This window comes from Lissotriton helveticus, chromosome 7 (assembly GCF_964261635.1).
Source record: "Lissotriton helveticus chromosome 7, aLisHel1.1, whole genome shotgun sequence".
Classification (NCBI taxonomy): Eukaryota; Metazoa; Chordata; class Amphibia; order Caudata; family Salamandridae; genus Lissotriton; species Lissotriton helveticus.
In genome coordinates this window covers 140172992-140461349 of record NC_136068.1, presented here as the reverse complement: position 1 = coordinate 140461349, position 288358 = coordinate 140172992, and the positions used below count along the sequence as shown (strand labels likewise).

At 44.3% G+C, this 288358-nt stretch overlaps 1 protein-coding gene across 6 annotated transcripts; it reads right to left on the bottom strand.

Moving 5' to 3' along the window:
* Window positions 1–88651: 88651 nt before the first annotated feature.
* HCK (HCK proto-oncogene, Src family tyrosine kinase) lies at window positions 88652–271894 on the bottom strand. 6 transcript variants are annotated; one of them, XM_078651772.1, is made up of 15 exons: window positions 262254–263548; window positions 261393–262043; window positions 207659–207739; window positions 192147–192448; window positions 188149–188185; window positions 153538–153637; window positions 151929–152027; window positions 143500–143603; window positions 137018–137167; window positions 136675–136827; window positions 115689–115871; window positions 111439–111515; window positions 107988–108141; window positions 98036–98167; window positions 88652–90702 (listed from the first exon to the last, which is right to left on the bottom strand). In XM_078651772.1, the coding sequence occupies exons 4-15, from the start codon at window positions 192258–192260 to the stop codon at window positions 90500–90502; spliced, it is 1506 nt and encodes a 501-aa protein (XP_078507898.1). In that variant the 5' UTR covers window positions 192261–192448; window positions 207659–207739; window positions 261393–262043; window positions 262254–263548; the 3' UTR covers window positions 88652–90499. The 6 variants fall into 6 exon arrangements, with proteins under 6 accessions (XP_078507898.1, XP_078507896.1, XP_078507900.1 ...); XM_078651770.1 differs by lacking the exons at window positions 261393–262043; window positions 262254–263548 and adding an exon at window positions 271649–271894; XM_078651774.1 differs by lacking the exons at window positions 261393–262043; window positions 262254–263548 and adding an exon at window positions 271649–271823 and having other exon boundaries at window positions 192147–192360; window positions 207663–207739.
* Window positions 271895–288358: the final 16464 nt, after the last annotated feature.

Sequence of the window (288358 nt, the reverse complement as noted above, 5' to 3'; positions counted from 1 at the left end):
CTGCACAGCCAGGGGCAGCCGTGTGTATACAAATCGAGCAAGGAGCGCACCTGCGCTTTCAGCAGTCATACTTAACGCGCCGTGCCTTCCAGCTTTGTTTACCTCGTGTCCGGGAATCCCTGTATCTCCTCACAATTTTACATCCTTCATGCACCCAACGAGTTTCGAGGCCAACGCCTCTTCTTCATGGGGCTGACGCAAACAAACAGGCTGTGCTCGTACTTTTGATTTTTCAACTTTATTTCGTTTGGAAGAGTCCGCCCTAAGTGGGCGTGGCTAAAGAATGTTAGACCACCAGGAATGATGGTTACTGTAGTCCGAGGTGCGAGTGTCAACAGACCCTTAGGTGGGTTCCCTGATTTGAAGCAAATTTCACAAGTCTTGTTATCCCTTGAGTAGGGGGAGAGTGTAGGGATTCAGGAACAGTCATTTTCATCGGAGCGTTAAACCTTTTGTAGCGAAGCTAAGTGCAGCGCTCAGGCCTCTCTGTGCTGTATGTCCCATTCGTTCCAGCCAGGGATGGTGCTCTGCTGCACGGCCAGGGGCAGCCGTGTGTATACAAATCGAGCAAGGAGCGCACGTGCGCTTTCAGCAGTCACACTTAACACGCTGTGCCTTCCAGCTTTGTTTACCTCGTGCCCTGGAATCCCTGTTTCTCCTCACAATTTTACATCCTTCATGTGCCCAACGCGTTTTTCCAACAAGACTTGTGAAATTTGCTTCAAATGAGGGAACCCACCTAAGGGTCTGTTGACACTCGCACCTCGGACTACAGTAACCATCATTCCTTGTGTCTAACATTCTTTAGCCACGCCCACTTAGGGCGGACTCTTCCAAACGAAATAAAGTCGGAAAATCAAAAGTGCGACCACAGCCTGTTTGTTTGCGTCAGCCCCATGAAGAAGAGGCGTTGGCCTCGAAACGCGTTGGGCGCATGAAGGATGTAAAATTGTGAGGAGAAACAGGGATTCCAGGGCACGAGGTAAACAAAGCTGGAAGGCACGGCGCGTTAAGTGTGACTGCTGAAAGCGCAGGTGCGCTCCTTGCTCGATTTGTATACACACGGCTGCCCCTGGCCGTGCAACAGAGCACCATCCCTGGCTGGAACGAATGGGACATACAGCACAGAGAGGCCTGAGCGCTGCACTTAGCTTCGCTACAAAAGGTTTAACGCTCCGATGAAAATGACTGTTCCTGAATCCCTACACTCTCCCCTTACTCAAGGGATAACAAGACTTGTGAAATTTGCTTCAAATCAGGGAACCCACCTAAGGGTCTGTTGACACTCGCACCTCGGACTACAGTAACCATCATTCCTGGTGGTCTAACATTCTTTAGCCACTCCCACTTAGGGTGGACTCTTCCAAACGAAATAAAGTTGGAAAATCAAAAGTGCGAGCACAGCCTGTTTGTTTGCGTCAGCCCCATGAAGAAGAGGCGTTGGCCTCGAAACGCGTTGGGCGCATGAAGGATGTAAAATTGTGAGGAGAAACAGGGATTCCAGGACACGAGGTAAACAAAGCTGGAAGGCACGGCGCGTTAAGTGTGACTGCTGAAAGCGCAGGTGCGCTCCTTGCTCGATTTGTATACACACGGCTGCCCCTGGCCGTGCAGCAGAGCACCATACCTGGCTGGAACGAATGGGACATACAGCACAGAGAGGCCTGAGCGCTGCACTTAGCTTCGCTACAAAAGGTTTAACGCTCCGATGAAAATGACTGTTCCTGAATCCCTACACTCTCCCCCTACTCAAGGGATAACAAGACTTGTGAAATTTGCTTCAAATCAGGGAACCCACCTAAGGGTCTGTTGACACTCGCACCTCGGACTACAGTAACCATCATTCCTGGTGGTCTAACATTCTTTAGCCACGCCCACTTAGGGCGGACTCTTCCAAACGAAATAAAGTTGGAAAATCAAAAGTGCGAGCACAGCCTGTTTGTTTGCGTCAGCCCCATGAAGAAGAGGCGTTGGCCTCGAAACGCGTTGGGCGCATGAAGGATGTAAAATTGTGAGGAGAAACAGGGATTCCAGGGCACGAGGTAAACAAAGCTGGAAGGCACGGCGTGTTAAGTGTGACTGCTGAAAGCGCAGGTGCGCTCCTTGCTCGATATATATATATATATATATATATATATATATATATATATATATATATATATATATATATATACATATATACATATATATATATATATATATATATATATATATATACATATATATATATATATATATATATATATATATATACAATTACAGTTCTTTAATCAACCTTCTTGGTGCTTCAATTATTTGACCTGATCTGGTTAACAGAAGCTGGGAGCTGTCCTCTCCACTGTCAGAGATCTTCGAAGCTGGTGAAGAAGTAACAGCAGTCACTGAGATTTTAGGTTCAGTCTTTCACCATCTTGATCAGAAGACAACTAAATAAATGCAGAAAGTGAGAGGAGTCTCTAGTAACAGACTTACCAGTACGCTGGGCAGTCACCATATGTCCCCTGGTGGACACAACTAGGAAAGGTGCAGCATCATAGGGAGCATATGATTTTCTTAGTTGGCGAGGGATCACTAGATCTCCTGTCTTAAATTCAATGTTCTTTGCATGTCGCCTCTTGTCATTACAGGCTTTCATCTTTTCCTTACTAACCCAGTGTTTCATTTGAGTTGTATTCTCATCTCCTTCTCTTTTGTTGGGCCATTGAGGAAACTTTGTTGTCATTGCATTCCCAAACATCAAAGTTGAAAGGCTTTAGCTTGTGGTCAAGTGAGGTGTTGAACGATAAGCTTGTAGGGTGGAATTCAAAACAGTTTGCAAACTGAACCTCTCCAGAGTTGCACACTGTACTGCTTTCTTAAGTGTACTCATAAAACACTCAACAAGTCTGTTGGCCTGCGGGAACAAAGGTGTACTCATCTGATGTTTTACGTTCAGATGCTACAGAATATTCTTGAATTCTCTCCTGTTTAACTGTGGGCCATTATAAGACTTCAAAATGGCTAGAACGCCCCAGGTTGCAAAAATGCCGTCAATTCTTTCAATGACTCGCTCATGAGCTGTGGATGGAGAGATCCTCAATTAAAGGAAATCGAGAGTACTCATCTACAATTACCATCAAATCATGTCCATTGTTGAGTGGACCAAAGAAATTGATGGCTATTCTCTCCCATGCATGCATGCTTAGGGAGTACTGACATGGTAAGAGTATGTTACATAGTGTTTGTAGAGAGGCAGTTACATAGATGACAGGCCTTGAGTTCCTTTTCAACCCTCTCATCTAAATATGGAAACCAAATTCTATCTTGGAGAGCTCTCTTGGTGGCAACAATATCACAATGACCTTCGTGAGCCACTTCAATTATTTTCTGTCTCACTCTCTTTGGAATTAGTCTTCTCAACCTTTACAGTATAACTCTTTCCTGAGTTATAGACAGTTCATCTTTAATGTTTTTGTACTTTTGGTATTCACCATCTCTGGTGAGAGGTTGAGCATGTTGATTCCATGACTGACGTGGAATTATATCTTTCAACTTCAGCATGGCACTATAATGGCTTTTGGCAGTGACGACCTGGGCTAATGATATGACAGCTGACGTATTTGACTTTACAATGAAAATAACATAGGCTTCAGCTGTCTTGGATGGAGTATCTTGACCTTGTTTGTATAGGCACTCTGGAAAAGTAGTCAGCAGGGGTTTGATCCTTCCCTGGATGATGTTCAATGGTGTAATCATACTCTTGTGATTGGAGTCCTCCACGCTCAATGCGAGGAGGCATTTTGGCTTTTGGATTTCCAAAGATAGTTAATAAAGCTTGATGACAAGTTACCAGTATAAAATGAGTTTCATACAGGAATAGATGGAAATGTTCACAAGCCCACAGCCAAACTGACTTTCTCTGGTTTAGAGTAAGCACATGCTGCCAGGTGATGGCCCAGAGCAACTCCAGAGGTCTCCAGCAAGTGAAGGGCTCTGATGGAGACCGGGGAGAAGGTCATCATTTCCCCACTGGTCTATGACGACTCTGAGACCGGTCCATCACAAGGTCTCAGCAACGGAACGAATGACGCAGGCTCAAATGGACAGCTGATAGGAGCAGAAAAAGCTCCAGCCTCATGGACAGCCACTCACATAACTAGTTACCATGCTGCTTCCTTTTTGAAACCACCGTCACTTTTTGATACCGCCAAAAAGCAAAATATTGCAGCTATATGGTCAGCGTGGAGAGAGACATTTGATGATTTCATTGATGCAATTGAAGAGATTGACAACAAAAAGATTATCAAGTATCTTAAAAATCTTGCTGGTGATAGTGTGAAAAAGGTCAAATTCTGCGAACTGACAAAGAAATTACATATTGTCAGATTAAAGAAACACTGAATCTCAGGATCAATCCAGTACCAAACGTTGATTACAAAAGATACCTTTTCAGTCAAGAACACCAAAACATTGGTGAAACCATTGAATAATTTGTGGAGAGACTTGATACGCTCATCAAACACTGTAAATGTAATTACAGTAATGATGAGGAAGCTGTGCGACTTAGAGTTATTGATGGATGCTCATCATATTCTTTCAGATGATGAACGCTAGAGAATTTCTATGTTTGGAATGAGTATTGATGGCTGGCAGAGCTGAGGAGTGTGCTGAAAGACAAGCTGCTGACATGGATTTTGCAGTATTGCTCCGTATAATGTACAATGTCATTTTGTGTGGCATCACAGTGCTTATATGTATGGCTTGACCAACAGGTTCTTGACCATCAATGTGCAAGTTCTTTGCAATGCTTCCATGGTCTTCACTTAAGTTACAGCGGCTGGAGTTGCGCTTTGACTCCACATGCATGAAGCATCGATTCTGTTTTTCGACAGCAACACACATGGAACGCATGAGCAGGTTGCTTGGACCACAGTAAACTCTCCGGGAGAGCACAGTCGTTCTTCGGGTTACTTATCCCCCATCATATCTCCATTTGTAGCGTCTTACCAGCTGGGGTACCCGCCAATGACTATGCCGCACAAGGAGCTTAGTATTACACGTCTTTATTCTGCTGAGTGTAACTGCAAACTCAACATTCTAAAGCAAGCTTTGCACTCTGATACCTACGTCATGGCTCTATGGAGTCTGTTAGGAGCCAAAAGGTTTACATCATAAAATAGTGCAAGACAATACAGGGGTTTGTATAGCCCTTTGCTGCCCAAATTGTGCACTTTTGCTGTACTGTTCTGCCCCCGTTCCCTCTCCTGCCAGCCCTCGCCTGCACTTGCACACTACCTCCCTGCACCATTGTGAGCCCACCCCCTCCGGCACTGCTGCTTTCAATGCCCTCTTCCACTGTCCTTCCATACTTTCTCTTTGGGAACTCCCTCTTGCATGTCCGTCCCCCTTTGATGGTGTAAGGGATGGAGGAGTGAAGGGACCAGATTAATGACCTGTGTTAGACGGCGGTCTGCAGAGAAGAATAGAGATGTAAGTGCTCAGGTGTTTTATTCTTTAGTTAGTAAGGTGTTCTATGTAACTAACAATTTCCATATAAAGCGCTTCAATGCCTCAACAGTTGTAGTAAGCGCCATAAATAATACAATACCATGTTAAAATAGATTGTCTTTTTCGTTATCGAAACAGTAATCTTACTCAAGACACTGTGGAGTGCTCTCAGTCATCGCGTTAACTGCCACCAATATGATTGGAGTATCTATTTTGCAGGTTTATGATCATTTTGTTAAACAAGGGCATGAAATGCAGTGAATCCCAGTTAGCTTTAAATGTTGTGTGTAACTCGTAAAGAGCATGCGTTTTTTCTCAGCGCTTAGTAATTGTTTGTAGCATAAATGTTAGTGGTACTCCTTAACATCAGCATTGGAGTGAAAGACTGGAGACATTTGCAGAACACAAAGTTCTGACCTGCAAGCCTTATGCCATAGGAACTCAACCCCCTGAGCTGTATCAGTGGGGAATACAAATTTTCTTTATAAATCGAAGGACAGAGGGGGCTAGTGGTTATGAATATTTTAAAATCTTAGAGATTCATGTATGCCATATTTGGTAAATTGCCTTTTCAGTTTTTCATGATATGATATATTTGGTATTTTGTAAACCTTTTTCTGTATGTTTATCTGTACAGTGAAAGGCGGAATGCTTCTGTTTTGTTCTCTGCATGTAGTGGTGCAAAGGAACATTTAAGACCTTGAAATAAAAGCCCCGAGAAGAGTTTTCACATCTTGGTATAGAGGAAGGAAGCTCGCAACAGTCCACCTCTTAATCTTTTGTGCTCTCCTCCTAGTTTTGAGGTGTTTATTAAGTGTTTAAAAAAAAATCTCTCAAAGCTAGACACCACTTTCTGCCTTGTTTACGGGCAGGGGCGGCTCTTCCATTAGGGCGGAGGAGTGCCTCCCCACTGCTTTCTCGCAGTGCGAGAAGCAGAAAATAAAATGGTATTTTAAATACCATTTTATTTTCTGCTTCTCGCGCTGCGAGAAACAGAAGGCAGGGGTATGCCTGGTTGGGGGCAGGTGGAACATATGCCTGGTTGGGGCGGGCGGGTCAGGGAGGAGTGGCTTGCACCACTCTGAGTACCCTGAATGCTTTGGTCGGCCCTGGGGCCGACCAAAGCAGTCATGCGCAGTGCACTCTACATTTTCTCTACGTAGGCTGCAACCCTACAGGTTGCCGGCTGAGCGCTGTCAGGGACTCCACACCAATCACAACGCTGCCATTGCAGCATTTTGATTGGCTTACAGGAGGGGAGGGAACATGCCTTTTCCTGTTCAGGAGCAGGAAAACGTGGACCCGGCACAGGAGTAGAGTCAGCACGTGACCGGGCAGGTAAGTTTTAGTTTACCCCCTCCACCCGAGCCTCGCCGTAACACCGCGCTACCCCCCACCCCTCCCCCACCCACAAGAATTGCGAGCCATAGCTGTTTACCTGGGCTGACTGAGGGCCAAAGGCAATTGAACGGAAGGGGAGGAGGGAGTAGGGGGAATCCTCAGCCAGCATGTGAGAGTGGTGAGTTGATGCTAGGCCAGACAATGGAGGGTGGAGGGGTCCACAGATGTGGTAGCTGTATTGAGGGCACAGGATCTGGGGAGTGAGGGGCGGGGGAGGGGATTGGAAGCCAGTGCAGTGGGCGGGGGTGGGGTGGGATGTGTGTAGCCCGGAATTATTTGGGTCTGGGGAGTTTGATAAGGACATCAGAGATTGGTCTCCAGGGCTGGTGTCACAGACTGGGGTGGGGATGAGCCTAGCGTAGAGGCAATTTTTCAGGGGACACAGGAGTGGATAGCAGAAGGTGCATCTCAGGTGGCGCAACAGCGCAAAGCGTCCGCAATAGTGGTTGCCATGCTGGAGTAGAGTGAGACAAAGGACGACGACATTGAGTTGGGGTCAGTGCATTGCAAATCCTGCTAAGCGAGAGTGCGCAGGCACCAGGGGAGGGCAGATTATTGGGTCAAGTCAGTTTGACAGGAATGGGGGAGCAGGGGCAGCTGGCAAGTTTTTTTTCCAGGGCGCTGCACTCCAACCTACTTTCTTCTTTTCAGGGACATGGCGCGTGATGGTTAACAGACCCGGAAGAGCACAGTACGGCTCGTACACCCCTTGGGGAAGGGAAGGAGTTGTCCAGAATGGTCACTCAGATGGCTTTGTGGAACCCAGCGACGAGTAGCACATGAAGGTCCTGGGAGGCCTTGCCATGGAGAACCCAGGCGCTTCAAGGGATGTTGTGGGAGAAGACACAATTTGGGACCCACCAACCTGCATCAAGGGAATACCTGAGTGGATTTGGTAGGGCCTCTCAGGGTCGACTAGAAGATGCCCCTCATGCGGGGCACAAGGTCCATAAGGTGTGGTTATTTGAAGGGCTTTCATGGCAAGAGGAGGTGTTATATTATGGAGACGATAGTCTCAAGGAGGGCAAAATTGAGAAGGATGAAGAGCAGGGCGCTGAGTTGCAGCAGAGGGAGAGGGAAGTGGGAGCAGGTTCCCACTAATACCACGTCTAGTGCTATTTTGCAGGTCCATAGTTGGGACGGAGGTAGGACGGGGAACATGCTACAGATGAGAAAGACAGCTATTCTGGCAAGGCGGCAGGCTACGGAGTGGGCAATGATCTTAACAGCTAGGTAAGAGTGCTAATGCAGCATCATGCCCAGTGATGGAGTGTGCAGTGGTGGATGCGGAGTGTGAATGGGAGAGGGAGGGTAGGCTGACAAGGGTAAATACCTCAAGGATGTGGGTGTAGGGACAGAAGATGCAAAGGCAGAGACAGAAGGTAAAAGTGGCCAGACGGTTAAGGAGCCTATACCAAATTCATTGAAAGGTAGTGATGCAGGGGCAGGTGTAGGGAGGGAGGATAAGTGAGGGGACAAGAGGAAAGCTAAGGAGATGGACGCTAAGAAGACTAAAGAGCTGCAAGTATGTAAATTAGCTTATTTGGCGGGGGTCAGTAAATGCACTGGGGGCCAGTAAATGCACTGGGGGCACACTTGATGTTGTCCACCAAAGAGCAAATGTGGAAAGGGGAGTATGTGGAGATGTTTAAACTCCTACATAGGGAACTCAGGGCAAAAGAAGGCTCCAGAGAGGAGGAATATAAACATGCCAAACAGCCCCATGTGGCCATGACAAATGAGAATTGGATGGCGGCGTTTCTATTATTCGCCAGTGTGTACTGTGAGAAACATGCTGAAATGCACGTGGCTCTCTTCAGATACATGGATGTTATATCGCAAAGCACAAATCTCATTTGGGGGTAGTGTGTGGGCCCCGTATGATGAGGAGTTTAGGGCACAAATGGCATGGGACCCAGACGCAAAGTGGTGGGAGCTGGATACAGATTTGTGGCAGTAGACCTTGGGCACAGCCACATTTGCGAAGATAATATACACCGCCAGTGGTCTACCGATCATCTATTGCTCCTTTCAGGCCCATCCTGGGGTGGGTACTTCCAACAAGGTTTAAGGGGAGTCTCAAGGGACATGCTGCAACTTTAATAGGGGCTGCTGCACAGAGGAGTACTGCAGGTTTAAGCACGAATGATCCAAATGCTTGGGGAAACGTCCCCTTGTCAACTGTTATGGGAATGGTCCAGCAGGACATGAACTGGGTCACAATGCCAACTGGCAGCAGCCTTCAGGGGGAGCAGGCATACCCATTACAGGGAGCTACAAGGGGGGGGAGAGGGGCCCAGGGATCTCAAGGGAAAGGATCAAACCCTGGTTAAGTTAGACAGGCTCATCTCTGAGCTAGCATCTTATCTAAATAAGGATGATCTCCCTCCCTGCAGGAGGGATACACATGGGTTTTAGATTAGGGTACACAGGACCATGAGTTAGGAGGTGGGCAGAGAATCTTAAATTGGTGAAAGCACACCCCCAGGTGGAGCAGGTCAAGTTTATGAAGAAAATAAAAGAAGGATGGATGGCCGGACCGTTTGATACATGGCCACTACAGGATTTGATGGTTCCCCAATAGGGGTAGAGGCCAAGAAGAAGGCAGGGCAGTTTCGGCTTATCCAGCATCTGGCATGGCCCGAGGGCCAGGCAGTGAATGACTTCATTAGGGAAGAATTGGCGTCCGTCTTATACTCGTCAGCTGAGGTTGCAGTAGCCATGGTTGAACAAGCAAGGCCGGGAGCTTTTATTGCAAAATTTGACATAAAATCAGCATTTCGGTTACTTCCAGTTCATCCAGATGATTTCTTGCTGCTTGGCATTCAGTTTCAGTGGGCTTGGTACGTGGACAAAGCTTTGCCAATGGTTTGCACAGTTTCTTTTGCATTATTTAGGTGCTTCAGCACATTCCTACAATGGATCTTTGTACAGGCAACAGGTCACGAGAAGGTGACACACTAGCTCGATTACTTTTTCATGGTCACAGACTCCGGTTCTGCAGACTGCCAGCATTTACTGGTTAGTTTTCAGGAGCTCATGGAGGAGCGTGGGGGTACCTTTGACCCCAAAGTAAACAGTGGGTCCAGTCCCACCATTTCATTCCTTGGCATTGAATTAGATTCATGGGCCATGATGGCACGCCTTCCTCAAACAAGAAGGTGGGCATGCAGGTACTATTGGATACAATGTTGGCAACGGAGAAGGTCACGGCCAGGGAGGTGCAAGTACTCCTCGGCCATTTGAATTTTGCATGCCGAGTGGTGTGGGTGGGTTGGACGCCCTGTAGAAGACTAGGCCTAGCACTTTCTGGGCTGTCCCTTTTACACCACCATGTTAGATTGTCGGCGGGGGTTAAAGATGATCTGCGAATGTGTAAATGCTTTTTGGACAACTTCAATAGCATCCCAATGAAGACCCTTCAGGAAATAGATTGGGTGGTGCAGATTTTTCAGATGCATTGGGTGGTGCAGGCTTTGGTTTATATTAGCAAGAGCGTTGGTGTGCGGAAGAGTGGCCAGTGGGTTGAAAATGGAGGACAAAGCGTTACCTTCCTTGAGTTCTTTCCATTAGTGATAGCTGTTACACTGTGGGGCGCGTGGTTGCAGCATCTTCAGGATAGACAATTTGGCTGTAGTTCAGGTGACCAGCAGGCAATCAGCACGGGACGTACAGGTACTAAAGTTGCTGAGCATGTTTGTGCTTGAATGCATGCATCGTGATGTTGTGTTTAAAGCCAAGATATACCAGGAGTAGACAGTGACATTGTGGATGTTTTGTCTCGTTCATAGTGGGAGAAGTTCCATGGACTGACCCCGGAAAAGGACAGGGGCAGGATATGCATACTGCTGGAGTTGTGGATGGTATGAGACAGAGGATATTTCAACTGGTGTAGGAGTCCTTGGTGGCTTCCATGCGAAAGGCTTATGCTCAGGCCTGGGGCAAATTCTTCAGCTCAGGAGCTCGTTGTTGCTCCGGGGAATGGGGAGAGTGGAGGACTTGGTCCACTTTATATTGAAAATGACTGAAAAAGGTCTATCTAGAGTGACGATCCCAGGAAAGTTGGCCGTAATTGCCTTCCTGAGTAAACTCCTCTGGGGCAGCCGCGGTCCGAGCAGGTAACATCGGTGGGTCCGGCTGGGATTTTGAGGGACGATACTGAGGGAAAATGAAATAAATAATTAATTTTTCCCTCGTTATCGTCTGTCAGAATCCCCCCTACCCGGCCCCACTGCCCGACCGCTATTACCTGCACGGACCGCGACTGTTTTAGGGTTAGGCCCACCAGTGGGAGAGTTGCGGAGGAGGATGTTGGAGGGTTGGGCTAGAAAACAGGTTAGGTTGGAAAGGACAAGGAAACCTCTTTCATGGCAGATTTTATGTAGAGTGATACATAGTTTGCCAGATATTTTTTATTCATGAGGAGAGGCAATTTAATTTCCCAAATTGTTGTTGTGGATGTTTTTGGGGCCTTTCTGGTATCGGAGCTGCTGGGAGGTAGAGGAAAGTAGGGGCTAAATTGGAATGAGGTTAGTTTTAGGGATGAGGGGTTGGAAATCCCCTTACGAAAGTCCAACACAGATGAGAAATTGAGAGGGGCTACATTTCGCCTATCAGTACAGAGGGGTGAGGTATGCCCAGTGGCGTGGGGAAGGAGACTCTGGACACATGCTGGCAGTACAGGTGACTTCGTATTTTTGCATCAGCAAGGTGACTGGGTGACTTCCTTCAGCTACTGGTTGTTTTGAGAAAAGCAGTTATGAAGCCTCGGTTTGGTGGCCGCAGACTTTGGTACCCATGCCTTTCAAATAGGGGCAGTCACAGAGGGGGGTAGGAGAGGTTGGTCTCAGGAGCAAATAAAGAGTCTAGGTAGGTAGTCATCAGATTGTTATCAGAGGTACAGCAGGGCAGGGTAGGGGATGGGTGCTGAAGAGTTATGAATTCGAGATGCTTACACTTTTTTCTCTTGCAGGTGCGGTGCCTGGTCCTATATTTGCTGGCTTGTCGGTGTGGACTATTGGACATTCATTTGTGAAGTGGGCGAACATACAGCAGGGAAGAATTCCTAGGGTAGGAATCTGGGTTTTAACACCAACCCAGTGGAAATTGAATGGTTTGGTAAAGGGGGCATGAAGTGGAGGGAACTGCTTCCCTGGCTCAACCAGGTGATGGTTAGGAACTCTATCCTGACATTTTATTGACTCATTTAGGGGAAAATTACATGGTAGTTGAGAAAGGACTGACTCTTTTACGTTGCATGAAACAGGACTTGAGGGTGATAAACGTGCAATCGTCAGACTGTTTGGTAGCATGGACAGAGTTTATTCCCAGGAGGTCTTGGCGTGGCACAGTCAAGACATCATCTATAGATAGATCCAGGAGAAAGGTCATTCGAGAAATTAGACGTTTTTGTAGGGTTGACGGCTTAGGTAGGGTGCAGCATGTGGATTTATGATTACTCTTTAGGAGTGATGGAGTGCATCTTTCAAAGTATAGAATGCACTTTTATTTGTTGGAGCTGAGGGACTTTTTGGTAAGATCTTTGGGGATTCAGGAATGAGCAGTTGTGGGGGGGAGTCAGGGAAGCCTTTTTCTGGTGGTGGAAGGCTCACAATGTTGCAAGCCTTCATTTAAGGTTAATTTGATTTAGATAGGATAAGCAGGTGAAACAGAGGGCCCAAACAAACCCACACCAGAAGTTCTGGAGTTAAACTATTACGTCATAAAAATTGAGCATAGGTTAATTAGTCACTTTAGATAGGCGGGGAGTTTAAAAGGAAATGAGCAGGCAGGTAAATAGGTCATGATGTCAAAGTTTGAAGGTTATGTATATTGGGGAGAGAGAGTTAGAGGAGGGGGTAGAGAGGGTAGGTGAATGGATGTTAAGTGAGAGTGTAGTTTTGTAAGGATTTGATCCAAGGAATTTTTATGTGATGCACACTTGTTTCAATAAAGCGGCCTTTTTCACACACAACAAGACTCAGTGGTATGTAAGTGCACCCTTTTTACCCAGTAGAGCTTTGGGGACAGCATACAAAAGAGAGGTCTGTCCCCCGGGGGCATCAGTATAAGGTAGGCACAGGGTAGTTCACTGAGCTTGCTTGGGCTACATTCAATACCGAATGTAGCCCAAGGGTATATAGTCAGGCATTTAAGGGCTGTCATCCACCATTTTGTTTGTAGGTGGACACAGAGGCAGCCCCCATTTAGGTAAGAATTATTGCCCACCCTCCCTTCCTGATTTGTTTAGATTAGGGGCGATAAGTAGTGGTTTCGCCAGGCAAGCTGGTTGCAAAAGGTGCATAAGGGTTCTTTTCTTGAATTAGTTGTTGCTTAAGACAGGTGCGGAATTCGGCGAAAGGCCCACAAGGTTTAAGGCGTTTACTTAAGGTTCATTTGATTAAGATCGGATAACCAGGCAGAAATGGAGAGTCTAAACAAAGCCACACTGGTAGTCCTGGAGTTAAACTGTTATCCCATAGGAATAACAAGTTGAGCATGGGTTAATTAGTCATTTTATATAGGGGGAAAATTAAAAGGAAATGAACAGACAGGTAAATAGATCATGATGTCAAAGTTTGATGGTTATGTATATTGGGGATGGAGAGGCTAGGTGAGGGGCAGGGAAGGTAGGTAACTGGATGTATGGAGGCTGATTACTATGTAGGGCCCTACATTTCCCTCCGCCCGCCACCTATTTCCCCCGCCATATTAGTATGGCGGGGGAGACCCCGGCGGACGGAAAGACTGTCCGCCGGCTTTACGCCGGTCGACCAGGCGACTGGGCGGAAAAGGGGCTAGATATGGTGGCGGTGTCTGCAAGACACCGCCATCCATTTCAGCATGGGTGCGGGAAGCAGCCTTTCCGTGGCGGTGATGCCGCCACAGGAAGGCAGGAGGATTTTGCTGTTAGGGGCCCGTTGCGGGTCCCCAGGGTATTGGGGGTGCACATGGGGGCTACCCTACATTGCCATGGACAAGGTGGCAGGCACCGCGCGGTGCCTGTCACCTTGTGCATGACAGTGCACACAGTGCCTTCCCAGCATTGTAGCGGGCGGTGCTGTAAGCACCGCTCGCCACAATGCTGGGAATAGCACAACGGTGGCTGTGGCATCCTAATTGCAAATGCTGGATCTCCGGACTACTGGCGGCTGGTCCCAGCACCGCTCGTCCGCCCGCCATCCTAATTGGCCCCATGGTGAGGATTTAGTTTTGTAAGGCTTTGGGCCAAGGAATTATAATTTTACGCGAACCTGTTTCAATAAAGCAGCCTTTTTCACACATAACAAGACCCAGTGGTATGTAAGTGCCCCCTTTTTACCCAAGATGTCTTATCAACAATAGACGCTGTTTTGCGTTGATTTGGTTGTTTGGTTTGAATCACAAGAGTGCAAGAAGATGCCAATGTATCGGGCTTCGGGAAGGCTCAATGGATACATGCATAAAGTTAAGATGCTATGCAGGGCAATGAGATGCACCTTTAAAGTTGCAATGCAGTGTGCTCTCTCAGTTATTTTTACAGGTCTGAGATTAATGTGACAATATTTCAGGAGTATCCCTATTATATGGAGGGGAGGGGGAAGAGGAGGGAAGACTTTCATCGTGCATGATTAACTGTTTTTATCACTGGTATTGGTTGATGCGTCATGACTGCAGCATAAACAATTTTGGGCAATACAGCGCTGCATGCCCAGTGATGGAATTTTCTTCGCAAAGCATTACTGTTCACACAGAATGATTGAGTCCATTGGGTTGCTGGATGTTGTTGCCATGTACTGAGGACAGAGTGGAAATGTGGGGGTCAGGGGTGTGATGAATGACCGCCTAAAATAGATTCTGGGTAATATTGCTGAGTCTCTGGGCATGTTTTATAGCATATTGTTGCCGCGGAAACCATGGGTGCGATATGCGACGATTTGATGAGTCACTTTGGTGTTTCTTGGAAGTATGCCGCGTCCGTCCGTGTATGTTTGATGACTTTACATACTTCTGACCTCTGTATGGGTATAAACAATATGAGCTATTAAATACTGATGATATTGATTAATGTAAAAATACTTGTATTTGACCTTACGGGGATACATAACACTTATGGCACAGGCGTACAAGTTTGCAAAACAGTAGGTGACATTGCTCATTGATTTTGGCTAGGGACTTTATCAAGTTATTATATCTTGCTGCTAATTTGCGATAACTTGATAATGATCGGTAAAGGATCATGGACATAAAAGATAGGGCAACCCTTTCTTTAATCCCATTAGGTGTCGCGTCTGGGGGAGATTGTGACCCCTTTGCACCTTGGATGACCACTGTATTGCAAGATGAATATGAGGCAATCATCCTAATGGGACTTCTCAAGAAACTATTTATCAAAGAAGGTATCTGCCTTATTCATATAGAAAAGGTATGTTGGCTTTGTACTAGAACTATGGGTGAACATGAAGCAATATGGAATCACTGACAAAATATCGACTACCACAATATCGAGGTACAGAAATATTGTGACAAAAATATCGAAGTCAAGAACATCGACATCCTATCTACATCATGGTAAGTCCAAAAATATTGAGAAAAAAAATATCGATGTCTAAAATGTCGTTGTTAAAAAATATTATTTTTTTAAATGCTAAAAAAATAAAAAGTTAATATAAAGTAAATATTACATATAATTAAAAGAAGCCTAGTTAAAAATATCTAAAAAAAATTAAATCATAACGAATACATGTAGTGTTAAAATAAATTAAACATATACAAATAAAATATAATATACACATACTTGCTTAATAATATTTGTAAATAGTAATTTTAATAACTACGCAAACCTTTCACAAATCTGGCCCCCAGTGTTTAGTACAGTCGGGTTGACCCATCAATATCTTGATTTGTTTCGACTATTTAATTGGCTCGTACCATTCTAACCTCTAATCCACAAGATTATTTTGAACTTTGACCTAAGTTGCACACTGAACATTCTCAACAGCCACGCCCTGCCTCTTTTCTCCTCGTTTTTCTTGTTTAGCTGTACTGCTCACATTACACATCATTCACTTTTGTCAAGCTGCGGCTGAGATGTTGATTTGCTAGGAATGCCAGCATTTCCTACTGCTCTTCAGAGGGGCAGAGCATGTCCTCTCCCAGTGGCGGCTCGCCGAGGGAGTGCTGCGGGCGGTGAGGCGGGGCGTGAGAGGGGCAGGGTGGGGGGGTAGTGGACTCGGACATACGACGGACATGAGTAAGGTAAGTAATTAAATAAATAAAACAATTTACCTTGCGCGTGCTGCATCGCCAACTCGGCGTTGCAGCGCGGGCAAGGTAAATTATTTTATTTATTTAATTACTAACCTTACTCCTATCCGTCGTATGTCAGACTCCACTACCCCCCCACCCTGACCCTCCCCGCCTCACCACCCTGCAGCACTCCCTCGGCGAGCCGCCACTGTCCTCTACTCACCAGGGAAAGATGAGGACATTGGGGGAAGTGGGAGAGAAAACACAGGCAGACTTGCATTGTACAATGGTGTTAGTCAGACCGAGAGGATACTTGTGGCTGGTTTCGGACCTGTATGCAGGGCCGGACTGAGAATGCAAACCAGCCCTGGAAATTAAGTCTGACTGGCATGGGAGAGGGGGGTATGAGGGTAACGGTTGCTGGATGGAGACACTGCTGCTACTTTTATTATAGGGGCCGATATTGTAGCACTGCTGCAAAACTAGACCCGGTAACAAAAAAAGAGGCCCTCACTGGTCCTAAACCGCCCCGCCCTTCCGGCTCACCGGGAAAATGCCGGGTGCCTGCTATGGCCAGTCCGGGTTCGCTTCTATGCTATCTAACTGAATCATACTTTAGATGGATTCTGAGTAGGAATGATAAGTACCAGATAGTTATTATATGTGCAAACATTACTTAGTTATACAGCGTAACACAGTTCATATCGGGGTTAACCTCTTACCCTGCTCCCTGGTGATCGAAACCGTGACGAGACCAGATGTTGTTCAAGGTACCAGCACTGAGCCCTGGGATGCCAAAGAGCTGGGATGTCATCAGACAGTAGCAGCAAGATGAAGAACAAACAACAGACAGACAAACAAACAATAGAGACAAAGCCCTAAGGAGGCAGGCAGAATCTGACCAAAAGGAAAACTGTTAAGGGAATAAACAAGAAAAGTGAAGGAATGTAATGCTTAGTGGACAAACTAGGCAGGAGCAGAGACCCAATACAACTTTGAGATGGTGCCAGGCACAGGCCATGATTACAGTGCAGCTAATTGTACTATGCTCCTGTTGTCCGGGAAGTGGAAACCATGCTAGGAAGTTCCCACCACCATGGTGGCTAGGGTCAGGTTGATCTCAGCTGCCACTGCCTGATCTTCCAAGGTTTCCAGCTCTTTCCCTGTTTACACTGGGTAATTCTAAGGTTCCAGTGGTGAGTGATGGTATGAAGGCAGGTTTTAGGAGATCTCCCTTCTAACAAGTACCTCCGGAGCACGATTCACAGAACTAACTTAAGTCCAAATCCTACACTTACTACTATTTACTCAGTTTGGTATTCACAGAAGGCCCTTCCTCATTTTGGTATTCACAGAAGGCACTTACTCATTGATGAGTAAGTGCCTTCTGTGAATACCAAAATGAGTAAGTGCATTTCCTCATTTTGGTATTCACAGAAGGCACTTACTCATCAATGAGTAAGTGCCTTCTGTGAATACCAAAATGAGTAAGTGCCTTCTGTGAATACCAAAATGAGTAAGTGCCTTCTGTGAATACCAAAATGGTAGTGAGTTTAGGATTTTGTCTTAAGTTAGTTCTGTGAATCGGGCCCTCCTTAACTCCTTTCTCGCTCGCTTCAGTGCTAAAATCCTAACATTTGTTGCACCTAAAAGCTTTTGCTCCACTTGCAACATATATACGTAGCAACATAATATATAAAAAGCTTGTAGAGAAATAACTGACTATTATAATTTGATCTCAGTCCCCTTTAAATTTGGTATGAACTATGAATTATTTTGGAATCATTTTATGATCCCTGGCCGATAGTGTAATGCTGGGTAGTTTCAGGAAACAGAGTAGCAAAATATTCACATTTGAGTTTCAGAATTGAGTGACCCAGCATACACCGGGGTTCCAGAGCTCAGCCGCTTAGAGGTTCTATTTTAACTAGACAACACCTAGATGCAAGCTCCTCCACTCTTCTAGAATCCTCCTGAGAGACCTGATAACATACAGAAACTTACTGAGGCAGGCCAACATGTTATTTATTGTCCAAAAATTGGAAGCATTGTCTTCCTGGTGAGATTCAAAAGGTTTAAAAGGTTAATAGAGACTCCCTCTGGCTCTGTTGGCTTATATAGCTATTAAATAACACGTCTAAAATGTTGTCAAACTGCTCCTTCAATAACTTGAGTAAAAAGTTGAAAAACGAAGGCTAATCCCCATATCTTAAGCAATTGGATGGGAGACGGTTGAACAAAACCTTTTCACTTGCCTTGTTTTTTCAGCATTGAAGGTGTTTGTGTGTGTGTGCATTTGTGTGTATATAATATATATATATATATCTATCACGTAGCTCCAAAACCCCATCACCGACTAACTTTGCTGAACTCCAGGTGGGTGCCTTTCGAGAGTGAGGATGGGACTCACTTAAAAATGCCAGCTCCAGCGCATGCAAGTGTAGCACACAAAGGCACTCTGGGGCTTTAAAACCTATATTCTCGAGAGAGGAGCTTCGCGGGCATCCAAGATGGTCGCATGAGCACAGAGCTCCCCGGACCCGCGCCGCCCTTCACGGATATCCTGACTACATCCTGATTTCGAGGACGGGCTTTTGTTCGTACATCCTTGCTGATCTTCGTACCTTTTGAAAAATCGAATTTGGACGCTGGGGTCCACTTTTGCATCGTCTCTTCTTTTTGTGGCCTACCCCGAGGTGGACCGGGGGCTCGGTTGCTTGGCAGGCCGTGGAGTAGTGGATCAACAACGGCCCCTCTGGTCGACCCCTCCTGACTTTCGGTTTCGTTTTCTGCTCCCGGCTCTGATCGGCAGAGGTGTAGCCCTGATCCACCTTCTGCTGGCCTGTTGTCACTTTGCTGTTTGGTGCTGGCCCGACTGGCTGCCCACAACCCGGCCTTTTTTGTGCCTACAACCATCCGATCTGGTCTCGTTGACTGTCTGGACACTCCTCGACCGGCCATTTTCACCAGGTCGCGAGGACCCCTTCGTGGTCCCTTTTCCAATATGGCCACCGGACCGACACTTGAGAAGCGCAAGACCAAACCCAGACGAACATTATGGATCACTACTCGCAGGTCAAGGGGTCGCCTGGCGCTGCGGGCCGCGCTTCGGATAATCCTAAGGCCGTCTTTTCAACGTCTTCGGAACCATCCTTACAGGACGTCATGGGTGCCATTGCCAACATGCAGGCCTCTATGGGACATCAGTACGAGGCCCTAGCCTCTAAGATCGACACAGTGGCCGTTGACATTACGCTGATTAGAGCGGATCTTGCGAAGACCAATGAGAGGGTCGAGTCATTGGGCTTGAAGACTTCTAGTCTTACTGCGGATGTCACAGACGCTCAGACTGAGATCGGCAATCTGCGTTCCTCGCATGACCTGATGGCTCGTCGTCTCGAGGACTACGAAAACAGGGCCAGTCGCAACAACGTGCGCCTTATTGGTGTCCCGGAGAATCCCGAGATCCTGGGGGTTGACCTCTTGGTGGAGGACTTGATTACCAATTATCTTTCTCCCGCTGGACTCAGCAAGTTCTTTGCTGTTGAGCGCGCTCATCGTGTTCCTGGCGGGAAGGCTAAGCCGGGTGCTCCCCCGAGGCCCATTATTGCCAGGTTGTTCCACTTTAGAGACCGGGATGCTGTTCTGCACGCCTCACGGGACAAGGGCCCAGTGCATTTTGAAAATGCCTCCGTTTCTTTTTATCCTGACTTTTCACCGCTTGTCCAGAAACAAAGACTTGGATTTCAGGGAGTGAAGAAACGGTTGCGGGACTTGGGTCTCAAGTACGCCATGTTGTTCCCTACCAGGCTTCGGATTGAGTATCGGGAACGTGTATTCTTTTTTGATCGCCCCGAAAATGTCAGTGACTGGCTCGACTCTCTGCCTATAAGAGATGAACATACTGGGCACCCCGAAGGCGCCGACGGGGGTGTGGCGGAATGAGGATTTTACCTGTGGATCCTGGCGTCCGAACTTTTCTGCTGTTTCAGCTGAGTCTGGACTTGGGTCTTCTGTTAGGCCTAGATCAGCCTGGGGGTGGCGGGGGGTGAATGGGGACTCTTCCTCCTCCTGGGTTCTTTGCGTAGCTTAGTTTAGTAATGGGGCGACAGGCACACTGCAAGTTGGGGTGGCTTATTAGTCGTAAGCAGGGGTGCAGGGTGGGGGGAGTAACACGTTCAAGTTGGGGGGTGGTGGGGGGTGTGTGTGTGTTTCTGTTTACTCACGAGGCATCAAATTGTTTTTCTCATCTGCACTGATCATGGGGTTCTATGTGGGTCCTGCTCTGTCTACTTTTCGGGGATGGGGGTGGCGAGTTGAGACTGTTATCCTGGAATGTCAATGGGTTAGGGGACAGAATTAAGCAGAGTATTGTTTTGCGATTCCTTAGGCGTCATTCTCCTGATATTGTCCTCCTACAGGAGACGCATTTAATAGGCAATGCATGTCAGGCAATGAATAGGCGCGGTTATCGGTTGGTGGCCCATGCGGGGTTTACTTCTGGGTCCAGGGGGGCTGGTATTCTCGTTCGGTCCTCTCTCCCTTTTGCAGTTGACGAGGTGAAACTTGACGACAGGGGGCGCTATGCGGTGCTCACTGGTAGGTGGGAGGGGAAGACATTATCCATACTTTCAGTTTATGTCCCCCCGGGTCTGCAGGCTTTAACCTATGCTGATCTGTGTAAAGTCCTTTTGGACCTTCCTGAGAGCCTTCTTATTTTGGGTGGGGACTTGAATTCGGTTGTTTCTGGCTCCTCTGATCGTCACCCTCCCAGAGATCTACCCAGGGCACAAATGTGGTTGAGTGATTTGCTAGAGACCTTTGGGCTTGTGGACACCTGGAGACTACTACACCCTACACAGTTGCAGTACACCTTCCACTCTGGGGCACACGGCAGCCTTTCTAGATTGGACTATTTCTTAATGCCAGCGGTCCAATCCTCCTCCATCAGAGAAATCCGTCAGCTCCCTAGGGGTATTTCCGATCATTCCCCCTTATGGCTCCGGTATGAGGTCGGGGCAGGCGATGAGGGAAGAGTTGCTCCTATTAATCCATGGTACTTTCGCAACCCCAAGACCCGTTCGGAACTTGTAAAGGCTATTGAGCATTATTTTGACGAAAATGTGGGGTCTGTTTCTTCTGCTGTTTCGCTATGGGAAGCATTTAAAACTGTTATACGTGGTCAGTCCCTGTCCTTGATTGTCGCTGCTAAGAAGGCCGCCAATGTGGAGGTTGTGCGATTGAAATCTGAGATAGCCGCTCTGGAGGACGATCTTCGGTTGGGCGTCTCCAGTATGACGTTGCACTCCCTTGCTTTGAAACAAGCTGACTACAAGGCTCTGGTAACTGATGCTGCGAGGGTGATGTATAGGGAGCAGCAGGGACGACTGTATGATGTGGGAGACAAAGCGGGTAAATTGCTTGCGTGGTTGGACAAGAAAGAGAGGGTTAATCGTGTGGTCCCTGTGATTGAGCGGCCTGATGGAGAGTGTGTCACTGATCCGGCTGGGATCGTTCAGTGTTTTGCGGACCACTTTGAGACTGTATACACCTCTGTTTGTGATAGGGATGAAGAGGGCTCCCGATTGTTGTTGCGGGACATTGCTTTGCCTCGCCTTTCTGACGCTGACAGAGACCTCATGGATGCTCCCCTTACAGTGGATGAAGTTGCGGTGGCTATTCGTTCCCTCCGTTCGGGTAAGGCGATGGGCTCCAATGGTTTGCCCATTGAATTGTACAAGCTGCGACCTGATAAAATGGCGCCCTACTTAAGGGATATGTTCCTCGAGGCTCTGGAGTCTGGCTCCCTCCCCTTGGACCAATGACTCGCTACTATCGTAGTCATTCCTAAGGAGGGTAAGCCACGGATCGTTGTACTTCGTACAGACCTATTTCTTTACTCAATGCCGAACCCAAAATTTTGGCTAAACTATTAGCGAATCGCTTAGTAACTGTGATCGGAGACTTGATCCATCCAGATCAATCCGGTTTTATCCCACACCGCAACACTGCTTTGAATCTGCGCAGACTCCACGGAGTTCTCGCGAGAGCCGGGAAGCTTACTGAACCGGCCATTTTGGCTTCTCTTGACGCTACCATGCTCTTCGACACTATCGAATGGCCCTACCTTTGGGCGGCCCTCTCGAAATTTGGGTTTGGGCCGGGCTTCATAGCCTGGGTGAAACTTCTTTATGAGAGTCCCCTGGCCCAGGTAGTTGTTAATCGCAGAGTGTCTTGCGTTTTTACGCTTGGACGGGGTACCCGGCAGGGCTGTCCGCTGTCCCCTTTGCTTTTTGCTCTCGCTCTTGAACCTTTGGCGGAGTGGCTCCGTTGGGAACCTTCTATGGGGGGCATCCGATGGTCTCCTGATTTCGAGGATCGAGTCTCGCTATACGCGGACGACATCCTCCTATATCTCACTACCCCTAAAAAGTCCCTGAATGTACTTTTTGATGTTCTGACCTCTTTCGGAAAGAACTCAGGTCTTGTTATTAATTGGGCTAAATCCTGCGTCTACGTTTTGGCGGGAGATCTCCCTCCACTGCTGCGTAGATTTCTGATTCACGTGATGGAGACCGGTTTCAAGTACTTGGGGATTTATGTTTCCTTGGACCCCTCTTGGCGCTACGAGCTTAATTTATTACCCCCCCTTCAGCGGCTCACGCTCGATGTGGCTCGCTGGCGTAGGTTGCTGCTGTCACCCCTCGGTAGAGCGGCGCTTTTCAAAATGATGTCTCTGCCTCGATTTTTGTACGGGCTTCAGAATTTCTTTGACCCGATTGCCTCGGGCTATTTTCGTGAAGTGGAGAGCCTACAGAGACAACTGGTCTGGGACGGGCGTGCCCGTATTGCTCTTTCTAAACTCACGCTTCCGTGGTATGATGGCGGCATAGCCCTCCCGGACATCAGACGTTATTACTGGGCATCCCAGTTAAGTGCAATTAATCATGCGACCTACGCACCAGGCCCTGCCACGGCGTTCTCCATGGATAGATTTATCCTGCCAGGGGGGACCTTCAGCAGAGCGTTGTACTCTGGAGGACTCCGTGGAACATTGACCGGTCCCACTAAGATTGCAGTGAGAGTGTGGCGTGATGCGAATGCGGCCTTGGGTTGGTGTGGCAGGTTCACTCGGGCCACCCCTTTGTATGATTCGGAATGTTTGGGCCATTTGTGGAAAACGAAAGGCTTTGATAAATGGGATGTGATTGGTATCAGCAGAGTGGGCGATCTGTGGTCGAAGGGTACTGTCAAGTCCTTTGACGTGTTGCAAGTGGAGTATGAGCTTGGTGACAATGAATTCTTTAGGTACGCCCAGATACGTCATGCTCTGTTGTCTGTGTTTGCTGCGGGTGATGATATTCCTGAGTCTTCCCCTCTGGAGGACCGCATTCTGGATGGTCATGTGCCCGACAGCACGATCTCATTGATTTATAAAAAAACTCATCAATAACAGAGCTGACTTGCTGGTTCGCCTCAGGGCCGTGTGGTGTGCGGACGGACTGGAATTGGATGATGAGGACTGGCAGTCTGCTTTGTCCTCGCCCAGGGAGGTCGCCATTCCTGCTCGTTTGAGGTTCGTCCAGCTTAAGATACTTGTCACAGGGCCTTGTCTGGTTCGAATGGGTTTTTCCTCGGATGGGTTATGTAAGCGTGGCTGTGGGATGTCTGGTACCTTTCTCCACATATTGTGGGAATGCCCGGAGATGGTCAAGTTCTGGTCCCGAGTACATGATGTCATGGAGAGTGTTACGGGTGTGTCCTTGCTGCCCGAGGCCAGGCGTTGTTTGTTGAATGTTTGGGAGCCTAATGACTACGGCTCAGCACAGATTGTATGGGCGACCCATGGAAACATGGTCGCGAAAAGGGACATGACCCAGCTCTGGGGTTCACATAGACCGCCCACCTTATCCAAGTGGAAAGAAAATATGGACTGGTGCATGTTCCGAGAGAAGGATGTGTACCTTTCCCGGGGACGACCCAAGAAATGGGATAGAATCTGGTCCCAATGGAACGCCTATTGTGGTAATATATGTACTCCCCCGCAGGATGTAACTATTGATGTGTCTTCGTCCCCCTAATTGACATTCACTCTTCATCTATTGTCAATGATTCCGCTTGTTTCCTTGTCCGCCCCTATCCCCGTACTAGTCGATTGAAATGTATCCATCTATCCTTTGAGCTCTGCCCGCACGGACCCATGATAATGTACTATTATGTTTTTGCCTTGTGTGGTTTGGTTTGTTTTCATGTATGTTTGTTTAATTTCAATAAAAATTTTTTTTTTAAAAACCAAAAAAAAACCTATATTCTCAGACGCGTTTCAGCATAAAGCTTTCTTCAGTGCTAAAGGTATTGACATAATGTTCACAGCGTTCCATTTTTCAAATATAGTCAATATTAGTCATATACCGCTACCTGCGGTTGCATCCTGACGGAAAAGAGGCGCGAATAACGCACAGAGTCTGTATGGTTACAGACATCGCAACGGACCAAATTCTGATATGAAACGCCATAAAGGAAGCATCACTAAAGACCCATTAAATCGAGAGGGTAATGTAGAACATCGTGAAATTTAAACATTACCTTTCAAGTATGGCGGCAATATGGAGTAGACATCGCGAGTCCTGTTTTGATTGCCACACCTTAAAAGTACCAATTAAGAGAGACACTTCCCCATTTGAAAAATGGAACGCTGTGAACATTATGTCAATACCTTTAGCACTTAAGAAAACTGTATGCTGAAACGCGTCTGCGAATAAAGGTTTTAAAGTCCCAGAGTGCCTTTGTGTGCTACACTTGCATGCGCCGGAGCTGGTATATATATATATATATATATATATATATATATATATATATATATATATATATATGCAGTTCCACTTCCTTCCGAAATGCCGGGACCCTTCAAACAACGGTGCAATTCAGGGGCGAAAGATCCCCTGTGTAAATACAGATTCACAGCGTGTAGCCGCGACAGCTACGCAATGCACTCTCCTTGACAACAGCAGCAGCAAAAGTTACTCACTCCCAATCTCGTGCGTGCATCACAAAAAAGTATTTTATTCTTTTAGTTGCAGCATCATGAAAAATCAACATGGAAAAACCCATGTTGATTTTTCATGATGCTGCAACTAAAAGAATAAAATACTTTTTTGTGATGCACGCACGAGATTGGGAGTGAGTAACTTTTGCTGCTGCTGTTGTCAAGGAGAGTGCATTGCGTAGCTGTCGCGGCTACACGCTGTGAATCTGTATATATATATATATATATATATATATATATGTATGTATATATATATATATCAAGGCTCCAAGGTTGCATCGGTAATCCAGAGGCACTTGCAAGCATATATATATATATATATATATATATATATATATATATATATATATATATATATATATCAAGGCTCCAAGGTTGCATCTGTAATCCCGAGGCACTTGCAAGCGGGTGCAGATTCCCGCGCCGATACACGCGGTAACAATCCAGGCTCCAATCGCTTCCGTTAAGAAAACGTTACACGCACTCCGGGGGTAAGCGGCAAAGATTTATTTTAGCCCACAAACAAGTGTAACAGACGCGTTTCGGACACACAGTCCTTCGTCAATGTTTACATTCTTGACCACCTGGCAGCATAATATATACGTCATCCAAATGCAACTGACAACGGGCAAATACGGGAACGCATTTGAATATAGCGGCCATTTTAAAGGAGGTTTAGTAGTGTATATTTTACAATACCTCCGATGTCATCTCATTTAAATCATAAGAGCCGCTATTGCCGGTGCATGTTTATAAATATTGCCGTGTATCGGCAGGTCACCGACATTTTACCCAGACGTCCTCGATCTGCCCGTTGTGTGGTACAGTCAACAAAAGAGCACCTACAAATAATTTAGCATATATATGCAACAGCCACATCGGTGGCTATAGATCTTACGATTCATGGTCAGAGTACATTCTACTGTGCATCATGCACTGTGAACTAATGACATAAAAAAGAAGAATATTGCAGTGTATCGGCTATTTAAGAGAAATATCAAAGTGCCATTATCGTAATTCTCATTATAACATTAAAGTTTATACAAAATTCCTATCACCACTCCCTACAGGGATAGAGCGGGGAGATTGATATCAACGATTTCATAAGTTCTTACATCCCACAGTTCGTTACAGATTCATAACCTCCCACATCACATTAAGTCCAATCAAATTAGCAAAGACCATCTTCAGGGAATGAAATAAATTACTTAAATTACCATCACTACAGTTTTATACATTCCCCATTGTGTAAATTCATTTTTTATCTCCCTAAATGAACAGTAAGTTCTTCCCCACTATTAAGACCTAGCGGGTGTTTTGTCTGCATGTCAATGATATAGCGAGACTCAAGTCTACGGAGACTGAGTAGTCTGTCTCCCCCTGTAGGGTTTTGGGGTATGTGATCCAAACCAAAGTATTGTAACAGCTCCCTGTTACTTTGATGTACTTTGGCAAAATGTCGAGCTACAGGGTATGCAATATCTTTATTCATAATTGCTCTCTGATGTTCTAAGATACGCATTTTCACATTTTTGATCGTGCTCCCGATGTATTTGAGTCCGCAGGGGCAGATAAGACAATAAACAACATAGGGGGTTGTACATGTGATGAACTCCTTAATAGGCCTCGCTTGGGACTATTCCTTCGATTCCTTTCGATTCCTTCTCCAGCAGAAAAGTCACGGCACAGCAGCAGGCAAGTTATATAAATTATTTATTCAAACACCATGTGCAAAATAAGTGCAAATACAGGACGGCCTACGCGTTTCGGCTACAGCTAGCCTTCGACTGGACCATCCATATATATATATCTATATATAATATATATATATATATATATATATATATATATATATATATGAAGCACGTAATTGTGGTCTGTATCCGTGTATATTTATATATATATATATATATATATATATAAATATACATACATACTTACACACACATACCTTCTCCCAACTCCCTTTAAGCTGAGAGCATGCACTGAAAGACTCGAGAAACAATATCTATTTAATATATTGGGCTTCCCTGACCCGGTGACTCAGACGAGTTTCGGCTCTTCAACAGCCTTTTTCATTCTAAAAAGCGCCATTTTAATGACATCTTTATACTGGAAAACATCATGAACATAAACAAAATGCTTCAAAATACTCATTAGCAGTTCTTCACATCTGTAGTCACAAAAAGTATGTACTTTCAGCGTCATCATGCAGTGTTCACATGAATTATGATGCTATAAATTCAGAACGTTTGAAAAAACGTAAATAAACATTTAAACATTTCCAATGTGACGGAATCACTACAAGCGAAGTCACAAAATATTTTTATCAGGACCATATTAATGGCCCTCTCTAAACAACCGTACATGTAAACAGCCTGCATTGATTATATGGCAATCTTTGCAGTTAAACCATATGAACAAACAAACTGCATATTTTTGAGCTGATATTTTCTCAATACCATGACTTGCAAATCAGTTATACTCTACATACCGTGCTATCTTCTAATCACGGGACAAAGAAACACCGGCAACAATTCAATCTGCTATAACTTGAGCCATCAATGCTTTGCTTATAAGCAGGGCTTTAAGTGGGCCGGGTCCTGCCGGTGCTCAGCACTGCAGTTCTAAAAGCAGGTGCCCAGAGGCGTCCCTATCGGGCTCTCCATGTTTACCCTTAGGGTGGGAAAAACAACCTTAACTCTGCAATAGTAACACCCATCACTGCTTTTGATGTAACTTCAAAGTGACTAGTTTTTCAGTTTTATTGAGCGCAAACTTGGAGCGCTTTACATGAGCAGCAGTTACATTACACAAGGGCATATTCATGTTTTGAATCACATTGTTGAGCGGATGTTAGGCCCGAACCTGCGTTCTCAGGCTCTGATGTAGGCAGCTCTAGCCTTAACCATGGCCACAAGAACAGAACCATTTTCAACATGATGTACAGCGAATTCATAGCTGTCACTAATTTGTACCTGTAATGTTACTTGTTGTGGTAAATAGATGGACGAATGGACAGAAGCAGCAAAATACTAGTGCGGCAGCACACTACGCTAAGCACAGACTTTTAGCGCAAGTGCTTAATTAAGTAGGCCACCCCACTATGAGAGAGCCCCCAGTTTTTTCATCCCACTCAAAGCCCTGCATATACGTATTGCTCAACTGCCAAGAGCCTTGAAATTTCACGATTTTAATCTTACGACCTGGGTGGCGCTAAAAAAATAACAATATTCATAACTTCTAACAGATAATGGCATTTAAAAAAGCTAGAGCATGTCTCCCGCAACCACAGGCCGCGAGGCTACCTTCACTAGCAACTATAATTAAGTAGATTCGCCCTGAACATTACATTTAGTCGCTATATTGATAGAGATACATCTGAGTATCGCACAACTGCCAGGAGTCCCATCATCCATATGTACTATGATACCGTTCTTGCTGCAGGAAGGGCGGCACAACAGTTGCAAGTTGCAAGATCAGGATATGACCTTCCCAACAAACAATCAAAGGGGCATATTTTCAAGCCCCTGTCGCCCCAGGAACGTCACTTTTCTAGATGTTGTGGTGGCGTTAGGCGCTGCGCCTTATTTATAAGGCGGCGTTAAGCCACTTAATGTGGCTTAACGCAGCCTTGTAAATAAGGGCCCCTTTCACGGTATACTTAGCATGAAAGGGGGGGGCAATGGGTATTGCTGTGGGCGTTCCACCATAACACCCATTTGATTTTGACGCTGCCCCCTATTTACAAGGTTGGCATAAATTGGAGGCAATGTCAAAATTAAGACCAGGGATAAACCTGGTCCTAACATTGCGAAACAAGGAGAAATGCTTTATTTCTCCTTGTTTCTGCTTTTTCTATGTGTGTTGCATGGTGCAGCACACATAGAAACAGCAAATCACTATGAATGATTGTGTATGTGCAGGAAGGTGTCCCTTCCTGCACATAAAAAATCATTAAACAAATGGCGATTTGCAACTTCTATGTGTGCTGCACAATGCAGCACACATAGGAGTTTCAAATCGGCATTCTGGATTGTTTATGTGCAGGAAGGGACAACTCCCTACATATAAACAATAATTCCCTCAATGCAGGCACCTTTGCTATTGTGCAAGGCAGTCGTGGCGGGCATGACTCAGGGGTTTTTCCTAAGGAATGTGAGATGGCGAGAGTTTGAAGACGCAAGACGGGAAATGGGCATAACATATGAAACACTAAGGAAATACCGTCTTCGAAATCCCGAGGGTGATTTTTCACAAACTTTTTAATTAAGAGTGTTCCATGATAAACGATGCATATCTAACATGATGAGAAACGCATCAGGAACTGTGCTATAAGAAATACAGCATCAAGCAGAATTCATGTTGGGAAGAACTATCTAACCGAACGACGGTTGAATGTCTACATAGAGATCACCACCCCGAAATTTTGCCAGGATAACCATACAGAGTGCACAAACAGTTGTGATGAACTTTGTTCTGTCAGAGGTCCTGAGGAAGGTGGTCTGAACCCACCGAAACGCATTGACCTAGCGTAAAAGTTCACAGAAAGAACTGTGACTCCTTAGACACAGAAGAAAGAATACGTTTGGAGTGTATGAGAGTGTATGTATGTGGATTTGGTGAGAGTGAGTGAGGAGTGTTCTCTGTATGGTAGTTTTTAATTGTATATATATTTTTCTATTTGCGTATATATTGTTTACCTATTGTCCATTTGTCTATTGTTGAAAAGATATATGTACTAACTTTTTTTTTGATATGATGATAATGAATCCCCAAAAATATATAAAAAATAATTTTGCAAAATAAGTATAAGAAAAATAAATAAAGAAGGTATAAATATGAAACAAATTTATGTGTCCGCCATGTTTTGAAGGATCTTTGTGAAAGTAGTAATGACACAACATTGAAAAAGAAATATAGGCCACGTGGGAATTATTTTCTGTTTCATGACTCGGGGGTTAAGTCACGCAGGGTGGGGGGGAGGGAATCTAAAAATAAAAATAAAAACTTACCTTACCGGGACCTGGCAGACTCCACTCTATGCCGGGTCTTGCGTTTTCCAGCAGCTTTCCTGCTCTCCTGCCTCCAGCAGAAACTGGAAGAAGGCAGCCTCCCTCCCTTCCCCTAAGCCAATCACAATGTTGCAATGGCAGCATTGTTATTGGTGAGGACAGCCCCAGGGGAAAATCCAGAGTGCGCATGACTGTCGGTCAGGGCCCACAGCATTGGGCGAGCCACTCCTACCAAACCCGCCCGCCCCCAACCAAAGATATCCTTCAGCTTTCTCGCAGTGTGAGAAGCAGAAACATAAAATGGTATTTAAAATACAATTTTATGTTTCTGCTTCTCGCACTGCAAGAAAGCAGTGGGCAGCGCTCCTCCGCCCTAATGGAAGAGCCAACCCTGGTGCAAGGGTGCCTGCGTGGGTGCTAGGCAGCTTCATTTAGTGCCAGAGCAGGGGGAAACGCAGGGGTGCACCATATTTTTGTAAATACGGGGCATCCCTGTGTTTCATAAGTGATGGGGTGCAGCGTTAGCTATTTTGGAGCTAACCCACGCTCTGCCACTTTATTGTAAATATGCCCCAAAGTCTCTAGTCCTTATCTCTAAGCACTGCTTGCTCTGTGACAAGCTCCAGATCTCCAATAGCATCCTGAATGAGGCTGGGGGCGTAACATGGAGGACAACATCCCCGCCCAAAGGGTCACCAACTCACCAAGCCGAGTACTCACATCCACCTCCGCCAGTGCCTTGTCTACCTCTTCACAATCAAAGTTTGAGGGTTCGCTTGTCCTGCCTATGGAACGCTCCACTGTACAACACCACCGACACTCCAAAACTGCTCATCTCAACTGACTGTTTTTCTAGCACAGTTTTTAAGCATAGGATTAGCACACTGCCACCCTCACAGAGCTAAAGAAAAGTGACACAATCCTTTGCCAATTAAACAGCTTTGGATTAGTAAAATACCATCGAAGGCAACTTGGAATGAATAAAAGCAACCCCTGACATGTGTTTCACTCTTATTAGAGTTCGTCAGAGAAGTATAGCTTTGTCCAGACACAAGGAAGCACTTGTAAGACTGTGCGATGCAGTCTAGTGTTTGGGGGGCGGAGTTAAGACAGGAACAGGAACAGGAGGGGTCAGGGACAGAGGGGAAGTTAGTTAGAGTAGGGACAGGGAACAGCATGGAAGCAGAATAAAGAGCACGTGAAATGCAATATAGTGCAGTGTCGTTATTGTGGAGCACGACGCTACAGCACTGAGTGTAAGTCAAAGCAATATACTTTCAAGCTTCGATTGCTGCATAAATTATGCATAAAAAGGGCCCAGGAAATTTGTACAATCACCAAACAACATGTCACACAAGCTACACATGCAGCACAGTTTCCAATAGATGGACATAACTGTGAGAGCTCGTGCTTGTAAAATGCATGATTTTGCTGCTCTTTCTAAATAGAACTGATAGATAGTTACGCTCGCTTTATTATAAAAATAATATATTAAAAGGTGAGCACCTATCTACAGTTTACGCAAGACAAGGGATAAAAACAGATTTCAGTATAGCCTTAACCTAGATAAGAAACCAAGGTCACTTAAACAGAAGATGGGTCTTGCATAGATTTCCTTGTTCTTATCACCCCTTTCAAATATTTTACAATAAGGTTATTACAAATTTCATCATCTAGGAATTGCAGTTTAAGCAAAGTGGGTCGACATTGTCTCAGACCTTGCAGTTTCAAACAAGGAAGGATCCATCTTTTCCTAAGTAAAGTAAAAAACTTACAGAAAAATAGTGTGTGAATTGTGCAGACCTGTAGTGCCGAAGCAAGCGGAGTCAAAACTCTGGTTCTAAGGCTTGCTTGTCTCTGTATTAATCTTTGGTCTCCTGCCTACACTATGGCTCACTTGTTAAACAGCAAAGTAATAAATAACTGGGTGAAAAAAATGCTTAAACATTCCAGGGCGGATTTATTATGGGATTGACTTATTTAAATTCGGTAACAAAGTGCAGCTGTATAACGCTCAAGCCACCATGTTGTCTCCATGCTTTGCCACTATATGAAGTTACCACTAGATGGCAGCAGATCAACACACATTTCACGGTGGTCCACACGCTACACGATTCTGTTTCATTCAATCTATACAATTTCTTGTGGCATGATTTACAGATCCGGTGTGCTAAAAACGCAATAAATAATACAAGAAAATAAGAAGAATGATCATATCTTTTTTTCATATGGAAACCAGGTCATGGTTTCTGTAACCTCTTACTGCGGCCACGGTGTTTGTTACCTTGCAATTTTGATGTCGAGATTCAAGTTGGTTTTCTAGGAAAGACTTGCCTGCCTTGTAAACAGTACACACTACCCCAGGTGGAGTGCGCCCAGACTGATGACCGACCCTTTCGTGACCCTGGTTACAAGAAGCCTGTCCCCTCTTCATCTCACCTGAGGTGCTGGAACAATTTTCAGAGTGGGGGTGCTGTTCGGTTGCACCACTGAAGTTACAGCGATTGTGAAAAATCCACGTGTCGGGGTGCGGAGAGGAGGGATCTTTCATACACACGATATGGGAATGTTCAGCGGTAGCGGACTACTGGCGGCAAGTACTAAAAACAATATCACAGGTGATGGAGGTGTTGTTGCTGCCAGAGCCGCGCAGATGTTTACTTAACATATGGGAGCCCAATGATCTCACTCGACATGGTCAAACGTGGGTCACTCTGGGGCTCATGGTGGCAAAAAGGAATATTGCACAGAAATGGGGTGCAGTGGACTTACCATCGCTAGAGGCTTGGTGCAGAGATATGGATCTCACTATGATATAGAAAGAACAGTGTATACAACACGTGCAAGCCCTAAAAAATTGACTAAAATCTGGACGGCTTGGAACACCTAGAGGGGGATATCTGTGATCCGATACCAGAATTAGATTCGGATAGCTCGGATGAGGATTAGGGGGGAGAAGGGCTCATGGGGGACTGAACTGCCGAATAACGACCCTCAGGAAAGTACCGATTATTCTTGATTGTCAATAGTAATATTTTCAGAAATGTGTCACCTTACTATATTGCTCGTATTTTTAAATCCACGTGTCACAGTAAGAGCAAGTATAGCAAAAGAGCCGGAGTGTGGTAAAGGTGTGTAGCCAGAGATACAATTTGGAGTACACTGTCGCAAATATATCACTAAAGCATGGTATGGTGGCACACTGTCACAAACAGCACATCTTCTATTGAAATGGCCACAAAATCCACACTGACACACAGGTTTACTGATAAAACTATATAGCGCACAAACGATAACGTGTGGAATTCAGATTTTTGCAAATATTTATCAATTGTGCATTTGGGGTCAGATGTACATAGGTTTGGCTTTGCGATTACCAAAGAGCAATTTTTTGCGATTCGCTATTCAGTAATCGCAAGCACTCTTGTACTAATGTGTCTTTGACTTATTTTGCCATTCCCAATGGGCCGCAAATAGACCTACCTCATTGATATTGATGAGGTAGGTCTCAGTTTGCGACCCATTGGAAATTGCTAAAATCACAGGAATAGTGGCCTGCTGAGGTCAGCAGACCAATGTTGTGTTTCCTGGGGATTTGGAATGTTCCATTCATGCCTTCCGAGTGAGTGATTTTAAGGGAACACACCTGTTACATATGATCATGGTGGAAATGGCCTTGACATAACGGGGTGAGAGAATAAATGGCCCGGGGGCCCGAGGCTTGGGTATAAAACTATACATACTGTGTGGGCTCCACCATTGATTTTTACTCCAACACTTTCCTGTGTTAAGCTAACCACCATATCTGTGATTGCTTTTCAATAAATCTTTTTTTTAAAATGCAGCCCATTTCCCTTACAGGAAAACGGGATGCAGTTAAAAAAGAACAAGCGTTTGCAATGCAGTAGGTCTCACATTAGGAAAGTGTGAGCTATTGGTATTGTAAATGACAAATATTTTTAATATGTGTTGGCTTTGAAAATATATAAATTAATAGCATTGTTATTCACAAAGCCAAAAGCTTACACTTTCCTAATGCGAGTCCTATTGGCTATGGCAATGCTTGTTGGTAGCAAGCAAGGACAGTGCTGTTGTGGTGATGAGTGATGATGTGGTTGGGCAGAGTGATGTGGTGGTGTTCCTGAGTGATGTGGTGGTGCCCCTGAGTGATGTGAAGGTGCCCCAGAGTGATGTGGTGGTGTCCCCGAGTGATGTGGTGGTGTCCTCGAGTGATGTGGTGGTGCCCCTGAGTGGTGCCCCTGAGTGATGCGGTGGTGCCCCTGAGTGGTGCCCCTGAGTGATGTGGTGGTGTACCTGAGTGATGAGGTGGTGTCCCCGAGTGATGTGGTGGTGTCCCCGAGTGATGTGGTGGTGTCCCCGAGTGATGTGGTGGTGTCCCCGAGTGATGTGGTGGTGTCCCTGAGTGATGTGGTGGTGCCCCAGAGTGATGTGGTCGTGTCCCCAAGTGATATGGTGGTGTTGCTGAGTGATGTGGTAGTGTCCCTGAGTGATGTGGTGGTGTCCCCGAGTGATGTGGTGGTGTCCCTGAGTGATGTGGTGGTGTCCCTGAGTGGTGCCCCTGAGTGATGTGGTGGTGCCCCTGAGTGGTGTGGTGGTGTCCCTGAGTGATGTGGTGGTGTCCCTGAGTGATGTGGTGGTGCCCCTGAGTGGTGCCCCTGAGTGATGTGGTGGTGCCCCTGAGTGGTGTGGTGGTGTCCCTGAGTGATGTGGTGGTGTCCCTGAGTGATGTGGTGGTGTTCCTGAGTGATGTGGTGGTGTTCCTGAGTGATGCAGTGGTGTCCCCGAGTGATGTGGTGGTGTCCCTGAGTGATGTGGTGGTGTCCCGAGTGATGTGATGGTGTCCCCGAGTGATGTGATGGTGTCCCCGAGTGATGTGGTGGTGCCCCTGAGTGATGTGGTGGTGCCCCAGAGTGATGTGGTGGTGTCCCCGAGTGATGTGGTGCTGTCCCCGAGTGATGTGGTGGTGTCCCTGAGTGATGTGGTGATGCCCCTGAGTGGTGCCCCTGAGTGATGTGATGGTGCCCCTGAGTGGTGTGGTGGTGTCCCTGAGTGATGTGGTGGTGTCCCTGAGTGATGTGATGGTGTTCCTGAGTGATGTGGTGGTGTTCCTGCGTGATGTGGTGGTGTTCCAGAGTGATGTGGTGGTGTCCCTGAGTGGTGTGATGGTGTCCCTGAGTGATGTGGTGGTGCCCCTGAGTGGTGTTCCTGAGTGATGTGGTGGTGTCCTTGAGTGATGTGGTGGTGTCCCTGAGTGATGTGGTGGGGCCCCTGAGTGGTGCCCCTGAGTGATGTGGTGGTGCCCCTGAGTGGTGCCCCCTAGTGATGTGGTGGTGCCCCTGAGTGGTGCCACTGAGTGATGTGGTGGTGCCCCTGAGTGATGTGGTGGTGTTCCTGAGTGATGTGGTGGTGTCCCAGAGTGATGTGGTGATACTGTGGAAAACAACGTAAACAAACAAGACACTAATAACCTGGAAAAAGTCGTAAATGTAACCAACTGATTTTGGCCTCAGAAGTTCACGTGCCCTCAATTCCAGATTTCACTCACTGGATCAGGCTGAAATCCTGAGCCAACTGAAACGCCCACACAGTAAGCTGTAACACAAAGACAAAAGACACACGAGCATTTGAAGTTCCACTACATGTTTTCAGGAGTCAGCAGCCAATTGAAAACACATTTATGCAAATACGCCAAGAAAACTTCCAATCCCGCATCTGAACTTCAGTAGCACGAACAGGAAGGAGAAGCCAGACAGGACCTGTAGTGTTTAAAAAAGAAAAGTCTGAAAGGAACAGGGGGAGCGGGTGGGGGCCTGGAGGAAGTGAAAGGCATCGTCACCCTTCGGAAGAAACAAATAATTTGACAAGCAAGCAAACAGCCCTTCAGTGGAAGCCAAACTCCGCAAATAAAACCACAATTAATCTGGAGAATTTCAGAAGGAAATGTTAATAAGAGAAGCACAGGATTTACAGTAGACCAGTTATTAAATTGTTGATCAAGCTAGAATATACTGTACGCACGTGAGACTCCCAACCTTGAAGAATCGAGACTTACCTGAAGAGAGCTCAGAGCTGACTGACGGAGTTTCATACTTTACGGGATTTTACATCCTGTGACAGGCGCAACGTAGTAAAAGTATGCGTAGTAAAGGCTGTCGTTGTAACCACGCATGCGTTGTAATGCATGCGTGGTTATGGTTTTCGTTGAAACGGCCTCGTTGTAGTGGCCGTTTCCCCCTAACTACAGGCTTTGTCAATGCTCGCTTCACAAGTCTGCAGGTTTCTAGCGTAGGGAAGCTATGCTCCGGAACTGTTTTGCCTCCACACAAATGAAATGCTTTTATTGCACCGCCACCAAGTAAGGCAGCTAATTCTGCTTTCCTGAAGCCTGCTGATAGCATCTTGATAGGAGGCAATGGGCTGCAATGTTACTAACGTGTATAGGCCATGAAAGGTGAAAACGGCTGTGCTAAAGTTATTATTCCTTAGATATTAATATTTTATATAAAAAAGAAGTGCAATTGTGAAAAACTTAGTGCCGTTAGTGCCTGTCATAACTACCTGTTGCAAATCAGTACCACACATTTTTACATCCTAATACACAAATCTTTTCTTCTTATTCCCATAAACCATAAAGCCAACTCGATTTAATAAATATCATCTGGAAGTGGTTAGATGGAATTTCCACACTCCTGGCTAGTCAGTTCCGTATGTGTGATGCAACAAGCCTTGCCTCTGTCATAAAAAGGAAAAAATGAAAACTGGACAGAAAACAATGGCTATTTAGCGTCCACGAAACCTTTTCTGGTTCCATACAAAAATGTGTTTTATTTGCAATTCGTGACCACAGAAAAAAGCATTGGCATAGCCAATAGGTCTCTCATTTGGGACCTCATAAGTGTTTAGCCATGCAACAGTTGATGTTGTTGCACCAAGGATATTGTGCTGCATAGCTAAATACTTATATGGTCCCAAAGGCGAGACCTATTGGCTATGCCAATGCTTGTTGAATATGTGGCCTGTCTGTGCTGTGTTGGATGTGTGCAGTGTTGTGCCTAATGCGTGCTCCTGAGGTTATGCATGTGATGTGCAGTAGGTAATGCGTATATGCTACTGTGCTGGGCATGTGTGTGATTATCATGGCCATTTACGCAGTGCTCGCCACAAACTACATTTTCTGTTGCCGAATTTGTAATAACTGTATTTATCACCCACGCAATGCATTTTAAAACTATGAGAAGAATGAAAGGCTGCGCTGGCCTCGTGTTATCGGAACTTTTGTGCTGGATGTCACACACACACAGTGCCTCGCAGCAAATGCTCAACCCACTGAGCTGCATCACCAGCTTGTAAGCACTGTGCAGAAGAGGGAGGCTCTTCTTGAGCCAACTTTTATGTAGGATCACAAAATCAATGGTCGAATATATAGCTACACATCTTTTTAAAAGTATGCTGAGCCTCAAACTGATAGACGCGTTCCAAACTGCCCCAATGTTTACAGCTAAAAGAGCGCACTCACTAAATAAAAGGAAAGGTCGGAGATGGATGGGAGGTGAAAGAAAGAAGAACAAGCATTGGAAATGCAATAGGTCTCGCATTAGAAAAGTTGGAGCTATTGGTATTGTAAATATAATTTTTTTTAAAGTTATGTTTAGGTTTTTAAAATATTAAAATTATTAATATTGTTCTTTGAAATGCCAATAGTTATAAAATTAGCAAATGTGACACCTATAGCATTAGTAAAGCTACATGTTTAGTTTTTCCCTGACTTACATGTATTGATATTACAAATCCCAATGGCTTTGGTCTTTGCTTTGAGTGTTGCTGTGGTGGCAGCACGGGAGAAGAGAAGAGAACAGGGAGTTAGAGAAGGAGGTGGGTGGAAGAGAGGGAGGGCGATAGATAGAGGGAGGGCGATAGATAAAGGGAGGGCGATAGATAAAGGGAGGGAGGGCGATAGAGTGAGTGAGGGCGATAGAGTGGTAGAGTGAGGGCGGTAGAGTGGTAGAGTGAGGGCGGTAGAGTGAAGGCGTGATGGCGGTAGAGTGAGGGTGGTAGAGTGAGGGCAGTATTGTGGTAGAGTGAGGGTGTGAGAGTGGTTGAGTGAGGGCGGTAGAGTGAAGGCGTGAGGACAGTAGAGTGGTAGAGTGAGGGCTGTAGAGTGAGGGCGGTAGAGTGGTAGAGTGAGGGCGCTAGAGTGGTAGAGTGAGGGCGGTAGAGTGGTCGAGTGAGGGCGTAAGAGTGAGGGTGGTAGAGTGAGGGCGGTAGAGTGAGGGCGGTAGAGTGGTCGAGTGAGGGCGGTAGAGTGAGAGCGGTAGAGTGAGAGCCGTAGAGTGAGAGCAGTAGAGTGAGGGCGGTAGAGTGAGGGCGGTAGAGTGAGGGCGGTAGAGTGGTAGAGTGAGGGCGGTAGAGTGAGGGCGGTTGTGTGTGGCCAGTAGAGTGAGGGCAGTAGAGTGAGGACGGTAGAGTGAGGGCATGAGTGCGGTACAGTGGTAGAGTGAGGGCGTGAGGGCAGTAGAGTGGTAGAGTGAGGGCGGTAGAGTGGTAGAGTGAGGGCGGTAGAGTGAGGGCACTAGAGTGGTAGAGTGAGGGCGGTAGAGATTAATGATATAAGCATAAAATATTATTCTTGACTGCAGGAAATAGGTCTTTAACATAAATGTTTAGATGCCATTTTGATTACGAGGTTTTTGCCTTCCTAGAGCTGAGCATGCACTCAGTAACACACACAGAAAAAAGCCAACAACAGAGCATTGAGTAAAATGCAACACAAGGAACAACTGCACTGTGTGTGGTGCACATACAACATGTAAAACTGGAAACTGTGGGCTCTGTTCTTCAATATGTATGTGAATTATTTTACAAGCACTCTGGACATCAATTTTTACCTTCTCATTCTATGTAACTTTTTGGCGACCCAACCCGTGCCCCCAATAAAGCTCCAAAATCGTCATCAATTACTTTTTTTTTCAGTTGATCATAATTTTAAAGTGTCAAGAAAAAAACGCACTTTCTCCGTCTCAATGTTGAAATAAGAAATTGTAAGTGTGCATTAAACAAGCTGATTTTAATAAAGATTTTCTCAGTTCCTGCATCCATCAATGAGTTTGTCCGAGGCTGACAATATTCTACCAGAAAAGTCTAGAGGCCAAAATGATTCAAACATTAACAAGGTGTGAGCAGGGGGGGGGAGCGGATCCCTTTGCCCTTTGAAGTGAAGCTCTCGGCAGAGCACGGCCTCGAGGCCGTGAAAGACAGCAGGGATGTAATTAGGGGGGAGGAGAAGTAAGTGAGGCCGAGTAATTGGCCCCCTTGTTTTTTTTCGATAGTACAATGTCCAGAAATGCTCTAAATGTATCCAACAGAAACCACGTACAACTGGTCAAATTACATTTCTAGCAGAAAATGTGGGTTATTTCACTTCCCTCCTCTATGATTTCAGTGCTGAAAAAAATGCTAATCGCTATGCACAAGTCACTGTTTGAAATCAGTATACACAGAGCGCAGTACACTGTCCAGCTTTCCATTCTGGTAAGGCACAGGGGAGCCTGGAGAGCAAGTCATGTTGCGCAACATACTACACGCTTCCGGAGAACTCCAGTCAACATTCAGAATAATGTCTTAGACAGATAGGACGACAAACCAACATTTCAACTTCCCCCCTGCCGTGCTCCGATAATAATATTGGCGACCTAGTTAGCGGCAAGCAGAGAAAGCTAAGAAGAAGCACGGTCAACTCCAGGCTGGCTTCAAACTCAGCAATACTTACAAAAACGGCCGGGTTATGAGAGTTAGAAAGAAAACAAGCCACAGAAAAAAACATGGACAACACGAGGTGAGCAAGTAATTTACAAATTGAACGGCATGAGGCGGGGAGGGAGGGGCTAAAGGCAACACGACCAGGTGATGGGAAAAGTGAAATGTGGGGCATGCTTGGAGTAGAGAGAAACATGGGAAACAGGAGGGGAGTGGAAAATGTACAACTTGAACGGCATGGGGAGGGGCTAAAGGTAACCCAACACCGACACCGAACACCCGGTGAAAGAAAACAGGCTGCGTTGTATGAAAAGAGGGCAGGCTTGGAGCAGGCAATTAACATTTGAGGCCGAGGCAAAGGAAACGAGTTATGGCGACTGCTGAAAATACCAACCACAGCCAGCATGACCTCGCATAAACCAGACATTCGGTTAAGACAGTTGCGCGCTCGGTGGGCAGATGGGTAAAATTGACCCTAATTAAATGAAGAGCAGGGCAGTGGGAGCGCGCTGGTTTTACTTTCATAGTGAGTGTATGCGGATAACGGAGTTGGAACAAAAGGAGCAGCGAACACGTCTGCCACGCCGGGCATTGCTGTGGGGAGGGGGCGTGGGGGCCAGAATCTCAAACACATAACGTCCAGACGTAGAGGCAAATCCACATGAAACAAGACGGAGGGAAGGCAGAGAAGGGGAGGGGGCGGAGCGGGTAAAAAAAAAACAAGACGGAGGGAAGGCAGAGAAGGGGAGTGGGGAGGAGAAATGCGACACGATGGGCAGGGGAGGGGGCCGAGCGGGGAGAGCGGCGATGAGGGTGTGAAGCAGCAGGGGCCTCACTTCAAAGGTGTGGGAGGAGTGCTGCTGGGGAACAGATGGCGATTTGATGATGTGCACGCGCATTTTAGGTCAATGCGCTTGCTCATTGACCTAAAAGCGCACAGGCACAGCATCAAATCGCCAGTCAATCGCCAGTCTAGGTAAAGCTTATTTAAGCCCCTATAGTCTCGCTCTGCTCAATGCGCATGCGCATTGAGAGGCGAGACCTAAAAAGGCCAGAGGAATACTGATGCGTGGTGAAAAAGAGATAGAGAAAGGTGATTAGTGAGAAACAGAAACAAGCATTGGCATAGCCAATAGGTCTCGCCTTTGGGACCTTATAAGTATTTAGTTGTGCAGCACAATATCCTTGGTGCAACAACATCAACTGTTGCATGGATAAACACTTATAAGGTCCCAAAGGCGAGACCTATTGGCTATGCCAATGCTTGTTATCTTAGAAACATGCTGAATGAGGAGTGTTTTCGTAAAAACCCACTTGTTTAGTTTGTTACGATCTTGTCCCTTGATTTGCTTCTGCCTGCAGCACCAGGACACTCTCTGAGTAGCCATGCGCTCTAGAAGTGTGCACATTTATTAATTATTTGATGCATTCATATTTTGATTAATCAATACCACCTTGATTTTTGTTTACTTTAAGCGATTAACCTTTAATAAATCTTCATAGTTTGAAACTTAAATATTCTCTGCCTTTCTTGTGGAACCTAATGTGCTTCACATTTAATGACTGTATTAATTGGTTGACCAGAGTCAGTTGTGAAATTGAATCCACCTGATAGGGCTTTATGGTCTTGGATCTTGCACAAAGAAAACACGCTAACACACTCTACCATGCACATGCCATATACTTTCTTTATCGTCCTGTAGCTTCTGCGATGGGGAAGCAATGAGAGGAATGTGAGAAGCTGCTAACGTTCAAGATTTCAGCATCAGATTTGGGTTGAATTCCAGTGTCTCCCTTTGAATTAATTGTGAATTCCTGGGTATGGTTGTTTTCCCATGGTATTGGTGTGTAGGGAATACAGAAGGGAGCAAACATATAGAGAGAGAGGAACGTGGTAGGAACTAACAAACGGGAGAGATTGCAACACGTAAATGGGGGAGAAACAAACGGGTGAAAAAGGAACACAAAAGAGGGATTAGCACACAAGGACATGGATGAAGACCAGAGGCAGAGAGCGCAGCATAGGGGGAAACGCACAAAAGGGAGAGGATGGAGGCTGAAGGCACGCTGAAGGGCGAGGGAGGCGAGGGAGGGAGGAGATTGAGAAATGCGAGAAACGTGTGAAGCAGGGGGCGGGGGTAGCGGATACCTTTTAAGTGAAGCTAAGCTTCACTTCACAGGCTTGTAGGCTCAGCGCACACTGGGGGATGACTATGGGAGGGGGGCTGGTGTCTGTGCATGCACTTTTTATGGCAATGCACATGCGCATTGAGCGAGCTTTCACGGGCACTGCATGGAATCGCCAGATCTCGGTAAGCTCTGTTTAAGCCCCTTTATATCTCGCTCCGCTCAATGCGCATGCGCATTGATAGGTCGCGAGACCTAAAAAATTAGACGGAGTTAGGAGAGTAACAGATAGGTAGAATGCAATTAGAAGAGATAACGGAGGAAAGAGGAAGAGTGAAATAGAAAGGATAGAAGTAGTGGAGAGAGGTGAAGATTTGGATAGGAATGGAGAACAAGCCCGTAATGCGGCGTTGGGTGAGGTGGGTGTGGCCGGAGGGCTGCATGCATCCTGTTTTCCATCAGGTATAAAAAGAACGTCCTCTATAATGAAAAACAGAAGTGCATTTGTGTGAAAGCAACAGTAGCCCTTTATTAGACTAACCAAAGAAAGATGAAAAGACGGCCCACTTCCTGTCACTGCCCTCGCTTTATAGTTTGTAAGTTGCTCACCCAGGAAGTGATTACCTCCCCTTCCCTCACACCCTTCAGTTCCTGCCTTTGCCGCTGCTTCTGCGAGATTCCAGATTTTAAACTCACGGATGCAGCTTGCTTGACCTGTGTGCGGATGGGGACAGTGACCAGCATAAGCACATGACCCTTCTTCTAAAAGCGTCTCTTACACTGCAAGAGGGCCTGGCAATGCTTTCCATCTAATGTACATACTCGAGTGATGTGCTCAAAATAGGATCACTGCACAAGTTTACACCAATGTTCACTACAACATGGTGCACAGTATTAACTTACCATAGCGGTGCACAACCTGAAGCTTCAGACACCCGGACAGACTGACCTTATACATAGAGATGTAAAAGAAGACACATGAGAGACAGCAACATGGAGCAGGAGGGGGAAAGAAGGACAGGAGGGACACAGCTGGGAAACATGCACACACTCCTGGATTGCTTGAGCATTCGTGAGAGTTACAGCTATAGCAATGTTAAACATAAAAGCGGGTGCCTCGATGAAACATAAAGCGCAGCGCCCGTCTAGATAAAAGTTATGGGCATGGCAGTTTATAAAGCGGGCGCCATGGTGATAAAAAAAAAATAAACATGAAAGAGGGCGCCGTGCTATAACATGAAGCATGGTGTTCATGTATAAAAAAGGCTATGCGCGCGGTGCCTGCATTAGTAGGAAATAAAACAAGCAAAAACAAGTAGGCACGATGAGCGAAGAACATAAGGGTAAGTGGCAAAGCAAAGTGTGGAGCAAAGGGACTGGGCACAAGAAAGAATAACATGAGGATAATTGGCAGAGAGAGTGCAAGGCTGTGGTGCAGAGAGTTAGGTATAGCGAGGAAAAGTGGCAGGAGAGTGCGTTACCGAGAGTAGAAAGCAAGATGCAGCAATAATATAAGTAGGAGTACAGTGTGTGAGGTAAAGTAAACAAGCTCTCGGCATTGCTGTGGCGGGAGGGTGGGTGGGGGAGCGGCAGCCTTTGAAGTCTGATGCGAGGCACAGACAAATAGTGGCGCGCGATGTGCACGCCGGGGGCGGGGGAGCGGCAGCCTTTGAAGTCTGATGCGAGGCACAGACAAATGGTGGTGTGACGTGGCTGGCGATGGCGTGCATGCGCATAGCTCACATGAACTGTACGCGATCTGCAAGTTTGGTAGAGTTTTTGAACTGCCTACTATAATCTCGCCTATCTATCCCTGCGGGATTTTTCAAGAGTAAGCAGTGTTCCATGGGACTACTGCCTGATCTTAAAAACTGTTTTCACCAACATTCACAAAGGGGAAGGGGCCCTTGGTGATCCCTTACCATTTGGAGGTAAAAGGCGAATGTTTTGCAACCATATTTAGGTCACAAAATATTCACACATACCACTGCGAGTCGGTATTACGAAGGAACACCCTAACATGCCCCTTTCTAATACCAAATCGCAAACAGGACTTTGTGCATGGAAAATTCATTTTTTCGTTTGCAAATGATTTTCGACTGAAAAATAGCTTCATGCTTGTAGTCCTAAATGAAGTGTCTTGATTTGTTTAGATCCTACAATATTTTTTACTAAGCAAACTTAAGGATTTAAAAACAATGTTCATTTATGCTTTTCAAACAGCTGGTGTACTTTAAAATATTTGTACAGTTTATTTGAAGGTGTTTAAAATGTTGCTCTGTGTTAGAAAAAACCGACAACCTTCAGCTTTTCCTTTAACTCGCAGTATCCCAGCAAGATTGTCAGATAGCTCACTTTGCAAAATCCTTTCACTTTGCAGACAGAGAAAGGAAAGTAAATACTAATGTCTGGGTTAAAAGAATAAGCAATAGTTTGTTAGTATACCTTGCATGGCACTTGACCTTGGTCTTTGAATGCACAGCAAACGTATTCATTCGCCTCCTGAACTTCATCATAGTAATGGTGATGGAGTATTCCCCTCCGCCAAGATTTAAATCAGAATCTTAGCATTTGAGATGACTTGGTAGTTTCCCTCATTGCATACCTGCTTCTCTGTCTTCGCAGAACACGTGTCATCTGGGACTCAATCATTTAGAAGTCCCAGTCATCCATTGCACATCACTGTTTCCTTTCGGACTGTCTTCTGCTCTCCCACTATGATAACCTCCTTGAGGTTCCAGACAACTTAGTAACTCCCCACCTCTCTGCAGTTTGGCTGTTCTGCGGATGATATCTTATTAAACATCGCAACATTTTGAGTGACTTTGTCCTTTTCTTGCGGCTGAGACCATGGCTCCTTTTGTTCCTACCATTGCCCATGGTTCATATTCCGAGGGCATCCTGAATTTGCTCCATGGCTGTCATGCACTTGGTCTCCTGTTTGGAAATCTGGGTCTTGGACCCACCTTTCGCTTTCTCATAGTATTTTCCTTCTTGCTCTGTTGTGGGCAAGCACTGGGGTTTTAACCCTGGGGCATTTGGTGCTGTGTCTCTTAGGGCTTGGCTTGTGAAGGCCATAGAGTTCCACTCCTCTCTTCAGTGTTGCTGAAAAAGGACAAAGACCGTCCCTAGCCCTACGGGTCCACCCTAGGCCATCTACTCTGTTTTTGATTTGGTGTCGATGTACTGCATTGTGGTGTACTTCAGGATCGTGGCTTTGATTTCCTCAAATGCTCTGTCATGCTGCACATGCCACTCCCATCAAATAGTTGTCTTGGTGAGAAGGCAGAGAGGTTGGGTCATTGTCGTCAAATTTGGAGTAAATAAGCCACAATACTTTACCATGCACAATAGACTTATTTATTTATTTTTAAAGTTTTATATAGCGCTAGCTTGACCCGTAGGTATCAGAGCGCTTTACATACACACTGTGAAAAACAAAAAGACATTACATTACATAGAAGGCTGGCAGTGAGTAAGCAAACCAAGGATAAAGAATACAGCATGAAAAATAAATAACAGTGCAACAGAAGGAGAGAGAATAATAAAAAGAAAAAGGTGATTAGCACAGTTCGTTCACCAACTATCCTTTTTTTTTTTTTTTTACAAATTCTTTTTATTGTTGCATCAGGCGAATCATAAGTACTAGGAACAAGACATCGCGGGGGAGCGTCAACATTCCGCTCTACCCGCCCTTACGCAACTTTTGAAATAGTCAGTTACATTGCATTCATCTTGACGAACTTATTTTACATTTTCACCCCGAACTCCCCCCCCCCCCCATCAACTATAAGTAAAGGCAGTAACTGAGAGACCTCTCCTCGAAGCCCCCCTTTCCGTCCTCCCCCCCCCCCCAGCAGCATGAACCCTTCTCAACCACTCCCCCCCCCCGACCCTCATGGCTCTCTCGATCCTCTAAGTTGTGTGGCATTGAGTACAAGCCATCCCCATGGCCCGTAACCTCCAAGGGTACAAATACTGGAATCAGCAACATACGCACCATCTCTGTGATTCATCCTACCACCCGCCCACTCCCCCCACCGGTCCCACCCTCCTACTCCAATCCATGGTAGTGCCTCCACTTGGCCCATATTTTTCTAAATTTTCGGGGGCACCCTCTAGCTTTATATGTAACTCGTTCAGCTGCCATATACATATCCAGACCTCTTCTCCATTCCTCGAGATTTGGTTTCCCAGGCGCCCCCCACATTCTTGCAATGTCTCTTTTTGCGACCACCAGGGCCAGCAGCAGAAAAATGAGTAAGTATCGCGTGATATCCACCTCCGTGGACATTCCCAAGAGCGCCAGTTTGGGGTCCTTAGGTATCTCTACCTCCAGTACCACACTCAGTTCATTGAAAACCTCGTCCCAATATTCCTGTATCACTGCGCAACCCCAGATGATGTGGAAGAAGTCGCCTGTTTGGTGCTGGCATCGTAGACAGGTGGTGTTGTGAACCCTCCCCATCCGAAAAAGCCTCTCTCTGTCAAAGTATGCCCGATGAAGGACCTTAAACTGAATGAGGCGAAGCCTCGATTTTATGGCCACTTCTCGGGGGTGCATGAGTATGAGTTCCCAGTCCAGGTCCTCCAGCGTGCCCACATCTGCCTCCCATCTCTCCCTGAGGGCCTGTAGATCACCCAACATGTTATTTGTCAGTGTTTTGTAGGTCATGGATACCGCCCCCCTCTGTACCTGTTCTTGCAGTAGGCGGCCCTCAAGTGGTGCAAACTGGGGAATGTCGGTGAGAGATATGTTTTGAGCCCCCCATGCATGCCGCAGCTGTATGTATTTGTAGTATTGGGTTTTCTGGAGTCCAAATTCCTGCTGCAGTGCCTGGAAGGTTTTAAGTTCCCCCTGTGCTATGACATCCCCAACTGTGGAGATGCCAATGTCGTCCCACCTTTGAAACCCACGCAGCTTGTTCAGTTCAGTCAGCCACCTACATGACCATAGGGGTGTTTGGCGGGTGAGCCTTTCATGCCAGCCCATTCTAACCGACGCTCTGCGCCACGCCGTCAGGGTAATCTTAGTCGCAGGGAGAAGCTGGCGGCCCCCCCTCCCCCCATACAAGAAGTGGAGCACCGTCTTATTGCCCCATTTAGATCTCTCCAGTGCATAGGTGGGGTGGTCAGCCGGGGCGTGTATCCAATCGTTGATCGGGGTGAGGTGTTCCGCCCAGTAATAGGCCTCCAAATTAGGCAAGGAGAGACCCCCACTATATTGGTGGCGCTGCAAAGTCGTGAGAGCCACCCGGGACTGCTTCCCCAGCCACAGGAAAGAGCGGAGATCGGCATGGATTTTCTGCAATGTCAGAGCCGGAAGGGGATAATACTCATTTTGCAGGGCGTATAAAAACTTAGGGAGTAGGATCATTTTGTACAGAGCAGCCCTGCCCAAAATGGTGAGCGGGAGCGGCCTCCACCTATCCATCTCCGCCTTTGCTGCCACCAAAACTCTGTCGACATTGTCCGTGTAGGAGCGCTGCTTATCTCGGGTGATAAAGACCCCCAAGTACCGGAAGCCTGCCGTGGTGTGGATGAGCTGCGCAGGCAGTTCCCCCCCTCGCGGGGCACCTTGTGGGTCGTAGAGGACCGACTTATGCCAGTTTATAGCATGGCCGGCTACCGCCCCAAAGTCGCCTAGTTCCCTGAATAAGGCCGGTATCGTCTTAGCCGGGTCGGTCACGTACAGCAGCACATCATCGGCGTATAGGGAGATCTTCTCCTGGTCAGTGGCCGATTCCCCCCATTGGAAGCCAGTCACATCTCGGTTTAGCCGGATACGGATCGCAAGGATCTCAATCGTGAGGGTAAAAAGGAGTGGGGACAGCGGACACCCCTGTCGCGTCCCCCGCTCTATCGCGAACTCTCTCGACATTCGCCCATTTATTCGCACTCTAGCCCTAGGTTTCGAGTACAGAAGTTTCACCCAGCGCCGGAACTTGGGCCCAAACCCAAACCTTTCAAGGGTTCCCATTAGGAAAGGCCAGTGGACCGCATCGAACGCTTTCTCTGCGTCCAAGGCGAGGAACCAATGTGGTTCACTCCTGTCGCAGACTTCTTGGAGCCAGTTGTGGGTGCGTCGCAGGTTGAGTTTGGTGGCCCTGTCCGGCAGGAACCCGGACTGGTCTGGGTGGACCAGGCCCGATATTACCTGTCGTAAGCGCCGTGCAAGAATCGTGGCCAGGATTTTAGTCTCAGTATTTAGCAGCGAGATTGGGCGATAGGAGGAACAGTCTCCACGGGGCTTGCCTTCCTTGTGAATCAGGATTATGGTAGCTAGGGCCAGGTCCGGCGGGAGGCCTCCGGAGGCGAACGCACCCGCATATAGCGATTTCATGTGACGCGAAAGGAGGTCCCCCGTTCGTTTGAAGAACTCCGCCGGGAAACCATTTGGTCCCGGAGCCTTCCCCGGTTTCAGGGCAGCCATCACCTCAGCAATTTCATCTAGGGACAGGTCGGCTTCCAAAGCCTCACTATCCTCGGGGGTCAACTGCGGAACTTCCACGCCGTCCAGGAACGACTGCACCACCTCGCAGTCCCCCAGGTCCCTCGCCCTGTAGAAGTCTTCGAAATAGGTCGCAAAGGCCTCTGCTATAGTGCCGTCAGTGGATGCCCGCGCCTTACTAGGGAGCTCAACCCAATCCACCCACCTGGCAGCTCGCTCGCGCCTGCTCAGCCATGCCATGAGTTTACCAGATTTGTCGCCGACATCGTACAAGCGATGTAGGGTAGCCAGCGCCTGTGTACGTGCCTCGTCCGTGCTTAGCTCTCTATAGAGCCTTTGAGTGTCTAGCAGTATCCTGAGGTCTGCCTCCTCCTTCGTTCTGTGATATTCAGCCTCTCGGGTCAAGATGTTTGCCTCCTCCCTCGCTATGGCTTCCGTGCGTTTCCTTCTGGCCTCCCCCACCCTGGATTGGAAGCGGTCCCTCAACACCGTTTTCATGGCTTCCCATAATGTCACCCCGGACTGTACCGATCCCTCGTTTTCCGCCATAAAAACTCTGATATCCGCTCTTATGCCCCCAAGAATTTCAGGTGTCTGTAAATCCCACGGCGACATATGCCAGTGTGCCTGACCTCTTCCCCTTCCCTGACCTATATGTACGAACAGCGGGGAATGATCCGAAATACCCCTCGCCCTATAGTCTGCCTCGTCTCCCGCCGAAAGTTCCTGTCTCGATGTGAAGATGTAATCCAGCCTAGAGAAGACCTTATGGGCCCCAGAGTAAAAAGAATAAGCTACGTGGGTAGGATGTAGCCACCGCCAAACGTCGGTGAGACCGATCGTGTCCATTCTGCGCGCCAAAGCCGTCTCCGCAGCCACTGTGTGAGGGTTCCCAGATCTATCGCGCGTCGTGCACATCACGTCATTGAAATCCCCCCCCACAATCTGTATCGTGTCCGCCGTGTCTAGTAGAATGGTCGTGATCTCCTGCATTGTTCGTGTTTGTAATTTGGGTGGAGCATACACCGACAGCAGAGTGTACCTGCGCCTCCTCCATGTCCCCTGCACCCTGGCAAACGAGCCCTGTGGGTCCAACCATGTACGTGTGACTGTGAAAGGTGCTGTTTTTCTAACTAGGATTGCCGTGCCCCGTGAGTCCATGGTGTATCCCGCGTGTGCCAGAACTATGTACTGCCCGCGCGCTAAAAAAGCACATCGGTTCCCCCTCAAATGTGTTTCCTGAAGGAAAATGATGTCAGGTGCCACTCGCTTAATATATGCAGTAACCAGGCTCCTCTTAATTTTGGAACCCAGTCCGTTCACGTTCCAGGTTAGCGCCTTAACCCCAGCGCCTTCACAGTGTGGTGTAGCTAGTGTATTCGCCATTGTTTCACCTGAGGACTATCTAGTACCGGGCCCCGGGGCCGGGATGGTAGCAAGGGTACACTTTCCTGAACTTGCTGCTGCATGCATATCTGTCTCCCTCCCTTCCCAACGTCCCAACACCCCAACATGAGGTAAACTGTAACCAAACCCCTTCCCGCACCCCCCACCCCACCTCCCTCCCCTTCCAGTTGCATCCCCATCCGGGTCTCAACTATCCGTGGGAGAAGGCCTGTCGCCCTCCCACACATCCCACCCTCAATCAACAGTAACCAGTGTTAAGAACACAGAGAACAGTAGTAGTGGGGGTGTGCCAACTTGCTTGCTCCGCATCGCCGAGCCGCCATCTTTTCCCATTCCCAGTACACCACAGTTCACGAATGTGAGTCTTGTGTGTCCACTTGACCCTCACGGCCTGTAGAGTCTTGTTCCAGTTGCTGGATTTCCTTAGCCAGAGGGTGTAGTGAGTCACTCCTTGTGTCTTCCTCCTCCTCCCCGGATGCTCGGCCTTCCGATTCCTCCGCATCTTCTTCTTCTGAGCGGATTCCATTTCTCAGGCCACCCATTCTCGAGCCCGCCACTGAATCGGTACCTGGTGACGCCGATCTGCCTCGTCTCCCGTTCTGGAAGTTCCTCGTCCTGTATGGGGTCCCCTGCGTCTTGTTCTGGGTCCTCCTCAGTCTCCGACGCTGTGGCTTCGGCCTCTCCCACACCGGTCGTTCCCGTAGTTCCCGGTCGAGCGCCGCCCGGCTCGCCGCCTCTCTACTGGTCAGGATAGGGCGCTCTTCAAGCCACTGCCACGCGTCGTCCGGGTGTGAGAAGAAGATGGCTTTGCCCTGATAGATGACCTTGAGCTTGGCCGGGAAGAGGAGCATATACTGAATGCTGAGGGATCTCAGTTTTGCTTTTACGGCGTCGAAGGAGCGGCGCTGTTTCGAGACCTCCTGACTGTAGTCCGGGAAAATCATGATGGTGGTATTTTCGAAGCGGATCTCGCCCATAGCCCTGGCTTCTCGTAAGATCAGATCCCGATCTGCGAAGTTTAGGAATCGCGCTATGACCGGTCGTGGTCTCGCGCCCTCCGGTGGCTTGGCCAGTAGCGCCCTGTGTGCCCTCTCTATGATAAAGCACGAGGAGAATCTTGCTGTCGGGAAGGTTTTTTTGAGCCAGTCCAGGAGGAAGGTGGTCATGCTCCTTTCCTCAATCCCTTCTCTAAAGCCCACAAAGCGTAGGTTGTTCCGCCTTGACCTATTTTCAGCGTCGTCCACCTTCCATAGGAGTTGGCGGTGGGGGGCCTGGAGCTCCGCCATGTCCTTCTTAAGTTCAGAGACCGACTTCTCATTGTCCGTCAACCTCGACTCAGCCACCGTGACCCTGTCCGTCAAGTTTCGAAAGTCCTGGCGCAGCAGTGTCACCTCGGACCCTACCTCCCCTATCTTGGTTTCCAGGGCCGCTCGTGAGGCTTGGATGTCCGTTCTCGACGCCTGTATGGCCTCCAATAGCATGTTTGTGTCAGTGCGTGCGCCAGAGTGAGTGGGTTGTGGGTCCACCGTAGGTCGTGGTGCTGCGAAAGTGTCCATTGGGCCCTTGCTCGCCGTTTTGGGTATTGTCTCCCTCTTGCCCATACCTGCGTCTTCTGGGGGCCGGACGCCGCTGGGCCAGGTCCCCGTTCCGCTGTGCCACCCCTGTGGTCGGACGTGTGTCTGAGGCAGAGGCAGAGCCACAGGGCACCCCAACCGGTCAGTTTCCGTGGGCAGCCTCCCTAGAGACCCTGTGACCTGTGGTATATAAATAAATAATACCGGATCTATTTTTAAATGAATGAATGAATAACAGATAGCTCAATAAAATAAGAGTCAAGATTCGAGGTAGTAGGAGTTTCTGCAGGTTTATTACAGCATAAGGACAGGATCAGGACAACCTGCATAGAATGACCCAGCAGCTGCTGGGGCTTGGTCTGGGATGAGCGCGCTAACTTTTAATAACAATACATCAACTTATATACATAGCGCAAACACATAGCATTACATTGCAGTAGGCGTAGCAGTGGGTGGAGCAGAAGGCGTGACGCGTAGCAGTCGCGAAAGATAGCAGTGAAAAGAGGTGTAACTGGGCGTATACATAGACATGTGGTGCATACGTAACAGAATATGTCATGAATGGGGCGGAAACATTGGAGGGGGCTACCTGAGGAGCCGGGACCTCTAACCTAATTGTGCGCGAAAACTGGCAATGACGTATTACTAGGAGAAGCTGGGGGCTACGAACTCTGTGCTAGGAGCAGAGACTAGAGTCTGGAGGGTCGGAGCGACATGTACCTAAACCCTATCTGGTATCTGATGTTTAGGGAACATGCTGATATAAACTAGGAATCATGAGGGGAAAAGCTAACTTGATTCTAAGACTGGACCATGCATTATTCTACATGTAGTGCGTGATGAAGAATACTAAATGACCATTAAATACAGTATTTCTCTAACATGGAGACGAGAAGGCTAGACAATGACGGAAACTATTGATGCAGTTCAGTAGCTCAGGAATGCAGAGAAGAAGGACTGAACTGATAGCTGGAATCATAACATACTCTTGGCAGACTCAGAGGCAGAGCCAAGCTGCACCGGGCACTGCGAGGCAGGAAGTAAGTGAAGGGTCGAGGATACAGGTGGGGGCTGTATCGCTCCTCAGCGAGGCTTTCAGGAGACAGGAGCTGAATCTAATGTCCGGGCCCTTTTGAGGCCTGGAAACGGGGACTTTATAATGGAATAACGTGCACACTGAGAAACGTGGCAATATAACTTTACATAGGCCTGATATTCGTAGTATTCACGAGGACTGGAAAATGACATACCAGAGGTGGACACAACTGTAATTGCGTCTTTAATCAGACATGGGGAATAACATATGCATATTGGTCATGCACACATAACATATGATGGATGAGGCGTAGGGACACAGAACATGGCAAAATTTACTTTTCCACATACCCTCCTTGTCACTACGTTTCCATCAGGAAACATCAATATTCATGATACCGTCTATCATTTCATACAGTACCATTTGCTCGTCTCGAATTATCCTGGAACGGGACTTAGAACGGGGCTTGGGACTAGGAATACAAGAGGTAGCACACATGCTGCAAATCGCAGGGCCACATTGTATACAGAGGCAGCAGCTAAATATGATCGCTACTGCTATACTTAGAAAGGACAGGACTTTCCATCCCCAGGCGGAAATTATATTCCAGAACCAACCAGACCATGTCCAGGTGCCTGGATCTTGGTGTAACAGATGGGCAATTTTATGGAGTCTGGTTATAGCTGAATAAACAGACGGCGCGTTATTTGGAATGAAAATGCAGCAACTAGATCCGATGACTCTACAGGCCCCGCCCCTATCGGCCAGTATGACGTCAAGGACGAGACGATTTTGCAAAACGACAAATCTCATAGCAGATTGTTCTTCGGTTAGGTTACCTAGAGCAGAGGCAGTCTCATTTACTACAGCTTCAAGGATTCTTGTTAACCTACGGATCAGTTTACTATTCTGGACAGGTCCTACAAAGAAGAAGAAACCTTTATTGAAATCTGTATACTGTTCTAGAGTAGTTTCAGTATAATCGACAATTGGGGACTCCCTTCTATGTCTAATGTGTACTAGATGTGTGTTTCTGTGATAATCAGATGGGGCTAGGAAAACAGGTGGCAGTAGGAAAGCAATGTAACAGGTTCCCTCCCAATCGAGGGGCAGACGGACATATGCAGTTTGACCACAAATAAAATAAGAATGACGTGAAGCTTTGAAAACAGATTTCCCACTGTTACTATACTTGATAACAGCAGTACATTCACTATGTCCTACGTGTACAGAACCATAATTACGGACACATAATTCGCCTTTGACAGGTAGTACTGAAATAGCAGGTAAGTCTGGAGTAGTATCAGACTGAACATTCAGGACCATGAAATTCGACGAATAATTACCTAAATTATATACTTCGTTTTCTAGATCTAAACCTGTTCTGTGGGGAAGACCTTGCTTGTCTGGGAAACAAGTACTGTTAAGAAAAGACATATCTGTTGAGGATGACGTTAACGTGGACCATGCTCCACACGAACCATTATGTGAGAATGGATAAGGAAAGAGTGGCAGAACTCCCTTCGGTGTCTGGAAAGGGGGGAGTCGACCACACACCCAACAATTAGTGGCATTGCTGGTCTGGTGTGAATAATGTAACATACGGATGAAAGAATTGTTGCGCATAGCAAGGCGGTAAGAATATTCGTGAGGAGGCAGATCACTAAACGTGTGCTCTACTGTAGCATTAGCAGACATATTTACATGAGGAACTGGAAAATACAGATAGAACGCATAGCTGGTGCAGGAAATCATTATGCTGATGAATAATACGAAACTCAGAAAAACGATACATCGGTTTGCGTTTAGACTGACTCTCTCACTATGGGGGTCTATTTTATACATGTCAGAAACAGTCTAACCGTTTCACCTAGGGGAGGACTTATACAATCAAACTGACTGACTTATTTTACTAGACCTGAGCTTTAACTTATACTCCTGCTGCGGAGTTTTCTCTAACAAGGAAGGGGTTGTAATAATGTCTTTTGCGGGACAGTCCTTTAAAACAATGTCTTGACAGTTTTTAAAATCCTGGGAATCCTGGGAAATGTTCTTGGAGACGGGTTTCAATCCATTGAAAAGTTTTACATGAGAAAGATGGACCCACCCCTTCCTGCCTTCCAACTTGACGGCAGTACGGGTGGTCAAGAGGACCTGACGTGGCTCCTTCCAACGTGGTTCCAGCGGACTTGATCTGTCAAAATTTCTGATCATCACCAAGGAGCCTGGAACGATCTCGTGCGGTGCCACCTCGGTATTGTCTGGAAATGCGGCGGCAACCTGTGAACGACATGAGTTGAGGGCAGACATCAAGGAAGCTAGGTAATCTGTCAGCATATTACATGAAACATCGGTAATACTTCGGGGTCTAGGAGTACCCCACATATTAGGGGGGCGGCCGAATACGACCTCATACGGGGACAGACCTGATCTGGAATGTGCGACCATGCGCATATAAAATAAAGCGACTGGCAGAGCTACTAGCCAGTCCACACCTTTTTCCTTACAGACTATTGCAATGCGGATTTTCAGAGTCTGATTATGTCTCTCGACCAGACCGGCTGCTTCAGGATGGCGTACACAATGAAACTTCCACTGGTACCCTAACAAAAGGGAAACGTGCTTCATGAGTTCAGATGAGAATGGCTGACCGTTATCAGAATATACGACTCTAGGGAGTCCGTATCTAGGGAAAAATTCACGAACCAACTGCTTGGCAGTGGTCGCGGCTGTGTAATCTGGGACTGGATATGCTTCTGTCCATCTGGACAAAGCGCATACAACTACAAGGACATACTTGAAACCTCGACATCGCTCCATCTGAATATAATCCATCTGGAGGACCTCAAAAGGGTGGTCAGGGGGCTGGAAACCACCTTGTTCCACCGGGACACTTTTACCTGGATTAAACTGACAACATATCATACAGGTACGGACTTTCTGCTTGGCTGCAGCTCGTAAATGCTTGTTGAACCAAATGTTCTGGATACTGTCTAACATAGCTTTTTCTCCTAAATGTGCTGGACTATGTGCGGTATTGATAATGACTTGAACCATAGAGTCGGGGAGAAACCATGTGGCTCTACCCTTCGTTAACCATCCTTGATCTGTCTGGACCCCTCCTTGTTCAGACCATTTCTTGATTTCATCGGGAGTAGCATGTAACTGGATATCTATGACATCTTGTGTAGGGTCCTTAACTGTCATGCATGTAATCGGATCTGGAGTATGTGTCATGTTAACTGGAATGTCTGGAGTCTGTGCTGTAAGCTTGGCTGTGCGGTCTGCTAGATCATTACCTTGGGAAATAATGTCTGTAACTTTCGTATGTGCTTTGCATTTCATGATGGCAATGGATGTCGGTAAATGTATGGCATCTAACAGGGCTTGAATAAGGAGACCATGCTGAATCTTGGTTCCATGAGAAGTCATGAAACCTCTCTCCTGCCAGAGCACTCCGAAGTCGTGTACAACTCCGAATGCGTAACGTGAATCTGTGTAAACATTAACTTTCAGGTTCTTGGCGTGTATACAGGCTTGTGTCAGAGCGACTAGCTCTGCTGCTTGAGCAGACAGGGTGTCAATACGGTGTGTTTCAATAACTTCAGTGTCAGTAGTCACTGCATACGCGGCGACTAGTTCTCCTGTACTAGTTCTCATACATGAACCATCCACATAAAGTGTCAGGTCAGGATCTGGTAACGGAATGTCTGTCAGGTCTTGTCTTGGCTTTGTCGTAATATTAACTACTTCCACACAGTCATGTGGGTCAGGATTTGAACTAACTGATGGTAACAGTGTAGCAGGATTCAGGACGTTACAACGTCTAATTTCTATGTGTGGCTGGAACAGTGTCAATTCATAACCCGTTAAACGTGCAATTGTCAAGTGCTGAGTTTGTGTTCGGTTTAAAAGAACTTCTACTGAATGTGGGACTTGTACTGTCAGGGAATGTCCTAAAACTATGGAATCACTTTGTCTGATAGCTAGTGCTGTGGCTGCAACTGACTTGAGGCACGCAGGCAGCGCCTGGGCGACTGGATCTAATGTGCTCGAAAAATAAGCACAGGGCTTGTATTGTCCTGCTTGATCTTGTGTGAGAACAGATAATGCTGTACCTTCGCGTTCAGTAACGAAAAGTGTAAAAGGCTTACTGTAGTTCGGTGTAGCTAGAACTGGAGCTTGACATAGGGCTTTCTTTAACTCGTTGAAACTAAGTGTATGGTCAGATGTCCAAGGGAGGACAGTCGATACGGCTGCCTCCTGTGTCGTTAGCTGTATCAGTGGCTTGGCTAGAAATGCATACTGGGGAATCCATTGTCTACAATAAGAAGTAAGGCCGATAAAGGCACGTACCTCCTTCTGGGTTCTGGGCTGGGGAAGACTCGCTATTAACTGGATACGGTCGGGTGTCAACTGCCTACCCCTCTTGGACAGCAAGTGTCCTAAGTATACCACTTGCTGGACACAGAATTGAAGCTTCGAAGGTGACACCTTGTGCCCCATCTCGGCTAGAAAATACAGAACTGTAAGTGACGCTCGTTCGCAGTCACGTTCAGAACGGGCTGTGATCAGTAGATCATCGACATACTGGAGCAGGGCAGTGTCAGTTGGCATGTGAATGTTGTCTAGTTGTCTCTTAAGTGCTTGACTGTAAATACTAGGGCTTTCTGTGAAACCTTGAGGAGCGCGTGTGAACATATAGCTCCTTCCATTTAAACAAAATCCGAAAAGAAACTGGCTGTCTGGATGAATTGGAACACTAAAAAATGCATTCTTAAGGTCTATGACAGTGAAAAACATGGCTTCGGAATCAATGGCTGTTAACAGGGAAGAAATATCTGGGACAACTGGGTACTGAGGAATAATACATTTGTTAAGCTCTCGTAAATCAATCACTAATCGATATACTGGGGGTGCATTTGGATCAGTACGTTTCATGACTGGAATGATCGGAGAATTACATACGTTGGAGTCAGTTTCTACAACTACTCCTTGAGCCATGAGCTCATCTATAATTTTGGATAAGGCTGCTACAGCCTCAGGTGGCAATCTGTACTGTCTGATTCGGGGTAACACTACACCTGGTTTGAGAGTCACACGATGGGGTGTGATTTGCATGTAACCTACATCAGTTGGACCTTGCGCCCATAAGTGCTGCGGAACATTAGACAATCTTGAATCAAAATCTCGTAATACATAGTGACCCTTAAAGTCACGTAGGAACAGACGTATTCCCTCTGGGGAACAGCAAATAACTGCACCTAATTCTTTCAGTGTCTTAATGCCTAACAGGTTTTCTGGACATGACTTAGTAAGTAACAGATCAGTAGTACGGGACAATGGACCTACTTCTAGAGTGACTGGCTTTGATATCTCGTTAACGATGGGTTTTCCTGAAAATCCAAGGGAAACATTTCTTGAGCCTGAGAGCGGAGCCCCTGGAACTTCGGCATGACTAATTGTGGTCCTACTTGCCCCTGTATCGATCAAAAACTTTCTGTCTTTCCCTAATACTTGACTGTGAACATAGGGACCTTCTTGATCTACAGGTATCTCGATGAGAGGCAAGCCTACCTCCCTCTCTAGGCTGTTTCATGAATATGGCTGGTACTCTGGATACTCAGACTGTGCATACTGGTACATCTGCGATGTAACGTGCTGTGTTGCAGCAATAGGCTGCGGTGCGGAAACTGTCTGTTGTGCATTCTGTGACTGCGGAGTCTGTGAAACTTGTTCTTGTCTAGGCGGACGTGGTCTTTCTTTAGTCTTACCAGTAGCTATGTTGTGTTTCAGGACTGCACACTCATTTATAAAATGACCTGGCTGTTTACAATAATTGCAGTTCCCTTTAACGGGAGCTGCAGGATGACTGGCTTGATTCGGACCCCTCTTCTGACTGTCTTGAGGAACAGATTGTGCAACTAGCACTTTCATTTTCGTGTCTTTCATACGTTTTCTTTCGTGCTCTTGCTCTTCTCTGATTCTATTCTGGTGGTACTGGAGCATCTGGAGCATCTGGGACGGAGTATTTGCTTGCCAGGTGCTTTCGACTTTCAAAACTCGATTTTTAATTTGTGGACTTGAATTCTCGACTAATTTAGTAACGAATAGGTGAGGGTATGACTCACTACTTGTCTTGAGACCACTATTGATACTGAAACATTTCTCAAATCTAGAATAAAAATCACTAATATCTTCATCTTGTTTCTGTTTACAGGCTGAGATTGCATCCCAGTCTTCTTTTCTCGTTGTCAATAATCTGGGTAAAACTTGAATCAGTAATTCTGGTAATTCTTTACATTTTTCTCCAAGACCGGTACCTGGTACTCGTGCCTTGTCTTCAGCTTCTAGAGCTGTCCAATCGATCTTTTTCTCTCCCACCTCCCATTCTTTTTCCTTTAACTTTTCATACACCCCTGCGGGTAACAGGACCTTTAACATTTTAATGATATCTGGGTAAGTGTATTCTCCCATACGGAGCATGTCTTTTAATTCTCTATGGAACCCGGCTGGATCTTTGTCATGACAGGGAATTAATTTCTTCATTTCAAGAAGTTCCATCTTTGAAATCGGAGTGTATACAAACACTCGTTGCATTTCGCCACCCGCCCCTTGGACTGGGTGGACTTCTCGTAACGGATTCTGTCTGTCTATGTAGAATGGCTTATTTTCTGGGGGTGAGACATGAACAAAATGCGGGTTCAGGAACGTTCTATATTTGTGGCGCTGTTCTAGAATGACACTAATTAAATCGGTACCTAGACCTCTCCATCTATACTGGAGTAACTCGTTCAGGACATCGTGTAACGGGCCTGGATCAGAGTGCTGACCCTCATACAGAGTAATGAGGTACTGGATCATATACATACCCACCAGTCGTTGCTCGGCTGGGGGCAGTTTCAGAAACATTTGTGCCACTATTTCGTCTGGAAAAGTGGTAGAATCAGTAATCCATCGGACTGCTGATCGGGCTAGTTCTTGTTCATGCATGGTACTTAACTCACTATAACCGATTCGTGATTTCAGAATGTGATCGGTAGCTTGAAATACTTGTTCTAGAGAACCTTGTTCTGCTGCTGAATGATGAAAAATAGACTTGGGTTCTAGACGTAAATGGCGATCTGGAAATCTAGATTTTCCTACATACGCTATTCTGGCGGAATTCTCGTCTTCCTCTTCAGGATCAGAGATACTTTCTTTCTCGCTTACTTGTGCTGCTTTACGCTGGTCGTGTAACCTTATTATTTCTTTACGAATTTTCTTGTACATACTCTCCATGGCACCGACGGTCTTGTGCTTACCCTCGGCTATATTATCACTCCACCTTGTCAGGATTCTCATTTCGGCGGGATCTTTAGACGGGTAATCTTGTTCTCTTATTAGACAATTGATCAGGAACTTTAATATCATGAGCTGGATCTCGGCTTTCCTTTGAGACATAATCTCGCCAATACTTTCTGGATCATCCCCTGTACGGATGAAACGATATATTCTGTCTAGATCTTCTTTCATATTCGGCAAGGTGACTAGATACTCGGTCACTCTCCTTACACGTAAGGAATATAAAACCATATTATATTCGCCTGGAACTGGATCATAGACACATTCGTTAAGGGTTTGCCTGATTTCTGTGACAGACTTATTACTTTTAGGAGTACGCTGTGATGCTTGAGCATGTAATTCGAGTGCTGATAAACGTTTATGTGGCGGCGGGGTTTGAGGAAGACCCCCTCCTGCGGCCCCTAGACTAGAATCGTCGACTGACATTCTTCGTCCTGGCAGGGTCGGTAATTGTAACGTGGGCTGGACTTGTATGGCGGACTGGACCGGGGGAGCTGTTAAGGGCACCCCGGTGTCTGAAGGAGCAGGAAGTGCCTGATTTACAGGGACTGGCGGAGCGCGAACAGGATTTGCATATTCGGGGACTGTGTCGTCCAGATAGGACGAAATAAAAATATCAGCTGCGGTCGGTTTGTGACGTAGCTTGGTCGGAACTAATGGTGGCGGGAAATTACTAGATGCCTCTGGGGTCGCTTTTGGCAAGCCTTCGGCAAGGAGAGGATACATACCCTTAATAAGGGCATGCCTCTGTCTGTCTGACTGTTCGGCTTTGACTTGTTCACCTATCTCGATTAATTCTCTTTCTTGGGCTCGTTCTTGGGATTCTCTACTTAACTCTGACTTTCTGACTTCCTTTTCGGTTCTTTTATGAGCTTCTTTACGCCATAACTCGATGGCATCTTTCTGTGACTGTCTGGCTTTCTTTTTCCATAATGCTTCTTCTACTCGCATGATACATTCGGCATCCCATGTACCCGATACGGGCCATCTATACTTTTCTTCTAACTGTTTGGTATACTCTACCCATAAATCTAGATACAGTATGGCGCTTATGCCATGTTTCTGATACATAAAATGACCTGGACTGTCCCTAGGTGGGACAGGAACCGCTTCCTCTAACAGACCCTTTCTAGTTTTTAACTGTCGTAATCTTGAAAAGAGCGGCATTGTAAACTTGAATCGGAACACAATACAATACACGAAGAACAATAACAATTGGGAAAACAATTCAGGCATACCACGACATTGGAAATACATTAAACAATATCATAACATAACAGTTCGAACAGAATATTACCTGAAAATACTGAGAACAGAAATACAAGAATTTTCTCGAGAACGGAACAGACTAGAATTACTGGATGCACTGCTGTAACAGTACGGAACATACCGGTCCCATAAAGGGACGCATCAAGACCCGTATCCACCTAGGTGAACACTTCGTTTGTGAGTCTGGGCACCACCAACCCACGGACCAGGAGTCAATTTAGATTGGTCCTGTCTAGATACTACCCCAGCAATGGTACTCACCGGGCAGCACGGAACGGAAAGCCTCGGACGGGACTGGACTGCTACGACGACGGACTTCGGACTTCGGACTTCAGTTACGGGTGGGCCTCCGGATACCTCGGACCTTGGACTCTCGGCTTGGGCTCTGGTCGGGACTCGCCGCGTTCCTCCACCGTCTCGTTTGGATGCTGGACCGCCTCCTCCGTCTTCTCCGTGGGCCTGAGGGATACTTGAAGCAGAAATATCTGCACGTGGCCGGTATGGTTCCGTCACGGCTGCAGAGGGTCAGGGGGTCGGCGTGGCTTCACCGACGCGTGGGGAAAGGGCAAGTCCCTGTTCGGGCGCCATTATGTGGTATATAAATAAATAATACCTGATCTATTTTTAAATGAATGAATGAATAACAGATAGCTCAATAAAATAAGAGTCAAGATTCGAGGTAGTAGGAGTTTCTGCAGGTTTATTACAGCATAAGGACAGGATCAGGACAACCTGCATAGAATGACCCAGCAGCTGCTGGGGCTTGGTCTGGGATGAGCGCGCTAACTTTTAATAACAATACATCAACTTATATACATAGCGCAAACACATAGCATTACATTGCAGTAGGCGTAGCAGTGGGTGGAGCAGAAGGCGTGACGCGTAGCAGTCGCGAAAGATAGCAGTGAAAAGAGGTGTAACTGGGCGTATACATAGACATGTGGTGCATACGTAACAGAATATGTCATGAATGGGGCGGAAACATTGGAGGGGGCTACCTGAGGAGCCGGGACCTCTAACCTAATTGTGCGCGAAAACTGGCAATGACGTATTACTAGGAGAAGCTGGGGGCTACGAACTCTGTGCTAGGAGCAGAGACTAGAGTCTGGAGGGTCGGAGCGACATGTACCTAAACCCTATCTGGTATCTGATGTTTAGGGAACATGCTGATATAAACTAGGAATCATGAGGGGAAAAGCTAACTTGATTCTAAGACTGGACCATGCATTATTCTACATGTAGTGCGTGATGAAGAATACTAAATGACCATTAAATACAGTATTTCTCTAACATGGAGACGAGAAGGCTAGACAATGACGGAAACTATTGATGCAGTTCAGTAGCTCAGGAATGCAGAGAAGAAGGACTGAACTGATAGCTGGAATCATAACATACTCTTGGCAGACTCAGAGGCAGAGCCAAGCTGCACCGGGCACTGCGAGGCAGGAAGTAAGTGAAGGGTCGAGGATACAGGTGGGGGCTGTATCGCTCCTCAGCGAGGCTTTCAGGAGACAGGAGCTGAATCTAATGTCCGGGCCCTTTTGAGGCCTGGAAACGGGGACTTTATAATGGAATAACGTGCACACTGAGAAACGTGGCAATATAACTTTACATAGGCCTGATATTCGTAGTATTCACGAGGACTGGAAAATGACATACCAGAGGTGGACACAACTGTAATTGCGTCTTTAATCAGACATGGGGAATAACATATGCATATTGGTCATGCACACATAACATATGATGGATGAGGCGTAGGGACACAGAACATGGCAAAATTTACTTTTCCACAGACCATGCACACATCCCGTCCCGGGTGCGGTAGCCGGGCAGTGGTCCCCTTATCGTGTCGCTGGAGGAGCCTTCTCTCCCCCTAGCCCGGGTCTCAGGGCCTAGGCACCGGCAGCAGGGCGCTGTGGTTGGGTGGGCCGAGGGGTCGGTCAGCCGCGTCTTTTTCCCCCAGGGGGTGCCGGTTTCAGGACTTCGGTGCCCGATCCACTCACTCCCAGTGGGCCCCCGAGTTCCTGTGTGGCGCTATCGCCTGTCCCTTCGGCGTGGCTTAATGTGCGGCCTCCACGCTGGTGCGGCACCTCCGGTGCACACCCTCTCCCCCGATGCCAGGCCAATCTGGGCTCACCTCCGGGATGCGGGGCCCACTGTCTCTCCTCACTGGGGCTGGGGTAAACACCGAAGGGGGCCTCGCCGCCTCCACTCTCTAGTCCTGGGAAGCCAGGGGGTTACTCCTCAGCTCGGGCCTCGTGTGCAGCCCCCCCCCCCGGGAGTCTCACCGCCTCTGTGTTGTAGGCTCAAGAGGTGCAGTGTTGGCAGCAAGGGGGTCGCGGTGTCATCCAGACATTCCCGAACCGGGATGGGCCACAGGGCCTCCTGGGCAGCACAAGCAGGCCTTCTCCCTCCAGGCCGGCCTCAGTGGTCTTCCGCGGCTTGATAGCCGTCCCGCCTTCGTCTTTCAGCGCGCGGCCGCCATATTGGTAAAGGCGGGCGCCGCTTCTGTGGTCGATCCCCGGGTCTGGTGCCAGGCGAAGGCGGATCTCTCACCTCCGTATCAGGCTCGCCGCCGCTTTGTCTCCGCACCCGGTCTCAGCTGCTGCACGGCGATGTGATCAATGCGGGGTCTCTCCTTAGTCAGCCCATTATCGCCCTGGCGGCCGCCATCTTGGGTAGGTGGACTGCTGTCCCCTCTGTCCCGCTCCCGTTGTCCGGCGGAGACGGCGCGTGACCTTCCGCCCGGCTGGTGTCCACTCTGTCAAGCCTCCAGCAGCCCGCGAGAAGAGTCCGCCGGACCACCGGCTCTCGGCGCACGCCGCTCCCTCCAGGCGCCTAGGCCACCATCTCGGTCTCCGGGGGGCAGAGGAGTCCGCTCTATACACCGGAGCCAGACGAGGCAGACTCCGTTTCAGGACCACCGCAGCTCGTATCAGGTAGGTGGGGTCCAGTTCCGTACTGTTGGATGGCTTTTCTGGGTCTTGGGGGATATTATACGCCGGATAATGTGCAGGCTCGGCCGGAGCTCTATGCAGGCACGTCTAGTCGGCCATGTTGCTGGCCACGCCCCCCGTTCACCAACTATCCTTGAATGGGAGTCAACTTGGGTATTGAAGTCTAGGTTAGTTGCGCTGCTAGGTGCAGGACGAAGAGCTAGGTACATTATGGTATTTATTGGGCAGCGGAGCAGTCTAGATTCAGATGTAGGAAGTGGCGTATACTACGGAACTAAGTGGGGACAGATGTGCATGGGAGGGGTTTCTTTTGTGTTCTTAGTTGTGTTCGGGCCTAATTGGGATCAGGGATGACGGAGGTAGCAGGGCTAGGTATGGGGATCACGCACACTACTGGATACAATAGGGCTCCCATGGAGCGGTGAGGTGTTAGTCTCCTTCAAATGATTCCCCCTCCCCCCCCTTTTCTTTTTTTTTTTTTTGTTTTGGTTTCACACTGTTGTACTATTTCGCCGCCGGACCTCCGGGTTGTCGGCTGAAAGGCTGTGTTATACGGGATATGACTTGTTATTACTCCTTAACATTTAGAGCGGCCGGCCTCCGGGTTGTAGGCCTAGTGCTGTGTATGACATGTGCAATACTCAATAAAGGTCTTTGAAAATTAAAAAAAAAAAAAGTCTAGGTTAGCTGACGTTGGTCAGGAAAGTATTTGTTAAGGAGATGGAGTTTCAGGTCCCTTTTGAAACAGAAGAAGGAGAGGTTGCATCTGAGGACTCCAGGGTGAGTGTTCCATATCCTGGGAGCGTTGCCAGAAAACGATCGGTATTGGGTGGTTTTCTTTTTCATTTTCGGCGGAATGAGAAGGAGTGAGTTGGAGCTTCTCAGTGTTCTGGATTGACCTGCTCTTACCAGTTTGTTGTTCAGGTAGTTGGGGGCCGGAGAGTGGAGGATTTTGTGTGTGATGCAGGCCAGCTTGTAAATACATCTCCCTTCCATTGGAAGCCATTTGAGGGAGTTGAGAGCTGGAGTGATGTGTTCAAATCTTTTTTATCCAGATACAAGTCGGCGGCCATATTTAGCACTGCCCTTAGAGGGGCTAGGTGAGCTTTTGGAGTCCCTGTAAGGATGGCGTTCCCGTAGTCGATTTTAGAGAGAATTAGGGATTGGACTACTCTCTTGAGGTCATCATGGGGAAGAAAAGGTTTCAATTTCTTGAGGTGTTTTAGAGAGAAAAGAGCACTTTTTGCGGGGTTTTTGATGTGGGCCTCCATTGATAAGTTCTTGTCAAGGGTGATGCCTAGAGGCTTAACTGAGTCGGATAGGACGAGGGGGCAGTTTAGGGCAACCAGATTCTTGAGCCACTCTTGGATAGGACGATGGTTGCTCTTTGGAGAGAATAGGAGTAGTTCCGTTTTATCTGGGTTGAGCTTTAAGTGGTTAACGTTGAACCAAGTTTGGATCTCGGTTAGAGTGGTATTGAGGTGTTGGATGTCATTGGGAGACTTGATTTTGAAATAGATTTGGGTGTCATCCGCCTAAAGGTGGTAATTCACTCCAGCTTTTTTCAAGATGATTGTGAGGGGCTCCATGAAGAAATTGAAGAGGGACGGGGAGAGGATCGAGCCTTGTGGTACCCCAAGTGTGACTTTTGTTGGATTCAAGAGACAGGAGTTTATTTTAATTTGTTGCGAGCGATGTTGGAAGAAGGAGGTGAACCACTTTAGTACTGTACCATTAATGCCGGAGCGCTTCGACAAGGTCTCCAGAAGAGCTGGATGATTTACTGTGTTGAATGCCGCAGATAGGTCAATAAGGATGAGTAGGCAGGCATCACCATCATCTGAGGCCTTGTGAACGTCGTCGGAGACGTTGAGTATAGCTGTTTCCATGCTACACCCTTTCCTGGATCCAGATTGAAAGGCGTCAAGGAGGTTGAACTCATCAATGTGTTTATTGAGTTGGTGGAGAACACATGTCTCCAATGTTTTTGCTAAGATTTCCACTTCTGTTGCAGTTCTGGCTGCTGACGCTCTTCGAACGTCTTCGACATTTTAGGGGTCTATATAAAATCCTTGAGCGGAAACTATTTAACCAAAGAATTTGTTGTTGCTTTTTAGAAATTCTAATTTTCCCTTTTGCAGAGTATGTCCTGCTTCTCTCATTCTTTGGAGGGTTACTCAGAGCCTCTGATTGTGTCCCATTAGGCTCGATGGAAAGGTGAATGTATCAGAACTTTAGGTTAATTACCCCTACAAGTTCAGTCAGGGTGTCCATTATTTTGTTTTGAAAGACTTTAGCAGCCGACACAATCCCAAAGCTCAGTCTTGTGTTGCATCTCAGACCCAAATGTGTAGAGAATGTAGTTATGTATCTGCTACTTTCATCAAGCACTAGCTGATGTTATTGGTATTCAAATATACTTTAGAAAACAATCTAGCTCCATTTAAGTGAACAAGTATATATCCAACACTGGGATAATGTGTCTCACTTTTTATTACAGTGTTCTCCAGTATTATGTTTACACATATTCATATTACTTCTGGCTTGTTGGGTTTTGCCGGTCCACCATGGGTGAGACCCATAGGGTGGGACCTGTGACACTTTCTAAGACTCCTATTCATTTAGCCTCATCAGCTCAGTTTCTACGTTTTTGCGTAAGTGAAATCGAGTTGTTCTCTGTTTGAGAGCTACAGATTTTATGAATCAATATGGAGTTTCAAAGATTCAGACAGGAGGCACCTCATTCCTCAATCAAACAAGTCTTTAAATGTGTTCACAATGTTGTCTATCTCTTGTGTGTTCACATAGCAGACAAATGAGATAAAGCCCAGATTCCTTGTTGTGGCATAACTGGCAAGGGTCCCTGTGTCTTTCTCTGTAAAAGAATTGTGGCCTGTAGCATATTCAAGTATTGCTGACGCTGCCCCTTGAAGTCCAGAGTCACAAGCAAGGGTTCCTACATATGTAAAAATTCACATTTTGGACTTTTGCATCAAGGGATTGGGCATAAGCTTCACAAGAAGTTTTCCATTCATGACAGGAAAACATCCATTACAACCATTATAAGTGCTGCACTATGGTAGTCAACCTATAACGTAAACATTAAACAGAGTAGGGCTGAGTGACGATCCCTGTGGCACTCCACATATAGATGGCAGACTGTCCGAGTAGCAGGCATTATCCGTGACTTGATAAGATCAGTTTTCCAGAAAAGAAGTGAGCCAATCCTGGGCTCTGTCCTGAATTCCTACTTTCCTGAGCCTATCTTTCAGGATGGTATGGCTAACGTTAAAGTATGCCGCGCTAAGGTTGAGAAGTAGGATAGCAGCGGATCCTCCATTATCTAGTTGAACTTTAAGCTCCTCTGTATCCACCAGAAGTGCTGCTTCGGTGCTATGATGAGTATGGAAGCCCATCTGGGTCGGATGGAGAATATCATTGTCCTCTAAAAAACTGGCTAATGTCCGATTGACATGTTTCTCCAGCAGTTTATGATAGTTGCGTACCCGACAGTCGGGGGCGTCCCCACATGCACAACCTGATCCCTTGTGGGATTATAAATGTTCTATCATATAATTTAGTGTACAAGACCGGAGTACACACCCACAGTGCACACTAAATCGTCAAGACTTATTGCAAGACCTAAGGTTGTTCGCGAACAACCACATATTTGGTCTCCAGCAGTTTACCCATAAAAGGGAGTAATGATATCGGTCAGAGGTTGCCAGGTATTATTGGATTTAAATAGGGTTTTTTCAGTAGTGGTCTAATTACTGCATGCTTCCAGCATCTTGGAACAATACCTACGTCTAGTGAGCGAATGAGTAGCTCCATTAGAGAAGGAAGAATGAAATCTATTGCTTTGAATAGAAGATAGAGAGGTGCAGGGACTAGTGGGGATCCTGATTTAGTTGCCCTTGTCAGATTATGGATATTTTCTTCGTTCAGCCTAGGGACATGTGATAAAATTGGAGTTGTGGATAATTCCCTGACGTCAATTTTCTCCCCAGGAACTAATTCTGCCTTACCCTGCAATTGATTATAAATATCTATCACTTGTTTGAGAAAGAAGGATGCTATTTCATAACATCTTTCTTTTGTGGCTAGTAGGAATATGTTACTATCCTGATTGGTGGATAGTGCTTTAACCCCCTTAAATAATTTCTTGGGGAGTTTTAGGCCTGCAAAATATTTTCCTCATAAACTTTAGCCTGAGCTTTCTTTATTTCGTTGATTAAGGCTTAATATTTTGTTTTAAGAGACAGCTCATATTCTTTCCTCCAACTCATTTCCAGTTTCTTGCATTCTTTTCTTAACAAGAGAAGATGCTCATTGAACCAGGGGGCTTTCGTTGTATGTGTTTTAGGGTTGGTGCCTATTTTTGGGATGCATACGTCTAGTGACTGAACAATCCAATTAGCCCATTGCTGGTAAGCCTTGCCTAGACTGCCTGTTAAATTAGGAGTTGTATCATTGGGAGCTTTTGTACAGTCATTTCCAGTTTGCTATTGATGATGATTTCGAGATTCCCAGCGCGGATGCTGGACATGGGTCTGAGTTCAGCAGTCCACCAGTTAGAGTCCCACTTACGTCTAGTCAGTATTGAGCTTGAGACAGCTGGCTTTCACCCTGTTAGTGACTTTGATCATGTAGGTGGTGAACTTGTTTCTTGTTTTGGGGGTCTTGTTTGAAAGGGAAAGTATGATTTGCGAAGGGGACGATGTTGATGTTGTGATGTAAACCAGAGAGGAGCTGAGTGATGAACCTTGAAGCACTCCGCAGATAAGTTTGTGTGCTTCTGATGAGTAAGATGACAGGATGACAGCTTGTGTTCTACAGTTTAAGAAGGAGCAGATCTAACTCTGTTACAAATATGCAGATGGCACACAAATCAATCTAAAAATGTATAACCTGACAGACCTTTGCAACTCGAAACTTTTTACACAATTGTAACTGTTTTTATATAGTGACAGGGTGTTAAAGTGAAGTTACATCTTCCCGTACCTTTGATACAAAGAAAAGCTACAAGCTGTCCCCATGCTTGTAATCTCCAATCTTGACTATGCCAATAGACTATACTTTGGAGTACTCTGCTTCATCAAACGCAAAATACCGCCAATCCAAAACACTGCTGCAAGACTCCTTCTCAACCTCCACCCAAGTAAAAGCATAACTCCAGTCCTGCAAGCACTCAACTGGCTACCTATAGTCAGAAGAGCAATGTTCAAGGCACTTTGTATTATCCACAAACCCTCCCAAAGAAAAGGATCACTACGCCTACAAGTTAAATTCAAGCAATACAAGTAAAACAGGACAATGTGCTCTGGGCTTGCACCACGGATCCCCACCTTATCATAAGAAATGTAGAGGAGGCACTGGTATCTCACTACAAGCCGCCATGCTATGGCCATCGCTCCAGCCAAGATTCGAAGCATTCAGGTGCATATACACTTCAGAAGACAGTTGAAAACAGGGTTATTTCCAAGATAACAACATCTCTCCACAATGCTGGAAAAGGACCCCAAATGATAATCGCACCTTCAAGTGCAATCTACAATTTAAAACACACAGATATAGAACAGCCACACCAGCACACTACTTTCTATAGCAAAATATGTTATGGACTGCTAAACTATGGCTATTATATATTAATGTCAATTCATATATAACCTTTATGGCATACAATAACACTAATAGAGCAAAACTCAGAAGCCAATGTTCGTTCTTATGTGCTACATAATCACTCTCTTATAGTGATTAATCCTCTTACACTTACATAAAATCTTCTAAGATTGTTGCTGATCACCCTGTACTGTACCAGTCAATAAACCAGCTATTACCAACCAAATGGGCACGGAATAATAACTGAACAGATCTGCTACATTCTGCTGGCCAAACGGAGGACCCTCATCTAGTCCTCCACTGTAGATTCCAAGTAGCTTCATACTATGGCCTCTTCTTTACACCTCACAGTGACAATCAGATTTTGAATGACAGTAACAGCAGATCTCCCCACCATTTCTCTTTCAAACCATGGCTGCTCGGGCCATAAGCTTTTACCCCCTTCCATGCTCATGACAAGCTCAGCTCGTCATGCAGTACAGTGCTCCTGTGCTCATGCTCGTCATGACCACACCCGTTTTTATTGCTGTCCAGCACAGCAGGGGAATCACTATAGCAGTGATGCAGTTAAACAAAATATCTCAAATTGGACAACCTGGTGCAATAACCAGCTAAGTGGACTACGATAATAAGAAACACCATAAAGGACCAGCAGGGCTGATCAAAGCTGCTAGTGTACCAGCAAACCATAAACTGCATGTGTAGCTCTCATACCTCTTCATGCACCACATAGGTAAGTGCTGTGCAATATAAGGCAATAACCACACCACCTTGGTCTTCATAACACAACATGGAAACACTACCAACAGCGGATCAGAACCAAAGACAACACCCTTCCAACCACATACCCTTCAGAGTAATCCATGTAGGAAGGTACTTCAATGCCCCACATAGAGGTACTAAATGCTATAAAAATGCTGAAATACAAAACCATAACTTTCTTCTGAGTTTTACGGCTCAGAACAGGGGGAAATGTTATCACCCATTATGGCTGCAGATCTCAAATGATGTTGTTAATACCACACCTGCGGAAAAACATAACCCAGCAGTATAAATCATTTCCAATGTTTTAATACCGTATAATTTTACCAACTTTAAGTGATGGACTTTGGGTCTAATAGAAGGTGTTATCAAAGTGCAACTCAATGGTACTCATTTTTACTCGGCAGAGAGATTCTGCCCTGCTGGGAAACAGAATTCTAACCATGATTTGGGCGTTACACATAAACAGTGTAGCACTGTCATGTTTTCAACTGTCAGGCCTCCAGACACTGTTCGGTCGTGGGAAATGATGCAGCCTCCTGGCGTGTGTGGAGGATTCGTGAACTGGGAGGTGGCGTCTTTGGAGACCTGGCAGATGTTCCCTCGCTCTGCAGCACTGGCATCTCATACACAATTAAAATCCCTGAAAAATAAGAATAAAAAAGGGCCTGCACAGCCAAAAGCACACAGCATTACTCTTAGTTTGAGGAAAAAGTAATGAGAAGACCTAGGAAGTCAAGAATCTGAACTCAAGTGCGATAGTCAAGAAAACCTTGCTAAAGTATTTATACAGAATCCAGTCTCCCTTGCTGCTTTCATCTTTTTTGTTCCCAAACAAAAATAAAGAATGAATACCTTTAAATTACATCACAATAAAAAGACTGTTGTCCATTACCCCTTGTTTCTGTCTTATTGAATTTGTTAATTTCACATCAAGTCTTCACCAAATTTGACCTCACTGGAGCCTGAAATCTTTGAGAATCAGGGATGCGTGAGATACAGCATTTAAGTTTGGGCATTATGAATATCTACTGATGCTTTTTTGGCTTCAGTAATGTCAGTAATGTCCCTGCTGCCTTTCTGCACCTCATTTTTCAGGTATTCCCAGGAATTCTAGACCCTATGTTGTTGTTTAGCTCAATGGTACATTGATTTTTTTTCAGTACATTAGTGGACCACTGGTAACATGTTACTGAAGCTTTAAGGAGACTGTCAAAACCGCTTGTATCCCAAATTGGATAAATGCATTTTTGAAGTATCAACTATTACCTTCTAAGGTTAACCATCTCCGCAGAAGGCATAATGATGGATAGAGACAAAGTTAAAGGTGGGATTCATACCCAAAACTATAAGAAGACCAACATTTCCTCTGTTTTGCCAATTTGCCAATTCCTAAAGTCAGTTGAGTTGCCAGTATCTAAGTGATACAGAGTAACACTCTCCCATTTATTATAAAGAGTTACTGGAGATAAAAGAATCCCTTGTTTGGAGAGATCTGAATGTAAAGTTCTTGTGTGGACACATCTTACGAACCTTGGATTGTTCATAATTTATGAGATACTAATAAACAACATGCATGGGTGGAGGCTATTTTTTCTCTTGTTTTAACTTTGAAGTAACTTACAGACCTGGCAGTAGGGATGGAAATGCAGATGCATTTGATCACCTTGAAGAGCCACCAAACTCTGACATTCCAGCTCCTTACATCCTGGATATTAAGAAATATTCTTTGAAATTTATTGATGAAGCATAAGTCTCCCAAAAGGCACAAGACTCACAGAAATTGCTAGCCATCGAGTCAGGATATCAACCTTGTCAACGTGATAAGAAGGAACATGTATTTTCATGATTTACCTACATACAAGGCAAGGACACTTGTACTAAACCAATGGTTTTCCCATGCAATTGTGCGTGCCATCGCATCCTTGGTCACAAACCTCCCTGGATTTCATTGTTGAGTTACCCCTTTCTGATAGTTGTAAGTCTTGCTAGTAGTTACCTTCACTACCTACTGCCTCAATACTAGCCAAAGAGGTTTTGAAACACGTAGTGAGGCTACATTACTTTCTTGATGTTATAGTTAAAGACAGAGATTCTCAGTTTATTTCTCAATTTTGGTTGTCTTTATTTCATTCTTTAGAACTAAAAGGAAATAATTCCAGTAATAATCCTCCTCAGTCTGATGGGCACAATGAAAGTCAACAAACAAATTCTGTGCTGTTTTCTCACATAATATCAGAAACACTGGATCACGTGGATTCTGGAGGTTGACTCTGCCACTAAGAATTCTCTTCATAGTGAACTTTACTATTTACTGTTTTTTATGCCTTTTATCCTTGCATGCTTTCTAGTTTGTAAGCCTTGTGCAATTCTTTATTGTCATCTCTCATCTCCATCATCCAAGGCTTGCTTCACAATTTTATAGTACATCTGAATGCATCCAAATAGTCCTATAAAAGGTATGCAGATGTACATCGACAATCCGCACCCAACAATAAAGCAGCACATTCTGGGCCTGATATAGAGTTAGGCAGACTGAGTTAACTCCGTCCCATATGTGACGGATATCCTGTCTGCTGTTAGAAGTCCATTATATCCTATGGCAGTTGTGAAATGCGGTGGACGGGATATCTGTCCCATTTGTGACAGAGTAACCTGTCTGCTAAACTCTAAATCAGGCCCTCTGTGTGGATCTTTACTCATTTCTTACGTTTGCTTGATTTCACCCTAATTTCACCTCAAGTTTAGATAGGTCTTTTCCTATCACTAGGTTATTGAATCCAGTTGCTGTACAACTGTTATTACCTTCACATTGGCATATTCATTCTGTTTTTCATGTGTCCTTCTTGAAATGTTCCATGTGTCCCTCCTCTGATTGTTGGAAGTGATGATGAGTAAGAAGCTGATGTGACTATAGAGTACAAAATCTGAATTTGACAACTGCAGTATGTGTGGCATGGGAGGGCTATGGTCTAGCTGAGTGATTATGGGAACCAGCATCTTTTGAGGATGCTCCTTGTTTGGTAAGGTTTTTGCATTCTCATTTTACTTTAAAATGGAGGGATTACTCTGAGAAGGGTGTACTGTCAGGATTTAGGATACCTACTGGCTATGGAGAGCCATGAGACTGTCTGGACGTGTACAGAGAATCTGTGTACTGGGCATCTTTGGAGCCTGTGGGGAAGTTGGCAGTGAGAGATGGTCCCCTCGAGCTGTGGGCCTAGCATCTCATATGGAATTCTTCTGCATATATAATAAAAAGAAAGGAGGGATTGCATGGGAAATTGTGTTCACCAGCCATTGTGGCTTGAGGAAACATCAATGAGAGAAATAGGAGGTCATAGTGTTACTTTGAAATTACTTTCTGTGGCTGAATATTGTTCTGGGAGAATTTAGACTTGATCGGTATTTAAGGCCACTGATCTTTCATTACTTTGCTTGTTAAGCAACTTTTAAAGCTGTTGGGTGTTTTCTGCTGTTGAAACTTCAAACCCAGCTCTCGTCTTATGAGGACTTTTTTGTTTTCTTGCTTCCTTGGTTCTTTTCGGAGGCCTCCTCCTCTATATTTTCTCTTTTTCTTGATTAGTTAACTCTCTGTTTCTGGGTTTGGCCCTTAGTGTGGCTTTTGGTCTGAGAGTCGTCTGCTATCAGAAAGATTAATGACATGTTGTATTGAGAATTACTTTGCCTCACCGCAAGCAGGGGAGCTGAGCTGAATACAGGTTCACGGAAGGGGTGGGAACTTTGACGAAAGTGTGACTACATGCCCCATGGGAACATACTTCCCATTTCAATTGGGTAATTCCCTAAGCAGCGTCAAGTAAACCCTTTTTAAAAATTTCTACATGCAAATCGCATGCTAAATGTAACCAACACACATTAGTCATGTCTTCGGGGTAGTGACTTCTGTGCTACCCACCTTGACGAAAACCCAGGACCATTTTCAGGCCGATAGAGAAGGGCTGAAACGGCGCTTTTCCTCAACTGTATGATTAAATGATGCTCTGTTTGAGTATGAGTGTATGTATTGAGTGATTGTGAGCTTGTGGTTGATTGATAGAATGACTGAATTCTGCGTCATGTTTTTATTGTCCTATAAGTTCTTGGGCTGATGTTTTTCTCTTGCTGTATAACCCTTTAAACACAATGAAATTTTATGTATAAGAAGCTGATCAAAATGAATTTTTCTGTGTCTATTATTATGAGAGTTCTACTAAAAATGATTATATAAAAATACATTTTGAAAAGTAAAATAGCTGTTCTGTGGGTGTCTTTGGTTGACCTTATATTTGGCATGTGTGCTTTTTATCTTTTGGGGATGCCCCTTTTCATGTTGTTGAAATACTGAAACATGTTGGTGCCTTAGGATCATAGGACCATCGCATCCTCATATCCCTATATACATTTTTTGTAACCTTCACTCCCCCTCTTCTAATAAAAGGATACTTTTAGGGTGGGGGAGGAATTTTATCTTAAAAATTATGCCCCGTACACCGTATCTTCATAAGTGCTCCCTCGAATATGGTTGAGCCCACCCTGACTTTTAGGAGTTAGGGTGAACCCGATGATGACGCATGCCACTACTACAGTTGGTGAGGGTTATATATTCCCTTCCCGCCCACAATATCGGGTGTGCTGTTAATAGGCATACCAGTGATCTCCAACCTCCATCATTTCCAAGGAGCCAGGTTGCCTCTGGATGGGATACATGTTTGTTTTTGTGTATTGAGAATTACCACTTTTAAATTAAATTTTTTATTTAGCCTCTCTAGATCATGAAGCCACAAGCGACACCCAGAGTTTCTACCCTCCTTTTGTTTTTTTACTCCTTTTACTTTTATCTTTCCACAGTGCCATTAGTGCTGAGCATTGAGGTGGGTGGAAGAGGTTGGGTGAGCAGTGTAATTCGTACAACAAAAGAACTGGTTTCCAACCTGACATCAACCTAGTGAGCTACCTTTCTTGTAGTTAGGGCACAAATCATCAGTTTTAAATTGCCTATATTTTATGTGACAACTGTCCTTACATTTCTGGTCGACCGTCTCATAAGTTGCACATTTTCTATTCAATAGTTTGATTTTAAACTTTCTCTTTGCTACATATACTATCCCTCTAGAGTATGTCATATGGGATGGGAAGATCTTCAAGTCCATGGCATTTCATGGATTGTTACATTGTCCCATTGCAGGTTTTCATGATGGTTTTAAATAGTTCTGCTTCCTCACTCCCACAACTTCGCCTCCTTTACTCATTGCTTCTCCTTTTTACTCTTCATCTATGCCCTCCCACTCACTCCTCCTCCGCACATATTGCATTTCTTTCCAGCCCCCTACTTCTGTGCCTGCTGCGTTGCACAAGCTCCCTCGCTCTCACTGTGGAAAAGTAAATTTTGCCATGTTCTGTGTCCCTACGTGTCATCCATCATATGTTATGTGTGCATGATAAATATGCATATGTTATTCCCCATGTTCGATTAATGACGCAATTACAGTTGTGTCCACCTCTAGTATGCCAGTTTCCAGTCCTCGTGAATACTACGAATATCAGGCCTATGTAAAGCTACGTTGCCACGTTTCTCAGTGTGCACGTTATTCTATTATAAAGTCCCCGTTTCTAGGCCTCAAAAGGGCCTGGACACTAGATTCAGCTCCTGTCTCCTGAAGCCTCGCTGAGGAGGGATACAGCCCCCACCTGTATCCTCGACCCTTCACTTACTTCCTGCCTCGCAGTGCCCGGCCCAGCCTGGCTCAGTCTCTGAGTCTGCCAAGAGTATGTTATGAGTCCAGTTATCAGTTCAGTCCTCCTTCTCTGCATTCCTAAGCTACTGAATCGCATCAATAGTTTCCGTCATTGTCTAGCCTTCACGTCTCCACGTTAGAGAAATACTGCATTCAATGGTCATTTAATATTCTTCATCACGCACTACATGTAGAATAATACATGGTCCAGTCTTAGAATCAAGTTAGCCTTTCCTCTCCTGACTTATAGTTTATATCAACATGTTCTCTAAACATCAGATACTAGATACTGTTTAGGTACATGTCGCCCTGACTCTCCAGACTTCAGTCTCTGCTCCTAGCACAGAGTTCATAGCCCCCAGCTTCTCCTAGTGATACGTCATTGCCAGTTTGCGCGCACCATTAGGTTAGAGGTCCCGGCTCCTCAGGTAGCCCCCTCCATGGTTTCCGCCCCATTCATGACATATCCTGTTACGTCTACACCACATGTCTATGTATACGCCCAGTTACACCTACTTTTGTCCTTATCTTTCGCGACTGCTACGCGTCACGCCTTCTGCTCCACCCACTGCTACGCCTACTGCAATGTAATGCTATGTGTTTGCGTTATGTATATATGCTCATGTATTGTTATTAAAAGTCAGCGCGCTCATCCCAGATCCAGCCCCAGCAGCTGCTGGGCCCTGTCATCCTATTCCTATGCAGGTTGTCCTGTTCCTGTCCTTATGCTGTAATAAACCTGCAGAACTCCTACTACCTCGAATCTTGACTCTTATTTATTGAGCTATCTGTTATGATATATGTCTAGTCAAAAAGAGAGGTATTATTTATTTATTTACCACATAATGGCGCCCGAATAGGGACCTGCCCTTTCCCCACGCGTCGGTGAAGCCACGCCGACCCCCTGACCCTCTGCAGTCGTGACGGAACTCTTCTGCGCAGTGGCAGATATTTCTGCTCAAGTATCCCTCAGGCCCACGGAGGAGACGGACGAGACGGTGGAGGAACGCGGCGAGTCCCGACCAGAGCCCAAGCCAAGAGTCCAAGGTCCGAGGTATCCGGAGGTCCACCCGTAACTGAAGTCCGAAGTCCGAAGTTCGTCGTCCGTCGTCGTAGCAGTCCAGTCCAGTCTGAGGCTTTCCGTTCTTGCTGCCCGGTGAGTACCGTTACTAGGGTGGTATCTAGACAGGGTCAATTTAATTGACTCTGGTCTGTGGGTTGGTGGTACACAGTCCCACAAACGAAGTGTCCACTTCGGTGGATGCGGGTCCTGACGTGTCTCTTTATGAGACCGGTAAGTTTCGTACTGTTTCAGCAGTGCATCTAGTTTCTGTTCTAGTCAGTTCTGTTCTCGAGAAAATTTATGTGTTCTGTTCTCAGTATTTCCAGGTAGTATTCTGTTCGAACTGTTATTTTTAAATGTTTTTCATGTATTTCAATGTCGTGGTATGAATGGGGAATAAGTATCGTGTTCATTGTGTATTGTATTGTGTCTAGATTACAGTTCAGTCATGCCCATATTTTCCAAGTTACGTCAGTTAAAAACTAGAAAGGGTCTGCTGGAAGCAGCAGTTCCCGTCCCGCCCAGGGACAGTCCAGGTCACTTTATGTATCAGAAGCATGGCATAAGCGCCATATTGTATCTAGATTTATGGGTAGAGTATACCAAACAGTTAGAAGAAAAGTATAGATGGCCCGTATCGGGTACATGGGATGCCGAATGCATCATGCGAGTAGAAGAAGCATTATGGAAAAAGAAAGCCAGACAGTCACAGAAAGATGCCATCGAGTTATGGCGCAAAGAAGCTCATAAAAGAACCGAAAAAGAAATCAGAAAATCAGAATTAAGTAGCGAATCCTTAGAGAGAGCCCAAGAAAAAGAATTAATCGAGATAGGTGAACAAGTCAAAACTGAACAGAAAGACAGACAGAGGAATGCCCTTATTAAGGGTATGTACCCTCTTCTTGCCGAGGGCTTGCCAAAAGCGACCCCAGAGGCATCCAGTAATTTCCCGACACCACTAGTTCCGACCAAGCCACGTCACAAACCGACCGCAGCTGATATTTTTATTTCGTCCTATCTGGACGACACAGTCCCTGAATATGCAAATCCTGTTCGCGCTCCGCCAGTCCCAGTAAATCAGGCACATCCTGCTTCTCCAGACACCGGGGCACCCCATGCAGTACCTGCTACGGTACCCCCGGTCCAGCCAGCATTTCAATTTCCCGTTCCGCCACGAAGAATATCAGTCGACGATTCTAGTCTAGGGGCCGCAGGAGGAGGTCCTCCTCAAACCCCGCCGCCACGCAAGCGTTTATCAGCACTCGAATTACATGCTCAAGCATCACAGCGTACTCCCAAGAGTAATAAGTCTGTTGCAGAAATCAGGCAAGCCCTTGGCGAATGTGCCTATGACCCAGTCCCAGGCGAGAATAATATGGTTTTATATTCAGTACGCGTAAGGAGGGTGACCGAGTATCTAGTCACCCTACCCAATATGAAAGAAGATCTAGACAGAATATATCGTTTCATCCGTACAGGGGATGATCCAGAAAGTATTAGTGATGCCATGTCTCAAAGGAAAGCTGAGATCCAGCGTATGATATTGAAGTTTTTAATTAACTGTCTAATAAGAGAACAAGATTACCCGTCTAAAGATCCGGCCGAAATGAAAACCCTGACAAAGTGGAGTGATAATATAGCCGAGGGTAAGCACAATACCATTAGTGCCATGGAGAGTATGTACAAGAAAATCCGTAGAGAAATAATAAAGATACACGAACAACGTAAAGCAGCACAAGTAAGCGAGAAAGAAAGTAACTCTGATCCTGAAGAGGTAGAGGACGAGAATACCGCCAGAATAGCGTATGTAGGAAAATCTAGATTTCCAGATCGCCATTTACGCCTAGAACACAAGTCAATTTTCCATCATTCAGCACCAGAACAAGGTTCCCTAGAACAAGTATTCCAAGCTACCGATCACATTCTGAAATCACGAATCGGTTACAGTGAGTTAAGTACCATGCATGAACAAGAATTAGCCCGATCAGCAGTCCGATGGATTACTGATTCTACCACTTTTCCAGACGAAATAGTGGCACAAATGTTTCTGAAAATGCCCCCAGCCGAACAACGACTGGTGGGTATGTATATGATCCAGCACCTCATTACTCTGTATGAGGGTCAGCACTCTGATCCAGGTCCGTTACACGATGTCCTGAACGAGTTACTCCAGTATAGATGGAGAGGTCTAGGTATCGACTTAATTAGTGTCATTCTAGAACAGCGCCACAAATATAGAACGTTTCTGAACCCGCATTTTGTTCATGTCTCACCCCCAGAAAGTAAACCATTTTACATAGAAAGACAGAACCCGTTACGAGAAGTGCATCCAGTTAAGACAGAGGACGGTGAAATGCAACGAGTGTTTGTTTACACTCCGATTACAAAGATGGAACTCCTTGAGATGAAGAAATTAATTCCCTGTCATGACAAAGATCCAGCAGGGTTCCATAGAGAATTAAAAGACATGCTCCGTATGGGAGAATACACTTACCCAGATATCATTAAAATGTTAAAGGTCCTGTTGCCCGCAGGGGTGTATGAAAAGCTAAAGGAAAAAGAATGGGAGGTGGGAGAGAAAAAGATCGATTGGGCAGTTCTAGAAGCTGAAGACAAGGCACGAGTACCAGGTACCGGTCTAGGAGAGAAATGCAAAGAATTACCAGAATTATTAATTCAAGTTCTACCCAGATTATTGACAACTAGAAAAGAAGACTGGGATGCAATCTCAGCCTGTAAACAGAAGCAAGATGAGGATATTAGTGATTTTTATTCTAGATTTGAAAAATGTTTTAGTATCAACAGTGGCCTCAAGACAAGTAGCGAGTCATACCCTCATCTCTTTGTTACTAAATTAGTCGAGAATTCAAGCCCACAAGTTAAAAATCGAGTTTTGAAAGTCGAAAGCACCTGGCAAGCTAATACTCCGTCCCAGATGCTCCAGATGCTCCAGTATCACCAGAATAGAATCAGGGAAGAGCAAGAACACGAGAGAAAACGTATGAAAGACACGAAAATGAAAGTACTAGTTGCACAATCTGTTCCTCAAGACAGTCAGAAGAGGGGTCCGAATCAAGCCAGTCATCCTGCAGCTCCCGTTAAAGGGAACTGCAACTATTGTAAACAGCCAGGTCATTTTATAAATGAGTGTGCAGTTCTGAAACACAACATAGCTACTGGTAAGACTAAGGAAAGACCACGTCCGCCTAGACAAGAGCAAGTTTCACAGACTCCTCAGCCACAGAATGCACAACAGACAGTTACCGCACCGCAGCCTATCGCTGCAACACAGCATGTCACACAGCAGATGTACCAGTATGCACAGTCTGAGTATCCAGAGTACCAGCAGTATTCATGAAACAGCCTAGAGAGGGAGGTAGGCTTGCCTCTCATCGAGATACCTGTAGATCAAGAAGGTCCCTATGTTCACAGTCAAGTATTAGGGAAAGACAGAAAGTTTTTGATTGATACAGGGGCAAGTAGGACCACAATTAGTCACGCCGAAGTTCCAGGGGCTCCGCTCTCAGGCTCAAGAAATGTTTCCCTTGGATTTTCAGGAAAACCTATCGTAAATGAGATTCCAAAGCCAGTTACTCTAGAAGTAGGTCCATTGTCCCGCACTACTGATCTGTTACTTACTAAATCATGTCCAGAAAACCTATTAGGCATTAAGACACTGAAAGAGTTAGGTGCAGTTATATGTTGTTCCCCAGAGGGAATACGATTGTTCCTACGTGACTTTAAGGGTCACTATGTATTACGAGATTTTGATTCAAGACTGTCTAATGTTCCGCAGCACTTATGGGCGCAAGGTCCAACTGATGTAGGTTACATGCAAATCACACCCTATCGTGTGACTCTCAAGCCAGGTGTAGTGTTACCACGAATCAGACAGTACAGATTGCCACCCGAGGCTGTAGCAGCCTTATCCAAAATTATTGACGAGCTCATCGCTCAAGGAGTAGTTGTAGAAACTGACTCCAACGTATGTAATTCTCCGATCATTCCAGTCATGAAACGTACTGATCCAAATGCACCCCCAGTATATCGATTAGTGATTGACCTACGAGAGCTTAATAAATGTATTATTCCGCAGTACCCAGTTGTTCCAGACATCTCTTCCCTATTGACAGCCATTGATTCCGAAGCCATGTTCTTTACAGTAATCGACCTCAAGAACGCATTTTTCAGTGTTCCAATTCATCCAGACAGCCAGTTTCTTTTCGGATTCTGTTTAAATGGAAGGAGCTATATGTTCACACGCGCTCCTCAAGGTTTCACAGAAAGTCCTAGTATTTACAGTCAAGCACTGAAGAGACAACTAGACAACATTCACATGCCAACTGACACTGCCCTGCTCCAGTATGTCGATGATCTACTGATCACAGCCCGTTCTGAACGTGCTTGCGAGCGAGCATCCCTTACAGTCTTGTATTTCCTAGCCGAGATGGGGCACAAGGTGTCCCCTTCTAAGCTTCAATTCTGTGTCCAGCAAGTGGTCTACTTAGGACACTTGCTGTCCAAGAGGGGTAGGCAGTTGACACCAGACCGTATCCAGTTAATAGCGAGTCTTCCTCAGCCCAAGACCCAGAAGGAGGTACGTGCTTTTATCGGCCTCACTTCTTACTGCAGACAATGGATTCCTCAGTATGCATTTCTAGCCAAGCCACTGATACAGTTAACGACACAGGAGGCAGCCGTATCGACTGTCCTCCCTTGGACATCTGAACATACACTTAGTTTCAATGAGTTAAAGAAAGCTTTATGCCAAGCTCCAGTTCTAGCGACACCGAACTACACTTTTTGTTACTGAACGCGAAGGTACAGCATTATCTGTTCTCACACAAGATCAAGCAGGACAATACAAGCCCTGTGCTTATTTTTCTAGCACATTAGATCCAGTCGCCCAGGCTTTGCCTGCGTGCCACAAGTCAGTTGCAGCCACAGCACTAGCTATCAGACAAAGTGATTCCATAGTCTTAGGACATTCCTTGACAGTACAAGTTCCACATTCTGTGGAAGTTCTTTTAAACCGAACACAAACTCAGCACTTGACAATTGCACGTTTAACAGGTTATGAATTGACACTGTTCCAGCCACACATAGAAATCAGACGCTGCAACGTTTTAAATCCTGCTACATTGTTACCATCAGCTAATTCAAATTCTGCCACACATGACTGTGTGGAAGTAGTTAACATTACGACAAAACCAAGGCAAGATCTGACAGATATTCAGTTACCAGACCCCGACCTGACACTTTATGTGGATGGTTCATGTATGAGAACAAGTACAGGAGAACTAGTCGCCGCGTATGCAGTGACTACTGACACCGAAGTTATTGAGACACACCGTATTGACACCCTGTCCGCTCAAGCAGCAGAGCTAGTTGCTCTGACACAAGCCTGTATACACGCCAAGAACTTGAAAGTTAATGTTTACACAGATTCACGTTACGCATTTGGAGTTGTACACGACTTCGGAGTGCTCTGGCAGGAGAGAGGTTTCATGACTTCTCATGGAACCAAGATTCAGCATGGTCTCCTTATTCAAGCTCTGTTAGATGCCATACATTTACCGACATCTATCGCTATCATGAAGTGCAAAGCACATACGAAGGTCACTGACATTATTTCCCAGGGTAATGATCTAGCAGATCGCACAGCCAAGCTTACAGCCCAGACTCCAGACATTCCAGTTAACATGACACACACTCCAGATCCGATTACATGTATGACAGTTAAGGACCCTACTCAAGATGTCATAGATATCCAGTTACATGCTACTCCCGATGAAATCAAGAAATGGTCCGAACAAGGAGGGGTCCAGACAGATCAAGGATGGTTAACAAAGGGTAGAGCCACATGGTTTCTCCCCGACTCTATGGTTCAAGTCATTATTAATACCGCACATAGTCCAGCACATCTAGGGGAAAAAGCCATGTTAGATAGTATCCAGAACATTTGGTTCAACAAGCATTTACGAGCTGCAGCTAAGCAGAAAGTCCGTACCTGTATGATATGTTGTCAGTTTAATCCAGGTAAAAGTGTCCCGGTGGAACAAGGTGGTTTCCAGCCCCCTGACCACCCTTTTGAAGTCCTCCAGATGGATTATATTCAGATGGAGCGATGTCGAGGTTTCAAGTATGTCCTTGTAGTTGTATGCGCTTTGTCCAGGTGGACAGAAGCATATCCAGTCCCAGATTACACAGCCGCGACCACTGCCAAGCAGTTGGTTCGTGAGTTCTTCCCTCGTTATGGACTCCCTAGAGTCGTATATTCTGATAACGGCCAGCCATTCTCATCTGAACTCATGAAGCATGTTTCCCTTTTGCTAGGGTACCAGTGGAAGTTCCATTGTGTACGCCATCCTGAAGCAGCCGGTCTCGTTGAGAGACATAACCAGACTCTGAAAATCCGTATTGCAAAAGTGTGTAAAGAAAAAGGTGTGGACTGGCTAGTAGCTCTGCCAGTCGCTTTATTTTATATGCGCATGGTCGCACATTCCAGATCAGGTCTGTCCCCGTATGAGGTCGTTTTCGGCCGCCCCCCTAATATGTGGGGTACTCCTAGACCCCGAAGTATTACCGATGTTTCAAGTAATATGCTGACAGATTACCTAGCTTCCTTGATGTCTGCCCTCAACTCATGTCGTTCACAGGTTGCCGCCGCATTTCCAGACAATACCGAGGTGGCACCGCATGAAATCGTTCCAGGATCCATGGTGATGGTCCGCAACTTTGACAGATCAAGTCCGCTGGAGCCTCTTTGGAAAGAGCCCCGACAGGTCCTCCTCACCACCCGTACAGCCGTGAAGTTGGAAGGACGCAAGGGCTGGGTGCACCTTTCTCATGTTAAACTTTTTAATGGACTGAAACCCGCCTTAAAGAACATTTCCCAGGATTCAAAGGATTGCCAGAATATTGTTCTCAAGGACTGTCCCGCAAATGACATTGCTACAACCCCTCCCCTGTTAGAGAAAACTCCGCAGCAGGAGTATAAACAGAAACTACGGTCTAGTAAAATAAGTCAGTCAGTTTGATTGTCTAAGTCCTCCCCTAGGTGAAACGGTTAGACTGTTTCTGACATGTATAAAATAGACCCCCATAGTGAGAGAGTTAGTCAAAACTCAATCCGATGTATCGTTTTTCTATGTTTCATATTGTTTTTCAGCCTTATGATTTCCTGCACCAGTTATGCATTTTACCTATGTTTCCCAGTTTCACATGTAAATAAGTCTGCTAATGCTACAGCAGAGCACACGTTTAGTGATCTGCCCCCTCATGAACTGTCCTACCGCCTCGCTATGCGAAATAATTCCTTTGTCCGCATGTTACATTACTCACACCAGACCAGCAATGCCACTAATTGTTGGGTGTGTGGTCGACTCCCCCCTTTCCAGACACCGAAGGGAGTTCTGCCACTCTTTCCTTATCCTTTTTCACATAATGGTTCGTGTGGAGCATGGTCCACGTTAACGTCATCCTCAACAGATATGTCTTTTCTTAACAGTACATGTTTCCCAGACAAGCAAGGTTTCCCTCACCGAACAGGGTTAGATCTAGAAAATGAAGTGTATAATTTAGGTAATTATTCGTCGAATTTCATGGTCCTGAATGTTCAGTCTGATACTACTCCAGACTTACCTGCTATTTCAGTACTACCAGTCAAAGGCGAATTATGTGTCCGAAATAATGGTTCCATACATGTAGGACATAGTGATTGTACTACTATTGTCAAGTATAGTGACAGTGGGAAATCTATTTTCAAAGCTTCACGTCATTCATATTTTATTTGTGGTCAGACCGCATATGTTCGTCTGCCCCTCGATTGGGAGGGGACCTGTTACATTGCCTTCCTACTGCCACCAGTTTTCCTAGCCCCACCTGATTATCATAGAAACACACATCTAGTACACATTAGACATAGAAGGGAGTCCCCAATTGTCGATTATACTGAAACTACTCTAGAACAATATACCGATTTCAATAAAGGTTTCTTCTTCTTTATAGGCCCTATCCAGAAAAGTAAACTAATCCGTAGGTTAACCAGAACCCTTGAAGCTGTAATAAATGAGACTGCCTCTGCTCTAGGTAACTTAACTGAAGAGCAATCTGCTATGAGATTTGTCGTTTTACAGAATCGTCTCGTCCTTGACGTCATACTGGCCGATAGGGGCGGGGCCTGTAGAGTCATCGGATCTAGTTGCTGCATTTTCATTCCAAATAACGCGCCGTCTGTTTATTCAGCTATAACCAGACTCCATAAAATTGCCCATCTGATACACCAAGATCCAGGCACCTGGACATGGTCCGGTTGGTTCTGGAATATAATTTCCGCATGGGGATGGAAAATATTGTCCTTTCTAGGTATTGCAGTAGCGATCATATTCAGCTGCTGCCTCTGTATACAATGTGGCCCTGCGATTTGCGGCATTTGTGCTACCTCTTGTATTCCTAGTCCCAAGCCCAGTTCTAAATCCCGTTCCAGGATAATTCGAGACGAGCAAATGATACTGTATGAAATGATAGATGGTATCATGAATATTGATGTTTCCTGATGGAAACGTAGTGACAAGGAGGGAATGTGGAAAAGTAAATTTTGCCATGTTCTGTGTCCCTACGTGTCATCCATCATATGTTATGTGTGCATGATAAATATGCATATGTTATTCCCCATGTTCGATTAATGACGCAATTACAGTTGTGTCCACCTCTAGTATGCCAGTTTCCAGTCCTCGTGAATACTACGAATATCAGGCCTATGTAAAGCTACGTTGCCACGTTTCTCAGTGTGCACGTTATTCTATTATAAAGTCCCCGTTTCTAGGCCTCAAAAGGGCCTGGACACTAGATTCAGCTCCTGTCTCCTGAAGCCTCGCTGAGGAGGGATACAGCCCCCACCTGTATCCTCGACCCTTCACTTACTTCCTGCCTCGCAGTGCCCGGCCCAGCCTGGCTCAGCCTCTGAGTCTGCCAAGAGTATGTTATGAGTCCAGTTATCAGTTCAGTCCTCCTTCTCTGCATTCCTAAGCTACTGAATCGCATCAATAGTTTCCGTCATTGTCTAGCCTTCACGTCTCCACGTTAGAGAAATACTGCATTCAATGGTCATTTAATATTCTTCATCACGCACTACATGTAGAATAATACATGGTCCAGTCTTAGAATCAAGTTAGCCTTTCCTCTCCTGACTTATAGTTTATATCAACATGTTCTCTAAACATCAGATACTAGATACTGTTTAGGTACATGTCGCCCTGACTCTCCAGACTTCAGTCTCTGCTCCTAGCACAGAGTTCATAGCCCCCAGCTTCTCCTAGTGATACGTCATTGCCAGTTTGCGCGCACCATTAGGTTAGAGGTCCCGGCTCCTCAGGTAGCCCCCTCCATGGTTTCCGCCCCATTCATGACATATCCTGTTACGTCTACACCACATGTCTATGTATACGCCCAGTTACACCTACTTTTGTCCTTATCTTTCGCGACTGCTACGCGTCACGCCTTCTGCTCCACCCACTGCTACGCCTACTGCAATGTAATGCTATGTGTTTGCGTTATGTATATATGCTCATGTATTGTTATTAAAAGTCAGCGCGCTCATCCCAGATCCAGCCCCAGCAGCTGCTGGGCCCTGTCATCCTATTCCTATGCAGGTTGTCCTGTTCCTGTCCTTATGCTGTAATAAACCTGCAGAACTCCTACTACCTCGAATCTTGACTCTTATTTATTAAGCTATCTGTTATGATATATGTCTAGTCAAAAAGAGAGGTATTATTTATTTATTTACCACTCATAATTTCGACCTCTCCCTACAGCTCTGAAACGATGCCCCTAGTCACTGGTAATCCATCTTTGCTCCTCATTCGCTTCCCTTCTTCACCCTTACTAGCCCTTCCATTTCCCTGCTTTCCACTTACTAGTGCTCCCACGGTGGACTTTGATGGTCTAGTGATCCATGTGCCAGCCGCCAAACCACTATATGGGGGCAATCGCTGCACGTCCCGGCTCCAAATGGACACGATTGGTCTAAGGAACCATTTACGTTTTCAAATTGGTCACATAGCAACGCTCTAATCTGAATATTTATAGTTAATTTGCAAGTTATGGTGATGATCAAGAGGGGTTTGATAGTGGGTTAGTATTTTAAGAAAGTTTTTAATGAATAAAGTGAAAGTGTTTGTGTTTTAATAAGCTGCACTTTTGCACTCTGCACTTTATTAACATTTGAAACTAGAGGGGTGTGTAAGAAGCTGTGTTTACAACCTGCTCTTCACCTCTAGTTTTGTACTTACTCTCTTTGTTATCTGCCATTTTGGGGTAGGTGGGCTTTGATGGTCCAGGGCTCCAAGTGCTGGCTGGACGTTGTTGTGTTTTATTAAACTGCACTTTGCACTCCGCACTTTATTAAAATGACCAACTAGTGATAGGTGTAAGTCCACTCTCCACCTCGATTTTTGGGTTCACTCTCCTTTTAATGCGCCTTTTGGGGGAGGAGGGCATTGACAGTCCACTGCTCCATGTGTCTTGGTTAGAGCCTCTATGCTGTCAATACTATCTGGGTCTCTATTAGACTCATTTTTAGCTTCTTGCGTAGACCTGGTGGCGGATGCTATTGCACCTATAATTACAACTTTGTGCAACTTATCAATTAATTCAGCAGTTTCTCTGCAATAATGGAAGAAAGTACAAATTCTTCCAATCTTGAAAAAAATATCAGGAGATCCATATCAATTGTCCAATTAAAGGTCCATTTCTCATTTGCCTTTTCCTTCAAAGGTTCTGGAGAGAGACATTGATGGACAATGTCCTCCACCACCCTGACTGATGGTGGGCTGCCCGCTAATTTATAGATCAGACCCATAGACACTACACTGCATCGCTCCTGAAGAAACCCCCAGAAAACCTTCCAGTCACCCACCCCTATCAAACCAGAGCATATCACATTCAATGTATTAGCTATTAACCTTTTATACATTTGCTAAATAATAGCCAGATAATATGAATCAGGTATTTGTCATTTAAAAGCACTTATTTTAATATTCACATACTGTAAAAACATGGGGACTTTTTCAATTGTTCGGTTGTAGACCTGGTAAGGGTGTATTCTTTGGTTAATGAACAGCGTCTATTTGCAGAAACACAGTGTAGATAATATTTTTAAACCTCAAAACAAATGACAAGAAGGAGGGATCTTTCAATAAATGTTCAAAAATGTCTCCATATTCTAGCGGCAAATATGGATCGACCTTGCGATTTATCCATTGGATACCTTGTAATCGCGCGTTCCTTGAATAGTGAATAATACCTATTAGCTGAAATACAGAAATCACTTAAAGTTTTTAGACATGGGTTTTACTTTACTTGCCTTTATTAAGCAAACACTTTGTTGTTTGGAGGATAGTATCTACATGTACAATTTGTTTTCACCCACATTCTAAGCGAGCAATTTCTTAAAAGTCATAGTAAATTGTCTTTGCAGAAAAATAGAACCCCCCTATTAAAAAAAGCCTAAAAAAGCCCTTCACTAAATTTCAATACAGTTCGAATAGATGTGAAAGAGAAGAACATCAAAATGAGCTATGGACACGCCCTCAGTGACCCCCTTTGAAGGTGACCTGCTTCTTCCATACTTCTATCACAATCTGTGTGCTTTCAGCTGGACCAGAGCTCTTAGCTCTTTTTCTGCCTCCCCGCAGACTCCCGCGACAGCCTGGCTAGCGGGGGATGATCACATCCCTTGCACTCTGCACAAAACTCAGTGGATTTGGCTGCAGAACTGTGCACCAGAGGAAGGCACTTGGTATACAATTTTAGGCAAATGCATGGACGATTCAATCAATCAATCAATCAGGGGTTTATAAATCGCGCTACTCACCCGTGAGGGTCTCAAGGCGCTATGATTGACTTAACGTCCCTATTGGTGGCAACTCTAGTACAAGGAGGTTGACACATGAAGGCTGCAAGCCCTCACCATCTCACTAAAGCAGAACTGTGTACTCATAAAATGAATACCTTATTTTTATTTCTCAAATATTATGAGAGGTATTTGCCTTTGTGGGGTGTCCTACTTATGCGCGTTGCACCAACTACATGAGGACATTAGGACAACAGGGTTGTCATGCTTGGGGCAGCCAGATGAGGGTTGCTAAGACTTCTCCTGATAAGGCTGCTGTTGGCTTCTGAGAGCACCCATTATACAAACACTTACATGTATAAATAATTAAAAAGACCAAAATTGCAAAACTGGCTTCAGAACCTCTAAAGAAGCCTACTAAGGAAATGAGAGTCAAGAGTTTCAAACTGAAGGACTCCTAGAGAACTGCCATGAAGGGGATATTTTATGTAATGTGGGTGACTTCCAACAGAAGACAGTCATACAATAGTTGGTAGACTTGGAGCTTTTCTGAGGCCCATTCTGACGCTAAATGATGGATAAGAAGGTGGGAATACCACCTCCATTAGAATCGGATGGACCGTAATCAGTCTCTTACCTTGAGTGTTAGAGACACGATTCCCGAAGATGCTAATAGCAGCTCGCGATAGCGGGTGGGCCTGAGATTAGAGGCACCAGACTTTAAGGGACGGCCTCATCAAAGTGAGCCTCTGCCAGGGTTTTGTATTTTCAGAAGTGCTATCTTGGCAAAACATGATCTAGATGGAGTCCTTGACTGCAGGAATACATATCACACCTTTTCTTTTTGATGCTCTACAGCCTTTAAAGCTGATCTGTCGCTTGTGACAACTCTTAGTCATGCAAATAGAGGTAAGTGGTATATATGATGCACCCTTGATGATGTGCATTTGTAAGAGTACACCATTATAATAAGAATCATTCCTTTTTATACATCATACCACTGCTGCTCAACTCAATGGTACACATTCTATCGATTATGAATAGACGAAAGGCTGAATTATCCTGGCCAGGATTCAAACAAGTGACCTGCTTGGTGTACAAAAGTTTCTGCACCTTTGTGTCAGCTTGCAGACATTAAACTAGGAGGTAGGAGACTTCAATAGTGAATTTGCGAGTTCGATGGATCTTTGGCTCAATCACAGGTGCTCCAGCGGTGTTTTCTACTTGGGAGCTATGGCCAGACATTTCTGCTGCTCCTTGTCTAGATTTAAGAGTTATTTGCACCTTGTCCTTGATAGCATAGGGTAGACATGTTTGCAACACATGTGCCAACAGACCTATCTGTTAGGGTTGCTGCTGATATTGGCCTTCTGTGGCTGTATAGAAATCCTCTAGCACAGACTGTGCATACTCGAAGGTCGGTCGGTCTTCAGGCCTGTTCTTCCAGCATATCATCATAATGTCGTAGAGTTCCTTAGGGCAGTTTTCTGGACGGGACATTCGGTAGCCGCGTTCCAGGGCACGGATCACCTCAGGATTAGACATACCTGTAGTTAAAAATGCAGAAAGCATTCAGTGTATGAACGGTGGAGAGAGGAAGAGAGATAGGCAAAGAGGTAGGAGGTAAACTGAGATCCTTGCGTATCTCTGGATTTCGATTAAATTGCTGTATCCCACTTAGGGTATGTTACAACATATTCATGAGGAAATGCATACCTCACAAGAACTATAAACATGCTTGTATTTCTTTGCCCAAGTAATTCTGCCTTCATTGAAATAATGCATTTGTACAGGTGTAGAGCAATCTGACTAATGGATACAGCTAACAAGTGTGAGGATACATCACACAGAGATAAATACAAACAAATTCGAGGTACATATTTGTGAATAAAACTCACAGGGCAGTGCTGCAGTTGACCACATTCTGTCTCACCAAATGCCACCAACTAGTCCAGGAGGAAGACTTAAGATCCCAGAAACTTCCCATAAGCTGTCAAGTACTCCAGATCTCTATTCTCTCCCCATCACATTCAACCTCTATTTGGAACTCTGTGACAGCTCAATCACAGACAGTGGTATCAAGATCCATTGGTGTGTTGAGGACACATAATTCTACTTGGAAATATCCACTGCTCACAACATTTAGCAACTCTAAAACCTGCCCCAATCTCACCCTGGACTGGGTGAGCAACCTGAGTGAGGCAGGATTCCCTCTGTTCACAAACAGCATCAAACAATGACAGATTCAAACCTGGCTATCCACCATGAAGTTGGAATGCTCCATCCCCCAGCGGATAGCCATTTCAAAGTCACTTGGATTCACTCAAGACACAGACCACTCTCTCGAAGAGTACAGTGGCAAGAAAATAAAGATCGTATTGTACAAACCTTCCTGTCAAAAAAAGTTCCTATCTGAAACCGACCTCTTAACCTTAGCTCTCTTTTAAGTAACAGGCCTCTCTGACATCATACTGTGCCACTTGAATAGCACTGTGTTATATAAATATAAGCAGATGCCCAGGCCCCTACCCCCTACCTTACCTTAGACTAGCATTCTGACGGTCAATGCCCTCATGCACCCGGCTCCAGCGCCTTGAGGTTCTCGCCTCCTCTGCTGCTCTCTCTTGTGCCTGTGTCGCTTCTTGTTCCTTCTGTCTCTCACCCTTTTAGTGCAATTTGTTGCCATTCGTTGGCCTTTTGTCTTTATTTTGCCTTTCTTTCTCACCTTTCTGTTTCCCTTTTACCTTTTTGTTCTTTCTTGCTCTTTCTCACCCGTATGTTGCCTTTTTGTTCTTTCCCAACCTTCTGTTGTCTTTTTGCCTTTTGCCCTTTCTCACCCATCTGTTGCATTTTTGCTCTTTCTTACCCTTCTGTTGACTTTTTTGTGCCTTTTGTCAAACTTTTGTGCCCTTTTGTTCTTTTTCAGCCTTCAGTTGCCTTTTCTGCCTCTACCCTGCTCCGCTTCCCACCTCCCACGCCTCCTCTCTCCTTACCTGTTCTTTCAGGCACCACTGCTTCTTCTTCTCCCCGACTAGCCCCGTCCACCACCCCTGCTCACCTCCCCTTTCCAGGGCCTACTTAATGGCAGCCACAGTGCGGACCAGCCTTTAAGCAGGTGCTTAGGCCCCTGCCCCCTAACTTACCTTAGACTAGCACTCCGACCGGTCAGGGTCCTCATGGCTCCAGCATCTTGATGCTCCTGCCTCCTCTTCCGCTCCCGCTCCCGCTCCTGCTCTCTCATGCCTGTGCTGCCTCTTGCTCTTTCTGTCTCTCACCTTTTTTTGTGCCATTCATTGACATTCCTTGTCTTTTTGTCTTTTGCCTTTCTTCTCACCCTTCTGTTGCGTTTTTGCTCTATCTCACCGTCTGCTTTTTAAGTCTTCCTTCATCTTTCTCCCAGTTTTTCCTTTTTGCTGTATGCCACCCTTCTGTTGCCTTTTTGTCACACTTTTTATTCCGTTTTTCTCTTTTTTACTCTTGTGTTGCCTTTTCTACCCCATGTGCTCTGCTTCCTGACTCCTGCATCCCTTATCTCCTCCCACTGGTCATTAACTGACCTGTTCTTTCCTGTACCACCTCTCCATCCTTGTTCTCGACTAGCCCTGACAATTGAACTTCTCCCCTCTTCTGGGGTCTACCTAATGGCGGCAGCAGCATGGATGTGCACAGTGTCTGCGCCTAGACCACCCCCTACGCTACTCTCTAGAGCTCCTCCGGTCTCTAAACACAGCATGCCAATCTGTGCATTGCTGCCACGTCACACCACACCACACAGAGGGAGCATTCACTTGCACCAACTGCTGCTTTGCCTGCAATACTTCACCCGCCACACCTTCACACACACAAACCACAAACAGCACACTTCTCGCAGCCACCTACAAACACACACCCCAACTATCAAGCATGCTCCTCAACATCTGCTCATTCAGCAAACACACTACAGAAATATGGGATATCCTCCCCAAAGCAAGCATCGCAACATACACCCTGAGAGGAATCCTCATCTACCAACCAATGAGACCTCTGGGTACCTTTGGTGACAACATCGCTGACTTCACCGCCCCGCTCACCATCAACTCCAACAATTACATCCTACTAGGAGACTTTAACTTCCATTCTGTAGACCATAGCGACACCATTGCCACCGGACTCCTCAAGAGCCTAGGAAACCAGGGACGTCACTAGACCCACATATTCCACCAGACACAACCTAAACCATTTGTTCACTACCTTTAACAGCATTGAAATCACTCCAACCACGCTGCTCACCTGGACTGGCCACACCATCATCCATATCCAAATGAAAATCCCCTGCCTAACAAGACCTGCCTTCACAAGTATGGGCGAAAGCAGCTGGAGCAGCATCCAGAATTCCGGGGAGTATACTACTCTCAGGAGTCAAAAGTTCTGTACAAAGAGTCAGTGGCCTCATACAAATATCTCATTATAGAAGCCAAGAAAATGTACTACTGTCACAAAATTGAATCTGCACAAAATTCCAACAAATGTCTATACGAAACCACCAAACAGCTTGCCGGCTCCTCTGTTGATCTTACTCCTCCCCCGTCTCAAATGATCTGTGATGCTTTGTCTAAGTTTTTCTTTAGCAAGGTTGACGACATTTATCGAATCTTCGCTAATACTACCATTAGCTCTCACGACGCCTTTGTTCAGCTAGATGGACCTGTTTTTCACCAGTTCAGTGACGTTACAGGCCCACAGGTACTAGACAGTATATCTTCCATTAAATCAGGATCGGCTCTGGACCCGTGCCCGTTGAAGGTTATGCGGCCCATCATGGATGTAGTTTTTACATCCATAACAGAGATTTGTAATTCCATGTTCTCTACAGGTATCTTTCCGGATATCCTCAAGAGAACAATTATAAAACCGCTCCTTAAGAAACCCAATCTAGATAAAGAAGAACCTAAAAGTTATCGGCCTATTGCCAGCTTGCCACTCTTGGCGAAAATAGCGGAAAAAACCATGAATACCCAACTCTCCTTCTTTATCGAGGAGAATAAAAAGCTGGATGATTCGCAGTTTGGCTTTCGCCGATGTCATGGTACTGAGACCGCTCTGGTCAAGGCGGCGGATGATATTAGATCCATCCGGGATGCAGGAGGTTCGGCCATCCTGATTCTACTGGACCTATCGGCAGCCTTCGACACGGTCGACCATGTTATCCTGGTCGACCGTGTCGAGAAAATGGGCATCCGAGGCAATGCCAAAAATCTTATTGCCTCTTTCTTGGCTAATAGGACCCAGATTGTCACCGTGGGACCTTTTGAATCCTCTCCCTTGTCATTACCTTGTGGAGTTCCTCAGGGCTCATCCCTCAGTCCGACACTCTTTAATATTTATGTGTCGGACCTTGCCAAAGTCATCAGGGCACACGGGATGAGCCTGACGTCCTACGCTGATGATACCCAATTGGTCCTAGCGGTCAAGAACGACGGGCCACAAAGAGCCAACATGCTTACTCAGGGCATGCAGGCAATTAGCAGTTGGATGGCCCACAACTGCTTGAAATTAAATTCCGAGAAATCTGAAGTGGTAGTTTTCGGCAATCTCTCCCCAGAGTGGTCCTCTTCATGGTGGCCCTCGTCCATGGGCCAGCCTCCAGACCCAGTTGACAAGGTCAGGAATCTGGGTGTCATGTTTGACAACCGTTTGAATTTCCTACCTCATGCCAACCAGATCTCCTCTTCTGCCTTCTACAAACTTCGGCTCATCAAGAAAATTATGCCCTTTCTGCCTGAACATCTTGCTAAAACCCTGGTGAGCGCTCTGGTCCTCTCCACCCTAGATTACTGTAACGCCTTGTTTCTGGGTGCTCAGGAGAGAGTGCTTGCCAAAATGCAGGCTATTCAGAATGCAGCGGCAAGGCTACTAGGGCGTATTCCGAAATTTCAACCGGTCTCACCAACCATAAGACAACTTCATTGGCTTCCGGTGAAAAAGAGGATAAAGTTTAAGGCATTGTGCTTGATATACAAGGCCTTACATAATGCCGGACCAGCGTTCTTCACCCAGAACTTAATCCCCTACTGCCCGTCTAGAACACTGCGATCCTCTAGCTCCCTCGATCTGGTGGTCCCCCGCACTAAAACAGTCAACTGGGGTGCCAGACGATTTCTGGTGGCTGCACCAAGACTGTGGAACACACTCCCTCAATCGATAAGGACCAGCTCCTCCCTCTGGTCTTTCCGAAAAAGCGTTAAAACCTGGCTTTTTAACATCTGATGTCCCCTTGCAGTTTTTTGGCGTCTTTATGGGAAAAACATTTCAGTTATCTAGCGCCGAGATGCCTAAGGGCCTTCGTTCGCGCTTTACAAGTGTTATAATAAATAAATAAATACTCCCTGTGCCTGAATGAACCAATTTCTACCGACTACCTTAACAGCAACATCAAGGATCTGGATAAGTGGATCACAAAATGCACCGACTCCCTGGTACCTCATAAACACACACAGAGAAGAACAAGGAAGCAGGCCAGTTGGTACATTGAAGAACTCCACGAAACGAAACAACACTGCAAAGAATTTGAAAGAAGATGGAGATGAATCACATAGAAAATTACAAAAACATATACAAGACAGCCCTGAGATGGTACCACCAATAAATCAAAGAAACCAAGAGGAACCTTAGCAGAGTACACAGACAATAGCTCCAACAGAGAAAAAGAAATATTTGTCATAATCAAAGACTTAACTTCACAACCTGCCACCACAGCATCACACCCTTGTAAGAACTATGTGACAACCTCTTGGAATTCTTCAGCAACAAAACCAAAACCCTCTGCAACAATTTTGACCCTCAACTGAACCCTTTTACCCTTAACCCCAGCCTTCCCACAAACACCCATGGAACAATCTGGACTGTCTGGGAAACACTTACCAAGAAAGGACAGCCAATATCATGAGGCTCATCCAACCAAGGGCACCAATGGATCCTTACCCCCACCCATCTTCAATATAGGCACCACCCCTATCAGACATGTCCTCACCTGCATCCTGAACAGCTCCATCAACTCTGAGGCATTACTGGATATCTGAAAGCATGCAATGGTCCACGCATTGGTAAAGAAACCCTCAGCAGACCCTAAAGAACTAGAAAACTACTGCCCGATCTCCCTTTAACCTACCCGGCACGGGTCATGGAAAAGGCATAAACAAGCAACTCTCTCACTACCTCAATGTACACCAGCCTTTGGACGCCACACAATTGATTTACAGCCTAACCACAGCACATAGACTGCCCTCATCGCAGCAACTGAGGAGGATCAGTCTGATCTCGACCATAAGACACTGCACCCCTTACACAGCCTGCCCTCTCTGCATCTTTCAACACTGTATCCAGCTCCATCTTGCTCAGACGACAACATGAAACAGGCATACAAGGACCCGCCCTCAACTGGATCTGTTCCTTCCTCACAGGTAAAACACAAAGAGTGCTACCCTACACGTCAGAAGCCAAGAACCTCATTGTGTAGTCCCTCAAGGATCATCTCTCAGTCCAAACGTATTTGAAATATACAGAACTCCACTAGCAGACCTCAACAGATCATATAACATAAATATACTCTCCTATGCAGACAACACTCAACTGATACTCTTCCTGTCAGAAAAGACCCCCACTCCAAAAAAGAACTTTGGCACATGCATGACTGCGGTGACCACATGGATGAAATCTGAGTGCCCTAAACTAAACACTAACAAAACTGAAGTGGTGATATTCCGAAAGATAGCCTCCACTTGGGACTCCATATGGGGGCCAACTAGCCGTGGCCCCTCGCCTATCCCTACTACGCACGCAAGAAGTCATAGAACCATCCTGGATGAAAAGCTCAACATGACAGCCCAAGTAATCACAGTGACCGCCAATTGCTTCCACATCTTTAGGATGCTGCAAATGAACTTCAAATGGCTACCAGTGTACACCATGACAATGATCATCCTGATCATCAGCATACTCTTCAATGGCCACTCACTCTATGTAGGAATCACTAAGAAGCTCCTGAACAGGCTCCTGACCATACAAAATGCTGCAGCAAAACTCATTCTAAGCCTACCCTGTTGCAATCAAATCACCCTGCATCGCAGAGAACTGCATTGATTCCCAATCCACAAAAACACCCAGTTCAAACTAATCATACACACACATACAAGGCACTACAGAAAACTGGCCCTACATACCTTAATACCTTAACATACACTTCTGCACTCATCCCAGGCACCACCGCTGAGCCGAACTCTCACTGGCACCCAAACCCTGCATCCGCAAAGCCACAACCGGAGACAGTAAGAAGCTGAAGAGCTGGCTCTTCGAGTAACCTCATCAAGGAGACAGCTGTCTATCCCACCTGCTATGGATCTGGATATCCTCATGGGAAATTAGTGCACTATACAAATACATAAAGCATACATACCACATTGTACACAATGCAACACTTCTCATTATAGACATAAAGAAATTTGAGACCATCTGAACACTGATAGAATCTTTCACAAAGAGCACATTATCTTCGAGACAAACTGCATCACCAGAAAAGGCGCCTCAACATGCCTGGATGAGAAAATAACCACCTTTGGTAGTCAACACTACACAAGTAAATGCATTATTACACAATATTGCCACACTATGCATGTTTCTATATGTGCTAGTGAGCGCCAAGTGGCCACTGGTGAATACAAGTTGATGGGTCTTTCTGCAGAATGTGGTGAGGGGATCCCTCAGACTTCTGTATCCCATAGATATTCATAGACATTGCCTGATTGAGGGTGACTTCTGTTGGGTGGAGTCCCCCTTGCACAGCAGGGGCCTGGTTATGGCCTTGAGGTGGTGCTATGTTTTGTCAGTGATGCATCCTTTTCTCACCTGGATATGGGGTTCGTCCGTAGGTCACAATCTCCATCAGGAGTATCCCAAACGACCAAACGTCAGATTTAATGGTGAAGGAGCCGAAGTTGATAGCTTCTGGTGCTGTCCACTTAATTGGAAACTTGGCACCTGTGGGAAGATCAGAAATTGATATCATAATCTGAGCGACCACTTATCAAGAAGACCTCTAACTGAATGTTATCTAGGTACTTATGCACTGCTGTTACTACCACTCATCTGTCCCAGCTATGTTTATGTTATTAACTTTAGAAGGACTGATGGCTCATAACACCGAGTATAATACCTAGTTACACATTACCTTTGGGATAGAGACACCATCCTCTGGGAAAATTATGGAAGAGGACTAAACAGAATTATTACACAAATCGAAAAACAGAAAGACTGCGTATATCAATACCAGGCAGAACTGAACTTTTGAAAATAATGATACTGTTCAAACTACTATATCTACACCATTTTCTTGATTGGTGGTGTTGGTACTTTGGTAGTTGAGAATTTACCACAGCACATCATTTGAGCATCGTAGGTGGCTGAGGCGTCTAAACTGTAATGATGCCTACCTAATGGATGGCTCTTCATCTATTAGGGAACCTATCAACCTGGGAGCCTAGATAAGCATCACCTCTGATTTGCATCCCTTCAAAAAGAAATCATTCAGGCTATCCCTCTGACAAAACTCAGATCAAGCTCTCAATAAGTACCTGCTTTATTTTTTGTATTATTATGGATAGCAGGTATCTGCATAAATAAAGTCCAATCATGGAGCTTACGATGTCTATGCCCTGAACAGCCTCTTCCAAAAGTGCAGGGAAGATATAAGGGGGGTTCAGAGTTATTTGACCAGTTCAAATGACTAAGAAAAGTCAGAAAGCTGCTTTCTAGACACAGCTCCCTGCGAAACTGATCCCACCAGAAGGGTTGAACGCGCCTAAAGTCTTTGGTTCAAAATGGTCTCCAATTCAAGGTTGGGGACCGTTATCTGCCTTGGTTCTCACAACTTCAATGGGCTACTTTTGATTTTAACCATCAAAATGGAGGCAGTATCCTATATGACTTCTAAGCCATGCACACAATGTTGAAGGGTGTCCTTTTGGAGCTAGGCAACCAGTGTAAAGCTATCTAAGAGGCGGAAACACGGGCTTCATGAATGGTTTGGCAGTTTGGCTGCTGGGCAGCTAGTGTGGCGGGGCACCACCTTTGCCAACACAACCTTGGCCCATCCAGTGAACTGAGAGTTATTCACCTGGTCGGTGGCATTTTTATCCCGGTTTGCTCCCATGCCCATAACGGGTGCTACGGAGAAGGAAACAAGTTATGTCAGGAGGCCCACAAACCTATGGTGGGGTACGGGACCTTCCCTCGAATATGTTTCTGCTAAAGACTGACCCTTTTCAAATCAAGAATCCGTCCTCAAGAAAATGTGTTTTAAAAGGTACTTTCATACAAGCCCTTCCTGGGTGCAGCCACTATGGTAGCAAAGAGAGACATTGCTGCTGCATGGAAGAACCCCCATCCACCTACAAACCTCCAATGGCAAAGGAGATTGGACTGGTAAGCTGCACAAGAACAGCCAGTATATGAAGCCCAGGGTTGTGCGAATAAGCAGTAGAAGGTTTAGGGCAAATGGTTGGGCCTGTTGGGCTAAGGTTGTGCAGGAAAGGCCTAAGTAAGGAGGATGGTCTGTGACGTACTGTAATGTAAAAGAAACAGTTGAAAATGACTTATGCGGCAAATATGGTACAAATTTCATGTGATGACTGAGTGTATATTTTGTGCAACCCCAATAAAATTGAGTATTAAAAAAAGGTACTTTCATATACCTATCCATTCATGAATCCACCAGTGATCAAAAGGAGCATTTTAAATCTGACTGAGGAATAATGATTTTAGAGAAACAATGTAGAAAGTATGTATTATGGCGATAAAGTATTCTTCCTCACTGTATGTGCAGAACATGTGCAGAACATGCTTACCATGTGTACCTTTATGATATGAGTGCTTGTATGTACACTAAGTAACTTAGGGACTTATGATCATAAAACGTACACAGACAACAATAATGCTAAGTATAAATTCAGGTGAAAGCACCCCCCATTTACACAGAGTATGTTTGCCTGTGGGTTTTTATCCATCAATAGGCGTGTGTGGCTATCAGCGGGTGTTTGTCAGTGCATGTTTGTCGGTTAGTGAGTGTGTTTTCCATAATTGTTTCTTTCTCCATCAGTGAGTGTATGTTTGTTCATCACATTGGGGCCGATTCAGAGAACTAATCTGAGACAAAATCCTAAATTTACTGCTTTTGGGTATTCACAGAAGGCATTTAGTAGCAGTAACGTTAGGATTTTGCCTTAAATTAGGATTTCGTCTTAAGTTAGGATTTTTTTCTTAAGGCCAAAATTTGAGACAAACTTAAGTTTAACTGTCACAGAGTGTATATTGTTCTGCATATGTGTCTTTATCCATCACAGAGTGTATGTTTATCCACCAGAGTATGTTTGTCTGCCTCACAGTGTATTTTTATCTGGATGCTTTCATCCATAATTATTGCATGTTTGTCAACCACAGCATGTTCGTATAGCACAGAGTGTATGTTTTTGTGTATGTCTGTATATATCAATGAATGTATGGTTGATCCTACCAGAGTATTTGTCTGTCACAAAGAGTATGCTTGTCTGTGTGTTTTTATTCATCTCTGGATGCATATTGAACCACCAGAGTATGTTTGTCTGTCTGACTGAATGTTTGCCCACCAGGGTGTGTTTGTCCTTCATAGAGTTTTTATTTCTTTGTTACTTAGTATGTTGTCCATGGCCATTTCTTTGTCTGTCAGAGTGTATGTATGCCCCTCACTGGCTGTATTAGTGAGTGTCTGTTTCTCAGTGCTGACAATGTTTCAGTCTTTGGCTTCTCTGTTACCTATCACTGTTTTCAAGAGTGTTTTGAGAAGTGGGGCACTGTAGTGAACAGGACTACAACAGACAGAATTGGTTAGGTTGTTAACGAAACCCCAGGAGAGGAGTACTGCATACTTGGTGACATCTAGTCATCTTGTAACTTTAGTCTTTGTTTGTCACTAACTCTATGTCTGTCTGTTCAATGAGTGAACATTTGTTTGTGAGAGGATGTATGTTTTCACAATCACTGTAGAAAATCTACTTTTTCAGTACGGTCACCCTGGATTTTTTGCTGTTTGCTGGCCTCCATGCTGGCTTTAGAAATCTGTGCACTTTAACCCTACTAACCAGCAGTAAATTGCCTGTGCCCCCCCCTTTATACAAGTTTGGTGTGGCATACTCTTAATCGGTATATGTAACTTGCTTATAAGTCCCTAGTATATGGTTCAAAATGTACTCAGGGCCTGCAATTTAAATGCCAATAGTGGACTGAAGCACCTATTGTGCCACCCACTACAGTAGAAGTGAAAACATGGCCTAAGGCCAACCACTGTTGCCTGCATGAAGGAGTGAAAAAACTGCAATTTGACTGGTCTAAATAAACCACTTTGACAAGTCAAAACCTCCTTTTGAAATAATTCTAAGTCCCTCCTATGTAGATCTTGTAGCCCACAATTCAGGCTATCTGGTATTGAATTTTTCTCTCTGGCAGGCCTAGCAGTCTTATATAGAAAGTCAGAGTGCAGATTGCAATCCTTACACTGCATCTTGGGAATAGGACTAGCTAGAAAAAAAATTCAACAACTATGTTTAATAGTTGTTAAAATGCAATTCTATGGCAAAGTTGAATTTAATAAATATTATGGAAAAGTAACTTTTAGAAAGTTACTCTTTACCTGGCTGAACTGTCAGAAGGCTAATTAGCATAATCCTCGGCCATGTAATTTGACTAGAATAGGTGTGAATAGGTCTGAATTGGCTCCTAGGAGCAAACAATAGGCTGACCTAAATGGGCAGAAATGGCTCCTCTAAGCGTGGCAGATATGCAGGATAGTGCTGTGAGCTTGCTTTTGATAGCACAATATCAAAACATGTTGACAGATCTGTTAAGCCACATGTAAAACTTGAAAGGGAGAGAACAGGATGCCAAGACCTATCTTGTGTATTCACTGTCCGGTTGCAGTAGGACCCTTCTTTTGTCCTACTAGATGTCTGTCTCTGGGCTTTACATATAACACTTGGGATGCACTTGAAAGGAAGAGAACAGGTTGCCTAGACCATTCTTATGTGCCCATTGTCTGGTTGCTGAAGGACCTTGCTTTGTCCCACCAGAATTCTTTCTCTGGATATTACACACAACACTTGAGTAGCACTTGAAAGGAAGGGAACATAATGCCTAGGGAACAAGATCCCAAAACACATCTTGTATATCTACTGTCCGGTTGCGGAAGAAGCCTACTTTTGTGTTACCAGACTTCTGTCTCTGGGTTTATTGTGGATACAGTCGCTGTCTGACACAGGACTTTAGTATTAGACGTAGGAGGACATTAGGATTGCCATAGTACACTCACCATACATCCCCAAGCCTCAGGGCCAACATTTAGTGTGGCAGAATACTTTTGCATTCTTGATAAGAGTTGGTCCCCATAATTACCCCATTGGCAATGGCATGTCCAAGAGTCATTCTCTCCGACTAGCTCATGCCAGGCATACATGTGGCCTCTCGAGGCACCCATTTTAGAACACTGCTGGACCTGAGGAAGTACAGAAAAGGACTAGACCTGCTCTCTGTGACCTGAAAGGAGCCCTGAAGGATTGGACCTGCTCCCTCTTGTACCCAGAAAAAAGAAGGTGCAACAAGGGTCATGAGACTGATCTACTGTTCATGCTACAGGGATACCACAAACAGGAAGAGACCTTTACTGTAACTGCCTAGCTGACCAGTGGTAACTGACTTGGCCTGGACCCAGCTGCTGGCCTGTGTCTGATGCCCTGTGAGTCTCTAAGTGCCTAATAAGAGACCTTGGGTGGGTAGGGAGGCCTTTAGAAGTGTTTTACTGTGGTGGAATGGGATTTAAAGGAATAAGCCAGAGCAAAATCTTTGATTAGGTCGAATCTGGGTGGTGTATCTGATCTGCGCTCTATTGCAGTTTGCCTCAAATTGCACCTCTTTCTCGGGCTATCGGGACCTTTGACTATCACTGGCACTTTGTGCTTCTTGGCACTATTTCTACTTAAACTTAAAAAATCATTTTCTCTGGTTAGCCTTAATTTATTTTGACATTTTGTTTATAAACTTTTACTCTATTATTATAATTTGTTTATACATTTTTACTGTTTTGCATTTTTTATTTATTACTGTTTTGGAACTGCATAAATACTTTACAAATTACCCTAAATTAAGCCGGTCTGCTATGTGCCAAAGCTAACGGAGTTGAGCTCAGGTGAATTTAGTGACTTTAAGTAAGGGTTCACCCTGACAAGGGTCGTGATAATTTCAGGTGGGTATCACCCCCTCAATGTATAATCCAATGTCTTACACTCACCCACTAAGTAGCATGCTACCCATGGTCAATTACGATTTAGCATCTTGTCAGGGGTATTATGCTCTATGTAAATGCAACTTCAACAAAATACAGTCACTAAGTGTATTTTTGTTTATTGCTGACTGTGTGTTTGTCAGTCAAAAAGTGAATGTTTTTCTATTACTCAATGTCTCTTTGTGAGTGTGTGTTTGGCCATTGCTGAGTGTGTGTTTGGCCATCGATGAGTTTATATTTGTCCGTTAGTGTGTCTTTGTCCATCAAGGATGTGTGTTTTTCCCTGACTGTATGTTTGGCTATAACTGAATTTAAGTGTGATACTGAGTGCCTGTTTGTATATGACTGTATGTTTGGCCATCAACGAATGCCCGTTTGTAGGCTCCTCATTGAATGCATGTTTATCTGTTCATCATTGAATGCATGTTTGTCTGTACATCACTGAGAAAATGACTGTCTATTCCCTGAGGACCTGATTCACAAAAGGCCTCTGTACTCATGGCGGAGGCCCCGCAGACCTGGGGGAGTCTCCACACTTGGAGCGAAATCTCCGCAATGAGAATTCTTATTGCAGGGACTCCTCCCCAAGTGCGGAGACTCCCCCACGACTGTGGGGCCTCCGCTGTAGTACTCTTTCCCTAAAATGAGGTAAATGTCTAATTGTAACCCAATTAGCAAGGACTTTAGTGCCACTGTAAGTCCCTAGTTAATTGTTATCCCTGGTACCCAGGGCCTGGGTACTAAAGAGGGGCCCTATGGGCTGCAGCATATATTATACCACCCAAAGGGACCCACACAAAAACTGCACACAGACTGCCATTGCAAGATGCGTGAAATGGTGCAAACCATTTTGAAAACACGATATGGCACACTCCCTGTGTGCCTTGCCAAGGTACACTGCATTTACTATATGGAAGTCACCCCAACAGCAGGCCTTAGAGCCCTAAGGCAGGGTGCAGTATATTATATGTAAGTGCACATCAGCCAAAGCAGATGTCTAGTTCCATTGCTAGATATGCAAGTGATCAGGCAGCCATCATAAGGACATGCAGTGGGCACTGGTCATTACGAGTTACCCAGCTACATGATGGCTGAACTGAAACTAATGTCGTTTGGTATCAAACTCCTTGTCTTAATAAATCTTTACTGATGCCAGTACTAGATTTATGATGACATGCACCCAGAGGGCACCTTAGAAGTGACCCCCGAAAAACTACAAGTCCCCTAGTGTGCCAGCTGACTGGTATCACTGAGCTTGCGGCCACAGACAAGTGTCTGACCTCCTGTAGGTGAGAGCCTGTGCTCTTAGAGGCCAGCAACAATGCCTGCCCCAGAGGAAGGTGTTTAAACCTCTTCCAGCAGGATGGCTTGTGAATTAGCATGTTAAGGCCAGAGGCTTCAAAGCCTCTGCCACTGTTGATATGCAACAACGGCTTCCACCCAGACCTGGGGAATGCCACCTCCTGCCCTGTGGCCCATTTGGCACCAGAGCAGGTGGGAAATTAGTTAGTCAGAAGGCGTGCCGCAATTTCAGGCTAGACACACCCCTAAGGTGGGCAATATGAAGTGAACACCCAAGAAAGGGTTTCACCATTTTGAATTTAGTGAAACTTAAAACTCTGGGTCAGAATTATGTCCACTCTCCACAGGAAGTGGTCATATGGGGGGTGCAGTCACCCCAGAAATAAGGAGCCTATTGGCTACTGTCCTACACTCCCCTAAATTCAGTATTTAGGGCTCCCCCTGTCGCCAGGAATTCAGATAGATGGAAACCAAGGTAAGAATAAAGAAGAGCTGAAGTCGTGAGAACAGAGGCCCATACCTGCCAACGTGTAGAACAGTCTCACAGTGTGAGGAGGGGGTGGGGCCTAAGGGGTGAGGCCTCATGTCGAGAAGTACCTATGAGGCCCTTTTGAAACCCACCACGCCCCCAATCCCCCCCCCAAAAAAAAAGGTTGCTGAGGCTGGTGCCATGTCCTGGGGTGTTTTCACAACCCTTAATGCACATCGGCAGTTCAAAGCCTCAGAAAACGAGCTGGAAAGCCACTATTTACACTGGTTTTCAGCTCGTTTTTCCAGCCACCATGTGATATTGGCTGCTCACCGGGACACCGAGTGATGGGAGCCGATAGCGTGTGTCCAACGGTGGCTTCATATGAGTTGGCAGGTATGGAGGTCCTGCACCAAGACTGACGACAAACCCTGTATGGCTGCTTGCACCTTCGACTGTCACAAAGACCGACTTGACCAGAAGCTTCCTAAACTTGGAGGACTGTTCTCACCTTCAACAACCAAGCCACATCTTCCTTGGGGTGTAAGAGCCATCCCCCTGCATCTGCAGGCACCAACCGCATTAACCCGGTACTTCATCTTGCTGGCCATCGGGCCCACTGAGAGAGAAACTCACCAGGATGAGCTTGTCTTGAGTCTAGGACATCAGACCCGTCACTCTCACCAGTTCTTGAGACGCTGATCCCTCCCGGAGCCTCTCAGGACCAATAGTCAGGGAGTCGGAGCCCTTGCAACTAAAAAGGCTTGTTGTGTGTCCAGTCCGGACAACACTGACCCCGATCTGCCATCTAGGAAATTCATTATCCACAAGGCCTTTGTCGAGAGTGCTCCTGCTACCCTGCTTTCTCTCTCTCCAGGTCACCAAAGCCAATTTAGAGCCTCTAACTACAGCAACCCGCTGGACAAAACACCTCTGCACCCGAGCCCCCCAGCTCAGGTTCACATAAACTAGCTTTGTTTCTGTGCTCCAGGGACCCTCAAGAGCCGAGCCCCTCTTTGGGGTCTGTTGGACTTGTCCCCAAGTCCCCACTTGCAACCTATCTTTTGCAGATACTTCTTCCATAGACTTTAACGGCTAGCGCTCGAGGCTACCAACAAGACCAGCACCTTGACACCCAGACACACCAGGGCAGGTAAAATCGGACTACTTGTGGTTTCTTGAACCTTGGCCCCTAAGCACCTTATTTCCCAGAAGGCACCCTCCAAAAAGGTTTGCAAGTATATCTATGCAGTGTGTTTCTCTCAAAGGAAACATTAGAGCATTCAAGGCTCATACCTCAAAGCCATTATTCGACTGTATTTTCTATTTCTACAAAAATCCATAACTCCGATAGTACTTACCCGATTCCGACAATCTTGATGTCTAAAATTATATAAAAATATGTGCTATTTTTCTAAAGTGGTCTCGAATGCTTAACACTACCCTCTGATAGGCCAAATTGCTCTTCCACACTATCCCAAATAGAGCACTTGTGATTTTTAATTTAAGCCCTGCGAACCAAAAAGGGTCATCTGTACTATTTACATGCTGTGTCCTTACATTGAACTACCACATAAAAAGCCACCTTCCTACATCCGCCATCAGTACGGCAGCCCTTTGTGAATTAGGCCCTGAGTGTGCTTGTCAGTTCATTATTGAGCGTATGTTTCTTTGTCCATCACTGAATGCATTCTTGTCTGTTCATCACTGAGTGTATGCTTCCTGTTTTCATTCATTATATTTTTTCTGTTTATATAGAAGATGTCTGGTATGTTTGTCTGCGTGTCTCTGAGTGTCTGCATATTTTTTCATTATTGAGTTATGTTTCTAAGTCCATAACTCATTGTGCACTTGTTCCTTTCATCACTGAGTGTATGTTCGCCTATTCACCATTGAGTGTAGGCTTGTCTTTTCATCATTCAATGTATGCTGGTTTGTTCATCACTTAGTGTATTTGTTGGGTAATCACTGACTGTGTGTCTGACAGGACAACAATGAGTGTATTCTTGTCCATTCATCATTCAATGCATGTTTGTCTGTTCATTACTGAGTGCTCATCGCGGAGTGTATGTTTGTCTGTCACAGAGTGTATGTTTGTCACTGAGTGTATCCTTGTCAATTTTTGCTTGCTTGTTCATCATTCCATGTATTCTTGTTTGTTCATCCCTGAATGCATGATTTGACTGTTTATAATTTAAGTGTACGCTTGTTCATCATTGAGTTTACATTTGTCTGTTCATCACTGCATGAATGTGTGTTTGTCCATCACTGAGTGTATATTTGTCTGTCCATCCTTCATATCTCTGTTTGTTCATTGTTGTGTTTGTCGGTTCATCTTTCAGCGCATGTTTATCTTTTCATCATTTAGTATATGTTTGTCTGTCATCATTCAGGGTATGTTTGTTCACCAATGAGCATATGTTTGTCTTCATCCTTAAGTATTTTTGTCTGTTCATCACAATGTGTATGCTTGCCTGTTCAACACTGGGTGCCCATCCAACACTGATTTGATGTCAGTCTGTACATCATTACGTGTATGTTAATCACTGAGTGTATGTTTGTATGTTCATCATTCAATGTATGTTTGTCAATTCATCATTCAATGCATGTTTGTCTTTTCTCTGTTCATCATTAAGCATGTGTTTGTCTATTCATCATTCAGTGTCTGTTTGTCTGTTCATCACTAAGTGTATCCTTGTCAGGCACATAGTGGTCGTTCTCACCTTCTCTGGCAGTGTATTCATTGTCCTCGATGATCCTGGCCAAGCCGAAGTCTGCAATTTTGCACACAAGTGTTCCTGAAACAAGGATGTTGGCAGCTCTCAGATCTCTGTGGATGTAGTTTTTCTGCTCAATGAAAGCCATCCCTTCTGCAATCTGTGAAGAATGCAAAGAGTTTACCTACTGCAATTTCCATTACAAAAACAAGCACACCTATTGTGACACAGAACATGCTGAGGCTCATGAATTCATCAATACTTTGGTGGTGCCAGGGTTCTTATGAGTGCAACAGCAACAGCAGCCTCTGCATGGATGGACACATGCAGACCATGGGGATTTCAGAATACATTACAGATACAGGGATCCATTTGGAATTTAGGATTGATGGGAGGTTACCTTCACAGAATTATTACGGTCTAAAATTGAACTTGAGTCTGTGGCCACTGAATACATTTACACTTCAGACACTTACCATGCTGAGGAATCTTGATAGGCCAAAACTCTTAAATGGCACAGAGACCCAACTCTATGGAGTCAAGAAACTATTAAGGAACACACTGTGTAGGATTTCAAGAAACCATGTGGGTGGACCAGATCACTCAAGGACATAGGGATTTAGTTTAGGGCATAAACCCTGGTTCCACAAGCAACACATTTGAATATGAAAGAATTTGAATGTAGAAAAAATGCTAGATTGTTCAGTACTCCAGGCTAGATTTGCTTGCTGGAGTCCTCCACTTGAAAAAGGAATTTTCCCATATGTTGAAGTAATTTGGCACCGCTACCAGGTGATGCCATATGGCTGTGGTCAGACACACACCTTTGTCTCCTTACTAACAACAAACTGGTTAACCTTCTGCTAAATGGATCAAACTATATATATTCCTTACCCTTGTTTTCAAGGCAATTCACATCACTATACTTCATTACCTCTCTCAAAATCTACCCTAAAATGCCCTCTCCTCATCACTGCACTTTATCTTATGCTGATGACACGCAAATCATCATGTCCATCACTGATAACATGCCTCTCGTGGCTGATAAATTTAAACAATGCATGACCAGCATTAGTATCTGGATGACAGAGAACTTCCTTAAAGTTAAATGTGTGCCAAGCAGAGGTACTTGTGTTTGGGGCCCAGCATTCTAGCTGGTCTGAACTATGGTGGCCGGAGGCTTGTGGCCCGCTACCTATCCCAGTGGAGTCGGCAAGCAATCTTGGGGTCCTGTTTGACAACTCTCTCAATTTTGAGTCACAGGTTAGCTGTACTACTTGCAGTTGTTTTTATATCATCAAGGCTCTGAGGAAAATCTTTCCCTTTACTCCTCTTGAACTGCGCAAATCAGTAGTCATTGTCCTGATCACACCTTGCTTAGGGCCAGATGCATCAAAGGGTTTTGCCCATTCTGTGTCTATGGGAAAATGTGTTCATGCATATGGCCCTTAGACTATTGTAATGCAGTCTACTTGAACATCAATAATTATTCTCTGAATAAACTTCAGGTTATTCAGAATGCTGCTGGACATCTAATTTTGAACAATCCAAAACATTTCTCGGTCAGGGAAGGTACTCGCACTCTCCACGGGTTAATGGTTAGAAAGGAGATAATCTTCAAAATGCTTTACATGGTCTTTCTGGCTATACACCACAAAGCACAAAGACAGTTTAGTTCACTATTTTATTGGTTCCTCACCACGTAGATTACTCAGATCAGCATTCTGTTGCGGCAGTGCAACTCTGGAACACTGCCCGCTCATCTCTCGGAAGTTAAATATTTTTCTTCTTTTTGAAAACATCTTTAAACTTGGCTCTTTTCTTTGTAATCCCTTCCCTTGAGAGCTTCCACCCTTCATTGGTGTAGTTCCCTTTTTGACACAGCGCTTTGACACCTTTGGCTTTAGTGTGCTTTATAAATTTGTTTTTCATTTCATTCTGTCAAACATCACCTCCTAGATGTACCCACAAGAACCTGTAGCTGGATCTTGGAAATTCTCCCACCATCATGATCAAATATGCACTTAAAGCCCACCTCCCATGGTTAGAGGAACAGCATGACTTATGCTACATCCCTGCCCCCTAATGCCTGGTTCTACCTCACTCATAGCAATGCACATATGTAATCTATGTAGTATATTTTTTGTTTCTTAATACTCTTTTGTCTATCTCACTTCCCATAATCCAAATTTTATCTCTACCTCTGTGTACTCACACATGCACTAATGTTTTAAGATAGCACATTAACGCTGTGTGCAGTGTTTCTGATTGCAATGACTGTAAATATATACTAATATAAATATAATCACTGCTTTGACAAATGGGTGACAGTTTGGCTACTCATTCTGATGTTGCTAGAATTTCCCCAGCTGGTGGTGCTGGTTGCTTCAACCAATGGGTTGAAAACATTCGCAGAACAGGCAAAACCTCTCTAGGACACCATATGGTACATTATGAAAGTGCTTCTAGAGCCTGCACACGGTTTATGAGGCATCTGATCACTTCTGTATTACAGAAGGGGCCCACATACCATACTCCCTACAGTAAGACAGATTGTGCATGCGCACATTTTGCACTCGAGGTATCACAATGGGGCACTCTCTCATTTGTATGGGGGTTTTGCTTCATTCAAATGTGGGAATGTCCATGCTCCATTTCTCATCCCATTTTATTGACACAGATGTATGGGACAAAAGGCTGTCAAGGGAATCACAAAAGTAGTTGTGGACATTAGTGCACCATCTCAATAGTGTCACTTGGGAGTGTGAATGGGGGTCTCAAGGACATTTACAGGCACCATACCCACATGCAGCTCCCATCACACACACTAGTTACATGTGTGAAGATCCCTATCCCTGAATCTCTGCCAGGTCTTCTTTTTTAAAAGACATACTGGACCAGCGACCCTACACTGGCACTGGGCGTAGTGCATTTTATTTGTATTATGGCATACTCTCCCACTTTGGGTGCATCTGTACAGACCATGCCAGCATGCCATGTTACTGTTCATGGCCATGTCCATAAGAATGGTCATGAATTTAACCTTGTCTTTGTCTTAGGGAGATCTGTTGGGAGCTTTCATTATTATCACTTCCACAGAGGGATTATGTAGTGCTTCACAAGGAGTCCCCTCAGAGAATATGTGTATTTGGGTTAGTTTTGGCAGATCAAACCTGTCAATATTTAGCAGGGAAAATTTCACAGTAATAACTGGGAAATGCAGGATTCCTGTGAGGAGGAGAATCAGAAAGGAGAAAGTAAGACAAATAGCATTGCATCATCAATGAACGGGAAGGAGGTAGGGGGAAATCTTTTAGGAGGCTAGGTTTAGGGAGAGACAGCGAGAAAGAATGTTACAACAAGAATGGGATGGGTAGAGAAGACATCTATGGAAAGGAAAGTGAGTGAGAGAACAATAAAAGGGAGATTGTATGAAGCACTGTGTGCCGCTTTGTACCTGAGCAGAGAAATCGATCAGTTTGGGGAGCGGCATCTTATTACCATCATCACTTTTCAGGAAATCCAGCAGGCTCCCTGCAAGTAAGAAACAGGAAAAAAATGTTAAAGGCCAAGTGGGAAGCTTCCACCCTGTATGCTTGGGTTTGTTCAGTGGTCATCAACATGAATACTTGGCCATGGTTATATACTGCTTTAGTCAGTATTCTTTATTTCCATACAGTGCCCCTCTCATTATTGCTATTATTTTTTCAGATTTATGTTCTTTTCTGTCCTGATGATGACCCAGTAAATTGTAAAGGTCAACGTTGTAGACGCTTCACTAGCAAATTGGGGAAGAAGCATCGGTTGTGATAGCGTCCTTCTGATTTGGACCATTTAATCGATAAAAAAAACACCCTGCCATTGTTTCTGATTACACGGTAAATTGTTTGTATAGGATTGTATAGCATAATATTTGAGCATGAATTGTCTGTTTGTATATTGTATTGTGATATAATTTTTGGTGAGTAATTATTTAAATTATCTCAATTGCTTTAAACAAAAATCTGTGTGGGCACAATTTCCTTCTCAATTGTATAACTATGGTACATACATACTTTTTCCCCTGGAACCTCTGTGGCTTCTACATGTTTTGACTGCCACTGGTTCTATGTCAGTAGAGCTGCCTGTGTTGTTGCAAAATCTGGGTATCAGGCAAAGCACATTCTACAGAGGTCGCCGGCATCTCCCACCTTCTACATTGTGGATCTCAATTGCAGGAGCTATCAGCTTCAACAACACAACAATGTGAGCAAGTATATCCCTTGTATCTGTAGATTGGTATTTCAAGGATCTAAGTTGTTTGTGATTCTGTAACGGTGGTGGATCCAAAATAATATCTCAAGAAGGATGAGACTGTATTTATGGAATCCTTTCCAAAGGAGTTTGTGGTGCGGCTCTCAAATACGGTGACACCAAATTAACTTGTCTGAAGTTGTATGGAAGATTTTTTCATTACAAACAAATGGAAAATCAATTTGAAAGTGATAAAATAGCCATTAAATTTAAGTCCAAAAGACCTATTTCTATTCCTTTTCGAGGACTGCAATAGGAAAAGTGGCAGAAAACAGCACCAACTATTCCAACAATTCCTAAAAATTGTATTAACCAATGACAAACAAATCAAGGGAGGGACAAGGAGCGGTTTAAATAGACCCAGCATCCATGCTCCTAAATAGACAGTAAAACATTAGGAAGGATGCGATTCCTCATAGAAGGGAAGAGGGAGCACACGCAGGTGGATCAGATGAAATGACCAGAGGGTTCCTGGAGGGGATCCAAGTGATCAGATCTGAATTGCCTACACACACCCAAAGGGTATAATACATCATCATAGGGAGCTCCTCGTTGGGCTGGCGCTGCAATGCCCGACGGGCCCCTCAATGGGGCTCTTTGTGAGAGATCTTTGCCCTATGATGAGTGCAGGTGAGGGAGTGCATGTGTAGGCTGGTAGTGGTACATACGTGATTAATGGATCAGTGGTACCCTTTACACAGTAAAAACAGGGGAGCTATTTTTTGGTAACAATGCACAAAGATAGCTTCAGTGAGTGTTGAATATGGTCAATATGTTTCATGCCTCTGTGCCTGGAGGGTCAGTGGCATTTCATCAGAATCAGGTTAATACCTACCCTACGGAGGATTGTACCCCAGGTAGTAGTGAAGGGTTTCCAATCCGAATTAATTATACTGCACCTCAGGAGGAGCTACGCTAGCAACCAAGATGGCCGCGTAAGCTCCCGGCTCCGCCGACCTCCGCCAGCAGCTCGTATATCCTGCTACCAATCCTGAATTCGCACCAGACTCCCGGGTTCATGAAGTATTTCTGCTTCTAAAGGTGTAATCCCGAGATTTTTATCTTATCGGATGCCGAAGATACGCCGTGTTCCCATTCTCGGCCTAACATCGTGTGGAAGCCGGGGCCTCGATTTCTAGCCTATCCGGGTTGGAGTTGATCAACATCGGCCGCTGGACCTGTACTGAGCCCGGTCCTCCGAAGTGTACCGTAAACTGTTTGTTTTGGATGGTGACATTGTGAACGGTCTACACCGTGGAGACAACAGCGTACCGCACCGGTTGCCGCGTTCGGGGATCCGGCGCCCGGAGACCCTACTACCTTCCCGGGGTTGACGGGCCGGGGCCCTCGCTGCCGGCGAAGGTGTCGATCTTGCACGACGGAGAGCGCCCACTGTTGTCATCGGATTCGCGTGGCCTGTTACCCCGGAGAAGCCGGCCTCCGGGGTTCGAATCCTGCTCTGCCTCTTCGTGAGAGGAGATGGGGCGGACGGAAGGAACGCCATCGCTACTGGCCGTCATGGCCGCCATTGAGGCGCTCCATTCACTATCCTCCGCTGTATTCCGGACACTGATCGTGCAAGTGGACGGTATCTTGGGACCGGTGCACGACTCTCCGTTAAGTTCTCATCTATCTGTGGTACAAGCGGTGCAATGTACGCCTGAGATCGAGGTCCCCGAGCATAACCCGGATTTAATGTGCTTTGTCGGCTCCCAATTCACAGCCAGCAAGCCCGTGATTAGCGCTAGCGTTCCCTGCTCGATCCTGCTGCCGCCTCATGCAGATATGGACAGTCTTCTGTACTGTAACAAGTTCCTCAGTGACTGTTGGAGAGACTCGATATTTCTGGACACTTTCCCTCGCTCTTTTGTGAACATCGTGAACTTCTATCCGGTTGTTGATCCTGCAACACTGACGTGAACTTTAACGAACGTTCTGCTTTTTTCACTGAGATGGTGGCTCGAGTGAAAAAGACTCTCACGAAATACCGTACCGGCCAGGGTTGAACTTGAGGGCCTGGGTTTGATAAAATAGCTTGATTCAATGCCGGGATTGTCACATGTAACGTGATGGGAGTTGGGTGGTGCTTTGCTACACTCCCCCGATTGGTTTGTATATTTCGCTATATTTTGGTTTGACTATATCTCGGGGTGGTCGCTTCTGGCGGGGGGTACGGGAGACCGGGGGTGTATTTGCTTTTTATGACATTTCCTCCTCCATCTTTTCACTTCCTTGGGGTTAGTTTAGTGGGCGACAGGCACGCTGCTAGTGGGGTTAGGTCGTAGCCATCCGCAGGGGTGCAGGGTGGGGGGTTGAGTTGTTTTTTTTTCCTTTATTTTGTTCTATGACCTTTCTTTTTCCCTTTTCCCTTCTTCACAAGATATGTGGCATATTCTCCTGATCCTTTATTCCTCATATTCGGGTGTCGAGTGTTCGATCTTCATATCCTGTATTCTGGGTGGGCGGGATCCGATGATGTTTGCTTAAGGTTATCTGTACCGTATTGTTTTACCTCAGCTCTAAGCTGGTATTGATGTCTTTCAGATGCCTATAATTGTTGTGTATTGTCTTAATTGAATTGCCCGTTCACCATTACGATATGTTCCACCAAATGATGCCCGATGTGTATATTTCTACTCTTGTGTTATAATTAATAAAAATATATAAAAAAAAAATTATACTGCACCTGCTGCGGTGCAAGAAAGGAGATCCAACTCTAAAGTTAAGTTAACGGTAAGCCCTTAGGTAAGGCAGAGGACCGCGCCTAGATGTGGGGAGGCCTACAGGTCAGCAGAAGAGGGTAGGTCCCAGTTAATAACCGCAAGGTCTACTTTAGGGATGTTCTCTCAGATGGCTTCTGCAATATGGATTGTAAATAAAAGTAGTCTGAAAAAGTAATATCAGTGGCGTGGTTCGTAAAGAAAAGCATACTTATTTGAAGAAAAGTGAATTAGGAAATTATGTAAAAAATACCAAACTAAAAAGCAAATATTCCGGAAAATAGTTTTCTGACTATTTGACTATAAAAAGTTGTATTTTGAAGCAAATGATTCAAAAACTATTTAAACTCCTGAAATATAATTCTAAGTTTAGTATTGCTTTTCTATGAGACTGTAGTTATAGAGAGTATTCAAGGAGGGTTATGGTTCATGCGTACAATGTCAAAGGGTTTTAGTTCCACAGTACTATTGGCTGTGAGCAGTGGTTTAACAATTCTATTCCATGGGAGCTATGGTTCAGTATTGCTGTCCCAAAGGGTTGTAGCTCCTAGGTGATTGGAGTTCTACATTAGTTTCCCAAAAGGACATACATTGAGTTTCTAAAATGCAATACCAAGGGGGTATGGTTCTGGAGTACTGTCCCAAGGATGTGGTTCTTATTAAAGTCTCCCGACTACGCCAGGGCTTCTCATACCCTTTTCCATGTATTCGGTGATGATGAAGATTGGTTCCTCCTTTGTAACCACAGCGTTAAGTTTCACCAGCTTGTCGTGCTGCAGAGCCTTCATCAGGTTTGCCTCATCCAGAAAAGCTTCCACTGACATACTCCCTGGCTTCATGGTCTTCACTGCAACTTTGGTGTGCTTGTTGTAAGTAGCTTTAAGACAAAATAAAGACAGTTTCTATTAGGGGAATGCCAACAGGTGTATACAAGGGCCTGTGTTTTTCATACATGCTGTACATCATTTTGGTCAATAAAGGCAAGACATTCTGGATTCCACCATACAGGTTAATATGTCAATCAGATGTAAACTAAACCTAGATCATAATATTCTACTGACTTTAGACATATTTTAATAAATTACTTGGTTGAGAAGATTTTGAAAGGAATATCTGATGTGGAGTAACAAAAAAATTACCTTGTGATTAGCAATTGACTGGTGCATAAAAATGTATTTGGAAATACCAGATTTCCTTTCCTCTTAGATGTAGTTAAGAATTTCTATCAGGTCGGAAATTATATTTTATATGAACAAAAAAACAAACTGGTTTGGTTAGGAATAATGAAGGTACTTCTGCAAGATGACTCTGGTGTAGAATCATGACTTTAACCAGCTGTATCTGGCCCGGTAAACTTCCATGTAGTGTGTGCCATCAAGAAAAATGTCAATTAACATCAATTAGCAATTTACCGTAATTTGTCAAAACAGTGAGATCCCTTCTGGGTGATTTCTGTAAGAAAATACTTGAATTGAGAGACTCAGTTTAGTGTTGTCCATCTTAGTTTCAACCAACTAGTGAACATACCCTTCTATCTTGAAGGCACCACATCAATCAGGAAAACTATTCAGATATCGCAGACCCAGGCTCCAATAAACACAACTCCTAAATTCTGCAAACATCCCTTTAACCTATTTATACCGAACACTGACAATCGCCAAAAGATAATCCAAGACTCTCTAGCCAAATCTCCTTTCATCGCAATCAATTGACCTATTTTCCCCCAAGGAAACTACTGCCTGTAGGGTGTGCTGTTTATTATGATTTACCCTGGTTACCTTCGCATTGATAGCATGACTGGTCAGGAGTGAGAGTGGGTGGGTTAGGGAGGGGGAAGTTGGGATTACACAGGTTCTTGTTGTTCACTAGAAATGTACATGGCTTTTTGTTTGAGGAATCCTATATCGAGACTTTTCTGCTTATACTGCCAACGGTATTACTTGAGATTATGATCCTTGGTGTTATAATTTACACTGAATTATATACGCAGAATCTGCAGACAGCATATGCAATGTAAGTACTTTAAAAGGAAAAAGACTGCCTCTGTACAATCTTATTGCATTGTATAAGATAATAAAGTGATCAATACAGTCTGTTAAAAAAAAATGACCTATTCTCAATGCTTCCTTGAGCTGCCTGGGGAAACAAGAAGTCTACCAAATCACTCCTGTCAGACAGCCCTCATAAAGGAAGGATGGGTACTCTAGCCCCTGAAATCAACAGCCTGTTAAACTGCCAATCAAATATAGTCAAGTCTTAAGATCATTTACCATACTACCATCAAATCTCTACCAAAATAGTGCTGCTGATCTAAAAGACTCGGCTAAGGTCTGCCCATTTCTAACATAGCCATTACTGGAATGGGGTAACCCAATAAGGTTCAAGGACCTGGGTGAAACGTTATATAGAAAAACAATGGTCCCAACCAAATAGTTTCTTTCAAAGAACAAAATCTATACTGAGTAAATTGTTTAAATGAGCTTCTTCAATCAATAACGCTCTATTGAATCAATCAATTTTAGCAAAAAACAATTTTCAACACATTAATTTTTGTCGAAAAACCTGACACAAACCAAAGTATTATTCGAAACAGTTCGGAGTTTAATGTTTCACTCCATTAAAACTCAATAATTGAATATATACACATTTTTCATTTATATACAATTCGGACTAACGGTAAAAAGAAGAGCAGTCAGCTTCTAAAAGAAGTGCAGAAAAAAGGAGAAGAAATAGTGATTGTGATAAGAAGGGTGCAAGCCTCAAAAGAAAATTAGTGACAAGTGAAATAGAAATTCGGATTTGATTTATGCTGTACTCGGAATCCAGCTAGTTATTTTCTAAATAGGCCACAGATAGTTGTTATTATCTCCACTCATTTATACAGTCACAGGTGACATGTATAATGGTTTCCAGCGTGGTCCTATTTGTATAGCTTAAAGAAAGGCGTCGACGTTTCGACCCGTCTTTTGGTGCGTGGGCAAGTTGGAGCCTCGACCTGCGGGTCTTCCTCAGGACGGATGTTGCACATGCGTTTTTACCGTAGACTTCACACAACAGTATCCTAAGTTAAAATTCATAAAAAGATTGGTGGTCAGGATTTTTGATAGTGTATATGGATTTTAACTTTCCATAACCGATATGTTTCTTACCCAATGATTATTTATGGGCTGCCTCCATCATCCTATTTCGAATATGGACGAAAGATGTAATTCAATTGTAGAGACCCACCCTGAACTGGGTGGTACGGCGTCTGAGTTGGTTGTCCAGACCTTGATGGTTAAAATTCAAGCAGAACGTCCCTGGACACTTCTGTGTCAGGCGTTGTGCATATCAAGTGTCAGCCAGTTGGAATTTTGCAATTGTTCCAAAACAGTTCCTGATTGAATAAGTTACCAGGCGCTCTCTGACTCGCGTCTGTTGCCGCAGAAAATGCCGACCTGCCGTGTCAAGTTCAGTCGCGCCTGAACTTGACACGGCAGGTCGGCATTTTCTGCGGCAACAGACGCGAGTCAGAGAGCGCCTGGTAACTTATTCAATCAGGAACTGTTTTGGAACAATTGCAAAATTCCAACTGGCTGACACTTGATATGCACAACGCCTGACACAGAAGTGTCCAGGGACGTTCTGCTTGAATTTTAACCATCAAGGTCTGGACAACCAACTCAGACGCCGTACCACCCAGTTCAGGGTGGGTCTCTACGATTGAATTACATCTTTCGTCCATATTCGAAATAGGATGATGGAGGCAGCCCATAAATAATCATTGGGTAAGAAACATATCGGTTATGGAAAGTTAAAATCCATATACACTATCAAAAATCCTGACCACCAATCTTTTTATGAATTTTAACTTAGGATACTGTTGTGTGAAGTCTACGGTAAAAACGCATGTGCAACATCCGTCCTGAGGAAGACCCGCAGGTCGAGGCTCCAACTTGCCCACGCACCAAAAGACGGGTCGAAACGTCGACGCCTTTCTTTAAGCTATACAAATAGGACCACGCTGGAAACCATTATACATGTCACCTGTGACTGTATAAATGAGTGGAGATAATAACAACTATCTGTGGCCTATTTAGAAAATAACTAGCTGGATTCCGAGTACAGCATAAATCAAATCCGAATTTCTATTTCACTTGTCACTAATTTTCTTTTGAGGCTTGCACCCTTCTTATCACAATCACTATTTCTTCTCCTTTTTTCTGCACTTCTTTTAGAAGCTGACTGCTCTTCTTTTTACCGTTAGTCCGAATTGTATATAAATGAAAAATGTGTATATATTCAATTATTGAGTTTTAATGGAGTGAAACATTAAACTCCGAACTGTTTCGAATAATACTTTGGTTTGTGTCAGGTTTTTCGACAAAAATTAATGTGTTGAAAATTGTTTTTTGCTAAAATTGATTGATTCAATAGAGCGTTATTGATTGAAGAAGCTCATTTAAACAATTTACTCAGTATAGATTTCATTTCTAACATAGGCTGCTATCCAAAATCATGAAAGCGGCAATAACAATTTTGACAGCTCTTTGTGGTACACATAGTTTGTCACGACTGTCAATCTGGCATCATACCAGACAGAGGCATGGAAACCAGATTGGCAAACATCAGGTAGGACCCACTATCTTCAGTGGATGCTAATCAATCTGGAGTACTTCTTATCCTACTAGAGTTGTCTGCATCATACAAGATAGCTAATCAAGACGTACCCCTCCTAAGAAAGGAATCATATCCTTGGCCTAATGGCTCTTCTGTTTATTGGATCCAATCCTCCTTAACGGGGGTGAAGCAACAAAAATGATTTAGTTAATCAAGAAATACTACTCCAAAGACAGGAATTAGGACCTTGGATTTACGGCTCTTCAGTTTACTGGATCCAATCCTCCTTAACGGGGGTTCAAAGTCGGGACCACAAATTATTTAGTTAACCAGGACATACTACTCCAAAGACAGGAATCATGACCTTGGAGTAATGGCTCTTCAGTTCTCTTTATCCAATCCTCCCTTAATGAGGGACCAAAGGTAGCACCAACATTAATTTAAAATGTCTGCTGGTGACATGCAGGTCGACATGCGAATGAACACAAGAAATTCTATTCTAAGATTGCTAATAGCCTCATATAGATATTCTTCCAGATGAAAGACAATTTCTTGTACTTTAATGATTCAAAAACTGAGGACACAAAATCAAACAGCAAAGCTTTGTTTAAACTTAATGAAACACATCAATATTACCCCAGCCCTCTCAGTCGAGCAAAGGATTACATTCAAATTACTACCTACCATATTCAAATACTCTGGCAAGATAATCCATTCTGTCTGTGTAAATCTACCCCTCACTGCACATCAGGACGCAACCTCAGACCCAGCAGCACTGGTTAGACTGAAACTGCTACATACAGAAGAAAGAAAAATGGCGCTAAAAAGTGATAATACAGGGTATCGATTTCTTCATGCTTTGGGCCAACTTCCCTGCTCAGTTTACTAACCCTTGAAAAGTACTGAAAGCAAAGCTTTTCAAAGAAACCCATGATCTGTAAGCAGACACAATTAGAACCATCCCCTCTATTTTTATTGGAACAGCACTTCTCATCTTACATTAGCTCACCCTCTATTAACTTATCCCAGGGTCCCTTGAATACACCCTCATGATAATCTCTGATCCCATGGCCTGTAAAGACCCTAAGTCTTACAGTGTCCTATATTGTTCTTGCTTGTCTTACATGCTCTGCAAAATGGCTCTGTTGATGTGTTGTAGCATTACAAATCATACACCTAAATATTTATATTCAAGTACCTGTTTGAATTATTTTTTCCCGTTTATATCATTCACCATAACTGATGGATACTACAATATTATATTTCAATGTGCATATATAAATATTTGCTTCACAGATATATAAAATGTACATTTTATTTACATTTTAGATCAACCTGTATTCTAAAGCGCTTGACCCTCATATAAGTAAACACAATGTTTCTCATATAAATTAAAAATAGACGGGGAGGATCTTCACAACTTGGTGGTAAACCCAAAACTATCTCCACTTTGGATATCTTTCACAAAGTCCCAGTCAGACTTGTACAGGAGCACTTTTTGAAATAATGTTAACACTAACTCTTATTTGTTCCCCTTTCAGTGCCATCCTCTGGGTCAAACGCACATTATTTATTCTATCTCAGCCACCCCTGCAAATCCTCATTGTGGTCAGCTAGGGACAGGCAATCAATTGCTAGTCCATGAGACAGTCTTACATTTGTCTTACCTTTCCTCAGTTAATGTTTTCTTTATTTTTTGTCGCGGGTTTAATTTTGAATAAACTGCAACATTTCCTCAATTGTTCCCAATGAAGTATCAGTTTAGTCTTCAGCTTTAGGAATAGACCATGTTTCCTTCAGTATATTTGTCAGTAAAGAAAAACACCTGCCAGGGAAGGTTAATAGCATTTGGATTTGTAGAATTATGTTTGAGTGCTTCACTCCATGCCAGGGATAGAGGTATATTTGAGCTATATCTGTATCTATATTAGTTACATAATTGATATTGCCAGTTGCTCAATAAATGAGCAAGTCAACTTCTAGCCTCCTATCATGAAATATATCTTACACAAACTGACCACAAGATTTCTCAGGGGCACTTCCAGAATGGAGTTCCAGATCTGTTGTAAGTTGTATAAACAACTCCTGTTTTTGTATGACTCTAATGTACATTTTGTGAAAATTATAGAGAGAGCTGATAATTAATTATCAACTTATTAATCCTTCTGTTGCCTGCAATATTATGCGTGAATTCACACATAGCTTCCTTAAATCAACAGGGTGCTCTGTTTGAACTACAAGCATGCAGATGTAAAAAAAATCCATAAGATAATTTAGAGGGATTCCCAACACATAAGCTAAAGATGTTAAACATGCAGAGGTAAATAGGAACTCCAACAATGAAAGGACTCCAATATTGTTACAAGCTAAACTGAATACTTTTGTGCATTTTCTTTCTCTTAGGCTTTGAAAACAATCCACATTTCTGGGTTTTCTAATGTATGAGGGAGTCCCTTTGTGTACAGTAGTTAAGAATATTTTAACATAGTACCTAAATGGTTGAGAGGAGTGCACATGGTGGTGTATGTGTTAATTCCTTTTGTCTGTCTCTCATATTGGAATGGGACATTGACAGTTAGACCTAACACGCTTGAGGTAGTGTTTCCCTAAACTTTTTGCTTCTTCCTCATGGGTTTTGCTGATTCTCTTTTAGTGGCCTTAGAGCCCTGGGCACTTTCCCACTGTAAATGCTGTGTTAAAGTGTGCATGCCTTTCCTGCACACGTTAAGAAGCGGTGTTTACCTGATGTTTTTAAAACATCTCTCCAGCCTACCATTCCAGGCCTGTGTGTGCACACTTGCACCTATGGTTCTTTTAAACATGTGTCTAAGCTTGCCATTGCAGGCCTGTGTGTGCGCAGTTGCACGTATGCTCAGGTTGGCCTTTCTAAACCACTGACCAATCCTTAGAGGACCTTTCACTACCACTAGGGCACCAACGGGGTAAGTCTTAAGGGGTGAAGTAAGTGGTAGGTGAAAGGCTGGGCAGGACCACATGTGTGTTCCCTGACCAGGGAGTGAAGAATAACCATGTGTGTTTTCACTACCTATGAGGTTTGCTCTTCCCATAGGTTAACATGGGAGAACGGTTGAAAGTACTTAAAGCTGCAATAGTTGCTTACAGTGGAGCAGGCTCATAATGTTTCCTATCATTGGATTCACAATAACAAACCCTCGCCTGTGGTAAAGAAGGATTTGTCATTATTAACTTAGAAATGCCACTCCCAGAAAGTATGCATTTCTCTGCTCTAAAACTCTTTGTCTGCCGTTTAGTTTGACTCCAGTCCACAGTGGAGGATGTTGGATCACATTTGTGCATTCCCCAGAGACAGCTATACACACTGGGTATGCAACTGGAAAAACAGACCTATTCCATTTGAGGGCCTGGCGGGATAGATTGGAGGAAGAGGTTTTGACACTTGGCCTCTGGGAGCCAGATCATGGCCGAACTAAAGATTCAGATCTACATTCCACGGCTCCAAGGCAGACAGGACTGAAATTCAAGGGAGACATCTATGGTTCAAAGGGAAACACTCTGAACCACCCCCAACTTTAAAGGCAAAATACAGTATAACTACAGGTGCCATACTTAACCAGGGCAGAGATACACTTGTGGGGACGAATGACAGGAGATCCTGGAACTGCGTAGTGCACACTGCTAGAGGAATCTGTTGTGCACAAGGAGGATTAGTGGCATTGGAAGGGGCCGTACAGCCTTCCTGAATAGTGGCTGGCCTGGGCTGAGTATCTGATGCTGTGTGGCACCCTGAAGTGTGCTCTCCAAGGGCTTGTTGGCTTGCCCTCTGTTCTCTTGTGGAAGTCTCAGGGACATCAAAGACTTCCTGCTAGAACCCCACACCATCTACGTGTGTCACTTGGATAGCAGTTTCCCCTTATGTGCCCGCATCTTCTGCTGGATTCCCAATAGTAGCATGGTGTGAGCATGGCACTAAGTATTGTGCTTGGAGACAGGATTGCCTGGTGCGGAACCGAAAAATCCCTGCCCGCATCTCAGGAGAGTGGCCCCTGCATTTGGGGCCTTGATACTCATAGGCGATTTGTTGGTGGGAGCAGATTTACTGGTTGCGGGACTGCATGACCTGCTTCGTCAATCGTGCCGCATCTCTCTTGTGCAACACACCTACTACATGCTTATTGCGTGTCGTGTCTGATACACACATTGGGATCCTCAGAGGTGGGGGTGTACCCATAGCAGTGCCTTATTCTACCTTGTGTGGCACTGCTGAACTTGTGCCTGTGTGTGTGACCAGGATTGTCTGGTGCGACTCAACTCGCATTACACATTGTGCCTCATTTCCAAGGAGGCACAGGATTGGTAACTCTTTGTTGTGTATGGCTGGATTGTCTAGTGCGACTCAGCTCAACGTGCACCAGATGTTGTACCTCATTTCCAGGGAGGTGCGACTCTGCGTATGTGTGATAAAACTGTCTGGTGCGACTCATGCCAACACACACCAGACATTGTGCCTCCTTTCCAGGGAGGCGCGGAGGAGCGGATTCATGTTCCAGAGTGCCCAGACTGCCTGGGCCTTACTTTGATTGATGTCTGTCCTACAGGGTGCCTCCTACTTTTGAGAGGCTCCCCTGCTTCAATCCCCATTCATCGATTGCTCCTTTGTGTGCCCTCAGTGCGGCACACCAACTGCCCTCACCTCACCCAGCCCAATGACTTTGTGTTGCGAGGTAGTATTACCAGGATCGGTCCTGGGTGGTGAGAGTAATTGACTGGGCAAAAGAATGCTTCTGAGAGCAATCAGAAGTGGGTCAAGAGATTGCGTGATCCCCCCTCCCCCCCCCACTGTGCTTCGCAGAACTGGGTTGATGCCTGAAGGCACAGTGTGGAGTCCTTTGATTAAACTTCCCGAATAGTGCCCAAACCTCCATTTGTTGACTGCCACCTGATTAGCCCTGGTACCAACCCCCACCATTTTCCTGGGACTCTGACTAAGTGTGACTCTGTCCGCAATCAGCCTGGTATCAGGGGTAAGCTTTCCTATATCTCCAACCCGTGGTGTAGGATAGTCGGGTTGGCTGAAGGGTGAAGGAGGACTTGGGCCACCGGGTCTGCGAGTGCTTTATCAACTGACCAGCCAGATATCAGTGTACCGCATTAGGTTGCTGTGTGAGTGTGTGTGTCATACGAGCCTGCCTGTTATCCATAGTACTGTGTATTGGTGCTAAGTGGCTGTGTGGGAGTGACGGCGGTGTTGCCTTGCACATTGATTCCTTGCCAGCAGAGTATTATGTTTGACATTGGTTTATACCCATGCTGCCTTGGCCGGCCGGGCTATTTATAAAGTGTTGTAACTATCTGTGTGTAAGTAAAAAAAGAGAGGAGGCCCCTCCAACCCAAGGGATCAGGGCACTACTTAAAAGTAAAAAGAATTACTGTCCCAAGGACAAAAAAGATAACTCAAGTTCACACAGATGCAAATTGTTTTTAAAAGTACATTGGATTTTTACTCCTTCTAGGGATTAAATAATATTGGCAGTTTTTTATTGTGATTTGTAATGTTCTAATCATGACCTTGGATTTGTTAAGCATATGAATAAAGCCCTTTTATACTACACTCTTGGGTCTGGTGGAATCTTAGTAATATTATCAGTGTATGTACATTCCCCATTTGGAGGGACTGAATGGTTTGAGTGAATTTGTATCTGTGTGAACTTGAGTTATCTTCTTTTGTCCTTGGGACGGTATTTCTTTTCACTATTATCTGTGTGTACACATTTCTGATATCGTTGTGAACTGGGGAGCACCCGATAACTGTGAGGCATTGAATTAGAATATTTGCTAGGCGAGTCTCGTTCTGACAACGTTTTGCACTGCATAAGGGTGCTGGGGAGTAAAGTAGGACTTTTTCCAAGTGTACATATTACTGATGTCCTTTTTAACACGGATAGGCCTAGTACTAGTAGTTATATTTCCGAATCTAATTTTTGTCCAGAAAAATATGTTGTTCATGTTGTGTTAGTTAATGTGTGTGTTGAATACAAACTTTATTCAATACACCACAGGTGAAGTCACTTTTTTGGCACTCAGTGTATTTATCATGTGAGTGCTGTACCAATATTTTACACATTGCCTCAGTGATAAGCCTGACTGCTCAGTGCCAAGCTTCCCAAGGGTGAGTACAGGTTATACAGTGTGTGTAACCACCAGCCCCAGAAGGGAGTGGTAGGTTATGTCTGACTAGGGCCTTGCCTTAGCCAGTTCCAACATTGACAAATTGCTACCTTTGAGGTGTATGTTTCAAGGATTTCCCTACCTGCGGTGGAGGGGAGTTCAATCTCAAAGTATAGCAGGGATTATGTGTAAGGTTCAGACTCCATTTGGACAACACTGAGATACTAATCTTTGGCACTGTTACTTCTCAGTGGCCAGATGCCTGGTGGCGTTCTGACCTGGTCCCTGTGCCCGTAGATTAGAGGTTATCTTCAATATTGAGTTCAACTTCGGGTACCCAGTAAATAATCTCACTTCATTCTGTTTTTTGTCTTGCTCAAGGTCTTAAAAAAGATCCTTCCATGGTTGACTTCTCACTTGAGAAAGACTGAAATCCATGCCAGTGTCTTACCTGGGCTAGTCTACTGAAACTCTTTGTTTATGAATGCTGCTTTATATGATTCATATTCAACAAATTATTCAAAACGTGGCATATAAAAGGACTCATATTTGTCTATATTTATCTACCCTGCTTCCTTTTAGGCAGCACATTTTTTTAAGTGTTCTGTTTGATACACCGGGCCTGCTCAGTAAGGGTGCAGCCTTCTTTCAGAGGAACCTTATTGTCTTCACAGGACTCTCTGGTATTCTTCTGAATGCTACTGTATTGTTGCCCATGTTCGGAAATGTAAAACGAGGTGTTGAGCCTTTTTAGGTTGAGCCTGGGCAGCGCAAGCGCTGCTCTGCAAGGCATGATGTAATGTATACTGTTGCTTGAAGCCCCCCTCTTTCTTTTTGTTTGTTCCCTTCCCTACCTTTTAGAGATGCATACTTCTGTTTGGTCAGCATGCTTAGTTACTCCCGCCTTTTTGTTGTTTTAGATCCTCCCTGCTCCTGCTCGTGCTACACATGGTCTTAAATTTATTTTAACGTACATTCCTTCCTGGCACTATTAGTTTGTAAGGGTCTGCCTTGGGCTTATGTTCACACATGTTCATCAGTTTCTTTTACATTTTTACTGCTTTCTGACTTTCTGCTCCTGTTGTTGTTTAAATTGTAATAAATGTGTTTATATAGTTTTGGACACCACAGGGCTTTTATTTTAACAACACAACAACACGGTGCCCGCTTCAGATCATTATCTTGTATCCTCGCAGGCGCTGCGGGGGAGGAACATGGCTGCTTAGTGCCATAAGCTTCACTTCCTCGTGGATGTATGACATTACAACGCATGCTTTTACCACGCATGCCTTTACAACGCGGTTTTTACAACCCATAGCGCTTTGGGGTGCTGGATAGTGAATAGTTTAATTTACTATTCCAAATCCAGTCCCCGTGGATAGTAGGGAAGGTGTTGGATAGTAAATTAAATCTATTCCCTATCCTAAAGCGCCCCCCAGCGCAATGCGTTGTAATGGTTTGCGTTGTAAAAGTTGCGTCGTAAAGGCACTGCGTGGTAAAAGTTGCATTGTAAAGGATGTTTCCCCTTCCTCATAGTTCTCCATGCCGGCATGTCAAGGATCTGTGAGTGGAGTGAAGTAGGATATAGAGGTAAGTGCGCCCAGTAAGACCACAGCCGTGCCAAGGGTCACTCCACACTCATGTATACTTTGTATTATCGCATTCCCTCAAAATATTTTGTCACACAATTCAAAGTGCCAGTACTTGCTTGAATTACTGTGCCGGCAATACGCTTTGCACCAATACTAATGATGTGTGTTGTTCTGCGGCTCTGTGAACATGCCCAGGGCCGAGGAGTGGTCATGAGTTATCAGCTGTTTAGAAGTCACAGACTCTCGTTGCTGGAAGCTTTTGACCCAGCTTTACTTTAATATTTGTGGCAGTCCTGGCAGCTTCTTTTCCCCATCTCCTTTAGCTTTTCCTGTTGGTCCCGGCAACTTCTGTTTTGTTTGTGTGAGTGGTTAGGGGGTGGTGGTCTGGATGGAGGACAGGGTGTCTCTTACGCAGCTCTCGCCACGAAGCCCCCCCCCCCCCAGGGTCCATTCCTCATACAGTGATTTTTATTTACAGGTTTTGGCAGGTCTAAGATCTCTACGAAATATTAACAAAGCAAAGCAGTGCCGCCAGTGCTTTCCTGGAACTCACTAGTATTCAGAGGGGAGGTGGCTAACGAGTTTCGAAAAGCACTTTGCGCTTCAGGAGGTCAATGACAGTCACTAGTCAGCCCACTCCCGAGCAGACTGACCGAGACTCAGCCCAGACCATTGTTATTTCCAAACAATAGAGCTTTAAGTGGGATGAAAAAACTGGGGGGTTTCTTATAGAGGCGTGGCCGATGTAATAAAGGGCGCGGCCTAAAACACCTAAGCTAAACATCTGTACTTAGCTTAGTGTGCTGCCCGTCTGGTATTTTGCTGCTTCTGTTCATTCATCCCAATACCAAAGGGGATGATGGACGGAGTGTTGAACATTGCAAGCACTCACCCCCAGTCAACTGATCTGGGTTTAATCCATCATCATTCTTTAGCTCACCCCGCCACCCCAGTTGAGACATGGCCATATGCAAATCAGTCTGACCCTGTGCCTTATGGGAACAGTCCTGCCCGAACTGCCATGCCATGTCTTCCCTGGACCAGAAACAAGCATCCTGGGACCGGTTTCTCGCTAATCAGCCGTCATCAGCCAGGCTAGCTTGAATCCAGTGACAAAGTGAGCAAGGGACTCACGTCTGTGCATAACCTGCCAACTTAGGGCGAACAAAGCAAAACCAAAGGGGATGATGGACGGAGTGTTGAACATTGCAAGCACTCACCCCCAGTCAACTGATCTGGGTTTAATCCATCATCATTCTTTAGCTCACTCCGCCACCCCTGTTCATTCATCCAGCTATTTATAACTAGGAACATTACACCTGCAACAAGCGCTCACAATACCATCCCATAGCTACCGTAAAAAATTATAAACAGGGCCTAGAAATTAAAACAGTACTTTCACCAGGTTCGTCTTTAACCAGGGTCAGTGCGCTTCTGGTTCACTGGAATGCGCAGGGCCTCCTAGCCCATAGGAATGAATGGGAAGGTATTCTTTATTTGTGAATCTCAATTAGCGATTCGCAAATAAGCAATATGTAGGATTTGCAAATTTTTTAGCAAATCCTACAAACATTGCATTTTGCGATTCTTTAATTGCGATTTGCTAAAAATCGCAATTTGAGTATCGCAAAACTCTTTTTTGATACATATCGCCCGAGTCAGGCATTTAGGAAATGTAGAATGTGTAAATATTTAGGGAGAGTCAAAATCCATATGTCAAACACCATGACAGGTGTCATTACAGGTTTATGTGATATTTGATGCAATTGCATTTAACAACAGAGGTATATAATTACAAATCAATAAATTGTCTAAGTGAGGCACACAAAGTTAAATATTTTAGTGTGTGGGCAGAATATTAAACCCACAAAACATCAGGAACAGGCTTTAAGACAAAGACTCCAATTGAAATATAAACCGTACAAACCTAATCACTTTGCCTTATACTATTACAAACCTCACTGGGAGCTCATGAGTTAATAGGAGGTTAATACAATCTGGAACACGTTGCAGCTTTACCTTGAACCACCTCCTCCCCAGTCCATTTCCAAAGACTCGACAATGATCTGTTCTATTTTATATTCAAAGTTGATACCATGCTTGCCAACAACTGCTGCGGACAGCCTATGAAAATAAAGACCTGATAGTATTGAACATATATGCGATATGGGATCCTGTGAGAAACAGGGGGGCATATTTACTAAAAAAAGTTGGAGAGAGGTGTTACGCCAAATTTGCCAATGCCACGCTCCATTATTTTTAAAACGCAGGGATGCACGGTATTTGCAAACATACGGCGCACCCTTGTTTCCCCTAGAAATGGCGCTTAAAAAGCTGCCTAGCGCCAGCACAGGCACTCTCGTACCATGTTTCATGGGTGCCTGCGCTGCAGGGGCAATTGTTACGCCAAATTTGGCAATGCCACGCTCCATTATTTTTAAAACGCAGGGATGCACGGTATTTGCAAACATACGGCGCACCCGTGTTTCCCCTAGCAATGGCGCTAATAAAGCTGCCTAGCGCCAGCACAGGCACTCTTGCACCATGTTCCATGGGTGCCTGCGCTGCAGGGGCGATTGTTTATGAGCAGGAAGGGACACCTTCCTGCACATAAACAATCACAAATGGTGATTTGCTCTTTCTATGTGTGCTGCAGAATGCAGCACATATAGAAGGAGCAAAAAAAGAAAACAATTCTCCTCGTATCGCCATTCTAAGACCAGGTTTTACCTGGCCTTAGTTTTTGGTGGTGCCCCAGCCTTGTAAATCCAGGGCAGCATCTAAAAGCAATGGGTGTTGCAGTGGAACACCCACATCAACACCCATTGCCCGCTCCTTTGCTGCAGCAGACTGTGGTGGAAAGGGACATATTCACACTGTGGCATTAAGCCACATTGAGTGGCTTAGCGCTACCTTGTACATATTTGAAATGGCACTACGCAATTGGAGTGTCAGAAAAAGTGACACTCCAGTGGCGAAAGGGGCTTGTAAATATGCCCCCATGTGTGCCCAAGATCCAATTAGCATTGAATCATACATCATCGTCGACACTAAATCCAAAGATTAGGCAACTTGGGCGTGCTACCTCTGGTTCTCCCCACACATTTCATCAAGAATGCCTCAGTGGCCACAGGAATAGTTGCTCACAAACCTAAAGATAAACATGTTGTCAACTAATAATTCTGGAATAAATGTTCTGGTTTCTGAGCTCTCCTTATGTGGCTCAGGTCCTTACTGCGATTGCCAACAAGGAATTCTCTAATCTGGACCCACACTGCCGATCAGGTTTCCAACATCGCCAGCGATGGCAACCACAGTTATCAAAATTAGGAAGGACTCACCTCCTCCAGCAACAAAGGTCATCTTGAGTGTAACTAGTACCAGACATTTTTGTAGGCATGGACATGGGCGACTTCATGGCACTCGAGGCCCGCTTTAGTGAACATGCTGTTATTTGACTACCAGCTCTTGACTGCTTACCAACTTTTAAGGTAAAATTGATTCATCCTGTTAAGCTTATGATGTTTCTGCCTGCATTGGCCACATCTTACTGTGGCATTCTGCAAGAATTGACTCTTTCTTTGAGTCTCTACAATGTCTACATGGATCCACTGGTTCACAATATTGAATAGTACTGTATTGGATAGCACTTTTATCCTGTGGGCACCGATATACATCTATAGCTACAGAAGTGATCTGGGGAGTGACAGCCAAGTAGGTCATGCCTTAATGGGAACAAGACTGGATGCTCCAAAACAAATTCTGCCTTAACGGTCTATGCATGTATCTTTCTACTTTTAGGACTGACAGGTTGGAGAGTCTGGACCAATTGCTGATGGCCTGACCAACTCCATGAACTTACAATTCAACTTGATGGTTTTGTCTAAGTCAATGCTTTTGATTTCCAAAGTTAATGAAGGCACCAACAATATCTACTACCACCTACTGGGGAATCTTACCCCTCCCAAAACTTCACAATAGTGCTCTGGCCCTCAAAACTGAAAACATCAAGACAGGGCAATTGCAATGATATCCACACAAGACTCCACACCAAAACCATCTGCAAATAACAAAGGAGCCAGAACTGCACAGCAAGTACCATGTTCTGACCTAGCCACCCAGAGCACATCACTCCAAACCATTATCAGCCTGATTTATCAACGGGACGTTTTGCGTGGCCCTAATAGCGATTAATAGCGACTCGCTATCAAGGACACGCAAAACGGTATTCATGATTAATTTAGAGAAAGTAAAGCGATTCGCACGCGGCCGCTAATACCGGTTGCGATTATCGAAAATCGCATAAAATACGCTATTACCGGCTACATCCGTGTCGGAATTGCAAATTCTCTAATAGCGAGTTCGTCAATAGCGGGACAGCAAATAGCGCGAGATCGGGAAAACGGGAAGTCGCATGTCGAGCACAGCGATGACATCACAACCAGGAAGCAGCCAGGGCCCACCCCCATTCACCACAGTGAGGCAGACCTCGAGTCAGCACTGGGAGAGCTCCTGCAATTCTGTTTGGATACAACTCAGAAAGTACAGTGCAGCAATGTCTGAGGATGCAGTTCCTGGGCCCAGCAACACCACAGGGCGGAAGAGAAAGTTAAAATTCTCCGAGCAGGAGCTGGAGCATTTAATAGAAGGGGTGGTGGCCAACCACTCAAAACTGTTTGGGAAGGACTCTAGGAGGGTGGCGGAACAGGAAAAACGCAGGATCTGGCAGGGTATAGCGTCCACGGTGAACTCCGTGGGTGTGGCTGATAGGTCACTGGACGAACTCAAAAAACGCTGGTACGACCTCCGAGGTCGTGCCAAAGAGAGGGTGGCTGAGCGCCTTGGAGAGTCATCGGGCACTGGAGGGGGAGGACCTACAGTCCCTCCAAACACCCCCATGGAGGACCAAGTAGAGAACACCCTGGAGACAGAGGCGGTCATCGGAGTGACTCATCTGGACTCATCCCGCACCACCCAAGACAACCAAGATAAGTGGCATGCGACTGCGACCCTGTCCCCTATGAATGTCCATGACCAATTAGCCTCCCATATTGTTCCATAGTCATGCCATCGTTCCACATCAGGTAATGCCCTGAAGCATTGCGGGACATGTAGTGTGGCCACAATGTAGATGTACCACAATGCAGCCAGACAGGTTCCAAAGTACGCAAAGCCATAGCCAGTCAGGGAATGTCACCCAGCATGCATGTAGCAACTGCACGTGTGACAGAGACATGCAACTAATGAACGTCCACTTCCCCTCACAGGTGGTGCAGACAGCAGCGACAGCGAGAGGCTGCAAATAGATGAGGAGGCACAGGATGAGGAGGAGGTGCCGCCACATACACAGCCACCAGCCCCTGCCCCAGCAACTACTCCCGCAGCCAGGTCCACCACCAGTGTGCCTCCTGCGTCTGGCGCAGCAACTACTCCCGCAGCCAGATCCACCACCAGTGTGCCTCCTGCGTCTGGCGCAGCAACTACTCCCGCAGCCAGGTCCACTACCAGGGTGCCTCCAGCCCCTGCCGCACCAACAACGTCTGCCGTGACACCACCAGCAGCTGGTGCTTCAACATCAGGGCCTGCGACAGCGGCAACACAGCGGCCACCCACTGTGTCAGACCAGCAGAGCAGGCGTGGCAGGCCTCGCCTGCAGACCAATGCACCTATCAGCAGGAGGGGGAATGGACATGAGCTGGTGAGAGTGAGCGTGGAAAGACGCATGCTCCGTATACATCAGCTGCAAGCACGCCAGCAAGGTGCCATACAGCTACCGCTGTACAACATTGGGCGCAATGTTGCCGGAGTGGGGGACCGGATGGACCGCATGACGGCAGCCATGGAAGGTGTGGGGGAGGGAATGGCCAGCATGACTGCAGCCATGGCAGGTGTGGGGGAGGGTATGGCCCGCATGACTGCAGCCATGGAGGCCAGCACTGCTGTAAATACATCGCAGCGCAACGCAGCACGCCGCCGCCACCGTCAGCTATTGACCCGGCTGACCGCCTACACCAGGTCCAATTATATCATAGGCAATGCCAAATCACAGTTGTCGCGGCGGTCCCTTGCGCAGCAGCAGCAGCTCATCCAGTGCTGCGAGGATGTGGCCAGGGTCCTTGAGCACCTGACCAGTGCCGTGATAGCACTACACCATCCTGCTCTACCTGCCACTGTTGGGGGTGATGATGCCAGTGAGGGGACATCGAGTGTGAGCAGCCACTCTGCCTCACACGTAGGGGCACTCAGGCGCAGCACCAGGCCCACAGCAGCTGCACGTGCCTTGGATGAGGATGAGCCACAGAGGCGCTTGGGTGGTACGCGCAGGAGGCGCACATGACTTCATATGACTCTTACAGGCACAGGCTGAGTATAAGCCTGCCCTGTCCTTTCACACAGCAGTATGCTGAAATACTGTTAGCAATGACAACATTTACAGTGGTACCATTATTGTGAATGAAACAATAATATTTATTTTAGCAGCACACATTGGCGTTGTGTCATTCTTACTTTTTGCATGCATTTGTGATTTGTGGGGTGAGGGAAGAGGGTGCATTAGAAACTGTTCAGTGTGATGTGGTTGCGACGTCTGTGGCCTTCAGCTGGATTCTCCCCGCGTGCATGGCGCGCATGTGCAGATGGCCGGTCGTCCCCTTCAGATTCACTGCCAGAGATGTCGACAGGTATCCGGCGCTTGGTTGCAATGTTATGTAGTATTGCGCAGACAGCCACAATGCGGCAGCACACTGCAGGACTGTAATACATGGCCCCACCTGTCTTGTGCAGTATGCGGAACCTGCTCTTGAGCATCCCAAATGTCCTTTCTATGCAATTCCTTGTCCGAATGTGTGCAACATTGTAGCGCCGTTGCTGGGGTGTAGCAGGGTTGAGGTATGGGGTGAGGAGGTAATCACGGAGGGCGTAGCCACTGTCACCTGAATGAGAGGAGCAGAGGGTGAGTGCCTGTGCTGCGCTGCTACTTCATAGCAATGTGACATTGTCGACAAAGTGTACTTACCAAGTAGGTGTCCTTCCCAAAGTCTCCCCTGGCCAGTCGTGTGTGGAGGCCGCTGTGCCGGAATATGTAGGAGTCATGGGTACTCCCTGGGTACTGGGCCACAATGTCAGTGATGTATGTCTTGGCATTGCAGACCATCTGTATGTTGAGGGAGTGGTAGGACTTGCGATTGCGGAACATATACTCCGTGGCAGCTGGTGGGCAGATGGCGATGTGGGTACAGTCTATGCATCCGAGTACATGTGGAAAATGGGCTACATTGTAGAATTGTAGCTTGGTCAAGTCCAAATCCTGTTGGCTGGTGGGAAATTTGATGTGTCGGTGTAGCTGGGTAAGCATAGCGTCAACAAAAGTCTTGAGGCAGCGTGACATGGTGGGCTGGGATATCCCCCCAGCAGCCGCTACTATCCCCTGGAAGCTCCCGGAGGCCAGGAGGTGCAGGCTACACAATACCTGCACATGTGTAGGCACCGCATTGGTACGCCTTGTTGGGTGCTGCATCAGGGGGTCAAGGTCATGTATCAGCTGGATTATCATTTCCCCATTCAGCCTGTATTTAGCATATATCTGCTCTCTGGTTTGGCCCAGCAATGTGACCCGCTGGCGGAATATCCTGTCCTGGATCCGGCCTCTCCTCCGTGCTGCTCGCTGTAGCCTTCGCCGCCTGACCACCATGTACATTCCTGGCATTGTGGAACTCCTAATGCTGCTGCTGATTGTCCTTATATGTGATTGGTCAGGCCTGAACCTGTTACTGATTGGCCAACACTTTTTTGAAAAATATTTTTGAATGGCTTTTATGGTTACCACCTGCTTTGAGTTGTCCTTAATTTGCGCCGCGCAAACAGCGATTTTTGGGTTTTTCGCTATTTGTGGTTTTTCATGAATACCGATTGCGATTGTATAGCGAATTCGCAATTTATTTCGCAGGATCCGTGGTTTTTCGCTTTTTTCGATTCGCTAATGCTCTCCTACCGGGATTCTGCGATTATTATTGCGAATTTGCTATTATGTGTTTGCGACTTCATGTTGAATGCCGATTACGGACATTGCGCCCGCAATTGCATTTTCGCAGCGATTGCGGGCGCAATTTTGCTTCATCAATCAGGCTGAAAGTCCTTTATTGTTCCAGGTGAGAGAACAAACCCACTATTGTCCCCAGGGCTCTGCATGGAAGGTCACATGATTAACGGTCAAGGTCTCCTAGAAAGATGCTCCACTCAGATGCCTCGCTAAACCTATCAGCCAATTATCTGCTGAAAGAGAAGTGGTATGGAGAAAGTCTATCTTTACACAAGGCTCTACCCTCTGGAACTCCTCTCACAACAGCACGGTTTGAAAACCCACCTCCTTCTGGTGCCAGCAGACCAGAAACATGCTGATTGGTAATGCTGAGACTTATCGGTCCTTCTGTTGTCCTTTAATTTAAAACCCATTTATATATTGCCAATTGCCCATCCATTATTCCACTGCTCCAAAGTGAAGTTCACTGAAGAGTCAAGAGCTAAACAAAAAACCCTGATAGATACATAACCGTAGTAAGCAAATGACTTTTGTTGTATGTCATGTATGCAGCAAATTTATATGTGATGACACACAATCAATCACCCTGTTCACAATGTAAAATGTAAATTGATACTTGTATAGCGCACTACTCACCCGCAAGGGTCTCAAGGCGCTTGTACGAATACCGCTGTGGAACCCATCCTGGCTTTCCCTGTGAGGTGTCCACTCCTGGGCACCCCCAAGGTGGAGGCCAGTCATCCTTAGCGTTGTGGAGGCCATTGTGGAGATTAAGCAAGCTATTGCCCAGAGTTGCAGAGTGGGACTCCATGATTGGAATAGGCACTGAGGCGAGAATTATCAGGTCCGTGGAATTTTTGAGCCCAAGACCCGCCGAGGCGGGTAATTGAACCCTGGTCCCGGGCTAGACCTCTGCATCAGGGTCTGCCGCTCTAACCATTGAGCCACACTTCTCCACAATGGGACACAAACAAACTTATTATAGTTAGAGGATTCTGTTGGAGATTAAAATTAATCTAAACATGCCTGATACCATGATCTGCAATTGACTTTTATGGTGGCCCAAGTTTAAACTGCTCTACAGGAATACCTTCTACTACAAAGCTAAAAGGTACCCACCACACTGCCTGCCACCATACCAATGGGTGTCAGAAACAGTGCCACTTGCTGCTATTTTAATCACTAACTGCCATACCATGGTACAGCCGGTTAAACGATCACCCTGTGTTTCAGAAGGCATTATCAGTTCTATCTTCCTTGCTGTACATTTTCCATTTCATGCATGTATTCAGCCGCACTCTTACCCATCCAAACTTCTCCAAACTGTCCTGCTCCCAGCTTCTTCTCCAGCTTCAGGGACTCACGCGGTATCTCCCAGGCATCCTTCTCCCAAGGCTTCTCAGGTTTTGAGCTGGCACATGGTGTGGTCAACTTCTGGCACAACCCATCACTTTGTTCTGTAACAAGATCAAGAAGAATCAAAGAAGCACCATGAAATATGACCTTTCATAAGTACTGGACGGCTGAGCAACTGTCTTAGGACCTTCTTGGGGTGGGTCCTATTGCTCTCCTTGGTGGGAGGCCATGGTTATATATCTTTTCTCCTGCATGCCCCTAGGTTTCTGTTACAAGAGCTGGATGACTTACTTTTGTAATGGTTAATGAGATCGTACAGAGTGTTGAAGGTGTTCCTGGGTGATATGTAGAAGCCGCCACTGTCCAGCGTCCGTATCTTGTAATGTTTCACGGTGTCTCCCAACTGAGGGTCCTTGTCTTTCACCGACAGAGAGTAGCTACCTGGAAATCACCAAACGATATACACAAAATGTAAGAGGTCCTCTCTCACTGCAAATAACTTTAAGATCCTCTGGAATAGGCCATTCTTCACCCCTTTTCCTCAACCATTTATTGTGGTCCCTTCTAATTTTACACCTCAGTCCTTACCCTGCCACCACTAGGTTAGCAATGATCAGCCTTCTTCTAGTAGAGAGCCTGATGGCAGATCACTGACACACATCTCAAACCAGATTAGTACAGTGGGGGATTAGGAACCATGAAATGGACTGTCTGCCAGCCCACCATATAAGCAGGTACTCTGGCGTCCACGCTCTTGGTGGAGAACCATCTACCATATTTAGAAGGCCATTTTGGCTGGGATCTCTACATATCCATTACATCTGCCAATGTGGTGGATGCAGTGAAGGTACAGATGAATGCTGAACTGATTATTAGCTTTGACCACTCAACGTTGAATATTTTGTTTGTCTGAAATTCCTAAAGGAGAAGTTTGTTTCAGTAACACAATAAAATAATGACCCTAACATGCAAGGATATTTCTCCCTGCATGTCAGGCCATTGTTTTGGGTTCCTGGTCAGGCTCCATCTTCCATCGCATGGTGGATCCACACAAGTAAAATCGCTAATGGTAGTCTCACCCCAAACCAGTGGTTGACTGGCATCCAAATCAAACATTCTCCTCATGCTCACAACATTGCACACTTCAGCTGATCTATCAATATTTACACAGATAATCAATTGCTCCATTATCAATTAATTTCAGGATTAACAAACCTAGAAGCGTATTTTTATGTTTTTTTTTTTTTTTTTTTTTTTTTTTTTTTAAAACCTTTATTGAACAATGAAAGCTCACAAATACGGGCCTACAACCCCACGGGCTGGCCACAACAGAATGGGCAAAAAAAAAAACGCAGCACATGAGAAGAAGATCTGCACAGGGCACAGGTGAAGCAATAAAAGGCATCGAGCGTTCAGCAAGAACAGGATAATAAAGGTTAATTTTCTAATACGGGTTGGGGAACAAAGGAATAACGGGCCGTATATGAGACCACAAGGGAGGGACCGCGGCAAGCCGCCATTTTATAAACACAGCGTAAGAAAATGAAGCCATATAATCAAATCTAGCAAAGGACATAAACAGAATCAGACCATCAAGTAGCGACAGTGGCATCAGTCAACCGCGCCCACTCACCACCGCCCCTACCCGAACAGAGAAGACGAGGTCAAAAAGCCCCATCACAAAAGCAATACAATATGCACCCCAACGGAAGAAAGGGACCTCCATAAAGGAGGAAGGGGAAGAGGGAGAAAGGAACGACAAAAGGGACTCCCGCCAAATCATGCACCCCCAGGGGGAAAAACAGGACAATAAAACCGGCATGCGATGTAACAGAAACATGATACCAAAAGAAGCAGCGAGCCACAATCAGTCACACACCGGAAGAAAAACAGAAAACCCCCGGGGGAGATACGAGGTGACAGAGTCCCGAAAAAGTGAATACACAAGAGCCATAGAACAAAAAGGGAAATTAAGGGGGGAAAAAGACCCCCCGACACAAACAGACCCCCCCCACCCTCCCCTAAGCCCACCCTGCACCCCTGCAGAAGGCTACGGCCTACCCCCCCGCAGCGTGCCTGTCGCCCTAATTAGAACCCGAAATATAGTGGAGCAAGAAAAGTCGGAATTAAAAGACAAAAAAGGGGGAAGGAAGGGAAGAAGGAAGGGATCAGAGACATACATACATACACACGGGGGAGGGCCGGAGACAGGAGTAAACGCACCCATCCACCCGCCTGGGTTAAAGGTCCAAGTCCTCGGGAAGCCAAAGAGTATCAGGCCAAAGCCCAGGAGCACAAACCAATTACACAGAACCATATCAGGACACAAAGATCATCCAACCATTCATGAACTACCGCATATAAAAGTCAGTGTTTATCAGCCCTGTCCCTTTTTATCCAAAGCAGAAAAGGTCCGATCCGACGAGGACCCCGCCACAAAGAACAGAAGGCAGACAGCAGGAAAGTCCAATGGCAGTCCAAAAAATTCACAGGAGGAAAAGCACGGAAGGTCCAGGAAAGTCTCAGAATGTAGCAAACGATGCAGGCACAGTTCCGAGGATATATCCAAAGAAACCAACCCATCCGGGCCGGCACAGGAGACATCACCGGGCAGTGGTGATTGAGAGGGACCAGGAGAATCATGGAGGTCCGGCAAGACAAGATCCAGCTCCCGGGCCAGGGGCAGAGGAGGCAGCACAGAAGGAGAAGGTGCCATCAGGTTGCGCACCTCCGGGGTTGCAGCCGGGGCCGAGTCCGCCAGGAGAATTCCAGCCACACCCCGCGACATCAATGCCTCATCCGGCCGTGGGGGCCCGGGAGGCCCGCAGTGAGGAATCATCTCCAAAGCCATGAGAGGCGTGGCCACCGAGAGCCGCCAGGAGAGCAGGATGTTTAAGATCCCCTTAAGTGCAGGAAAACCTTTACAGTATCCGACACCCGGGCCTTGCGGCGGGCCCCCAGCGCTCGTCCAGGCCCGGCCCAGGCAAATGGGGTTGGCCGCCATCTTGAGAGCCCAAACAGGCCGCGCGGCCAACAGCCTCCGCCGGGGCGGCAGTCAAGCAAATGAAGTCCCGCCGACAGGCAGTAGAACACCCCGGACAGGAAGGGGGGCCACCAGAAGAAGGGGATTCGCCGGCCCCCCAATGTCGCCGGTCCCGTTCTCCGAGTCCGGGCGGTAAAAACAAAATGGCCGGACCGGGGAACAAAGGGGGAGCAAGCCGGACATACGAGGAACCCCTACAATGAAAGGCAGCGCCACCATCCAAGGCCGCCGCCACACAGGAGTCTCTCAGCCAGGAACCTCCGGCTCACACGAACAGCGGTCCTCCGATCACCTCCAGCGCGCCCCGAAGGGCAAGCCCGCGGGCTGCATCCGGCCCAGGAGCCGGGAAGAAGAACCAGGCCAGTCCGTTCTCGAGTCCCCGGAATGAGCGGGGGCACTGCACCGGATCCACAGCAGCCAGGACAACCGGAACAAGTGGTAAGTGCCTGCAGTGCGCCGTAGTAGTACCACACAGCAAGGAGGGCTTCCCGGGGCAGGATAAATGCAGGATAAATGTGAAAAACACAGGCGGGCGAACGGAGCCGAGCTAAAGCGCGGCCATCCCGGTCGCGAGCTAGGCTCCTCCGCGTATTTTTATGTTTGAAGGGCCAGTCAGATTTAAAAATGTCAGCTGTATTAGGGAAAAACAATTCTGCTGAGGCAGAGGATGGGAGATTTCAAGTCGGCATGGTGCTAGATTCTGGGTGGTTTGAGAAAGACCGTATATAGTTAGTTAAAGAGGTGGTTTGTTTTTTGTTTTAAGTGGTGGCCTTCAATATGATACAGTAAACCTTGAGAGGGACGCGCGCCCATTGGGTAGTCAGTGCAGTTCTCAAGGTGGGCCTGATGTGGTCAAATTTCCTCTGATCTTCAACCATGTGGGCTGCACATGAAAGATCACTTTTACAAGCAGTAGGTGAAAAAGGTAAATGAATGGAACATTTGTTCTATCCATGCTGGATTTGACAGGGGCCTGGAGGCCAGCTTGGTAGTTGAATACACAGCAGGCTCCTATACCTGCCATATCAGAATTCCTTGTTTACCATTGCTAAGGACCTTACCTTGCCTCATATTGTCCTTTTTAGAACCATTTACTATAGATTGGTAAACACTTCTACTGTTGGACAAAACCTATTGGTTTCTTGTACCACCTTAAGCACATAATCCACATTTTAGCATGACAAGCCTTTTTTCTTGGCTATGTTATAGCATTTGCATTCCTCGTGTTCCTTGCTTTCATCTTGCCAGAATCTCTTGCATCCTCTTTTATTGTTGGAGGTGGAATAGTCTACTAGTCCTGTGACTGTCACACAACAAAGCTAAGATTTCTTCCTGTTGCTTTATATTAGATACTTTGCCAATGAAAGGCAGTAGTATATATATGATCCAGTATATCTGACAGTTCCAGCTAGGTCCATGCCAGTATTTCTGTTTACAAAAGGATCCCACATTTTATTTATTTATTTGCGGGTTTGTATAGCGCTAGGAATAGACTCCCGAAAGAGTATCTCCGCGCTTAGAACAGCATGAAGCAAATGTCTGGACGTCTTACTAAGTTTCTAAAAACAAATGAATGAAATTATTACATATATACAAAGCTGTGGCTAATTTTGTTTAAACAGAAAAGTTTTCAGTTGTTTCCTGAAAAGGAGATGGTCGGAGCATTGTCTTAATAAGAGTGGGAGAGTGTTCCACAGGATAGGACCCACCACTGACAGAGCCCTTCCACCCAGTCTGGTCCTGCTGATCTTAGGTACCCTCAGCAGCAACTGCTCACTTGACCTTAGTGTGCGTGTGGGGACATATGATACAAATTTATTAGCCAAGTAGGCCGATCCTAAGGTATGTAAACCTTTATGTATGGTACAACAGGTCTTAAACCTCACCCTTTGACGTATAGACAACCAATGTAGTTTGTCCAACAGTGGTTTAGATGGAGATCTGGGGGGGGTATTGAGGACTAGCCTGGCTGCTGTTTTCTGCACCACTTGCAGTCGGTCTAGCACCTCTTCATTTGCACCTGCCAGGAGACCATTACAATAATCAAGTCGGCTGATCACTAAAGCCTGAACCAAAGTTCTTCTGATGGAGTCCGGGAGGAATGGAAATATTCTACGGAGGAGACCTATCATGTGGAAGCAAGATCCCACTGTAGTGTTACCATGGTGTTTCATAGTCAGCTCCGGTTCCAACCGTACCCCAGGTTCTTGATTATTTGTTTAGGTTCGGGAACAGGACCTAAGTCTAGCGGCCACCAGTCAGGAGACCATTGAATCTTAGCCTCACCGAAAAGCATCACCTCAGTCTTACCAACATTACACTGAAGAAAGTTGGAAGACATCCACTGGGATACGGCTTTCATCCCCTCGGAGAAAGATTGTATAACCTCCGGTGTTAGTGATTTAAAGGGAAAAAGCAGCTGAGTATCGTCAGCATAAGACACTGGACAGAAACCAAAGGCTCTTGTTATATCTGCCAAGGGGGCCACGTAGGCGTTAAAAAGGGTTAGGCTCAGACACGAGCCCTGTGGAACGCCCTTGGTGATCTTAACCTCATCCGACCTTAAGTCACCCATGGTGACACATTGGGTCGGTCGGAGAGAAAGCTCTTTATCCAGTCCAGTGCCTTGCCACCGAGTCCATTCACAGTCAGTCGTTCGATCAAGATGTTATGCGAAATGGTATCGAACGCTGCCGATAAATCCAGCAGTACCAGGATAACGGAATAACCACCATCCTGGTACATGCGGAGGTCATCCGTTATCGATAGCAGGGCCGTTTCAGTGCTATATTTTGGCCTGAAACCTGACTGTGAAGGATCAAGGCTTCCAGATTGTTCCAGGAAGTTGGACAAATGCTTATTAGTGTGCTTTTCGATGATTTTACCCAGAAAGGGCAACAGGGAGATCGGCCTAATATTAGACATATTAGTCCAAGGGGAGGAGATGTTCTTCCTAATAGGTCTGACTAGGGCCCTTTTCCATTCTCGTGGGACACATCCTGTAGTTAATGAGAGATTCACCAGGCTCTGAATATGTGAACCAAGTGTTTGCCCCAACGTTCCCATTAGTCTGGCTGGTAATAGATCGGACGGGCTCCCACTTTGATGTTATTGGTCAACATCTCAACCTCTGGCAAAGAGATCTCAGGAAAATTATAGAAGGTATTGGAATTAGTGACAACTGCTTGCACTGATGTATGGACATCCTGACTAATAGGTGGAATGAGTGCCTCTATCTTCTCAAAGATAGCATCAATTTTCTCGGTAAAGAAACACGAGATATTGTCACAAAGATGTTGGGATGCCATATCCGCACTTTCGCATGCCACAGGTTTTAAAAATGTATTTACAATCTGGAAGAATACTTTCGGATCATTGCCTGCTGCCTCCAATTGCGAGGTAACATGGTCCTTACGTGCGGATCGAATGGCCTTATGATAGATGTTTAACGCCATTTGAACACATCAGGACTTTTCCTTTAGACACAAATGCATAAGCTCCTAAATCTAGAGACCCCAGATGAGATACTTCTTTTACAGATCATAATGGTTTATCTGTAGGTTTTATCTGTTTTATAATCAAGCAAATCTAAACTTCCACCCTTGGTGACCACTAATAGCCTATACTGAAAACTTTATTCAAGATAAGCCTAATATCAATATATTGATGCAGGAAGTTCAGAAGAAGGGAGGTGCAATTTGGCCACAAGAGAAGAAATGCCTGATTTTACCTTTTGTTGTCTCACTGTCTCTGATCATGAATGCTCCCACTGGGTTTCCAGACACCAGAAGTTGACGTTCTGCATCCTTGCGGCTTACACCTTTGAAAAACCACCTGAATAAATACACAACCAGAGACATAAGGGGTGTGAGGTAAAAACATTCCTCAAACGAAGTGTAAGACATCGAGCACACATCTGGGGTAGTACAGACAGAGCTTAGGAATGAGCCATTTTTAATCCAACAGTAGCCAGTACATAAAGGTTTAAGTCAACCAGAGTTGTGCAATGAGTGCAGACATCAATACATAAAATGCAAGTAAAATGTCAATAATAGTCTTTAACATTAGAGTCATTGTTAGTCCATAGTAAAGGGGAAGTCTATGGCAGACCATTAAGTTAAATTGAGAGTTTTGCATTGGCAAATGGAATATAAGAAGGATGTCACACTACTGGGTGATCTTTTAGTATGGGAAAATTATGAGTTCTGATTAGTTTCATAGAGAAAGGGGAATAGTTAACAACCAGTTTCTGATGTTCTTCACCTATGTGTAATGATATGTAAAACATGGCCTGGATTCTCCAACAAATCACTAGAACATAGGATGTCTGATTCACAACAGTAGCTATAAATCTGCACCTGAATGTCACTGACCTCTATGGGTGGAGATTTCTGGCTTTTTATAATTCATAGTCAACGGCTTTCTTGTTTTCTATTAAAAACGGTTTATAAATTCCTTTTTCTCATGCAAACATATACAGGGATATTTGTTTTTGCACGTGAAAAGTTAAACATTACTAACCTAAAACAATCATTTTGGAGCTTGTAGGCTGTACATTCACATGCGGTGCACACTCCTGACATCTAGTATTGGGTGTAGAAGTTGCAAGTTTATTTTTCTCGAAAACAGGTTTGTTATACGGTTCCTACAACTTGAGTGGAATTGTGTATCTGGACAACAGAAACTTCAGAGCATGGAGACTCAGTTCACTCATATCATCAGAAAATGTTGCACAGATACACAGTCCTGCTCAATTCGTAGGAACCGTATAAAAGGGCGCCCAACGCGGCGCTCCATGTTATACGATTACTATGAATTAAGTAGGGCTGTGTATCTGGTGAACATAAACTTCAGTGTATGGGGACTCAGTCCACACATATCAGAAAATCCTAGCTAGCTTACAGTGCACCATCTGGTACCCTGGTACAGTTAGGGGTTGAGATGGGGAACTGCAATCTAGCTAGGAATCGGGCCAAGCTTTTCTGATGATATGTGTGGACTAAGTCCCCATACTTTGAAGTTTATGTTGTCCAGATACACAGTCCTACTTAATTTGTAGGAACCGTATAACAGGTTTTGGTTTCAAGGTGACTCGTGATGCCTTCCCCAAAACCCACAATGCACCGGAACACAGACTCCACTTTGGATTGTGTTTTTCCTCTATGTGTAAGTGTAAGTAGGTGTAGAGATGAGAAGCCATAAAGTCTTTAAATACTAAGAGAGAAATATGTATTTAGAAATATAGTAATTGCTAAATGCTGTAGTGTGAGTTTGCATGGGTGGCGTAGACAGGGCTCATGTGAATCTACAGCACCACACGCGCAAGCCAATTGCTACAAGTAAATAAAGTTTTCATTTTAAAGCATTTGCTGCTGTATGTACATACTGGCCATATACTGCAAAACGGTGCCCATCTCCCTAGAGTGGTAGGTTGCAAGCTAATGGAAGACGTTTAAAACAAAGTTTCATGTACCATTTGTCCGACTTGAGTGGCTGCAGCTGTTAGGTGCAACCGCAAAGAAGAGTAGGCTAGTCCAGCATTTTGTAGGTGCAACAAGAAACATATGAGTTTTCTTACTGCAGCCTCCAAAGGCTGTTTGGGAAGATTGTTACAATAATGGACACATCTTTTCATTTTAGCCACATAGCCTGTTTGAAGGGCTTTTGCATGCATTCGTCAGGAAGGTGTAGGTAGCCAAATTCTAGAACTTCAGGTGCAAACCTCAAGATTTCTTGCCGTGAGGTTGGGGTGGAACAGCTGTCTGTATTATGAGATCAGGATGCTGTGGAAGCTTTTCATAGAGACGGGTGGACATTTTCAGTAGTAGCTGATACCACGGCGGCCATACCCTAGTGGGAGCTATGAGGATTAGCCTCCTTGCTGCTTGTCACATCTTCCTCACTGCTTATGGAATTAACGGTAGTTAGGTAAAGCGTAACCAAATATCCCTAAACAATTGATCAATAGATCATTGCCCGTGGATTGTAGATGTGGGTACTTAGGACACAAAGCTTTGGCACTTTGCATTCTCAACTGTAGAAGTATTTTTGGATCACCTGGGAGTTTATTTACCATTAGAGTAAGCGTTGGTGCATCCTTCTAAGCAGTTCTGTAAGGTCATTGTCCACTCCTGAAAAGTGTTCCAGTAGGAAGAGAACCTGGTGGCAATTGGCCCATTGCCAACTTGTCTGTATTAGCATGGACAGCTGCGGTGACTATATACCCCATTTTTGTCAGTAGTGCATGGTGGTTATGTTTATCTCTGTGAATGAGCATTGTCTTGTTGCAAATGAAGTTGTGAATAGGTGTTGTGCTAGCTGAGCTACCATCAGTTCCAGAACATTGTTCGTAAGTGATGTTGCTGCACGAGACCATTGACCCTGGATTGTGAGCTGGCCCAAGTGAGTTCCTGACCCCACTTTTTGCAGCTGCCGGCTGCAATCCGGAACCCCTTGTTGGTGGTGTGTGAGTTAGCAGTCTCTCCTCCCCTTATGGATGCACCAGCTATGGGGTCGCATCTGGCCAGTATTTTGCTGACATGGAGGGTCTTGTTATGTCCAAACTGGTACAACACATTGAAAAATTAACAAACAGCTGTTTATTTTCCCCTTTAAAATATTAAAATATAAACTTAAAAAGCAAAAACAAGAAGAAAGCATCTCAAAATATTTAAGCGCTGCCTAAACAAGATTATTAACTGAGACAGAACTGTAATGATAAAAGAATGCCCTGGGAGTTTACAGAGACTAACTTCTGACCCTTTCAGAATTCAAAAATGTGAACAATAAAACATTTTCTCTGTGGTGGTCCATGAAAAGTAAAAAATATGGTAAAACTTTCTTAAAAAATGTAAAAATCCTTTAGACCTGATAACGCCTGGGATGGGCCGTGTGCTGCAAATATTCGTTTCACAAACAAGAAACTGACATAGTCACATTACTTTGAGGTGTTTGCAAGAAGTTATAGCAGGAATGATTCATGTTCATTCTATGGGCCTGATTCACAAAACTAACTTAAGACAAAATCCTAAACTTACTACCATTTTGGTATTCACAGAAGGCACTTACTCATTTTGGTATTCACAGAAGGCACTTACTCATTTCGGTACAAACAGAAGTTAGGAGTCCTAACTTTAGGACTCCTAAATACCTTCTGTGAATACCGAAAGTCTTAAAGTTAGGATTTTTTTCATTTTAGGAGTAGTAAAGTTAGGACTCCTAACTTTAGGACTCCTAAAGGCCTTCTTTGAATACCGAAAGTCTTAAAGTTAGGATTTTTCTCAGTTTAGGAGTAGAAAAGTTAGGAGTCCTAACTTTAATACTCCTAAATTTAGAGAAATCCTAACTTTAAGACTTTCGGTATTCACAGAAGGCATTTAGGATTTCTAAAGTTAGGAGTCCTAACTTTACTACTCCTAAACTGGGAAAAATCCAAACTTTTAGTATTTTGGTATTCACAGAAGGCATTTAGGAGTCCTAAAGTTAGGAGTCCTCACTTTACTACTCCTAAACTGAGAAAAATCCTTACTTTAAGACTTTCGGTAATCACAGAAGGCATTTAGGAGTCCTAAAGTTAAGACTCCTAACGTCTGTGAATACCGAAATGAGTAAGTTTATACATACAAGGTCCAGAGCACACTATAAAGTGTTTCTTTTTTTTAGGGTAATCACATAAGCACAAGGAAATAAGATCGAATAACAAAAGTTGTTTATAATAGTTCTTTATAATTTGTATAGATGAATGTGGTTCTCCTTTCAGCGGAGATACCAAGAACATGAAACCAGCCGACACGTGTTTAGTCTTAAACGAGTAATTACCCGTAACTCTTCAGGGCTGAATAAGTGTAAAAGTGTGGCAGTATCGGGGGACCGGTGATATTTCCAACCCGGTCCTAGTCGGGTTAAATCAGAGCAGGCTGAAAGCGGCCGAAATCATGTAAAAGGAAACATGTAGAGTTCAAGGAGACGGCAGGGTATGCCGTCTCAATCTCCAAACGGGCGGTAAGCCGAGTGGAGTGCTGCTGCAGGAGATGTTGCCGGATACGAGTCCTAACTTTACTACTCCTAAACTGAGAAAAATCCTAACTTTAAGACTTTTGGTAATCACAGAAGGCATTTAGGAGTCCTAAAGTTAAGACTCCTAACTTCTGTGAATACCGAAATGAGTAAATGCCGTCTGTGAATACCAAAATGGTAGTAAGTTTAGGATTTTGTCTAAAGTTAGTTTTGTGAATCGGGCCCCAGGTTTGTTGCTATGATGAAAAAAAAACATAACAATAAAATAAGTGTTTTTTCAGAAATAAAGTAACAGACAAACACAGGAAGTGCGCATTTTCCGTTAAATTTCCTTCCCACAAAGAATCAGCTAATCGCAGTAGAGGAAACACACACTTGTTCAAAGGAACCCTATCAGATAGGATCGCCGAAGAAGAGGTGTTTATTTTAGAGGCTTCAGAGTGTGAACTACATGCTTGACAAGATGAAGTGGAAACTGACAGTGGGTCCCTTAGAGTGTTCTATTTAAAGAAAAAGATGTGTGTACATCAAATAGTGTGTTTTACAGAAGTAAAAGTGGTTGCAAAGGGTGATGCGAGAATGATATAGTGAATTGTCGCAAATATCTTGTTCTTGGTGGCTCAGGCTGGGTTGGCACACAGAATGGCATGCGGGTAGCTTTGACATCTGAGCCTAAGCAGTCTCTCCGTAAGAATTTCAATCTTCCTACAAAGCTATTTGTTTTGCAGACCCCAGCTCAGGTAATGAAAGGTCCTACCAAATTCACCTCCAAGAACCTACATCTTTTCAAAATGGTGGAGGACTTTATCAAGCTCCTGTCCAAAGGTATGACCCCACTCCAAGATCGTGGACCGCTCCACAAATATTGTGGCTGTGGGTGCAACACCACTGAAAGGTATTGGAGTAGGATTCCAAACTGTAGTCTGCAGGTACAATAACATTTCAAGATATTGTTTACCATACCAAACTGCAGTCCTGCCCCTCTCAACATACTGCACCTCTACAAGTTGGTGGCACGCTGTATCAGTCTACATTCCATATTTCATTTCACCTTTCCAAGATGGGGGAGGACACCACCAACATGATGGAGGTCAAAAGCAAAGTAATAGACAATTTCAATGCGGTGGCTATTCAGCTGCATCTTACTGTGATGCAGAATACATTGACAGGTGTGCGGTTACTAGAGCATAGCCGTCAAGCCCAACTGGATCAGGGCCAGCATGTTGCCAAGGATTACCACCATTATGTCAGGGCCAGCATGTTGCCAAGGATTACCACCATTGTGTCAGGGCCAGCATGTTGCCAAGGATTACCACCATTGTGTCAGGGCCAGCATGTTGCCAAGGATTACCACCATTGTGTCAGGGCCAGCAGGTTGCCATGGATTACCACCATTGTGTCAGGGCCAGCAGGTTGCAAAGGATTACCACCATTGTGTCAGGGCTAGCATGTTGCCAAGGATTACCACCATTGTGTCAGGGCCAGCAGGTTGCCATGGATTACCACCATTGTGTCAGGGCCAGCATGTTGCCAAGGATTACCACCATTGTGTCAGGGCCAGCAGGTTGCCATGGATTACCACCTTTGTGTCAGGGCCAGCAGGTTGCCATGGATTACCACCATTGTGTCAGGGCCAGCAGGTTGCAAAGGATTACCACCATTGTGTCAGGGCCAGCATGTTGCCAGAGCCAGCATGTTGCCAAGGATTACCACCATTGTGCCAGCGCCTGCATATTGCCAAGGATTACCACCATTGTGCCAGAGCCAGTATGTTGCCACGCTTTACCACCATCGTTCCAGGGACTGCATTTTACTAAGAATTACCACCATTGTGTCAGGACCAGAATGCTGCCAAGGATTACCACCATTGTGCCAGAGCCAGCATGTTGGCAGGGAAAGCCACCATTGTGCCAACACCAGCAGATTGCTACAAATTAAATCCATTATGCCAGGTCCACCATTTTAGGGGCAGAGGCACTAGTCTAAACACTTGACCACACACTGAGATATTCAATTGCATACACGCACACAAACACACAGAAATGCAGTTATAGACATGCACTCAGACATGCACTTATGCACACAAACGTGCACACGTGTCCCTTAAGAGACAGATGTACTCACGCACTTGCACAGATGGGCAGACGTGCACGCATGCAAACACAAAGACATGTACATCTAGGACGGAAAACAGGTCCACAGGGGGTAGCACAGGTGAACTTACCTTGCCAATAAACTCCTGTTTTAGTGGGCTTGCCTCTTCTCCCCATAGTCTGTAATAGGGGGGGCGGGGCCGGTGGGAGCAAAGAGAAGGCAAGCGAGTTGAGGAGGTACTCATGGTGGAGTGCTGGGTGATCTGGAGGGTCTGGGGGACAAGCCCAATAGAGGCACTGGCTGAAGGATTCACTTCGCTCCACATGTGTATCTCCATGGGCAGGGTGAGACAGTGCAGACACACAGGAACACTTTGCTGCTGGAACTGCAGGACACAGTGTTCAGCTCACATAGCAATGAGTTGTGCGGTATGCCTAGAGTTGTGGCGAATGCTAATTTTTCTCTTCCTCAAAAGCTTTTGCCTCAATTCACTGCTGCATGACAACAATGATGCACAACAGTCAATCAGTCAGTCAATCACTTTATTCGATCTAAATAACACATACATCATAAAAGTACAGAAATAAAAAAGAAACATCATATAGCAAAATATCATAAATAAATAACTTAAAAAGAAACATTCAAGCATATTAAAAAAGCCATAAAATTACACAATAGACAAAGACGGCATAGGATCTGTTATTTCTAGCTACTGATACAGTCTCCTAGACTTTAGTGAGAGACAAAGAAAGGACGCAAACGAAATGGTCAGGCAACATTTGTAGGAAATATAATCCTGGGCTGCACTGCCTGAATGTATATTTACGCATAATGGGGAAAATGAAACTTTAGCGGACCACCGCATAAAATTTGCAAAAGAAGAAAATGAGAAGGTTTGATTGAGGAGACACTCCGTCACATGGACAGACCTGCAAGGCTTGAAGGGAAAAGGTTCCCATCGAATAACCCATCATACAGGAAATAAGGTTTAAGTGAAACCGTAACAATACAAATCGATGACGGGGATTTGTCACAGACGTCAAGTACGAGGCTGACCCATCAAAGATAACAGGTACCTTCAAGTAAGTTAGCACAGTATATTTGTTACAATTACTTTTATATCTTTCTCTGTTCATTTTGGTTAAAAACAGATTTTTGATTAGCTTTTTAGGGATAATCAAGCCTTTGGATAGGGTCTCAAACAGCGATTGTAAACCCAAAGAAATGATAGTTTTTTAACATAAAGGATCCAAGGAATCTTATGTACATAGCCGAGAGTTAGGCAATCTCTAATGATATGTTGTATAAAATGAACGGATTCCCTTCTCCATACTGAATGCCGTAGGAGAATTGGGGCTAGACATACCTGAGCGGATATATAAGGCACATCCAGCTCAAGCTGAGAATTGAAATTAGAACATCTTCTGGGGTGAGCTACAAATCTTTTCAAAAAGGTGTATTCTAAGGGTTGGAGGGGGTCTGAGATTGTATGACCCACACCCCTGCCCCGTATGCAGCCACAGGAGTGGATTTAGCTGTATGCTACAGAATTGGATTTAGCCATGTAACTAGTGGATCCTCTGGCTAAAAACTTCAGATGAGGTGGATCATCACACACAGATAAGCATCTGCTGATAGTCTGATATCACTTTCCCTTGGTGGAGATAAAAAAAATGCAGTGACAAGGATCCCACACCGCACCCCACAGGTCACTTCTTGAAGGCAACGTCCAAGGATACTGATTGAAGACTGCAGATCGCAAAACATCTCCATGAAGATATCAGTCTGTTCAAAACTGGGGGAAAGACTCCTAAGCATTCATTTTCTGAACAACACAAGTACAGAGCCCCAAACATGCAAATTCCCTCAACATGCCTAAGAGAAGGATCATCTCAGGAGAAAGCCGACACATCCTCAGCACACAGAGGGCACAGTTTCCAGCAACTGATATATTCTAATATAACCTTACAAGCAATGTTTGGGAGGGATGCCACCAGCAAACCTGGCCCATGACCTTAAGAATAAAAAAAATAATTGAGGTAGACTCACTCTTCTGACTCGAGGGAGTTCACTTTGCCAACATAGTTACTTGGAATGAATCCTTCAGCACCTGTTGACACCTGCTTGGCTTTCCACCAGTCCCCGGACCTGCAAAACAGAGAGATGTAACCATCAAGCATCTATAGTATTATCAGTGAGAAGCAGATGGGTGCAAAGGACTAGATATGGGCCAACATCCATGACAACAAGGAATAAGGTTGGTAAATGTAGGGATCAAGAAGGACCTACACACAATTTAATAAAAGTACTTCTTGAAACACACCTAGCCATTCCACTTTTGTAATAGCATAGCCTCTAATTTGTAGCTTTGTTTTCTTGCTGACAATATTTAGTACAACTTAGTAATATATTTAGTTGTTTGGTCAATCATTTTCACAACTGCTGGCTTGTGACGGAAGCCACCTCCTGGCGCTGATGGTGTAGATGAGGCTGATCTTGAGTAACCTAGAGCCCTTCCCTGGAGAAGATGGTTGGCAGCAGGCACGCAACGCCCATTGGGCTCAAAGGGCTTCAGCCCCCCACCGTCGCGTGTGTCAACCCAGGCTGGGACAGCTTCCCGGGCTGGCGACCTTCTTATTGCAGCTGCACCCAAGTACTTCACAGGTCGTTAAAAGACCATTTACTTTTTAAGAGGCTCTGTTGTTTTTTCACCCCTTCATAGAGCCCCTGCATCTCCACTCTGCCTATTGCTGGAAGAATTAGCCCCCCCCCCGCCTGAAATTTATATTAGCCCCCCCAAAATTTGGTTCTAGGTGCGCCTCTGATTAGCAGTATGACAAGATGTACACCCATGTTTAATGCCTTATTATATCATTATAATATGACTTTCTTTTGCTTTGGATTTGTATTTCTGTTGTTTTTAGCAAAAAAAAATCAAAGCTTTGGATTCTGTTGTCCAACAATGAAGATGGAAGTTTACGCGTTTGCCGTGGACTTTTTTTTTTGCTGCCACAAATAATGTCTTGACTTCAAGAATCTCACACAATGAGGGAGTCACTCTTACAGCAACTGTTTATGCCTCCACCTTTTCAGTTGGGTTAAATGTTACCAAGCTATGAATTGGATTTTAGGAGATACTGTTGAAAAGGAGGCTTTGCCTTCAAGACTGTGGCTGGTAAACCTCAGCTTATTGATGACCATCGGCCTCCTCTATCACTGGCACAGGAGGGTGTTTTGTGGATATAGTCAGATAATCACATTAGTTCTTTTGACACATATCACCCACTACTCTCACTTTGGCCCATTGCGCGCTCATGGCTGAAAGGGATATCTGCAAGGGCTTCATGGTCATCAAAGAACCTCAGAGCAAATGTCCAGTGACAGAATATGGTACGAGAGCCACTTCAGTCCTAACTCATACTAGACCAGGAAGTAGATGTTGTTTGAGCCCTCAACATTGCAGCAACAGTACAGGCAGTCTTTATAGAAATGCCAGTATGCCGGAGAGGACCACAAACCTGGAAACTATGGATGAGGTACATTTTACCCCTAGGATAGGAGAACCAAGGCAGATTGATTAAGATCCTTGATTGCAGATCTATTTGCATGTTTGGTAAACGTTATCAGGTCCATCAGTGGCATTTGATGTTGTACTTACTCTTCCAGGATAACCAGCTTGTCTCCTTTCTTGAAGCCCAAATCGCCATCGTGCAGTGCTTCATAGTCGTAGAGTGCAATCACAGCGTTACTGTCGGACTCTGCAAGAGTTGTTTGTTGAAAAATGAGACACCATCAACAGGACCACAGGATCACAGAAGACAATGACATGAGCCAATTTACTTGGGGAAATGGGTCACTCCTAACAAGGACATGACCAACCCTCCAAGGAATTTTGAGATCATTCATGACAAAAGCATGTCAACCTTCAAGAAAACATTAGGTAATCAGTGCAAAGAGATGCATCACCTTCCACAAGAACATGCAGACATTTGAGCCACCTTCCACAGGAAAATAAGGTCATTTTTGACAAAGACATGTCACCTTTCATGGGAGCATGACTTTATTCATGACAAAGACATGAAACATTTCTGCATGAGCTAGAGGCATTTTAGGCGAAGCTAAATCACCTCCATGGGCTGAGGATGTCATTTAAGAAGACATGAGCCTCGTTCCACTCTGAAAGAACAGGACATAATTTATGACAAAAAAATTAGACACCTTCCTTAGAAACATAAAGTAATTCAGCGTGAAGATAGGAGCGGCCTTTCACAGGAACATGACAAAGACATGAATGACCTTACAAGGGGACATGAGATCAGCCACAGTATTATCATGAGCCAACTTTCACCAAAACATGAGGCCCATTATTAAAAAAGCCATGAGCTACTTTCAAGGAAACACCTGCATTTGTTCATGACAAAGACAAGTGCAACCCTCCACATGCACTAGAGATGCTTAAGGCAAAGCCATGAGTCACCTCCATGGGATGACATTCATGATGAAGATATAAGCAACCTTCCCCTCCAACAGAAAGTAATGCAATTTATGGAAAAAATAGGAGACATCTTCTATAGAAATGTGAGGTTATTCAGGAAGAAAATATGAGCTGTCTTTCACTGGAACATGAGGTTATTCATGACAAAGACATGAGTTACCTTGCAAGGGAACATGAGACCAGCCACAACAGAGACAAGAGCCACTGATAAATGATGTTCTTTATCAAAAAACATGAGTTGCCTTCCACAGAAACATGTGGCCATTTAAGACAAATATGAGTCAATTTCCTGATCATTCATGACAAAGACATGAGTTACCTTGCAAGGGAACATGAGACCAGCCACAACAGAGACAAGAGCCACTGGAAAATGATGTTCTTTATCAAAAAACATGAGTTGCCTTCCACAGTAACATGTGGCCATTTAAGACAAATATGAGTCAATTTCCTGATCATTCATGACAAAGGACCATGAACCTCCGTTCGTGGGAACAAAAGGTAAATAAAAGATGGAGAAATGAGCAACCATCCTTGGGAACATTGGATCATTCATAAGAAAAACATGAACCTTCTTCCAGGGACATTCATGATAAAGACACAAACTACCTGCTATTGCAACATGAAATCTTTCATTGAAAAGGCATACGCTACCTTTAATAGGAACATGAGGAAATTCCTGGGTAAGGAGACATGAGTCGCCATCAATTGAACATGAGATCATCCAAGAAAGAGAACATTACACATGATACAATATTTTTTATTATCCATCTAAAATCTTGTTTTATTTCTTGGTTTCAATTGTTGGTATACGTCGTATTTCAAAACCAGATAAGAATACATTTTGTAAAAATGATCTTTATTGGTTTTATACATACAACATAACTCATGCCACACAATGCAAGACACATCAAGCATTCACTTTTACATAAGTAAGTATGACATTCTTTGAGGGGCTGCTAATGATAGACCTAGACAATATGTAGACCATACATATAGACATAATTATGTATGGCTTGTAGAAGTTATAGTGAGGATGCATTATGCATAGGACAAGCCCTCAAGGGGTGAGAGCCACACAATTTCTATCTCGACCCTTCACACATTACCCCTAGTATATTTGTTAATGTGCGGGGCACTAATACATCCCTGTAAGCCTATAATGTTGTACTGTGGGAACATTGTCTCAGCTAGCAATTCTATCACCACCCAGCCACACCTTGGACTGTATAAGGAGTATATTCAAATGTCTTGCGATGTGCCACGTGCGGTCAGGCATGCAGGAGTGCCCACAGTCTGCATTCCTATGTGCATTCAACTCACATTAACTTATAAGGGAACATGAGTTGAGACCCATTCAAGGAGGGCGCTCATCCGGAGCAAATTGCAACCAATCATGTTAAAGGCTTTATTGGTGTCCAATGACACCAAGGCAAGGTCTTCCCTGCTGTCCTCTACTGCACCCATCACATGTGTTGGTCACCTAGTATTCAATGTAGAGTGCGCCTATTTGGAATGAACCTGCTTTGGTCCGGGTGCCCTAAATCTACTATAACCCCTTTCAAGTATCGCGCTAACAGTATACCAAGGATTTTGTTATCACATTTCAGCATTGAGAGCAGCCTATATGCTTGATGGGCTGTGGGATCTTTACCCTCCTGGTGTAATAATATAATGGTCGCCTCTCTCGTGTGTTTGGGGAGCACCCCCACTCCAGCACCTCATGCTACCCCACCCAAAGTTTTTCCGACAGTATCTCTATGAAAATCTGATACCACTCTGCTGGAAGGTTGTACAGCCTGATGGCTTGAATGTATTTAACTCTCTTGTTGCTGCCTTAAACTCGGCTTGTGTGATTGCTGCCTCAAGGGATTCCCGGTGTGCCTGTGTGAGGCTACCGATCACTGGTGTTTGCAGTACCCGATATGTGTCTCTCTCTCTTGATAGATCGGCAGCTGCATCTAAAGTGCCTTATAGGATGAGTAGAATGTATCATTAATTTGGCACTGTATTTTCACCATGTCCTCTTGTTTGTTTCATACAAATGTGATTGTGGCTAAGGCTCTGTCGTGCCACAAGAACCATGCTAGCAGTTTCCCGGCTCTCGCTCCTTCCAGGTAGAGCAGTTGTTTGTACCGTATGTTATGTAGCAACTATTTATCTGCCATTTTACGTAGGATTTTCGCCCACAATTCCTGTTCTATTTGTCTCAGCAGATGGGATAGGGCTAGTTTGGAATGCTTCAATTCACCGACCAAGAGTATTAGTACTCCTATCTAGCACCCATGCCAGCGTGTTCGATGCAGTTTACTCAGCAGCCTGTGGGTTGTCGGGTTTGGTCACGGGATCTGCATTAAATTTACTGTGCTGCATTCAATTTACCATGGCACACGTACAAGCAGTTCTGCAAACTTATTATCATGAGCTGTCGTCAGTACTGCCTTGGCCCTTGGCTATTACAGGGTGTGCGTCATGTCCTGCTCACAAATGTATCAAAGCTGTGGTGCTGGGTGAATATTCTACACTGCACCAGAGTAGCAGCTAGAGCTGAGCTGCGGACTCTAAGCCAGCCCCCAAGGGACGCTGCCTCTCCAGCTTAGTTTCATTTTCAGTATGGTGCATGAATGCCAGTAGCTCTCCGGCTTCAAAGCTGAGGAGGTGCTATAATTTATGCCTGATTTTGCATTTTAGTGTGGTGTTGCAGACCACCACACAAAATGTGTTAGTCTAACGCGTGATGTGTGGTACTTGGCAGGGCTACTCGCTCGTGGTAGCTGCTGGCCCAGGGTTTTCCCCACAGTGTTCACCTCCCTCGTGGGCTGCCGCTCCCTGCGTGGGTCCTGTCTGCAGCGGGTGGCCAAGCCATGACCGCCTTTAGCCTCTCCAGTGCTGCTCTCACCCCACCAAGCAATGCCTAGGATCCAAGCGGACACTAGGGCCAATGCAGTATCCCCGGCTTCAGAGCTCCAGTATGGCCATTTTGCCAGAGGGTCTCCACTCTCTAGGCCTCATACGCCAATGGCTGCCCAATCTCGGCTCATACAGCCGATCGAGGCGAAGCAGTATATTGCCAACAGTCTTGGAACCTCCCAGGTCGCGGGTTAGACAGCAATATCCAATGTGCTCACTTGCCGGATAGTTGAAAACAATTCATGCCGGGAGCTCACAAGACACATCTTTACCGCATTGCGCCTGGTTCCATTCCCCTACAATAATTCATATCTGTTCCCCCAAAAACAGCCGACACGATTTTTTAAATTTTGTAATCTTCTTTCTCAAGGCACAATGTTTTTACAGGACATTTTAAATAAAGCATGATGTTTTGATATCTGTTATCATTTTCTACAAATGTTATGGATATTTTCCATACATTTCTCTCATTTTGGGAATTAGTAAACTAATTGAAATGTTCTTCTCAAAGTGAAATGAGGTGCTCATGATACGACATTTCAAGCAATATAGTGTTTATGACGAGTTGTGTGTATATATATATATATATATATATATATATATATATATATATGTCCTGTGGAGTAGCAGTTACATTATGGTCACAATGGATGTCTATTCACTCAATTTGTCCATCATCCATCATTACGGCATTGAGGCAATGCAATACTTCTTAAGAACACAACCTCTGCCGTTCGCCCAACATAACACGATGTTGATTACAATGTTATCATTCTGTCTTACACATAACATCTTTCTCTTCGGCAAGAAGTATACCTCCAAAAGCAAGGCACAGCAACGGGGGCAGCATTTGCCACCACTTATGCCAACATCTACGTGGGATGGTGGGAGATGAAGTTGCATGAGCTGACTGAAATACGCACTTGAGTAACATCGTGATGTGGGTGAGCTTTATAGATACCCTGCTTATTTTGTGGGTCAGAGATGTAATATCATTGAGCAAATATGTAGAAGTCTTGAATAACAACCCAAATAATATACAGCTGACTGTGAAGTGTAGTTTGCAAGAGATTGAGTTATTGGATGTGAAGTTGCAGGTGTTGGGGATTCCATTCAAACAACCATCTTTCGGAAGAAGACGGCCTGTAATTCAATCCTTCATGGCAACATTGCCATCCTCGCTCATTGAAATGGAGTATTCCTTACAGTCAGTTGCTAAGAGCCCGCAGGATATGTTCCACTGATGCCTTGTTTGAAGCGGAAGACAGGTCTATGATCATGAGGTTCTCTGGAAGGGGCATAACCGAAACAAGTACTTAAGTAGGCACAATACAAGGTTTTGGCTAAGAACAGGGCAGATCTGGTACTAACGAATATGCGGTCTAACCCGAAAACCACACCAGGACAAGGATTGGAGTATGAAAATTTTATAAGATTTTTTATGGGCTATAATATGGAGTATTGACCCATTTGCGCCCTGATTATACGTAACTGGCACATATTACAACATGATGAACATTTGAATAAAGTTGTGGGCCAATATCAAAGCATCACATACCGCAAAGCACCAGTGACATTTTAACTAGATCAATGTTTTATCAAGAACCTGATTGGCTAATGAGTAGAAACATGGGCTTTAAGAGATGTGCAATGTGTATGACCTGAAAATTTGGAACCATTTGTGCCAGCTATGAGACTTTTGAGGGAAGATGTGCGTGATCAGGGGGAAGATCACATGTGAGACTGAATTAGTTGTCTACGTCCTAGAATGTGGTTGCCAAATGAGATATGTAGGCACCACGGTCAATAAGGTTAAAATCAAGATTTTGCAGCATAGTAGGGCCAATAGGCATCAGGATAGGACTTACCCCATGGCTGAACATTTTTGGGAAGTGCACCAGGGGAGCCTGGCTACCTTGCAATATTATGGAATAAAGCATTTCAAAGTGCACCCCCGCAGAGTCAACAGGGAATTAGAACTGCGGCAGTGTGAATGTAGAATAATTGTTCTCCTAGGAACTGAAAGGCTGTTGGTCATAATCTTGATGCTGAGCTGCATGTACATTTATGAAGGTCTTGGAAAGAAGAGAAATAGGGACTTGGTAGATCAGACCGATTAGACTGTGAATGCTTACGCTTTGGTTAATAGCACATAGAAAGGATATCCTGCCTTATGTTGGGACTCTACTAGTAAATAGATGAGTAGAATTATCTGTGTGTATCTATATATATATATATATATATATATATATATCGAACTCCACAGTCCTGCAGTACAAGGATCCAAACTAACACAAGCACAAACAGGTACAGACCACAGCGATGGATGAAAAAAAGAGTGCTTTATTCCAAGATGGGTAGCAGCATGACGCGTTTTGTCCGGGGAATATATAAATATATATTATAACGAACTCCAGTTATATGAGAAATAAAACTCACTGGTGCCGTGGCCTCGTGATTCAATAGACGTTTAATCAAAGCAAACGGGTGCCCAACGCGTTTCGGAGTTACCTAACTCCTTGTTCACGGGTAAAGTTTTACAAGTGAAAATGTCAATACATCTAAGATAATGACTGAACAAACTTGAACTGTATCTTTCCGTTGTTGCTACTTTTTTAAGAGAATGTTTTTACCAAGTTTGTTTCACTTTTACGTTACACACAGTGGTTCCTGATATTTTAGTAACTCATATATTTGATTTTGTTACAGATGAGAAGATATATATATAGTACCAACTGCAGTTGACTTGATGGAAATGAAGCTCAATTGGGCTTGGACTTTGTATTGTTGCATAAATACGGAAGTTATTACATAATATATAATGTTTGAAGCGGCGAAGAGAGAGCCTTGACAGGCTGATCCTGAGAAGACCACAATGTCCCACTAGGGGCTCTTAATCTAGATGTGATGGTAATTGTACTGAACTTTTGGATAAAGTGATCGATTAAATAATATTACCCCACTTGGGGACAATCTGATATATTATACGGGCTCACAATCGTGAATGCATTTATACAATATGTTCGTTTAATTCCATTTTTGCAATTATCATGTGGAGTGACTGCAATTCCTAAAATGTTGATGCATTACTAAACCAATTGATGTAAGATGTTTTCTATGTCTATGACAAATAGGAACGCTGTACCTTTAAAATGACAATTTCACTTGTAAAACTTTACCCATGAACAAGGAGTGAGGTAACTCCGAAACGCGTTGGGCACCTGTTTGCTTTGATTAAACGTCTATTGAATCACGAGGCCACGGCACCAGTGAGTTTTATTTCTCATATGTCCTTGCCGTGTTTGCCCGCCGTCGTGTGAAGAGCACGGACCACGTAAATCTTTAAAATTCCTTCTGTTTATTCTACAGCGTACAAACAGTGTAGGCAGTCATGCCGCGTTTCGTCCCTCCCTGGGGACTTGATCACATGACGCCAAACTACCTATGGCATTCCTTTTAAGCAGTTACACACTTTTTTCTCTCTTTTTTTCATTTTGAAAGACAAATGTTTTCATCGATGTGAACATACCACATGGTATAAAGTGCAAAAAACAGTCCTCAGTAAAAACTGTAATGTTAGGATTAACCTAATCAAATTGTTGCTTTCTCACAGTTTTGATAAACAGTATTCTCAAGGTTACTTATAATTGATAGGAGGATTCCTTAGCAGCAAGAATCGCAATCATTTCCAAAGGTATTTGCATAAATGCATTGTTCTATCAGGTATTACTGCAAAATTTAACCTTATGCTGGCTGGTCAGTGATCAATCCACATATATCAATATGAATAAATATATTTAAATATCTAAACAATTAAATAGGTACATAAATGCATAACTATAAATATATGCGCAATAATTTAAAACATATATAAATATACATCGAATAAATAGATAAATAGCTATATATACATCCATTAAATAGTGAGTACCTCAGATTACGCATATTTAAAATTAATACTGTAGAAATCAGTGAATATATATATATACGCATTCATTTTATCTACCAACATCTGTCCAGTTCCAATGTAATGCCTACTAATGTTGTGCAAATATTCACATATGATTCCTGTTGCCATGTGTAAATACAGTGCCTTCGCTAATTCCTCCTAAAATACTGTAGGTAGGTTTAAGGATGAAACATTTCAGACTGATAATGTGATAAATCATATAGCACCTGCACTTTGCTGTACATTATGAATAGTTTAAGAACATCTGTCATGGCGCTGCTGGATCAAAGTCTCATTATAGTATGCCCAATAGATTTTTGATCAAACAAAGTGATAACTGGTGTTGCTACCTGAGGTGGCTACAAGCATTGTGCTATAAATGTAAATATGGATTAAAATGGGTTGCACACTGTTGCCCTGATTGAGTTGGTTGCCACATTCATGTTCCTTTATTAAAAAAAAGAGAGATTGGTGTTCTGATATTTATGTTTTACATAATATTGAGATAACTGAGTGCAATTAAGCACAGGCACTTTAACGGGGTCAGTGCAATAACAATGGCATCTGTATGGCAAGGACATCTGTAGCCAGGTTGTGTAATATCTATTGGAGTTATTGATTTCAGACATACATATTATTTTATTTAGGGAAATATGCAGTACGGAATTATTTCTGGATAATGCTCGTTCAGAATCTATTGAAGTAATCTGGGGCACTTTTAAGGCGATATTTCATGGGTTTCTTCAAAGTCAGGCGACTTTTAAGAATAAGGCAGATAAAGTAGAGCTGTGAGGATTGGAGGAGAGAGTTGAGATGTTAGATGTTAAATTACAGCAAATGGTAGGGAGTAATCGAAATAGAGAGCTGGAGGAAGCTAGATTAAACTATAAGATTAACCTTGAGGCAAATGTCGAGAGAGGTGGTTAACGGGACGCATGCAACAATTTGAGTATGGAGAGAAAGCAGGAGCTTTATTAGCCTGAAAGTCGAGGGTAGAGAGGTCAGAAATCCCACCAGGGAGTTGATCATTAGTCCTCAGGGCGACATCTCAAATAAGGAGGAGGAAATACAGGCCTGGTTGGTCTCCCTTTTCTCTGAATTATATACAGAAGCGGTGCATCCAGATGAGGGGAGATTAACGGAATGGCTAAGTAGTGCAGGACTTACAGAGATTACAATGGAGAGCAGGAATAGTGTGGGTACTCCAATTATTGAGGGAGAAACCAGAGAGCATCTCCTGCGTATATAGACCGGGATGGCAGCGGGATTAGACGCAATGCCTGTTAAGCTTTATAAAATCAATAACTGATTAAATTGTACTAGAAATGAAGTCACTATTTAATTCAATCTATAAGGGGGAAGGGTGGATCCCAAGCTCATGGAAGTAGGCTGTAATCGTCCTGATTTTGAAACCGATGAAGGATCCGAGGTAGGCTGGCTCATATTGGCCAATCTCCTTACTAAATGTTGACTATAAAATCTTCACTGGTATTTTGGCAGGGAGATTGGCAAAGTTAGCTCCTCAGTTGAGTCGTGTGGACCAGAAGAGATTCGTTTCAAAAAGACAAATCCAAGAACTGACATTGTCACTAATCAGGACTATGGATGTTGCCATTACATGCTTTGGCAGTGGTCACAATTGACGCTGACAAGGCATTCGATCGGGTCAGTTGGGCATTCCTGTGAGCGGTTTTAGTTTCAATGGGCTTTAGTGCTGGCTTAATCTCGACATTCCGAAGGTTCTATGAAAATCCTATGCCCAAAATTATTTTAAATGGCTCCTTGACGAGGAGCTTTAAAATCCAAAGAGGAAGAGGTACGAGGCAGGGGTGTCCTCTGTCACCTCTCTTGTTCGACCTCTACATCGAACCATTGGCACATCTGTTACAAAAAGTTGACCAGATAGTCCCTCTTAGTAGCAAGATAGCATTATATGCTGGCGACCTGATAATACCTACCTCTGACCCCGCCCAAACAATACCTAGGGCGGAGCACTTGACAAAGGAATTTAGGGCTGTATCCGGATATTTCGTGAATATCTGTAAGACGGAGCTAATGTGTTGGAACATGGAGGATTGGGGGGAGAGTGTGTGCAGAGATAAAATATCTAGGGATTGTCATAGTCAATCAAATCAACGAGATTCCACTGTGTAATCTGAAGAGTGGTGACAAAGAGGTTGACAGGTCACTATCTAGGTGGAAGAATCTATCTTTAACCATTTATGGGAGAGTGAATCTTGTTTAAAACGTCAATCCTTCCTAAGCTGACGTATCTATTTAACTGCATTCACCTCAAGTTCCGCAAGGTAGACATTAATAAAATTCAGAGGAAATAACCAGCTTCATCTGGGCCTCCTGTGGAGTAAGACTTGAGAAGGGTGGGTTGGCCCTCCCAGATTTTAACCTATATTGTACGGCATTTCAATTACAAAACTTTCTAATGCTTCTGGTGAAGCCTGATTATTCTACTTGGGAGCACTCTTGGGGGAGATGACTAATGAGTTTGGACCAACAGCTTTTTTATATAAGTTTAGAGCCCCAATGTTTGAAGGTCTTAAAGACAGCATTAAGACTGTTGTCTGAGGTGAGAAAGATGATAAACATTAGGTACTACTCAGAATTTGCAGCAATCTGGGAATACCCAGGAACACCAGAGAGTATGAAGGATAGGTCTAGTCTCTCCCTAAAGCATGCAGGAATATCAAGGTGGAGATTGGTGAGGGGTGGGATGTTGATACCCCTCTCCCGGACATAGGACCAAAGAGCAAGAAGGTAGCCAACTGGTATTGGACTATTGGCAAGTCATGGAGGCAGAGGAAATTAAATTGGTGGCACCCCAAGCGGTATGGACAGATGTATTCCAGGGAGAGAATATACAACCCCCATGGAAAGACTCATTGAATCTGTTATATTCAACTGTCACCCCTGCAAACCTTAAACAACATAATTTCTTTGTCATCAATGGGCTGCATTGGACTCCTCAAAGAGTGGCTAAGTTTGTGTTGCAGTCTATCCCCAGATGTAAAATATGCGACTACCCAAAAGCCAACAATGAACATATTTCTTTTACATGTCCTGAGATGAAAGAATACTGGAAGGCAGTCGAAATCACTATAAGAGATATCATGGGGCTACCTATTGTTCTGAACTCTGCTTTAGTCCTTCTTGCGGTAGATACAACCAGACGTACTACTTAAAACAGTAAGCAAAGGGGCCCGGTTTTCTATCTGCTGCTTTTAGCCAGGCGAGAGATCTCTAAACACTGGACTGATCTATCCTCTCCCACATCCTATGGAGTGGTTAAAAGTCGCCAAGTGGACGATTCGTATGGAGACAGAAAGTAAACCATGAAGGTGGGCGGAGGTATGGGTTGATCTCATTAGGTGGGACTCATAGGGAACAAGGTATTGAGCGGCACTGAGGGGCGGCGCAAGAATAAAACACTTGTCCTATGATTACACGAGGTCATGGCACTTGGAGTTTCCCCATCAGGTGTGATCAGAGTGATGGAGGCTCGGAGCGAGCGACTGCAATGGGCCATGAGGCGGACAGAGTGTGTTAAAATGGTCAAAGACTTGCAGGTGCCATGGTGATATGAGGACCAAAAGAAGAAGGAAATATGCATTAGCAAACAATTTAAATCCCCGTGGTACATTAATTTGGAGCGCATAATAATGTATGTCTGAACCCATGTAAAAAGAACTATTTATCTCAGATGCACTTTGGCACTTTATTTATGAGTGTCTTTGTGGGTTTGATACATTTGAATGGCAGCTCGGTGAGGATTTTTTAAATATATGTATTAATGGTCTATTTAAATAATTTGGCATTTGAACGGGGCATGTGCAATATCTGATGGGGAGATACTAAGACTGAGATGTTTTGAAAATGGGTTTACATCTATGCACTTTATCTGAGCGCCTGGACACTTTAATGGATTTAGAGAGATGGAATCAAGGGACTTCCTAAATATATACATGAACTGTGCAATAATAGGTAGAAGAAGAAGATGGTGATGTGCTCTGAATATGACCAATCCCATTTTAAATATCATTTAGAGATGCACTTAAATGGTGCAGCCCATTCAGTGTCAATGAAATTGAAATAATTTGACTCTAAGATGGCCGCTGCTTTAGGGCGAAGATGTAAAGTATGCATATCAGCCGTATGGGACACAGTGTGAAAACATCCAATGTTCCATGTGGAATCTTGGTATGCAAGAGGGTTCTGCAGGTGTCAGTTACTGGAAGCGGTTGATGGATGAGGTGAATAAACCTTGTATCGGCACTTGTCGTGTGTTGAACTTTTCATTTCTAATGTGGTGAACACCACATTTATTTGGCTTTGAGCGTGGGTTTGGGCTACCCCCTCACCTCAACATCAAGCCCAGGTGAAGTTCCTATGATTTATTCAGCAGAGAAATTGTGCATTCACTCTTCTCCAGCGGCTGAATTTGTATTCAGTAGAGAAGCTGTGTGTTCGCTCTTCTCCAGCTGCTGATTTCGATGTGGAGAAGTTGTATGCTCAGCACCTGGAACCCGCAGGTCACACTCCTCTTTTGGTGATCCAGCGAGGAGATTGGCGGGAGGACCAAGTGGTGAAACGCATTTGCGTTCCACTGCATTGGAAAAGCCGACATACTGTAAAAAGAGGTCCTTTTGTTTGCTGAAGGAACCTGAAGTTCAAGCTCACCGCCTGTAGAAATAGGCCTGAAGACGTGCGTAGCCACGCACAGCCACCATTTTGAACATTTGGGAAGATTTCCATTAGTGATCACAGTTTCCACGTTGTTCACTGTTTACTGTTTCCAAAGTGTGCTAATTTTAGGAAGCTTCGGTGATTAGCACATCACCTTTTTGGCAAAGGTTTTTTGAGCCATATTTATGGTACCCATTTGAAACGTCTTCTGTCATTAGCACACCCCTGTTTGTTCAGGGGTGCTGTTTTAACATCGGTGATTAGCACACCACTTTATTGAAAAGGTTCAGTTTCAGTGTGCTGATTTGAAGATGTCTCTGTGATTGGCACACCACTTTATTGGCTGATGTTCAGTAATTTGTTTATTTACTTTACGCATCATTTCTTCAAAGTCAATATTTTTCAGTGATAATTCATTATTTACTGTAATTCAACAGTGACTTTGGTACTTGAAATTAAACAAAAAATTATGCTTTGTTTTTAAACTTAGTTTTATCTCTACCTTAAGGGATTATTGAGTGAATAACTTCACCACACTGGTCAATAGTTCTCATTGTGCAATTCAATCTAAAATATGCAGAACGTAACACAGCCACCATTTTCTAACAGTTCTGGATAGCCAGCAATTAAGTGGCAGAAATGGAAAAAGATCTTTGTGAACTATGCAAGAGTGTGTGGAACAAACTTAAGCGCTGAACGTAAACACTTTTTGTTACTTCATTGTCTAGGTGGAGAAGGTCAGGAGGTACTTGAGAACTTACCAGAACCAAGTGCTGCTGATCAGAGGACATTTAATCTCCCACATGTCAGTACTATTATGGAGAGATATCATTTTGGTTTACGAGAGCAAAAGAAAGATTAATCTGTTGAAGAGTTTGTAGCGGGATTAAGGAAACTAGCGGCCACTTGCAAATTTGGTGGAGCGGTAGAGGAAAGAATAAGAGATCAATTTGTGCTAAAGTGTGCTCATGATAAAATTAGTGAGAAGTTATGGTTGAAAGATGAAACTCCCTTAGATGAAGCATTGGCGATTGCTAAACGTGTTGAACACATGATGAAATGTGTAGATGAATTGAGCAAACCAAAAAACAAGTCAAATGAGTTTGCTACTAATGTTGAGGAAGTAGTATGTCAAGTTAAAAATAAGACTTCTGTAAACGTATATAATATAAAAACCTCCTTGTGCCGCAGAAGATACCAGTTCACATGACAACATGGTAATATATTTTAGATGTGGTAAGTTAGGTCATAGAGTGAATGCTTTCTTCTGTCCAGCTTTGCAGGTCATTTGCAATGCCTGCGGGAGAAAAGTTCACTTAGCAAAATGTTGTAAGAGTAAGGTTAAGAGAAGGGAACAGCCTCAAGTTAAAGAAATTGCATATCAAGTACAAGTAAATGATGGTAAGGCAAAACATCAGTTTCATGCTGTCATGAATGAAGTTTGATTCATGCTCACACCTCACTATGATTAGCAAAGACACATTTGATGTTCATTTTGGAGACAGAGTAACACTTTTAAAAACTGATGTATCACCTGTTGGATATGGAGGTTTGCTGATACACATGCAGGGGTATTTCATGGCATGTATTGAACTGAATGGACGAATGACTGCTGGTAAGGTTTATGTTGCCAGGAGAGGTGACGCACTTTTAGGGTGCCACACCAACGGTTACTTGGTGTTCTTCTTAATCCGAATGCTGTTCCACAAGTTCAAGTCCAGGAGGTAGATAATCCCTTGGCAGTTCTAGGTGAACAGTTTGCTGATGTGTTTCAAGATAAGTTGGGGTGTCTTAAAGGGTATAAACATCACATAAAAGTGAAAGAGGGTGCCATCCCCATTGTTGCCAAAGTAAGGAGAATACCTTTGAATGAACAAGCCAGTGTGCAAAAGGAGATTGAATGTCTGATTGACATGGGTGTTTTTTGAGTCTGTTGAGGCAAATGAGTGGTTAGCTCTGATTGTCATTGCTAAAAAAGCTAGTTGCGAGATTCACCTTTGTATTGATTTGCGTTCTCTCAATAAGGAAGTAGTTTTGGATAGACTTCCTCTACCGAACACTGATGAGATCATCAGCACCCTGGCAGGTGCTAGGTACTCCACTTCCCTAGATTTAGCTTCTGCCTCCCATCAAGTAGAGTTAGATAAGGTATTGTAAGATTTGACTGCATTCGTGACACCAATGGGAACTTTTAGATTTCTAAGAATGCCATTTGGGCTTGTATCAGCAGCCTCAGTATTTCAGCGTATAATGTTGAATGTGCTTAAGGCGGTATCTGGTGTAAAATGTTATCAAGATGATTTGTTAATCTATGTTAGCACAAAGGCAGAAAATATTTCAAGGGTCTCTGCTGTGTTGGAAAGACTGAGGAAAGCTGGATTAATGCTGAAGAAGGAGAAATGTAAGTTCTGTGTAGAGGAAGTTAATTATTTGGGACATTGCATTTCAGGGCAAGGTGTTTTCCCAAAAAAAGAGTTAGTTGATACAATCGTGAAATTGCACGAACCTTGTAACAAGGAGGAGTTGGTGTCCTTTTTGGGGATGGTCGAATATTATTGTAAATGTATTCCTGGTTATGCTGATAAGACACAAAATTTTAGCATGTTGACTGGCAAAAATGTGTTCTTCGATTGGAGTTCTGAGTGTGCAAGAGAATTTGTTTCTATCAAGGAAGATTTGAAGAAGGCACCTTGTTTACAGGCCTTTATATCAGGTGATGAAACTCATATCTTGACTGACGCCAGCGCAAAGGTCATTTGAGCTGTGTTGCTTCAGAAGAGTTGTGTTGTGGAACGACTAATATCTTGCGCCTCGACGTGTTTGAGAGGCTCAGTGTTAAATTACTCTGTAAGTGAGAAAGAGGCCTTGGTGGTCTTTTGGGCTTTGAGAAAGTACAGGAATTTGATTTGGGGTACAAAGGTTAAAGTACTTTCAGACCATAAGTCCTTAGAGGAGGTTATTTCTAAAAAAGGACTTGATTCAATTTAGTCAAGGATTAGGAAGTGAATCATTTTACATCAAGAGTATGACTTTGAAGTTGATTATATTCTTGCTGTGATCAACTATTCTGCAGACTGTTTATCACGTTTGGTAGATGCCAAAGAGATTGATCTGGAAGAGGAGAGTCTTGTGGATGAAGTTATAAACGTCTGTGAGGTGGTAATGGGTGCCTTTGATGAGATGGAATGGAAAACTGAGGTAGTTAAAGACGCTGACATTTCTAAAGAGATTGAGTTGTTGTTATTAGGGAAAAGCAAACATCTTGAAAAACCTTGGTCTATGGTTTGTGAGGAGTTATCGGTGATGGATGGCATGCTTGTTCGCAGAACAAAACTTATACCACTGTTAGGGGTACGGAGGACACTACTCAATTTTGCACATGTTGGTCATCTAGGCATAGTAAAGACTAAAGAGTGTTTGAGGATGCAATTTTGGTGGCCAGGAATGGATAACGAAGTTGAAAGGATGGTCAGAGATTGTTTAAAATGTTGCATGAGTGATAACATTTTGAAAAACAAGCAAATGCCCATGGTCTGCAGGAAGTTACCCAATCATCCCTGGGATGAAATTTCCATAGACATAGTTGGTCCATTGCATGGTGTGAGAGATACTCCTTATTTAATTGTTATTTTTTATCTTTATTCAAGATGGATTGAAGTAAGCTCTGTTAGAGATATTTCTTCTGCAAGCGTGATAATATTTTTAGAAGAAATCTTTAAGAGAGAAAGCTATCCCAATTTCATTCTTTCAGATAATGCTCCTCAGATTTGCTCAACAGAAATGCAGACATTTTTAATAGAATTAGGTGTAGTCCATGAGAAGAGTTCAGTTTATCACCCAGAAACTAATGGGGCAGTGGAGAGGGGGAATAACACTCTCAAAGAGAGCATTCAATTAGCCAAAGCAAGTAATCTCAATTAGAAATCCGTTCTGCAAGGCAGGATAACAGCCTATCATATGTCTCCTCACTCGACCACAGGTAGAACACCCATTGAGTTGTTCAAAAGAAGGGATTCCAACTCTAAGTTGTGCCCCGGTTGGATGGTGTTGAACAAAGCATTGAAAAACAGCGATATTGGTCATTGGAGGTGCAAAGAACTTGATAAACAGAGGGCACGGACACTGTACTTTGATGAAAAGAAATGTGTGCAAGCCAATGATGTGACTGTAGGTGACTCGCAAAATTAGGGGCACCTGTTGGTTGTCAACAATGGTCAAAGTATACCAAAGTTAGAAGAGTTGCTAAATTATTCAAGAATGCTGTGAAGACTGATGATGGTAGGATTTGGAATAAGAGCAGGATTGTTGTGGTCAGATCCCCTTCAAATTCAGCTTTTATGGAATTGGTTGTATAGTATTGTTATTCTAAAAATGGTGTTGATTCTTCTCAAACAAGGTCAAGTTCTTTGCCTGTCACTTTTAGAGAGAGGAGTCAAAGTGTGCGTTGACAACCTTTGTATATAAAAGACTATAGGCCATATGTAGGTAATCCAAATTTACCGATTCTAAAATACCAAATTTTACCGATTCGGTATTTTAGAATAGGTAAATGGTATGTAGGTATTGATTCGGTAAATTTTACCGAATCGGTAAAATTCGGTAAATACAGATTCGGTAATTCCCTGGAGGCCCGGAGGCCCATAGGAATGAATGGGAATTACTGATTCGGTAAATACCGAATCGGTAATATGAGGAAGACTTACAAGGGTGGCAGGGTGTCACCCTGTTGCACCCCTGAATAGTGCATGGGTGCACATGTGGCACACATACATGCCCTAAGGGCATGTATGTCTGCCACGTGGCACTTTTGGAAAAGCACAAATTTGCTTTTTCAAAGGTTTTCTATATTTACCACCAACTTTTAGTTGGTGGTAAATACCGAATGCTTAACCCAGAAATGCACTCACTTGAGTGCTCCCTACATTAAGGATTCGGTAATATACCGAATCGGTATATTAAGGAATCGGTAATTTACTGATTCCTTAAATTACCAATTTGGTAAATTACAGAATGCTTAAATGTGGCCCCTACATCTCAAATGCCCAATATCGGTCGGTAACGGCCGAAATTCGGTAATTTCGGCCGTTACCGACCGGTGTTGGGCTACCTACATCTGGCCCTATGTTTGTTAAGTTCACTTAAATGTGTTCTCATTTTCTTTACCCCTGATGTTTTGATTATTCTTCGTACTTGTAAGCCCTACCTCAAGGGATGCCTTTTGTTATATTGTTAAGATTCTTTTGTTGTAACGAGGGAAGATGTGTGACATCCGGGAGGAAACCGCTGCCCCGGTTTCCTCCCGCCCCGCTCCCCGCTTCCCGCCTCCGTTGATTTGCCACGCCCCCTTTTTCTTTTTGTGCCCTCCCGGCTCCCGCCTCCCAGCTGCTCCGCCCTCCCTCGCACTTGGCCATATATGGCGACCGTGCGACGCAGGTGAGTGTGACCTAGCTTTAGGACACCCCCGCGCCGCACGGCCACCAGCCGCTGCGTGTGCCACCCGCCACCCGCCTGCCTTGCTGACCCTGCCGCCGCCGTCTGACCACGCCCCCTGCCGCCGAGCGGAGTGGTCTCCTGCGGTCGGGGCATCTCTTGCTGTGTTCGCTGCTCTGTTGCCTTTTTAGGCTTTTCTGCCCCGTGTTTCTCCTGCTGTGTGCCCCTTTGCTGTAACTGTTATTGTATTTGTTGTTATTGTACTTCTCATCACCTGTCCCCCTGTACTTGCTCCCCTTCGCTGCCCCGGTTTCCTCCCGCCCCGCTCCCGCCTCCGTTGATTTGCCACGCCCCCTTTTTCTTTCTGTGCCCTCCCCGCTCCCGCCTCCCAGCTGCTCCGCCCTCCCTCGCACTTGGCCATATATGGCGACCGTGCGACGCAGGTGAGTGTGACCTAGCTTTAGGACACCCCCGCGCCGCACGGCCACCAGCCGCTGCGTGTGCCACCCGCCACCCGCCTGCCTTGCTGACCCTGCCGCCGCCGTCTGACCACGCCCCCTGCCGCCGAGCGGAGTGGTCTCCTGCGGTCGGTGCATCTCTTGCTGTGTTCGCTGCTCTGTTGCCTTTTTAGGCTTTTCTGCCCCGTGTTTCTCCTGCTGTGTGCCCCTTTGCTGTAACTGTTATTGTATTTGTTGTTATTGTACTTCTCATCACCTGTCCCCCTGTACTTGCTCCCCTTCGCTGCCCCGGTTTCCTCCCGCCCCGCTCCCGCCTCCGTTGATTTGCCACGCCCCCTTTTTCTTTCTGTGCCCTCCCCGCTCCCGCCTCCCAGCTGCTCCGCCCTCCCTCGCACTTGGCCATATATGGCGACCGTGCGACGCAGGTGAGTGTGACCTAGCTTTAGGACACCCCCGCACCGCACGGCCACCAGCCGCTGCATGTGCCACCCGCCACCCGCCTGCCTCGCTGACCCTGCCGCCGCCGTCTGACCACGCCCCCTGCCGCCGAGCGGAGTGGTCTCCTGCGGTCGGGGCATCTCTTGCTATGTTCGCTGCTCTGTTGCCTTTTTAGGCTTTTCTGCCCCGTGTTTCTCCTGCTGTGTGCCCCTTTGCTGTAACTGTTATTGTATTTGTTGTTATTGTACTTCTCATCACCTGTCCCCCTGTACTTGCTCCCCTCCGCTGCCCCGGTTTCCTCCCGCCCCGCTCCCCACTTCCCGCCTCCGTTGATTTGCCACGCCCCCTTTTTCTTTCTGTGCCCTCCCCGCTCCCGCCTCCCAGCTGCTCCGCCCTCCCTCGCACTTCGCCATATATGGCGACCGTGCGAACGCGCAGCGGTCACGCGCAGCGGGAGCGCCGATTGTGCGCCGAAGGCGCGCCAAAGGTAAGCCGGTCTGCGCCCGTCCGCACCTGGACCGCGCCCAGTGCCAGAACCCCTGGCCCCCGCAGACCCCAGCCCACCCGCCGGACGTACGACGCCACCACCCTCAACGCACTCAACACCGGCCGACTCCCGGAATGTCACCGAGCCACCCCGAGATGCACCCACGGACCCTTCAGCTGCCGCTCATGCGAGTTCACCTGCATCCGGACCTGCACTACCCCCACACCCACCAAGACCAAGACGAGCAACAACAGCAGCCACCTGAAGTGCATCCTGCTCAACACCCGCTCCGTCCACAGACACGCCGTCGAGCTCTGGAACCTGCTCGACACCACTTCACCAGACGTCGCCTTCCTCACGGAAACCTGGATGAACGCCTCCTCAGCGCCCGACATCGCCATCGCCATCCCAGACGGTTACAAGATCATCCGGAGGGACCGCATCAACCAGACCGGAGGAGGCATCGCCATCATCCACAGGAACACCATCCGCATCACGACCAACGCCGACGACACCCTCAAACCCGCCGAGCACCTGCACTTCCAGATCCACATCAACCCCAAGACCACCCTCAGAGGCACCCTCATCTACAGACCCCCGGGACCACGCACACAATTCAGCGAAGACTTCGCCGACTTCATCAGCCCGCACGCCCTCCCCTCCGCCGACTACATCCTCCTCGGGGACCTCAACTTCCACCTGGAGAACAACAACGACCGCAACACCACCACCCTGCTGGACAACCTCGCCAACCTCGGTCTCAAGCAGCTGGTGACCACCCCCACCCACTACGCTGGACACACACTCGACCCCGTCTTCTCATCCAGCAAGGACATCACCTTCAGCCACGCCACCGGACTCCACTGGACTGACCACAGCTGCGTCCACTTCAGCTTCAGAAGGACCACGATCCACCATCACCAACAACAGGCTGCACGCAGAAGCTGGAACAAGATCACAGCCGACCAGCTCGCGACTTCCCTGAGCAAGAACCCTCCCACCAGCACAACGAACCCCAGCCAAGCGGCCACCAACCTCACGAAGTGGATCAGCGACTGCGCTGACGACCTCGCCCCCCTGAGGACTCCGCCCAGCAGACCCGGCAGCAAGAAAGCCCCATGGTTCACCGAAGAACTCAAGAGCTCCAAGAAGAACTGCCGAGCCCTCGAGAGAACCTGGCGCAGAGACCCTACACCGGACAACATGACTGCCCTCAAGCTCACCACCCGAAAACACCACCAACTCATCAGCGCAAACCAAGAAAACCGCATTCAAGGAACGACTCGACATCAACGCACACAACAGCAAGGAACTCTTGAACATTGTTAAAGAGCTCTCCAACCCCAACGCCGGAAACAACGACATCACCCCTTCGCAAGACCTCTGCAACTCCCTCGCCTCCTACTTCCACAACAAGATCGCGGACATACACAACAGCTTCAGCACCCAACCGACGCACGCCACGACCGAACCAGCACCCCCACCACCACCCTCCGCGCCTGGACCCAGATCAGCACCGAAGACACCATCCGCACAATGAACTCCATCCACTCCGGATCTCCGACCGACCCATGCCCTCACCACGTCTTCAACAAGGCCGATGCTGTCATCGCACCCCACCTGCGGAACATCATCAACAACTCCTTCGACACCGCTACCTTCCCGGAGAGCTGGAAGCACGCCGAACTCAGCGCTCTACTAAAGAAGCCATCAGCCGACCCCACCGACCTCAAGAACTACCGCCCCATCTCGCTACTCCCGTTCCCTGCAAAAGTCATCGAGAAGACCGTCAACAAGCAGCTGGCCGCCTTCCTTGAGACGAACGGATCCCTAGACCTCTCGCAGTCTGGCTTCCGGGCCAACCACAGTACCGAGACCGCCCTGATCGCAGCCACCGATGACATCCGAGCCCTGCTCGACAACGGAGAAACAGCGGCCCTCATCCTCCTGGACCTCTCCGCGGCCTTCGACACTGTCTGCCACCGTACCCTAGTACAGCGCCTCAGCAACGTCGGAATCAAGGAAAAGGCACTGGAGTGGATCATCTCCTTCCTCGCCGGAAGGACACAGAGAGTCCGCCTCCCCCCGTTTAGATCGAAGGCCACCGAAGTCATCTGCGGCGTTCCTCAAGGCTCCTCGCTCAGCCCAACACTCTTCAACGTCTACATGAGCCCCCTCGAAGCCATCGCACGCCAGCACAACCTCAACATCATCTCCTACGCCGACGACACCCAGCTGATCCTCCCCCTCACCAACGACCCCGCCACCGCCAGAGCCAACCTCCAAGAAGGGATGAAAGAGGTAGCCGAATGGATGAAGAACAGTCGCCTGAAACTGAACTCGGACAAGACGGAAGTCCTCATCCTGGGATCCTCACCCTCCGCCTGGGACGCCTCCTGGTGGCCCCCCGCCCTAGGCAGCGCACCCAAACAAACAGACCACGCACGCAACCTAGGCTTCATTCTGGACTCCTCCCTCTCCATGACCAGACAAGTCAACGCCGTCTCCTCGTCGTGCTTCAACATCCTGCGCATGCTACGCAAGATCTTCCGGTGGATCCCCACCGAGACCAGGAAGACGGTCACCCAGGCCCTCGTCACCAGCCGTCTGGACTACGGCAACTCCCTCTACGCAGGAACCACCGCCAAACTCCAGAAGAGACTTCAGCGGATCCAGAACGCCTCAGCACGACTCAACCTGGACATCCCCCGTCGCAGCCACATCTCCGAACACCTGAGAGACCTGCACTGGCTCCCGGTCAACAAGAGAATCACCTTCCGTCTCCTCACCCACGCTCACAATGCCCTACACAACCAAGGACCAGGATACCTCAACAGCCGCCTCAACTTCTACGCTCCCAAACGCCAGCTTCGATCGACCGCCCACGCCCTCGCCGCCGTCCCCCGAATCCGAAGAGCCACCACAGGGGGACGGTCCTTCTCCTACCTCGCCGCCAAGACTTGGAACTCCCTCCCGACCCACCTCCGCCTGACCCAGGACCACCTCGCCTTCAGGAAGCAGCTCAAGACCTGGCTGTTCGAGCAGTAGCGGACCCCCCTCCCCTAGCGCCTTGAGACCCTCTGGGTGAGTAGTGCGCTATACAAATGCTCTGATTGATTGATTGATTGATCCAAGGTTCCATGTGGAATCTTGGTATGCAAGGGGGTTCTGCAGGTGTCAGTTACTGGAAGCGGTTGATGGATGAGGTGAATTAACTTTGTCTCAGCACTTGTCGTTGTTGGACTTTTCATTTCTAATGTGGTGAACACCACACACAGGAAATGTGTAATGATCTTGTGATGGTTTTAAAAACACTGTGGTTGTAGGACACGGGGTTGCCCGGTTGAAGGCGTGAGCCGAAACGCGCAGGCATTCAGTGTTGGGTATTGCTGCATAATAGAATTAATAAAACAGTAGTGAGCATTTGGACACTGGTGTGTTGTCTCCATGGGACATTGGGTGAGAGTGCGGCTTATCGTCCTTTGAATGAAGGCGTTTTGAGGCGGAATATGTATAAGTGTGTATATGTGTGTATATGTAGATATATGTATATTTTATCATTCAAGATAAAATGAAGAATTCCCTTTTATGGAGACATGAGTTAATTGAGAAGAAAGAATGAGCCAGCATCAACTGAAACAAGCACTGGCATAGCCAATAGGTCTCGCCTTTGAGACCTTGTAAGTAAAAAAAACTGAAGTATAAGACTTCACGTTTACATTTACTTCGTATTTAGGATGTAGTAAATGTAAACATGAAGTCTTATACTTCCTTTTTTTTTTACTTATAATGTCCCAAGGGCGAGACCTATTGGCTATTCCAATGCTTTAAAAAGAACAAGCATTTGCAATGCAATAGGTCTCGCATTTACGCGGCTTTGAGCTATTGGCATTGTAAATGACAATGCCTTTTATTTATGTTTTAGTTTTTAAAACATAAATGAAAGGCATTGTCATTCCAATGGCAATAGCTTAAACTCGCGTAAATGCGAGACCTACTGCATTGTAAATGGTTGTTTCCTATTGCATTCATTGGCGACGTGACAATTAAATACTGATTTAAATGTAGACACCTCAGCTATTTCAAAAAGATTCAGTTTGCCACATGTTGCATGACACACAGATAAGGTCACACGCTCACTTCCTTAAAGTGCAAAGAATTTCAAGTAACTAAAATAGACGGCTGTGTTAACAAAGTTAAGGGGTCTGGTGAAAAATAAATGTGTCTCCTTAAAACAAAAACAACTCTATCACAATTTGTAGATTCTACGAAGAAGCTGCTGCTGCCACTGACATGCAAACCAAAGTCGAATTCTACTAAAGACAACTTCAGCCTTTCATCTTCCTTAGGTTGGTAAATTGAATGCCATCACGTTCGACAGTAGTACTACCTGTTATTTATGTAGTTGAGAGACCACAAAAGCGTGGTAGGAAAGGCTTTGTAAAAATAAAAATCGAGACCTTTGGCACTGGAATGCCTGCCGCCATTGTCCCGGCTGCTTACTGCAGACACAGCGTGCTTTGCTTACATTCAAACACGTTGTGACTGCAGTAATAGAAAGTCAATAAAGTAAATAGTGCTCAAAGACTAAAATGAAGGCGGTGTTATATAGCTGCAAGAGCACTGTCTGAACAGAGGAGAGGCAGCTCCATGTGTGTGCTGTGGGGTGCGACATTTCTGTCCCCTGCTCTTGCTGGCTGCTATCAGATGCACTGTGTACATAAACACAGCGTGGTGAAAGCAAACATGTCTGCCCAAAGAAATATTTCCCTCCAATAAATAACTGTGCTGTTTGCTGGGATCCCAAATAATATTTGCCTGCAACCTACACTGTGACGTACGGCTCTTTTACTGCTAAACCACAATACGTTGTTTTTTTAAAACACTTAGTCATGTTCAGGAATGAAAAGATTTTATCATGAGCTACTTCATGCCGCAGAGCAGGGGCACCCTAGCAGAAAGTGTGGTGGCATTTCATGTAAAGCACTCCGAGGCTTTTTGCAGGGTGTGGCGAGCTGTGCAGACGGAGCCTTCCGTGGCAGATTGTGAGGGCAGCGCACATGCAGGTGAAAAGTTCTCCGAGCACCGCCCTGTCCAGTGTGACTCCATAACTTGAGGACGCCGGGGGTAGTCCCCGCAGAGGCGTCAGCTGCCTGCGCTCTGGCTGAGCCTGGAAGTGGTCCAAGCTTCTGTGTGAGGAGACGGCTTGAAAAGTGCTTTTGTGTAAGTGGTAAAAACTTACGGACAGCGGATTGCGGGCCGGGGGAGAAGAAGTGCAACACGGCGCTGGAGCACAGGAAGTCCAGCGAGGGCCGGGAGTCCAGGAGCAGCGACCGCCGGCCAGCCCTGCACCCAGCAGCCGCCGGAGGCGGCGAGCGTCCACTGACGTCACCATCATCATGGGGCTGTGGCGCGCAGCGGAGACGTCGCCGTGAGCATGCACATCGCCATCTCCGACACGCTTTTCGCAGCGAACCCTAACCAGAGAGACAGGAGATTGGGAACGCGCGCGCGCGGCCGGCTCTGATCGCTTTCCTGAGCGTGCGCGTGCCAGTCTCCTGTCTCCTGGGAAGCAGACCCGGCAACTATAGTATCGCGCCTGCGCGATGCGCATATGGCTTCGCCTAAAAAAAAGTAGGGTTCAATGCAAAGCGAGTTCATGTTTCTTTGTGAGAAAAGGGAGGTAAACCAGTCAATGTGGAAAGGAAGGAACCCTTGAAAGAGATTCAGACCGTGTGCAGTGCAATTGAAGGGATTAAAGGCTGCATGTGAAGTATAGTGGAATTGTTACTTTTTGTTACGTTTTTGTCCTGGCACTGAATTAAGAATGTTTACCACTTCCCTTACAGTGCTCTGTGGATGACTCATGCTTCCTGTACTCAGCAGTTAATTAGTTAGCAAGTTCCGCGTCACGGTTATTAGAGCTGCCTTAAAAGTTTCCAGAGGCTTCAGACGCAGACCGGCTGGCTGAGGCACTCTTGGTTTCTCAGCGAGTCTGTTTCATTTTTGCAACATTTATTTTGTCTGCCTGTTAATTGGTAAATGATTGAAGACAAGGGAGAAGAGGTAAGATTCTTCCTGTTTCTCTTGCAGTGAAAAATAAGCCCAAAGAGCGCCCGGGCTCTACCCCTCTCCTCCAATATCCGGACCATGGTTTAGCAAGGTTACCAGGAAGAATCTTACCTTCCCCCTTGTCTTCGTGCATTTGTGAACTAACAGGCTGACTGAAGAAATGTTGAAAATGAAACAGACTCGCCGAGTACCAAGAGTGTCTCAGCTAGCGAGGGTTGTGGTAAGGATGCACAGTGCATTCAAGTGAAATACGGAACGGCTTTGAAACTTTGAAAGGTGTGCCTGGTACAATTAAGGAAATGCGCCGCATGTGCAAAACGGGAAACGGCCTTTACAACGAAGCCGTTTCCCCGAAATCTTTAACCACGCATGCAGTACAACGCATGCGTGGTTACAACTAATGCCTTTACCACGCATACCTTTACTACGATGTTTGTAGTAAAGGCATATGTGGTAAAGGTAAAAAGAAAAAAGGGGGGGCTTGGGGGGGTCTCCCCCCCAAATAAAACAACTCACCATAAGTCACGTCGGCGTCAGCGTCGTTTAAGAGAAATCGGAAAAAATGCCGTTTTCTCTTAACGACGTATGACGTCACCACGCAATTATTCGTGGAAAAGTTTATCCGTGGTAAACGAATTCCGTTGTAACGCATGCGTGGTAAAGGCATGCGTTGCAACGGAATTCGTTGTATCATCATATATTCGTGCAAAACAGCCCCAGTTGTTCTAGCTGGCTGCTTTCCACTAGAAAATGTTGACTGGCTTCGGTAGGATTGGGGTTGGAGTTTTGTTGGTGGTTATGCTTGCTTTAATTATTGACTAAGTTAGCCAGTAGGGGACAGTTAGCTTAGTTAGAACATTTTACAGATAATTTTTTTTAAAACAATGTTATTGATTTCACAAGTATGAGGGGATGGAGTCACGCCCATGCCAGTCAGCAACTTTGACAAACAGTTTACTTCGGTTATAAGTATGGCAACGTATAATTTCCAAAGCAGCAGTCCGTTCTAGCTGTGGGATTAACATGATAGTTACTTTCTAATCTGCACTTGCATTTGTATGCAGTTCCAGCTATTAAACACCCTTCCCAAACTGCACCCCTCCCTTTTCTCCCCCCAGGCGTGTCACTTAAGTCGACATCGTCAAGGTGTGGGAGACCTACATGTCTAGCGGGGTGTCTACATAGAATAGGAGAGCTCCACGGTAGAGCGCGACCCAGCTAAGTAACACAAAGCCATCTCTGGTAGTTAGTCTTCTTAGAAAATTTTACTGATTCCAGAAGAGAAGAACATTTGGTGAAAAGCATCAGTGCAGACGATTTGGCAAAAAACATTTCACCATGAACTTTAACTGGATGCAATGCTGTTTTTTGTGGGAAAGTCAAATACTTGGGATCACAGCCTTTTGCCAAAAGTGAATGTAAATTTATCAACTATTCTCAAGTATTTGTACCAATCCAAAACTGCCTTTGTTGCGGTGGTGAGCGACACAGAAATAAACGTGATGCCGCACAGGTGAGTTCATGTGCAGGAAGATCCGTTCGTGGGCTTTAGCTAAAATGTATTCAATAGCTGGCATCATCTGGGACTGAACTAACACTCATTCCTAGTCACCTTTTCCAGTCTTCTTTTTGCAGTCACCATGGTCCCTTAATTTCCATCTATAGCTTAATTATATTAATCAAATCTTTCAGAGCTCGTGAAATGTACCACATGTTTCCGTATATGTTTGGCTGTTGCGCATTTTTCTCTTTTGATGATTTTTTAACTCTATGAGCGGTACATTTCACGAGCTCTGAAAGATTTGATTAATATAATTAATTTATACTTGGCAAAGGATTGGTTTGAGGACCATTGTTTTCTGTATCGAACTGTACCCAGGTCCACAAACTGGTATTGGGTTACCATATTTTTGTAATGGCTTCCTTCTATAGCTAGCCTCTTGTTGCCTTGCTTTCTCTTCACTAAGGTGCAATTAATATTCAATGGGGCTGGTTGGCACTCATGATGATGAGGACTAATGTCTACCAATGTTCGTCCAATAAACAGTGGACTGGAATTGCGCCATGTTGTGGTATAAGGTGTCAGTCGAATGCACAATCGTAAAAATAAATATATGGCTCAATCAAAATTTAGATGTCCTGCCAGTGTAAGAGTCTGTCTGAATCTTTCAGTCCCTCCACCCCAGTTTTCCTGAGGATATTGAGGTGTCAATTTTAGATGATCTTTGCGAAATTGCTGTATGAAGTCTGCCATTTCTTTTGCTTGAACAATGGCCACTGTCTGCTCTCAGTTCATGAAAGATGCCATGAATTAATTTTTCAGAATTTGGGAATTACTTCTTCCGGTGACGTGCTATATACTATTGCGACCTTAGGGTACTTGAGCAGTCATCGATAACTACTAGAGTGTGCCACCTCTCCGTTGGGCAGACCACAAAGTCAGCACCCACCCACAGGGATTTTGGAATATCTTCCAAAATTACTGGCACCAGAGGTATTCACCCACTCATGACTCGGGATAGTGGGCACACTCGTCTAGATGAAGGATACACATTTTTGCGCATAGCCTACTTTTAGTTTTCACTATCCCTCGATGACTTGTGTAGGCCAGGCCCAGTACTTGCAGTGTCAGCCATTGTAGAATCACTAGTCAGTGGCACTCAGAGGAGAAAGCCTGCGGGTGATTAAACCAGTTCTTCCCAACATGATACAGGCATGTCATGATCTGAAGGGCCTCAGTGGTGTGGGGTGGAGGTTACTAACCAAAGTCTTCCATTTATCTGTCCACGTGGCTTGGAGTATTACCAGAAGGCAGTCATTGGTGTTGGTGGTAGCCACAATGTCCTTCAGAGACATCATGAGTGGACAAGATCTTTCTACCACCATCTTCATGTATTTCTGAGTGGCCTGGGCACCGGCTTCTTCTTCCTTGGTTGCTGTCAGTGGGTGCTATGACAAATATGTGACTGGGTTTTGACAGCCGGGTCAACCAGGAAGAATGCATATTCCTACAGATGGAGGATTCATCTTCTCAATCCTTGATGAGGATTAAGAGGCAGATGGATGTATGACGTTACAACGCAGGCTATTACAATGCCTGCCTTTACAACGCGGGTTTTACATCGCATACCATTACAACGCATAGCGCTTTTGGGTGCTGGATAGTGAATAGTTTAATTTACTATTCCAACTCCAGTCCCCGTGGACACTAGGGAAGGTTATTGGATAGTAAATTAACCTATTCCCTATCCTAGAGCGCCCCCCAGCGCAATCGGTTGTAATGGTTTGCGTTGTAATGACCGCGTTGTAATGGTAGTGCGTTGTAAAAGTTTCGTTGTAAGTGATGTTTACCGAGGCAGATCACTGCAACAATAGGATGAGGGTAGTGTGGACCATGCACACTGTCAGCCGATAATCGTCCAGATATAAGTGAAAAAGTCTGCATCATCATTGGATGGCAATGGCTTCTCATTTGACCTGTGAATAGAACTGTTCAATGGGCGTAAGCGCCCTGCTGGCAACGACCCCCGGTGCCTATTCTCTGTATTTATGCCTCCGCAGAAGCAAAGCTCCCAGGTCTGTGGAACTAGCATCTACTGACAACTCTGAGTATTTGGTGAGGTCGACGTATGGCAGGGTTATCCCCCTGACAGGGCATCCTTGGTCTGTTGATCTGACTCCTACACCCATGACACAGATGACTTGTTGCGCTCTGTTAAAGGGCCTCTCAGCACTATCCAGTTCTTTATAATCAGCCTCAGAAGCTGATGTCCGTAATGTTTGCTGGATTTATGTCCAGGAAGTTTTCGGTTGAAAATCGTATGAGAAGAAATGTATATCTTGTTTCAATAATTCATACTTGGTAGAATTGAGGGGGAGCCCACTATCTTGGAGGTGTTGTAGGACTCTTCTAATGATTTTCTTCCAGCGTTCAGGAAAACACCAAGATACCATCACTGACGACCCTGGGAGTCTAGAGAGAACTTCTGGGACAATGTTCTGGGAGACTTCAGTGGCACTGGAGATTCCAAAATTCAGCCTCTTATACCTTCTTAGGCCCTGGTGTGGAGAAGATCATGATATACCATGAAGGGGTCAAGCATTTGTTGATAATATCCCGATTTAAGATCCATTTTGGAAAACCAGCAACCCCTGTTTATTTCACTGACTTATTTGTCCACTGTCGGCATGATACGCGTTCCTTTCAATGACGTGACTTGGGATGCTCATGCCCACACACAGTCACACCTCTCCTATCGGCATAGCCTTCCTTATGAATACAATTGGATAAACTTAAGGGGCGAGCCCATTGGCTCTCTCAATAATATACGCTTTTTCCAATTTACAAAATTCCTTTTGTACTTTAGGCCGGAGACGGAATGCCACTAGAGGCCATCCGTTGGATCGACTGATCGATGGACAGTGCACAGTCTTCACCTTTAAGCAGCCAATGCAGTGAAACAGGCCACCAAATTGTTAGGAGAGGTTCTCTAACTCAGGTCTCTGCTTATTGTAGGCAAACTGAATTAGATGGAGAACTTCTGCCATCTGACACCTTAAGAGCATCGCTTCCCCTCCTTTTGTGACATATTCTTTTGGGGTGATTGAATGTTCTTCAAGGGTAGGTTTTACATTGAACAACCCCGCCAGGGGAAGCGGATTTGTATGTCCATGGGCATCGATTTTAATCTTCAAAGGATGAGCTGTCACCTAATTCATCAGGGTTGCAGAGGTCGATCTGAACATAACATTGACTGATACTCCATTGTCGATCACAGCATGAACTAGCTGGTTACCAACTGTCTTTGTGCAGGGGAGTCTGTGCACTTCTGGAATTGTCTTTGGTCGATGGAGTGTACAAAATGAATTGTTTATTCTTCTTCATTATCATCATCCATCGGCACATCTGAAGTTATCAGCGTACCTGCATTCACACTCATCTTCCTTCATGGAATGGCCAAAGGAGATAATTTACACAATTTTGCAAAGTGGTTTGGTATCCAACAAGCAGCAGATTTCTTGCCAAGTGCTGGGCAGTCAGTTGAATTACTCCCTCGACAGCATCCACAGTCGACAGTCTTTTTGATGCCAGTTTGGTCAAGCCGATGTTTTGGTGACCATATTAACGATCACTGATTTGATGGGTTTGAAGAGCAGTCTACATTTAGGTTGCCGTGACCAGGGAAATTCGATGGAGCAACCCAGAGTCAGCATATCTGGCAGTGATTTGCCCACTTCATTTAGAATCCACACTCGCAGCTTTGCCGATGCTCAGCCCTGTATGAAGGGGGTTCTGATGTCTTCAGTTTCATCAGCCTATGCCCATGTATCGGCTAGTTCTTTAACCCAAGTGAGGAGTTCATCAACTTATACTTCAGAGGTTTGTCAGGCTTGTCAGAGTTACAAGCTTTCATAATGAGGGTTCACTATTGCAGTGAAATGTTTGTTCAATGCGTTCACCCAAGTTAGGTAGGTATGAGGTGGGCCGTCATCTACACAGTTGCGTGATGCTTTAAAAGTGTCCCTGATGTAAACACAGGGGTCTCTTCATCTCCTCCAAAATAACTGTAGATGTGAAGTATATATCCAGGGTGTCCACTCACAACATCCATAGATCACAATAGGTGTGGTGACTAGAATAGATGACACCTTGACCAGCTTGGGTGGCGTGCGTTGAGTAATATGACGGCTCCTGGGCTCCTGTTATGCAAGTAGAAGGAACAACTATACATAAGAGGGACAAAACCTGGTTAACAGTGATGAAATGGTCCCCTATAGCATAGATACAAGTGCAGCTGGAGGGCCTGGCTAGTGGAGAAATTGACAATGCGCACCCTTCTCTAGGGTATCTCACCTTACCTTCAATCTCCGGTCGAGCACATCCTGGAGGGGTCCTGAGTTTTTTTCTCCCTTCCATCCCATGTGATCCTGGGCTGCATGAAGTGGGTGGGCTCCTACACTGCGTCCTGCTCTGGCCTTTACCTCTCTCTGGCAGGCTGTATTAGGGCCGACACTAGGGCACATGTTCGGGTTGAAGAGTTGGGGGAACTGTCAAGCCTTGACATTGCCCCAGTAGCCCATGGCCCTGGAAGGAGGCTAATCATTTTGCATATGTGCACATTGTACAAGAGCACAATACTGTCACTCACAGCCAGTTAAGCCAATGGCTGAAGATGGCAGACCCTGTGGTCCATGCCGTACGCTATAGTGGGTGAAAGCAAACTGAAAATGGCATTACAGCAAATCAAAACAGGACCTTACATATGAGAAATAGGAGGGGATCACAATGATTATTTGCAATATTATTATTGAGCTGCTGCCCCATTATAATATTGAAAAAACATGTCTCTATGTCTGAATATTAGATGCAAACAAATTTAGAATTTGGACCAGTGTGTCTAGGCACTGGCCAAAGATGGCATGAAAGAGCTGAAAGTGTATCATTAATTTGCTTTTCCGAACACGGGCCCCCCAAATGCCTTTGGCCAAGGGCACGCCAAATCCTAAAGATGTCCCTGTTCAGCAGCCCAATGAATGTAGAGTGTAGACTGAAAGCTCCAGTGTGCAGGTAAGTGTAACAAACATATTTTTATTTTTTTTTAAAAAGGTTTCGGCTAATGCTAGACAGTAAAATTGAGTAGTGTAGCCCAATTCTGTCGCAATGCCACTGGGTTGATTTGCACTATAAAATCTGCAAAAAAAATAGTCACGACAGGAGCAGGTGCTTCTGTGGGTATAGATTTGGACACCGGAAAAAGAGACATGTTAACAAAAATAGCACCAGGACACTCACCTAAAATAGGAGGCCAGGGGATCACAGTAGTTAGGACCAGTGCAAGGTGTCAAAAAAGATAAAAGCCCCTATCTCCACCCCAGAGCACACCTTCTCCCCCTTCCTCACTCCTAGTTTTGATTCCTTATTTTTTTCCACCTTTTTCCACCTACAATGGTTGTATGTGAGAGTATGTGTTATTTAAAAGGAATATATAGAAATGTGAACCAAAATAAGAGAATTAAGAGTGCAACAAAAGAGTATAGTGAAAAAGTGTGATAAAGTGGGTAATAGGTAGATGAAGGCTGGGAAGGAATCTCCATATTGAATGGTTCACAATATAAAGCACAGGGGATGTCAAGAGAAGAAATGTAAATTAAGCCAAAAGGGTATTAATTCATAATTGCTGCCATTGCTTTACAATTACACTTAGCTCAAATATATTGACAAGAATTTCCTTGCAAAAAACGAAGTTGAAATGCAAGGCTATGAATAACACACAGTGATAACGTGAAGCTACAGTAGCTTGCCCAATATAAAGGTATTCACAAAAGCACTTTTGAAGTACGTAAAGAAGCACTGCATTGCGTACTCTTGAATGCAATTCACAAACATCCAAGTGGAGCTCTCCAGCTATGCCTTGCCTATCTTTTTTGTAGCAATTTCTCCAGTTATGCAGCTAAAGGATTTAGGAGTATATACAGGTGGGACAAAGGGGAATGGTTAATGGTGAAAAATTGATAAAAATGTGTGGGGTTAAGGGAAACTGAATAGAGGGTCATGCCAATACAAAACACCCTCACAAAAAAGTAAGACAAAAGCAATTCACAAAATAAACATTCAAATCTAGCAAACAGGCGCAAATGTTCTCCAACCGAGCTGTGGAGTAAGTCAAGCACCACACATGGCTAAACAATGGTACTGGAACACACTCTTATAGAAAACCGCACAGGCATGTGATACCACTAACACATATGCAAATATATTCAACTAAATCAAACATTTAAAATCAATCTTTAGTTAAATTATCTTGAAGTTTATTAACACATACGATTTTAAATATGTTTTATGTTAATGTTTAATATACCTAATAACAACTTAATAGAATATATTGTAGATGATAACACATTGCGCCAATTCACAACTGGTAAATCTACATGTGTAGATTTACTATTAGTAAATTTACTTTGAACTTGAGTAACTTTCCTATTTTGAACTATTCACAAAGTCTGAGTGCAAAATTACTCAAAAGTTTATACTTTCATGTCTCTAGAGCCAAATTTATGAATGTGAAGTTAGTACTACCAAAAAGGCACAGTATTAAGGCCAGCGCCACACATGGCCAACAACTGATAAGTCAATACACTCCCATAGAAAATAATGGAGGAGGGGGATTTAAAATAGACCTTATCGGAAGATTTTTTTTTTACATGAATTTAAATTAATTAAAATAGTTGTAAATAGGAATAAATGTAATTTAATATTTTATATTGTATATTCAAATAATTACTCTTTAGGTTTAGTTAAGTTATTCGTGCTGTTTACAACAATTTTGAAATTTTGAATGTAGAAATATTTTTTGCAAGTTTAATAACCATTTTATCTTTCACCTATACTTTACCATAGTGAGTTTCCCTTTTTTACTGTTCCCTATACTTTACCATAGTGAGGCTCCTCACTAACGTACAGAGAATAGTAAAAAACTGTTAAACTTGAAAACAATTAGGACACATTTAGCAAAACTAACATTTATCATTTAAAAAAAATAATTTAAATTAAAAAGAACAGCTACAATCTAATACATTGTTAAGTTTCAGTGTTTTTGTGACGTCACTTGTTACATTGGTAATCTTGGGTGAATAGGAGCTGGCAAAACGGATCTGAATATTTTTTAATTGCAAACATAAATAATCTTTGATTTAAAATTAACTTTCTTAAATTACCGTATAACTTTCAAATATGGAGCTCTCCACCTCGGTGGTGGAAGGTTTCACAAACAGTAGTAACGGTTCAGTCACAAATTCAGTCATAGAAGTATCCTCCCCCTCATTTGAAGAGGGTGGAGATTTGTAAGTCGAAATCTAGTTGTAAATTTACACATTGAAATGGAGAATACCATCCATGCGGAGATTTACACCTAGGGGTAGTTGCAGATCTACAGGTGAGGGAATATATACTTGCAAACTTTATGGCTACTATCACGCTGCATGAAGGTGGGCTCAGACAGGAAAGGAAGGAAGAGACAGGATACAGAAGGTACTACGGCAATTAAAGAATTAACAAAAGGAAACTAAATTAAACACAAGCAACAATAGGTTAAGTAAATAGCAGCCAACACATAAGGCTCCACAAAAGAAAGTACCAGAAACAAAAGAAGAGGAACTGTCTTATAAAAAAAGAAAAGAGGTGACAAGGCGGTATAGAGCTGTCAAATAAAAAAAATAATAGCATTGAGAATAGAAAAGTTTTGCAGCAAGAGAAGAAAGATTAGAAAAAAACACAGATTATAAAAGAGGAGTAATAGGATATCAGATAAAAAAAATATTAATATAAAACTACCTACCATCTGAACCATGGGGCGGATTCAAGCTGTTTTTACTCTAGAAAGAAATTAATAGATATTTCGGAGGGTTACAAACAGTGGTTTACAGATGAGACAGACAACTGTATAAAACTAAACTCTGACTTAAATCAACATACAGCAGTGCACAGTCAGTAGGTCTGATAGTGGTAGAATGCCGCAGACTTTGCAAGCTGTTTTTTTTTTTGGGACAGTTTTTGAGGAAGTACTATGTAGCACAATCTGACTTGTTCTGTTTTTGGAACGTATTGTCACTTAGAGCAATAACTGTCTCTTTCACATCAATACAAAACAGAATTCCTCGTCCTTGGAACCCCCCTTCAGCATGGGACAACACCTGGTGGTCCACCGCCCTCAGAAGCCCACCTACCCCCTGAGACCATGCCAAAAACCTTAGCATCGTACTCGATTCTTCACTCACAATGAACCGACAGGTCAAAGCCGTCACCTCCAGCTGCTTCAACACCATCCGCAGGACCTTCAAATGGATCCCCCCGAGTCGAGGAAGACAGTCACCCACGCACTCATCACCAGCAGACTGGACTATGGAAACGCACTCTACATCGGAATCAACAAATCCCTACTCCGCAAACTCCAAACAATACAGAACACTACAGCCAGACTCATCCTCAGCATCCCCCGGCACAAACACATCAGCCAACACCTGCGGAGACTCCACTGGCCCCCGTGGAGAAGAGAGTCACTTTCAAAATACTCACTGACGCCTACAAATGCCTACACATCAACAGTAGGGGCCTGTGCATTGCGCCTCTGCACTCATCTTATAGACAAAGAGTCCTTTCAACAGTGTGGAGGAACTAGGCTCTTATAAGGATGCCCGAAGTCAGAGTGAACGTGTGCTCTGTCTACAGAGGCCTGAACGTGCAAGCAGGCCAGGGCTCTTGAATATGTCAGCGACTCATATCGAATTGGCTACATGTGTTTGAATATGAAAACAACAAGGTGGTGGATGCAATGCTTGAATGAATCTCAGCCACTGAGTTCTGATTCAATGAGAACTGGCTTGGCAGTTCCGGATGGCATTTTTCCCACTGGAGCAGGGTCAAGACTAATTTGCATATAGCTGAGTCCAGCTGAGTCCAAACTGAGAAGGCATGGTGTGTAAAATAATGACGGACTGGGATGTGGCCCTGAGTAATAACCACTGACTGATATTAATTCAAGCATTCAATCCATCACTTTTTCTTTTTATACTTTTGAATAGCCAACACATTAAAGTCATACCTACTGGATTTACCAATTCTTGTTTTGATATTAAAACTGTTTAATGCGTATTTTTTCATGAAATTTGTAAAACGATTATATTTTCAGAATTGTGAGTTGGGATGCTGAAATATGGTTTTAATTACAAATTGCACAGAAGTAATCATATTCCTGAAATCCTCAGAGTCTGAGGGTTATGGAGCTTGCATGCATACCTTTATTCCACTGATAAGCTAAATGAGGTGACATAGCACCTTGCAGCCCATTTTTGCAAGGAGTGCCACATGACTCAATCCTCACTCTACTGACCAACAAACTTCATGTAATAGAGGTGGTCTCAATGAAGGTCTATGCTGGAAAGTGGTCGTGAATTGGGGGTAATGTCAACCCGCCCACCACATTCTGTTGTGGATGCCCACCATTTTCAGCTATGGCACTCTTAAGGAGGTCCGCAAAGAAAAGCACGCCGGAGAACCATCGCCTACCGCCCAGTGGTACACGAAGTCAAGCCTGAAAGGGCTCCTACCCTGGCCCCTTCATACACTGAAGCTCACGTCAAGCTCTGTACTCCCTCACACTCAACATCCCACACACTCATAGCAGACCATCATGGTTTATGTGAAACATTGAACATCCTCACTCTCAGGACACCCTACACTTGGTGTGAAGTGCCATGATTTGTGTGAAGCATTGTACGCCTTCAAACTCAACAACCCTCACACTCAGTGTGAAGTGCCATGATTTGTGTGAAGCAGTGCACGCCCTCACACTCAACAATCCTCACACTCAGGGGACGATTCACAAAGGAATTCCACATTCAAAGTGGGGGCCCGCAGTTGGGGCGGGGGGCCCGCACTCATGGCGGGACCTACGTAATGAGTAACTGCAGTGCGGGTGTCCTGCCGCGAGTGCACCCACCTACTCCTCCCCCCCACACATTAACGTCTGCGGGGTCTCGGCCTAACTGCATGATCCCATAGAAAAATGTGAGTATGCGACTGCACCATGTGCAGTCGCATTGTAATTATGCGGTCAGGAGCGCCGACCGGTGGTCAGTCGGTCCTGTTTGCGCTATGATGTCGGTTGGAGGCAACCGTGACCGACAACATAATCGGGCCCCGTAGTGTGAAGTGCCATGATTTGTGTGAAGGGTGATACACTTGTGAACCCAATAACCCTGGGCAAAGCACTACGCTACGCTTGAGTAGTTTGCGAAGTGTGCGCTACTTCGCACTACACGAATTGCACGTAGCACAGTGCAAACACGGGTAGTGCAGCAGTCATTTATTGCTTGCTTGCGGTCAGGCCCGGACTAGCCGTAGCGGGCACCGGGCAATCCCCTGGTGCGCCGCACGGGTGGGGGGCGGTTTTGGGCCCCTGGGGGCTGATTTTGTTACAGGGCCGTTTTTGCAGCATAGCTGCAAAATCGGCCATATAACAAAATCGGCTGAAAACCGGCGCTGGCAAAGAGCTCGGCGGCACTCCCAACCCCCGGGGGGGGCGGCGAGCACTTTCCCAGGGCCGGTTTTGGTTCCCAGTCCGGCCCTGCTTGCGGTCCTCAACGTCAAGTTGGCGACCGCGAGAAAGCAAAATGACGTCCCGGCGAGACTTTTCCTCGTTCGCGATCAGCAACATCAAGTTGCCGATCGCAAGCGTGGAAAATAAACCTCCCAATGAGATTTTCAACACGGGGAGGTCAGGTTTCTTCTTGCGAGTGGTCGCGTATGCTCGCGACTGCTCACGATGAGAAACTACCAGTCCGCGTTGAGAAAGCTGCTGATCGAGAAAAATCTACTCAAGCGGCAGTTAAAGACAGCTCACACTGTGCAAGATGCCGTTTTCAATGATTGCACAATACGGACAAGCATCCAGCACTGTGCAATCATCGCGAACAGCGCACTACCTAGTTCGTGTAGTGCTACGCGTAGTTTGCGTACTGCGAAGTACACTTCGCGTAGCTACACGTAGCGCTACTTTGCAAACTACGCCCAGGCTTAGAACCCAACATCCCTCACACTCAGTGTGAAGGATCATTATTTGTGTGAAACATTTTACACTCGGGCTCAACAGCCCTCACACTCGGGATAAAGTATTATGCTTTGTGAGAAACATTATACACTCACACTCAATACACCAGCACACTCAATTTGAACTCCCATGCTCTGTGTGAAATATTGTACCCTCACATACGGAAAACTCTCCACACTCCATACTTCAATGTGAAGCATCATGCTTCTTGTGAAACACTCTACATCCTCACTCTCATCACACCCCTCACTCGGGCCCATGCGACCTGTTAAATCTGTCATAATACTGCAGATGAGATAATTGCATTCCCTCATTTGCAAAAAACATATCAGTACTGCACATTTAGTACTCTGTGCATATAATTGGAAATAGCTTGCTGGAACACTTTTTTCTGCATTTGGTAGTGCAGAGACACCACCAGTAAAAAGCTGGTAGTGATAGGGCACAATTCAGCCATACTATTATGAAGTCTCCTCATATTCATAATAGGGCAGTACTGCATTACACTAAATGAGGTCCCTGTGATAAATGGGTGGTGATCTAGAAAACTGTATTTTTGGGCTGCACAAACATAAGAGTGTCAGAATCGAATACATCACTGCGGCACACCGCACACTCAGTGTGAGGTGTTTCAGTACAACAAGGCCCCCAGCCCAGCAGGGTGCATAACAAAAGTAGTGTTAAAGACATCCCTCCTCCCCTGAGCCTAGGCAGTGTGCACCACTCACCTGCTTGGTTCCTGAGGTGGGGTCCTTCACGTACAGCGCGTGCTGAGACTTCTGTGAAGTGTCATTCAAGATTTTTCCATCCGCTTGAGACTCTTTGGATTTCACACACCCCATCCTGTAGCAAAGAGGGGCACAGGGAAAGAGGCGGGGGCAACAGTAGTGGATAGAAGGAAGGCGGGCAAGAGAGAAAGAGAGGGAGAAAACAGTGGGCAGACTGAGATAGTAAGTGAGACAGAGGAGAGAAGAAAGAGAGAAAAAGAGAGCAAGAGATTGAGGTAGAGAGACAGACAGAATGTAGGGTCCTAAGCAAGCCATCAGAGATAGGAAATAGAGGGAAAGGAAAATACAGAGAAAACAGGAAAGAAGAAGGTAGAAAAGAATCAATGATCACGTTTAGCATGAAGTAAACAAAGCACCTTGGTGCATAGACAAACCACCCACTCAGGACTGGGTGGGTGGTTTGACCTCACAGAGAGTGAACAAGGGCATTTCATCACAATGTAACCTATCCATATTTTCAAAAAACATACATTACGGATGCCATTTTGTCCGGGAAACAACCGTTACAACGCAGTCATTACAACGCACTACCTTTATAATGCAGTCATTACAACGCAGCATCCTTTACATCGCATGCCATAACAACACAGCCATACAACGCATGTCACTACTAAGTATGCCATTACAACGCATGCCACTAAAACGCATACCATTACAACGAATTATAAGGTAAGTAATAGGAAACAGTAATTTTTACCCCTACACTATTCAACACTTACCCTACTGTTGCACTCACAGGAGTGGGAATAGTAATTTTTACCCCTACACTATCCAACACTTACCCTACTGTTGCACTCACTGGAGTGGGAATAGTAATTCTTACCCCTACACTATCCAACACTTACACTACTGTTGCCATAAAAGTATTATGCGTTGTAATGGTATGCATTGTAATGGTGTGCATTGTAATGGAATGCATTGTAAGTGTAGTTTCTAAAAATGCGTTGTGATGGCATGCGTTGTAAAATCATGGGTTGTAATGGATGCTATGATGTTAAAACCGCTATGTAAAGGCATGTATTGCAAAAGTTTGAGTTGTAACGTGTCCTATTAATTTTGTCCAGCATGGTGGTAGAGGACATTTTGTCTGCCACCCTGTCAGACTTCTATCCGCAAATTTTAGTGATCACCGCTGGCACAGTGGTGGTCTCTGTACCTTGATGGGAACTGCCAACATGATGGTTCCTTTCAAGGTATATAAACGTTTGGTGGCAGCCACCATCAAGTCAAGTCACGTCAGAAAGCTGTATTCAATTCATAGAACAAATCATAAAATCGCATTATCAAATACACAACAATTTAAAAAAGAGATAAGCTCCTAAAAATATTATCATTTAGAACCTAATTAAGGTATCATGTTCAAAAGGTATTAACACATTAAACTAAGACGTCAGCATACCATAAATAGAGACATAACCAGATTAAAATGACAAATTATTACTTGTAAAAATGCTTCTCCCAAGTAATATAAAAATGTCAATGACTGTCAGTCCATAACCACATTTACCCGTACCGCTTTCGGATTACAAGGACGCTCCTTATGAAGTTCACAATAGCAGTGCAGGCATCAATAGAGTCCAACAAATATAAATATCTAAAACCATCCATATAGGGACAGGGATGTTACTTTCTCAATAATGGGAGGAAACACCTTGCTCCTACTGTTTTATAAAGTGCACCAAATAGTAGAAAGTGCAGGGTGCTTTGTTTGGTCAAATTATCACCGGGACAAGGCGTCAGCTTGTCCAACCAACCTCCTTGACATGGAAAGGCTAACAGAAAGTGCACTTTGCCTAATGAAAACCTTGTAAGATAAAATCTATATTGCGGGTTCAGAATAAAATGTAAATAAAACTGTAAATGATTAGTCAAAGGACTAACCTTAAAATAACTCAACAATCTATGTTGTGTCTGGGGCTACTGATGGTGTAAACTGGCCACAGCAAAAAAAAAACTGATTTAATAATGTCTTTTGATTTAGGAAACATATTTTGGGGGGTTTCTAAAAGATTACGTAAACTCATCTAAAAAAATATAAATTTCAGATGGCGAACCGAGGGATCTTCTCAATACTGAACACAGCAAGACAATCCCTGAAGATGGCTCTTGAATAACCTAAGTCCTTTGAGAGTAAGATCTCTGCCCATAATAGCAAGGGCGTGAGGCCAATGCCGTCCTCAATATGTTCCAAGCCTAAATCGGAGTGACACAAAGTGATAGAAGCACTTTTGGGCACCATCATCAGTATTCTAATGAAGTTATTCTCTACAACTTGAAGCTTGTTGTTCCTTCTCTCCCACAGGCTCCTGCCCTATAAGTGGTAATAGAAAGGAATGTTGATGGCTGTCAACCAAACTTTTACAAACTATTTGGTTTTCATAAACAAACTCCCAAAGTGGAAGTTTATTATTGAAAAACAAAAAACAATTGACCTTTACCCATTATTATTTTTTCTGCCCCACACTGCCAGGTTTTACTTAGTGCTGTCTGGGGAGCATAAAAGGACATCACAGCATCCACCCTAAAAGTGCTAGCAGTGAAATGTACTCCAATGGCCCCCTACTCTGTCCAGCTGTCAAAGATTTTGTTTATTTCGACCCTGGTCATTAAACAACCTTAACACCATGATCAATATGAATACAATTATACATTTAAAAAAATACTTACGTGGTATAAAATCCTTCACACACTTAAAATACATCAGTTACAGACACCTTGTAATTCATAATAAACTGAGGGATTAATAATCCTTTAAAAAATCCTTAACTGCTAAGAAAAATGTTCCTACTGCACGTCACATCCAAATATCGAATTTCTTTAAAAAATGCGAGCGCTTGTCTACGCTCTTAGATACCCTATTTTAGAAGAATTTGCTTTAAAGATACATTTCGAACAACCAGTAGCCTTGGGAGATCTTATAGGATTTGCAGACAATCACACTTTACATTTAGCCCGCAAGTACATTTCCCATTGGCATCTACATCAGCAGTTTTCACAGTATGACGCGCAATACAAAGGTTTGTTTCAATTCTGACTTTTAGCAACTCTAGTCTAAGGGAAGGGTTCGCTAAAGCATCTATATATTGGAACCATTCCCCATTTTGCCATGAGTGTTGCAAGAACTAGGTAGATATTTTGCCGCTTAAATAACTCATGTTTTGTTCTCTAGTGCAAGTTTTAGTTAACACGCAGAGTTCCGCCTTAGCAGTGTCTATTTATAGGTTTTGGTTTCCTATATTTAATCCCAAAGTTCTGCATATATCTCCTAGGGCCTTTATAGCCTCCATTGCCCATTTCAGTTCACTGTTTCGATCTCATATTTACAGAGGATGGTCATTTTTGGACTTTCTTCCTTTTCCAGGTTAGCCAAAATCTTACCACCTCCCACATGGCAGGTAGCTCCAAGCTGTTACACATGCTTCTATTCTTATAGCCTGGGTCATTGCTAACTTTGGTAACAACAGCAAATGTTTTGGACATTTCCTTTCTTCATAATCTCAATCAAGTTTGCCACTTAGGTAGGAACGGCCCATGCAGGTAAGAGCGGTGGGGTGGAGTGGGGTGGGATTTGACATACGACGAAGAGGGAAAATTAATAAAGGAATTATTTTTCCCTCGTCGTCGTCTGTTAAATCCCCACCCCGCTGCACCGCTCTTACCTTTACGGGCCGTGCCGGCACTTAGGTTTAACAATTCTTCTTCATACTGGAATTGTGGGCGAATCATAGCAGTGTAGGTTGATAAGACCGGTCTTAAGAACGGGTCTCTATAATCTTTATTAAGCTGTCGAAGGAAGCTTTCGGTTGACAGAGCCAATGGGAGATTCGTCAACAGAAAAGTGGCAGGTCTTCACACCCTAAATAAGGCAGGTGGACCATTAGTGTGGCATACTCTGCCTGCCAAACGTTAAATGGGCCCCTTAATCTCCATACTACAAAGATGTTACATGGATTACACAGAGACAGAGAAAAGGATACGCAACATTGCGCCAATAACGTGGACCAGGCCTTAATCTTCATCAAGAGGTCAGAGACACTCAAAACCCTTGACAGCATGCGGGCAAGAAGAGCATTTTCACACCTAGTAACAGGGGTGGCACCAAGCTATTGCCTGTAACACTCAAACCACGAGGAGCTGTAAAGTAGTTTGCATATATTCGGACTGGATGTGGTTTAGAAAAAGTTTGCGCAGAGGTGAAGGCACATTTTAATGCTTTACTTTAGAGTAAATACCAGAGACTGGCCAGAACACAGCACAGAGGATTTTCCAATTTATTATGAGAAAAGGGCTGGTGGGGCAGTCAGTGTTTTTTTCTAAACTGCTTTATTTGGTGTTTTATTCTTAAACTTCAAACTAGGTACGCTAGTCTGAAATTAAAGCAATTTCAGTCATGAAACTTCAACTACACATCAGGGTGCCAACATGAACCATAGTTGCCTGAAATTAATGTGATTCATGTTATTCAAGCTGATCAACAACAGGGCATGCACTCAAAGCTTTAATCTGGTGCCTACACGAAACCTAACAAAGTTTAATATTCAAATAATCTGGTTTGACAGTCGAAACATATGGAAATATCGCCCAACGTAACAATGAGGCAATGTTGAAGAACATGGCTCCAAGAAGAGCAGTTTGAAAAATTTACTTTAGAGCCCCATCAACTATTTTGTTAAGTTTTGCTTGCATTGGCAAGAACAGAGAGGCGGCCAGTAGGGAACACCAGACAGTGAGAAGAGTGACAACTGAGCAACATATCCCTCCTCAGTATATTATTAGTTCCGATTTACTGTTAGCATTGACCAGTGGCATACCTAGACATTATGCCACCCGTGGCGGTCACTGCTTTTGCTGCCCGGTGGCTGCATGTAGGAGCGGGGAGTGGGGGGTGCTGACAATTCCCGCGACGGCCACCCCGCACAGCCACAGATAAGAGCCGGGGGCTGGGACGGGCCACCACCCCTAAAACCTGTGCTGTCGGGGGACAACCCCTGTACTACACCACTGGCTTTGAAAGGCAAGATTGTTATGGGACATCATAGGTTCAAACTGCAACTTGTAAAAAGTCCTCTGAAGGTGTAGTCTTAACTAGTGAAAAGTCACCCAGTTGTCTGTGTCAAGTCAAGTTAAACTTTATTTTGGTTAGTACTAACCATAAAAGTTCACAAAAAACATCATAAAATGAGAAAAAGAAACAATAAATAAATACTCACCAATAATCAAATGTAAGCTATTATCTGGGTACAAACACAAGGATTGAATAACACTCCTAATAGTCAGCAAAAGCCTCGTGAATGGGTCCGCCATGCTCACCATTAGTAACTTAGAAATCTTAGTGATTGTAATGTTAAAAAATGTTAAAAAACATTTAAAACAGACACTATGTATCATAAATGAATTCAATGTCAAATACAATCAGATAAAACCATTTAAGATACAGTGATTACAAATAAAATTCCCACACGACAAAAAATTAAACCTCCAAGTTGTCTATGATTCCTAGACTGTATCCAAGGTGCCTGGAATTCTCCAGTTATCTCACTTGAAGATGTTGTAACCATGCTGCTGTCCTGGTTAACTTCCAGTGGTTCCATGGACAAGCATTGGTAGGAGTCACCTTTGGGAATGCTTGAGAGGCACACTAAGTTCTCCAGTCTGCACTACCTCTCATCTTATAGTGTTTGGTTACTCAAGAAGAGAGAAGGTTGATGTACAACAAAGGCACATTAGTGTGTCTAGACGTGCTGGTTAAGCACTTGGCAGAGTGTCTAGAGGAACTAGCCACTATGTGTCTTCAGGAACCTCGGATTCTGCTTTTCTATGGAAGGTTTCCTCCTAGTTTTATTGACAAACAATGTTTTTTTAGTTACGTTGCAACTAAAGAAAAGGACTCCAAGATATATGCCCTATCTCCCCCAAAATCAATGTGCAGGAAACAAATGAAGAACGTTTTAAAGAATGTAGAGTATATGTATACCTGAGTCTTCTCCATTCCACCACTGTTCTAATTCCATTTAAAATGTTAAGAACGAGATAGCCAAATACCTTGGCATATGGCAGTTCATTGGCAGCTCATGGCGAAAATCACTTGAATTTTGTACTCTCCACTGTAATATAAGTGTCAGTCTTTATTAATGATGTCCTATTATCGGAATCACATATATCGCTATTTTTTATATGCATGCACCTGTGTCCAACATCTTCCTTGTAAAGCGCTCCGATACCCGCAAGGGTCTTGTTCGCGCTATATAAAACCTTCAAATAAATAAATAAATGTACACAAATAAAGATATACAGTACAATTGAAAAAGAAATGTATGCAACAGGCCATCAGAGCAAAAATGTGCATCTGTTAATACTCACTGCTGTTGCTGCTCCAGTTGCCCAGTTGTTTCCGTTGACACCACCATGCCCATGAATACACAAATAACCTCAAACAGAGCATATGGATTCAACATTTATTCATAATATTCTAACATTACACCATCTCCCAATCTGCATTTTGCTTCCTTCCTTCCTGTGACACCAACTTATCTCTCCTCCCTCACTCTAAATATGTCAAAAAACGGGGATCTAAATGTAAGGATTTTCTATCCATATTTTCTATTAAATTTCTGCAGCAGTTTTTCAAACGCTGTTCAGTAAATTATCTGTGTTTCTTCCAAAATCGTGTGGGGCCCACTTCCCTGATTTATGGTAAACTGAAGATGTCATCTTGGTACCTTGAATGGTCTTCAGCATGAGTTAGGTCCATTGGTACAGGCCTGATTGACAGTTTGGTGGATGGGATACTTCATCACAAATGTTGGAGTGCAGATTTGACCTCATCTCAAAGACAGGTTTATCTCTTATTCTTCTCTCTTAAAGGCCAAGTCCAGTGCTAAAAAGTTTTGTTGACGTCTGGAGTCCTCGGGACTTATCATTAATCTTCAAAAGTCCAGTCTTCAACCAATGCGACAGAAGATGATTATTGGGTTCTCTTCCACTCAAAACAAGGACACATTTTTCTTGCAAAAGCAAGAACACAGCATAAATAGACACAGGGGCCAAACCACAAAGGGCCTTCGCACTCGTGGTGAACACCCTGCATTCATGGCGGGGGGCCATCACTTGTGACTGGGCCCACACCTGTGGCGGGACCCCCACGATGGGTTACTGCAGTACAGAGGTCCTGCCACGAGTGCGGGACCCCAGCCACGATGTGGGGCCTCTTCCACAAGTGCGTAGGCCCCTTGTGAATTGGCCCCTCTATTGTCAGAGTTGTTAGCTCTCCTGCAATCTTCAGCCAGAGCTTGGCTGAAGGTGAAGAGTATGATGGAGTCAACGAAGGCTGCAGTTCCTTGGGCTCATCATCATATGATAACCCTATCATATCATCGTCTGAAATACTAGTCCCCAGTATCTCAAAGCTACGAGAGTGCCAATCAAAGTGAAACAGGAACTGCAGTGGTGATTGGTTCCACAGAACGTACAGGAAGGAGTGTACCTTGAATACCAAACTCCATCAGTAGTAACAACCCATGGGAGTCAGTGGAGAGCAAATTTTGAAGGGATGTTAGTAAAGAGCAGTTGGCCTCAGATGGAGAAATTTATGGCTATTTAGTATGCCCTTCAGATGTTTGCACACCACCTATAGGGGAGTTGGTGCTGATCAGAACAGCCAATCAAGTAGCCAAAAATTATTGGAGCAGACGAGGTGGAACAAAAAACAGAGCTCTAGCAGAAAAGACACTCATGGGATAAACCCATGTATCCTCCCTAAAGGAATGTACATTCTGGGGAGGGAGAACATTCGGGCAGACAGCCTCAGTCGCAACATGCCATCCTCAGTGTCATTCCACCTAAGTCAGGAAAGTTTTCAGAAAATAGTACCATTATTCAGCATTTCGTGATTGGACTTGAGCATGTCACTGGATAATGAATGCTTTTCTCTGTCTTTTCTGCTGGAAGACCTGGTGCCATCAAGCTTGGGTGGTTAATCGATTCCTGGGCCAGAGGAGATCTTAAATGCCTTTCAAGAAATTCCCCACTTCCCAAGAGTACTGCAGAAGATTCAGAGTGGAGAAAGTCATGATAATTCTAAAAGTCTGCTTCAGGCCTCATTGCCCATAGTACCCACTGCTGAAACAACTTGCAATGGACTAGCTTTCAATACATCCTCCTCCTCTTCAATTTCCAACACTATCTCAGAAAAAGCTTGTGCACTTACATATCACAGCATGGAAAGTGAAGGGCTTGTCCTAAATCACATAGTGTGTTCTGAGAAAGAGCATCTTCTAGTAAACTCTGTCAGCTTATTCTAAGCATTGGCAAACCCTGAGAAGTGGTGTGCAGTTAAGAGCATTGTAGCCAAATCATCTGACTCCTTTCAGATTCTGACATTCCTAAGGGACAGACTTTTAAATGGTCTAGCTGCATCCATTTTGTCAGCATACTCAGTAGCGATCAGGGGGCGTGGCCAGCCAGCCAAATATGGTGGACGCGAGTCACTAAAGCCCCGTCCTTTCACCCCTAATTATCCTGTTCAATTCTGGTATCACCCACCATCCAGGCGCACCCAGTTGACACAAGAGCGCCCGAGCAGTGGCAGCCCAGGTTTGTGAACGAATGAATGCAGAGGAGGTGAGCAAAGGTGCGACTACGATTCCGAAAGACCCGGCACCGAGGGGCTCGCCGTCCAGCACCTTCAGAAGCGCAGCCGGCAGTCGCAAGGCCCGGTTTCCCCCGGTCGGCGAGTGTGTTGCAGTTGTCATCGCTGGGGAAGACTGCGGATGTCCACCACCTGAGTGACCCCACCAATGGAACCCACGGACCGTTGAGACAGTGACGTGCCCTGCAGAGACCCAGGGGTGACGCCCGTGCACCGCTGTGCAGTCGTAACTCCATGTTGAGTGACATGCAGGACCCGCACCTTCTTCCCTTGCGCTGCGGATAGGTTGAGGGGATACACAACCGCAATATGACATTAAGGGGCGAACCACTTTCAACCGCCAGCACACCACACACACACCCACACCAGAGGTCATTGTGACAAACGTTTTTAGCCCTAGGTTGGGCAATACAGTGTGGACAGACTTCCACTCGGAATTCGCCCTCATGGTTATGCATAGTTTAGTTCACGCATGTTTCGTTTTTAGTAGCACTGAGCTGGAGTACATCCCCGCAGGCCAGGAACTGCAGCATTTTGCCCCGCTAATGCCGACCTCGTAAACGTAAAAAGGAAACATCGCACAGGTCAACGTAATCACATGGAACGTGCGCGGTATACACACGCCGTCACATAGATATTTAAATCTATGCCTAGCTACGGCGCAGAGCCACCGACATATCGCTGTTCCAAGAAACACACATGTCCCACGTCTGACACCGATGGAGGGGCCAAATACATGGCACCAGCTACTCAGCACAGGCGTGAGGTGCCCTCATCTGGGTGAGAGAAGGGGTCCCGTTTACAAGTGAAGAGGCGCTAATCGACCCCAAAGGCAGATATGCGCTTGTGAGTGGAAGGCTCAGTGGTCAAGCGATCCTAATTGGATCCAAATATGCCCCGAAAGTCAGTCAACCAACATTTCTAGAAGGCCTCTCAAAAATTCTATCAGGGCAGAGCGGAGTCCCCTGGCTCCTGGGGGGAGTCTTTAATTCTGTGCTCAATGCAGACCTGGACAGATCATTCCCGCCCTTGTCCAGGACTGCAGCAACGTCCAAAGCGCAGGCTCTCACAGACTGGCTGGCACACTGGGCGTTATTAGACATATGGCACGCCATCAATTCGGAGGCTCGAATCTACTCACACTACTCAGCAGTGCACCGCCTACATGTATGTCTAGACAGAAAAGTGGGATCCCCGCGCTGCTCCCTTTGGCCCACCATATAGAATATCTAGGCCGGACGCACTCTGACCACAACTCCCAGCTACTGAAACTTACCTGGGAACCTGAGCGCCCCCTCCCCCACGTGGAGACCTCAAACAGCTGCACTCGATTATCCACCTTTTCACTCCTTCCTGGGCATGGGGATCCTCAAATATTTTTAGCTTAACGAGGAAACAACAGGGATGCACTAATAGAATGGGAAGCTTTCAAAGCCACGACAAGGGGGCACTGTATGGGTGCGACATGGAACATATGCAAAACTCTCACCTCCAGTCTGAGCACAATAGAACTAGAACTACTGCGCCATGAGACAGAAGGCGAGCGTGAGGGTAGAGACCGTCATAGTCAGGGGGCACTGCACACACAGCATACGGAGTTGATGGAACGCCTCCGCTGTCATAATTACACCGCGCTCATGATGTTGGTGATCGTGCAGGTCGAATCCTAGCCTGGCTGATCCGCAAAAAACACACCAGCACACTGATAGTTACACTGCACGATGGTACAGGACTTCTAGTGCACACGCAGAGGGACATCCAAGGGGCCCTGACGCAGCACTATCAGCGGCTGTACCAATCCCAAAGTCACCATGTACAGCACTCCCTCTCGACTTTCCAATAGCAGGTGCAACTGCCTGAGGTGTCGCGGACGAACAATGAGATACTGGAGGCTCAGATTTCGGCAGAGGAGATTAGAGAATCAATTATGTCCCTGGCCACGGGGAGGACCCTGGGACCAGATGGAATCCCGGCAGAATATTACCAGGCATATCAAGTGTCATTGGTACCACGGCTAAGCGTCCTTTATGGAGCAGCTGTGGATGAAGGACGGCTCCCTCCCACGTTATGTGAAGCACATCTGATTTCACTGCCCAAGCAGGATAGAGACCCAGCAGACATGGGTTCATATCAACCCATCGCCCTGCTCAACACTGATTATAAAATCTTAGAGAAAATCCTAGCATACAGGTTAGCGCAGGTAGTCCCCGCCCTGCTGCATGTGGACCAAAACGGCTTTGTGCCATCCCAAAACTCCTCGCTTAATCTGCATCGCTTTTATCGAGTCGCAACCTACTCCGTATGTGAATGGCTGAGAGCAGGCTGCCTCGTACTTGATCTCGAGAAAGCATTTGATTCTCTCGAATGGAATTACATGTTTGCAACTCTCAAAAAATACAAATTAGGCCCCGATTTTTTACAGCTAACCCGCCTACTCTATACAAACCCTCTGGTGAGAGTGAAGTTTGGACCATACGTTTTGGCTGCCATCCTGGTGCGGCGGGGGACGAGACGGGGCTGCCCGATGTCCCCTCTCCGTTTCAGGCTCATGATAGAGCCACTAGCGGAGTCACTACGAACACAGTTACATGATGGCATACCACTGGGTGATGGCACACAAGTGGTGTCACTGTACGCTGAAGATCTGTTGATCTACTTAAGAGACATCACTCAGGCACCAGAACGACTAGCTCAAATCCACTGGGAATTTGCAGTTGGATCAGGGTTAAATGCAAATGTCGCTAAATCTAAACTATGTGCCTTTAAAGAGGATTGCCGCGACACAGGCCTTATACTCAATGACATAAGAGTACAGTGGAGTGCTGACACATTCCGATACCTGGGCATACGCGTATATCACCAGCCACTGGACCTTTTTGACGGAAACCTGTAATTCTGAAGTACGCTCCCTTGCGCAGTGGTCGGTAGAGTGGCGCTGATCAAAATGGTGGCTCTGCGAGATTTCTGTACTACTTCGCCAATCTGCCCTTCTATGCCCCCACCTTTTTTTTTGCTGCACTGGAAAAGATGGCCAGAGACTTTATCGGGGGTCCCAATCGGCACAGGGTGGCGATTAAAAAACTATATCTGCCCATTGATAAGGGAGGCCTGGCAGCGCCTTGCTTCGAGCATTACTACTTGGCAGCCCAACTTCAATGGATCGCCAGATGGATAGCAGACCATCGGGGCGACGACACGGCAACCACATGCCCTTCGTATACGTTCCACCAGATCCTTGCGCTCTTCCACCCTGGCACAAGGGTGCGGCCTCCCGAGCTCCGATTCCTAAAGGTAGAGTACAGGTGTTACCGCAGAAGCCTCTACCTAACTTGGGGCACAACGCCCTACGCCTGGGCGCTCCGCCTGGAGGAGGCTCCTACGGGCCGGGCAACACATACAGCTGAAGAACTACAGCACTGGCACGACACCTGCACCATTCATTGATGGCTACGCTCTTCGTGAAATGGGGAGATCTCGCAACTGAGCCACAAACATATATTAGTATACAATATATACATGTCATGGGACTTGATAGGCACCTTTTGCGGTGGTTTTCGGCCTTATTGCGACAGCATGCAGCGGTAAATCTAGACCCCTTCCACAACAAATGGCAACACGACCTGGGTCGACAATTCACAGATAAAGAATGGGAGCGGGAGCTGGCCAGTCCAGTTCAGATCCTCAGGAACGCTAGATTTAGACAAATCCAATTCTACATAACGCAGAGGGCGTACCTCACACACCAGCCAACATCAACAGATACTTTCACCGTAAAGCTCAACACACAAGGGGAGGACAAGGCAAAAGCCCTGCACCAGTCAAAGTACCTTATCTAGGCTATATTTTCTATCTTGAACTTGGTGCAAAGGGCCTGGGACATGGCCTCCATGTGCCCCAAAGAAATGACATGCAAGTAACTTCAACAAATTAAACAAAGGTTGGCCCAGCACTCAAATTAATGAAATATGAGTAATAATTGTTAATGAACCATATTCACAATGCAAACAAGAGCAGTCCGTCAAGATCTTCCCAATCAAAGAAAGGCACTAGTAGATTTTGATTGTAGGTACAAAATTTCTTTCATTCTTTATTGAAATACAAATCCTTAAAACTCATGATCGCCGAAGCGTTATGTCATCCTCCGGACTTCTTCAGGGCTTGCTGTAGGCAAGAATTTCTTAAGATGAGGTATTTATAAAAATGTAATCAGGTCAAAATTGCAGAGTAAGTCAATATAATGTAATTCTTTCAATTACGTACGTCAAAGTGATGTACTGAAAAAAGACCTGATTAGCACGTGCCGTCCTTTAACAACCAGTGATGTGCTAAATGTATCTCCTGTGCTTCTGTGAGGTCGTCTGGTTCTGAAAAAAGAATCCGTCGGCGAGCATGAATTTAAGAATTTGCATTTCAATAAAGAATGAAAGAAATGTTGTACCTACAATCAAAATCTACCAGTGCCTTTCTTTGATTGGGGAGATCTTGATGGACTGCTCTTTTTTGCATTGTGAGTATGGTTCATTAACTATTATTACTCATATTTCACTTATTTGAGTGCAGGGCCAACCTTTGTTTAATATACTTTCACAGCGCTGACTTAGCCTGCCCCAGGTGTGCAGCTGTAGATGCAGACTTGGTGCACATGCTCTGGGGCTGCACCAGTCTGAGAGTGTACTGGGAGGGGGTAGTGACCACGCTCCGTGCCTGCACCGAGAGAGAGATACCTTTTTATTGGCCAACATACTTGTTACACATATTCCATAGGACATGAAACACTAAAGTCACCTTCAGGTTCCTAGACCTGGGCATGGTGACAGCCAAGAGGCTAATCACAAATAGATGGAAGGCACCTGATCACCCGCATATACAAGCATGGAGGCACTCTACCCTTGCGTGGAACAGTGCTGAAGCTATAGCGATTCGACGTGAGGGAACCACGGGCCTCAGGAAAATATCTATCTCCACAAGGTGGGAAGCGATTCTCGCGGCGCTACAACAGTTTGCGGATCAACCAGATCATCCCTTGCAAACACCTGACCCGGAGGGGTAACTCCGCGCTTGCGTTCAACACCCTTAAATCATTCATAGACATTAGACCCATTGCCCTTTGCTGTGCAATGGCAAGCTGGAACGCACGCGCCCCAGACACCAATTACCAAGGCAACCAACAGGGTCGCATAAAGTGACATGCACGTACACAGATACCAGCAGCCATGCAGGGTTGTTTCAGCTCTCTTCCAAGTTTTGTACCCCCTCTCCCTTGTTTTATTTCTGTCCTTCTCTTATCAAATGTACAATATGTCAGATGAACCTAAGCCGAACTAGATTCAACGTGTTATCCGCAATGTAACAAATCTGTAAAGGACATATGATGTAATGGGCTGTATATGCCGTGGCCAGACAAATGTAAGATGCACGTTACGACATATTATCACACCCGCTGCAGAAGCATATGAAAAGTACGCTGTTAAGACTAAAAACGTTACAGAATTTGTAGCTACAGGTTGTAGTACAAATTCTCAACTGACGGAAATGTAAATGTGAAACTTAAAATTTCAATAAACAACATATACAAAAAAAATAAAAAAATACTGAGCAGCGATCAGGTGCCTCAGAGAATCATGGGGTAATATTTCTCAAATTGTTCCTCAGGCATTTAGATTAATTCAAATTTCAGACTAAGGAAACTAGCTGTCCCAAACCCAATAGCTACTTGGGCCTTTTTTAAAGGGACTGCAACAAAAACGTTTCAAGCCCCTTAAATTAGCTGACATATCTTGACTTCTATCAAAAGTAGAATTTATCGAGGCAATAGTATGGGCCAAGGGATTAGGGGAATTGGGATCTCTTGTACATTTTTTTCCATGTCTTAGATTTTTGTTTTGTATGGTTCGCCTGGGTTCGATAAGCTGTATCACAAGCAGATCGCTCAACAAGCGATGAAGTGCCAAAACATTTGCAGGTTTGCTCAACAACAGCACTATCAACTTGTGAGGTCTGGGGTGTTTCATTATCGGATGACTTTTTCTGACACGGGACTAACCCGATACGAACACTTGTTACCTCTATGGATACATTATGGATACTTATTCCCTGAAGGACGAAGAAGCAGTCAAAGTGCGACAGAATGCTGGTGTTTCCGTTTAGGATTTAAAGAAAGTGATAATTCAATACTTTGCCCTGAAGAAGCCCTTGTAAGACGAAACACATTGGCTGTACCTACTTGTTTTAGACGAAAACTAAAATAAAGAATTGTTCTGCTTACACGGAAATACAGTGATTGGAATATTATTGAACATTGAAAAATCTCTTTAAGATTGTATTGCATCTCATCGTTTTGTTCAAACTGTATTTTATTGATGACCATGTAGCAGCTGGTCGTTTGAGGTGGGCAATACCCGAACTGCGACACAGAAGTGACTATACTGGGGGTGCCATTTTTTTAGCCTTGTTGCCTTTCTTTGCCTTTAAAATGAATGGGAATAATAGCATCTGTTTATGGAATACATGTATGCAATTCAACAACGTCAAGCTTGCCTATTGTGATTTCATCTCTTTAGGAAATGGTAGAAAATGTATTACAAAAGTCTGTGGTAACTTTAAGGTGAGTTTGTGTGTTGCAAGTCGGTAGCTACAAAAGCAGTCAGTAAGACAGAGAAGCAAATTCCTATTTGCACAACTATACAGAAAGAACAAAAAAAGTAAAATTATCAAAATATTCACATAACTATGAATTCCATCACACCTACTTCATCATCAACATTACAATGCAGAAAGCACAAAAAATATCAAAAAGGCAACTCACCTACAATCGTGTTGAAAAGGAACAGACTAAACCCTCTGTAATCATTCACCAGCAGCTGAACCACAGTGCTCCAACCAAGACCTGAAAGGAAGTGATCACACATTGGTAATAGTAAAAAGTGTTTGTTTCTAGAATGGAGACATGATAGCAAGTTACTCATCCCACCCCAGAAGGGACCCAAAGTATATTTAACACCATAGGCTCCTGATGGTGTTACTGACAGCAACATAAGGATGAAAAACGAGGAGATATGCAAACCAAATAGCTGTGCCTTTTGTTAAAACCACTTGTAACATACAATGGATGTATGAACTGGTGAAAAATGAAATGAATGAAAACTGTGAGTACATGATGAATAAAGGATTTATTGGAGCTATGCATGTGAAGTGTTAGGACATGTGAGGGAAATAAAGTCAAAAGCTTGGAATGTTAGCACAGCAGGAAAGTGATAACCACTGAGAGCACGAGTTTGAAAACAGCCCTGGTTAATTCTGCTGCAAAGAACAAGAATGAGGGAGTGGCAGGAATACTGAAATAATGCTAGAGAGGATTTTATGAAAGCAAACCTTCCTCTAGGAGAGTGTGTTTCCTTTATGCATAGGTACAGAGTGTCTAAGCCTTTCAGTGTGTTGTCCTGATTAGAGCACAGCAGGATCACAAGAAGCCAGGGTGCCCAAGACAGAATGTGTTCTGAGTGACTTGATGCTTAAAGATACTTGATTTTAAGGCGATAATAAAGATAATAAAGCTTGACATAGGTAGATGATTCACTGTGGGGAATGTTGAATCTTGCATGGCTGTCATGTTTGCCCCCTGGCACCCCTATCAAAATGACAAGGCTTTGCAGTCATATGCTGGTAACTTCATACAAACAGCTTAATTTAACATCTGTTTCTCTCTGACATAAGAACCGTAACCCCCGAATGGGAGCTGCAGTAAGATGTTTTTTATGATTCCCAACAGTTCTTAACTTGGAAGTCCCTCTTCTGGGAACCCTCTTACTGAAGTGACTGTACAATGTAGAAACAATCTCCTGGCCATTGGATGTAGTACTGGGTCTATTTGAGGGAATCACACGTTCATCTGATCACATTGTGAGAAGGGGTCTGTGTTGTCTGCAAAGTTATTCTACTGTTTCAGCTTTGTCCAAACTTTTTCTCACTGAAATCCATGTAGAAAAAACATGCACCAATACTTCATGGACCAGCCAGTCTCTCAGGGATTTCTAACCTTGTTCAGAAACAGCCCCAAACAGGCAGAGTGGAGGAGGACTAGCAGTGGCCTAAAAATCTCATTACTGAATTTGAATTTGAATCGGATTTCTTTAAGCGCGTAGCTACCCGTAGGCATCCCAGCGCTGTTGCTCTACATTCTAGATCCAGGAAGGGAGATTTCAGGGCAAAAGGTTTTCAATTACTTGCGGAAAGTCAATAGATTGGTTTCTCTTCGGATGTTAAGGGGAAGGGCGTTCCATAGTTTAGGGGCGTTATATGAAAAGAGACGGCCCCCTGAGCGTGCTCTTTTTATTCTGGGGACACTGGCCAGGGAAAGGGTGTTTGATCTCAGCTGCCTATTGGCTTTATGTGGTTTAATGAGGGGACTCAGGATAGGGGGGCCTCTGCCATGAAGGATTTTGTGCGAGATACAGAGGGTTTTAAAGATGATTCTTTCTTGGATTGGGAGCCAGTATAAAGAATTGAGAGCGGGTTTTGCGGAGCATCTAGGCTTCGTCCCGGTAAGTAGCCTAGCTGCTGCATTCTGGACGTATTGGAGTTTATTAATGGCCAGTTTTGGAGCACCCAGGTACAGGGCGTTTCCGTAGTCCAACCTTGATATCATAAGGCCATGAATAAGGAGTTTCCTGGACTGGGGAGGTATCAAGGGGAGGATTTTGCGTGCCATGCGCATAAGGCCACAGCAAGTTCCAGCGGTTTTCCTGGCGTGCGTCCTAAAATTGAGGTCCTGGTCAAGCCAGATGCCTAGTCTCTTAATTTTCTTTTTTGGAGTGGGGGGTGTTCCCATGCAGGGCGGCCACAGAAGCCTAGTGGGAAGTTTGGAGGAGTCACCCAGTAGTAGAATCTCTGTTTTCTCCCCATTAGGTTTGAGGAGAGAGTCACTCATCCATTTTGAGATGTTCTGTAGGCATGTGGCTAAGTTTTCCAAGCATTGGGCCGACTGATTTAAGGAGACGACAAGTTGGGTGTCGTCGGCGTACATGACTACTTTTATGCCAAAAGGTGTCACAACTTCTTCCAAGGGTGTCATGTACTCATTAAAAAGTGTGGGGCTCAGGGAGGAGCCCTGGGGGACCCCACACTGAAGGGGCCGAGCTCTAGAATGGATGTGCCCATCGGCCACCTCGAAGGTTCTGTGCTCCAAAAAAGATTTAAGCCATGCCAGGGCAGGGCCGGTGACTCCAGCCCTACTTAGCCGGTGGACAAGGGTAGCATGGTCCACCGTGTCGAATGCGGCACTAAGGTCCAGGAGGATCACTGCCACTGATCCCCCTGCGTCCAGAATGCTTCTCGCTTCTTCGACCACTGCTATGAGGGCAGTGTCTGTGCCCTGCCCTGGTTTAAATCCTGTCTGGGAAAGGCGCATGAGACCATTGGACTCCAGAAAGGTGGAGACCTGTTGGTTAACAATCTTTTCAGCTACCTTGCTGATTCCAGAGAGAAGTGAGATTAGTCTAAAATTTGCCAGGTCTGAAGGGTCGAGGTGGGATTTTTTTAATAGCGCTTCAACGGTGGCCCTTTTCCAGTTGGCGGGGACAGTGCCTTGGTTGAGGGAGGAGTTTATTAAGTTGGTGAAGAGGGGGGTCACCGTGGTGGCTACCATTTTTAATTTGTTAATAGGGGCTGGATCTGTCGGTGCACCGCTCTTGATTGAGTTTAAGGTTGCTAGAAACATTTCCTTCGTTACCTGGAAGAAGGCGTCCAAGCGAAGAGCGTCGGGTGCAAAGGGAGAAGAAGGCAGGTGTAGGGGGATATTGGGGGTCGGGAGGGTTTTTAAGATGGTGTCAATTTTGGAGGAGAAGAACTCAGCTAGCTGATTACATCCTAGACCTGAGAGGTCAGGTCTCCAACATTAAAGAACACTAGGATGTGGAATGGGATTCCGTACTTGTGGCTTACCCGCTGCTGCCTTTATAGCCTCCCTTCTTCTCGTCTATCAACCTCTTTCACACAACCAGCCTTCTCGATGCTCTCCTAGGCTCCATTTGGGGTGTTACAATTAACACCCAGAACTCTGCATGTATTTTATGAGATCACAAATCTGGGTTCGACAACCCTTGCTGTGCCAGACCTCATTCCTTCTCGCTAACCCTGAAACACTTTACTGCCTTTAACTAGTCACAGGTTCTACCCACTTTTCTGATCACACTCTCAATGCAATCTTTTCCTCAAAATGGTTTATCAAGTAGCCACCGGAAGTCACAGGAAAAAACTATCATCTGAAGCGATCAACACATTGCCATTTTCAATTTCATCCTCCCACAGCGACCACAGAAAATTACTAATAAGACTCCTTTAATCAGAACTCATAACTAGTATGCCATAGGATCCAATGATTTCCATAAAACAATCCTATTAATCGCTATCTACAGTCTTTGGTACAGAGGTTGCCCTCAAAGCTTTGCAAAACTACCCATCACTGGAAGGCTGTCTGGTTCACTCTGGATGTAAATATACCAAAAACTGACAAACACATCTAAGACATTCGGGAAAAAAACACATTCACATTAAGAAAAATTAGTTTCACTGACAGTTCAGCATTTACAAAGCAGTGGTCAAGGTAGCCACAAAATCTTACTATTCTCATTACATCTCAAATACAAAAGACCCAGCTAAGGGCCATTTGTCTCTGAATTCTGTAACCCAGAATGCACCTCTACTGCCCCAACCACACACTGCAACTTATACAGCATCTCATTAAAAAAAATCAAAAAAATCTTGACTCATGCTTTCAATTGGGAGACGGAGAAGTCAGCCTTCTCTTACCCATTTCGCCAAATCATACCACCACAAACACACAACAAAATAATTGTAACTGCGACATCCAAAAGAAACCAATGAACTAATTAGAGCTTTCTACATCACAGCCTCTCAAACATATTCAAAGCATTCTGCTAGCATCCTCTGCTGCATGCCAAAGAAGCAAGAACTTGAACAGTTGGACTGGAAATTACGGCGCACTATCCAATGGACCTCTCCTCAGTAACTTAATTTAAACTGTAGCTTTCTGTGAGATCTCTACTTTTCTTGAAGAAGGCTAGCTCCTCTAAGAAAGAAAAACGGATTTCCAACGTGGAAGAGGCAAAGAATCCACACTAATCACTCTCAGATGACCCGAAGAACAACTTTGAGTAAAGTGGAGTCCAGGTGATGCAACAATATTTGCATTCTACCAAGGATTGAAAGATAAATGAAATGGTACATTAACTGTTGTGATTCCAAATGTGGTTGGGCAAATCCACTTGGCCTTGCATGTCAATGCGTGAGAGTTCATTTAAAGGTTCATGCTACAACCAACAGCTAAACTTCCTCGCACTAATATTTTTTTTAAGCTGACAAATCCCGCTGTTTTGCACAAGATTTAGGGGTAGATGTATCGAGCTTTTTTCTTGTCGCAAACGCTGCGATTCGCAAAATAGCAGCGTTTGTGACAAGAAAAACGGGAAATGAGATGTATCATGCAAAAAGTTTGCAATAGTAAGGAATCGCAAATTTTGCGATTCTTTAACATTGCGCAAGCATCGCAAATTGCGATTTCTTAAATGCTATGTATGAAAAATTTAATTTTAGCGAATTTTGGCTAAGAAATCGCACATTACCACCAACTTGTAGTTGGTGGTAATTTGCGAATTCTTTTACAAATGCACTTTATGCAATTTGTAAAGGTGCCATGTGACGCTCATACATGCCCTTAGGACATGTATGTGCGCCATATGCGCACACATGTCGTTTTCAGGGGTGCAGCAGGGTGTCCTTGAGACACCCCTGCACCCTTGAAATTATTCTAAATTTGCGATTTGCAAATTGCGAATCGCAAATTGAGAATAATTTCACATTCATTCCTATGGGCCTCCTGGCCCATAGAAATGAATGGGAAATGATTCCTTATTTGTGATTAGCAATTTGCTAATCGCAAATAAGGAATTTTAAGAAATCGCTAAAAAATAGCGAATTTCTACATACATGCCATTTTGAAATTCCCAAATAGCGATTCCTTATAAATCGCTATTTGGAAATCGCAAAAGGGTATATTGATACATCTAGCCCTTAGTGTTTTGAGGATTTGAATTTTCAAGGTGTGAGCAGGTGAGACGTGAAGACTTTTTCTAAGAGAAGTTAGAAGATTTAGGTACAGGTAAGATACTGTGCGATAACAAACGGTACACAATACATATTTTTATTCATTCAATGGTATCACTTATAAAAAGAATATGACGTTACACTTAGAAAGAACATACCCGTTAAACTAAATTGTGACACAAAAAACTCATAGATTATAGCATTTTTGGAGTCGAAATATAAGTACAAACATGTTTATTGCACCAAGAAACGATTATCACTAAATCCCCTATTTAGACTTTTGACTCCAAGGTATTCCAAGGTTGTTGCTCTTGTCAGATCCCTAAAGGTCTGAATACGACTTCGAGTAATACTATGGATTTGGCCCCAATACTGTTGTGAGAGATCTTTCCTAGGACTTACTACTTGCCACAACAAATCTCAGGCTAAAGACGTGCAATAGTTGCTCGCTTCACTTCATTGATCCCTATGAATTTAGCTGGTTATAACCGCGTTATACTGTCGATAGGTGCTGTTGTTCCACTCCCATGTTCGCATCTAGTGAGATGTTTCCTTTTATAGGAAGCTGTTAGCCAACCAAAACAGAGGATCTGATGTGTAGGCTTCTTGTAAGGCTTACTCCTCAGAGGGAGGACAAGGCGAATGGAACAGGACAGGGTTTATCTTCGGCGTCCAAAGCCATGCATGGTAAACAGTGATGGCTGTGCCCAAGGTAGCTCTCAGGGGCTTCTATCCAAGGCGCCTGTTGTAAACTGGATCACAGAAGCATTCTATAAATATGTCATACAAGTAAAACTGAAGAAAGACTATAAATCATTTAAAAGATAAAATACTATTTACAACAGGGCCTAGCCCTGATCTGGGAAGCCAAACTTTGTACACACATCCATGTTATACTCCCAGATATTTGCTCACACACCGTACTTTCGGATTGGGAGGTAGTAGCTGAAACGTGGGACTGAGTGGACTTTACTACAAGGTCAGTAGACATTTCACCCAGGTGTTCAGGTATTATGGCTTGTAGCCTTCACTATACTCATATACAAACCAGCCTCTAGACCCCGCATAGCCTGGCGAGGAGGTGTAACATCCTCAGTGTGAGGTTGGGGCACCCTTTGGGTGCCCCCTGAACCTAGCGGAGGCTGAAATCGAGCAACATAAAAGAAAAACATGTCCTCCCATAGTCTCAAGGATGTGAGGCCATTGACTAAAACTCATGGCTAAAAAAAAGAACAAAAAGAGCCATGGTGTTATTGCTGACTGTAAAATGAAAAGAATGACATCTTCAAGGCTAGACTAGAATTTACAAGAACAGAAGAATGATTGAAGCAGAGGATAATCAATAAGACAAGCAGTACCAGACACTGAGCCCCCTAAAGCAAGTAACTCTCATTCAAGGATGATTGGATGATTTAGGGGGGTCAACACAAGAGGATGGGGTCACTGAAGATGTGTGGACTTGTGTTGGTACTGTAGCCAAAGGAACTATTTGAAATTGTTCTTTGTGCATTAGGAAAACCACTGTGCTTGGTCATAATTAGGGCTCCCTGTTTTCCGTTTTTACTGATTTATACAGATAAATACAGACAGAAAGTATTTATTTTCCTGTCTGTATTTATTTTTAAATGTGGATAAAAACGGAAATGTGGTTGTTTTTTGAGTAATTCTAAATTCTTCCTACCATGACTGCCAAGCCAATAGCTGTGTGGGTTGATAGGAAAGGGGGTTAAAAAAGAAAGGGAATTTAGTAAAGAGGCTTTAACGGCAGTATATATACACACAAGGCTGAAATGTGCATGCTTTCATATAACTGCATTGATTTAACTTCAGCAGGTGTTCACAGCACTGAAACCTGGCAGGCATTCAAGCACGAGTGCCTATTTATCGGTTAAATAAATGTAGGAATATGCTAATTTCAGCTTAATTTTTTCACAAAGACCAAAATAAATATAGATAAATACAGATAAAATTAGCAAAAAATAAATATGGATAAATACAGACGGAAATGTAAAAAAAGAAAATACCATAAAACCGGGAACCCTAGTCATAATTAGGGTCATGCCTGAGTGACAATTTTCCGATCGCTAATCATTATGTAGCATTCACAACCCTGGTCTTGTAACTCTCATATTTTCTTGGACATTTCGTTCGTGGGTCCTTGATTTCAAACTTTAGATTTTGAAGTGTTCAAAAGTTTCATTGTTAAACATTATGCACAAAACACAAAGACAAATACGTTTTTTCTGCTTATTGAACTCTAACACAGGGATGTAAAAGAATAAACTGAAAAATATGTACAAGTTTTGAAACAATAATTGAATTACTGCCTCCAGAAAAGATGTATTCGTGATTTGATGGCAGGTTGGTGTGCTTTTCTCCTTTGTGCAGAGACTTGTGACTACAGCAGCTAAACAATATTATTTCTATATCTATCTATAAAAGGAAAATGTGTGCATCAAAGATTGAGGAAGTAGATAAAGCGTTTAGTAATGCTCTTCTGCCCTGCAATGCTTCACCAAACTCGAATATTCGGCAAACGATAATTTCATTAACAGATGTTTACATCATTGCATATTAGTAAAAAATCCTAGAAAAAGGCATCTTTAACATGGATGAAGGAGCCGCTTTTTGTAAGAGACAGAAATAGATAGCACTCTGATGAGAATCATGGTGTTGGGCACCATTCACATATGGCTGGGATGAATTGTTTTCAGTACTCAGTAGAGACCTTAGCTATACTTTAAGACACAGGTGCCAGATGCCATGCAGCTGGTCTCTGCTCTTGTCTTGGTTTTATTTTTGTATATCCTTGCAACAAAATATGACATGTATAGTGTGAGAACCAGACCCCAATAATAGTCTGAACCCCAATATTTGATCACCCTGGTTTTTACCAAAAATAATTATACTACGGTGTCTCCAGTTGATCTAGCGGTTAGAGACTACACTCCTCATCATGGAAACCCAATTTAGCTGAATAAATAGAATAAAATATTGGAATCAAAAAGGACCGAGTTCTGCAACTAACGATAGTATGGGTGGGTGAAAAATTCTGCTCCGCCGGTGGAGTTTTACCCACTGCGTGCATAGCTTGGAGCACGGAGTTCTGGCAAAACTCCGGCAACCGCCACGTGGCAGATTTTTTTCTCGCGTGTGGCTCACCAACACTAAGTTGGCGAAACGAGAATTTGTGTCCCCAGTGAGATGTTCGATCGCTAGAATGCCTCCAGGCTAGATTTCTCAACATGGGCAGTCACGGCAGTTCGTTATCGTTCACGATGAGATATCTGCCCCTCGAGTAGAAAATCTTTTCGATTGGCATAGAGAAGCAGCGCCCTCTGGCACACCATGTGGTGCCATTCACGCTGATTTTACAGTGCGGAACAAGCTCCCAGCGTGAGCAACGCTACATGCTAAATTCCGCCCACTTGCAGAACTGTGCGGAATCTTGCAGAGCTTTTAGGTAACTCAGTGAGTTCTACCCAGCCAGAAAAAATAGGGCAGGAAGTGAATTTATTACTGAGTAGTCAAAATGTGGAACAGAGAAAAATGAAATGAAATGCCATGAATACTAAATTACAGAAGTACAGATAAAAGTGTTTAACTCATAAAGAGCACTGACAGTATCCCAATAGCAATTCTAAAACAAATGAACAGAGTCTTGGAGAAAAATGGAAAGTCACCCATGAAGAAAATAGTGACAGAGAAAAAAATACATCAAATCCCTTGAAAAACAGAAAGCCGAAGGCTTTATAGAAAAATCAATCTTTAGCACTAACCCATTTCTTAAGGTAAGATAAGTCTTCAACCCGCTCCCTCAGCAACTTCACTCCAGAGATGTACCACACAAATGAAACATTTCTTACCCAACTGTTCATAAAATTAACACATCTACACTAACACTGGCTTCATGCGCAATTCAAGTTTTCCGCAAGAAATGTTATACATTGCTATATCCCTCATGCGCCGGGACATGCCTTCTTTAAGCCCTTGAAAACACAAATGATACGGCTCGCCAAGGGGGGGGGGGGGGGGGGGGGGGGGGGACCTCGACTGAAATGGGACTTCCTGACTATGCCTTTCGCGTAAGGGGGATTTGAGGCCCCCATTTTGAACTGTATTATCTTAGTGCACAGGCCTTACACAACATGTTGATTTACGCCCCCTGCATATACGCCACATTTAGTGGTAGAACAATACTATATGCAGCCTACGCCACTGTCAGGATTCATAGCTACACAGCGGAAAGCGAGAGATACTGGCTCCACTACTGTGACTACGTGTCACAGCATGGCAAAAAATTGCGAAAAGATTGGATACTGCAATGATATACTGCCCCTGCTCCCGGTGGCACGCCACCCCGATCTAGAAGTAACCCAGAACCTAAGATGTTGCCGACTATTAGATAAAATTGGCATTATGAAATGGGGTGATCTCTATGTTAATGAGGTTTTCCGCACTAAGGAACAGATATTTACAGACAGGGACCCCGCGGCGATGGACCTACTAATATATGTTAGACTGAGACAGAGTGTGAGAGTGCCTACTCCAGACTTCCCAAACAAACCAGCTACACTAACCCCACTTCACAGCTCATTACAAAGTTCGGACCCCTGTACATGTTGTATCTCTCATATACTATAGCACGCAGACAGCAACTCAGATGGCCGGGGGGACAGCTCGGATGCAATGGGAGGAGGAACTGGGTGAACCCCTTGGTGAAGACAAATTGAGTTACTGATGTCAACAAACTGGAAACGTGTCTGCGAGAAGCCGGCTGTGCATCATACATTTTAAATATCTTCATAGATTATTCTACACCCCTGTTAAAATATTGAAATTCAAACTATGTGACAATGTTGCTTGCAACCGATGCGGGCAGGAAGCTACAGGGTTTCTAAATGTTGCATGGGAATGCGCGGCAATCAAATCTTATTGGAGCCAAGTCTTTGCAGCCTTGGGACAGATGACCCTAGCACCACTAACAGAGTCGCCTGTAGTTGCGCTCCTGAGATACACAGAAGATATGTTATGTTATGTTATAGGCTGATTTATATCGCGCACTGTTAGTCGGGACTGTCCTGGCGCGTAGAAGAAACAAAGACAGCATATACCGGGAATCTAAAAGGCTTGTTTAAACAGATGTGTTTTTAATAGTTTTTTAAAACTGGTCAGATCTATTGTGTGTCGTAGTTGGTTTGGCAGGGCTTTCCACATATTGGCCGCTCTAACCGCCAAGGATTTGCCCCCTAGGCGAGCTTTCCGAAACCTAGGGACAACCAGGCTTCTAAGTGCTGCCGAGCGTAGTTGACGCGCCGGCTGATAGAACTTAAACCTAGCCCTCAAGTAGGCTGGACAGGGGCCATAGAGGGCTTTATGAGCCAAGACCAGGGCCTTGTAACATACTCTTTGGGACACCGGGAGCCAATGGAGGTCGCATAGTTGTTTGCTGACACTTAGTCTCCTAGGGATGTCAAAAAGGAGCCTAACCGCCGCGTTTTGTACCACCTGCAGTTTCCCTAAAAGAAACTCAGGAGAGCCAATATACAGGGCATTGGCATAGTCCAGGCGTGAGAGTATGAGAGCCCTGGCCACAGCCTTTCTAGCAGCTCTAGGGAGGAGGGGAAAGAATTTCCTTAGGGTTCTAAGGGTGCCAAAACAGGTTCCCGCCAGATATACCTTCAGCATACAAACGGTATGTGGTGCTGGGGTTATTACTAGCCAAGCGTAGGGTGGCGTGCTAGTGTGGCCGTGGGCAGACGCCTAAATTTAATGAATGGATTTGGGACCTTCTTTTTTGGCAGGAACAGATATTAACCTGTGTGGAACTACTCCCATCATCCTCTAGGCCAAAAGACATTTGGGGCCCTTACGCGGGTATCTGATAACTAATACAGACGTGCTGGGTGGACAGGACGAGAACCCCAACCAAGAGTCCCAGCGGGGTATGGGCACAGTGGGAAACCTAAGCGACACATAGGACATCACTTGAGCTCCAGGAAACCAGACACTAGTTAAAGGGTACGGAATATTAGACACTTAATAAAAAACACAACTCGGTAGCTGATCATTTGAGTTATAGCACTAGGATTTTAAAATGTATATGATCTAAATTGCTGTAATGTGTATGCTACTTTCTAAATGATATTGAGATGTTGCCGATGTGCTCACGATGTTGTATGTCTGTATTGTTTGGAAATGACAATTTAAAAAAAATGTTGTACATTACTAATACATTGATTTCATTCACTTGATGCTCCGCAGAAACAAGGGAGAGATAGCTTTGCAACAGGACACTGATTGGGAGGGGGAATGACCAGGAGCAAGCTGAATGAACACTAGAAACTCCATGCATTTGAAAAATAATGGTGTATTACATGAAAATGTGGCCTAACTATTCATAACATTTTAACTCTCTCCAAATACAGCATCATTTGTTCATTGGGTATGACTCTATGCATCATTAAATACACTATAAAATATTTTGAAAAGGCTACAACAATAACAAAATATTTACTAAAGCAAGTTTCTCAAGACCACCACCACCAGTCTGGGAACATTACTCATATTTCCTTCTGAGCAAATCTGTTCTCCTATGAGAACTATTATGAGTGTAGAAAATGTACAAACAATGTGATTAGGTACAAGTCTGGCTAGCTAAAGCACCTGGGTATTTTGAAAAAAGAGAAAGTCTGATTTGGAATAATGAACAAATGTATATTCTTTGCTCTGTGTTGGTGACCATCTTCTCAATTGGAACATATTGTCCGTGGTGTCCTGAGTATAAGACATTAGAAAGTTGCCACTGTTTTTTGTGGCCATAGTACAAAGTGCTATCATTTGCAAAACTATTTCATTTGTGGTTTAGTAAAACCCGCAAAACGAAAACATATTGACCGTCTTCTACCATTGCGCTCTCCAGCGTACTCTTGAGCTGTAACTAAAGATTTCGATACAAAGCAATTTTGAGTAGAAGTAGACACATAATTCGAAAATGCCTTATTTCACCCCTTTAGTTTTTTATTCAGCCAAAAAATAGATGCATTTTACGATGACAAGTCTGCAGCTATTCATATATTATAAATACAATATTAACAGGCACATGCATCAATGTTGGCTTTTGCGATTCCTTAATTGCGATTTTTAAGGAATTGCAATTAAGGAATCGCAAAAGCCTATGCATGTAGCAATCGCTTAAAAATAGTCCCCCACATGCATCAATCTAGGATTTTGCATTTCTTAAATAGCGAAAATTAAGGAATCGCTATTTAGGAAATGCAAAATCCTATGCATCAAGAAATCCTAAATTTTTTTAGGATTTCTTAATTTTTGGAAATTGCGATTCCTTAATTGCGAATCGCAATTAAGGAATGGCATTACATTGATTCCTATGGGCCTAGAGGCCCATAGGAATCAATGCCGTTTTGCATTTTTTTTTTTTGCACTCGCAATTTTTTGATGCATTGCAAGGGTGCAGAGGGGGGTCCAAAGGACCCCCCCTGCACCCCTGAAATGTATTTTCAAGTGCATGTTTCACACACACATGTCCTAAGGACATGTGTGTCTGTAACATGCAAGTTTAAAAAATGCATTTTTTTGCTTTTTTAAACATTTTCGCAAATTAACACGAGGGTCAACCTCGTGTTAATTTGCACTTCCAATTTCAAAATTCGCTATTTTTTACAAATTGATGCATTGCATTTAAGGAATCGCACAAATGCGATTCCTTAATTGCATTTGCATTTTCAAGAAATGCAAAAAATAGCGAATTGTTTCATGCATCCCAAAAACGTATTTAGGAAGTGCAAACGGCCGAATTTACCGATTCGCACCGTTTGCACTTCCTAAATAGGTTGATGCATGTGGGGGACTGATTTCTAAACATTCCTTAATTGCGACTCGCAAATTGCAAATCGCAATTAAGGAATACCTCCCCATTAATTCCTATGGGCCTAGAGCCCCATAGGAATGAATGGGAAGACATTCTCAATTTGCGATTCTCAATTAGAGAATCGCAAATTGAAAATGCAATTTCAAGGGTGCCAGGGTGTCAAAAGGACACCCTGTTGCACCCCTAAAATTGATCTGTGCACATATGTTGGCACACACATGTCCTAAGGGCATGTGTGTGGGCAACATAAAAACTTTGAAAAATGCACAAAAGTGCATTTTTCAAAGTTTTTGCAAATTACCATGAAGTTCAACTTCATGGTATTTGCTACTCCTATTAGCGAAATCGCTAATTTTTTTACTTTGATGCATTGCATTTAAGCAATCTCAATTTGGGATTCTTTAAATGCAAACGCAATTTAAGGAATCTCTATTTAGAGATTCCTTAAATTGCGATTTTTGCATTTGGGATGATGCATCCCAAATGCAAACATACCGGTCGCAAAGGGGCAGATTCTGAGAATCTGCCCGTTTGCGACTGGTTTTTAGCTTGATGCATTTGGCTGATAGTGACAATAGATCTAACTTTAGGTGACATTTCTGGAGTGGCCATACGTAAACTTCACTGAAGGTTGAGACACAGAAATGTCGCAATTATACAAAGAGCACTTTTCACACGCCTTTGTATAATTGCGACATTGCAGTGTGTCAATCTTCAGTGTTCTTTTAAAACTGGCCAGTAAACAAAGTAGCACCCGGATTAATATATTATTCATGGATGTCAAAAATGTATACGAAATATTAGGAGTACTCAGGTGTGCGGGTTATAAGCAAATCAGTGACCATAGGTAAAGTTCCTCAGCTATTAAAGTCGACACATTGTTTCTCATTCTCAGGTCTCTGTCTTCTATCAAAAACACCATTACAAGTGAACAAAGAGAAATTGTCCCTTTTATTATCTGTGAAGAGTTCAAAAGAATAGAATGAGGAAATCACTAAGTTTTAATCAAAAGCTTATTTTGCAAATATGTCCGTTTCTACTGAAACAGACATTAGGTTGACTCGTTTGATTTGACTTTACATTTAATTAGATCTTTTTCTTTACTTTTCTCAATCCTCACCCTTTAACCTTAAACTTCATTCTACCACTGAAAATGACCCTAGTCCTAATACTTAACTTAGCCCTAGCACTAACCTTAGTCTTAGCCTTAATCCTAACTATGTCCTGTACCTTAACACTAGTTTTATAACTAACCTCACACCATTCTTTATACCTGTATCTTAAAGCATCCCTTGTTGTAAGCCTGGTTTTCAGTCCTACCTGCACTCAACTCTAATCCTGACCCGGACCCCCAGATGAAGGGGAAACATCCTTTACAACAAAACTTTCACCACGCAGAACCTTTACAACGCAGGTATTACAACGCAAGTCGTTACACCTTCAAGCTCCTCACCCACGCACACAAAGCACTCCACAACACCAGACCAGCATACCTCAACAGACGACTCACCTTCTACACCCCGAACTACCAGCTCCGCTCCGCCGACCTCGCCCTCGCCACCGTCCCCCGCATCCGAAGAGCGACCACCGGAGGCAGATCATTCACCCACCTCGCCGCCTAAACCTGGAACACCCTCCCCATCCTCCTACGACAGGCCCAGGACCTACTTACCTTCAAGAGGCTACTCAAGACCTGACTATTCGAGCAGTAGCAGCACCCCTCCCACCAGCTCCTTGAGACCCTCACAGGTGAGTAGTGCGCTTTACAAATGTTATGATTGATTGATTGATGCTTGATCTATGATAACACATTTTGTGCTTCTCCCAGTCATTTTTTTTTATGTTTAACCTAAATCACGTGTATACTTCTCATTTATAATTTTCATTCTAGGGCAACAATTAGTTGTTTAGTGTGAAATAAATTATGTAGTACATGCTTCCCTTGCTACCAATCCTATATAAATCAATCTGGTAAGTTTGTAGGTGTAGTGTCTTGTTCACCTGGAGGTTTTTGCATTTGCTATTTGCACTGTAGCTTGTAGTATATTATAATATATTGCTTCTGAAGCTGGATATTTAGTCAATGTATTTTAACTGAAAAGATGCTTTAGGCTAGCCCAGTTACTTGATCACCTGAAAGTCCTGAGCACTATATTTACAACTTCAATTCCTTGTCAATTGTGCATTTTACTAAGAGAGTTGTTTATGCAGTGAAATTATTATTCAATTCAATTATCACCTAAACTATAAATAATATTTATATGATTTCTTTAAGATTTTCTTGATTTAAAAATGATCAAAAATATTAGCAATTACTTAAGATCAAGATGAATGCATGTTTATAGACTAAACCTAGTCTATCTAAAGACAAATCCATACTATATATATATCTGACTAACTCTGTTGTACTACACTCATGCCATATAACATATTGTTACGGTGGCGTTATATCATCATATTATCTGCAATTCAGAGCACACTTGTCAAATAAGTACTAAGTTGCGGAATTTCTCAATAACTAGTTAGGTTTCAGTTCCTAAAAAACAGTAAAAGGGAAGCCTTCTTCACCAAATACTTCACATAAACTGAGCACTTACATGAAGGTTTTCTAATCGTGTCTCTATACATAGGGAAAAGTTTGCCGTATCTTAGATTTCTATTAAAATATTTGAAAATAAAAACAAAGAAGCATTGTAACAGTAATCCGCAGTCACAGTAATTGAAAATGTAGAATAGAGACAAAAAAACTGAATGTAGTTTCCACATTTAAGATCAAGTAGAATTTCTGAACCTGTACATAAATAGTTACCAAAGAAAGTTAAACTCATTTGTAAGTGATCACTTACAATTTGAGGGTGATTTATCCAGGTGCACGCTCAATTAGCTTTGTCACTTCGCTGACGCATACACCCTCTTTAACATCCTTTTACTTGTATGCCACATCTAGCTAACACTTCTTGCCTAGTGATGTTAAATCGTTCCCCAAAATAGGAGGCCAATAGCATTTTGAATGCGAAATTGCTGTACGGAGGCTATTTTTCATTAACTAAAATAAATTAAAGGTAGCAAGATGTCCATGGGATCCCACTATAACTGTGTTTACTCCGGGTCTGCATAGGTTTTCCATTCAAACATAATTTTTATATGCCACCTGAAATCTGGTGCACAACGTTCTGGTGACAGAAGAGTTTTGTAGTGCCATGCTGCTCACCACAACTACATCACTTCTAAGTTGAATGTCATAAATGTTATACTTTTCCATAAACTCCACTCCTAGAATATGGAACTACGGCTTTCACTCTGGCTTCACTTCAATACTCTGGTGCTTCTTCCTCTCATTCTGCATAGTATTCTCTGTATCCAAAATTCAAGAAAAGTGTTCATTGTGTTTTGGCAAAAATGTCCAGTGGGCTGACTTTGTGACTTAAAATGCTTCAACAGTAGCACTGTAGTGGAACACTATGGAAACAGGGTTTGTAGTCACACAATATCACATTGGTTAAGGGTGATGGCAGTAGGTATGGTACCGGCTATCACAATTGGGGTTTAAGGATCTTCTGCAGGCCACCTACAAGAATGCTTACTAATATGACACTAATAGGCACTGGGGTACCAATGCTGAGATAAGACATCACTCCTGTATACGTACAAGGGAATAATGTTAGTTAGGTATTTATAGTTAGAAGAATAGTTTTTTAGGTTCTTTCAGAAGGGTAGGAGATTCACATGAACACTAATTTGATCAGTTCCATAAATTGAGAGCAAGGCAGCTTCTCCTGGTGTTTCTACTGCCTCTGGTGAGTTCAAGTTTGTTGTTCCACTAACATGGTTGACCAGTTTGGTATTGTATTGCATTATATTGTCCTGTTTTTATTTGTAAAGCGCACATATTTCAAAAACTTCATGTATTAAATCCAAAAAAAAGGTAAAAGAGGCAGAAACAATGCTATAATATGTGTTAAAAAAAGTAACATTTCTGGAGTTTTTGGAAGCTTAGCAATTTAGGAGTTCCATGAAGAAGATCAGATAGCTTGTTTTATTATTTTACTCCTAAAACAGAGAAAGCATGGTCACCAAAACTGAATGTAAAAATTAAAGGGTATATCTCACTCCTCAATGTATCTCTAGGTTGCCAATTATGGGCCTAATTACGCTGCCGTGACACCATTGTGGAATCGGGACTGCCTACCGCAGTACAATGTGACCGCACATGGTGCGGTCGCGTACTCCCATTTCTCCATGGGAGCTTGTGCAGTGGCCGTAAACCGGCCGTAGCAGAAGTTCCAAAAGAAAAAATGGGAAGATCTGTACATCTATCCACCCCATGGCAGGCACCTCAGGGTGCCTGCCACACTGTGCAGGGATTAACAAGGGGTCGCCATAGGTGTCCCCTCGGCCTCCAACTGGAGGCTGCAGGGTGAAGAGGGCCCTGCTAGGGGTCCCCAATGTCGCTTTCTGACAGACTTTCCATGTTGGAAAGCCCAACATGGAAAGCCTATCGGAAACCAAGATCATAATCCCTACGGCGGAAACGCCGTCCATAGGGATTACAGGCAGGTCTCCGATTGCCCGACGGGCTCCTTGAGCCCGTCGGAATCCAGTCGGAATGCCCTTCCGATTTCACTTTCAACTGCCTGTATCGTAATGCGGTTTTAGACACTGAAACCGCGAAGAGACTCGGAAAGCCTCCAACCTTATTTATTTTTCCTGTGCTAAGAGTACTTCATAGTGTTCTCTTAGAAGAGGATCAGCCAACGTGTGTTTCGCCCCTTATGGGCCCCCGAAACCCTAGGGCTTTTTTCAAGGCTGCAAACTGAACATTTTTGTTTGAACTCCATAGTAATTACAATATTCCTATCATTAGTGTAACTACAGGCGCAACAGCAAATGTGAAATAAGTTCCAGATTCACCTACTAGGTGACATGCATGACTTGGTGAGATAGTTGTAGGAAAAGTGTCAAAAAAACAAGCATTGGAGCTAGAACCCTTATTACAGCTGAATGTGATTTAATAAATAAATCGGGGATCTGTGATGAAAGCTACCATTTATTTATAATAAGTGGACTCAAGTTGTTCAGGTACATTTTTTGATGCTCCCGTATGACCAATGGGTGGGGTCGTCACTGACTAATCTGGTGATCTATTGAACACTATTGCAGTTATGAGATGACCCAGCATAGTGCTGATAGTGAATGTTGATCCGGCAGAGGTTGTTATGCTAGTAGTGGTAGATAACAGCTACGGAACCGGTAGAAAGAAAATTGTGTTGGACTGCTTTCAATCCTAAAGAAAGCCACCTAAAATGAGTTAAATAAATAGACATAAAAATCTTGTTAATAAATGAGAGGCAAGTTGTGGTACCAGGTGCAGTAAATCTACATTCTTCTATTATTACGTTATCAAGGCTTGGGCTTACCGCCTCTCTTAGGCAGACACGGTCAACTAAATAACAGCTAAGGGTCAACATTGCGGTCTGGTGCACATTTTTGTAACCCCTCTAGTTACACAAATTATGATTGCAATAGGAATAATGTACATGATATGAAGTTCAAATACAATTATTCAATTTGCAGCCTTGAAAATGCCCCAGGACTGTGAGCCCATAGGGGGCGAAATGTGTGTTGGCTGATCCTCCATCTATGAGAACACAATGAAGGACTCACACAAAAAATTAAGAAATTACATCAACATCTACTAAGATGAATATTCCTTTGTAATCACTGATAAACGCGCTGCTGTACATGTTAAATTATTGGTGAACTCTTAAACAAATACATAATTATTGGCATTAAAACTATAATTTCTGGTCCTGTGTTCAAATAGTTATAATATTATTTTAGTATTGGTACATCCCTAACATTTCTAGGGTCACCAAAAGTAGCCTTTTTCCATCTAGGGCAGGTTAACACAGTGAGACCTTACAGATCTTCAAGGTTCATAAAGCTGCATTTTGATTTTCAGAAGCAATAGGGTGGTGCAGTGAATTATTTTTTGTACAAACTTTACAAACGTAAACCCTACTCTTTTTGTGATTGGTTGGCGTTGGAGACTGCTAAGACCTGGGGAAATGTGTTCCGTAAATACAACGCCGATGAGTAAGCAGGAAGCGCCATTCTAGACTATCTGAAGGCATCTAAGCGGTTTGTCAGGGAGACCTAAATAGCAGGCATTTTTTTTATAATTTAACCGTGCACAAGTGTAGGCATTTGCCACTGGTATGAGGAAAATCTTATCAATAAAAAACAACAGATTCTTTAAAAGTTTAAGGTGCCAAAAGCAACTGATAGCTAGTTTTGCCACTTGCTTTATGAGTTAAGCAAGCAATCGGCTTACAGGGAGAGCCAGTGAAGGTGTCTTGGAATGACTGTAAAATTATCTGATTTTCTGGCTCTAGTTGCTAGACGTGCGACTGCACACATTTTGGAGGTGACCGAGTGGATTTGGTAGGCTAACCAATAGTGAATTTTCTCCATTCAGATGGCCATGGAACACATGTACGGGCTGATCTGAAGTCCCTGTGAGGGATGTATGATTTTAGTTCTCTGATCAAGTAAAGTTGATAGGAGTTTGTTCTAGTCCATTTGGTGGTGTGGTCTGTTAGGCTGAGAATTTGGTCTATCAGAAAGTCAACTTATTTGGCATGGGGTGCCAGAGAGGGGCACATCCCTCAAAGGTGGAGAGATTTTACCTATTTATGTATTGTCACAGAGAAGAGAAGCACAAATGTCGGTTTTTTTAGGTTCATTTTAAGAGACAGAGAGGACATTCCATTGGTTAGCTTTTCAAGAAAGTTCTTCAGATTGGTTATGCTGGCCTGGTTTGAGACCCTTAAGTAGAGTTGCATGTCATCAGCATATTGGTGTAAGAAAATGTTTTTGTCTTGAGACATTGTGGCTGAAGATTCTATTTAAATGCTAAAGAGGTATAGAGAGAGAACAGAAATGCGATATACACCACAGTTAACTGTGGTTATGGAGACTCAAAAAAGTTTGGTTTTACAAACTGTGATCTTGAAGAATAGAAGGATTGAAACCAATTCAGAGCGGTGCTTTTGAATCCAATCTTAGCGATAAAAGGGACTGGTGGTCTATGGTGTCAAATGCTACCAGAAGATTTAACAAAACCAGCAGGCAGGGACCCCCTTGAACTAGGATTGTTAGAGTGTCACTTGGTATCTGAAGTGCAGTGTTATCATTGATGTACTTGGAACAGAAGAGGCAGGATGCAGGGCTGGAAGTCGCTTCACAGTCATGGTTGTGTACAGAGAAGCAGTACCCCAAGATCCTCTAGTCTGAGAGTTTCCAGCAAAGAAAAGAATTGCAGCCAGTCTAGAGAGTGGACGCTGACTAGATCCAAGCTGCTTGCATGCTGGAAATGCGCTGCTCAGTGCAGTGAACAACGTTTTTCAGTAAGTCGCGGACTCTGTGCATCGAGCGAGATCGCAGCTATCTTTAGATCTTCCGGTATAATTCAGTTCAAAGGACATTTTCATACTCATAGAATTGTTAGGTTGCGGTGTTCTCCGCAATCAAATAGAAATTATATTCGCCTTCCACGAGAGAGTATATAATAAATGGGCTTCAGCTTTCCGGGATTCCCCGTTTCCTACCAAAGCATAAAGAGTTTGTGATGCAGAGATTTGCTAAGGTATATAATTTCAGAATTGGAGGTTTTGTTCAGTGTTCCAGTGATACATTTCTAAGGTGTTTCTTTGTCTTGAGAGTTTCACTACAACCTGCAGCCTACCTTGACCCCAAAAGTGGCAAGGCCAAGTCTAAGGTCCTGTGTCTCTCTTTTCTCTCGTATCTTATTCCTTTTTCCCTGCTTCTACACACAAGGTTAGTGCAAAACCTGACAGGAGCCCAGCCTGGAAGCTGTTATGGAGGTTATTGTTGGAGATGTGGATAATGGTTGGGAGACAGCTGCTTTCTCTATGATTTTGACAATGAAAAGGAGTTTGGGACCTATTGTAGGTCCAGCTAGATGTGCCAGATGGGTCACAGTAAACTCTCACTGCAGCACACTCCTAAAGAGCATCAGAAGTCATGTACAAGGCTTGGAAGATATTATTTGTCTGAGAAACTTCATCTGGATGTGGGATTTCTTTCAAGGTGACACCTGCAATGTTATAAGTAGCATCAGTGATAAACATAGGGGGCTATCAGATGATACAGTATGATGCTATCTGGCTTCATCTTGGTTAGACTGAGAAATTTAAAGGAGTTTGAGGAAACTTGAGTATGAGAAGGTAGACTATTGGACTGGTAGGAAAAGCAGATGAGAGGAGCAGTTGTAGTAGCTTTCTTCAGGGTGGCTATCTGTGTGATGTTCACTTTGACAGACCACTTGGCCATCCTGGCTGCTGGAGTGTATGTGTTGCAAGCTTTCGATGGAAGTTCTCGTTTGTTGGCCTACATTGTTCTTTGGTTTCCATAAAGCTTCCTCTGTCATTGGTGCGAAGTATACTCCAGGCAAGGTGTCACTAGTAAGCATACACAGCTAATAAGGTGAGAGTTTTATATATAACGGACTAGATCAAAACAATTTCCACCTTCTGGATTATCAATGAAGAGGGCAATGCTTGGCTCGTTTTTTGTCCAATATCCATCTTAAAGTGTTTTTGGTTCCTCCAGGGGTCTGGATTTGGAGAATACGCCGAATTAGTAGCAAGGCAATTTTGTCTCAGGAGGGACAGAAGTGAAATAATCAGTTTGCACAGCAACATTAGGAACAGATGTGCAGAAGCTAAATCAATGTGTAGTAAGGTGCACTGCAGCATACAGGTAAGTTTGAAGCTGAGGTGTTTTGGATGAGACACAAAGAGCTCACAGAAAAGCCTGTGCCCTGATAGATTCCTCACATCCACTGACAGAAGTATACTGTAACAAAAAGATCCACTTCTGAGCACTAGAAAGATAATGAGACAAACATTCCACGCTTGCAAACCCAGAATGCATAGAAGACACTAAACCAATAAACAAGTGGGAATAAAACAAGTCACTAAGTGCGCCGGGTATGCCCAGACATAGGTCCTGAGCTCACTGTGCCACTGGATTCAAGCTAGCCAGGCTAATGAGCGGTGATCCCCCGAAACCAGTCCCAGAATGCTTGTTTCTGGTCCAGGGAGGACCTGGTTTGGCAGTTCAGGCTGGACTGTTCCCATGAGGCACAGGGTCAAGACTGAATTGGATATGGCTGGGTCTGAACTGTGGTGGCATGGTGAGCAAAAGAACGATGGATTTAACCCAGATAACTTGACTGGGGTGAATGTTTAATTTGCTCTGAATTCCATCCATCATCTGTGTGTCTTATGATTTCTTGCCCTATGTGTGCTAGATGCGCCCAGACGTGGGTCCTGGGGTCACTTTGCCATTGGATTCAAGCTAGCCTGGCTAATGAGAGATGATTCCCCGAAACCGATCCCAGGAAGCTTGTTTCCGGTCCAGTGAGGACCTGGTTTGCAGTTCGTGCTGGACTGTTCCCATGAGGCACAGGGTCAGACTGGTTTGCACATGGCTGGGTCTAAACTGTGGTGGCATGGTCAGCAAAAAAATGATGGATTTAACCCAGATTACTTGACTGGGGTGAATGTTTGATTTGATCTGCATTCCGTCCATCATCTGTGTCTTTTACAAAAGAGAATGTGAGCATATATAGCACATCTTCTAGAGCAAAAGCAAATTTTCTCTACACATTACAAAGTTTTTAAACCTACCCGGTACCTTAGCTGTTCTTCTCCTGTGATCATCCTCAGAGCTGTCTGAACCTAAACAGCATGGATTCCCATCTGCTAAACACTCCTCTCAGAAGCAGAGCTAGTATTGGAACACACCCTCATAGAAACTATGGGCTCCGGAATAACTTCCGCTCCCAACATTCCATGCACATAACCATGTTCACTCATTGAATCAGTCAAACAGAAGACCAGTCTAGCACCACCACCACTAAGTAAGACTTCAGTTTGCTTGGGCTACACCAAAACCATACAGCATTTGTTCCACCAACCTTTCCCTCCGGGAGGGCCGAATAAGGAGCAGTTTTTAATACCCTAACAAGATTACTTTATCTTGAATCACCTTTAACCACTTTCCACAGGAACTAAAGCCGCAACCTTAATCAGTATGTACTTTTATCCATTTTCCAGAAACCTGTACAACCACTATACTATAGATGCAGGGAAAAGCATTGACGGTGCCACAATTGACCTGGAACCGAGCCACCTTAACAAAATTAATAGTTCAGGTCCTGTTGGAGTGTGCAGTGTATTGACATATGACATAACCTTCTCCCACAAATAAGTGCCAACACCCAGGGCCAGCCTTTAGCATGGTCCAGCTGTGCCCAGGCCCAGGGCACCAATTTTCTAAGGAGAGCATGGACCTGTGTGCATTAAGGTTATTCCAACAGCGGCGCCCTTCTCATCTTGCCCTAGACTTGCCCTTGTCCCTGACTGTTCGTTTCTGTCTGATTTGCCATTGTAAGATGGATTTAGTCCTTCATTATCATACGCGGCTGATGTATATAACACCCCTTTAGCCGCCTTCCTTGCCCCCTGCTGACACACACCAACAAAACCATCATCTGCATGAGGCAGCTAATCAAGTGGTGATTTAGGCGAACTGGGGAAGGTCCGTGGGATGTTTGTGTTCAGGGCCCAGTACCTGCTCAAGTACTGACCAGTGAACACAAAAGGCCCCCCCTGCTGCCTCATTCAATTCACTATAATGAGGAAGGGCGCAAAATGTCTCTCCTTCCAACACACAGGGCGCTATCTTAGCAAAGGCCAGCTCTGCAACACCCATAGCATTATCAAAAGAAGTTGCAGGTCTTACTTCAGAAACCTATTGGCCCTTTCAATTAATCCATTCGAAGAAGGGCTGTAAAAGGAAGTCTTAAACCCTTTGGTTCCACAAAACCTCAAGAAATAGTATTTTTTCAGAAGCAAAATGTGCTCCATTACATGAGACCAAATTCTTCAGAACACCTGCTAGTGCACAAACACCCTTTAGAAAATCCATAACTGTGTCTGTCGTAGCGGCAGGAACCAATGAATAATAGAACCATCTGGACAAATAGTCAATAACACAACCAAGTATCTCAGAAGACATTGAGGTGAATGGTCCCATCAGCTCTACTCCACTTTTTCCCATGGTTTACTAGAGAGCTCCACAATGTGCAAGGGATTTTCCCTCCACTTCCAGTGCATAAAAGATGATAAACAAACCTTGCACTTGTTGACATGTAGCGACACCTGACCATCCATCCCAGGCCACCAATAACCTTTGCTCAAAAGCTTAGTTTTGTGCATGACACCTGGATGCACTAAATGAGCTAAGGGAGTGATCCTGTCCCGCAACTAATCCAGAGGCACAAACGACCCATGACGCATCAGACTATCACCCTCAATATTAAGCTCTGCTGCTATCTGCGCATAACTTTGCAAATTACCGCTTATGCGCCATTTTCTAACTACAAATTTCTTGGCCACTTGCAGCACATGGTCACAATGACAAGCATTTGTCCATTCATCTCCAGAGATGGCACCACCACTGTGCCACAGCATCAATGCATTCCTGAAAAAACTGCCTTCCTCCGCTACCTTATTGTCAGACTCCATTGGTAATCTTGAAAGGCCGTCCGCTATAACATTGTTGCCTCCAGACACATATTGGTTCGAAAAGTCATACTTCTGAAACTCTGATATAACCCTTATTAACGTTGCTCATGCCCTTCCCACACCACTGACCTTCATCAAATACACAAGAGGTTTATAATCAATATTATCGACAGAATTACAAACTTTTATCTTGGTATTCAGCCAAAATATTGAAATTCAAATATTGTCCAACTAAAATATTGTGATATGGAAATATCGTTTGCAAGATTATCGTTGTCAAGAACAGTGATTTTAAGGTAAGTAATAGAGATTTTTAAAATATCAAAGTCATTAATATTGTTTACAAAAATATAGTTGTTTATAATATTGTTTTTTAATTATTGTTATATATTTTAGTGTATATTTTAAATGTATATGATGTAAATGTTTTGCATAATCGTTGTTGATGTTTTTTTAATTTAGTTGTTACATTTTTAGTGCTTAATAAATTAAATACATTTTTGTGACTTTTTACTACCGTAGCGGATTGTGGGTAAATAGGGGTACAGGGTGGCAAGTAATTTAATTATAATAAATTAATGATTCGTTTTTATTTCATATTATTTAATTAATTGATAATTAATTATGTTAATTGTGCAATTTATTTTGTATTTTTTTACATTTTAGGTGCAGGTTGTAGGGTTCATATGGGTACAGGGAGGGTAGTTATTTAATTTAAATTAATTATTAATTAGTTGTAAATTAATACTATTTATTTAATCGATAATTAATTATGTTAATTCTATAAAGATGTTTTTTATTTTGCAGGTTGTGGGGTTTATAGGGGCACAGGATGAGAAGTAAATTAATTTGAAATAATTAATAATTAGTTGTTAATGAATATTCATTATTTAATTGATAAAAAATAGTGTTAATTGTGTAATTCATTTTTTATTTTTTTATTTTAGGTGCAGGTTGTGGGGTTTGTAGGGGTACAGGGTGGGAAGTAAATTCATTCTAATAAGTTAATAATAAGGGCCTTATTTTGATGTCAGTCGGAGGCTTTTCGACTGACATCTTCGGTTTCACTTTCGACTGCCTTACTACAATGACGGCAGTCGGAAGTGAAGGCAGATTGTCATACCGGCTGGCTTGCCCGTAGGCCAGTCGGAACCGGCGCTTAATCCCTTAAGGACGGTGTTTCCGCCGTCAGGATTACGATGTCAGTTTTCAGACATGAAAAGCCTGTTGGAAAGTGACTTTGGGGGACCCTAGCAGGGCCCACTTTTCCCTGCGGCCTCTGGTCCGGGGCCGAGGGGGCACCTATGGTGCCCCCCTGTAAATCCATCCACCGTGTGGCAGCCAGCTACCGGTGCCTGCCACATGGTGCAGGGTTTTACACAAACTCCCTTTTCTCTATGGGAGCTTGTGCTGCGGGCAGAAACCGCATTGTAATTTGGTGGTCAGAACCGCTGACCGACTGTCGGTTGGTTCCACCCGACATCGTAATAAGGCCCTTAGTTGTAAATGAATATTCATTATTTAATTGATGATTTATTATGTCAATTGTGTAATTATTTGTTTTATTTTAGGTGTGGGTTGTGGGTTTTATAGGGGTACAGGGTGGGAAGTAAATTAATTATAAGTAATTAATACTTAGTTTTTAATTAATAATAGTTATTTAATTAAAAATTAATTATGTTAATTGTGCAATTTAATTTTTTACTCACATTTAGGTGTGGGTTGTGGATTTTGTAGTGGTATAGAGTAGTAAGTGAATTAATTATAATTAAGAATTAATTAATGTTTAATAATGATTATTAGTTTATTGATCAATATTTATGTTGATAGGTTAAATAATTTGCTTTTTAAAATTACGTTTGTGGTGCAAATTGTGAGTTTTGTAGGGGTGTTGGGTGGGAAGTAACTAAAATAAGAAATTTGATAGATATCTTTTTTGTTAATAATTAATTTTTAAATGCAATTATTTATTTAAATAAAAAATATTTTTGTATTTTAATTATAATAATATTTGTAGGTATTGTAACATTGTAATATGTATTTATTTTATTTAAATTTTAATATAAAATATTTGTATTTCTTTTTTTTTAACATATTTTTATTTTCATTTGTTTACTATGTTTTTTAGATTGTTTTATTGGGTTGAAGAAAATGTGTTTGTTTCTAATGTTGCACTGACTGGCGTGGAAATAGTAACTGTTATCCCTACCCAAACCTACACTTTCCCTACTGTTGCACTTTTTTGGGAATGGAATAGTATATTTTACTCCTTCCGACACTTCCCTTACTGTTGCACTGACTGGAGTGGGAATAGTAAATGTTACCCCTCCGCAATCCAGCACTTTCCCTACTGTTGCACTGACTGGAGTGGGAATAGTAAAGTTTACCCCTCTGCAATCCAACATATTCTCTACTGTTGCACTCATTGAGTTGGAATAGTACATTTTACCCCTCCGCAATCCAACACTTTCCCTACTGTTGTACTGACTGGAGTAGGAATAGTACATTATACCCATCCACAATCTGACGCTTTCCCTACTGTTGCACTGACTGGAGTGGGAATAGTAAATGTTACCCCACCGCAAAACAACACTTTCCCTACTGTTGCACTGACTGGAGAGGGAATAGTCAATTTTACCTCTCCGCAATTGAACACTTTTCCTACTGGTGCACTCATTTGAGTGGGAATAGTATATGTTACCCCTCTGCAATCCAACACGTTCCCTACTGTTCCACTGACTGGAGTGGGAATGGTACATTTTACCCCTCCGTAGTCCAACACTGTCCCTACTGTTGCAGTGAGTTGAGTTGGAATAGTAAATTTTACCCCTGTGTAGTGTAACAGTTTTCCTACTGTTGTATTGCCTGAAGTGGGAGTAGTTAACTTTATACATCCTTAGTACAACACTTTGCCTACTTTTGTATAAATTGTAGTGGTAATAGTATATGGATTAAATGTAAAATTATATAATTTATTTTATATTATTACAATTTATATTATGATGTTTTTGCTTATTTAAAATTACTATATTTACAATTATTAATGTTTTTTAATCTGTAAAATATTTTCATTAAATTGTAAGAAATGTATGTTTTTTACTTTTTTAATTTAATTAAAATGGTTTGTTTTATAAACATAAATATGTTTATGTTATTATACATATGTATATATATTGATTTGTTATGTCATTACATTATTTATAAAGTTCTGAAATTATAATATAAATTAAAATGATTAGTTTAATGATAGTTTTTAACTAGATATGTGTAAATGTATTTGTATATTAACATATGTGTGTTAAACTTTTTTTAATACATTTATTTGTTAGATTTGTTGAAATCTGTATTACATCTATTTTATTTTTATCAAAGAAGTAATGTTACTATTTAATATTTTAAATATTTAATATTTTAATGTATATATATTTGAAAAACGATATTTAATACAGCGATATTATTGACAACGATAAAAAAATCTATATTTTAGTACCTACCATTATAAGTATAGAATGACGATAATTTTGACAACAATATTTTGATCACAATATTTTGGTATTGCAATATTTTCATAGGTGATATTTTGTCAGTTAACCACTTACCTTCACTCACAAATGGCTTCAAAACAGGTGCAGCCAAAGATGGAGTGAAGACATAAGCCCTAACATCATGAAGGCAAGTCTGGCTATCATTGCAAGTGGAACAGACCAGGAGGCCTCTCCAACTGTTGCATGGACGACGCTTTGCTCACAACTGGTAACCCTTTTTCCAGCTAAACAGCATCTGCACAAGGCTACTTCCATCTGTCAGTTTTCACTTTCAAACCATTCAAGGGTGCTGAAGAAAACCAGAAATAACGCCTTGCGGGCGCTAACAAAATCTCCAGGAAACAATGAGCTCTTGTATGTGTACCAATCAGCACAAAAATCATTCAGATTGGCCGCACAAAAAGACAAACAAACACACCAAAATCAATTTTGGGCCAAATTACTATGGGAGAGTAAAAGCAGCAACGCAAGAAAATTCTGGGCTTTAATCAACCGCTCTAACTCCCGTCCATCAAGCTTCGGGTCGGCAAACATACAAGTTTGGGCCACCTTCCTGACTGATCATTTTAGGTCCCCAAAGAGCATAGCGCCTATATGAATTTGCACCCCCAAAGAGATAGAAACCATCTCAAGTAATAGCGTGTGCAGGTCTACAGGCTGTGTAGACTCCTGCAGTGAAGATACCCAGATCACCCTAGAAATGGTCACCAAGGCTGTGTCAAAAGCAAGATCAGATGGTGCTCCGGGCCCAAACGGCTTACCTCAGAGTCTGTTCAAATCAAATGTAGCTCTCTGGTCGGGGCACTTAACCAACCTTTTCAATTTTGCACTAAGAACCTCAATAGTTCCGGACTCTTGGCGCGGTGCAATAATCCACCCAATCCACAAATCAGGCTCCCGCGCCTCTCCAAGCAATTACAGACTAATTGCCCTCCTAGACATCGAGGCCAAGCATTATGCAGGAATTCTTTTGAAGGAGCTGAGGTCATGGGCAGAGCTGCGCGAACTGATCCCAATGAATCAAACTGGTTTTACTGCCAACTCCGGGACTATGACCAATTTACTGACATTGTCCATAATTATCGACAAAGCGCTTTCAACATCCAGGGCTGTGCACTGCTGTTTTGTTGACTTTAAAGCTGCGTTTGATCGGGTTCCAAGGGCAGCACTATGGGAAAAACTAAAAAAATGGGGGATCCCTGAAAAACTCCTGGAGACGATTATCCAACTGTATTCACGTACATGGGTTCAGGTGAAGCTGGGGTCTGGCACGCATCTCTCGCGGAAAATCATGACAACCAGAGGTGTCAAACAGGGATGCGTGCTGGCCCCCCTTCTCTTTACCTGTTTATAGCTGACTTGTCGGTCACACTGGATGAAACAAACAGTCACCCCCCTAAGGTAGGAGGTTTAGCAATAAGTAATTTTCTTTATGCCGACGATCTGGTTCTTTTCAGCCTCACACGGGTCGGGCTGCAAAGGCTTTTGGACAAGCTATACAGCTACACCACTAAGAAACAACTAGAGGTAAATTTAAAGAAAACCCAAGTTGTAACCTTTGGAAGGAAATGCAACGTCGGTGGTGGGTGGTCATATAACAACACAAGCTTAGCAACAGGAAGTACATATAAATACTTAGGGGTCCATTTTGACTCTAGGGGTAATTTCACCAAACAGCGCAACAAGATCGCAGTAAATGCAACGACCTTAGTGGTGAACCTATCTAAGCTCTCAAAAAAGATGTCTGGTCCAACTTTATCATTCTTATTGGAAGTTTTGAGAGCAAAAATCGGGCCCACCCTGGCGTACGGCATCGAGATATTCAGGGGTAAACTAAATACCACCTTAAATCAACTTGTGACCAAAATCTATAAAAAATCCTCCATTTGCCTAAATCTGCCTCCGCTGCCCAGATCAGGCTAGAATTGGGCTTACTAAACTATGAGGCCTCCAACATCGCCACATACTTAAATTTCTGTCACAAACTCAGAAAAGCAGATATAGGCACTTTAGAGTCTTTAGTTTGGTTAGAGATCAGTCAGAAAAACCCAGGGGGCTCGTACGGCCGCCTTTTTACGGATTCTATTTGCGAAATGTCGGCGGGTGACCTATGGGCCCTTAACCCTAGCACGACAGCATTTAAAACCTGTATTAAAAAAGGCGTCAGAATGAGCTCCCTTATTATCGATAAAGCTAATTTTTCCAAACGCAGTCATGCATGGTCAGTTATGAATTCCTATGAGCGGATACCCCCGCTACCTATCTCTCTTGTACTTATTCACTGTATCTAAAACGGAGTTTTTTGGCCATTAGAATGGGGGGCTGGCGATTTCTAAAAGATCTGCCCCCTTGGCGGCGTACCACGGAAGACTTAACGTGCAGAGGGTGCAGTAAGACAGCTGAAACATTGGAGCACGTGGTCTGCTTATGCCCCGCCCTCATGTCCCAACGCAGACGCAAACTTAAAATAGAGTGGAATAGGCTGGGTGTTCGGACTTGCAGACAGGCAATTATTACATCTTTGAGCCCAGAAAATATAGTTTTAAACATAACCTTCACAAACTACATACAGGACGCATACCGTACCTTCACGTTAACGCCGGAAGGACCAGTAAATCCCTCCCTCCCCTATTTAACTGTCTAATTTAAAACGTATTTTACTTTTAAGTTTTAAAATTGTTTATAATCGGTTGCATTTTATCAAAATTGTTGTTACTGACTATTTTAATTTGACTGCATTTTATCATAACTAGTAGTAATTGCTTGAATATGGACTGTTTTTTACAAGTTGAATGTCGTTAATTGTCAGCACATTAAACCCCTTTTGTCCTAATGTTATGCGTTTTTGACGCTTGGCATACAATGTTTTAACCTTAATAGGTAACAGAAAATTGAACAACATGATCCGGACGACTCTCATTGATCAATTGTTGTTAAAACATGCTCCTTATTTCATTTATTAACGTGTTGATTGTGGGAATTACTGTGAAGTGCTTTTAAGGATATCTTTTTTATATCCAAATAAAGTTTATTATTAGGTGCAGCCAAAATCAACTTTCACTTGTCTGAAAGACCTCTCCTGTTCTACTCCTCAAATATATTTCATATCCTTCTTAAGTAATGCCTTTACAAGTTCCACAATGGCAGCATGACTGCACACAATCTTTGCATAATATTCATTCAATCCAAGGAAGGTTCTGAGTGAAACCCTATCACTCGGCACAGAAACCTTTCTAATAGTTTCCAACTGGTCAGCATTAAGACGTATACCTTCGGAAGTGATGGCGTGACATGTTTAGCCATGAACCTTCACTTATCATTTGTTTACTGTCATTTCCCTTTTCTTAAGAATTTGCAACATCCTGCACAGGATATCTTTGGGTTCCTCATTCGTGGTGCAAATACCACTATGTTGTCTTGTACAGCCTACACGCCCATGATATTTCCAAAAAATGTGTCAATTAGCTTTTGAAACACGCGTGCAGCTGGCACACGCCCAAACCAGATGTCACAGATATTTATACAAACCTAAAGGTGTTATGAATGTGATCAGATCTTTAGACACCACTGACAGGCTCTCCTGATAATATGTGCCCTAAGATCTATTACAAAAAACAATTTTGCCTCTCATCGATGCCAGAATTTTGTAAAACTATGTAACGGGATAAACATCAACAACTATATTCTGGTTAAATGAGGAGGGACAACCATATCTCACTTCAATATCTTTCAAGTCTATTACAATAGCATAGTCTCATTCAGTAGGCAGTATTTCCCTCTCATTACAAATGTATTCTAACATTTTGTCTTGCATCCTCGCTTACACCTAAAAGAGCAGGTCTCGATGCGTGTGCTATTGGTGTAACTTTTTTTAAATTTATTAAATGCTCCACTCCAACACATGGCTCAAAAACACAACCAAATTTGGCAACAATCAATTCCAAATTTACCACCTTACACTCCATATTCATAACAGGAATGTCACCAATGTAACTGGGCAGGAAGCAACGGTTCTTCGAACCATAACCAGCTCAGCCTGGTTCAACAACATATAGGGGTCGATTCCGATTCGGGAAAGAAACCGTCCGTACGATTTGTATTCAGAGCCCTCTCCGTACGAATCGTACCCGTCTGTCCGAGTCGCGAAGTATGATCCGTATTCCGTGAATCCGTCCGAATCGTCGCGATCCGTACGTATTGCAAGGCTGAAACCGTGAACCGTACGACTCGTACACATACCTTACGACTCGTACACATGCCATACGACCCGACGAGTACGATCCGGACCGGGGTATGAGGACGTGATTCGTACGGTCCACGTCAGGTAAGGGCGAGTCGTACGGAAAAGCACACAAACACATACACACCGTACGGTCCGTACCCCCATGATCACAGGGGTACGCACCGTACCCCTGCGATCATCGGGTGTACGAGCCATACCCCCATTGTACGATGGGTGTACGAGCCGTAACCCATGTACGATGGGTGTACGAGCCGTACCCCATGTACGATGGGTGTACAAGCCATACCCCATGTACGATGGGCGTACGAGCCGTACCCCATGTACGATGGGTGTACGAGCCGTACCCCATGTACGATGGGTGTACGAGCCGTACCCCATGTACGATGGGTGTACGAGCCGTACCCCCATTATACGATGGGTGTACGAGCCGTGCCCCCATCGTACAATGAGGGTACGGCTCGTACACCATCGTACAATGGGGGTACGGCTCGTACACCCCATGATCGCAGGGGTACGGCGTGTACCCCTGCGATCATGGGGGGTACGCACCGTACCCGGGGGGGCCGTTCTGTACCGGTTTTGACGCGAACTCTGCTTTTACGGCTGTTTTCAGCTCCCGTAGAAAAAGGGTCGTACGGTGCGTACCCGACACGTATCGTACTTGCTGGGTCGTAAAAACCAGCCGCGATCCGTACAGATGTCGCGTACAGCGGGTTCCGAGGGAGAATCGTACGGAGATTAGAGTCGTACGGTGTCTTGTACGACTCGTACGGAGTACGGCTCCTGGTACGAATCGTACTTCGTCGTACGTACGGGGGACGTTGCAGGGTACGATTCATACGGGAAAAACGCTCCGAACGGCTATTCGGAGCGTTTTTTCCCGAATCGGAATCGACCCCTTAATGTCCTTACCAAGAAGAAATGCATATATTTTAGTAGTCACTTGTCTACTTTTGAACTCCAGCTTGTTAATTGAGTCCCCAGCATTAGAATTTCAGAAGCCCGAAAGCCTTAGGATTAACATCTGTCACCATTACATTTATGTTACTTTATTTTTCCAACTGCCCTGCCCATTGATCAATGCGGGGCAGGTACTATTATTACATAATATATATAAACCTGCGCCTGACCCAAGACCACCTCGCCTTCAGGAAGAAGCTCAAGACCTGGCTGTTCGGGCAGTAGCAGCACCCCCCTCCCCCTAGCGCCTTGAGACCCTCCGGGTAAGTAGAGCGCTCTATAAATGTCTATGATTGATTGATTGATTGATTGATAGGTTGCTTTTTAGAATCACATATATAGCAGGATCCCTTTTTACTGGTTGGTTTAACGTATCCCTGGTATTCACAACACCCATGATATCACTCACTGGAGCACACACGGCACCACCTGTAACCTCATCCGCAGATCACACTGTAATGGAAGCAGTAGATATTACAATGGGTTTGTAATGTCAGTCACTTCATTCAAGGTTGGATTCAGTTATCCAATAGCATTTTTTGCACTTTTTTCAAATAGCAATTGAAAACAAATTGATCTTTCAAATAAATGTTTTTCTATTCACCATATTCAGAATTGGTAGTAAGAATTGGGAATGCTGCTATGTACTCATCAGTAGTTTCATCACTGTGCTGCCTCCTTTTAACAAAGTTGTGCCTCCCTATTAGAACATAGATATTGTTTCTCCAACCTAGCCACTGCTTCTTGTAAAACTCTCCTGTGCCAAAGGCTCCACATGGAGTTTCCAGTTCAGGAAAGTTGTCAAAGAAACATTAGTCTCCTTCACATAAAAAACTGAACAACAGACCCTTCTTACTCTTAGCTTTGAAAATCTTTGTCTCTTTTGCTATAAGATAATTTTCCAAAGATCTTAACCAGTGCTCCCATTTCCTAATTAGCTGGCATGGTAGTAATAAATTAGATTGATTGATATGCTGTAAAAACACCATGTAATGCTTAGAAAAACCGCAAGACACCTCTAGAAATCCATAAATATCTATGGTAATATGTAGAACTAGAGGTGTGACCAATTTAAGGGGAAAAAGGACACCAATAAAAAGGTGAGCCATCTGATCACTTGAAACAAGAGCAAAACAGTAAAAAATAAAAACACAACCTTGTAGTAGGGGACAGAGCACCACTCATGGCCAGCAAGTGTTCTTCAACAAGTGTTGTGCCTACTTCTGAGTGTACCACGCTGGTACATGAATGTAGTATGCAAAAATGTAACTCTGTGTAAACAGGTTTGCATGTCACCGTGGGACATGTGCTTAGACAGTTGGTGGGAATTTTCCTCAGTACGTCACATCTGGACAAACTTCCCTGAAACGATGATTGTAAGTGAGAGAATCACAGTGATGCGCTTTGTAGAAATAAGGACTCCTTACCATCGACGTAACTTGGTTTCCAATGACCCTGCAAGAGCTTTGTCCATTAACCAATGAAGTAACAGCAATGTTCAAAGCCAGATCCGCCTCAAAGCCCAAAGCAAGTTTGCTTCTATGACAATCAGTCGCGTGGGTTATTCTGAAGGATGAAGCGGATAAAAATTGTCGCCAAAACACAAATGGGGTCATTAGGATGACGGGCGGACTTTGTCCGCCCGTCATCCTAGCGGTGAAAGGGACCGCCCGCCATAAGGGCAGGGGTCCCCTGGCCAGCATAAGGATGCGCCCGCCACAGTGGCAGGCGCATCCAGTATTCCTAACATTGTGGCGGGTGGTGCCCTCAGCACCGCCCGCCACCAGGGCAGGAAGGCATGCTGTGCACTTCCATACACAGCATGGCAGGCACCGCGCTGTGCCTGCCATCCTGGAGTTCATGGGGGCCCGCATCGGGCCCCCAAAGCAGACTCGGCATGCCTTTCCGTGGCCATCTGAAGAAACCCATACTAATATGGCTGGCGGTGTCTGATAGACACCGCCATCATATAAATCCTTTCCGTCTGCCGCGGACCCCCCAGCCATGTTAATATGGCGGGGGGTCTATGCAGCAAGGATGGTGGGCGGATTGCCCCCGCCAGGCCGGCGGTGGCTACCGCCAGCCTGGCGGGGGCAATCCCTCCGTCATCCTAATGGGGCCCAAAGATCCTTTGCGTTATATGTTTAATGGAAGAAGTAATAGTCGAGCTTGGAATCCAGCACAAGGTGCTCTGTAAGTGAGAGTTAGAGATTATATTGTGATTTTAATAAAACTCAGAATGGAAATTTCTGACTAGTTCATACAGTAAAACATGAGTCAAGTCACAATATACCCAACACATGCTTCACAACACCTGTCGCTTTTTCAAGGAATGTGTAGTTTTGGTAGCTTCCCATAGCAGAGATAGTCCAAAACATCGTTATAAGGTTGCTGGAGAAAAAACTTTGTCAATATCTACTTTAAAAGCATCTTTAATTCAATGTTTATTTTCATCTGGAGGTGGAAAGCACTTGCGAAATCTGCATCACATATATTGCAGATGTTGAATAAAAAAAATTATTTCAAGACTTCCTTTGATAATTCCTCATCAGCAGATTCCAGGAAGGTATTCAGGTTTTGAAATCTATTTTTAAGTGATGAGCCCATAATTTTAGCTTTTTGATTATTGTCTCGTTCATGTATTCACCACTGAAAATTAAGCTGCCTTCTCTTTGCATGCTCAAGTTAAGGCCATATAAATGAGCAGAGGATGGCCACCGTATATGCCAGCACGATTGACCAAATGTAATTATTTAAAGCCTCAGTAAGTGCAAGTGGCGATTCCAGATGAATGATGAATAATCTGATTTCATTTCTTTTTCAAAACAGTCAGGACAAAACTGTCAAGAGACAGTCAATGGGCATCTGTATGCAGTAAAAGCTGCAGACGATCACCATCCTTAAACTGACAGAGCTCAAAAACCCTTGATTGTGGTGACTTTGCTGTGTTAAAATTCATTTAGACCGATTCATTCAAAACTTTTTTCTACTCTGTGGCATTTTTTTTGTGGCTACAAATTATGAAAGAATGCAGCAGGATGCCCTGTAGCCAAATGTTTATCTTCCGATATTTTTTCAACTATCTAGTAGGTCTACAGACCTACAAAGCACCCACCTGTCCTGATTCCTAAGCATTTGGATTACTGAAATTCAATTGAAATTATTGTGCATGTAAACACCTCTTTCAGGGCCGGACTGGCCATTCAGGGCACCAGACGTTTCCCAGGAGGCTGCAAGGGCGGGGGTCGGTTTTGCAGCGGTGGGGAAAGGATTTGTTATTGGGGGCCGGTTTAGCAGCGGTGGTGTAATATCGGTCCACAGTAACAAAAGCAGCAGTGCTTCACATTTGCGACCCCTCCCACCAGGGGCTGGTTCGACAAAATTGCCAGGGCTGCTTTAGGTTCCCAGTCCGGCCTAGACCTCTTTAGCAGTGGTTTGCATCCAATAAGAGGCCTATTATGATCACGGGCGGATCTCCATTGTTGGGTCGGCGGGGGCCACCGTCAGTGGCATCCGCCCGCTAAATGTCCCTGTGACACCCCCCGCCATATTAGTAGGGCATGGGCCAAAGTGGCAGAAGGAAGGACTGTCTGCCTCTTTTCCGCCGGTCGGACTGATTGCCGGGCGGAAAAGGCAGATAATATGGTGGTGGTGCCTTGCAGGCACAGTCATCCACATTATGAGATATGTGTGGAAAAAGGCCTTTGCATGGCGGCGATACCGCCATGGAAAGGCAGGCGGTCTTTGGTATTGGGGGCCCGTTGCGGGCCTCCAGGGTGTTGGGGGTGCATTTGCGGGTGCATTTGGGGGGTACCTAATGTACCCCCCTTCCTTGGCATACACAAGGTGGCAGGCACCGCACGGTGCCTGTCCCGTTGTGCATGCCAATGCACAACATGCATATTTTACATTGCGGCGGGTGCTGCTTACAGCACCGCCCGCCGCAATGTAAAATATGCGGGATGTGACCGCCAGGGTGGCGGTCGCATCCTATTGGGCCTGGCGGGACCGCCGCACCTCTGGCGGTAGGTCCCGTTTACCATTACAGTAGCGGGCGGACGAAGTCCGCTCGTCATCATAATGGGGCCCCAAATGTTCAGTAAATTCCACCTCAAACTCGTATCTACTGCATTATAGTCTATGAGGTCAAATTGAAAAGCCTATACTTACGTACGCTTTTATGATGACCTTTACAACTGTTCTTTTATATTGTATGACATTTTACAATTTTCTTAGTTTCTTTGAGATGTTAGAAAATGCCAACGAATTTAAAATTGTTGCAGCTTTTTCTCAGACCATTCCACTAACCATGGCATTAAGAGTAGGTAATATCAGCTCTTCAGTGATTGTATGTAGTGCGTTCTCCTCCTCACCATATATATTTATAATAAAAGAATGCCAACCTTTAGACGGACATCATGATAAATCATGGGTTTCCAAGGAAATATATACAAGTATTGGCCAATGATATGGCCCAGGTTTGTGCAGGATAGCTGCCTCTTCTATTGTCCGCCTGTGCAGACTCATAGTAAAAAGTGGAGGACCACACACATTTCCAGAAGAACTACCAATTAACTAGCTTCTGATTGAAGACACTTTTCAAATGCTTATGATTACTGACAGAAAATAATGGCCAGAGGTCACATGGGTTCACGGACATTATTTTTAAAAGCAAGATTTTATCAATTTTCGTTGATTTCGAATATGTCGGCATCTTCTTCATTAACCACATATTTAAGATCAACAAGATGGTTATACATACATTTTTCCTAAGATAAAATGAAATTATGTTAATATTTTTATGTCATGTAGCATTTATATTATATATACACCTTTGAAAATCGGCTTGCAATGAAGTTGCAATGGTGGACAACTGGGGCCCCATGGCAAGGTAAGCAAACTACGTACTGTAGTCTGGTGAAGATGGGGGAAGAGGTTTGAAGGCACGCAGATCCTGCCTGGGGAGCCAACTGCATCCCATGGAGTAGTGGATGGAGATGACATGGGTGCCCTGCTCTGCATGTCGGGCGAGCCAGTGGTATAGGGTCACAGAGAGGAAGAGGTGCATTTGGCCAAGTGATGCCATGAGTGTTCCTCATGGGAAATAGGGAAGCTGAGCAGTCTGGTGTAACAATTCGCCCATGCCAAGTCAAAGTAACTTGGCAGCAGTATAACACCACAGAGTTATGCAAAGGGGAGCTTTGACTGAGAGGCTGCAAAGAGCAGATCTGTGGCTGAAAAAGAAACGGCAAGGGCATTGGAGGTGAGGGGGAGGGGGAGGCCAAGCCGAGTACAAAGACCTCCTATCCAATATTTTCGCAGCGGTGAGGTGGAAAAGGGCATGGATGGGTTCATATACACCAAACTGCTGTGCTGCAAAGGGCATGAACTTCTATGGACAGCGTGTGGCCTCAGCAGTGGATATGAAGGTTTGCAGTGGTTGGAGCAAACCAAGTGGCCACTAAGTTTGCTAAAGAGTGCAAGAGAGCAGAGTCGGGACTTGGGCAATTGGTTCTGGCTGAGTTCTGCTGCAGCTTCAAGCTTGACTGTGAGGGCCCATTGTCCTCATTGGTTGCTCACAGAGTCTGCGGGGAGTGCTGGAAAAATGCCACTAACCTCCTCTGCGGAGTGACTTCACTGAGTTGAATGCACCCACCTATCGTCACATTGAGCCCCAACCCCCCCCCCCTTTTCCGGGTATAACTAGGGATGGGGCGCACCAGCGGGTCACACCAGGACCAGCAGATCAGATTGGATAAATATGCCTTCCAACCTACTGGAACTGAGGGTAGTCACACCGACAGACCCAAAGAAGCCCCTCCAGAACCATCACTGGCAAATGGATTGTTGACAGTGAGCGAATTGCAATACGTCTTGGAACTGAAAATTGATCCACAAAATATTGAAAGAGTGAATGAAGGCTGCCCAAAAAGGCAACACAGCGGCCATAAAGAACTTACAGGTTTCACTGAAACAGCTCCAGATAAGCACCAAAATTATGACAGCTTTGATGAAGGATGCAGAGGGCCATGAATGATGAAACAACGTCAGAATAGTGGGCATTTCAGAACATTTAGAGGACCTCAGCATTGATCTTTTTGTGTGGGATTTGGTATTGTACCTTATGATATCTACAAGACTACCATCTCCGGGACTGTTATTGCTGGTAATTTTAACTTCAGTGACAACCTTGTCATCCTCCAGAAGGCCAGATAAAGAGCGTTACTGTTGCATGAGAATGCTAGAAACTCAATATTCCCAGACTTTACAACTACTGTCCAGAACCTGAGATGAAGCTTTATTGCAGTAAAGAGGCCCTTGGAGAAAAATAACTGAAAGACATTGTTGTAGCTGAATGGAAGACATGACATTTCACAAAGTGTGGGACAGACTGGTGATCTGTGCCACCAAGGAGAGAAGGAAGTCCTCCCCATAGACAGGGTAAGTCAGAGAAACCTCCTCCCGCTAGGGTGAGGCTGGAACCCATAAGCTGAGGGCAAAGGAACATGGGTGGTCCAGGATTAGGGCGTGATGGCTTCTGCATGTAACGAAGAAGACGGCCACTGGAGACTGATGTGTCTAATTCAAGCTCATGCTTGGAGGGTGTGGAGGGACAGGCAGAGGTGTCAGCTGCACACAGGGCTGAAATAGATGGGAACCCACTAACATGTATGAGGTGAGTTTCCATGGATGTAACATCTAACATGATACTGCTGCTACAGCTGACTGCTGAGAAATGGCGTAAATCGCACTGTGCTTGCTAAGTGACAAAGCAAAGATACAAAAATTGTGATTAGCATGTTTAATATAAGTAATGATAAACTCTTAAAAAATATATTGGAGTAGGCCATTTGGGGGATATGCGGTGTCCCACATGAGCTCCGCAACCAAGGCTCAGCACGTACAGGTGATTTTGGTGACTTGGTTTGGTTGGGGAATGGGGTGAGAGAAATGTCTGGCGATGGGGGGGGTGGGCGGTTATGAGCCCACCACAGGACATAGAGGAGTGCCTGGACTTTATGGAATGGGCTGGATAGGTCAGCAGTTGGTGGGAAAATTGAGGCTGAATACACAGGCCCCTGTGACATAAGTGCAGCCCCTGTGACACAAGTGCAGCCTCAATGGCAGAAGAGATCCAGTTTATTATGCACTGATGGCAACAGCAGGGGGTGTAAGTTTCTGCTGTGGAATGTTAATGGCCTGTGTAGCAAAATCAAGACGAGTACAGTGTACGAAATGCAATTTGACAGACAGGCAGGTAGGTAGCACTAGGGCACTTAATAGATATGTGCTTCCTAACTACATCAGCGCAATGGGGTTGCGGGACATTTGGAGGGAATCCTGTGGCGCCAAGTGTTCTTATACATTCTATTTAGGGGTGCATATCTCCCTCTCTCTGATGTGTTCACACTTACAGGGAACGCGGATAGGTTTGAAGGTAGGGATCTTCTGGCTAAGGATGTCTCATCTCACGCCCTGATGATCCCTACTTTAGTTGTGATAAGACAGAGGAACAGAAATTGGATGCGTATGAGTTAAGGTATCATGATACTGGGACAAATTTAGTAGAAACTAGAATTAATTAATTTAAAGAAGTTGTAGGTTTGAGTAATTAAAACGTGGTATTGTGGGAAGTTTATAAAATGGTAATATGGGGGCAGGCCATCTCAGCTGTAATGGGCAGTAAAAAGCCCCAGCAACGGAAGATCAAGGAGCTGAAGGCAGACGTACTTAGGCTGGAGGTGAAATATATCAAAAGTGGTAGACAGGAGGTCCAGAATTACATCATTGTCAAACAGGAAGAATATAGTGTGCTGGCAGAAAATGTGACTAGAAAGACATACCTCTGTAAACAAAGACACATATGAGGTCAGCAATAAGGTGGTCAGGCTACTTGCATGGCTTGACAAGAGGACAAGAGTGACACAAGATGGGGCTATAGAGAGCATCTTTTCCAGATGAGCTATACAGATGGCTCACACCACACTAAACGATTGGAGGAGGTTCAGAGCAACAGACTTGAGTTGACCTGTGCCCTTGAGGCCAAGGAGATAGCCTTTACAATATTCCATTTGCAGAATGGGAAGGCCCCAGGCTCCAATGAGCAATGTGCAGTATTGTTTCCATGCCTATCAGGGAATATTCCTGACATGGTATTGGCAATATATACGGAGGCAATTAATGAGATTGGGTTTCCCTCAGATCTGCGAATGACTCCATTAACACTGATCAATAAACCTATTAAACTGCCAGAGAGCTGTGTCTTATATAGGCCAATCACGCTTCTAAATATTACAATCCGGGCTAGTGCTGGTTACTAGACTCTGCACCTGCATTGCCACACTAGTACACGCTGAACAAATTGGATTAATGACCAGTAGAGCAAAAAGGCATAACCTCCTAAGGCTGCTCCAAACTCTAGAACACAGGCCTGGTTAAGGAGCAGACAGTGGTTTGCTGCTTGACCTGGCAAAGGTTTTCGAATTGGTGGAGTGGTACTTCTTGTTGGAAGTGCTCAGTAGGATGGAATTTGGCACCAACATCTTGTGTCAGGAATATCGGAAAGTAAGGGAGTGGGGTGCTGTGTCTATGGATCAGCATGAAGGACTTAAGGGCATGTATAAGCTCTGATGGAGACTGTGGAAGGCAGGGACATAAAAAATAGCATAAGACCTAGCATTGTTGCACTTCTGGATTGGAGACAGGGCTTCTGAGGCAAACAGGGCATTGCTGGCATATGAGTGTCTCGCATGCACTTGGTAGGTGCCTGGAAACTTCCCTTGTTCTTTCAGTTTTCCTCATATCTACTATTTCTCCACCAGGCCTTGCGTTCCCTACACTTTGCATTTTCCTCCTCTGTGATTCCTGCCTTACTTACTTCCTCCCTACCATCCTCCCTACCTCCCTCCCTTCCTACCTTCCTTCCTTCCTTCCCTTGATCTGCGTGTGCAGACCCTGACCCCTCAACTTCTCCAGTTTACCTACTCCTTTCCTCAGGATTAGGTGTCCTAAAGCTGTTCTACAGTGGGCTTCCCATCTTCACATTATCTCCACAGTACTACTTTACTCTCCTCTGTAATATTTGCAATATTCAGCTATGGCTTGTATCCTGGTTGGAGCGGAGATAGTCACAGCCTTCCTGAGCCAAGTGAGAGAGCTGACATAGATTTATGTGTTGTTCTAGCAAGGCATTTTATAAAATCTCCTACTCTTCAATCATTTTTCCTTTTTGCTCCCAACTGAGGTATTACTATTAAGTATCTTTCATGGTAGGAGAGGTAGTTTGGGATTGCTGGACAAATCCCTTAGGATTACATTCCTTTTTACATATCTTGACACATAAACATGGTTAAAATATGTACACAGCACTGCTCAGATGCTTTAAGGTCAATGGGACACAATGGGACACTGTTTGCACTTAACCGCAGGACTAGACAAGGATAGCCATGGTCCCCGATTTTATTTGATGTGGAACCAATAGCTTGCATGCCTAAGAGGGATGCCTTAATTAAGGGGCTGAACTGGGGAAACATGTAGGACTCCAGAGTATCTCTCCATGAAGATTACCTTCTGCTCTATTTGACAAATCCAAAAGACTCTAGTGACAAGGTACTTGAAGTGTTCTGGCTATTTGGAGACTATTCGTGGTTCCGCATCAATTCGCAGAAATCCATCATGTACCCTATGGTGTAATGGACCCCAGTGGCAGATTTTCACTGGCCGTAGCAGGCTACAATATCCGATGTCCAGTACTTGGGGAATGTATATTATGAGTGACACTGACGAATGTCACAGACATAGTTTACTGGCGGCAGTGAAACTCTTCAGCGTAGATATGACACCTAGGTGAAGACCTACTTTTGATGTTGGGGATGGCAGCGAGGTATAAAATGATGTCCCTGCCGAGATTCCTTTACATACTACAGAATATGCCCTTCTGGGTACTGCCCGCTTTCTTTAATGGAGATTGAGGAAGGAGCCTTGCGACTGTTGCTAACTTTGCTCAATAAGGGATGTTATGATGGGGAATTGCACTCATGGACATATTCAAGTACTTTTGTCCAGCCCTGCTAGTGGTTTTAAACAGCTAAGCATTGCCCACCCAGGAAGGACATGCATTACGAATTGTCTGAGCGGTATTAGGAACTAGAGGGTACTCAGCCTCCACGCACATTGCCTGAGCCTACGAGGATGGTGGGTTTGGCCTGACAAGCAACCAAACACACGGCGAGCTGGCAGGGTCATCCTAAGGGGGACTCCTCTATCAGATATTCAAACTTGGAAGGAATTGAAATCTCTCCAGGGCTTCTGGAAGTGGGATACAATAGGGATATCTAAAGTTGGGGAAGTTTGGGGGATGATTGAAAGGACAACTAATGAGTAATTTAGGGAGGAGTATGCGCAGGATGAAACTCAGGCATCAAATATGCACAAGTGAAACACTCTTGGGAGCGATAAAACTGAATAAGGACTGACATCCACGAATATTCCCTAATAGAATGCAGGGTGCAGATGGAACCTTTTGGACACAAGGCAATTTCAGAAATCTACAACACATTGATTAACAACTTCCCCTACATACTAGATCCAGTGAAGATCAAGATCAAACTAGACCTGGGTGCCCTGGATGACTCACACTTGGAGGACACCTTTTGGGGAACCAGCAAGGTATCCTTAGGGACTGGCTTACGGCTGACATAGATAAAGTTCTTCCACTGCACACATCGTAGCAGAAAGCAGCTCCGACTGTTTGGTTATACCCAACCGAACACATGCCTGAGGGGTTGTGGCATTGTCTAGACATTCCTCCACATGTGGTGGGACTGGACACAGGTCAGTGAGTTTTGAAGAAAAGTAAGTGGGCGATCAATGTTTAGGGGTCTCTGAGATCCGTGTAACTAAGATACTATAAATTGCTATGTGGCACCAATCTAGCGGTGGCTAAATCGGACACGGCCAGATTGTGAAGAAGCAGAGTTATGCCCAAGTTTATGAATTGGTGTTGGGGTAAGAACTGGTGCATGACTACATATATAGAAGCGTATAAGATCCCCACATAAAATGATGAAAATACCAGGTGGATGGTTGGATTGCCATGAGCTCAGAAGAGGCTGGTGACACACAGTGCTTATAAAGCAATAGGAGTTCCCATTGAGCCATTGTCTTAGGTACAACTGTATGCCAATGCCATAACTTGATGTACTGTGTATGGGACTTTGTAATATGTGCCTGAGGGTCCTGTTCCCGAGTTGCCGGGTTTGACTGACACTGTGCCTGCTTTGACATGTTGAGGGTGTAGACACCTGGATGAAAGTAGTTTCAGTGATACTGTGTGGGGCAAAAGATGCTGGCTGTTTTCTTTTCTGTATATTCCTTTACACAAAAAAATGCAAAACATTTTTATAAAAAGAATTCACGTGAGTATAATAGATCATGCACACAATTTGATAAGTACCTTCCAAACAAATATATCTAGAAAATGTACTTCATGTTAAATGAACACGAAAAGTGGAAAGGGTAAGAATGGGAAACCAATATGATCAAAGGACCACTCTGGTTTATTCAAAATTCTGTAGTCATAAGCAAACATCTGCTAATTTCTGGGAATGAGGGCAGTACATTTTTGTGCAATAAAGACTTGTGGATTTATTTAAAAATATTGCAGAAGGAATATAGAAATAAAGATAGAAAGGTAAAGTATGGAATGGAAAAAAGATGATTAAGTCAATCAGAAGTACGCATCATAGTAAGTTTTGGTCATTGGTTGCCAGAGTATGTTCTAGTCTGGGTTCACAGCCAGATAGGTCAAAAAGAGGCATTTGGTTGAACATATAAATAATGTATATGGGGTTGATTCAAGAATATATACTAAATATACAAAGGTGTTGCTAGCACCAGCGATAAAGGCCAGAGAAATGGATGTTCAAGAGACTACAAACTGATTAGACAGGTGAGGCCTTTGGAGCCTTGGGCCTGAATGCCCTGTTAACTGTCGTGCTGAAGCAGAGCACTAATTTTAGGGCTAATGACACAATCCTATTATTTTAAAAAGTGACACATACTCTAATAGTAAGTCTATCCTGGAAGCGTAGTCACCAGGGGGCAGATGTATCAAGGGAATTTTTAGTTGCAAACGCTGCGATTCGCAAAAAAGTAGCGTTTGCGACTAAAAATTAGCAAAACGGTATGTATGATGCAAATCGCCTAGCAAAATTAAGGAATCGCTAAATTTGCGATTCCTTAATTTTGCGTAAGCATTTAAGGAATCTCAAATTGCGATTCCTTAAATGGTATGAATCAAGCATTCTATTTTTACGATTTCTCATTAAGAAATCGCAAATTACCACCAACATGAAGGTGGTGGTTATTTGCGATTTCTTTCACAAATGCACTTTTTTGCATTTGTGAAGGTGCCATGTGGCGCACAGACATGCCCTTAGGGCATGTATGTGCGCCATATGCGCACACATGTGAATTCGAGGGGTGCAGCAGGGTGTCCTTATGACACTCTTGCACCCTTGAAATTATTCTCAATTTGCGATTCTCAAATTGCGAATCGCAAATTGAAAATAACTTCCTATTCATTCCTATGGGCCTCCTGGCCCATAGAAATGAATGAGAAATTATTCCTTATTTGCGAATTCGCAATTTGCTATTCGCAAATAAGGAATAATAAGAAATCTCTTAAAAATTGAGATTTTTTAGATACATACCATTTTGCAATTCTAAAATAGCCATTCTAAAAAAATCGCTATTTGAGAATCGCAAATAGGTATTTCGATACATCTGCCCCCAGGTCCCTATTCACAAGAAACACCCCAAAAAATCCCTGTCAATTATAGGTCCATTGCATTGTTAGCCTGCGAAGAGAATTATTATGCTTATCTGATTCCATCTCATTGGGCTGATTGGGTCGAATCTTCTACCAATGGATAAGCTTGGCTGTCAGGAATGGGTGTAACTATAAAGCGGCAGGCAAGGATATGGCTTTGATGCAGCTGTCAGAAAAGCAGTGAGAATGGGGATCCACTAAGACAGCTGCATAGTCGACTAGTCCCCAGTGTTTCATCAAGTTAGTTTACAATTGCTATGGCTAAAGCTTCTGATAGCGACTATTAGATTTCTCCTCAACCATGGCCACTCTCACGTCTTCACTAACATTCATTAAAGATCTGGATGTGTTCGGCCTGACCTGGTGGGCATGTAGACGTTGTTACATCAGCTAGACACAGATAATCATGACAACTATCTGACTATGAACTCGAAAAAAGTAAAATACTAACATTAGTGTGGAAGAAAACTAATTTTAGCAAGGGAGGTCGTCAAAGAATACTTTTAGGTAGGTGTACTCTTCTCGCCTCACTTGAACTCAACACCAAAAATAACAGTGGTTGAATGATAAATTTACATCCACATTTGTATATGGAATTACTCTTTACAATGGCTCAGTCAATTACAATCTTAACAAAACTGAAAGCAAAGCTCTTTGCCGCAAATGAATTCTGAGGGACTCTACTACACAATGATTTGTTAGGTTAGAGTTGAGTACAGGGTAAGCAGCCGCTATGGCGATAGAACATACTTTGTTTAATTTATGAGTTTGAAAAGAATAACTAGAGGCTTCCCTGACTCAGCTACTTTCGATGAACTCTGTTGAGTTGATCAATAATCAATATCTGTTATATGTCAACAGCGCCAAGAAACTCCTCAAGAGTGAGCGTGTGCTATACAAATACACCTTTTAAGATATGTTATACCAACTAATATTTACATTTTTGTCTTGATGGCCGACAGCATCTCTTTAGTTGAACGGTAATTAGGGCGTGGATTAGAAAAGATTATCTTCAGTACTATGACCTTTGACTATCAGGCTGGCGCTCTTATTTTAACAGTAAATTTTACAGCTTAAAAGTGCTTTTTAAAACTTTTTTTTTTTCTTTCTCTTCCTCCGCCTACTTTCTTCTTCCACTCATGTATAAGCCTTGTCCATGTAAATATATATTTTTTATATACAATTAAAAAAAATCAGAAATTAAAAAAAAAAGTGCTTTTTAAAACTTTAATTCACCATAAATTGCAAAGCTAACAATTTCCGACTGTTAATGCAAAATTAGTATATAGCTCTTGTGTGCATATGTATGTGTGCATCAATATGGCTTTCGACTCTGTATGGAGATGTATCTGTAAACATATGTATGGATGCGTAGGCACATGTATGTGTCTATATGTAAATGTATGTATATATGTGTGAGTGTGTAAATACATATATATATTTTTTAATGATATGTGAATGTATTTTTATGCATTAAATGCATATGCAAGCCATACCATATATATGAGACATATATGTAGATGAGAGTCTGTATAGAGGTTTATGCGTTTTTGTATGATGATACAAATATGTAAGAACATGCAATTATGATTATAGAAAAGGTACCTTTATACAAAGGTATAACAATAAACGCTGAAATTAAAAAAATAGGTTCAAGGCTTAATATAAGGAAGTAACTCAAAGTGCATGTATGTGAATGTATATATATATATATATATATATATATGTATGTCTTAGTATGTAGATGAGTGTCTGTATATGGGTTTAAGCTTCTTATTTATTTAATGTATTTATTTATTAATGCGCATTAATCAGCCCCAAAGGGATACCTCGGCGCAGCGGGATCAGAAAAATGCAGAGCAAGGAACTAGAAAGATTGAAATAATTCAGTTTTTAATAATTTTCTAAAGTTGTGATGAACGGTGCATTCTCGAAGGTGTAGGGGAAGTTTATTCCAAAGATGAGGTACCAAGAAAGAGAAAGCACGACCCCCTGAGCGTGTTTTCTTAATGCGTGGTACCTAAGGAGAGACTTATTGGCAGATCTCAAAGCTCTTGTAGGCCGATAAGGAATACGTTTTTCCTTCAAGTAGCTAGGTCCCTTGCCATTAAATGCTCTGTGGCTTGGCAACAGATCTTGAAAGTAATTCACTTCCGCATTGGCAACCAGTGTAGTGCATGTAGTAGAGGGACAGAAGCTGATCTCGCTGGAAGGTTGTGAATTTGACGGGCCGCTGTATTCTGGACTACCTGGAGCTTGTCCAGGAGGGATTTGTTTACCGCAGCCAGGAGAGCATTTCCATAGTCCAGGTGACTGATCACCAGTGCCTGGACTAGGGTCTTACATACTGCCCTTGGGAGCATTGGAAAGACTCTTTTTAGTAGTCTCATAACATGGAAACAGGAGCCAATAATGAAAGTCACTTGGTCTTTCTTGGTAAGCTACTGGTCAGGTTTTATGCCCAGATTCTTCACAGAAGATTTTGGAACAGGTGGTGGTCCTAATTCTGGCGGCCACGACTCGGGAGACCATAACCGTTGAGCAGCCCCGAAAAGCATAATTTCAGTTTTGCCACCATTTAGTTGGGGAGAGTTAGCAGCCATCCATGCTGTATTAGCTTTCATACCAGCAGTGAAATGCCCTCTTGTTTCAGGTCTTTCTCAAAGGCTAACAGAAGTTGGGTATAATCCGCGTACGAAATAGGCGTGAAGACATACGCTCTTATGATCTTTGCAAGGGGAGTGACATATATGTTGAACAGAGTAGGGCTCAAACAAGACCCCTGGGGCATTACTTTATTTATCACCATGGGACGTGACCGAAAAGGTCCTAAATTAATAGTCTGAGTACGGTCAGACAGCTAGTTTCTGAACCATTGTAGCGCCAGGCCCTGGATACCTATCTCCTCCAATCTCCGTATCAATATAGGATGAGATATGGTATCAAAAGCTGCAGACAGGTCTAGCAGCACCAGCATAGATGGCAGATCTTTATCTTGACAGTTTCTGATATGGTCTGTGACAGCCAAGAAAGCAGTCTCAGTGCTGTGCATTGGTCTGAAGCCTGACTGAAATGAATCAAGGATCTTTTTAGACTCGATATGGCTCATCAGTTGTTTGTTGATGTTACTCTCTATTACTTTGCTAGCCCAGGAAAGAATTGATATAGGACGATAGTTGGAAACATCTGTAGTGGGAAGATTACTTTTTTTCGGGATCGGGATAACCTGAGCAGCTTTCCACTCTGCTGGAAGTACGCCTGTGCTCAAAGAAAGTGCTCTTGGCATGATAATACCTATAGGTTGGAGTATGTAAATATGATTAAAGGGATGGTACCTACAAACGTATAACACTATATTTAGATATAAAAATAGTCTATGAAGATGTATGCACAACATATGTGTCTATGTCTGCCAATATAGATAATATTACTTGTATCTACATATGGACATATGGGTTTACGTATAGTGATTTATGCCTTGTACAGAACTATTACTAAATCTCATATTACTAATTGACATATAATGTGTATATATCAGTACCTATATATGTATATATTTAGGTGTAAGGGTATGTCTGTATGTCTACATATATTGATTAGTTATTAAAAAGAAAATCTTGAACCGCTCCTTGTCCCTACAGTCTCTGGCTCATTCCAAACCTTTCTGACTAAATTGGACTCCCAAACATCCTTCCAGACTCTTGTCTCGTCCTTTTCAATCCATCCAGGTTATAGGCGCACATGTCCACTACTTCCAATGCCATCTCACATGTGCCATTTACTAACCACCTGAATTTATCTATCCTTATTCAAAATACCTAAGTAAATGCATGGGATTGCAGGAGCACAGCTTAACAAACTTACTACAACGAATCCTACAAGAGAAAATGAATCATATGTTACTAATCCATTACCTATTGACATCTAAACGTGGGCTCCGGAGTAGTATGCTACTTGCAGCAAAATATATCAATGCCTCATCAGGGAGTAAACCTTTTATAGAAACAACTCGACATCGTTTGTTTAAAACCTATATGCTTTAGACATAATATATCACTGTTCAAGATCTAATAGTGTTTTTAAGATCGCCGCCTAATTAATCTGTTTGCAATAGCGTTGAATTTTTTTAAATCTTTTTTACATTATTTTAAAACAAATATTACGATTGGTTTGTAATGAATATTATGTTTTGTAATATTTTTTTAATCTTATCCCTTTTGTTGATCTCGTTAGTGGTCTAAATCAAATAAAAACTTTTTCATGTTTCACTGTGATCATATTATTTTTTTAAACATATACCGATAAAGCATAGATATACGTAAGTTATTCGATAAAAGTTGTTGACTGAAAAAGGTAATAAAGACCAAACTTAACCAAAATGATGCAACTCCAGCAGATTCAGAGGTCAGATCTCTGAGCCTTCCTCTTTGACACTTACATTCACTATCTTGCCGCCTTTACTTGTTGATACAAATGAAGTCAGCCATATTCCAAGATGGCTGCCACAGAAAGGTCAGGCCATCTTCCAGGCTCATAGAACATCGCAGAATGGCTGCTGTGTAGGCAGAGATAGATAAATTAAGGCTTCTTATGCCAGAATGGACCGCATTGTAATTACACTATTTCTATCCGCGGCCTGTTGATTATTTCAAAATTCAGATACTTTGTTACTTTTACAGGATTTAAGACCTTGGAGTGAGCGAATAAGGTGGGTTTTTGCATTTCTCTAGAAATTCTTTTCACCCCGGGTTGGACTTCATGGATAGCAAAATCAACCCTGGGTAAAATGTCTGACAGAAATCTTAACTCTGCAGCAGTTCACTGTTTCGATATAACTTTAATTTTTTGTAGTTCTGTATTGCTAAAGTCGAGGTGCTTTACATGAGCACCAACAAGGACATCTTCATTTATTTTTTGGTAGGCACGGAGGATGAAGTGATTTGTCCAGAAACCGGATGTAGATCCAACGCTGGGACTCAAACCTGCTTCCTCAGCTCCAAAGATGGCAACTCTAGCCATTACGCCACAACCTCTTGCGCACGAACTAAAGCATTTTCAATATTTCAATATTATATACAATAAAGCCATAGTTGTATGTATGCATGTATTATATTTATCTTATACAACTAGCAACCTTTGACAAAGCCAATAGTCCTGGCTTGTTGTAGGTGTAATTTTACTTATGAGGCGGCAGTAACAGAAGCAGCAAAATATCAGTTGGGCGGCACAATATGCTGAGCACTGATATTTAGCATAAATGTTTTGGGCCATGCCCTTAATAATATCAGCCACACCCCTCTATGAGTGACCCCCCCCCCGTTTTTTCATACCACGTAAAGCCCTGCATAACAGCAATAGTTTAACTTATATCTGAAATCCTACGCCGCAGTCAATAACATGCTGAGTTACTTCAAGTGTATGGCAATGCACCCTGCATTCAGTGACCACTGCCGCTTGCCATGAACTCACACTGTTCTCCCCCCACTCACCCTACACTCACAGTGATCACTGCACTCAAAATGCACTTGTGCTGTTCACCCTGTACCTCACCTTGCAGTCACATGAGCACACTACTCACCCTGCACTCATGTGACACTTCACTCACCTGTCCCCCTCGCTGCTCAATCTGCAATCTCACTCAAACAAGACCATCACAAACCATGCATTCATTTGTCCCACTCTGCACTTACATCCGCACCCAAATTCATATAGTCATCTAACTCACCCTGCAGTCACTCCACTTACCCTACTCTCACACTGTCGCATTGCTCACTATGCACTCACATGGGCACTCCTGCCACCCACTCAGCGCAGAGAGTTAATGTGCCTGCTACAAAGAACTTGTACCATGCAGATTACAGAACTCGGTGTGAGTAAACTATGAGTAGCGCTATAAAAAATGAAATGTTTGCCAGAAAAGCGCTATAGAGAGATGAGGTGCATTGTTGGTGAGTATTACTGAGGGAATTCATGGAGAAGGAGGAAATGGGGGAGGGGCACCAAAAAAGACTGTTGCACTGTGTGCGACCAGTGCTAGGGCCAGCCCTGGCTGGGAGTGTTAGCCCCACAAAGTTCGGGTCTAGTTGCGGCCCTGCTGTGAGTAGTCTAGAATCGGGCTTTTGTGGCAGGTGACGCTGTCTTGGGAAGGATGGGTGCACATGTGGGTGAATGCATACATGGATGGGTGTGTAATTGGATGGAGTCACCGACAGGTAATTGTAAGGCGGATGGATGGGTGGCCGATTGAATGGGGCGAATGAACAGCTGATTGTAAGATGGTTTCAATGAGTTAACAGATGGGTGGATGGATGGACCAACAGACGGGTGGACATATGAGGGTGGAAGGAAGAATGGACAGACTGATCGATAGTTTTGAAATGATGGCTGATTAGATGGATGAATGTATGCATACATTGACAGATGATTCGAGTGAACTGAAAGGTGATTTTATGAATGAGTGTATGGGTCAGCCTGCAACGGCCTCGGCGCTGTTTGCGCCCTCTGTGTTCTCTCGGTCCGAGTTGGCAGAAAATCCGCCCGAATTACCCGAAGACACGAGCGAGAAGAGATGCCTGCAGTGCACGCTTCAAAAATTAATAAATTGTTGTTTTAATGATTAGCATTTGTATAGCGCGCAGCCTTGCATTGGGGAGGCGTCGCGGCGCCTTCTTTTGGAACGCACTTAGCGCTTTGAGTTGGATGAACGGCGGCGCTGCGTTCTAATGGGGATCCATGCAAATACACAGCCAGAGACGAGGCGCGCTGACAAGCGCTGCTTTGTCCCGGAAGTTATGAAAGAGGCTAATCATTGTAATGCACGATCATTGCGCGTGGCGGGGCCGGCCGTGGGCTCGAGGCCTCGGAACAGTGGGGCGATTCTACTTCTAGCTCCACTTCCTCGTTTCCGCTGCTTGGGGAGATAAAGTGCACAGACCAACAAGGAAGTGACTGGCATCTCAGAAAAGAATATTTTGTTCTGCACGTTCGCCCGTTGTATAAGAACACAGTCTATTTAATGCAATTTAAAGGGGCGTTCAAGTTCTCCGATGACAAACTTTGCAGTTCCCTATCCCAATGGTACTAAAGGGATCCACCTCAGAAAGATAAAACGGGGAGCCAGTCCTGCCAGGGTTGGCACATGCGACATACGAGGTGCCCATAGACGTACAGGTGAAATGACAGATGAGGAACCCTGGATCACTGATGTCATGCACCTGCAGGGGCGTGGCTGGCGTGTCACTCAACCGCGGGGGCGTGGCTGGCGACCCACCTGCTTGGGCGTGACTGGCGTGTCACTCACCCGCGGAGGCGTGGCTGGCGTGTCACTCACCTGTGAGGCGTGGTTGGTGTACCTTCCCAAGTCCTGGACCACAAACTGCAGGGATGCGAAGGAAGTAGGCTGGGTCCTGTAGTAAAAACGACTTGAGGACAATCCCGCTGAGGTCCCAGAAGAAAAACTACTGATGAGTCAGGTAAAAAAAAAAAAAAAAAAAAACCCAACAGGCTAGTCTTTCAGTTTAAGCTTTGAACGGATGGGGGGGGGGGGTGTTCTTTAAATCCTCAGAGTGAGGGGGGTTTAGTCTCATGTGCTTTGGATATGGCGGGGATATGGGGCTCCTCTGCTTTGGTTCTAGGGGTGTGCCTTTGGCTCCTGGAGGGCCTTAGACCTAGGATGGCCTACGTTTCCTCTGTTTCAGATCTTTGGGGGGTCTGGGTCTCCCCTGTGGGGGGTTGGCTCAACTGCTTTAGATCCCTAGAAGTTTAGCCTCCTCGGTTTTAGGTCCCAAGTGGGTCTCCTCTGTTTTAGGTCCTGCGTGTCTTCAAATTGAGTCTTCAGGGGGCGAGTTCTACTCGGTTTGAGGTCCTGACGCAGACCAGGTCTCCGCTGTTTTTAGGTTCTGGGGGGCTTGCGCCTCCTCAGTTTCAGGTCCGGTGAAGGGCTATTCCTCTGTTTTAAGTCGTTGGAACGGCTGAGCCTCCACTCTCCATGGATTTCAAAAAGGGAGTGGTGGTGATGGACAGAGTATCTGAGTTAATCAGAACACTCCTACCCAGTCAACAGATCAGGGCTTGATCCATCACCGTTTTTTAGCTCACTGCACCATCCCAGTTCAGAACCTGGCTATATGCAAATTAGTCTGTCCCTGGCCCAGTGCATCATGGGAACAGGGCAGACCAAACTACCAAGCACCACTCCATGGGTCCTAGGCGTCCTCCATTTTAAGTCGTGAAGGGCCTGAGTCCCCACTATTTTAGGGCCTGAGGGGCCTGGCTATTCTCTGTTTCGGGGGCCTCTACCTCGTCAGTGGAGTGCGCCTGAGTCTCTGCTCTTTGGGTGTCCTCTATTTTTGGTCCTGAAGGGACCCAGGTCACCTCGATTTTAGGCCCCAAGGGGACAGGTCTCTTTTGCAATAAGTCCTGAGGCGGGGAGCCCCGGTTTCCTCTGGTTTTAGTTCCTGAGGGACACTGGGTCGCCTCTGTTTTCTAGGTTCTGGTGGTATCTAGGCCACTTCTGTTGCAGGTCCGAGGACGCCTGGGGCTTCTCTGACTCCAGTCCTGAGGTCCCTGGCGCTCCTCTACTTTGGGTCGCGAGGGCGGCTGTTCTCCTCTGTTTTATTCCTGGAGTGTTTCTTGGTTTCTCGGTTTTGGCTCCTATGGTGATCTTATTCTGCTCTGTTGTGGTTCTTCAGCTCTGTGTGTTGACTCCTGATGGTAGAAGAGGGTGGGCTGGTCCCCTCTGACCTGGTCCCGCTCTCCTCCGCTTTGCTTGCTGGGGCAGTTAGGCCGGAGCATTCGCTTTGTCTCTTGCAGTGTCTGAGTCCTCTGTTCTTTGGTGTCTGGTGTGGCCCACCTGTGCCCTCTCCTCAAGTTGACCCTCTCTGGCTGTCACTTCTCCTTTTCACCAAAGTTAAGCCTGGTGGACCAGAGAACAACCTGGATGTGCTCCTGGACCGTGCACCCCAAGGCCATCACTGCACCACCTGCTCACTGACATCCCAAACCACAAGGAGGGCGGGGCCACAAATTGATGGAGCATCTCTTCCCCAACATCCGCAGTGACTCCCAGGGCCGACACATCAAAAATAACAGCACTGACAGATGAGGCCAGCCACCAGCCCCTTTCACAGACTCCACCCCCCACACAGGCTGCATCCGCCGCTCACCACCACAACCACCCGCAGCCCCAGACCTCCCAGCACACGGCAGCGCCCTAATCTCAAACATACTGGTGCCAACCCCGCTGCCCTCCAGGAAATACTCATTTTCATGTACATGCAAGCAACAGGCACAACTTTGATAAAAGCAAGCACGTACCAAGATAAAGGGACGCCAGGGGCCCACGTGACCCTGCAGGTAGTCTTCTTTCAAGCGTCCGGGACGGAGCCCCCCTCTGTGGGAAGTGGGCCAGCCCGGGGATGGCGCGCGTGGCCTGGAAGCTAGATGGGCCCGTCTGCGCCCCGGAGTCTCTCAGCCCTACCTGACAGTCTGAAAAATAAAGAAGAAGTCTTCGTCCAGCGCAGTCACTTCTCTAATTCCGTGAAATGCCGCTGTATGCAAATCCTCGGGCTGTGTACGAGCTCTGCTGCGTCCTTCCTCTAATTAGAGTCTAATGCGAGCGCCCCGAACCCCGCTCTCTGGCCCACCCTCTCCGGCAGAGGAAACTCTCCTTTTCTCTATATCTCACCGTTATTTGTGGCTCCGCTCTGCACACGTTCAGCAACACACAAACACACATAAACCGCACACTCACACTGCACAAATACACAGAAAGACACAAGCAAACACAGGCACATACAACTACACAGAAAGGCAAAAGCATACACAGGCACATAAAACTACACAGAAAGGCAAATGCATACACAGGCACCAAAAACTACACAGAAAGACACAGGCACATAAAAGTACACAGAAAGACAGAAGCAAACACAGTCACATAAAACTACACAGAAAGACACAAGCAAACACAGGCACACAAAACTACACAGAAAGACACAAGCAAACACAGGCACATAAAACTACACAGAAAGACATAGGCACATAAAACTACACAGAAAGACACAAGCAAACACAGTCACATAAAACTACACAGAAAGACACAAGCAAACACAGGCACATAAAACTACACAGAAAGACACAAGTAAACACATGCACATAAAACTACACAGAAAGACACAAGCAAACACAGGCACATAAAACTACACAGAAAGACACAGGCACATACAACTACACAGAAAGACACAAGCAAACACAGTCACATAAAACTACACAGAAAGACACAAGCAAACACAGGCACATAAAACTACACAGAAAGACACAAGCAAACACAGGCACATAAAACTACACAGAAAGGCACAGGCAAACACAGGCACATACAACTACACAGAAAGTCACAAGCAAACACAGGCACATAAAACTACACAGAAAGTCACAAGCAAACACAGGCACATTAAACTACACAGAAAGGGCAAGGCACAAGCAAACACAGGCACATAAAACTACACAGAAAGACACAAGCAAACACAGTCACATAAAACTACACAGAAAGACACAAGCAAACACAGTCACATAAAACTACACAGAAAGACACAAGCAAACACAGGCACATAAAACTACACAGAAAGACACAAGCAAACACAGGCACATAAAACTACACAGAAAGACACAAGCAAACACAGGCACATAAAACTACACAGAAAGACACAATCAAACACAGTCACATAAAACTACACAGAAAGACACAAGCAAACACAGGCACATAAAACTACACAATCAAACACAGTCACATAAAACTACACAGAAAGACACAAGCAAACACAGGCACATAAAACTACACAGAAAGACACAAGCAGGCACACACAACTACACAGAAAGACATAACCCAACACAGGCACAGAAAACTACACAGAAAGACACACGCAAACACAGGCACATACAACTACACAGAAAGACACAAGCAAACACAGGCACATAAAACTACACAGAAAGGCACAAGCAAACACAGGCACATACAACTACACAGTAAGGCACAAGCAAACACAGGCACATAAAACTACACAGAAAGGCACAAGCAAACAGGCACATAAAAATACACAGAAAGGCACAAGCAAACACAGGCACATACAACTACACAGAAAGGCACAAGCAAACACAGGCACATAAAACTACACAGAAAGACACAAGCAAACACAGGCACATAAGACACAAGCAAACACAGGCACATAAAACTACGCAGAAAGGCACAAGCAAAGCAAACACAGGCACATACAACTACGCAGACAGACACAAGCAAACACAGGCACATAAAACTACGCAGAAAGACACAAGCAAACACAGTCACATAAAACTACACAGAAAGGCACAGGCAAACACAGGCACATAAAACACACAGCACAAAACACGCAAAAGCACGCAAAACACTGCACAAGACACTAATACAGAAAGGTACAAGCAAATACGCATATAAAACACACCACATATGACGCGCAAACACACAAGCGCTTCAATGCAGCAGGCCCGGTTATAGCAGGGGAACGGTGGGCCAAACCCACCCAGAACATGATATTTGGCCCGCCCAGTCAGGGCAGAAGAGGGCACGGAGAAGGCACCTGTTAAGTGCTTCCTCCATGTCAAGGTCTGAAAATTGTGTTACATTTTTCACTGACTTCACTTTCATTATCAGTCACCTATCAGTACATGTAGAAAACATGCTAAAGCACATTGTATGATTAGTATTTAAAGTATGTACCGATAAGGGGAGAAAATCCTGGCTTTTGATGATTTTCCCTATTTTTGTACAGCCTGGAACATTAAAATACTAGACATGATGGTAAAAAAAAAAACATCCAGGTGGGAACCCCTAGCTGGTCTCTCTACATGCTGCCATTGAATGGTGTGTGGTAGAGGTGGGCGAGCCAACAAATTAACAGGGAGAGCCAAGCTACTGGTCAGGCTCGGCTCTGAGACCGATGATCTGGCTTGGCTCTTAGAGCCCATGCACGAGCCGAGCTCTGAAAATGTTTGCTATCTACATCATACAACAAAACCGCGTAAAATATGATAAAGGCTCTCCAAAATTAAAAAAAGTGCATTTCTTTAACACGTGGAGGCTTTGTCATTAATATGTCACCTCATAGTACTTCTCAAAGGTGATAGTTTTTAAACATGAACTTGCATTCATTGCTGCTCTGGTTCTCACACTGGTGTCAGTGTCCTTAGTGAATCAAGAGGCAAGAGAGTTGTCACGTGGACCCTGTATGTGGCCCAGATAATTATAGAGCAGCATTAGTCTATTCAATCACACACAATAGGTTTTTGTATAGTTGGTTTTCTGTTTCACGTATTTGAATGTGCTTTCATTTGCAAATATGAAGAAAAACGAGTTTTACTGCAATAAAGGATTTGCTGAAGGTCACACAATTTAAGTGGGGAATCTACAATTTATCCTGTTTTTATAGTTTCACTTTCAACAAATCAGCCACTTAACATCTGTATATTTGTCTCTCCTTTTTATGTTAATGCTTTGTTTTGACCTCTTTGTGCAGACTTCTGCATTTTTTTTATGTAGTGTGAACTCGACCTGGATGCATTGAAGCGCTTTGCATAAACACCATTTACATTACACAGTGGGTCACATTAATTTCATTTAGACACAGAGAATTTGAGCCGACGGTGAGGCTTGAACCTGGCTTGTTCTTTTCCAAAGTTGGAAACTCTGGCAGTAACACCACATACCGGGTAGATTGAGGGTGGCAGGCAGAAGGTACATGAAAGCTCGCCTTCTTATGGGGATGAAGTGCCAACAGGACCTCGAGCAGAGCCAGGCTTCAGGCACAAGTCCGGCTCGAGCTTTCAGTGGGTCCCCGATCTCTCATTGGGAGAGTGAGGACAAAGGTATACCTGCCAATGATGAAGCAGGTACAGTGACACCAGGGCCCAAGCCTGTGAACAGCCTTCTGCACCTCGATTATGGTCTCTGTGGGGGTTCTGAGAGTTTTATGTATTTTAGTTTGTGTAAGATGTGCCCAATAATATACTGTAGGATGTGGCATGCATTATTATTCATATAGTGCCAGTACATGCCTCATCGGACGAGCAGCCACGAGGGCGATGGAATCATAAATGTCTCCACAGTACCTATAAATTATTGTGGAGTTACCATGCCTATTAGAGTAAGGGCCTGATTCACAAAGATAAACAATTTTGTGTAAGTTTAGTATTTTTTTGTATTTTTTTTGGAGAAGTGTGGCTCAATGGTTAGAGCGGCAGACCCTGATGCAGAGGTCTAGCCCGGGACCAGGGTTCAATTCCCCGCCTCGGCGGGTCTTGGGCTCAAAAATTCCACGGACCTGATAATTCTTGCCTCGGTGCCTATTCCAATCATGGAGTCCCACTCTGCAACTCTGGGCAATAGCTTGCTTAATCTCCACAACGGCCCCCACAACGCTAAGGATGCCTGGCCTCCACCTTGGGGGTGCCCAGGAGTGGACACCTCACAGGGAAAGCCAGGATGGGTTCCACAACGGTATTCGTACAAGCGCCTTGAGACCCTTGCGGGTGAGTAGTGCACTATACAAGTATCAATTTACATTTTACAAACTACGCTTTTATTTTTACTAATAGCAATTTTATGACTCTGGAGATGTCGCAGTCAGGGGCAGAGAGCTACGTGCATTAAAAGGATAAGACAGGCCTATCTTTTTATGCGCGTAGTCTCCGCCATGAGTTGGGAGTCTCCGGAGTTGTAAAATTACTATTAGTAAAATGAAACTTGTAGTTTATGAATAGCAACAAAATAGTAAACACACAAAAGTGTAAGTTTACCTTTTGTGAATCAGGCGCTAAGCGTGCCTGTCTGATTTCTGCCAGATGTTGTGGTAAAGTAAATAACTTTGTTATCTCAAGTAAGATATTGTGTTGGGCTGAATTTATTTTCACCAGTATGGAAGAGGTACAAATGTGAGTGTTTCGTATTCTAATATCTTGTTACAGTACATTGCACATTCCCAGGTTATAGTTGGGGGCCACTGAAATTATTTAAATTATGGCTCTAGTGTTTGCTGAAAAGTTATGAATTTGCTGAATTTGCCCCATAATCTAACATCTGCTGCAAATCTGCAGATTAAGAAAATGTCTATAGCTCAAAGGCATCTAAAGTTACTAGAAAATGCTAAAAAACATATTGCAGTTCAGTTGAAGACCCTGTGCAAATGTTGACCAGCCACCTTTCAGGTGCTTAATGTAATACTTGTGTGTTAAATTTGCACTAATAAGCGGCAACCTGGAACTTAGACAAAGTAAAAAAAAGTAAACAAAAATGTCAAAATAATGAAGTAATACTATCAAAAAATGTCACAGCGTTACACAACATAATTTGCATTTTCATGCTGCACAATGTAGTCAACTCTGCTGCATAATTTGGTCCTCTCCTGCCGCATAAATGCAGTGGCCCTGGTTGTAGTGATACTATTTGTCTAACCAAATCTACTTGCAATGGGACTGATCATAATTCAGTTCAATAAAGGGCTACCACGGGTTATGCAATGTGGTATGATATACACACAGTGGCATTAATATTAATTATCTAGACTTAACACAGAACTATATAAACCAATCCAAGAATCTTTGTCTTGTCATCGACAGCAAACTCTGCATCACAGCTCAAGTCAACGTCATCATTGCCTTATGCTTCCACATGCTGAAGATGCTGGGGAAGATTATCAAATGGCTCCCAGGAAATACCCAGAAAATCACCACCCAAACTCTTGCCACCAGCACACTAGACTACAAGAATACCCTCTACACCTGGCTCAACAAGCATCTCATCAGGAGGCTTCAGAACATCAGAACTCAACAGCCAGAATCACTCTCAACCTCCCACGACACTCACACATCTCACCTCACCTCAAGGAGCTACATTGGCTACTCACACACAAAGGGGCACATTTCAAACCCCTCACCCAAACTTTCAAGGCACTCTGGCTCAGCATACCTCAACAATACCATCTGCTTTCACAAAACTTCCAGACACCTCAGCCCCGGCAGGACTCCTATTTGCACACATCCCACACATATGGAAAACCAGATCTGGGGGTTGAGCCTTCTCGTACATTGCTCCTAAATCATGAAATGTCTCCTGCTTACTTCTTGAATTCCACAAGATGCTGAAGACCTGCCTGTTCAAGTTGTCACTTTAGGCACTAGGCTTGGCTAATCTTACACCTGCTGAGCACCAGGATACCCTCCTGGGCGAGAGTGTGCTTTATAAATAAAAATAACATGACCTGACCTGACCTGGGAGGAGCAATTGCACTTTATGGAGCATTCAGTTCACACTGGTAGGAAACCCAATCATGTCTGCAGTATTCTGCTAGTCTGGATGATTGCTTTTGTTTCCCATGTTTTATGCCTTTTTGCCTCTGCGCCTGTATCCCTAAAATGGAGCAAGCTTGGAGGCATAGTGATTCCCTCATTTGGGTAGGGGGCACGCCACATGCAAATGAGGGAGCACTCTCTGAATATAGCACTGGTTGTACATATGCGCCAGAAAAATCAGTATTACAGAAGGGGCTGCACAAGCACCGGCGGCCCCTTCTGTAAGTCGGGCACTCTGTGTAATATGGCTCCAGAAGGTTACCTGTTTGACTGCAATTACCGGTTTTACACTTGTCAGGCATGAAAACTGCTCTTAATTGTCAACAATGCTTTCTTTTTTCCAAATGTGTAGCTGTTTTTTAGATTATGTTATCAATGAAATTACACCGCACGAGAATGACATGAAAATAACCAGTTACAAAGTTCACAGTGTGCAAAGGAATCGGTGATGGGCGAATTGCAAAGAGTAAGTAGCCAGTCTACCTAGTGCAAAATGTCAAGGCTTAGGTGTGGTAACAGGGACCTCATTAAGCTTGAACTACTATTACAATCTTCTTGGCATCCTGGTTTTGAAGCCTTATGAGTATATAAATCAGTTCTTACTCTAACAAAACTCTACATGCCTGTTAGAAGAAGATACTATGTAAATCTAGGTTGTAGGCTACCTCCAGAATTGACAAAATTGAGCCCACCTGAACCTACTCGTGGCCCATTTAGATGCAAATTCCTGGACCAGGCCTGGTCACATGTAGTAAGCACTATAAATAAATGCAATTACAATGGAATGCAATACAGGCAACCTCACACCTCTACCAACATGATGAACAGAAACAATTCCTCCACAGAAAGAAAGGCCACAATATGGACAAATGCACACCTGCACAAACAGTGCACACAGACAGTAACGCACACACGCATACACACTGAAAAAAAAATAATCTCAATGGTACCAACCACAGATTTCGATACCCTTGCATCTCGTAAGAGGTGTATTGTTCTCACTCGCAGACTGGTTAGGTGACTAATGTTAGGGTGTTTTTGTGTTTGTGGGATTGTGTGTACATGGCTGAGGGATTACAGTTTGTGTGTCCTTTCATGTTCCTTGCTAAAGTCCTATGATGGTTTTATGATGATTTACCACATATCTAGTCTATGATAGTCCGCTAAACGCAAACAATATATGTACATTGAACTGGCATTGCTTGTATATAAACTACACATGAAGATTTTTGAATCAGTCTTTAATAGCTCATTAGAAATTCATCTTTTCTTGTTTCGAAAGCCTGATCTCAATTAAAATGAAGGGTGGTCCCGTAAGGTAAGAGTACTAGGGTCACCCCCAGCTCTTGAGCATCAGAAAGTGTAGGGTCCCCAATTCCCTAGTCCTACACATGCCCTACACTCTCTGACCTTCAATTACCTCTTCAATAGTTGCTGGCTACTCAGGGAGAGAGGTCAATTGGTCCTACTGAATGATCATTTAAGGGGAGATGGGCTTTAGGACATTCGATGGTAGTAGTAAGGTGATGGGGTCAGGTACCTTATTTTCTGCAAGTGTTGATCTATTACCTTAAAACTGCCATTTTCACACTACATTTGCAGACAAGCTCACCATCTCTGGTTGTTCTTGACCCATTCTCAACCAGGACACCAGGGCACCATGAGACTGCAGACTAAAAAGTGTAAAAATGAAATAAAACAAGGCAACATACAGGGGCGTGGCTTGCTTCACTAAGATTGGGGGCGGGGGGCGAACTTCAGATTTCCCAACAATCCTGCTGGTATATTTTGTTAACATACATTATTTTGAAGCAGGGCGCGTGGGATGCTTAACGGGCAGCGGAAAGGGAGAGCAGTGCAGATCGTTAGCAGTACTTAAAAGAAAACATTTTGTAAAATAACCAACATTTTTTAAAAGCTTCATAACAGAGAGGAGTGAGTGTGTGTTTTTTGGTCTGTGTGTGCATGTAAAAATCCTAGGCGAAATCCGACAGACACATCACCATACCCAACTGAAAGCACCCGTACCCCACTATTTACTGACAAATACATTTTTTAAGGTGGTGTAAAAACCCAAACACCCATCCACCCCATAGCTAAGCCCCTGGCAACAGACAGGCAACCAGCTATGCACCCCGTATCTGGAACAATACCCCCTTATCTATTAGAACTGCCTCACCACTGCTCCAATTCAGGAACAAGCCAAAGACTCACCTCTTTAAAGAACACTACATCACGATGCAATAAGTGTACACCAATCAGCTATGTCTTCTATCACTCGTTGACTTTATGCTTGTCTTTGACTTCGTACATCGCTGCCTTTTGGCCAGGTTCATACTATAAAACCCCATATACATGTACACTACACAGTGTCCGTCAGTGATCTCATGCCTTTGCCGAATATGCATCTTCAGTCTATCATCGAATAAGAGGAACTAAGCGCTTCTCTCATTTCCCAACAAGAGGGGTTTTCGTGTTGGTTTTTATTTGTGACGACCCATTGGGACGTAGGCTTCCTGTTAAGCTCGGAAATTGGGAAATCAAGTTCAGGGAAATGACGATAGAGAATAGGGCACCCCAGATTTACATAATCTGAACATTGCAGAATTCAGCTCAGCAGGGCATTAATAAATCACAGCTGACCAAGATGTCATCACCCAATATGACCAGAAAGGGCAAAAGAATCAGGAAGTCATAATAACCAATCTAGTCAAGTGGGTAGTTGAGGTAGCAGCATCACGACCGGGTCAAACTTGGATTATGAAAGGAGAAAGAGTTTATGCCAGCAAAAAGTTAAAAAAAAGAAAATATTTAGAAGATGATCATTATTAATTTAGATAAATTCATATTTTTTAATATATTGACACCTCCGAGTCTTAGGTTGCATTTGCATCCACTGCCTTTTGCATGTGTGTTTCTATTACCTATGTTTCAAGAAGCAAATCGTGTGGTTTGTGTTTATATTTATGACCTGCTGTGAGAGTGAGCATGTAAGTGAAATTCCAGAATATTGCACTAATCCAACAGTTGACATGTTGTCATCAGTGCCAGATTACCAAATAGGCAAAGTAGGCACCGGTCTATGGGCCCCACTCCTTTTAGGGGCCCTGTGACAATAGATCAAAATAATATTGATTTAATCTTGAAAGAAAATTACAATCAAGCTGTCCTAAATATTGTTTCCAAAAGATAGAAAAAAATAAATCGACTCAAAGAAACAAAAACTTTACATTAAAGACTTTAAAGATTTTTTTAGACATTAATGTAATGTATGTACCCAATACCTACTAAAAGTACATAAGCCAGAGATATCAGAATCACAAAACAGTTTGTCTCCTAAAAGCTCATCTTCTGGCAGTTGTCAGTTTGTAAAAAACATCTGGTGCATTGGGTACTAGGAGATCATTTGCGAGGTGTGCCCTGAAATTTTGCCTGTCTAGGGGCCTCTAGTTGTCATTGCTCCATTGTGAGTCTCACAAGGAGGACTTCCTGGCCCATGTAGACCAGAATAGAGGAGGCTGTTCATGACCCTGATTTAGGCATGAATGACATGTTACCCACCAGATCAGGGGTTGGCCAACTCCAGCTCAGATTAGCGCTAAGAACCCCAGAGATGCTGCTCAACGGGGATACAGCTGAAATATGGACAAACCCGCCCGCCTGAAAAGAAAAGACTGACCTCAACTGGTTTGAAAGCCTGGCAGACTTGCTTCCAGGTCTCTTTGGAGATAATAACCTATCAAAGTCCAGGAGGTTTCACCTCTGAGGTATAGATTTCCACCATGTTTAAGAATGAGCACATGACACTGGACCTACTGGACCTGTTGCTCATGGAAGAGTTGATGGACTTTCCGGCACGGAAAAGGGTTACCCCACGGAAGACGACAAAGCAAAACCCAGCGGATTGCAGATTTCCATGGAGGGCGCCTCAAGGAAGCAAATTTACCTAGGAGGCATGAAGAGCTTACAACCCACTGTCTGTGAATAAACAGAAGAGTTTACGAACATCCAGAGAGTTGTGAATGTGTTGTAGTTCAGGACTTTGGCCATTGGTAAGCCTGCATTTGCAATACCCACTTAGTATATAGAAAGGCATAGCACCACATTTAGAGCCAGAGAAGGATATAGGGGTTTCTAATTGTCACCTGACTGAGTGACTCCAAAGATTTTTTTGCAGAAGAAATTACCCTTTGGTGATAAAACACTTGATGTGTCAGCCAAAGGATACCCTTGCTGGAGTAGAGGTGCATGCAATAGGGATCTTAACTTCATTCTAAAAGTTCAGAAAAAAATCAATATGTACAATAAAATGCACAATAATCAGACCTTCATATTGCCTTTTTTATGTATCTAAATGTCCTCAACATACTCAAGAGAGGCACCAATTCGGTGTAGTTAACTTATATTTTATGAAAATACCAGTTATTTCCTAACAATATTTACTAGATTTATAGCAATCATTTTGAGAGCAGTCGAGTTCCTTACTGACTGGATCACCTGTGCCTGGATTCCCTCAAGGGTGACAAGCAGCGCTCTACAAATCTACTGAGTGAATAATTGATTGACTAGGTGTTAAGCTGGAGTTATGGAGAAGGACCCGCTGAGAGTCCCATTCCTCCCACTTTTTTTCTGACAAACATCTTTCACAGTAATAGCACAACCTATAGGGACGAAAGGGGAAGAGGGTGAAGAGAGAGACAGAGAGGCCAGGGATCAGGGTGAATTGGTTCAGTTATGAGGTCTTACGGCACAGGGTCTTCAGAGGTAGCCCATGAAGGGAAAAGGGAGCACACGGTTGGAGCTAGAGGCAAGGAATAGTAGGACATCAATGGAGTGGTAAATTGAGCAACTTACAAACACCAAGGCGTATGGTGTTATAATATAAAGAGTAGGAATTTCGCACACATAAATTGTCAGTATATTTCGAGTCTGTTGAGCAAAAGTTTTTATCGACGGTCTCAGATAATTTTCAAGACCATGTAGTCTTGTGTTCTTTTTTGAAAAGTATTCTTTATTTGAAAAGCTGAATACATCAAATTGATAAAATCCAAGAATCACAATTCTCGAGACGCTCGTTAACGGCTACCGTGCCATATTATTGGTCACTATACAGATGTGTAACCTATATGCCGCAAGAATTATTTGTGGACATACTAATTTTTGATTGTGAATATACACCTTGAATTGATATCAGAGCCTTGAAGAAGTCCCGATTGGAATGAAACGCGTCGGCTAAATTAATTGTGATTTTTGGATTTTATCAATTTGATGTATTCAGCTTTTCAAATAAAGAATAATTTTCAAAAAGAACACAAGACTACATGGACTTCAAAATTATCTCAGACCGTCGATAAAAACCTTTGCTCAACAGACTCTAAATATACTGACAATTTATGTGTGTGGAATTCCTACTCTTTATATTGTTATAATTTTGGGTTTTCCAAATAGGGAGTGGATAAGGGAGCACTCCTTGGTTTTCCTGCACCAATATTACTTGCTAAAAACCTTTGCTGACAGGTGCGGTCTCTGTGTTTGCCTCAACCCTTATCTGTATTTTTTATAGCGGATGCTGTTATGATGAATCCTCGTGCCAACCAGTAATTGGGGGAGAACCCCAGGACTCTAAGGAGTGGTATACTAGAGGTTTGATGGTACAGCAGAGACAAACACAGAAACAGAGCGGTAAGTACTGAATATCTGGCAAGGGAATCAGAGGGAACAGGATGGAGACAAAACTACAAAGTGGAAGAACAGAGAGCCAAGTAATTAACTAATCATCAAGTGGAGACACCATAGAACTACATGAATGGTGCTCAGACACTTAGCAATAGCGTTGAAGAATTTAAATACTTGCGCTGCTGTTTTCAACTTAGAAGAGGTCCCCAACACCAGTGAGTGAAATCCCATCAGCTAGAGATCTTGGCTTCCGTTCCTATCCTCCAAAGTTTCTAACTCCTGCCTTGTGTTTGAAAGAACATACAAATTGATAATGTGAACAGGATCGCTTCTTCCCTCGCACAGTCTGTTTTATATGCAACTGCACTCTACGCCACTGCAATCTACTCTGCACCACTCTACTCTACATCACTACACTCTATGCCAATGGACTCTACACCACTTTACTCGAATCCATTACACTCTACGCCAATATACTCTGTATCACTGTACTTTACGCTACTTCCCTCTAGTTCACTCTACGACATTCAACTCTACAACACTCTACTCCACTCTACACCACTCCACGCCACTCCACTCGGACACTCTATGCTACTCCACTCTACATAGTGCCACTCGACTCTACAACACTATACTCCACTCTATGCCATTCCACTCTCCTGCACTACTCCACTCTATGCCACTCAACAACAATCTACTCCACTCTAGGCCACACTACTCGATGCAACACCCTCTGCACCTTTCCACTCTGTTCTACACCACTCCACTCCACTCTATGCCACTCCACTCTACAGCACTCTACTTGACTCTGACACACTACTCCACTCAACACCACTCCACGCCACTCCACTCGGACACTCTATGCTACTCCACTCTACATAGTGCCACTCGACTCTACAACACTATACTCCACTCTATGCCATTCCACTCTCCTGCTCTACTCCACTCTATGCCACTCAACAACAATCTACTCCACTCTAGGCCACACTACTCGATGCAACACCCTCTGCACCTTTCCACTCTGTTCTACACCACTCCACTCCACTCTATGCCACTCCACTCTACAGCACTCTACTTGACTCTGACACGCTACTCCACTCAACACCACTCCACGCCCTTCCAATTAATGGCACTCTACTGCCTCCATGAAACTCCACAACACTCTACACCACTCCAACACATGCCACCCCATGACACTCCACTCCACGAATCTCTACGGCTCTCCATAACACTCCTCTCTACTCCACTTTACAACACTCCACTCCACTTTTAGCCAGGCAGAACAGCAGCCACGCTGGTGTAAAGCATGAGTAAAACATATTGGCAAAACCAATAGCTCTTCATAGGGGAGACCTATTGGCTTTGCCAATGCTTGTTTTAGAGTTTAAGGTCAGTAGGTCATGGGCACTGTCTAATTTGCAGGAATCATGTGAGCTCAACATACCCCTGTGTGTCTACCAGGTCCCACAACCATCCCCCAGCTGCCTTATGTTTTTGTCTAGTCCTGTTTTTATGTTCTCTCTGATAAGCAAGACACTCTAATGTCTCTGGTTAGACGCACGGCCACAAACAAGGTGAAGGCAGAGCCATCCATGGTTGACCATGCATGAAACCTGATCACAGAATGTAAACCATAAATTAACGATCATAGTTTCCCCATTTATATAAAATAAGAGATTTCCACTGTCATCTGGTATTCTAGTGGTTGGAACCCGAATCTCTTCAGAATCATTATGTCTGGACATTTGCCATCTATATCAGAACAGGCAAAATAAAGTCTTCATGCTAGGTTACGTTTACATAGTGTATGATTAAACATTGAGGGCCTAATGTATCAAAGGGTTTTCCTGTTTCATTCTGTGTCCATGGGAACATGTGTTAGTGCATATGTGCCTCACTTTCTTCTGTCCACCCAGGATATCTACATTGGGCTCTCACAACACCTGAGCTGAGCATCCTGGAAAGCAATACATTACCAAGATGGATTTAAGCAGGTAAGTGAATGCAATGTAAAGGATATATCAAAAATTGTAGGAAATGGGTTTTAATGATCAAAAACGCTGACACAATATTGTTATTGGATTTACTGGCACAGGTTTGCAGCAGTGAAGTATTGGTGGACTCTGTGTGCTTGGTACAATCCTCTCAGGGTACAGCAGCCTCGCGGGACAGCACTGTGAGCCACCGATAGGGCCAGAGGAATCAGTAGACACCGGTTCCTGTGCAGTGAGCACAGGCATCAGCATGCCTTGGGATCATGTATAGGGCCCTTGTCTAAGCAGACAAAGGGCCCTTACTGGTTTTCTGTTCATTGGACATTGAAGCAATGCATCTGCAGATTCTGAGGGCAGTGGAACAGTGCATGGGCCTTAGAGTTAGACTCTACAAGTCTTAACTGTGCTCTTGCGCACAGGATGGAGGCTTCCAACTGCCCTGTAACCACGCTGTGCTCACATGTTTATCAAGACTCAAACTGACTGAATGGAGTTCCCTTGTGCTCCGAGCTGGACAGATCTAATCTAATGTTTGGAGGAATACCCGTGAAACAGCCAAGGCCAGCCTTCACCCCTGCACTCCGAGCCCGTCCACCAAAGTTAGAGTTTACAGGGTGTCCAGTGGGTAATTTTCACAGAAAGTGTCTTCTACACAATGGCAGAAGCACTTTTGACAAAAATAAACAATGCTAGCCAACCTACCATGCCTTGGCCATAATGTGGACTATAAGTAATTTTCACTTGTTTAAAAGACAGACCTCCAAAGGGGGAGGGGGCGAGGGGGGCAGGGTATTTTTATGCATTGTTAAATCAATGTTCCTGCCACAGTTTTCTTCCAGCTCTTGTGAGACCTTGCGTGCTTTTTCCTGCCCGAGATGTCCATGCTGTAGAAGGGACCATGTCGTTGCCATGGATGACATCCACATGACTCTGGACAGAGGAGACACAGCTGGCCTCATCCTCCTGGACCTCACTGCAGTATTTGATACAGTCTCCCATCCCATCCTCACCCAATGCCTACAAGACATTGGGATCCAAGCACTGTAACTCCCACGGACCTGCTCCTTCCTAACTGGACGGACTCAGTCAGTCAGCCTGGTACTGTGTGACTAGGATGCTCAAGACCTCATCTGTGCAGTTCCACAAAGACTCTCCATGAGCCTGATCCTCTTCAAAGCATACATGATCCCTCTATCTCTCCAGCCAGCCAGCACCATCTGCTCTCCCAATATGAACGTCCACTCCTATGCCAATGACATGCAACTCATTCTTTCCATCACGGACAAGACGCCAAGTACCCGGATCAAGTTCAATGCCTGCAGGAATGAAATCGTCAACTGGATGAAGACCAACTGTCTAAAACTGAACACCGACAAGACCAAAATCAGTGTGTTTGGGAATGGCACATCACTGTGGCACTCTACCAGGTTGCAAACGGAGCTAGTACCCCCATCCACACCCATTATTGATGCAAAGAACCCCGGGATCACTATCAACAGCAAACTCAACATGATTGCTGAAGTCAATGCCACCACCGCCTCATGCTTCCATACCCTGAAGATGCTGATGAAGATTTTGAAATAGTCAGCACCCACAAGACTGTCACACATGTCCTGATCACAAGTGAGCCGGGCGATGGGAACACCCTCTATGCCTGGATCAACAAAAAACTCACTAAAAGGCGGCAGACCATTCAGAACTTAGAAGGGAGACTAACTCTCAACCTCCCACGCCACACTTACATCACACCATACCTGAAGGAGCTCCACTGGCTCCCCATTCACAAACTATCACAAGTCAAACACCTCACCCACACTTTCAAGGTGCTACATAACGCTGGCCCAGCATATCTCAACAATTGCATTTGCTTTCACAAACCTTCCAGACTTGCCTGCTCGTCAATATGCCTATTTGCACAAATCCCACACATCCAGAAAACCAGATCTGCTGTTCATGCCTTTTCCTACATCCAGAGTCAGACTGGGACAAAAAATAGGTCCAGGCACCAAATTAAAAGTGGCCTCCAATAATTAAGTATAGCTAAAATATGGCCCATGTCTGCAAATTGTGAACTTGTAACACCATGCTGTTTAAGTGTTTTGCGAAGTATGGAAGACTGCCTCGGTTGGAGCTTGCTGCAGCCAATGTTTATTTGAATATCAGGAAAGTCAACAGTAAAAGCCAGCTCAGCACACAACAAAACAGTCCCACAAAAGCCAACAAAATGGCCCACACACGGCTGTATGACATTACAATGCATGCTTTTACCACTCATGCTTTTACATCGCAACTTTTACAACGCATGCCTTTACAACGCATAGCGCTTTGGGGTGCTGGATAGTGAATAGTTTAATTTACTATTCCAACTCCAGTCCCCGTGGATAGTAGGGAAGGTGTTGGATAGTAAATTAAATCTATTCCCTAGTCCTAGAGCGCCGCCCAGCGCAATGCGTTGTAATGGTTTGCGTTGTAAAAGTTGCGATGTAAAAGCATTGTGTGGTAAAAGTTGCGTTGTAAAGGATGTTTCCCCCACACACTGACCTATCAAAGCAGCCACTGCCTGAGTGCCTTATAGGCCAGTCTGACCCTCCATACATCGCTCCTAAAGCATGGAACAACACATTGGAGAGTACACCTCACTGCTTGAATTCTGTGAGAAGCTGAAAACCTGACTTTTTGAGTAGTCCCACTAGGCCCTAGGTAGACTAAGACCTGTTCAGCACCAGGATACCCCTCACCCGGATGATAGTGCCTCTACAAATCTGCAGAACAACAAAACAATGAGTCCTCATGTCTCCTGCAGTGCCTCAGTGTGCCAATGAGTCAGGCACTGTATGGCTTAGACTAAATGAGCAAAGCCCATGTGCATCAGATTAATAAAATGCAGCAAATCTGGGGAGAAAGGTAAGGGGCAATGGTTAGTAAGCAATCTTCACCAGGGAAAGCTGCTGACCAATCTTTACTTGAAAGAGGTACTGCTTAGAAACTCGGTGTTTCTATAAGAGCTGCTGAAAAACCTCTAGCTGGAAACATTTCTTAGAAATCTGTGCCTGGAAAGAGCAACTGAGAGGCCTTGTATTGGAGGAATTATTTTAAAGTCAGGATCTGAACGAGCTACTAAGATGAAGTATGTGGTTTTAGGGGCTGCTGAAAAGTAGGCGCTTGGAGAGGATGATGGAAGGTCTCTGGGATACGGGCTTCTTGGGAGAGCCATAGAGAAGTCTCTACCTGAAAAGGTTGCTGATAAGTGTGGCCAAGTGATTTTTCTGATAAATATTAGCATTTAGAGAGCTGTTGCGATGTCTTAATAGGAAAGCTACGTAAGCTCTGAAAAAGAAAGCCAATGGTAGGAATCTTCCACAGTCCTACAGAGAGTACTAGCTTGGCTCAGCAGTAAAGGGGATCTATCCTGGAATCTAAGTAGGGTGTTTAAGAGGTACCCATATCTAGCAAACAAACCAATATGCTGTTTCTGTCAAGCAAATGCCCTGGAACCCTTGGGGAAGACCTTTAATGAAAGTCCCCTAAGTGAAGTTGGTCACACTTGAGCACAGAAATGGATGCTAAACATGATATATCAGGTGGAATTAACTTTTCTGCAGAAATTCGGAGACTCAGGGGCTCTGCCCACATAATTCAGGAAATCGAGACAAATCAATCGGATCACTGACATAATATAGAATGCCAAAATATCGACCCACCAAAATATCGAGGTAAAAATATAGAATACCAAAATATCGACCTCCTATCTCCAAACAGGTAAGTACAAAAATATCGAATCAAAAATATCGATGTAAAAAATATAGTTAGTCAAAATATCGAATTTTTTAAAATGCTTTAAATTAATAAAAAAATAATGAAATAATAAATATAATTAACTTAAACATACTTAAAATACTTAAATAAACTTAAAATTAATAAATAATTAAAGTAAAAAAACACATACAAATATATATATATATATATATATATATATAAAAGTAATATTAATACAAAATGTACAATATTTTTACCGTAGGATAGCGGAAAGGGTAAAATTTACTATTACCACTCCAGTGAGTGCAACAGTAGTGAAACTGTTGGATAGCGTAGGGGTAAAAATTACTATTCCCTCTCCAGAGAGTGCAACAGTAGGGAAAGCGTTGGATAGCGTAGGGGTAAAAATTACTATTCCAACTCCAGAGAGTGTAACAGTAGGGAAAGCGCTGGATAGCGTAGGGGAAAGAATTACTATTCCCACTCCAGAGAGTGCAACAGTAGGGAAAGTGTTTGCTAGCGTAGGGGTAAAAATTACTATTCCCACTCCAGAGAGTGCAACAGTAGGGAAAGCGTTGGATAGCGTATATGTAAAAATTACTATTCCCACTCCAGAGAGTGCAACAGTAGGGAAAGCGTTGAATAGCGCAGGGTTAACAATTACTGTTGCCACTCCAGAGAGTGCAACAGTAGGTAAAGCGTTGGATAGCGTAGGGGTAAAAATTACTATTCCCACTCCAGAGAGTGCAACAGTAGGGAAAGCGTTGGATAGCGTGGGTGTAAAAATTACTATTCTAACTCCAGAGAGTGCAACAGTAGGGATAGCGCTGAATAGCATAGGGGTAAAAATTACTATTCCCATTCCAGAGAGTGCAACGGTAGGGAAAGCGTTGGATAGCGTAGGGGTAAAAATTACTATTCCCACTCCAGAGAGTGCAACAGTAGGGAAAGCGTTGGATAGCGTAGGTGTAAAAATTACTATTCCCACTCCAGAGAGTGCTACAGTAGAGAAAGCGTTGGATAGCTAGCGTAGGGGTAAAAATTACTATTCCAACTCCAGTGAGTGCAACAGTAGGGAAAGGGTTGGATAGCAGGAGGGTAAAAATTACTATTCCCAATCTAGTGATGCAACACTAGGGAAAGTAAATACTTCATATATAAATAAAAATAAAATAAATATTAATACCAATTACAAATTAATAAAAATAATTAACACTTTTATATAATCTATTAATTAATCAATTAAAAAAAAAAATTTAATTAATACAAATAATTGCCTACTAATACAAATTATTTACCAATTAACAATAAATTAAATAACAATTAAAAAATAATAAAAAATTAGATAAAAAAAAGATTTTAAAAATAGAATTACTTACAATTAAATTACTCCCCACCCTATTCCCCTATAAACCCACAACCCACTACAGAAAATACATTAATAAAATTAACATAATTATCAATTAATGAATTAATTAAAATTAATTACCCATTATATTTTAATTAATTACCAATTAATTATTAATTAACAATTAATTCAAAATAAATAAAAATAAATAAATTAACATATTTCATTATTTATAATTAAATAACTTCCCACCCTATTCCCCTATAAACCCACAACCCGTTACAGAAAATACATTACTAAAATTAACATATTTATCAATTAATCTATTAATTAAAATTAATTACAATTATATTTTAATTAATTACCAATTAATAAATAATTAACAATTAATTCAAAATAAATACCAATCAATAAATTAACATATTTAATTAATTATAATTAAATTACTTCCCACCCTATTCCACTATAAACCCACAACCCGCTACAGAAAATAAATTACTAAAATTAACATAATTATCAATTAATCAATTAATTAAAATGAATTTCCAATTATATTTTAATTAATTACTAATTAATAATTAATTAACAATTAATTCAAAATACACACCAATAAATAAATTAACATTTTTAATAATTATAATTAAATTACTTCCCACCCTATTCCCCTATAAACCCACAACCCGCTACAGAATTATATTACGCAAAAATTAAATACCATAAAAATAATTAATTAATATAAATAATAAAATAAATATACACTTTTTAAACATATACTAACATAAAAAACACTTTAAAAATTGATATTAACTTACTTACCTCAATTTCGATATTTTTGTAGTCTATATTCTGTCAATTCTATATTTTTGTAGTCTATATTCTGTCCAGTCGATATTATGTCCATTCTATATTTTTGATTCGATATTAATGCTATCCTATTCGATATTTTTGTAGTCTATATTCTGTCCAGTCAATATTGTGTCCATGCTATATTTTTTAATCGATATTAATGCAAATGGATATTAAAAACTCGATATTTTGACTGTATACCAAATCGATCAACCTATCAAATCAGTAGATTTGTAGAGTGCTAATTGTCACCCATAAGAGTACCCGGCACTGTAGACTTACAAAAAATTATACAGGAAGCAGACCAAGAACAGGAGTGTCTTTAGAAATTGGGGACCTGAAAGACCCTCATTGGGAGAGGAGAAAGGGGATCACCACAAAATCGAAGTATAGCACTCCCAATGGTCCAAACTAAAGAGTGTGAGTTTGTGTTGCTGATTGTGCTTGTACTTAAGACATTTAAAGGAATGATCCAGCAACTTCATTTAGAGTGATCCCTGTAGGAACACAGTGAAGACAGTGAGAAAGGCTGCATGAGAATTGTCTGTCCATTTTTTGTTCAGAAAGGGAGCAGAGAGGTCAGACATAGAACCTGGCAGGACAGATTGGAAGCTACTGCTCTCAAGATCAATCAATTCCTAATGCTGGGTCTTTTTTTCTTTTTTGCTCCTTTGGATCGTTTTTTTAGTTCTCTATTTTTTGCCTTCCACTCGGTGAAGGAGATCACAACCTGTGGCACAGGAAAGGAAATCATGATATCCATGGGGCTTGTAGCCTCTTGCCACAAGAGTAGGTGTCCAGTCCAACCCAACCCAGAAAAGTACACTGCATTGCATCATTAATGTGGGTTTGTGTACCCCTTTGGGCTGAGCTGCAGAAACTGTATGACCTACTTATTACTGTCCATGTGGATGTATGATGACCCCTAGGACTGCCTTACCCTTAACACTGTGCATAGCCTATAGTCACCTGGTGAAATTATGCCACCCCCTCCAAGCTGCAGCGTATGACTATTTTCACTATCTGCACAGATTTATAATGAGTGGTTGAAGTGGGAGGTAGTACGTGGGCTGGTCATTGAGGTAGATGAACTTCTCTTGCAACCTTCTTGCCTCTCCCACAAAGAGAATTTTCACTGAAGATTAACCCCTCTTTTCTTAGATTATAAAAAAATATGTAAGCCTGTCAGTAGCTCCCGTGCTCGCTAGGAGACGGCCGCAGTACACCAGGACTTATGCCTGGCGTCACATTTAGGACTGGAATCAACTCCCCTGCACAATACGAATAGACTTCTTTTGCCACAGGTAAGCCCCCAGAGCGGGTCCTGGCTCGACAACATACCAGATTGTCATGGTCTTGTATTTTTAAATTTTTTATCATGGCATAAGTCACCGACCCATTCTGATGTACAATATCTAGCTTACTTTAGATTCTTCCACGCCCACACTTGCCCGGCCACGTGAGCCATCGAGACCACGGCGGGTAAGTTTACACTTTGGGCCACTTTGTTCTGCTTTGCAGTAATAGTTTAAGGTCTTATATAGGATGAAGGACCCGAGTGTACATTTCTTTTAAAACTTGTATGTCCACTCCTAGATTGCCTCACTCGGACCGGTTGCGCTTATTTAATCAACTGAAGACCTATAATTTATGATGGGTTTTTGAGGCTACTTGATTTGGGTGAGTTTTTCCCCCTGTTTTAGCATTAATTTCCGTGCCCCGGCCGGCACACCATATGGAACACACCTTGATTCATACTTTTCTTATCCATAGGCTGTTCCTTCTATCATCCCTCACTCTTGTCCTGATGAAGACCCCCATGACTTCTTAATTAAGCCTTGACAGGGTTGAAACGTCAACGATCCCACGCAGTTCAGATCTATTGAGTATCTGGCTGCAAATGAATGAATAATTTGTACATCCGCCAGAGGCATTGTTTTGTCCTGATATTCTGACCATTATCATTCTCTTCCCATGTACATATTGTAATTTTAATCACCTTGTAGATATCATATGCACTGTATTCTATCACCGAGCACCAAATATCACACTAGTACACATCACTTTAGATTTCATCTTGTCTTGACAGCCTTGTTCATAATTTGCAAGTATATATAAATGCTTTCATTTATATAAATACCAGTATACTCATTAACATGCGTCCTTGTTTTGCTATATGTTCCATTGTTTCAAAATTCTGTGTATAGCATTATTTGTGGTTACAAAAGAAATAGCGTACAAAGAATTGATGTTTCTAAAAGAAATAGTTCTTATGCCCGACAGAACCATTGTTATATTAAACAGCAGCAGTCAAGATATAAAAAGTACCAGTCCCGAAAGGCAAGAGACAAACAGCCAATAGGGACAAACGTATAGTTCAACATGTCCACCAATCACAGCCCTACAGACCCTATAATACCTTGACTGTGAAGAGCCCTCTTTACTTATGCAAGAAGTCATGCAGAGGACTGAAATAACAGTAAAATTAGACAAACTGCCAACACCAGGGTAAACCCTCCTTGAGTAAAGTCCAAAAATCTGGAGCCAGGAAGAAGAGCATCTGAGGGAGAAATTACATTCAGAGAAAGACGTAGAGAAGACGCAACTGGAGTTTCGGAATTGGTGGAACTAGCAGATACTTCATGTAGATGTCGATGTTGAAGCACATGTAACTGTAGGGTGGGAGAAAACATTGCTAATAACATGTTGCGGTGGGATACTACTCGCCTCAGTGTTTTTAATAAAATTAAGACTTTCCTTTGTAAAGCTAGGAAAAGCTAGATTTTATGGCAAGACACGGAGGCCCCTATTAAGCTTGTTTACAGCATACTTATCACCTCAGAAAAAGCAGTATGAATTGGTTTGCAATAAAAAGTATGACAATTATTATCATTGGACCAATCATTCGATCTCAGAATATCCTCTAGATGTGAACCCACCCAAAAGGCTTTGGATACCACAGCCCCTTTCCGGGCCGGACTGAGAACGAAAACCGGCCCTGGCAAAGTGCTCGGCCGGCCCCCTAGGGGTGCGACCGAGCTCTTTGCCGGGGCCGGTTTTCGGCCGTTTTTGTTACAGGGCCGATTTTGCAGCTATGGCCCTGTAACAAAATTGGCCCCCAGGGCCCAAAACCGCCCCCCACCCTTGCGGCGCACAGGGGATTGCCCGGTGCCCGCAACGGCCAGTCCGGGCCGGGCCCCTTTAGAGGAGTGGGCTCCAAAGATGGAGGTATCGATCCCGGCTAAAGACATAACCCACTTAACCAAACAAGTGACTGTAGGGGGGAAAAACGGTTTATGTTTTTTTTAAGGAAATGAGGAGTTGAGTGTCAGAGGACGTCCTTCGATGGCTGGTTTGTTGTTCATAGATCATCAACAGTTGCCCACACACAGCTGAGGATGACCAGAAAAGAAAAATAAAACACAGAAGTTAAACTAGTCTTCGTGCGCCTTTGTATATTAAAAAGGACTCCAGTAGGAGTAAAATGACAAGTGACCAGCAGCTGACGTAACAGGACTTCACGCTCAGCCCCAAAGAGGCCCTTGTCAAACCGGAAGGAAGTGAAAAGTGTTCAGCTCTGAGGTGGGAATTTCTGGGTGAAAGAAGGGTGTGGTAACTAGGTCAGCAGAGAAGTGACTTCCTTATAGACTTCTCTTTTTTATTTTTACTGAAAAAGTGACCACAGTGCTGCTACAGCTGACACTTTCAAATTGAATTATTCTCGGCCAAAGCAACGGTCGCCAACGCGTTTCTGCGGGGTGCATTGATGGGACGGGCACAACTCGACGGAAACAGCTGAAGTGTGACTGGAAACAGGAACATGTTTGACCAGCAATGTGCTTGCCAGTTCCGGTGTGCAAGTGAGTGACGCAGAATGCCCCACCAGCCTTAACTCGGTGCCTGCAACCAGTGTTGGCGGCTGTGGAATATACATTGCGCCAAGCCTGATCCTTAGAAACCTCAAAGCGCTAGAAAATCTAATTGAAGATCTCATTGGTAAACATGCACCCCTAGAGAGCACACTAACTAAGGAAATACACAGGGGAAAGATGCAGCTTGGAAAGTCTATTACAAAATTGGAATGTTGGTGGCTCTATTGGAATGTTGGTAGCTCTATTGAAGACAATGGAGTGCTCCGGGCTTATAATGGCTGGTATGAGCCCTGAGCTCCAACATTCCAATGTTTCTTTGTTCACAGCTGTGAACAAAGGCTTCAGGGAGCCTGAGGGGATTTCAATCCCCTCGAGCTCCCTGAAGGCTTTGTTTTATTTGTTAGAACATTCTGCGTCAGAATGTTCTAATAGCCTTATAGCCCTTCGTAGCAGGGCTATCCCGGCTATTAAAGTCCTGCTGCCTTGTTAAAGTCCCTCGCCTTCGGCTCGGGCCTTTAACACTTCAGCGGGCCTTTAATAGCCGGTATAGCCCGCTATGGTGGGCTATAAGGCTATATTAAAGACTGTTGGTGAGTTGCAATAAAGCCATATCCCACCTGGAGATTAGCGAACGGAGGACGGGATGGGGTTTGCATCCGGCAAATCGTTGGTGCAAATTCAAGTACAAACTGCCCTCGAGTGGATGGGCCTACTTCAGTGACAGTGGATCACATTAGGCTTCACAATAATTAGAGAACAGTGGCGCCGCCCCACTGCCCAAGGAGCAGTGTAAACTTAAAGAAAAAAAAGATAACTGAAGTTATTATCATTTTCTTTTTCGTATGGTCCGGCTAGAGCAGGCGGGGCTTGGCTCCCCTGATGTGGGGGAAGAGGAGTGGTTGTGCACTCTGTAAAGTGCGCATAAAAGTTTGACCCACCCTCCCAGGCCGGCCAAACATTAATGCGCACTTCGCATGTTCTCCATGCAGGCAACATTACAGCCTGCATGGACAACATGCCCAGGCCCCCATTCCCGCAGAGTTATGATTGGCTGTGAGGAGCCTGGGTGCTTTCCAGTCCCCGGAAGAGACTCACTCAACGTGGGAGTGAAGCAGTGATGGAGAGACGCGGCGAGATCAGGTGAGTAATTAAAAAAAAAATTCAAATTATCCAACCCTCCCTGCCTCACCGCCCTGGTACTTTACTGGCCACCACTATGAGAGAAAGGAGTAGATTGCAAACTATGAAGGTTTAGTAGCAAAGTTACAAACTCAAATCATTCGAATTAGTCATAAATCAATAATCACCTTACACAAAAATTGTTCGGAATACGCCAAAGCAAGTCAAAATAGCGAATAGAAAGGCACGTTATTAAAAGATTGTCATAATCAAATCGAATGATATTCAATGTGCCCTGAAAGGAAATTCCCTA

What these genes read in the sequence shown, in the direction of transcription:
- HCK (XM_078651774.1), bottom strand. Translation starts at nt 207,703, where the DNA reads ATGATTACAGAGGGTTTAGTCTGTTCCTTTTCAACACGATT. An exon ending in TCCGCCCCATGGTTCAGATG is followed by an intron (nt 153,638 to 188,148) that starts GTAGGTAGTTTT and finishes CAACTCTTGCAG; the next exon opens with AGTCCGACAGTAACGCTGTG. An exon ending in CGGACGAACCCCATATCCAG is followed by an intron (nt 90,703 to 98,035) that starts GTGAGAAAAGGA and finishes TTTTAACTACAG; the next exon opens with GTATGTCTAATCCTGAGGTG.